Source organism: Myripristis murdjan, chromosome 12, assembly GCF_902150065.1.
Source record: "Myripristis murdjan chromosome 12, fMyrMur1.1, whole genome shotgun sequence".
NCBI lineage: Eukaryota > Metazoa > Chordata > Actinopteri > Holocentriformes > Holocentridae > Myripristis > Myripristis murdjan.
Window position 1 is genome coordinate 10,951,332 of NC_043991.1, and position 244,538 is coordinate 11,195,869.

Here is a 244,538-nt window from a genome sequence, read left to right on the forward strand (position 1 = left end):
AACATTATGACAAAGCAAAGATTAAGTACGCAGAGTAATCTGGCACAGCACTGCTTCTGGAGCACAGCTGGACTTTGTCACATAATGTAGTTCATTGTATGGCCTGTGGCTTATCTCCTGACTGAGCACGGTTGGTGTGATTTTATCCAGATGCTGCCTGCCAACTGGTGTTGTTTCCCTATAAATGAGAAGATCACCAAAACAGTTTCATCTCTACCAAATCAATAGACTGAGTCTGATGGATATGGCATTTCTTAGTTTGGCTTATCCCTGTTACATGTATATCTATATGTGTACATGTATTTTTTCAGTTGCTGATTGTAGTTAATCTGAGAGAGGTTTTCTTACAGGATTTCCTACTGACAAAAGCAGTGTCCTTGTCCCGAGATCTAGATTTTTCAGCAGATTTGACAAGGCCCATTATTCAGCATCACTCCTATGAGCTGACACAGTGGATCTGGCACCCACTCATTATGGACCACAAGCATCCATTAGAACCAAGGCAGGGAGGGCTGAGCACAATGGGTGACAGCTTGAGCTTTTGAATTTAATTAAATGTGTCACAGGTTTCTGCCTATTTATGGCCCTGATGAAGTCATAGGGATGGAATTGTGTGAGTCTTATGAGCACAGCAAGCAATGTACCTAATTTATCTCCCACGGTGAGCACAGAGCTACGTATTAAAAAAAAAAAAAAAAAAAAAAAAAAAAAGTCACAGAGTCACAGAGCACATACCACGTCATACTGAGGCTAAGCCACAGAAGCCTGGGTTCAAATCCTGCCGAGACCCTTTGCTGCATGTCATCCCTTCACTCTGCCCTGTCCTTCCTGTCTCTCTCCTCTGTGACTGTCTAATAAAGCAGAAATGTCCTCCAAAATAATCAGATTGTTAGGAACAGACTGTTAGACAGAAGATAAGGGTAACATAAATACAAGCTTTGCAGGCTACACTCCTGTGAACTCCTGATAAAATATCATCACAATCATAGGCCCACCACAATAATTGTAATCCTGAAAAGAAATAGGACTCAATCCAAGGATTTGTACAAGACATTTCTCTCGGTTAAGACTCTGAAGTCAATATTTGTGGAGACAACCAGCTTCATCGCAAAGCATCCCAAAGTCACAGGCCGAGTCGCAAATCTGTGATTCATCAAATTGCACCATGACGAGCTTCTCCACTGACACTAGGTGTGGAGCAAACTTTGTGGATTTATATTTGGTTTCGGGGGTTTTTACAAACAAAAATTCACTTTAAATGCCTGTCTCAACTGGAAAATGTACAAATCTTAGAAAGGAATACATATTTAGGCATAATGCAAGCTTTTCTCTGTGATTACAAATAGTTCTGTCCTAAAACTTACAGGATCAAAACTGTGTCTGAGGTCATGTTTTCTCTTTGATATTATGCAACACAGTAAGTCTGATACTAAAATATCTTCTGCTTTATCTATTTTTGCCTCTTTCAAATGCAGACAAAAATTGAAATAATATCCTTAGGGCAACAAAGTGCCAAAAGCAATTATACTCCCAAGTAAACAGTTATGAATAATTTAAGAGGCTAAATTTAAGGTGTGGTTACTCTTCAGACCAAAATGGAACAGGACTGGACCTACTTAAGACCACACTCAGATGAAAATAATGTATACACATATATACAATAATGTAACACTATTCCAAGAATAGTTAATATTAATACTTGGCATCAATGTATCAATATAATACTGTGTTGATTTTTTTTTTTTTATCCCCTAACAGTAATCCATATTTGTTTAAATTTTCCTCTTTTCTTCAAGGTTTGACAGATGAACATTGTTGCCTAGGAAATCAATAACTTATCCCTTTCGCTTCCCCTCCCTGTATGAAATCTAGTTTTACCTGGCTTGGCCTGGATTTTTACACATTTGAAGGCTGTAAGCTTTTGAAAAGCTTTCTTTTGTATTTTGAAAATGGATCAGCATTGTGAAAAATCAAAAGCCACTAGATGCATTCATCATCCTGCATTAATCAAAGTCGCAAGTCAGACAGAATGGACCAAAGATGAAAATTAAAGTGATAATGAGACAGTGAGCCGCTTTTTAGATGTTTTGTTTTGTTTGCAATCGAGAAATTTAGAAAGAATATCTAAATATGCATTTAATCAAGCCAGATTTCTGAATTCATTCACTATCAGCAGTCACAATAAGTACATATGCTCTTTTCATGTATTGTAGTCTCACATTGTTCATGTATATATGTAGATATAGATATAGATATAAATATAGATATAGATATAGATATAGATATAGATGTATGATGCATTTAGGACTAGTGACTCTGGAAATCATGCTGACAAAAACATCAGCGATGCCGTGAAGCCAATGCTTAGCTGTTGGCAGAAATACAGAGAAAATCAGTTTTGAAGATCAGTTTGAAATGCTACATGTAAAAGGTGTGAGGACAGTGCATGACGATAGTCTGTGGAGACATTTATCTGCTTGACTTCAACAGCGTCTCCTGTTCACACGAGAAGAAGAAATGTAGTTTGAGTGGTGGCTACCAAGGTAACCTACTTCTGTGGCTAAGGGCTTTTAAAAGATCTGGCAGAGTTAATTAATTAGACATGAAGTGACAGAGTGAAACAGAGGCAACATCTGAGACCACCGGAGACAGTGGCAGGAGTCGGGTTCAGCTCCTAATTTGAACACAGAGAAGCACGGTAGGAGGAGGATTCAGCCGAAAGCTTTGAGTGAGCCTTTTTTCATTTGTTTACTTAGTCAGGACTATTGCATCAGAATCATATGCACATTTCTTCAACACGTCTAAAGCCAGATAATAATGAAAGGAAAAAACATTAGCTGTGCATATGAGAACCACCTCCCCACCCCTTTGTTGCAAGACAGTCACCAAGATATCAGAACTAGATAGTGTTTACAATACGAATGACAGTCCATATTTCCATGGCAGCAGCCCAACAGTGCATTTTAGCACAATTTAATATTTGATAGGACCCCTTCCTGTAATGGAAACCCCGTGTTTCAAAGGATCCTGATGGGGGAACATCACAACAGGCAGGATGCGGTCAGCAGTCTGGATGTTGCAACATCAAAGCACCAAGAAATTCCTCTCGAACAAAAACACGGGAAACAGAGAAACTAACCCCAAGTCCTCTACAAGAGACAACATGTAGATATTTTGACTGTGAGGGTCAAACCTGCCTCTTTGGAAATCCAAAAAATGGATATTTTCTATGTTTTACAGCCCAAAAAAGAATGGTGTAGACAGTCAGCCACTTGAATGAAGTCATCATCTAGGTGTTTGCTTTACAGAGCTTAATTTAAACAATGCTTTATTTACTCAAGTCAAAAGCGCCCCATGGGCAATGTGTGCGCATCTAATGCATATCAAATAGCCATCATTCAGTGTTCAGAGAATTATCATACACAAAACATAATTGGACTTCTTTACAGCCGAAGAAGGGAGGATCCGACAACCCATTTAGAAAAATTGATGGAAAACAGACAGCTCCAGGCAAAACACTGCGTTGCAATGATCTAATTACTTTCTTCCGCACATCCTCCACAATTACAGTACAGCTGCCTCCCCAAATCACTGGGTATGTTAATAAGTAAAATATCTCTTGCTACGACTGAATGACACCGATACAAACAGAGATCGGTTGAGCAGGTTGGCTAGTTAGAGCTCAGGGTGAAGGTGCTCCCTCAGCAATCAGTTTTTGCAACTCGCATTTTTACTTTTAATATATTTATATTTCGTTTTTTGCACTTCTATCTCATTTTTTATTACTCTGTAAGCGTTTGCTTTATATCTAATTATTTAACTTGTTGTTTGTGCCACTATCAGGGTTTCCTCAATAGGTGTAGATGTGCTGAAGTACAGTCATTTTTAAGTATAAGGGCATAAAGTTCTATTATTGTCTTTATTTCTCACTGTTTTTACTGGATCTGTTGATCTGATCTTATGATGATCTTATGTGTAAAGCACATTGTATTATGAATTGTATGTATGAAATGTGCTCCATAAATAGAACTTCCATCTAGAAAATTGTAGCATGAAACCTTTTTTTTTTTTTTTCTTGTTACTTGAAAAGCTAAAATAAATATTTCCAAAATCTACTGTTTGGATATCAGTAATGGTTTATTTACAACGCTTAATGTCTGACCAAATTGTCAGATGACCTTTTAAAGTCCAAAGTTGGGTCACAACTCGTTTTAATGTAATACTTGTTCCAAGAAGTGGGACTCTGACACAAGCATAACCGAAATAATCCATGAGGACAACACCCTGCCATTACACCCAAACAACCGGGCGCCTCACCATTCCAGCTAGGATGCTCTGATGTACTTGAGTAAGAAAGGGGCGCTCAGCTTGCATGCATAATTGATTGAGTCACCGGGTTAGATTAAAGATGGATATGCTGTTGTGCGCAATGAGAGGCGGAAAAAACGTTTCCCTTTGGCCTTGCCCTAATGTGGAAGGAAATGGACTGCCACTTATCGCAGATGCACTGTTATGGATGTCTTGTTTGTTGGTTGAGCCGGTCCTGACTGCAGCCAAAATGGATACACAACGCTCATCACAGAGAAAACGGGAGTGAGACAGCGGGGTCGAAAGGTTAAGAGGGAGTATTTATGGATAAGGCTGTGTGTGCGCAGGTGAACACAGAGGACCGGAGCATAATTGATCAAGAGGATTGCATGAGTGGCTGTACCTGTGCGCTCACTGAATCCAACACTCAAGGGCAGAGCAGCAAAATCTTTGGGGTTATTTTCTCTCATCAAGTAAACATATTTACCTCACAGACCTGTGCCAGGAGTGTCTCTTTTTTTCAGCAAACCATTGTCCACAATATGACTTATTCCCGCCCCCACCCCCCCAATTGCAACTTTTTAGAAAAATCATTGCTGGGAGGTATAAATCTTTAAGCAGTAATCATAATAAAAGATGACAGAAGGAGAGTTCTTGTAGTTTTTTTTCTGCTTTCTGTAGTTGCTGTCACTTTCATTTACAAGAAAAAAAATAGCTGTCACATTACTTACTTTGATGAATACTAGGAATAGCATCAATAATGGTATTTTATGCTCTGTATGGAGCAGTCAGCTTCTATGGCTCACCACTTCAAACTGCCAGCAGAGACAGAGGGTCTGCTTTTTTTCCCCCTCACATATGGTACTGTGTGATACTTTGGATCCATACAAATGAATGACTGTTTGGATTGTATGGTGAGCATCTATACAGCAACACAGAACGGTTCATCTCCCTCTGCTTTGTGTTTTTGGTCCTTACAGTTTGATTCTGAGTTTTAGTGAAGCTGCTTTATTGCTGCACTGCGTAATCTGTCATCTTCTGTGCCCACCACCTCCATACAAGCTGTCTGTATAGCTCTGTATTATGGATGGTGGAGCCAAGTTAGCTAGACAGCTACATTTTTTTTTCCTTTATGTCTTCCATCATTTATTTTTCCCTTTATTTTTCAGCCACGGCCGCTTATGTGTAGTGGGTGGCTACCGAGACAGCAAAGACAAAGGGAACAGATGAAATTGTTATGTTAGGAATCCATTTTGGTATTGCATCGTAGACATTCAGTGTAAATAGTGAAAGTCAAAAAAATGACTGCAACCATCAAAGGGAAGTGGGCTTCTGCTGAAATTAGGAATTATCTTACCTTCCATTCACAAAGTAAATGGAAAAACTGTTTTATTTTGTTTTTTAAAAGAAGAAGTCTTATGAGCTTTGATGAATTTTGGATCACACACTTTTTCAAAATATATACACCATGTCGATGAAACCCTTCCAGTATACCCTGCTAACAAACATGGGCATTGTGCAAGAGTGGTGGTCATACATTAGCACCTGTTGGCTGGAAGAGACGCAAACTGGGAAAAGGACAGGCGGCTCCAGCACGACGCCACACACACCTGAAGTTTTATGAGCTTGTTAGCTGGAGTTCACTAAAGGAAAAGGCCTTTATTACACGGCTGGCTGCAGCAGGCAGGATACCACACGGACAATGATGCATGCTATCTGGTGGAAGCTTTTATCCAAAGCCCCTTCCAGTGAATACAACAGTGCCATTAGCACATACTGGGCTCTCTGGCTTTTAACTGCAAAGGCACTCAAGTGAATACAAGTTGTCAGTGTGTTACTTATTTTCCCCCATGTGAGTGTGCACCAGAGAGGATGCAAACAAATAGACAGATGTGTCACAGGGAGTCAGGCTTTCTTTTTGCCTGTTGTTTTTCACAGTAAAACCCCATGGACATAGTAGAGAATGGCAGAGAATGCATAGCACCTCCTAGTGGTTCATGGAACAATCACAAAATTAATATTGCAGCATGCAGGGCCTTGTGATATACTGGATTTACCATGAATCTTTGTAAAGCAAGAATCAGTGTCTTATATGCGTCTAGCACAAGAGAACCAAAAATACCTTCCTCCATGCAGCACAGCAACGGCTGATGGGAGCAGCCCCTCCCTACATCTCTGAATATTAGATGATTCATCCTCCAGCCTACTGTATAGTTTCATGAAATGTTGTGAAATGAGATGTCTTCAAATGCAAATGACATCCTCCATGCATGAAAAGTGAAAGAAATTTTTAACAGGATTATATAGATGAGATCTGATGAACAGGCAGCACTTTGAAATGGAAAACAAAGATGCTGAGATCACGATGATGAATGCTTGTACCTCCTTCAAGTCTGGTGACTTTGATTCCTGATCTAATGCAAAGAATTTCTTATTTATTTATTTATTTATTTATTTTCTTGAGTTAAAAGGCTTACTTTTTTGGATTCATGTATAAAAAATTAGAGGTATGCACGTATTTATGTGATTGTATGTGCTGTTTTGTTGTAGTTATGCATCGTTGGTTATGTATTGTTATGTTTTGTTCTATGTTGTTGGATATGTGTGGTTTTATTGTAAGTTTATATATTGTCTTTGTTGACATTTTATATTGTTAAATATATGTTGTTTTGTGTTCTATAATAAAAAGTAAAAAAAAAAAAGAATTTTTCAATTGTGAGTGAAGTTATATTTTTTTATCCAAAGCTATTCTTATATTTACCTGTGCCCAAAACAGCAAATAACTTCAGCTATTGTGTATTTGCCACATCTCAAGCATTAGTCTTTCATATGGTGAACCCTTAGACTCTGTCTGTATGTGCTGTATGCAAGTTTTTGAGGCTGTTGTCCAGAAATACTGTATGTAAGTTAAGGTAAGTTAAGTTGTAATTTTAACTCATTTGGTGTGCATGTGAATACGGACCTAGTCAGTTACGGATGACAGAGTTTATAGTCATCACTGTTTTGTTGGTAATGGGCAGCCCAGTCTCACATCAAAACATGTCATAGCTGCGCTGGTCCACCAGAGGAAACCGTCAGTGTTGCATTTTCGCCTAGACATGAAAAGTACATGTTTGTATGAAGATGCAGGGAGTATAGAACGACCAAGTCTACAATAGGCGGTAGATGGCTCAATCAACAAGATTTTCACTCAGGATCACCCAGTTCAGGTCGAAGCCAGACCAGTTTCTTGCTAACATTAATGTTGCAGATATTTGCCTGTTAATGAAAATCAATCATGACCTTTCCCTAACCTTAACCATGTAATTTCGGTGCCTTAGCCTAACCACGACTCCCTTGTTTCCCCATGTAAAACTAAAGTTACTTTGCTAATGTCAACCATGATCTTTCCCTAACCTTAACCAAGTGGTTTTGTTGGCTTAAGATACTGTCACATGATGCAGACCAATAGAAAAGAATCGGGAGAAACATGTAGACGTGTCATAATTTTAGAGGTGTTATTGTGAAACCAAAACATTCTGCACTGTGGACCAACGTAGCTATTACGCTTTTGATTTTGATGTATGAGCTGGTTTTAATAGGCTAGGTAGTTCACCACTCAGGGATGTAGAAGGCTGAGTCAATCCAAAAAACTCTAGTTTAAAACACAATCCGATTTGAAAAGTTCCTATGAAAGTCCAGTGAAGATGACAGGCTGGTGACAGCTCCCAGGAACAGACAGCATGGAATAAGAGCTGATGGACTCTTCTTTCCTGTCGGGAAGTGACCAAACTGAGCTGAGGTGGTGGGGAGATGATTGCAGAAAGGTTGTTCAGTGGCCAAGACGAGCAGACAGATTATTCTTTTTTTCTTTTTAGACATGTTGTAAAATGATCTATCAGTAATAAAACATCAAAACTAAAATTCCTATTTGAGTTTATCTGAAAAATGATAGGAAATTACCATTGGCGTGTTGCACACTTTCATTGTAATGTGCGCTGGCAGTAAAATGATGAAAACCAATAGAAACCTTTCAAACCACTGACAAGAATGTTTCAGTGTTGAAATATTCATGAAGGACAAAGTAACTCCTTTTTATATATCACATCAAGAGTCATATTCTGTGCAATTTCCCATCATCTGAACTATTTCACAGTGAAATAATAAAAAAAAAAGTAACACTCCAATAAATCTTACAAATCAAGACCTTTGTGTCATCCAGCACTAGTCACTGTTCACCAGTTGAAAAAATGCCTTCAATGTAACCAACATGTGTGTTTCAGTATGGCAAACTGTTCCAACATTACTTACATAACACAGCGGACTACTCCCACGATGCATATGAGAAATATTATACAAACTCAGAGCCAATCAAATTCAAACCCTCTGCTCTGTAAGGTCTTGTTATCCCACTTTCTACAACATCCTCATGGCGTGAGCTAGTATTCATGAGGCTAATTCCTTCGTGACATGCCAGAAAATGTTGAGGTCAAGCTGTCTCTTGAAGAGGGGGGTATTCAGAGCCAACCTGAAAAAACAGGGATTCAGACCAGAAAGAGAAAAAGTGTATGATCATAATTTCAAACATCACAGGAGAGGAGGAATGCTTCTGGCCGTCCTGAGACATTAAAGCTAGTTCATCTGGCCAAGGTCTATATATCCACTTTATTTTGTCAAGTTTAGCCCGTCCTAATGACACAATTCCAGTTTCACAGTCTAGCCTTGCTGAAACCCTTATTGAATTTACCATCGCACAGTGTAGTACTTATATTTTTGCCCAAAGCTCATTAGCTCCCTGCCTTTTCCATAATAACTGGAAATCTTCCTCCAGGCTTTCTGTCACATTTGCATCCTCTGACACTCCCTCCACCTCAGATTCTGCTTCTGCCTAACTTGTTGCCCCTCCCCCAGTGACTCGCTCTCTCTCCCTGTGTGTGTGGTGGTTGAGTGGAGACAGGTGTGTCGGAGTCAGAGCAGGACACCACCAGCTGACACCTGTATATATCAAATTCAGCCACAAACACACTGCCAGATCGTAGTTTCACTTAGTTAGCCTATGCCTCCAGCCTGTCTTGCTTTTATTCTGTTCGTTTGCTTCTTGCCTGCAACCCCTACCTGAACCTGTGTTCCCTCTCATTTGCAGTCCTGCCTGCTCCGACCCCTGTCTCCCACTCATCTTGCATCGTTTGCCCCGCTCACCCCTGGACTCTGCTCAGAAAAGCTCCCTGCTGCTTAGATCCTCTGCTCTGCTCTGCACCCAGCGCTCTGGACCTCACCTGGCTCAGCAAAACCATCCCCACTGCCTTCAAATAATTACTTTTGCATCAGTCCTGTGTCCAGTGTATCTGTGCTTGCCCTTGAGCTCACCTGCTCAGCATTGTAACACTTCTGTTTTGTGTGAAGGAGAGAGCCTGGGAACAATGTTAGTAACAAGCAGGTGGTTAATGTTTAAATTCCCCTGGACATTGTGCAAGGCTGAAACCTGATCAAACAGATAAATACTGTGAGCCAGACAATCAGTCATGAAATGATTGAAGGGCAAGAATCAAGTGCACATGCTGTACAGTCCCATATCATCCAGTTAGTTGCTGTACTTGTACTCAGTGGAGACGTTGACCTCACTTAGCTGCAGCTTTCAGCATGGGGGTGTTTTTGTGTTACTTTCAACAACTTGAACTTATTCGTCACTTTCAGTGGAAACTCATTTAACAAATAATTTAAGCATTATCAGGACATCTGTAAGTCAGCGATGCCAACAAAAAGCTCCAATCATTTCTCAGCCTCTTTGTGCATGCTCATTTAGACCTGTGTTTTTTGCATTCTTATGTGTAAAAACTATTTTCCAAAAACACTCTGGTATGTACTGGATTTGTTGCCCCAGACAACAGAAATAAAGCTTAATTTTCATGGACCATAACAGTGTGAACAGGGTCTGTGTTTGATGACTGAGTGATTTGATAGATCTGAATCTGACTCTTGATTAACCCCGATTTTGTAACATTGGAAAGAGATTATGAAACCAAATAAACTTTTCCTGTGTTTTTTTCAAACAGTCTTTTATCATCCAGTCCACATTTTCTTGGCTTGTTTTCATCCAACTGACAAAAATGCAGTATCCAAGACAAATTCAGATGTCTTTTGCTAAAAAAGCTGTCCCTAATTTAGCAGGCTGGTATCAGTGGTGGGATAATCTGAGAAACCCACAAGCCTTGATGATTGGGAAAAACATGAGGGTACAGGAAATGGTGAAAGGTCAAGGGGGGCGAGTAGACACCTCACTTTACCAACAAGAAACCAACCAGAGACAGATGGAACAAAGCTTTGTGTGTGTTATACTGCCATGGCTTGGTGGAGAGGATTTTGAAAAGTTTGTCTCTGCTGTGCAGTGCAAACATGGTGTGGGAATTCTGCAGATATTTGTGTCCAAACAGGATGTTGTGGCTCTTTTGTCCACAGGCTTAGAGAGGTGTCTAATGAGCAACATTGAGGACCTCCTAAGTCAGCAGGAAATAAAGATGAAGGTGACCGTTATTACAGTCAGAGCTTTCTGCTATCTATCACGCAGGAACAAGTTACATTTCTGAATTCAAAAGGAATCTCAGTTGCCTACAGACAGACATCACTTGCACCAGAGGAGATCAGAGAGCTGAGAAACACAAGAATAGGTGTATTAGCCAATCATAATCAAAATAATCTTTTTTTTTTTTTTTTTTTTTTTTTTTTGCCTTGCCACTGCTGTTGCCATCTGCTTGCTCACGGTCGAGATTTTAATCCATGAGCCAAAATCTGTTGCATCTCCATAAAACACCGTGAGATAACTTTTGTTATTATTTGATGCTTGTCATGGCCGGCTCAAGACCACGGTGACACAAGGAGTTAAAGCAAAACAGGATTCAATTCATTGTAAGTTAACGCAAAAAACAAAACTATCCAAAAAGGTTATGAGGTCTGTCAATCAGTAGTGTTAGTGTTTGTGCATGCATGAGAGCATTGTGAGTGGAATGTTGTATGGTGAAAGAGGCAAACTGAAACATTGGAGCATGGAGCAGAGATTTTCTTCACTCTGTCCCACGTGAAGCCACGTGGGACTCACTTTTATACTACTGGGAACGCCGGGCCCAGGGGTTCCCAATTGATCATGACCCGACCACACCTACTGGGCATCTGCAACACAAAACACAGAGACGAAGACAAGCAGCCAGCTCAACAGCCAAAGGAGGTGGGGTCATCACAATGCTATACAAATAAAATTGAATAAAATTGAATCTCAGCCGGTTCATGCTAATTATATTTATTTATTTATTCAGTGAGTTGTGTCTGCAGGTCTTTTGTTTCACTTAACTGAAATCTAAAACTGATTGAAGATCAAGTGAAGTGGCACTGTATCTCTAAAATAGTCACCACATAAACTACTTTGGTTTCAGAGTCAGTTATGTGATATTTGATTAAATAGTGCATAAATATGGAGACCCTAAAGAGGGAGAAAAGTTAAGATAACTCAAGATCTCAGTGTTTAATTTGGATATGCTTGGTATCTTTTCTATTTTCATTTTCACTTTTCTATTAGATGTTTGTTGTGTTTATAATCAGATTTTTTTTTTTTTAAATGTGAAAGTCTTTCAGTTGAGGCACGTCAACATGTGAGCTAGTGAAACCCATCTCTAAGATAGTTTAAAGCTCAACACAAGCTCAGCAGCCTCCTGCTCCGTAAGGCCAAGGCAAATTGTTTACTGCAACACAGTGAAGCACACCACTATAAATGGCTCTCTTAAAAATAGGAAAATGCTCACAATACTATGGAGCTCTAGGGTGGTACCAGCGTGACCCCGAAAACGAGGACAACTCTGCGGGGCAGGCGGAGTGGGTAACCTGCACGGCTCCAGCTGAAACAAGAGTTTGTCTGTATAATCCTCTAAAAATACCCATATGTACCAATCTGGCTGCTGCACATGCATCCACACAAAGGCCAAAACAGATAAAATGCGATGCTGATGGGTGATAAAAGACACTGAAAAGCTAAAAAAAAAAAAATCAAAAAATCAAAAAATCAAAAAATCTGAATCATTATAAAACCATTATTTTTTTTGTCTCAGTGAAATCTGGGGCCCCTTATGAAAAATTCAGGATGGGGAAAATGGGGTATGAACAGACGCTCCTCTCACCTGGCATCCATGGTGGAACTGGGTCCACATGTATAAACAATGCTTACACACAAAAAGAATCTGCCACTCTCCACACAGAGATTGAAAAGAGAGAGCCACAACAATGTGAGGTCATCTACCGCACGCTATTTGTATGCAGACTTTTCAAGCAGCCGAGCTGTGTGTGTGATACTAAAATATATTAATACAAAGTCCATAAATCACAAATAACCACACACAAAAAAGTCTTCAGACAGATGCCCTTGGTCTTTCGTTCTTTTCATTTTCTTTCTTTCTTTTTTTTGGAAGTAAGACATTATGTGCAAACAACATATTTCACATACATCTTTGAATTAACAACTGAGGGCATCTGTCTGAAGATTTTTGTGCATTTGGTAATTTGTCCCTTCAGACTGGCAGTTTCTTAAAAAAAAATATTCTGCAATGAAAGTGAGTGTGTAAGCTTGCAATGATAGCTGAATGTAACAGGCTCTATTTCTTATGGTGCTGAGCATAAGTTAGTCCAGATTTATGTAGTCATTCAATTTAGCCACTATCTGACACCGGGTTAAGCACAGTAACCATGGCTACCGTAAAATTAGTTAGTTACTGTAAGTGTTTGTCCCCCTACTTTCAAATGAGTGAGTGCAATGCCGATATGTTGTTTTGATTGATTTGGCTGCTTGTTGCTCTGCTGTTTTCTGTTTTCCAGAGACTTTCCAAAGATTTTTGGATGGCTGACGGCAAAGATGGTGAAGCCAGTCCTGCAGAGCTGTCTCTGCCATGCTGCACTGCACCCACCACCATCCAAATAGTCTGCAGAGCACGACTTTTCTTCTTTGTTTACCTAATATGTGAAATGGCATTACGTGTTGTGTACTGAGAAAACTTCCTGCAGGTGGTCATGACTGACCACAGGGGCTGGAATGGGAAAAATTATGGAGTTTATGCAGACATAATAAATCCACACATTGCTTAGATGAAAAATTGGTCAATATTTTATCACGAAAAATAAGCATAATCTTACTGTAAGCATAAAATGATATGATAATAATTAATAATAGTAGTAGTAGAAGTAGTAGTAACTTTCTCCACCTTAGAGAATGCATAGAAACAGCTTTTAGAGTCTTTGAGATACTATATACTGATGAAATGAAAAAAAAAAAAAAAAATTCACTCAAAATATTGTCTCCCTCAGTGTAAATCTGTCTTGCTCCTGCTATCATAAATCTCACTAACTGATCCTCTCTGTATTGATCTTCCTCCCATCTGGTAATAAGTGGCTGAGGTGAGGGAGTTTCCTGTGTTGTTTTGCCCTAACGTCGGCCCATGTTGTCTGTCGGCTGCCCAGCGTCGCAGTAATAATATGGATGTGATAGACTGCTACAGGGTCTGTTGGCCCAATTCCCCACTGCATGGAGTTCATTATGATTATAGTCCCCTGGGGGCGTGTGAGTCTAAGATCAGCTCTGCCAATACCTCTGTCACGACTTCTAAAGAGCACTTACAGGGGCTAGCAGGGAATAAGTGACTAAGTATCCACTCTTTTCCTGACCTGGCTTCTTCTTGTAATTTACTCACCAGCAATAAGATGCAGAATTTCTTGCAGTCCACTGCACCTGCAACCTTTGACTCTTAAGCGTGAAGTGCTCATTAAGAGCCAAGCATCAGTCTAAAAGGTCAACAGGTCTGACTCCCACAGCGACTGCATGCCAGCTGGACGAGAAAAGTGGCCTTGGAAAGTTGACAAAAAGAGATGCCAGCCCTTATCCACGTTTGGAAATGAAAGCAGTCTTTTCTGGTGATTTGGTCTCAGTCTGGCTTTGCTTATTATTCACATTAGACCATAGGAAAACTATGTCCTCTACCCATCATCAATAACAATTAACCGGCATTATCACTGATTCAGAATCCTGTTTCACTCTGTCAATGCAGATGTTATCCTTTCCCCATCCACCGCCCAATCGGGTTAACTGCTGGAGATAAAAATAGATGCTACAGGATGGAAGAAGGACCCGCCATCAAATAAGATCAGCAATACAAGTATGACGTCAAAGTCTGTATGCAAATGATACTTGCACCCACAATTCATAAGGAACATAGCTGTAATACAAACTGTCAATCCACCTCGAATCAAGGTGAACCTACTTCAGTCCAGCTGTAATCCTATAAGGAAGCTGCAAAAAACAACCAGATAATCAATAACTCTGCGCAGATCATGGATCCAAATTAGCTTCTACTGCCACACTTCATTTTCTCAAATTACATTGATTTGATTGATTGATTTGATAATGATTTGGAGGCAGGCACATCTGGCTGCAGATGTTGTAACTAATTTATAATGATCTATGATGTCGATTACTGGTGATGATGGCTGATGAATAGTTTTGATATTTCATCATTCTGTAATTTATGTCTTATTTTTTTTGTAACTTATTAAATATTCTTGTATGTCTGCAGCCCTGTTATTTGTGCTGCTGCCTGTCTCGGGCAGGATGCTCCAATAAAAATGAGTTTTAATCTCAATGAGCCTTTCATGGTTAAATAAAGGTTAAATAAAATTACAAAAAAAAAAAAAAAAATGTCCCATGATGCAGTCCATGTCTGTGTCTTTACTGTGGGGAAAGTTTTCTGTCCTCTCCCTCCACATTGAATAAATGTATTAAATAGGCGTTGAATCTCTTTTATGGTATCCACTGGTGCAATATGTTCAGTCAATTCTCAAAAACTAACAGGAATCAGGATCTAATGGTTGACTGAACTACATGATTGAAGAACTCTGATGTCATTCTAAACTACTTTTTGACAAAGGCCTCTTCAGAGTTACGTGACCACAAAGTGACTGGGCCAGGATTTTGAATCTTGAGAATGGGTCTGTCTTTCTTTTTCTTCAATCAGGGTTTCAATCCATGGCCAAGATGAATCCTCCTCAGACCTCAAGCCTCTTCAGAGGAGTATTCTCTTTTGAAAGTGCGCCCATAAAAAAACATCCCATTGAATCTCTTTGGAAGAGCAGCAATTGTCCAGGATGAGCTCAGGATGGATGGTGCATTAGTGCACCGAGGTTGTAGATGGGCTTTGGAGGGTGTGGGGTTTGAAGGACAGCCCACTGGCTTCATCCATTAGCTTAATGTTTTCCTCTACTCCACTCAATAGCCAATCCCCTCAATACCCTTATGATTGCTTTGTCTCGTGCTCACTCTTTCACTCTTCCTGAGATGAAACATGGGAAATATTGCACAATGAGGTCTGTCTCCTCAAATAGCCTATATGGACAAAATTCCCTTACATCCTCTCCAATACCTCAAGTCTTACAGGCATTCAGAAGTGAACGGAGACTGAGGAGCAGACCAAGAAGTTGGAGCTGGCTGTTTGTCTGCATCAACACATAGCACATGACAGCTGCATTTAAATTTAGCACTGGGGGGTCTGTTTAAGCAACCTTGAAAGAAAGATAACAGACAAAACACGTAATTGTAGCAGATGTATTCTGACAGTCAAGAGAAGTCTTTAATTTGGTCCTGAAATCAGTACAATGGACACACCATAAGAATAAGGAACCATTTCAAAGGGAAAAATACATTCTTCCTCTGGTAATGCCTTCTGGAATTGCCACAATTTTACAACTATCAATTTTGTGTGTGTTTATAATTATGTGTTCATTATAAATGTCGGGCTGTGTGACAATAACAGTACAGTATTGTAGTTACTAATCCACATTTTGATTCACGTTTAGTCATCATTTTGAACCATTCAGCCCCTTTGACCACCATAAATTCTGCTCTATTAGACAAGTGGTTGGTGCTGCCCCCAGTGGCCAAAATACTGCACTGAACTCTTTTTTTTTCTGTCTCACAGTAAGTCAGTGGCCTCTTTTTAAATTAGATTTTCTAAGGATAGGCTGGGAGATTTGGGGTGGCAAGGGGTGTTTTTAGGATGGCATCTGCCACCCAACCCATGTCACTCCCTGGATCCACCACTGAAAGAGAGAGAGGGAGGGAGAGAGAGAGAGAGAGAAGGAGAGGCACCGGACAAGAGAAACCAGGCTGTCACTCTGCTTGTGACTGAGCCAGAACTCAGGGTGTTGCTGACGTGAGACATGCAGGAAAATGGACTCAACACCTTCCCATGGAGGCGCCACATCACAAACACTGCCTGTGAAATAGGAGACGCATAGTCTGCAGGAGATGCATCTGCCTGTAAAACCATTTAAAATTAAAAGTTTTATTACGAAGTTCAGGAACAACGACCATGCCTCCAACGCCTCTCATTTCTGCACAACAATATTACCCCCTTAGATTATGCCCTGGTATGAGTCCCATTTTGGCTTCCAGTGTCTTTAAGAAGAGTTTCTAAGGCTCTTTTACTTGTTTATAAAGCTCTTAACCCTATAAAGCCTGAACAATGAAAGAATTGGCAGAAAATTCAAATTTTTTGAAATTGAAGCCTTTATTTAGTCCTATAACAAAATGGTAACAAAACAGTATTTTGGTCAAGTATTGATTAAACTGAAAACGGAATGTGTTATTTGATAACGTGTATCATATATGATACAAATGGTTTTATAGGGTTAATGGACCGGCCTACGTGGCAGACTCTGGCATTTCATAATCCTTCATGAACTCTTTAATCTTCCACTGCTGGGGGTTTTAACATTAGCAATCCCAAAAAATGGAAAAAGGTGCGGCTTTTTTTTTTTTTTTTTAACCCTAACCCTAACCCTTTTTAAACTAAGCTCCAAAATTATGGAATGCCCCACCTAAAACTATAAGCAATACGGACTCAGAAGATTTTTTAGGAAAAAAAAAAAAAAAAAAACAAAACATCTGAAAAACTATTTAATTTACTTAACTGCATTAATGTCATTTTTTATTCTTTTTTTTTTTTATTTTTGTTTTGCATATTTTATTGAACTTATTAGTTTCTGTTTTAGTATGCTGACAGCCCCAGGCTCTCTGACAGGGCTTGTGTGTCTTGTGTTGTGTTGTGTTTCAGTGTTATAGGTTCCTCGTTGGAGTTTTGATTTTCTTTATTGTCAATTTTTGAATTATTTGATATCTTTGAACAAAATCAACCTCTGTCTGTAATCTCTGCCTACTAATTTATTATTTATTTACTTATTTATGCACTTGTTTTAATATCATTCATTTTTAATTTGTCTGGCTTTTCTCTTTTTATTATTGAAAGGGCATTGATGATAACCTTAAGGAGAAACAGATGAAGTCTAAAATCCTAACCAATTTTGAAACCACTTTTTTTCTTAAAAAATGCTCACACACAACCAGAAGGGAAGCGCAGGGTGTCATACATTTAATGGTATAACTGAAAATATCTCAATTCACAAACGGGATTGTGAATTGTTTCTCCATTGCTTGATGTCATGGAGAGCCAGGTAAAATGGCCTTGCCAAACCACAGAGTAGTGTGTGCCTGCTCACGTAAGAACACACACAGACACACACACACACTGTCTCCATCAAGTGACAAATTGTTCAGACTGGTTTGGACATTTCAGTAACACAAGAACTGGCTCGAACATTTCTCACAGTGTGATCACCTGTGAGGCTGAAGAAATACACTTCACTGTACAGGAGGATAAAGGTATAGATTTATTCCATCGACAAAAGACTTTTTATTTTCTTTTTTAACAGCAAGAGACTGCATTGTCAACACAGCTACTTTAGAAAGCCATTAAACATCATACACAAGTAATTCACTAGCCATGGATTGTCTGTTTCACATGCTCGTACTACATAAATGCATGAAAAAAAGATGACGATTAATCAACAATGTAAAATCTTGATTAAATGATCGGTTCTGATTAAGTCTGCCAAGACTGATCTGTTGTCTTTGAGTTCAGAGGAGAAATGAGAGCACTCCCTGCTCTGGGCTGTAGAGGAGACATCTGGAGTGTGTGTATGTGTGTGTGTGTGTGTGTGTGTGTGTGTTTTCATGGAGCACAAGCTATAGAGAGCTTGAGCCTCGGGAGCCTCGGAGAAGGAAAACGCTCCCCCAGAGAAGAAGAAGGAACAGCTGAGACCAATTCATAGGATTACCTGACAGCTGGGGAAAAGCAATACTCCAAATAACCAAAGTGTTTTGCTGTATAATTGCTTTAATTTGCAATTCATACGAGTGCATATTTGTGTGAGTGTGTGTGTGTGTGTGTGTGTGTGTGTGTGTGTGTGAGAGAGAGAGAGAGAGAGAGAGAGAGAGAGAGAGAGAGAGAGAGGGTATTTCACAGGTGTTATTTCTGGTAGCAAAAACAAGCCTGCTTCCCTCTCGGGGTGAGTCTCCTCAATATGTCAAGCACATCAGTTTCCTGCCTGCCAGCGTGATCGACAGACGGTTGAATCAAGCAAATTCAAAAGCACGAACTTGTAGGAGACAAAAGCTTGGGTTTTTGCCAAAGGAGCAATTTTGACCGCCTTTAACTGCATTATAAACACCACAATCTGGCCCGTTTGATCTGTGTTGCTGCATCGATGTCACCGGGGTCGTCCAGGTTAGCAGCGAGTGCAGGTTCCCTTTCAAGTCCTTCCAGGGACTCCCGCTCTCAAACCCACAAGTGCTGCATCCTGCCAGCACGATGCACAGTCATACCACCAACTGAGTGGATTTGAATGTGCTTTCCTCGATTTGGAAAGGCTCAGAATCTCTACAAGAGGAGCAAGAGAAAGCGTGCATATGAGGACATGCACAACTGAGTGCATGTACGTGATTCAGAGACAACACAGCAGATAATAAAGGTCTGGAAAGGAATAAAAGGTTTTGTAATTTATGTAATGGCAACTGTCTGCGGGGATGAATACCATGTTTTGTTTGAATGTAGAAACACAAGCATTGTGGAGATTAGAGAAAGGAGTACCTGCCAAAATACTTTGTAAACCATCTGTCTGTGTTTAAACCCATATCATTATTGCAGACAGATAAACCAGGGATAATATGTAAATGAGCTTTTGAGCACTGATCAATCCTGTTTTGTTTTAAGTTTGTTCTCCATACCATGATGTTTGGGCGTAGAGTAAATAAATCTGACTGAATCTGAATCTCATGTGTATTTGCTTGTGAACCTTCAAATTCCACAAAATAGATGGTGTTGTGTCACATCTAGCATCAACATTGGGTCACAATGTCAGACTGGTTCAACAGGGCACATGGTTTTGAAAGAGTTTCAAAGGCGAAAAGCATCTTGGATCATGTTAATCAGTGTGTTCATATTGCTAAAGTACAGCTTTGGTATTTCTCCATAATGTGCACAACCTACTGCCAAACACCTGTCGAGTAGATTACAATGATCTCCTTTGTGGATTATGTTTGCCAGTTTGTCAGTGCACCAGGTGGGTATTCCACAAAGCAGGATGGGCAAATGATCCAGATGACAGAATATAAATTAGCCAGTGTTACAAAATACCATTTAAAATTTTATTAATAGCAATGATCAACATGGTTCTATTGTGCTGCTGTTCTTCATTTACCTGTTATTATTTAGTTCTGTATTTATTCATAGTTTGCGTTTGCTTTTGTTTGTTTTTGCCATGTTTTGTTGAGCCTGTACAGCACTGAGGTTGAGTCAGCTGAGGTTGTTTTAAATGTGCTCTATAAATAAAGTTGACACTGACATTGACATTGACAAAAACATATCATCTATGACAGCTACAAACAAAACTAACACTGTCTTTAGACTTGTAGGTCTGTCAAGTCTCGCTGCAAGACAAGAGCACTCACATATATATGTATATATATATATATATATATATATATATATATATAGTGCATGTGTGTAACACTCCTATCTAGGGCTGGGTAGTATGGACAAAATCAAATATCACAATATGTTTGACCAAATATCTCAATAACATCATTGTCACAACATTGTAAGGATGACTACTAGTGTTTTCATAAGATATTTAACACAAGAGATTTTTGCTAAACAATCATTAGTAATATGATGGTAATATTTGATGGTCAAACAGGTCAAGGCAAATAACATAACAGCTGCAACAGTGTGATAAGTTCAGAAAATGGCACCTGTTTACTGTGTTTCTGCCTTTAAAACTAGGAAAACACTTATGTCAGATCACGATATTATGATATCCAAAATCCCAGACAATATCTAGTCTCATATCACCAACATTCAACCTCGCCATGACTGCCACAATTAGGTTTATTCCTTAGGAAAAAGTCTTTATTCCTTATTTAATTGGATATATACTGACATATTAAAACATTTCCTATCTCCTTGAAAATATTTCCCCTGTATTAGTGTTGATGTTGCAGTATTGGTGATTTCCAGTACAACTATTTGTCAACTCTTCTGCCGTATCCATGGGTGCAGAATCTGGCAAACATACAGTAGATTGCTGCAATGATATGGCATCTTCCCATAGTACCTCAGACCTGACCTGGATCTCTTCCAGCCACACAAAGGTAGCTCTCCAGCCCTGCTAACAGATTGAAGTTCCCTATTCTTCAGCAGATCAATATGCTATTGGCCAAACATTTGATTACCCACTACAGCTGCAGCCATATTGTATTTCACATTGCAAAGATGCAGACGACAGAAACTATGTTTCATGTAGATATATGCTGTATATTCAGAATAAGCAGCCATATCCATTTAATTTGTTGCACTGTCCTTTTTCGTTGTATGTGAAGTGCTGTTGTCCTTGTGCCTCTCTCCAAGTTGTGCCTGCACCAGTGTCATTGAGACAAACTCCTGTACATTCATTGCATTTGGTGCTTTATCTCACCCTAATTCTGGAGTGTTGGGCTCCAAACATCAGAAATATTATCAGCGAGAGGACATTGTTTTTCAGTCTAAATGGATGTATCTCTTGGCAAATGTTCAGCTATGTGAAATGAAAGTCACACTGATATGAACAGTTTTCTCATAATTTACATGAGCGTAGATAGCTTTTATTTTGCACTGGGAGGATGCTAATTGTCAACAGCTGGGAATTAGTGGAGTAAAGATTTCTGAGTGGATGCGCGACGGGCATGATGATTAACTGGTGCAACGTGAAGGGCAACATGTCGATCTGAAAAGTTTGGTTCTGTAGAGGCTTTTAAAGGGTTCATTAAGTGATATATGGCCTTTATCAAGCTCTTATTGGTAAGCAGTAGGAACTGCGATGACACTGATGCAACATTTCCTCCTATGGAAGCCTCTGGCACAGCACTGCCTGTGACCTCCCTGCCTTACACAGCCTGTAATTGACACAAATTATAATGCCACATTTTCACAGACAGTGGGCTAGCTAAGTAAAGCCGGAGAGCCGACAGAAGCGTCTGCTGAACAGGTAATCCATCACAATCCAGCATACTGCCATAATGAACAGCTTCATCGATGATTTGATAGATTTGTTCGATGGAGGCTTTTTAGCTTTTCCAGGTGAAATGTCTCGCAATGCCAATCATGTGCTCACGCTTGAAAATGAGCAGGAAAGAGGCAATGATTCCTCTTCACAAAAGACATGATAATCAATCGAGCTACCTAAACAGGAAATTTGGATTCGTCCGATACCACAGTGTTGCTCCATTCCTCACTGCTGCACTGGGAAACCCAGCAGAATCCACATCTTCACCAGAACAATACTCCCCACAGACATCTCTCCATATGTAGTTTAAATACACGCGTGTGCATGTATCCAGGTTAAGGAGGGTTAAAATGCAGTTCATGAGTCCATTCCAACAGACAGGATTACAATCAATAGGCCACTGTCAATCCATAAAGCCTCTCAAAGTCTGTAACATAATCTGATCCCTTCCAGGCACTCACAGCTACTATGCACCTATCCTAACAGCATCTAGTGTCATTACAAGACGTGCATCACTGTATCAGTGTCTGCAAACCCACCGTCTGTTTCTGAGTGCTCCAGCAGGAAATTGTTCATTCCATGCCAAGCTGCACTCTGCCCACTCTGTTATTTTATAGCAATGAGTTTGAGATACTTCCTCATGCAGTCAGACGGCTGCAATACATTTGTTGTCACTGAACCTCGTTCCCAAAGCATGGAAGATGTTCTCTCTCCTACAGGGGGAAAGATCAGACCACATGATATTTCTGTCTGTCGCAATGGTCGCCGTGTCAGATCAGGCATTCACACTGGCATAAATGGTTGCTGTGTCTTGGCAGAGAGAGAGGCCGAAGTATACGCTTCACCCTGACCAGTCTACACATGACTTCTTTTGGTAACTAGCACCACATCCAGATGATCAAGGAAGAGGCATAAAGAAGTTAAAGGCAACTGCAAACTTCTTGACATCTTTCATTGTTGCAAAGACCCAAAACACTGTGGTGGTTTGAATTTGATGTACGGTGGCCCTGAGAGCTCGACACACATGGAAATAGAGGGTACACAAGCAAATTAACAAAACATCTTCGTCAATTTGACAACACATGTACAGCATTTAGGATGCCCTGGTAGCTCAGGTAGTAGAGCGCGTACCACATATCAAGGTTGAGTCCTTACCGAAGAAGCCTGGGTTCAGATCGGGTCAAGGCCCTTTGCTGCATGTCATTCCCTCTTTCTCCTGCCTCTGCTGACTCTCTCTACTGTCATTACCAAGTGAAGTAGAAACACCTAAAAGTAAAAAAAAAAAAAAAAAGAAAACATACTACAAATTCAAACACAACACAATCCAGAAATGTGCAGCATTTAGAAAACACACTGCAATTACACCGAATGACAACGGTCGAGTATTTGGAGAGGACAATTAAAGATGATGAACATGTCTGGTTACTGTAAATAGCGACTGTGAGTTGTTTTCTTTAATCTATGTGTTTATTCACTTTTCCTGCTACAGAAAAGGTGAGGGGCTCAGCAAAATTAAGAGAAATCTTCTTTTTGGAAGTGTGATGCACTCAACAAATACAGTGGCAAATTCATTACTGCATCTTGAGATATCTTGTGTGCAAAGCTGACATTTTAGTCTGTGGGTGGCACTAAATGAAAGGTCATGATAGCACCAAAACTGACAGTCCTCATCCTCTGAGGAACACAAATGTGCTCACCAAATTTGATGGCACTCCGACCAAAAGATTTCATAATACTCTGCCTTGGAGTTCAGTGTTGAACAGACAAATCCTTGTTTCCGTGCAGGAATATTCTTGCAGAATATGTGAGAGATTGCAGGCATCACCCTAATTATTCGGTTTATGCTGTCTGCTATTTTAATAAACATTATTTCTTCCAGCAGCAGTACTTATACTGTAACTATAATGAACAAATAAAAAATGTGAGAAGCTGGATTTAAATTCACACTGACTTTAAAAAAGTGTGTGAATGAGGAAGGGACACTAACTGGAAATCCACACAGTTCAACTGCAAATTATTTTTTGTCGGTTTGTTTGTTTGGCAAGGCAAAGTGTTTCATCTGTATTTTTCTGCTGCAACTAAGAACCATTTTTAGAGGACACAGTGTCTGACATTTCTTGGGAAGTTGAAAAAAAGGACCACATCAAACCCTCTCTCCTCTGAATTAAGTCTGATCTGGTCTTTGTTGTCCTTGTTTTTGAAATAAATCCATGCTAGCCTTAACTTTTGGAGTTAAAGAGCTACTTTTTAACTGTTATTTTAAATAACAAAATCATGGAGAGAGAGGAAATCACTTGTGATGCAGAAAGCAAGACAATTTATTCACATTAAAAATCTCGTAAGGAATTTCCGCAAGAAAAATAAAGACGGTGCCAAATTTGCATAAGCCAGTGATTAAGTGTTTCACAGCTTTCTACTGTGATGTTTTTCATGCAGCATTAAATATGAATAAATATTCGCACTTTCTGCATTACAAGTGGTTTCTCACCGCTCATTATTTTGCATAGTATTATGGTGGTCACATTGCGAGCCCTTAATTGTTTTCAACCTGTTCAACTATTTTCCAACCTGTTCTAGGATATTTTTTTACATGTGAACTATTCAGTATGTCCCTAACTACTGGCATTTTTTTTTCTTTTTTTTAGTTTTAAATCATTGCATGAAGTCAACTGGCAGGGGAACAGAAAGGATTGCTTGTTATTTTGTTATTTTGTCATGAACCAGTGTTAATTGTGACAAACATTTGAATTTGGGCATTGGGAATATGTTCTGAAGTTTGCCGGTTTATACCAATGAGACTAGACGAGACAGCATATCGTTTCCATAGTAACGACTCTCTTAACTTTACTTCAGTGTTTCTGTCACTTCTCTGCAGCCGGATAGTGTGTAGCACAGCTCTGTTCTGCCTTCATCTATCATCTATTAAATTTCACCAACATGACATTTTCTGTGTCAGCTCAGGCGAATGGACGCTCTCTTGCTTGGTATTCCTTGTGGAGGAAATTAAGAGTTTCTTCCTCTTGAAAGTGTTAATGCCTCCTGAGGTAACACCATTAACACTGTGTCATCACTGTGGTTAGAAACTGACAAAAGGGATATTACACGGTCAGACTTTCTGTGAAAGCAGCTTGGCTGCCTGGTAGTTTGTCTGTTTGTTGGAGAAAGGAGGGCAAATTTATGTTTATTTGTGCATGTTAGTCTACCTCTGACATTTTCAAGTCGTTATTTTTCATTGGGGGTAGGCTAAATTAAAAAAAAAAAAAAAAAAGGTTTTAGTTTTTGTTTTCACAGAACAACTCATCAATGTCATTATTTCGTCATCGTCATGGAGAAAAGGATCGACAACAACTATTTTTCAACCAAACATTTGTTGACAAGATTAATTGACACTGCTGCAAAAACACTTTGTGAAGAAAGCAGCCGGGAAGAAATGGAGGGGCTCTGATGCTGGGGCTCAGCGTGCTGCTGTCAGCAACATAAACTGCTGGAGCGCTCAGTTTGGTTGGGTTATTCATGCTGGATCCTCACCGTGTCTTTGGCAGCTGGAGAATTCCCCGCATGGAGACGGGCTGAGGAGGCAATCACGCTTCTGTCTTTCAGTCCGCAGGCCCCGCTCCTTTGAATGTTCAGCTTTATAAACAATTAACCTCATGTGAATCATGTTGTTGTTTTTGTTGACGTCACTTTTTCACCATTCTTTTTCATGCACGTGCTTCTTCCTTCATGTGCAGTTTAGCCTGATAGTCATTGCTGATTACATAAAGATCTGCAGCAACAAACTTCCATCTGCTGCAAATCAAAGCTTAAAACTTTACTGTTGCCACTGACTTTCACTAAATTATGCACTGTAACTGTAATACAATATTTTTTTCTTATTTTATCTAATTTATTTCACTTTATTTATTTATTTCATTTTGATAACTGCTTTGATAAAAAGAAAGAAAAGAAAGAAATAATGATTAGATTGATTGAAGAGGAAGTAGTACATTGATTTGGGGGTTCTTTTCGATATAGGTAGAATAGTTTGGAGCCATTAAGTGTGCGACTGGACTCCTGTGCCAAGATCCAGTGAGGATCTGATATGAATAAGTCAAAGTGAGCGGTCCAGTGGTCAGGCTTGCTGACAGCGACACACTGTGCAACAGAATCAGCTTGGGAGTCCAAGCATTTCATTCTCATTGCATTTTCCAGCATATTTGATGTTCCTTTGAATGGAAAATAAAAAAAATAAATAACAAGCAAACCTTTTTATTCTCCTGCCAGTTCAATGTAATTGTATGCAATGCATCATTGAAACCAAGAAATATGTGAGTAGTGAAAATCTGGCTGTGTATTTATCCAAAAATGGATACATTTGCTAATATGTCCAGAGATTCTGTATTTAATAATTATTTAATTCAAGTAAAACGGTGGAAAACATTGAAGGATTCCCAACGTTGCTGTGCAAAATAATGGGCAGAGGGAAATGACTTATAATGCAGAAAGTGAGAATATTTATTCATATTTAACGCTGCATAAAAAATCACGCTAGAAAGCAGTGAAACACTTACTCACCGGCTTATGCACACTTGGCATTAAGTGTCAAGTCAGTATTTTTCCTCAGGAAGTTTTTACCACAATTTTAATATGATGTTAAGTCTGAATACATTTTCTTACTTTCTGAGCTACAAGTGGGTTTTTTTGCCCTCCACATTATTTTTATTTATTAAATTAAACGATTATACTGTAGCTTTAACTCCCCACATTAACCCTGTCATGTATTGATTCCAAATACATGGAAACAAAGGCTAGATTACAGCTAATTCAGATTACGAGGGTTTGATACAGATTAATGTATTATCTCTGCCTGGTTCAGAAATCCTGTTTTGGGGTCAGTCTGGGTTCAAATCCATGTTTTTTTTTCTTTTCTTTTCTTTTTTAAATAACAGACAGCATAAATAGCATAACTATTGTAAGATGGTGTCCAATACTTCCAGTACATAACAACATTTGTGCACAGCTTTAGTCACAACATTGATAAAGTAATAATCTACAATCAGAATGCAACTGCAGCTGGGATAACACAGACACTCTGGCCCTGTCTCAGATAAATTAATCAGCACCAACTGTGATGAGAATTGTTCTATGTTGCACTTTTCTCCACTTCTGTAGAGAAAATGAGGGACCCTCTCTTCAAAATAACACCACATGGGCACAAAACATTACAATTTGAACCATTTTCCTGACCAAAACCCCTGAAAATCCCCTTCATGTGCCAAATGAAACATAGCGAGCTGTGTGATTAAGAGGTCAATGCTACAGATTTCAGCACAAACAAAAATTTCATGAGCGCCATGGGTTCAAAACCAGCTCAATGCACCTGATTTCTCTGTGCTACTGTCTCTGTTTAAAGAAAATTCAGCCTAAAACACAGCAGCGCTGTTTTAAAAAGCAGGGACCGGTGTGTTATATTGCATTTCTGGTGCAATGTTGTCGTATTGGGGTGTAAGTCTGTCTGTCTTTTTTTTTTTTTTTTTTTTTCGCCTATTGGCACACTGGCCAGTAGAGACCAGCTGCAGCTACAATGGAGATTAATGGGAGAGAGCAGCTCTTCCTCTTCTGTGCTGGGTTCTCTCTGCGTGTTTGTTTAACATCGCTGCAAATCATTGATTCTACAAGGACAACCTGCTGATTTATATGTAGGAGATCACTGAAGTGTTTTTCCCCCCCCTAAATGCCAATGAAGAACAAAAATACAACATCAAATAGCACCGGAGATGCACTGGAAATAGCCATATTCAAGGTTTTATAGAAAATCAGCATTAACATGTTGAAGGCTGTTGTATGACTCCACTGGGCACATTGGGGAAAACATGAACTGAACAGCAATGAACTGTGGCTAGGCAACAGTCCATCGCCCCAAGGCATGCTGGGAGGTAACCCCCCGGGAGGTTACAATACATAAAATCCAACGAATGACCAAACTCACCTCTCTACCACAGTTGCAGTACCCCCTCCATCAACAAAGGGTTTTTCAAGTACAAAACAAAAACAAAACACAAACAGAAAAAGCTCTTTGGCACTCTTGAGTTAAAATTACCACTTAGAGATGATGAGATATCTCATCATAATGTTTAGGATAATATAAAAAAGGACTAGCTAGACGATACAGATTATTACATATTAAGGTAGGAAATGACATTGGGTATTGATTTGTTGTGCCACTGTTTATTGCAACAGGGTTATTTCAGATTTATAATAATTATAATAATTTTTATTATGAAACACAATGCAAGTTGAAGCATACACTCAGTGTGGACTTTATCAGGTCCATGTTTACAACTGAAGTTGTAGTTTGCAGTAGAGTTCTCATCGGGCCTGAAAATTAAGACCCGACCCGACTAATTAGCCGAACTTTAGGCCCGACAGCCCGATAAAGCCCAAAAAAAAAAAAAATAATAAATAATAATAAAAATCGCCAAATTCGCCATTATTTAGCAGAGCCGGTCGGCCGCGGCACCGGGGCACCATCAGTCCGTATCAAGCGGGCCGGCCGCGGCACTGGCCAGCATGAGGCAGCTCACCTGTCAGATCCGGCAGACCTGACGGGTGGGCGCGGTATCGGACGGTGCCGCGGCCGGCCCGCCTGATGCCGACTGATGGTGCCGCGGCATGTGCGGGTCAATACGGTAGTCTAGAAAACTGGAGATTTTTTTTTTCCCCCGTGCGCCCCCAGTTGCACTGCCCATAGCAGAAACCGTCCCTGCTGCCGAGTCTGCCAGCACAGCGGGATACTGCTGCAACTCTCTCTCACTTGTTTGCGCTGCGCTCGCACAGCTGGTTGTCTGTCTGTCACTGAAAGTTTAGCCTCCAAATCCAATCCAGTCTCTCACTCTCTCCACCAGTCACATAAAAATGAAACGTCATAATCAATAACACAATACATAATTCTATTTTTTATTTAAAAAAAAAAAAAAAAAAAAAAAAAAAATCCCCCACAGAACCCGAAGCCCGACCCGACCCGCCCAATTCACGTAAATTTTAGGCCCGACCCGACCCGAAAATGTCGGGTCGGGTCGGGTCGGGTCGGGTTCGGGCAGAATATGAGAACTCTAGTTTGCAGAGGTCTTGAGAGGTGTTTCTATTTTTTTGTCCTCTCTATTTATTATACATGAGGGAGGACAGAACAGTGGAAACACCTCTCAGTAAAATGCTGTCCAGTCCAACAGCAGCACTAACTATGAGCGCAATGCCAAACACAGAACTGAATGAACACCTCTATTACTGTGACAAAAAGAAAACCCGAACATTATAGGCATCATAAAAGTAACGTTTATGGCAGAAGAGTTGTATGGGGTCATATTTGATTGAACAGGTGGGTATCATAAAGTAGCTACTGGGTGTGAGGTTCAGCATGCCCACATTTAATCATAGGCATTGAATGAAATGAATAACCACTGTGAGAAGTATATAGATCACTGGATTTCCTCGGCAAACAAAGAAGAGATTTCAGGCACTAAATAAATAATTAAATAAATAAAATATAAATAAATGCAAACCCAGCAGCCTCAGCCCAGCACCGGCACAAAGGCCTTATCTTTAATCAAGTTCTGCAGGAGAAGAATGGCTCAGTAAAAGAAAATATATATAAATATATGCACACATATATCTGTGATTTTCTTTTTTCTTTCTTTTTTTAGCAAATGGGATTTCTTTAAGAGTATACATCCTCAAATAAAGCTCACAAAGACTGAGCAGTGATCAGCACTGATGAGTTCAGTATACAGAAGTAAAGTTATTTATTCCTTTCTAAAGCTGCAGTGAGCAATCTAACTACCTGTGATTTCCAATGTGTTTTAGCACTTTATCATGCTTGAAATGTTTGTATACCCCAAGGAAGCAAACAAGCCCGATAACTCCAGCCAACACATGAGAAGTCAATACTACCCTGAGTGCTGTCTGAATCAATCAATCTGAGATTTAAAGTAGACTGAAAAGGCCTTCATATCGCCCGCCATATGGTGCATCTGTTTGGTAGAAACAGATGCTGTAGCTGGAATGAAGATTATCATGGATATTGAATGTATTTTACCCTTTGGATTCAAAGCCATTTGGGAGGGTGGGTGGGTGTGGGTGTGGGTGGGGTGGGGGGGGGGGGGGGGGACTGTAAAATATACCGGATAGCAATGTAAAAATTGAAATTAACTGTTAATGTGTGAAACATTGTATTGATGGATCACTGAAAAGCTGAGTAAATTGCACAAACTGCACAAACCTAAGGCAACAATTTATGAGAAAAACGTCAGTGAGGTAGAAATGGCAAATTAATAATGTAGATAGATACACAGACCACAGTGAAAAATCAATTCTTATTTTGTGTTGTAAAAACATAAACTTTTATTATATGGAAAGTTCTAACTAATACGAAGCTTATTGTGACTAGCTGCAAAAAATATGTTGGCCATCAAATATTGATTGACGTAAAATATATTCAAGGCATAAAGTTCAGTAAACATTTGTTTTGATTGAAACATGGTCAAGGAGAAGGCCTTTCCCAACTTGGAGATGATTGCTTCCTTAATGAAATGGCTACAAAGAACAATACAAAAACTGCCAGAAGCATTAATTTACAATCACTGGAAAGCCACTTAAGTGCACTTGTCTATGATCAGTAATTTATCTGACACTATTTGCCCTGATGCAGTAATTCACTCTCTGAGCAGCAGCATATCGGGTCAGGAGACTGAGCCAAAACTGAAGGACCCAACTTCATCATATCACACACAAAATGCGACGACACAACAGTCAAATCAGAAGACGGCTCAGGAAGACAGGTGGGATTTGCTTTTGGGAGCCGCAAGGAATTGCCTGGTCATGTTGACTTCAGATGTATCTCAGGCACGTTTCTTTGAGGGTCTGCTTTTTCCTGAAAAGACGGATAAGGCATAAAAACATGTAAGGGATAATCCATGAATAGATGTGTGGTTTTTAGGCAAAGGAGGCAAAGATAATCAACTTCGCCTTGTGAAGCTGATTACCCCACTTATACCTTGATCATTAGCCAACAATTGAACATAAAAGCATTCACAAATTTTTTATTAAATTTGATTCCATTTTACAACTAAACTGGTCAGACACAGTGTAAATTCCAACTGGGTGAAGTGAAAGAAACGTTCAAATCAGCCATTTAGCAAGTCTATAAATCGTCTGTGCTTGCCATAGTTGATAACGAGTAATGGGTAGTAGATGAATTGAGAACGGTGATTAAACTTAAGCTGAACTATGTGTGCGATACACAGTTTTAATGCACACCGGCTGATCAGAAAAGAGTGTTCACCCATTTTTTTTGTGAAACCATATCACAACAACTTCTGTGTAATTAAGCCTTTAATTTATTTGACAGAATGTATCACAGCTGTGGCACACAACTTTACCTTTTCTTGGTCTCCTTCTTGCCACTTTCCTGAGGAGTTTGGCCACCCAGTTGTTTCCAGCGGCAGGTGGAACACACAGTCTGATCCTCCTCCATGTGATCAGCCTATGACAGGACAAATCAAGTCAGATACACTTACAATACAAGGGGGTATTTTCCAGAAAAAAAATAGTATGAATATCTGTATTTCCGGCTCAAAATGTAACATCCCCAAAGTAAATTTTCACAATTCATTAGAGACAATGAGCATTATTTTATTAAAAAAAAACAAAAACAAAAACAAAAAAAAAACAAGCATACAAGAAACATTTGGACCAGAGGTATGGGATCAGTTGGTGGAGTCACTACATTACATTTTTACAGCCAACCCTGTCTCCTAAATATCACGGTCCCACACCCTAACTCTAACCCACATAACTAAACTGCATTCTCAATTAAATTTCCAGAGAAACACAGATTTGTGGTGGATTGCGTTTTTTTTTTTTTTTTTTTTTTTTTTTTTCCTGATATATTTCACCACAAATCAACATCAATTAATCAATTTCAAATGAATATCTTGTACATCCTGTTGGGTGGCATTTTAGCCAGTTTCCTTCACTTTAGCCACCAAAACGACTTGGTTATGGTTAGGAAAGGGTCGTGGTTAAGATTAGGAAAAGGTTATGGTTAAGGTTAAACATGGATCCTAAACTCAGATCTTGTGAATGAAAATAGTGTTGATTGATCCAACTGCCGCTCCCCCTACCCCCTAAAACAGATTTCAAAGTAACTGATTACAAACATTTTAATTTGCAACAAAATATATTTCACTCTAAACATTATTGAATGCAGAATGCAGTTTAGTTGTATGAGAATGTACATTTTACGAGACAGGGTTATTACAGCCTATATGGGATGAATAAGGGCTTCATTATGTTGGAATCAGCTCATGACAGAAGTTAAAAAAACAGTTTAAATAAAGGAACCGTAGCTCCTTTTATATTAGATCAGGTAAAAATATGATGCTGAGTTGACTTACACAGTGGCAGGTATCCTGCAGCCTCCATCTGATGTCTGGATGATGTAGGTTCTCACCACTCTGTGGGGAACCTTCTTCGTGCTCGTTGTCAAGCAACAGTCAGCAGTCTCATGTGTGTTTGCTGTCAAATGGATAAATAAGCATCATGAGGATCATAACCCGCCTTTGAATTCACCATCTGTCACACTGTCTCTCTGAGCATTTCTCCACAAGCCATCACACAACTAACTCATTCTGTGTTAAAAGAATTTCATTCCAAAGTGAGATATATACCACTTCTGAAAAACACATCTGCTCCAGCAAAATTATTATTGGCATTAAAGTTAAACTCCCTGCTGAATAATCTTTGTAAGTTTTAAGCAGTCTGCAAACTTTGACTGGAAAGTTGTTGCTTAAAGCGTACGGTTATCTCTATCTACCAAATGTTGACAGTGAGCATTTGGGTGACAAATCGTGTCTCTAAATGGATATACAGTTGTAGCGTTCCAAAGTGAAATCCTTCATTGCTGCTCTGGTGCAGCTCACTGAAGCGGATCTTACCTGCAGCGAGGTACCATAGGACTGAAGCCAATAGAAGTGCAGTCATCCGCAAAGACATTCTGTCTTAGCTCCACTGTATATGTCTTTCAATCCTTTACGCTTACGACTTCTGGGACCCGACTGACTGGCCGGGTCCCAGCTTGCTGCTATATATTCAGGCAGGCATAAAACTTTCACTTTCACTTTCTGAAGTCAGGTACCAATTTCCCGCAAATCAGGGCTGGAATATAGCCATGGTTTAAAGCTGATAAGATAAGATAGTCATTTTTTTCTCCTTCTGCTGGCGGTGCATGCACCTGTGTGTGCATGTGTTGAGTGTGAGCATGAGGGAAGAAAATGTGTTATGTGTGCGTGTGCGTTTCTATTTCTATATTTACAAAGCGCAAATGTCACCCGAAGGATAGAGAGATTAGGAAAAATCCCTCAGTGGGAGGACTTTTGGTGAGTCTTCACTTCTTTGAGAGACTCGGGTTCAGTCTCGGGTTCAGAGTTAAAATTAAATGTAGTATTAAGTGTAGGCCGGGGTAAGGACAGTGCTTGAGGTTAGCTTAGGGCTCTAACTTGGGTCTGTGCATCAATTTAAGGAAGTTTCACTGAAAAATGATACATTTTGCAAGTTTTTATTCATATGCCCCATTGCCCCACCGAGAATGGCGGTGACATTTGAGGTAACCATTTCCATTATAATGGATTTGATCTGCAAGCAGCAGCAAAACGAATATGAAAACATCTGCTGGGAATTCTCAAACTCTTTGTGCAGAGTAATTCAAGTCTCGACTCTCAAATTCACATTCATTTATAGCCCTCAATCACTCTAAGAGATTTACCGGTCCACATTTTCTGGAGGTCAAAAATGTCACCCCTTGGCCTGAACCCTTACACATAAAAAAAAACCCAGTAGCCAGAAAAGGAAAAACTGAAGAAAATACAAAAAAACAAGCAAATACACAAACAAAAACAACTTAATAAACCATTTCAAGAGAATACCTCCTTCACAAACAATTGTCCATGACTGACCTGCACTGAAGACCTGCGTCCATCAGCTTGTTCATTGGACAGGAGTCCTGCTCACTCATTGGCTGGCTCTACTTCAGACATGAACCATCAGTGTAGCCAGTTAGTGAGACTGTGATCTTTTCATACTCTTTTTGTTGATGGTCAACGTCACTGATCAACCCCATGAGCCATTAAATGGTAGAAAATCTAAAGTGTGCGGGTGCTGTATTTTTTAATTCAGGTTAGGTTAGGTGAAGAGTTAAGGTTTGGCATGTAGTAGAGAGAGTGGAAGTTGGTTAATGTATAATATGAATGTAGTCAATAGATATCCTCACAAGTACTGTAATACAAGTGAGCGTGTGTGTGTGTGTGTGTGTGTGTGTGTGTGTGTAAGAACAGGAGCCTACTCCAGCCTTTCCCTTTGTGCCAGCCGCTCCCACACCTGCTGACCTCATGGTGAATTCCCCCGCTTTATTGTTTAACACACTCAGAGGCAATTGAGCATTTACTTCTCTCGACCTCTTGACAGGTCTACCAGCACTCAGTGAGGCATTAATAATCATAATCACAATTACACTAATTACTTGACTTAAATAGCTTTTCTTTTGAAGTTACAAAGTGCTTTAGAGCAAATAATAATAATAATAATAATAATAATAATAAAAGTCAAGTCACTGAAAGATACAAAAACCATGGACAAGGAACAGTGAAAAAATTAACTGTGGGAATAAGACTATCTATCCAGCTTTAAACAAATCAAAATATGTAAGTTAGAATAAGATACCTCCATATGATCGACTGCTGATCTGATTTGCTCTGATAGTATAAACCGTAGCTATCTGCTAACTCAGGCATGCTAAAACAACAATCCTGTACAGCTAAACTACATTCTCAATTACCGGTATGTTTAGTTGGAAACATATTTTCTCAAGGATTGCATTTGTAGTCCTTTGGCCTGTTTTGTTCCTTTAGCCACCAAAACCACTTGGTTAAGGTTAGGAAACGGTTAGGTTTAGGCATAAAAAACACTCGGCTATGGTACAAAATGCAATGTAGGTCGACATAGCATTTGCAAAAAAAAAAAAAAAAAAAAAAAAAAAAAAATCCACTGCCGCCTCACTCTGGACTCAAACACGCCCAGGTGAAAATCGGTTTCTTGACCCATTTGACACCCTGCTGTCGTCTTAGTGTGCGCCTCAGACTAAGTGATCACATATGTTAATGTGATATGTTACAAACAAAAGTAATCCGATTACAAAATACGTTGCCCTTGAAATGTAATTGAGAATGCAGTTTAGTTGTATGAAAATGACATTTTTAGGAGACAGGGCTCTTAAACCATACTAAAAACTGTAATAACTGTAATATTGCAGCTACAGTTTGCATGCCTGCTATTTGACTGATGACTGACTTGACTGAAATGAGACGTTTAGAGGGTAAACAGATCAGAAATGAACCTCAATCTGCCCCCCTCTCCAACTAATTTTCCTATTATGATGAGCTCCTGTGATGCACAAATACACCACACTCATTTAAAAACAGATACTGCAGAGTGTCTGTTCTAAAAATGCATTATCGAAGCAATGTAAACTGCTTTATTACTTGTGTAGAATACAAAGTGATGTGAAAATTTCCCCTGGGAAGCTTATGAGCTCGACTGCATATTGCATTGATAGAGCTGTTTTCTTTTTTTTCTATCTCTCTCTCTCTCTCTTTCCATTCTGCTTCCGTTGGCAAGATTAAAGCAAACACATAGTTCAGCTGAGCTTGCATGCCTAATCTTGTGCAACTGATAAAAAGCACTCCCCACTAACGCAATGGATTTTCCAAATTACATGTCATTTAACACAATGGTGTATTTTCTCTCACTTCCTCCTGCTCTCATTTTCTGAATTCATATCAAATGCTGCCAGTTTTTTTTTTTTTTTCCCCCCTGCTCTGATCTTTGTTAGGTCTATAAAACACCACTATCTAAAAGCATATGACACTTTCTAAGCAGATATTCAGACTCTGGGAAAACTTTATGATAGATTAATCAGTCAATAATCAATTATTGCCTATAGGGGAAATTTGAGTTTACAATAAACCGCACAATAAAACACATAATAAAAAAAAAAAAAAAAAAAAAAAAAAAAAAAACATCAAACCATAATAATCGGTGATGTAATTTACTGGACTCTTAAACTTGCGCTAAGTGATTTCAGCACCTATTAATGATCCTGAAACTAACTTCCACTTTATAGAGACTTTTGTACGTCTAATTATAGAAACCGACACCAAGTCACCCCGCCGAGTCATTTTGCTGTTTTTCACCTTTTGTCTCTCTTTGTGGTCAAATTTAGTTGCATGAATGGTATTGTCAAAGCGAATCAGCACTGCAGAGACAGAAAAAAAAATCTTTCAAATCGGCTGTTTACCTTGTCACTGAAAGTCAGCAGCTTCACCACGTTTTCAAACTGGAGCTCAGAGGCAAATTAAAACCCAAGTAATACAACAAGAACCCTGTGGGAGTGAAATGTATCCCTCATTTCCATTCAGCAAACAAAATATTTTTTTGCCTTAACTTTACATTTACAGCTGATTTATACCATGAATCAAGGAACTTATAAAGAAGGAAAAGACAACACATGACCCTGGTGCCACTCATATTTCAGTGGATGGGATGGGTATGGAAAATCCAACTATAAACCACCACAGCTCTGCCGTTTGAACTGTGACAGGATAGAGATTCTACTATCTAACAAAACACACTTTGCACAATACAGCCTGCTGGTTTTCGTCCAGTGAGTGCATTAGTTGTACTTGCTGTCGTTAACTAACATTAACGAAACAATGCTGATGCTGGGCTTCGTGAAAGGCCTCATGTAGCGGCTGGACAGACTCCTGATGTTTTGAGAGAGATCACAAGGAAAACTAATGTGCACACCAGACAAAAGCCGGCTGGCTCCATCACTGTGTGTAAAGTGTGTTTTGTTATATAGTAGTATGCAAAACTAACTAGGCTTGCTGCTAGGATCTCAGTAAATAGGATATTACTATTAGCCTGAGTAAAAACAACAACAACAACAAAAAGGCGCAAATGCACTGCTGGAGATAAAAAGCTAATCTATTAAACTATAAACTATCAAATCAATAAAAGCCCTCATTACCAATTTCAACCACATATATCACCAAAATTATTGAAGACGAGGAGCAAAACCATTAATCATATGTCCCATTCAGAATAGCAAGTAGCAGAAGAAACAAATAGCCCATAAATAAATAAATAAATAATTTAAAAAAAATTTATGGGCTGTCCGTGTTCCCACAGATCAATTATGTGATTTGTATGGTAAGCAGCCCCTGCTTGAATAGGCTATGTGTAAGCTTTGTTTAAATGTGGCCGGAGAAATAAATGGCAAGGGAAGGAAAGACAATACTGCAAAGCATCAAAAGCAAGCTAATTTAGTTTTTTTTTTTTTTTTTCTGAAATAGTTTCGAAAAAAAAAAAAAAAAAAAAAAACCCTCTTAGGAGAATGGGTTGGACTTTTTTTCCCCAATGGTCTAATAGACAGAAAATGTAGCTCATGTCCTGTTTGCAGGAATTTAATTCTCACTTTTTACACCTTTTCACTCCATTGCTGTTTGGGAATCTGACAGAAAGACGACTCGAAGGGAACACCTTGGTTAGATCACAGTGCTGTGGATCAATGTCTGTGTGTGTGTGTGTGTGTGTGTGTGTGTGTGTGTGTGTGTGTGTGTGAGAGAGAGAGAGAGAGAAAGAGAGAGACCCTCACAAGCAAACATTTTCATATCAGATGAGGCATTTAATAATGCATCAATAATTTAACACTCAAGGAACCACAACGTCTTCTTTTGCATTTCAAATTTAAGTGCAGTTTACTGATAATACCTCTGTACTTTTATTCAATGCAGAACCTTTACTGAAGTATTTTTCCAATTCCATACTTGTATTTCCTCTTATAAAACTTGTACTTCAGATCTATGCCAGTTCATGTATGTTTGAGCCTCTTATATATCATATATGCGACTTAGTAGAAGAGCAGTGCTAATGGCTGGAAATTAAATGCCCACAAAATCTCTCTCATGTTTCCACAAAATCTGTGTCCTATTCATTCTACTTTCAGCAGCTCCAGAGAGCAATTTTATGTTGGAGTCCCACTGGAGGCCAAGCCTTTTCTCACTGTGCATGAAACACAGCCATAACAGGCCAACCAGATGACTTCCCCTCCTCATAATATAAATTGGCCCTAAATGCAATACTTGAGGCACTCTGAAATGCAGAGATTATTTACCACAGGGCTGTTCATCCGAAAATGATGGACAATTCAAGAGTTGCTGATGCCTCAAACAAGCGCTCGGCAATCTGAGCTAGAAGCCCCCTAGTCGTTGTGTCATTTCACAGAGTAATAAGAGATCTAAATCTTCAAAACTGCATGTGACAGCTCATTTATTTATGGACTGACAGCATTGTGTAGAGCTTTCTTCAGCTGGATTTACTTTCTAGTCGCTTTAAAAAATCAGATTGGACTCCATCCTGGTTTTCGAGCGTGATCTGTGGCCAAAGTTTCATTTTCATCCAGACTTGAAAAGGTTTTCAGTTACTTATCAGACAAAAGTGATGGCAACAGATCAACTGACCATATCCATTTATTGTGCAGCCCCTTTGCTACTTTATTTCACCATAGGGTAGCAGTAACCTACATTCTGCCATGCCACACTGGCTATGAATTAATGCGTTCATTTTTCCATAAATCGTCATAAATCAGTCTGATTTAGCCAAGATTTTACCAATGAACAGCTAAATTTCAAAATGATGTATGCAAAAATAGTAACACCTAGTCTTAAAGATAAAGATTTCTAACATTCATTGTAATGTACAAGTATATCAACATGTAGACAGACAAGGATGCAAATCAGCAAAGACCTGCATGATAAAACCTGGGAGAGAAAACAGAGACAAAAGGGGGGAAGGATGACAGATTTTAAAGGTTCAGTAGGTCTTTACTGTCAGTTTTACCGTCCCATAGCACAAAATGACCATAGGCTATATATCAGTGAAGGGGTTGATCAGTAACAATGATGGAAAAACCCTTGAGCTGTTACACTGTGAGCAAAATCTATTATGGGAACATTAAGTTGTACCCAGTTCATTAGCCTTGGCATGATCAGATATAAGCTGCATTTGAAGTGTAACCACGGCACAAGCCATCTCAATGGGTAAATTAAAATAAATTAATTAATTTACAAAAAAAAAAAAAAAAATACTGTATGTAAACTTTGCTTTTGGTCTCAAAATCAACTCAAGTTTTAAATTTCACCACAACATATTCCAGTGAATGTTGCCAGGTTAGTTAGTTAGTTCACTGGAGGCTTGATTCAAAGGAAACAGATACTTACAGCTCCTTGTTCTGTGATCACAAACTGTTTAGGTTTACTGTAATGAATAGAAAACATGCAAATGAAATGTTGAAATGTGGTTTGATGATTGCTGTTGTATATAGATTGCCTTTTGTCTGACCATAAGAACATCTTTAAGCCTTTTTCCTACAAAGAATGTATTATGACTTTAGCTCGAGTACAAGAATTGCAACACCTTCATGACAAAAAGTTTTACTCTATAAAAACAGACTGACCTTCCTTCAATAATGTTTGACTTTTGAACGTTTGCATAACAGGGAGGTTGATGATTTACAGAATTATGGGAAAAGGGGAAAATGGAAAGCCCCGAGGAGGCATGCATGAAGCATCACGGTGCAAGGCCCACCTTGAATGATAAGAAGTAAAAATTTATCACTCATTGATAGCACTCATCTCTTCCATCAAGCCTCAGGATCAATAATCTCAAACAACAGATGACGTAATTCTTCTTTCATCTCCCCTATAAATACCTTGCACTGGGACAACAAACAAAAACAGCTAGTTGCCACTTAGACAAAGCACTGTGACAACAGCTGGGAATCATTTAGGGAATGACTGGGATATTTCATATCTTTATATCCTAATAAATGACATCAATGATATCATGTACAAAATGCTTTATTACATTTTTTTCACAGTATGTAAAATCAGTTTCATTAATCAGTTATATATTAAACATTTTTTTACAGCAAAAACAAATGTGCCAACAGAATCAATGCACAGTCATCATCCACACAAGCAGGCCACCACCGCCACCACCACCACCACCACCATCATCATCATCATCATCATCATCATTGCTGCCTGAGCCGACATCACTGCAGCACACCCTCTGATCACTCACATACAACAGCCTGAGGAAGGCAGCACTATTGCATTTCGGCTAGTTCAACCTGAGCTCAACATCCCTTCAATATCATGCATTAGCTAATAAGCTTTAGCTGCTGACTAGAACTACAGTACAGTAACACATCTTTCACCAGACACTGACTCAGACGTCCCACAGAAATAAATTAACCGACAGTGTTTCTGGAGGTCCTGGATTTTTACCGACCCTGTCAACATAATGACATCATACAAAAAAAAAAAAAAAGGCATTCATTAAAGCTAGGCACCTGTTCGGCGGAACAGGTGTATGAGGCCAAATTAAGACAAGTCTCCATCTGTAATTAGGGGAAAAAAAATAAACATGTGATTTCAAACAAATCTAAATTATAAAAAATAGGCATTAGAATTATGAATCAGGACCTCAGGAACAAGACGAGGAGAGGTTAAGAACAAGAAACTGGGTAAAAAACTGTACTGTAATACTATAAGTTGGCAGTAACCAGGAGCACTGATTATTTCAACAGCTTGACAATACAAAAACATTTTAGAAAAATGGAAATTTTCCTCCAGCAGACACTTAGATGACAGACATGCAGTAATGCACTTGGATGGATTTAGCCTGGCGGGCTATAGACACGCTTGCGAGTCGATCACAGCACAAGACATGGAGTGGAAGGCCGACCCTAGGGTGATCATCCCGTGCCTGAAAAGTTACAGGTTCGACTCCTGGAGCAGGTACTGTGTCCTTTACCAGCCAATTGTCAGTGTTTACGCTTGGTTTTAACATGTGTTTTGAGTGAACTGAACATAAGTGAACAGCTGACACACGTCACTGTTCATACCTGTCGACATCATGAGTTTGGATTTTGTTACATCACTTTGTTCACTAAGTTCTTGTCAGGCACATTTACTCTAGAAATGACGTGTAGCCAAATACGTCCCAGACCACCTCAGCAAGTGGTTTGGGTCATCGGATCACAATGCATCTTTGTAGTTGTTCAGGCGAGCTCTGATCGCCTGAAACACATGCTAAAACCAAGCGTAAGTGTCTTTTGAATAAGACACTGAACTCCTGCCTGTTCACTCATTGTAAATCCCTCTGGGTGAGAAATGTCAAATTAAACATATCTGCTCTCACTATGCCAGCCACAAATTTCTTCATGGGTTGATGCTGTTCTATTATGTATAAATGTGCACTATGTGATTTTATCCGACCACTAGATGGTATTGAGAGTTGCAGCAAGTATGCATGTATGTATGTAAACTCTTTGCAGCACCACTCCCTCTCTCTTCTCTTCCCCTTCCAAAAGTAAACGTCAAGGCAGTACGGAGGCCAGCCTGGGACAAACTTTGCAAAGTTCTGTGACTGCAGACTAACAGCTAACCAAACCATTTGTGGTATGTTTTGTTATTTCTTACGATATTCTCTTTATCACTGAGAACATGGCCTTTTCGGTTTAGTGACACCACTGGCTTTGGTTGTTGCGCTTACTCGCATCATGGATTCCTCCATCATGAATTTTTCAGGAGCTGGAGGTGGGTAGGGGGTGCATCTTTTAAACAGTAGAGGAAGCAGTAGGAGGAGCTGGAGTCCAGCACAGATTTTGGCAACAATCATTGCGGAGAAGGCGAAAAGGGCTGAAAACAGCAACACAGCTGGTCCATATCAGTTGGAATTGGCTTGTATCATTATATTTCAAAAAGTCTCTATAAAGCACACATTAGTTTCAAGATTATTAATAGGTTTGATATTGTTTAGTGTCTAATAAATAATTATGTCACCTTCAGTTAGGAAAATTACTACATAATGTTTAAAAATAAATAAATAATTTTGTCTACATGCTGAGGCTGTTACCCAGGAGCGACTGGGCTATAGCCAATGTAAACATTTAGCTAACAATCTTACCATCTTCTACAGTAAAAACTGTACAGTCATTTGTTTTTGTTTTGTTCTTTTACCTGCATTTAACATATGTACTTAATGCAGCTTTGACTGTGTTGCTGTGAATAACTCATAAGATTGTCTGGCTCGCCAGGCTCTGATGTTTTCATCCATTGTTTGAAACTGAGCATTAGGAAAACATTCAGCAATTTCCTGTTGGCCCTGTTCTCTCAAAATGACCAGATACCACAACAGGGCCCAGAGGCCATAAACCCTATCTGTTTTGTGAGGAAGTTCACAAGCTTATCACCTAAAACACTGTATAAAAAAAACCATTCAATGCTTTCAATATGTACCGAGTCCAGAGGCTCAGAGTTTGGTCAATTCACAATTTGCTGTGCTGTTGTCCCTCTGGCAGAGAAGGAGGCAGGCCTCAGTGTCAGTAGTGTACAATATAGCCCTCAAGAGAGTTAAGAGGCAACCTCATATGACATGTTTCTGTGGATCCTATGATAGACACTAATGGCAATTTTTTTGTGAAGAGTCTTTATGAAAACATCCCAACGACCACCATGTCCATTTCCCCCATGTGGCACAGTGGGCTCTGATGGGCTTCGGTGGTCAAGCAGCAGCACTGTCGCTACCTCGATTCGTCAGGCAGGAGTCTCTTAAACCAGCGGCCTACAGCCATGTCTACTCTCGACACTAAAGTGACACCAATCAGCAGAAACACACAGCTCACCAGGAACCCTGAGGCCTCGAACATTAACCTGAAGGGAGAAAACAAAGCTCAGTCAGTGTCTGAAACAAACTTAAACCTTTCACAAAGTAAGAGAGCAAACCTGAGTCAACCTGCTCTTACAAGGTTACAAAGTTATTCACCCGAATGCTGGGTTTATCCTGTTTTAACTACTGTAACATGTGTGCCTTAGTGATGTGAGGAAGTAGTTCCGCAATGGGTAAAGAAAGTGTTTGCATTGGAATTTGTCCAAAATGGGCGCCTTTAGACAGAATACATATAAATAGTGTCTTTTTATCAGAAGAATAATATGAGGTGTGATAAATCATTAAAACAGGTAAAATACTAACTGCGTACACCTATGCATGGGAAACACTGTCAGTGATGTAGGACCAAATTACAAATGTTTAATTTTACTTCTCCAAATTTTTCCAAACTGGAATGATTAATTGTCCTTTTTGAATTCTCTTAAATGTGACTAAATGGCAAACACGACTGCATTAGTCAGGTGGTATCACTCTATTGCTCACCAACCACCAATAATTACCACATGCAATACCTGTCCTGTATATCAAGACCAAATATTTTTTCTATACTTCCATATCCTAAACTGAACTTTTCGAGCCCTATAAAATGTCAGGTTTGTTTTTCATACTTTGCAAATTTCCAAAGGAACCAAGAGAAGAATCCATATTATTTCAAGGCGCTGAATAACGTTTTAAGAGCGGACGACGTTTTAACGTCAGCAACTCTCACCCAAAGCAAGAAACCAGAAAAGTGGTGAACCTGTCAAGTCAACTGGGACGGGTGATAAAGATGACTGTCAGACCATCCAAGGGAATGAATGAGAACAACAGTACATTTGGATCCAAAGTGACACTTTTACAGAGAGAAACTTGTTTGACGTAGGCTGCAGATTTTAAATGTTGATGATGTGACATGGGAGAGTCTCTTGACTGTGCTAAAAAACAGCAATAATGGATGAATTCATAAAAACCTGAATGGTATTCCTTCAAGGTAAGGAGATAGCATACATATGTCTTGCAGTGATCTGGTCGTTTAGGGCGTGCATGCATTCACTAATGTGCATTCACTGAGCAGCCAAGGGAGTGAGTGGTTAGCGTTTATACTGCGCTAATATCCATATCCTCAAAAGCCTTTACTGTCAGTGAATTTGTGTGAGCTGGAAAATCCATTCAAGCACTTACTTGGGTGCGAAAACCTTCCACACCATTAGGTGTCTCCTGAGGATAGCAGCTGCACAGACTGATGCAAAGACCTGTGAAGAGAGAAGAGATATGGAGTGAAGTATAGATAAACATGGACAGGCAGGGCTGTAGAGAGGAAAAAAGGCACAATAGAAGGGCACACACTGGTTTTTATATCGGTGACCCAAACAGACATTAAATTGGTTAGATTTATCCATACTGCTGATATCGCTGACAATGATAATACACTTTTTACAGTTGCTCTATCTTATTCTTGCTGTGAAGACTAAGATAAAGCAACTACAATAATAATAAAGCAACTTATTCTTGCTTCTGGCTGTGAGGCTACCTGGATACTCTTTGTGCATCTACGCCAGCTGTGTGAATGCATTTTTGTGTTTACAGATTTACCTGTGCTCCGAGGATAAAGAGGTAGCGTGTTGAGAGCTGGAGGAGAGCTGAGCTAAATTGCTGGGGATTTTCTCTCAGTCTCATCTCCATCACAGCATCCTCTCCATCTTCCCCGACTGCTCTCACTCCCCTGCTCCCACGCACCTCGCACACCAGCGGCCAGAAAAGGAGCAACGGACAGCCCGCTGAGGACAAAGAAAGACATACAGATACTCAAGTCAGCAGGTTAAAAATGTCTATTTACATTTCAGGCGTTACACTGACAGTCTTCTCCAGAGAATGTTAAAATAAGTGAGAATATATGGGTTCAGCTCTCAACAGGACACGTGGCTGTTGATTGACACACAGCCATACTAGGGATCAAACCCAATGATGTTTTATTTACAGGACAGTCTCTGTATATGTGGACCCAGATTAGTAGTGTCTGAATAAACTTCTCTTAGGGGGGCTATAATGCGCAGACCTTCATCTATCTACACTACATCGTTTATTTCATATTTCTAATTTTGTCATCTTCATTTGAGGGAACGACTGTTATTGCTGGGAACATCTGCATGTAATAAATGTGAATGGCCATACTTTGCACTAAAACAGCCTTATCATATGTTTAAACTGTCACCAGCATGTGCTCATATAAATGCCATAAAACATAACGGTTTTTCTTTTCTGTATCATTTTTATTGCTTATTTTCCTGCTTATCTGCATTCTTATATACCCTCCTTGTCTTTTGTCCCTGCTGAATCCAACACCTTTTGCTGTTGCAGCGACCCAATTTCTCCACAGGGATCATTAAAGTTTCATCTTATCTTGTCTTATCCATAACACAGGATTTAGAACTGCCATTGTGTTAGTAAAGGCAACTACCTGCAAACAGGATGTGTGAGGCGAAGGTGTTGAGGGTGACCAGTGAGGCGGGCAGTATGGTGCCTGTGTGTCCGCCAGGGAAGCCCACAAAGGCGGCGTTCCACTGGATGGAGGGGAAGGTGGGCAGGTGACCTGTGGCGTGAAAGAACTGGGTGGCAGCCAGGGACCACAACACCACTGGAGTCCAGGGTACATCAAACCCACCTGGAGGTGAAGAGAGGACCATATAAAATCAAAATGAATATTGTTATTTTCAAGTGAAAAACTAAGGTGAGGACATGGTGATTTTTGGATACTGGGACAGACAATAATACGGTCTAAACTGACGATAACAGGTATATTTTTATGTAAACATTGACAAAATTAGGCATGAAACACTTTAAGAAATATAGTTTGAAAACTTTAAAGTTTAATTTGACCATTTGGTTCAGTGGGGTGAACATTAATCTGATTATTTCACATGTGATTTTGCATATAAGGTACACCGTACTATAGCCTATATTTTTATCAAAATGAAGAAAAAATAGTGATTCTAACCGAGCTCTGAGAGAGGCGGCTGCACAGTGTAGAATAACTTTTGTCATTATTGAAGATGAAAACAAAATAACTCTAAACCATCCTAAAACAAACAGTAAAAGGCCTGGTGACCACTTTTTGTGTGATTATGAGCACATTACCAGAGTGCGCGCCGTGCAGGCTGTTGAGGGCAGTGGAGGAGGCGTGAATGTGCAACAAGGCTCCTGTTTGTAGTAGCAGCAGGAGGAACGACAGCGCCATGCCCTCTGGGTGCAACAGCAGCAGACCTATTCCCAGCAGGCCGCAGAACAGCAGCAGGGGGGCAGAGTAGACAGTTCCCAGTCCGTAGGCCTCCACAGCGGGCCTGCTGTCCAACTCGGCTCCCCCACTCAGCTCGCCATCCTCCAAGGAGCGACGCATTCGCTGGTAGATCTGGGGAATGAGGTGGTGCAGCTCTGCTTGGGGGCTGATGCCAGTGCTTGCTCGGTAGCGGGGCGGAGGTAGAGATGAACCCCTGGCTGGAGCCACAGTCCTGGTCTTCACAAACACAGTGAGGGGGTCTAGCCAGATCAGGAGGAGCCCCAGACCCAGAAGACAGAAGGCAGCCCTGGGGAGGGCCAGCTGAGCCAGGCTGATCAGGTCTGCCAGATTCCTAAAGCTGTCCTCTGGAGTGGCACTAACTGCCCAGTGGAGCCCCAGGCAGACAGACAGCAGTGGTAAAATCACGCGGGCTGTGAACACTGTCCCACCTGAGGAGTTGAGGTTACCATAGTGGCGGAGCCAGCGCCTCAGCAGGTAGGTCCACAGGCCCAGGGAGGCCAGAGAGAGAACATAGTGGAGGTTCTTCAACTTGTTGTCCTGTAACCGGGAGAGGGGTGAGAGGAAGGGGGATGGCTGGCAGGTACCCTGCTCTTCTCGGCAGCCATGGAAGGAGAGAGAGAGGTAGAGGCTGCCCACCAGAAGTCCCAAGCAGGCTACAAGGGTGCTACTTTCCTTCCTCACCGCTGAGGGGGACAGGGCTGGGGAAGGGAGCAGCCCCGCAGGTTTCAGCGGGTCATGGCTAGGTGGCAGTAGCAGGCCGTCCCAGTTGAGATGGATAGGAATATATAAACTCAGAGAGAACACCAGAAAGGTGACTACGCGGCCCTCAGCTATCACATAGCTATCTGAGAGCAGGGAGGCACAGCGGAGGAGTGACACCAAGAGGGGAGGGACAAGGAGATGGCGCAGAGTCAACCAATTCGCCCGCTTTGGAGCTTTAGATCCATTCCCAGCCACGACAGATGTCCTAACTCGATGAGCCCTCCAGAGGAAGAGCAGTTCAGAGCTGAGGGCTGCAGCTGCCAGGCACCATGCTACCTCAATGTAGCCTTGGGTGAAAAGCTGGCCTGCAGCCACACAAACCCCAACAGAGAGTGCTGCCACAACTGGAGCCCTCAGCACGTTCTCCCTGATCAGCACGCACGACAGCTCAGAGAGGATGAAACATAGCAGGCAGGCAAACGCCAAGATGGCTAACCCTGCCGCCATCTTCAGTGGGCTGAAGCGGGCCCATGTAGCTCGGCAGGTGTCTCTGACAGAGGTGAGATAGGCCTGCAGGGAGGCAGCCAACTCTGGAGAGGGTGTTTGACCCTTTCCAACAGTGCTGAGGTAGTCAGAGGAGACACGGGAGAATACATCTTGCAGCTTAGACAGGCTCTCTGCTGGGATGTCTTTGGCCATACCGGAGTAAGTCTTGAGGAAACGATTGACCTTCAAAAACAGAAAACTCCCATCAGTTGGTCAAGTGAACTTAAACTCAGTTCCAGTGTGACTAGAGTTTTGTTTTCCAGTGCTTTTACCACTTTATTTTTGAAGTTATTTTCATCTTTACCTTTGTCTTATTTGTTTTTCAAAAGTAAATATTCTGAAACAGACTGTAGCTGACAGAAGTGTCTTGCATTGGTTGGTATGTTGGCTTGAATAGATCTTGACTGACTGACAGCGATCCTTATCATAACTGCAGAACATGTTAGCTATTGCTTGAGGGTTTTATTTTGAAGGGGAAATAGTGGAAATCAGGCATATAATGAGGTGGAAAGCTGTAGCTTTAACTTGCTTTGATTACAAACATAAAGTTGAAGTAAGACACCCCCTTCTGTCTTGTTGTGGCAATCGCATATTCCCAAATATGCGCATTAGTATGAAATGAACCTTCTTTTAAAAGTAAACCTTAAAAGCTCAACATCAGAATTCAAACCCAGCACTGCAAAATGTGACTGTTGACATCTCATGTAGTGATTGATTGCCTTTATCAACCAAATTAAACAGCTTAGGTATTGTTTTCTGTGCCAATTGAGCCAGAGTGGTGCAGCAAAACTGGTGAAAAAATATCTTTAATCATTGTAAAATAACAATCACTAACCAACTTTGAATAAATAATTGCATTATGGCTCTCAAACTGAATTGAGTTCACTTTGTCCACACTGCAGTTATTATTGATTTGTTTACTGACCACTCAACGATTGACCAGTAGTGGGTTAATATATATTCAGTATGTATTATCTTATTCATGACTATTCAACAGTACAAAACTTTAAGTATTCACCTCAAACTTTGAGTTTCTTGGCTTCAAACTTGCTGATTGAATAATCTGTCAACCAAGCATTGTCTTCTCCTGATGTTTCCACCTTACATTTGCGTATACAGGAAAGTGACCGATAAACATCATTCAATTTGATTTGAAAAATCTCAATCACACCAGAACTGTCATTCAAATGCATAAAAAAATGCCTGCCTGAAGTCATGTATCACATATGGCATGAGATTACCTGTTTGGCATTAATCCACAGCGCCTCCAGCTGGCTGAGTCCTCCAACTGCACCCTCTGTCTGGCCATGAGGAGGGAACAGGGGCAGGAGGACCTGGCCCACACTGCTGTATGGGATGGGAACTCCCAGCAACAGAGCCAGTGTCGGCACCAGGTCTGTCTGCGGGACCACGTCAGGCTCACTCTGCAAACATTACACAGACACAAAGAGGAACACTTTAAATTACTTCTCCCTGTAGGTGTACTCTAAAAGACTTTTGACTTTTGTCTTTTCTCTTTCCAGTGTGGATGGTAATGCAGCAGCGCACAGTGTGCCAAGTAATAGCTGAGGACTATTCTCATCCTGAAAATGAGAAACCTGTAGCAGCTCTCTGGTTGGCTGCTTAATTTTAATGAAACACTTCTGAACCTGTAAGTCTTAGTTAGAAGATCTCTCCTTCCAGACTTTGAGTGTGACTTGTTTTGTTCATAGAGGGAGTGAGCATATTTGGCTTGATGGTTAAAGTTTCTGTTTGTGTTGATTTGTAATGGACTAGGGCTGGCACATTGCAATTTTGTGATTGCAATGTGATTCCTGATTTGAGTGGAATTTTTGCTGAGGGCTGTACCAAACTAACTAACTTTTTTTTCACACACTTTACATTTATCAAAACATTGATCCAGTGATTTGAGTATTGCAACTGGCCATGCTGCAATTTCAACTACTACTTTTTTTTTTTTTTTAAAGACATGATCAACTTTGGATTAGTAGAGAGCATCAACCAAAGTTTGAACATCTACTCATCTAACTGCTTGTGAGTACTTAACCTATTCTACATTACAGCATTAACATACATGATGAACAGAGGTTTCTACCAGAAACTGCCCAAAAGTGTCTTTTAAGTCTAAGTAGGGAAATATAAACAGTATGAAAATATGACTTATTTGATTCAAGCAGTGTGCTACCCTCCTGCTGACACTGATTGAGACTGCTGGATTTGTTCACTCCTTGCGAAAAAGTAATTGGTTGCTGATTAAGAAACAAACAATGTCTAATCTTCCCTTTTCCTGTACTATTGCTAGTCTCTCTATAGCAACTGATTTTCCACAAAGTATTACGGCACATTATAATTACACAGTAATTATGGAAATCAGGTGCTTTCAGTGGAGTTGCTGAGCTTTTTTTTATGCTTTTTTTGGCATGACGTCTACTTTTTCCTTGACAAGCGGAAATCCCCCACCATGATCAATTTAGCAGATTCTGTAGAAATCATAAGTAATCATGAACAGCACCGTGCTTCCATGGAATACAGTTTATATTCATAATGCAGCAAAAACTCTGGTAATTTGAGGACATCAACAAAATTGGCAGATGTGGTTACAGGAACAAACAGATAGCCAAGGGACCTTCAAAAGTCTGATTATATAGTTTTCCTCCAGCTCTGTATCAGCATGCTTGTGGAGAGCAGTAATATATGCAAGACATTTCAAAATGTGGTAGGAATCCAATACTATTATACTTTTAATTTACTTATTTATTTAATGATTTATGCAGAGCAGTTTGTTTAATTTGTTTTAAAACACAGTAAATATTGAACTTTGTCACAAAATACTAAAGGGTAGTGCAAAAAATTGGTTCTGTCAAGGATTCAAAAGTGCTGGTTTTGACTCAGCATCATGTGGAATATCTTGAGTCTCTTGTCTAAAATGTCACCAGTCTAACAGAGTGGTCAATCTTGCTCCCCACTGATTGTCTCTAACATGCCCTGATTGCGCCTAATTAAGTAAATTGTTGAATGATGGATGGTGAAATAGGATTTGCAAACCTGATGTAAAACATGACACTTAAGAAAACTGCTGTATTTAATGTAAGATATTGGACATTAGGCCTGTTCACATTCATATTAAAACTTTACACATTGTAGAAACCATGTACTCCCAACATGTCAACAAATGGTTTCATTCCTAGAGCTGCACTGATCAGTGCAGTGTAAAGAAAATTGGGGGAAGGCAGCTGCTGCACCGACCTGGAATGGGAGCTTGGGAAAGAGCGGGGAGGGGCTGTACAGGAAGATAGCAGCATCCGTCTCCTTCTGACTTTCTCCACCATGATCTCCAGTGTCTGTCATCCCGTGGTCTCCCATCACCACCAAGAGCGTATCGTTCTCCAAACGCTCGATCACAGATCTGGAGGACAAGGTTGAACAAAAACAGAGGAGCCACAGTAACAGTTAAGAGGACTGCTCCTCTTAGCCAAACATGCCTAAAGATGCCCGCCAAGTTTAATATTTTAAGCACCACACCACTCCTTTTTCATGATACTAAAAAATGTTTGAATATTTATGATTTTCCATATACTTCCATATAACTTTTTTGTAAAATGATGAGCTGCTGCATGCTAGTTGAGCTTTTGTGGCTCCCTGTGTTGCAATGACTCCATTCAATATGTAATCTATATGTTGATAACAGAGTCAAAATTGCTTTCTTAGTCTGACAAAGAGCAAAAAAAAAAAAAAAAAACTACTACTACTACAAATAATAAGAATTTTGTGATGATATGAGCAAAGAAAACTAAGCAAATCTTGACATCTTGTGATCTCAGTGAAACTGCCTGTAATCAACAGATATTTGGGATTTTTACTTGACTAAAACACTTGATCAAAATGCTTCAAAATCAAAATGAAAGCCAATTAATATTGTGTCAGTCTACTTATCAGTTAATGGACTAATCATTTCAGCACCGTTTGTAATAGCTTTAATGTTGTCTGACCTGATGACCCCGTCCATCTGGGTGAGCTTGTCGGCCATGGCTGGGTGGTCCGGTCCAAACCTGTGGCCACAGTGATCCACTCCAAGGAAATGAGCCACCAGGACGTCCCAGTCATCACTCACCACTGTGACAGACACAAGAGACAGACACAAGAGACAGAGGGAGACATATGAGGCTTCAAGTCCTACATGAGCATGTTGCAGCTTTCCATATATAAACATATTTGCGGAGCTTGTAGGAAACACAGGCATGCTATTGCAGCTGTGTGAATTGTTGTATGCAGCAGGACAGTTACAGTTTTGCATTAACACCACCAAGTTGAGACACAATAAAGTGGCTGATTTTTTTTTTTTTTCCTCTTGTTCCACTGAGGTTCATAGAACATGCCAAAGATGCCCAAGTCCATCAGTTTTATAAAGGTAGTGTGTGGAAAAAACGCATTAAATTTGCACTATTAAAGTTACATTAGATCTGCTACATCCGCTCTACAGTTTGGGAAAAAAAAAAAAAAAAAAAAAAAAAAAACTTAAAGCACACCTCTGTATGTTTTTTTTTTCTTTTCTTTTTGGTTGTTTTAGTGTATGAATGTGTGAATTACATTTATTATTAGTACTATTTTTATTAGTATTTTTTATTTGTCATAGAAGTAGTAGTAGTAGTAGCAGTAGTACTTGTAGAAGCAACTAAAATATGCAATTATGTCATTCTGTAATTATATGGCATTAATGAGTACAAACCATTGTGTTCAGCACAAGCACAAAGTGAAAAACAGACCAAAAAGATCTTTGACATTTCTCTTTGCTTTTTCTTAAGTTAGTAAGTTCAATAATTGAAATCACAATAAACAAAGACCATTTAGACTCAGCTGACAAATATGTGTAATATGCACCTAACATGTAGACTCAACTAATAAAATGGGTGATTATTCCAGTCACTTGTTGGTTGAGTCTAAACGTTCTCAATTAAATCGTCTCTTGGCAATCCACAGCTAGCAAACCTTGAAAAAATGACTTTTGCACATTCAGGTCCTTTAACCATTGTTGCCAACTTTGTTAAGAAAATATATGCACTTATGGTATCGTGAGGCATTTTGTCTACAATTGCTGTTAAATTGCAGTGACTGTGATACGCACTGGTTGGGTAGAGGTGCTGGAGGATCCCATCATCCACAGTGTGCAGATCTTTGACGTTGAAAGAGGGGAAGGGCAGCGAGCGGTAGAACTTCTTGGGGAAAAGACTTTCCCAAGTATCATCACCCATGAACACCACCCGTTTGCCTACAGAGGAAACATGCAGAGAGCCAGACAGACAACCATTAATGCAACTTTAAAAAAGTGAAACCAGGGTTCCTCGACATTTTCTGTCTTAGATTTCCATAGTTTTTCCAGCCCTGATATGCTTGAGTGGACACCGATTAACTGTCAGTAAGGCTGTGCAACTCTGAATGAATATTATTCTTCACAACACTAAAGTATCACATTATGTTAGACGGCAGTGGGTCAACAACATCACAACTCATTGAGAGAAACAGACTTTTTATCCAACTCCAGAAATTCTCAATTCCTGGAAATTATCAAATTAACTTCCACACTTTTACAGGTTATCTAAACATGCCCTGGAATGCTGTGGATCTCACAAACTACTCACCTATTTGCCCCAGCTGGTGAATGAGGTTGTCCTCCAAGATGGCACTGGAGGCAAAGTTGTTACCAACGTCAATAAAGGTGGGCAGGGAGCCGGTGGTGAAGCCCTTGATCCTCTGCATGGTGGTGGTAGGCGGGTCGGCACGGAAGGGGTACAGGCGGCTGTGCGACGGCCTGGACGAGGCCGTTTCCTCCAGCACGGGCAGCTTGTTCTCATAATGTCGCGGTGTTGCGTTGGTGGGGTCAAAACGGGCAAAGTCAATCTTCAGGGCGTCAATGATGAGAAGGACGGCCCTGCGAAAGCGGGGTTTAACATGGCAGAAGTCGCCCTGCTCCTCTCCGGGGTGCAGCACATCCCCGCAGGTGCTGGTCCTGTTCACCTCCAGCCTCACCAGCAGGAAACCCCCCACAAACAGGTAGATGCCCACATAGAAGACCACACACACCCAGAGGAGCAGGGAGAGGATCAGGAGCCTCTTCATCCTGGGCACAAGTTAAACATATAATTTATCGCTGTTCAGATCAGTCAATCAACAGAACATGAATGCAGTAATTTGTCATGTAAAAATGCCCAACATTTGCTGACACAAGCTTCAATAGGATTACTCAATAAATGGACTCTCTCCTTTCACATCATTACAAAATCAATACTTTTTAACCACCTGCTGGTTAGGGTAAGGAAGCAGCATTTGACATTATTTTTGACACCACACAGACCAAATAATGTAGCTGATCAATCGAAAAAGCGCTCAATAGATGAATCCCCAATTAGAAAAACATGAGTTGCAGCCCCTTAAACAGTGAAACGAGAGGACGTAGCTGGCAGATGCAACATTTAATCATTCATCATGGATTTAACCAGTCAAACACATTTCATGTCAGTGGCTTACACAGGCTGCAGTGAGGAGCCTGGGCAGCAGCTGTCTGAGGGTCGAAAAAAAATCGGCAGTAAACGCTACTGTTAGCCTCTGTTTGGACGAACAAGTTCAAGACAAAGCAGTGAAGTTTTGGCCAGTCTCCAGAATGTGACAGCTTATATTAACTAACGCCATGGGGAGAAGTGTTGGACCGCCTTTTAGCCGCAGCTAGCTCGCTGTTGTTACTGACCTTGTAGCAGTCGGTTTTGTCCTCTCTCGGCCGAGGGCAGGCGTGAATGTGTGTGCTCACAACACCAGGCAGTGAGACAGGTGCCTCAGGTAAACACAAAACGCCACCGCGGCCCCGCTTACCTTCATTGGGACTCCAGCACAATGAGATTAGATGGCTAGAGATAGCTAGGAACTTCAACACGCATGGCACTCAGCGGAAACTCCTAGACGGACGCGTTTAGCTGTAACACCCGTCTCACCGTGAGGGTTGTTTTCACCCTCAGCGCTGTTTCACAGGAAAAGTGCTCATCTTTCACTCAAAAATATTGATAACTGTGCTTTCTTAATGATAAAAAGGACTAATAAAATATAATATATCATGTCAGGATGGCACTACTTTGCAGAAAGTTGACCATATCAAATACCTTGGACTATATCTCGACTCTGAGCTTTCATTCAACTATCATATTAATCATATAGTCCAAAAAATGAACTCTAGTCTTGGTCTCCTTTTTCGTTCTAGAAACTGTTTTTCATATAAGGTCAGAAAAAAGATTGCAACTCAACTTATATTGCCTATAATGGACTATGCTGATTCTGTTTATTGTATTGCCTCCAATACCTCTCTCGCTCCGCTTACCATAGTTTATAACAGATTGTGTAGATTTATTCTTAAATGTTCACCTACAACTCATCATTGCACAATGTATGCACTTCTTGACCTGCCCTCACCTTTGATAAGAAGGCAGATGCACTGGCTGCAATTTATTTTTAAATGTGTTCATTTCAATTATCCTACTTATCTAAAGCAGTTGTTGGTTCCTTTTTCCTCTACTCATCATCTAAGACATACTGTACAGTGTTTCTTTTCTGTACCTAATGTTTCATTGTCTACATCAAAAAAAGCTTTTATGTTCAAAGCACCAGCTGACTGGAATAATCTGCCCGCAAACATCCGCTCTATTTCATCGTTCAGACTGTTTAAACATGCCCTGGCAAGTCATTTACACAGCAATTGTATATGTAGACTTTAACAGTCATCCAATTGTACTTCATATCTCTTCTCTTTCAGTGACATATTACTCCTATATTATTACAATAATGCCGGTTAATCTCTTGAATGACTACTATCCTGTTGTTTAATATGTTGTAATTGTAGGCTCTGATTCCTGTTTGGCCCCCCTTCTTTTGTGTGTGTGTGTGTGTGTGTGTGTGTGTGTGTGTGTGTGTGTGTGTGTGTGTGTGTGTGTTTTGGGTTGTTGTTTGTATTGTGTTAACTGTGATTGGTTCTCTTTACGTTTATGTCATGATGTATGTATGTATGTATTTATGGCTATGTTTGTCAAATCTGTCTGAGTATAATGTCCTTATCTTTGCCCTGTGCTTAGGACCCCCTCGAAAACGAGATGGTTCATCTCAAGGGGCTATCCTAATAAAAGAACTGAATAATAATAAAAAATATCCTAATATCACGGAGTTGTTTTGCATTTATGTTAGCACAAAAAAGAAAGCAGACCACTATAGCTATAAACAAAACATGACGGTTGAACAGCTTTTACTGATGTTCAGAGTATTTTTTTTCTGCAGGAATGTACAACATAGATGATCTGGGGGAGATGAAAATCTTTTACTAAACAGCTGAAAGACAGGCTAATTTAAAGGCAACACCATATTTGTTTCCACGGGTTATCCAGCAGGTGAAAGGTCGTCTGTCAGACATCGCGGAGGGCGTCCTTACCCACGGACACCAGAGACGAGTAAAAAGATTCCTCCCTGTCGTCAAGGAAACACAGATATCAGTGTCATTAATGGAGTCGCTAACGGAAAAGTTGCATGATTGACTAAAACACTATATTATTGTTGCAGGTTGTCCGTGAACGTGTTATTCAGTAACATAAAAAAATAAATAAATAAAATCTCATGGACTAGACCAGAGACAACTCCGGTCTGTCCTGCTCGACCACTGTGTGAGCCGGTTAACGCCCACACGTGCAAACCGAATAATCGGTCGTCTTTTCTTGTCACTAGTGATTCATCTTTGCCCCAGTGATCTTTGGTCCCTGACATGCGCATGACCAGTGTCGACGTAGATCGTTAATTTTACGAAGATCGAAATACGTTTGAGAAAAGGCCTGTACTGTTTTAACCAAAGACGGCTGAAATTTCATTGTGTATGTCCGGGATTACTTTCGAGATGCTTAAATTAGTTATCGTGACTTGATGCTTATAATTAATACATTTGTTGATGCAAAATGACTATAGTTAATAATTATTTGAGAAAAAAAATAGTTTTGTGGGCTATTTGTGAATGGTTGAGAATTTTTCATGTAATAAATGCAGCTTGTAGGAACAATTTTGCCTGCAGGTACACTATATTACCAAAAGTATTCACTCACCTGCCTTTACTCATACTATGAACTGAAGTGCCATCCCATTCCTAACCCATAGAGTTCAATATGATGTCGGTCCACCTTTTGCAGCTATTACAGCTTCAACTCTTCTGGGAAGACTGTCCACAAGGTTGAGGAGAGTGTTTATAGGAATTTTTGACCATTCTTCCAAAAGCGCATTGGTGAGGTCACACACTGATGTTGGTGGAGAAGGCCTGGCTCTCAGTCTCCGCTCTAATTCATCCCAAAGGTGTTCTATCGGGTTCAGGTCAGGACTCTGTGCAGGCCAGTCAAGTTCATCCACACCAGACTCTGTCATCCATGTCTTTATGGACCTTGCTTTGTGCACTGGTGCACAGTCATGTTGGAAGAGGAAGGGGCCCGCTCCAAACTGTTCCCACAAGGTTGGGAGCATGGAATTGTCCAAAATGTTTTGGTATCCTGAAGCATTCAAAGTTCCTTTCACTGGAACTAAGGGGCCAAGCCCAGCTCCTGAAAAACAACCCCACAACATAATTCCTCCTCCACCAAATTTCACAGTCGGCACAATGCAGTCTGAAATGTACCGTTCTCCTGGCAACCTCCAAACCCAGACTCGTCCATCAGATTGCCAGATGGAAAAGCGTGATTCATCACTCCAGAGAACGCGTCTCCACTGCTCTAGAGGCCAGTGGCGGCGTGCTTTACACCATTGCATCCGACGCTTTGCATTGCACTTGGTGATGTATGGCTTGGCTGCAGCTGCTCGGCCATGGAAACCCATTCCATGAAGCTCTCTGCGTACTGTACTTGGGCTAATCTGAAGGTCACATGAAGTTTGTAGCTCTGTAGCAATTGACTGTGCAGAAAGTCGGCGACCTCTTTGCACTATGCGCTTCAGCATCCGCTGACCCCTCTCCGTCACTTTACGTGGCCTACCACTTCGTGGCTGAGTTGCTGTTGTTCCCAAACGCTTCCATTTTGTTATAATAGAGCTGACAGTTGACTGTGGAATATTTAGGAGCGAGGAAATTTCACGACTGGATTTGTTGCACAGGTAGCATCCTATGACAGTTCCACGCTGGAATTCACTGAGCTCCTGAGAGCGGCCCATTCTTTCACAAATGTCTTGTTTCACAGTCTGCATGCCTGAGTGCTTGATTTTATACACCTGTGGCCAGGCCAAGTGATTAGGACACCTGATTCTGATCATTTGAATGGGTGAGCGAATACTTTTGGTAATATAGTGTATATGGCCACATACTATTTATTTATTTATTTATCTATCCATTTATTTATTTATTCCACTCAAATGACCATAATTAACATCAGACAGCACTTACAGGCTGCAGGTCTACTCACCTCATTTCAATTTGATCTGTGTTTGTGACCACCAAGTAGCCTAATGTTGTTTAGTTTGAGTTAATTATGACATTGTATAATTATGTTGCAGGAATAACAGTGTTTGATGGAGTCTAGTTGTGGTTGTCACGGTTTCTACAGTGTGTGAGGCTGCAGATTTACCAAGAGAAAGGTATTCCTGCTGCTCACCTCCTCCCGCTGCTGAAATCAGCAACAACTGAAGCCGACCTATTAGGTGGAGAAAAATGTATTATTCATACTTAATTATGAATAATTTGTCAGGACTTTACTGTAGCATGAGACAAGAAGAGCTCCATCTAAGTTAAGGTAACTTCATCAACTAATGATGGGGGTAATTTAACATAAAATGTCCCTAATTCCCTGATAGTTTGTCAAATCATTGTATATCTTGGCACATAATGTAGAGAGATGAGCAAATGAGTCTGATAAGGAATTTCAAAGTCAACCATCAGGAGGTACTAAAATAGTCCCTAAATATGTGCAATTAAGTTTGGTGCATATTCATATAGCATAATTATGTCATGATTAAGTTTGGTTGTGACAGTTCCTTGTGGGTGTGTTTTTGTTATGACTCTTTTCAGGACTTTCAATATTTCCTTTCAGCTACTAAATTTGGTCAACTCTAGACCTACAGGAGTTTTCATAGCAAAACAAGAGCAAGTCCGTCGAGGTAAAACTGGCACTTTGTTTCCTCATTCCATGTGACACTGCTATATTGTTAAGTGCAACTTTTGAAATCGCAGTGGCAGTAAATTTTTCAGGACATCTACTATAACACAAAAGTTGCACACCCACTTCACAATAGCTCCTTTATAAATAGGGTAAATTGAATAATGCATGGCTAAAAAAAATGATTCAGTACACAGAGGCCACCATTAACATCCAGTTTGCTTTATAAATTAGTGTGGGAATCTTTTTCTTAGTTTCCTTCATACATAAACACTTTAAAATACATCAGTGAAACTGAATTGCCGTCTGTGGCTGGGTTGAAAAAAAAAAAATAAATGAAAGTTTAAACTCTGGATGGTTTTTACATCAAAAAGTGTCTTGCTCCAAAGACTTTAGCTGGCAAAGTTTCACAAATACAAGTTACTTATTCTCTGTATCAAAAAACATTGGATAATATGGGACCAGACCCAATCAGATGGTCAGACACCTCATTGATTGGCTTATGGTTATAAATAAAATGTCTCATTGCCTAGATGCAATAAAAATTTTTAAAGGTATTTATTTATTTATTTATTTATTTTATTGTAGCCATTAAAATAGCCATTAAAAAAAACAAAAACAAAAACAAAAACATAAATTACTGATCAACGGTACTGAAACCTACAAAACCAGAGAACTTGGGCCAGCTCTGGAAAAAATAGGCTGCAATAAGAGAAAACATTCATTGCAGTGGTACATTTCACTTCCAATTTATCCCCTTTCAAGTGCAGAGGCTGTATTCTGAAGCTACAGATCAAGTTTGAACAGGTTTATGCACATCTGGTAACACATACTTATCTAACTATATGTGATGCAACTACGATGCATCAATCAAGTACAAGACATTTGTTTTTGCTGTGCGACTTGGTGTCATTCTCTCCAGTACACAACCTTACCGCACCACGAACAACATTCACCGGCATTTGGACGGCAAATAAATAAAAGCCCCACATCTACCCATCATAAACAGTGACGAGGAAGATGATGAATCCTCCCACACTGATGAGATTCTCCTAGACATCTGAAAGGTCTGCAGTTATTTTCGTCTCCTCTCCTTCTGTCTGTGTAGGCGACGGCATGTGTCCTTTGCATCCAGAGAGCAAAAAGGCTCCCACAGTGAAGCCTTGGAGCCGCGCAGCTGTGAAAACCTGCCTCTTCTGCTTCATTTCCCGCCGTCTGAGTCCTGTTTGAAGTCGTCTGCTACTGAGGCCATGCCGACGGGCTCGCCGGCTCTGCTCTCTTCCTCTCCTCCTCCGCCTCGGATGTACCACTCTCTACCTTGGGGCTCTGCTTGGCCAATGTGCTGTAAATAGTCATGGCCTGAAGACAGAATAACAAGATGAGACCTGTTACCATTAAAAGTGATAGGAAACTAAATCACCGGGTGTAAAAACCATCATGAAACTATAACACTCTTAACTTCTTTGTATAGAGAGAGGCCTATTCATTTCTCCTGAGTCAAACCAGCTGTTTTGCTGAGGATGTAATATTGCTTTCACAAGAGAGAATGGAGCGACACAATCAGAACACCGCCTCAGTTTTTTTTATTCTTCCCACCACCGTCTGACAGCCTCTCAACGACACTTTTTGTTCTCTACCAGGCTTATCAAAACGTAGGATTTTGTGCTGCTCCTGAATATAAATCCACCATTTTACCCTGGATTATTTTACCGATCTAATGTTCTATCAGAGGAGGCGAGGGCGAGCAAAGTGCTTTTATCTTCTGGATGGACCCGTGCCTCTTTACCTAGTGATGATCTTTCTCACATCATCCCAGCTACTACAAGCCTACAAAGTGGAGTGGGCTCTACAGCAGCTATGGGATTAAAACTAGCTATGAAAATATTTTTGATATATTGCCGCAGTTTGCGAGACCTGCGGCTATTTCAGTTTCAACAAATGGAACAGGGTCAAGACGTATCATCACACTGCAAGAGGAACTAAAGTCCACCCAGCCAGTAGAAATCACACATTTTAATCACAGTTTTTGACTTTTAGAACCTCTCAAATCTTTGTGGATGAAGAAGATGGTACTCAAGAATAATACTAAATAAGGAAAATACACGTTTTTAACCAGGTTAGTATCTTTTTAAGACTGAGGATGAAGACTGAAACGACTGGGATATGCAGAAGTCAGAAGTAGCTGACTGGACTCAGAGCATGGCTTTTTTCCAATTCTGAATTTTTTTAAAATAAAACCACTATCCAACACATAATATATTGGGTAATTAAATTTGGATAGGGGGCAAAAAAGAGAGAAAACAGGAACACACACACACACAGACACTCACACACACAGCTCACATGTGTTTAATGTCACGACTGAATAATGTTGCAAGGCCTGATATGGGGCTGTCACAATATCTGATTTTCACCACACGATTATCATAACCAAAATAATTCATAACAATGATTTTAGCATGATGTTTAATGAAAATGTGAAGAAATAACAGTGATAATGATCCTATCAGTCGAATTTTTTTGGGTGCAGGTGGAGACTCTCATCTGTCGTCTCCTCCAACATGAGTTTGCATGACAAAATTCATTTAACAGGTACTGGATTATTTACACAATATCATCATATGTGTTTTATTAACATGCTATCAATATTTAATTTTTTTAAAAAGGTGATAGTGTGTGCATCACATCCTCTGAAAGATCTGCGAAATCTTGCAACAGCCAAGAAATTATAAACTGTGAAACCACACTACTGGATATTAATGCATACACACACACTCTCCAGTACAGTGTGTTTCTGTGCTTGTTGTTAATGTGTAGCTGTTATTCTGTCACTGATTAATCGTTCCGTCTGTTGTGTTGAGCCTCTCCTGGTTGTTACTTGAGTGAGCAGCATTTTGTGCTCTGCTCTGTGGGAGTGAGTGTTTTCCTCCCTCAAACAAGTGATATTTAAGAAGAAGACAAAGCTTGTTTTTTTTTTGTTTTTTTTTGCTATGGTCTGCATTTTACTTTTTCCACTGCCTCAAATTATGTTGACACAAAAGTGAAAATGTCGGATATTACACTGAAACAATTTGCTCCTAGTTTTTCAGTTTATTTAATTTCATTTTAATTTGTTTTCACTGTTTTTACTAATTTTATTTTTGTTGTACTTTAATTCTGATGTTTTTTTGTTTTTTTTTAACAATATGGCAATTGTTTTAATTAATTAGAAAGTGATTTATTTGAAAATTATGTTTTAATTTATATACCTGAAACATTTCTTTTATTGTTGTGGTATCAACCTGCAACTTTAAATATTTGATAGTTTACTTCTTTGACAAACCTGACAGAAAGAGCAACATGAACCGGTTACTGTGCATGTACACACACACACAAACACACACACACACAAGAATATACAAGCACATACACACCTGAGTGACCATTCCACTGATGTCGCCAGCCCTGGACGGCAGAAGGACGGTGTTGGTCTCCTTGGCGAGTTTGGAGAAAGCGGAGACGTACTGTTCAGCCACACTGAGGGAGGCTGCCGCATTCCCGTTCTGTCCGATACACACATAAAAGCAGCAAACTCTCAGCAAAAGGACATTCACAAACTACTATGAAATCGGGATTATCTAAATTGCAAAAACTGCAAAAAATAAAGAGCTGCTACAGTCGCTGTACCTGTTCGGCCAGAGCGTCTGACAGGATAGTGACTGCCTTGGCTTTTGCTTCTGCTTTGGCCAAGATACTTTGGGCTTCACCTTGAGGGAACACGGTGCATCAGAAAACAGTTATAGAGCAAGTATCAAACAGTCAAAATGACCAGTCACACATATCTAGAGCAAACTAATGATGCATACAACTGTACGTTTGCAAGTGAATTCAGAATTGTAGCAAACACTCTTGGCGGTAATTACACTTAACCGAATAATGGAGTAGTGTAACGACTTATTGTTAAAAATGGACTAATATAATCAAATACTAATGTAAGGGACATGCCTTGTTCCTCAGATTCAGCCTAAGTGTTTCAAAAAAGCCTCTGTTAATTAAATACAACTGGCACTGTGAGGATTACAAGACAGCTACAGCATTCTTCTCTGTTAATAATTTCTGAGAGCCACAGGCTGTTTGTTATGTTACTGAGACACTGACTGCAAGATGGTTTCACTTAGGTGATGGTCAGTATTTAAATTTGTTTTAATAAGCAGCTCTCAAAATAATTTAGCCCACAAATCAATGTTTTGTTTTCTATTTCAAGAGAAATTGTATTATTAATACATTTGTTTATTTATTATAAATACTTGCTGATATTTTTACATCATAATATGGATCAATGGCCTTCCACTTGTTGGACTTGTCTTCCACTTGTTGCATAACTTGCCATTAGTCAAAGTAATACAATGAGCTACTATGTGCAGAAGAATGTAGTACTATACAATAATGTCATAATCATTCTACTTTTAATGAGGAGTAATAAGTAATGTATGAGATTTTTAAGTAATTTTGTCAACATTGGCTGAAATGAAAGGAGCACCCACCAGCTGCTCTGTTGATCTGCTCTGCCCTCTCCGCCTCAGAGGCCAGGATCTGCGCTTGCTTACGGCCCTCGGCGACATTAATGGCGGATTCCCTCGTCCCTTCAGACTCCAGCACTGTCGCTCTCTTCTTACGCTCGGCCTCCACCTGCACAAAATAATAAATATCCATGTGACTGGGTATTGTACAGCTAAAACAGAAAGTAGCCCTGATCTGTCCGGAGCTCTTGGAGAAAATACGGCCATCACAGACGTGGCGGGAGGCAAGAAATGAGTGTAAACACGCACAGTGACAAAGTTATTTATGTCCTACCTGCATCTGCATTGATTCTTTGATGCGAGGTGGAATGTGGATATCTTTGATTTCGTAACGGAGGCAACGGATTCCCCACTCGTCTGAAGCTTGGTTGATGGACTGGACTATGTTGAAATTAAGGGACTCCCTTTCCTTAGAAATGAAAAGGCAGAACGGCAAGAGAGAGCATGTTTATGACAAATTATTTAAAAAATACAGCACAATGTGACGCAGATCAGGTGACACAGCAGTTTCCTACCCTAAATACTTTGTCTAGAGTGAGTTTGCCCAGCTCTGAGCGCATGGTGGTCTGTGCTAGCTGTGTGACGGCATATTCCGGCTCCTCTACACCATAACTGGCCTGGAAACAAGCAGAACCAAGCAAGCGCCATGAAAATACAAGTCTATCACAAAAACTGATTAGAGAATAACAACACAGTGAAGTGGACACTTTCTGTGGCTTTTAAAGCACTTACAATTGTTGTGCACATACCTTGAAAGGATCTAAAATCCTCAGATAAAGGACTCCATCAATCTGTAGTGTCACATTATCTGTAAACAGACAGAAATCCCACTTGGCCTGAACACAAATCTTGACATTTAAACATTGCTGGCAGTATTAGGGTGCTAAGAACAAATTAGAACACCTTATTAAGACCATCGGTCACAAAAACAAGACATTTTCCATAGACTTGTGTTCACATTTGTGATTTCCAAGATTGGTAGGTTTGGCATCCACTTTGCTAAATCATTTGATATGAAAAAAAAAAAAAAAAAAAATCTTTGGGACAGATTTTGGAGCTTTTATAACATACATACCCCATGAAAGATGCATTATCTGGAAGGGCCTTAAGGTCATCAAATCACTCTGACATTTAACACCACCCCAAATGAACACACGGGTTGAAAGTCAAAGGCTTCTGAATTAAGATGAGTTACAAAAGCTGAACTACATATTAATTAATATTGTGATACTTAATGAGTTACTCACCTAGAGATACTGCCGACTGCTCTGGGACATCAATAACAATCTCTTTGAGACTTTGCACGTAGCGAATCCGGTCAAGGATGGGGATGAGGAAGTTTAGTCCCTGGAAAAAGTAAAAGGGGAAATATAAAGATTTAAAGAGCCACTCCAATTGATATCTGACATTGCAGGTTTATTTGGTAAGAAGGCGGTGAAGACAAAGAATGATACCGGCTCTAAGATCCGGTGAAAGCGGCCCATCCTCTCCACCACCCAGGCTTCCTGCTGGGGCACAAACAGGACCACAGTGTTCATGGGAAGGCTGGACATCCATCGCTGCTGTGCTGGAGTTGTCCAAAATTTGGGTGTGGTCTTCTGGGCTCGCTACAAGGACACACACACACACACACACACACAGACAAAAAACATTTTGATGAGTATACGGCTTGCATTTAAGTAAACCTCAAATGACTCCATCCCTGCCTTCCTGTGGTTATATGAGTAGTGTGTCTTGTCACGTCAATAAAGATGATTGATCATGAGAAGATTAAAAATGCAAAATCAAAAACCTACAATCTTAAGGGCCCTCAATCCATGCAGAAATGTAATCAATCCACCACTATAAGGTCACAGAAAGAATATTACATGGCTTTTACATATGAATAGACAATTATACAGCTACACTAAAAGCTACATTAAAGCTGGCAGTGTGGATAGAGGAGAGTATCTATGAATTATTTTAACTAACCTGAGCAAAGACAACACAGATTTACATTATGATGTGACTGATGTAGCAAAATCATCAGTTACAAAAAATTTAGCTGATGTTTATCCCATTGAATCAAATGGTAATATTAAGTGAGGTTAGACAAAACTCCAAATCCTTTAAAATAATCTATAAAATGTTTATTTATGTCTGTTTTTTTTTTTTTAAATAACAGATGTCTTGTTATCAACAGTTTAGAGAGCAGAACTGTCAAAATATCACGCCAATACTGTATCATTACTATATGATTATTCTTACATACAATAAATTAGATTAGATAGAAATCAAGAAGAGGAAAACAACTTGATTCCAGTGCAGCGGGATTCCTGATGTTGCATTTGTGATGAAATCAGTTTGATTCAGTTGAAATCCAGAGGAAGACTCCTTCAAACCTCGTTGTTAACATTTCCACAGTTGCTGACAGTTGTAGTAATTTGATTTACTTTACATGAACAAGCCCCTTTTTTCTATGATGCCATGAAATTGAGGAATGCAAGTCATGGCGCTGACCCTTAAAGAGCCTACCATAATTTTAGAGAGTTTGTGGGCACTAATACTGATTGTTGCACCCAGAATTAAGGGTCAGCATGTCCCACCGCAGTAGCCACCTGATGTTCGCTGATAAACACTAATCGGTGTGGACTGAATGATACTTAGACCCATCCAGAGCCAAACATCACTGACAGGGAAATATCGCTCCTGTAGCTCTGGACGAGCCAACAGCCCCGGAGGTGTGTGACGATAAACAGTTTACCTGCAGAAGAGCCCCGCCTGTCCGGCACAATGTCCGCAACATCATTTAAAATGTTTCCGATTGTCTGGAGGCGATTCAGATTTGCAGGCTGGACTTTATCCCAAAACTCATGTGTGACCCTCGCAGATCCACTTACATCACTGGTGCACCGCTTAAAGCAGTCCGGTTTGATAACAGGGGGGAGGAACCACATGCATATAGTTCCTATTCGACTACTACCACTATTTCTACTACTACTACTGCTACTACTACCACTACTACGACTACTGCAACTACTACTACTACTACTACTAGTACTGATAATAATAATAATAATAATAATAATAATAATAATAATAATAACAATAACAATAACAATAACAATAACAATAACAATAATAATAATAAAATAGCTAATATAATCCTTTACTTCATATGGGCCCAGTCATCCCTCTCTCTCTCTCCCCCTCCCTTAATACTTCATGCCTTTCTTTTTTCTTTCTGTTTCTACACTGTTTACATGAGAGACCTCAGATTCAAGAGTTATACCATTTGATGAGTGTGCAAGTACATATTTATTTGTATGGCGACAGGAAGACATTCTAGACATTTAACATCATGAAACACATGTGGACACAGAGCCATATATTTGGTGACATTGTTTGTTTGTTTTTTTTTTTTTTAATTTTATTTATTTATTTATTTTTGGGGCTTCCATCCAAGTCACTGCTCCATGTAACGATTGATTTAATCCATAAGGTGGTGCTGCTGATTTTGCTTTAGCTCAGATTTTACCATAACTTCACTTACTACTGCAGGTCTCAATGGGATTCTCCGGCGGGTCTTTGGTGCGTCTCTCAGCTGTGCATCACCACCTGTTCCGTCAACCTGTCAGGCCGGCACCCTGTCGCTGATTGGCCAGATTTTTTAGCCCGCCCCGCCCCTCCTTGCCGTGCTGCAACCTGATTGGATAGGTCAGGTGGCAGTAACAAGTGGCACTGGCCCCGCCCTCTTCTCTCGCTGCCCTCAGGTTGTCGGTTGGTTTTAAACCCAAGGAGAGTGTTAATCATGGCGTTGCCGTGGCGGGGGGCTGTCGCTCTCTGCCCCATTCCCACCCCGAAAACCCACCTGTAAACACAGCCGAGCCGACGAGAAGCTGTTAAAAAGTAAAAAAAGAAGAAAAAAAGACATTATGATGTTACCGCACAGACAGCATCTACTCTGAGAAACTGTGAAACTACTGGATTTGTCGCCCGGAGCGCTTTTGCCATGTCTTTACTCTGTGTGAGAGGTAAGTTTTTTTGTGTTTTCTCCTGTATTTGGCTCGGAAACCACAGGTGTTTAAACATGAGCGAGGTTAGTTTGACAGTCAGGTGTCTGGATTTGATTGATAACTTCAGTGAAAATCCCACAAAACAGGTTTACATAAGCATGCATCCCTCAGGGAGTAGAAATATTACATTTGTACGCCGTGGTTTCCTCATTGTGAAGCTGCTTTCTGCTGAAATCCAATCATACCTCAGACTGCTGCTGTTTATCTTATTATATTTTGCTTACTTTATTGGAGCCAACAATATCAGCTGTTTCCTGTTGACTTCTGTGTGGACTTGAGATGGACCTACTAGAAAATATAAAGCAAACTGTAATCACAATTTGCTAATTTGAAACTATCAGTTTAGAGTGAGTGTAGAGTTAAATTGCAGACATCGTGATCAGATTTTAATAAATCTCATGGAGATCAGTGACTGCTTTTGTCTTAAATTTGCACGAAAAAATAAACGATTCAAAGATACCAACAACATTAAAGCTTGCTAAAGAAACCTAAGACTATATAGCCTATATACACATCTGATTAATATAGTTTATTGAAGGTTTATGGAGTTTAGAGAAACTGTGGGATCAGAAATCTTCTAAACAGTATTTTGTTTTATTCTCTTCAAAATAAAAGCTCGAACCCTGCCTGAGGTGTGAAATCTAAAAGAAAACTGAGCTGTTGCTGTTTTATGGATAACCTGTAGATCCATAGCCAAACAGATATAGCCTATTTTGAAGCAAAACAACAACATCATATTATCTTCTTGGTTTAAAATACCTCTGTTAGATAAAATTGTGGCCACTGTTATTACAATTACAGAAGCAACACAAGCCCAGTTTGTTTTCTTTTAATTTTTCTTACGTTTTTTGTTTTCTTCTATCTTTTTTTCATTTATCTTTTAAGTTAATCATATTTTCCTGAGATTATACTGTGTGCTTAAGTTTTTGGGGAATATAACTACAATCGTTTGATGTTTGGACCATGTCCTCTTATTGATGACATATTTTCGGTGAAGTCAAAAAGACAGTTGCATTATCAAAACAGGTGAGATGAAAAATGTTGCCCGTTCACATGATAAATATTTGCTCGCATGTGTTCATGTAGTGGTTTATATGTATATTTATTTATTTTCAGAGTGAATTATGTAGATATATGGGGCAAAAATATTCTTTGTTTGTGATAGGCCGCCACACAGAGCCAGTGGTGCGAGCATAGAAATTGAATGAATGGACTGAAATTCAGTTTCTGTGTGTACCGGTGGCCATGCTGTGCATTCAATCTAAAAGAAAAAAAAAAAAAAAACACTGTAGGATCACAGATTGAAAGTAAAGTCTTCTTTCTATAGAGCAGAGCAATGTTTTCTCACTCTGTCATCATTGGTCTGTCTAGGGGTCATGTGTTTCTCTCCCCACAGGAGTGGTAAAGATCCGAAAGGGAATCTGTTATAAATATAGATATTGAACCTTCTGTACACTTAATTAAGAATTTATGTAAGACTGTCACATTCATACCTGACTCATCAATCAATGTTTGGGGCATTTACAGTCTTTCTGATGACCCCCTCACCAGAAAGTCATATTTTTATCCTTGAAGCATTTGATCTACCACCTTGAATACAGATTGACCTCACTTTGGAGGAGATGAATTAGGCCTAGCCTAACTGACAAATTGGAAAACTGGAAACCACACCAGAGATAAAATAGGCACACTTAACAGGGATCAGTCTAATATTTGCTTACTTTGTTATTTCCTTGCATTTCTGATCCATATGGGTCCACACAAAGGGCCTATCGTTCCTCAGGGTACATAGAAATACATAAAAATATGCAGTGGTGCTCCTAAATGTGCATTTATGTACTGAAGATGGGCATAGACAAAGCAAGAGTGCACTTGTTATCAGAGTCCATTGTCTCTCCCTGCAAACTGCTCCGAGCCATTCTGTGCCGCATTCAGCTACAAAAATCTCAATCATCAAAGTGACTTAAATACCAGGTCTGAAATCTACAGGAAAGCCTACGGTGCATTTCACTTGATCACTGACCTGTTGCAGCTTTCAGGATATAACACATACACCCAAACGCATAACCTGTTTAGAAGCAAAAAGAACCACATTTTATCTTCTGTGTTTAAAAAAACCCTGCTAGATTAGCTTGTGACCGCTGTTATTGCAGTGATAGCAGCCACACAAGCCCAGTTTGTTGGCACCTCTAAAGTTAAACATTTTTTGAAAAAATAGAGGTTATAATGTCTGCTTAAGTTTTTTTGGGGGGAAAAACCAACAGTGGGATACAATGACAACATAATAAAATATTCACATTGCAACATGTGCAACGCTGTTACTCAAGTTTACATTGCAGAAGGAATGCACTGATTTTAAACTCAGAGGCCAGAGTATTTGACAACACCTCCACATCGTTGTGCATATCACCTAATTTATTGTTTAACAAATTAACCAGATTAATAATGATTAGGCTACACTACCACAGCTCAACCTTTTTAGGCGTGATGAGTGTCTTTCATCCAATTAGGGTGTGCGGTGGGAGGGGTGCTGGTACAGGACAGTGTGTTTGAAGAGTCTGGGTTAGGGTTTGAGGGGTGCTGACAGCATCATGTTGATTTTGTTGGTGGATCAGAGGAAATCCTTTCAATGGCTGCCGTGCTGTTATATGAAGCCAGAGGAGACGCCCCTTCAATTCTTCGTAGCTTAGCTGGAATCCTTTCCTCTGGATCAACAAAATGAGTCAAATAATCAATGTTTGCAGTCGTCTTGGTAGTTTTTGTAGTGCTTTGGAGTATGGCCTTTTCTGTCTTGCAGCATGTCTCCCTCCATTCCCCCTCTGTTGTTGGTTCCTCATATTTCTAAGAAGAATAATGTCTCGCTCTCTTTGGAATTGCCATCCTGACCCGTCTTCTGTTTCCTTGTCCTTATTTTTTTTGGATGGGATTTCCTGATGTTGGCTTGCACCTCCTGATACACACCATGTTTCTCACAAACTACCTCCTCCCTCACTTATGTCTCCTCAACTTCTCCTCTGTTATTTGCTATTTAGCCTCAGAAGCGCAACAAACTGGGCTTGTGTGGCTGCTATCATTGCAATAACTGTGGCCACAAGTTAATCTAGCAACCCAGAAGATAATAACGCGGTTGTTTTTGCTTTGAAATAGGCTGTGTTGGGGTGTATGTGTTATCCTGAAAACCACAGTGGCTGAGTGGTTTAGCGCACTGCATCATAACTTTTCCTTATGATGCCTTTCCTAGGTTTCACACCTGATATAGAACTGTGGGTGGCAAGTTTTTATTTTGAAGAAAATAAAACAAAGTTTTTCTGATGAGGTAGTTTCACCAAACTCCATAAACAATCAATAAGATAAATTAATCAGATGGATAGCATAGTCAATGAATAAACTGTATGTAGGCCTATATGTGGGCCTAGGCCTATATAAAATGCACACCAGTGTTGTAGTTGAAAGCAGAGGCCAGATGCCTGTTGCTGGCTTTCTTACCTCAAAAAAAAATGCATTTCCTGCAAATTGGTAAACTTTTTTTCTGGAGAACCTGCGCTGTCACAGGCACAGTTGTTATAGTGAATAAATACACATGAGATATGTGTTATGCAGGCCTGTAGCAGCTGTGCATACATGGCACAATAATGCATTATATATTAGCTACACAGTGTGGGCACAAATTATGCTTTGAGAGACCTTGGAAGATACACTGCATTTTGTGTTTTTGGTTGTGTAGAGTAGTACAGTTGCTGATTGTTCACTGAAGAAATAGGCTAGGTGTTCCACCTCAATCTCAGTAATTGTCATACCACTTTTATATTTTATACAGTGCTTATAGCCTATAGGCCTAGTATTCATAAAATGTGACTAGTAGTTGATACCTATAGCTTACGCCTTTGCTTTTTTTTTTTTTTTTTTTTTTTTTTCTCATGAAGACACATTATTTGATTTTCCTACTTTCATAACTTAGTGCTCCTGACACAAGTATATAACATAATTCATGCAACATGAATTAATTCAAAAAGCATCAGTAAAGAATTGAAGGCATGGTTGTATTGATGTGGCTAGATACTGAGCTGCCGTCTGCGGTTATATTTCCTAGGGCATAGGACTTTGGCTAAATGTGTAATGCAGCCGAAAGGTTAGTCAGTAAGATTTAGCACTTACAGACTGTGTAAGTATTGAAAAAACTTATTGTTGTTTTTTCAGCACAATGATAATTGTGTTATTAACATAACTGTGCTTGGTAAAAAATGACACATCCACAACCAAGAGTTTTTTGAAGACTATCGTAAAACTTGTCAAGACTATCTTAAAGTATGGCTGAAACAAATTTATCAAAACTAATACAAACATTGTAGTCAAATGATATTTTGCAAACAAGGTTGCATGGGCATTTTTTTCACTAATGAAAGTTTAAAAATAAGTTCTTGAAAGTTTTATCATTTACTAAAAGTGAAACTTCCTCAATATCTGTTATCCATTGTTTGCCATTGTCACAACATCAATTTTGCAAAATCTGAGAATCCATAGTATCCCAACTCTGTTGTAGAGCATCCAGAAAGAATGTAATGGTCCACAAGTATTTTTCCCTTTTCTCTTCGGCAAGTACCACCAGAGATGTTCAGAGGGATTCAGGTTTTGATGTTTTGACGTCATGTAGGCCTGGCTTAGCTCTGATCCATGTGTAGGGTCACTATCCTCATGGAAAATAAATCTTCCACACAGCTTAGGATGCCATGCCTCTGCATGGGAGTGGTACTTCTCTTTGGTTGGTGTGTAGTTAAGCCTGTGTAAAGCCACCAACTCTAGAACAAGCAAAACATACACCTGAATATTTCCTCTGCCATGTTTGACTGCAGCTGTCTCCTCACAAAAGCTCTCTTATTGCATCTGTAAAGTTCAAACTTTAATTTATCTGTGGTGAAGAGGTTCTTTCTGTCTTGAACAGTGACATTTTGTTATTGTTTGGCCATGCTAAATGCTCCACCTTGTTTGTCATCAGAGAAATGGTTTGGAAACTGCTGCCCCAAAGGCCATGGTTTGATTTTACTAGCAGGGGATTGGTGGTCTTAAGCTTTGTATCTTGGAGGCAGATGTAGTTGTGTCTCATAAAGATGTTAGTTGGATATACTGGTGTTCAGATGGTGTAGTTAGATCAGGTCTGCTTGATCATCCTTTGAATGAAAATGTTTGTGAAAATCTCCCCACATGCATCTAATGCCCATGTTTAGTATAAACTTTAATCTCGAAGCCATGGCTTGAAAATAGTTTTTCAGCAGTCAGACCTCAAAATACTTCACTAAACATTTCTGACATTGTTACAGACAACTTGAAAATAATTTTCAGGTGAAGTCTTTCAAAGTTAAGAGTTAGCTGCAGTGATAGTAATGCACAAAGGACCAACTTGAATCAGTATCTAGCATCAGTTCTTATAGACCAAAATAGGTGACACCATGTATTAGGAGCATATATCAGTTTGTTTGTTGACTAAAATATATGATGTGATAGCAATTTGAGAAAATTTTACCAGTGGGTATACAGAGGTATTCAGATGTTTTAGTTTCAAAGGTGCGATGTGGCTCAGGACATCAAGCGGTTGCTTGCTGTCAGAGTGTCCTTGAGCAAGATACTGAACCCATAACTTTTCCAGATGGGAAGTTTGGCATGTTGCATGTGCGTGATCAGTGCATGAATGCGAATGTGAAGTGGTGAATGTGAGGCAGACATTTTCGAGCTCTTTGAGTGCTCAATAGACTAGAAAAGCACTTTAGTAGTGCAGACTACTTTTTAAGGCAGTTGTTTGCAAACTGCAGGCACTGCAGTGCAATCTCTACGAGACACAGGTTGGCTTGAACTTGCACATGTAATTACGTCATAGCCTAAAGAACAACTGTGTAACCAGGTGTAGGGATCATAGGGGGGTCAGCCAGCCAGCACATTCAAGGCCACTATCAGCATGGTGAGCGACCTTAAAGAGAATCAAGACATTTCTGCAAAATGAAACAGGACAGGGATGTCTGAATGCACTTTCCATGTTTTCCATGGAAAGGGAACTCATCAGGAACATGCCTGATTTCAGTGAGAGGGTTACTGATCACTTTGCTGCTATGAATGACAGACAAGCAAAATTTCAGTATAAATGAGGAATGTAATCTGTCATCTATATGGGTTGAAATCTATGTACTACAGACTTATGTAAAATTCTTTTTAATAGACTAAGTGCCCTCTCCCAGAGGTATGCATCATGGTCAAGCTGTCAAAATGGAAAAAATAAAATCAAGTTCCAAGTATATGGTGACTTTTAAAACATCCTTTTTAATCTTTAGATTACACACACCAGTGTTATTTCTGGGTTACAAAAATAAAGCAGAAGATTAGCAGGGTGTTAAATAGCTGGCTTACTAGGTCATGAAATGAGTCTCATTAAGAAAAGATTGAAAAAGGCTTTCTTTTCTAACTTTTTTTTTCTGCTCGCTTGTGGATAGGTGGAGAAATAGTCAGAAAAAATATTCTAAGCAGAGGAGCCGCCACTGATGTCACATAAAGTATCGTTCAAGCTCAAAATATTATGTAGAAAGCCACTTCAGCAGCCTGTTTTTATATATTTATATATTTATTTATTTTTTGTTAGAAAATTTCTTCACCAAAGATTGAGCATAAAAAAGGGCTATAGGTAATTATTCCAAAAATATCAAGCTCTATTGTTGATATAGTTGAATGCTTTGATGTCAGAATGTGCCAAATGCACATTTATTTTTGAAAGGCCAATAGTATATTGATAATTATGGTGCACTAATATATCTGTCAGTCAGTTTCCACTCCTGATTGAAGTGCCCTTTCTAGTGGTAGCTTGATTACCATATATCTGCTCTGTGACTCTTTTGTTAAACTGATGGCATCACTGAGCATCATTGAGCATTGAAGTCAGAAAAGTGAACAACAGATTTGTCTTAACAGAAGAATCTGATTGAAAGTGCACATTGTTCATTAATTATTTCTATTATTCAGTTATTCAATATTTCTACAACATGCACATTTTTGCTGTTAGACAGAAAGTATATTGTTTATACCTCCCACCCTCTTCTGTTTAGTCATACTCCCACCCCAACACTTGTCACTCATCTAGATGATCTGTCTTTGTTAAATTGGCATGTAGGCTCCGATTACCTGCATCCATAAAGCTCACAGCAGGTGCTGGAGAAGCAGACAACACAAGGAATCATACAGAAAAAAAAAAAAAAAAAAATGATCAGTGTTTTTAAACATGATTTATCAGCCTTTCTGTTCTTCAATTTCTAACTGCTTTCCTGTGACTTGGGCTGTGTGACTGTGCATACCACTGGCTTTAGCCACAACACTTAATGTTAGCCCGAAAATGTCTCTTCATTCAAAATAACATGGATACAGGATGTACATAGGATCACACACAGGCCCAAGTATATCCTCTTTATTTATTGCTATTTTGATAACAGTGTAATAGATCCTCCAAGTTTGACTGGTCAGCTCCTTCCCTGTCACGAATTCTAGTGATGAATGCTTCACTGGAACTGCTCTCCAAAAAGAATGAAGTGTACCTCATCCAGTAGACAGCACAATTTTGAGCAGCGATCCAAAGCTGAAAAAATGTTTTGAAGGATACGCAACAACACACATTTGTCTGAGATTCATTATCAATGCTCTTTTTCAGCCATCTTGTTTGCAAACTGGTGGAACTAGTTTCTCTCCTAGAACTGATACTGTATCACTATGCATGCCATATTCATCCCATATTCATTCACCTACCTGGTATGTTTATGTATGGTGAATGAAATGGAATGTAGTGCAATGTCATTGTGACACAGTGACAGTTTTAGGAAAGAAATTAGTTTTGATAGTTTTGAAGTACACTTAAGGGTTGTCTATTAACTGTAGAGCTGCTTTGTTTCTGGATCTCTACACAACGGCTCCACTTACCTGCTAAGTTACTAGACATGCAGCGTGAAGGGGAGATGTTGCGCAGTGATACCGAAACAAAGTAGTTCCACCACTTAGCAAGCAAGAGGGCTTGAAAATAGCCTTTATGTTGAAACCCCAACAAATGTATTATTGTGCATTCTTCAAGACATTTTTCATCAGTTTTCGGTTACCTCTCAAAATCTTGTCATTTTCTGAGCCATGTACACTTCATTTGTTTTGGAGAACAGCTCCAGTGAAATGTTCTTTCTTGTGACAGGGAATGAGGATCTGATGCACTCTGGCCATAGAAAATATGGCCAAAAACTACTCCACAGTATCGATAAACTGTTAAATGATCAATTTATGAAGTACAGTACAATCCATTAGTTATTTTCACATTAATTTCTTGATCCCGCAGGGGAAATTACAGTATGTTTGTTGCAGCAACAATTACAAATTTAAAACAGTACAGAAATGTAAGACAGCATACCAGTTCCAGCTATATCAGAACAATTGAAATGTATTCTAACAATTATTGGTGAATTGTTGTTGATAACAATTTCCTGTGTTTCCTAGAAGGATGTTCAGTTTGTTCTACAGAATTTGCATGAACCTGTTGTTGTCATGGGGTTTAAAATAGCCTAGGAATGCAAGGATCATTGGCAACAAATATTTTTAATCTGTTATGTCATGCCTTTGTTTCAGTGTTTTTTTTTTTTTTTTTTTTTTTTTTTTTTTTTGCCATTATCATTTGTCATTGCTAGCTGTAAAGTCAACAGAAATGTGTCCCTTGGACATGTGTACATGTGTAAATGTGTAATGCACTCTGACGGTTACAATACCAGCCTTAGCTAGGCATTTCAAAATCTTTGGGCTTGGACATCATATGTCTTTACATTCCCCAGTGCCAGAGAGTGTAGAACGGTTGCTGTTGGTCAGTAACCCAAGCTAGGAAAAACAGTGGATAGGGCAGGAACCAAAAATTGAAGTCAGGAAGCATAGTCCCATTTCTTCTTCAGAACACTCAGCCTAATGGCTCTAGTTATCAAGTGCTGTTGTACTAAATGGCGCCCCTCACCATAGAGCTTTCACAGCATTTATTGATTACTATTATGGCAAATGAAAGCTGGTGGAACTTTGGGAACGTGAAGATGTCAGAGAATCAACTGCTCAGACCATAGCTGATGTTGTGACTCATCTCTTCCCTGGCAGCATGGCCTGACAATGTTGTTTATCTATTGCTAGTAGAGAAGGCTTATCTCCATGGCGATGTCTTTACACAACAGATAAGTGGCTGCCCTTACAAATGGAGGCGTAGGAGGAGAAATAGCCAGACCCCAACGATGGATCAGGGCAGTACTGATTGGACAAATGGCTCACATGAACCCTGTGATGCCTCCCCCAGCTGCAGTTGTACAGGTGCTGTTATCACTAGGGTTGGGTATCGGTTGGGTTTTATCCAGTACCGGTGCCTACTTGGTATTTTTTAAACAGTTCCGGTGCTTAAAAGGTTCTTGAACAACAAACAACAAAAAACAATACCATTTTATTTCCAGGGCCAAATTGAACACAATATTAACTTAAATATTTAAACAATATAAATAGAAGTAACATATGGTAATAATAAACTCGTGCCATTAGTGCGCATCCGCGGGGGAGGGGGTTTACAGTTGGGCTGCACAGCCCGGTCGGGAATGTCTCGTGGCCCAGTAACGGTACGTGGACCGGTGGTTGGGGACCGCTGATGTAGATTATCAAACACGGTGCATTGTTCGGCTTTTAAATAAACTCCATGTGTGCCAAATGTTTCATTAAATTCAGCGTGTTACCTCCCTTGCATGACATTGCTTTAAGGCATCTGTTGCATGACACAGAGTCTTATTTGTCATTATACAACAGGTTGAATAATGAAATTAAAGTGTGGTTCCCTCTTGATTGATTAATTGATTGATTGTGTAGAAAATAGAATTATTAAGCCTGGAGGAGTTCAGATGGTGCATTTAGTAGTCTCACAGCCTGAGGGAAGAAGCTGCTCTGTAGTCTGGTGGTACGGCAGCGAATACTTCTGTATCTTTTGCCTGACGGGAGCAGGGTGAACAGGCTGTGGCTGGGGTGGGTGTTGTCTTAGACGTGAAATGTAGCCAAACCTTGGAGCGTTTTGCCTTCAGCATCTTTATTGATCCTCTCACTATTAGTTCTGATCAACAAGTGTGCTGAGTAGCGGCACTGACGTCACGTTCAACAACCGCAAGTTGACGCCGGAACACCAATGGGGCGGCACCGAAATGAGGCACCGAAATTTTCGTTCTTATTCGGTCTCGTTACTACCGTTTACATCAGAACCGGTGCCCTATTGGTACCGCGTTTTGGTACCCAACCCTAGTTATCACAGTCACCAAATGCAATAAGTGGCGGCGTTCTTGAACACAAATACAAATACTGAAACTGGAATGTGGCAGGGGGTATCAGTAATTGTTGAGAACAATAGTAGGTTATACAGATGGATCTATATGGTGGTTAGATAAAATCTTAAGGTTTTTGTAGCTGGGTCAAGGAAATTACCCTGCATTGCCCCCCACCCTTAGCTGTCACAGTTGTCATGTATGAACTTCATAGTCAGGCACAGAAACAGCATTGTCATACTTTGGCTGTAATTTTGTAGGAGTGCTGGTTGAGAGAACCTTGGGACAGCTCTTGGGACTATGAGTTTGTGGTTATAAGTGGTCTTGGTCTTAATGGACAAGTACACTCTTCCATAGGCTTTTGAAGGATATGGGCACTTGTGTGGTCGGAGTTGCTGGCAATTTTCCTGCCCTTCCCATCACCCTGGTGTCATGCACTTTCTTGATGGATGACAGCTGAGCTGACAGACAGTGATCCGCTCAGCAGTGCTGGAGCTTGTTATTTGAATCAGGAGGCAGAGCAAAGCCAAACTGTGACAGAATGTCAGGATGTTTGCATAAGTCTACAAAACTGAAACAACTAGATTTTCTGTCAAAACAGTGAATGCTACTGTATCTACACGTCCTTAGTGTGAAAATATGGGCTATGTCTGTCAGTTTTGCCCAATGACTACAACCTAATCATGTAAGTCTATTTAAGTCTATTTCAGCAGTAAAACAGGTTATTTTTGCACCACTTGTCTATTACACAAAACAGATTTGGCTGATGGCGGTGAATTGGCACCAAGCTTCCTAGCACCTGGTTCATTTGATTTCATTACTGGCTGATCAAAATCCACACAGGATTTTGAGCTTGTTTCAGGGAGCATCAGGCCTTTTGTATGCTAATTGCGCTGTTGACATGCAGTTAATATTGTTTTACACCTCCACTGAAAACAGTGATGCAGCAATTCTTTGTTTCAGCACACTCCAGAGCAGTGTGCGTCACAAATGTTCAAGCCATGAATTAAGCAAGATGGATGCATGATTAAATTTACCATGTTTGCCTGGAGCCTGCTTGGCTGACATTGGGCTGGTTGCACAGACAGAAAATTGGGGTAAATGAGTAGATGAATTACGGGCTATATAAAGTTGGGGTGAGGAAAAAAGAGGCTCCCCAGTGTTACAAGAGGCAAACCTGAGGCGGTGAAAGACTGGAGGTTGGTTGAGTGTAACTAGAAGCAGAGGAGTGGAATTATGAGAGAAAGAGGGAGAGAGAGCGCTTAGAGATTGTGGGAGTAATCCCCTTGCCATCTGTTACTATCTCTCTCTCCCTCTCTCTCTCCCCCTCTCTCTCCCTCTCTCTCTCTCTCTCTGTCTGTGGCTTGCTTGGCCACAGGCTCCACCTCTTCAGATCCAACAGTCAGCACATAGCTGAAATGTACTACACTCATAGCAGCAAGAGATTCTGATATCACTTCCTGCTCCTGTTTTCTGTCTGAGCCCTGCCTTATTACGAGACATCACCCCACAGGGAAAAAAAAAAAAACCCTCCACATTTTGTCACTTTGCTTAAAGAAGCCCAAGTTAATTGCTTTCACTATGACACTTCAACTATGTATAGGTGAATGTGAGACATTCATTGTAAAGCGCTTCACTTGGATACATAAGTGCCATAGAAATCCACTCAATTTACCGTTTACCATTTAGTGAGATTGCTATTCTTCATGCTGATGGAGAGGTTAAATTAAAATTAGGGTTGATTGCATGAGTCAAAAGAGGAAATATTTCAGCTTTACCATCTTCTAACGCAAATTCAAACTTCAAACTTGCTCATACTCCGGATCCGCACATTGGCTTTCTTTGAGTTCCTGTTTAAAGTGATTTTTCTCTACTGACCCTGATGTCAAAAGATATTTTAGTGTGTGGTAGGTACAAAATTGTTTAGATGTCACATTTGAACATTGATGAGTATTTAGATAAGACATTAAAACATAATGTTAAAATAATCACTCATACATTTTTATTTACTCATCATCATCATTATTATTATTAGTAGTAGTAGTATAATTACTGTTATTATTATTTGTTTGTTTATGTGTATTTAGCTACATTTTCTATTGAAAGTAGCCTATGTGTTTTTGGAATATTCCCACAACAGATAGTAAGATTCTTGAAAGTCAAGCTTATTTTTGAACTTATAAAGTAACAGAAATTACCTTTTTTAATTTTATTTTTTAAGTGAAATGCTGTGAATGCATAAGACCATGATTATATAAAGTTAGAGGCTTTTTTTTTTCTTCTGAAATTCAAAGCGCAGCTGTGAACGTCAACAGTTAACAGAGGGAGCAAAAGAAGAGAGGAACTTTTCACCATTCATTTGCATCTCATTAGCCTTACCTAGCAAACATAACTTGTGAAAGGGGCTACCTTTATTGAAAATACAAATGCACAAGAAGTTTACAGGACAGTCTCCTGGGAGGAACAAAGCATTGACAGTTGCTGTAACCAAATCATTAAATATGACTGATAAGCAGCACCACCTGCACACCCATATGTACTATGATAGCCAAGAATAAGTGCATTAACACTTGCATTTAATTTTGGTTACTCCTCATCCCCAGCTTGCTGATAGTGTTATACTGGGTGTTGAGCTCTCTGTTGGTCATCATCATGAATGGAATGAATGAGTTGTCAGTTTGTGCAAAATGTGACAGCCATGTGATAAGTCATCAAGTGAGTACACAGCAAATGTGATTAAAAAAACAGCAGGTTGATAGGATAACTACACAATGGGTCCTCTCAAATAGTGAGCTAAACAGCCTCTAAAGCCACAGAGGGCCTAATACAGAGGATGATAAGCATCAGTTTCCACCATAATGGCACCATGGTTTATTGCCCTCTGCACTGTTTACCTCAGCTCCAGATAATGTCATGCAAATTGGGACATAAGGCCATCGTGCCAGATCATATGTGCTGGTGACGGTGAGAAGGCCTCAATGGAAACGCGAGAAAACCCACACAGTCACGTTCTCTCTCTCCCTCGCTCTCTCTTCGCGTTTCCACTGCTCCCTTTCCGGTTCACAGTGAGGTATTTATATGGCAGGAAACCCTTTGGAAGAAGTGACAAACGATGTGGGTTTTTCCAAATGATAACTTCCTTATTTTTCCCCACATACTGTCCACTAAAAGGACTGCATTGGGGGGAGAAACCATTGGCTTTTCTGTGTTTTTTTTTTTAGTGTGTGTGGCTTTAGTTTCCATCATCTTGTGCACTGAGCTGCATTTTTATCTATCTATCTATCTATCTATCTATCTATCTATCTATCTATCTATCTATCTATCTGTCTATCTGTCCGTCTGTCTGTCTGTCTGTCTACACTGTATGTGTGTGTGTGTGTGTGTGTGTGTGTGTGTGTGTTCTTCTTAATTATACAAGTTCTACTGCTGATACAGCCGGTTTTTGTTTTAACTTAAGGTTTCTGATGTTTGCTGTAGACTTTCTGTTTTAGCCATAAAATATTTCAAATAAAGAATACAAAACAAACACTACCTCCTTCTGATTCTCATTTAAATAAAAAATGTGTACAGAAAGAAGAGAAGGGATTTAACATGCAAATATGAAAATCATGTCATTTGTGCTGCCATCATCCAATCCTGCCCATCTGCCACCTCAGGCTCCAGAGGTTTAGTATATGCCTTGACACACAGCGCTGCAACAGCAATCACAGTTAATCCCCTGCAAAGCACCTCACAATCCCATAACCATTATTGTATAGATACAGCAAAGGGCTAAAGTTGGACAATCTCAAAATAAACAAAAATGCACCAGCAAACAGTTATTTTATCCCTTGATATAAAATATTTAGAGGTTTAAAAAACTACCATGTCTATTGTAGCTAGCTATTATCATTTTGTTTTGCTATTTTGCCAAACATCTGCCCCAGTTTATTGTTTATGGCTGTTTGTTAACTACCAGCTGTTGTGCTTTGTGATGCAACAACATCTGTATGTTTTTTTTTTTTTTTTTTTTTTTTTTTTTAAATGGTATTAAGCTTGGATTTTATGGATGTGGATTGTTTCTAATAATAGGTATTTTCCAGCTGGGGGTGAATATGAGTTTTAACCTGTGTACCGTCCATAAGATAGGTTTATGCCCTTTAAGGTGTTACCCAGCACAAGGTATAGCTACATACTGTATGTATGTTTATATTCTGATCACACATTTCCATATGCATGCCACTATTATGCCAGATTCTTCCAACTATAGTGTAAAAAAAAAAAAAAAAAAAAGTAAATGGTATAAAGTAGTTTCATGCCTTAATAGCAATATTAATATCTTTATATTTGGTACAGCACCTGTCACACAGCAAACTAAGTGTTCCATAAGAGTAAAATGTAAAATAAAAAGGACCATACCACAGCCATCAGTATGGAGAAAAACAAAACAAAACAAAACAAAAAAACACATAAAAGCAAAGTAATACTCTTATAGTGTCATAAAGTGAGAATATTAGCTTCTCACAGCTATAAAAGGGAATACTTGATCTTCCCACATTATAGAACTGAAACATTATTTAAGAACTGAACTGTACATGTCAATCTAATAAGGTAAAGTCTAATCTAAGATGTTAGCCTATAGCAGAGGTAGTGCCAGAGAGGGTTTCTGGATGCGCTGTTGTATAAGAGATTGGCTAATAAAAATAAGTGCTTTGTTTACAGTTAATATGAAGGAATAATAAAAGAGTAATGGTGATGGCCAGTCAGGTCACAGGTCATACACAGTGTGAAATTCCAGTTTTTAATCATCATTTCAAAGTCACTGCTTGATCAAATGAACATTTGGCTGTTTTTCTTAAATTTTGACCTGTGTTACCTGCTCAAATAATGAATTCATTTGTTTTGATCCAGGCTCAGTAAGTGTTGTTCATGTTCTCATCGATAGCAGCGCCGTGCGGGTGTTGATGTTTGTGTGATTCGGATGTCGTGACTCATCAACACGTGTTGTTTTCATGCATATCAATGAGTTTTTCAGGCCGCACTAACATGAGATCCTGTCCATTTTCCCCATGATTGAGCCTTGCTGCTCATGCCCAGATAATTGTTTTTCTTTCCTGGCTCACCAGTGTACTTCCACCAAATCTGCATTCACATCACGTCTGTTTGCATGCAACTTAAGAATGAAGTACTGTTACCCAAAAATTGCACAATGTCATGTCAGCAGAATCAAAATGAGCCAAAATTCTTAATGTGTGCCCAGCTAATCATTGTTTTTTGTTTTGCTTTGTTTTACAGTGAAAAAAGCCAAGCTCCAAGGACCTCCAGGTGAGTACTGTTGCTTGATAGCATCACAATCATCTTAGCTCCTTGGCTTGCATTCATAAACATCCTACCTTGTATGAATACTTGCTCCGATCAGCACTCTCAAATTTTCCCATTATTTGCATATATCAAACACTTAAATGTACAACTGAAAGTTTCCAGAATACTACTGATCTCCTCTGCCTAGTGCTTTTTGGAATCAGGCCACATGCCCAACTTTCTCTTGTAGGTTAATCAGTCAAATTCTGGCAAGTTACTGAGAGCTAGGTTGATTTTGTGTTATGTAATCCTGTGTCCTTCTGGGCAGGCCCATGTACAGGTGAGCTTAGATCGGTGGCCGCTAAGCCCAAATCCCCATGCCCTCCACCTAAGCAAATCCCTCTAGTGTTTAGCCTTACGCCCATCCTTAAACCCTGTGACGTTTCAGGTCAGAGCAGGCAGCAGCTGTGACAGGAAGTCACAGTGGCTTTGGATCTTAACGGTGGCATTTCACTCTCATTGTCTTTCATTTCCCAGCTGGCCCCTGCATTAATCAAGGAAGGTTTTGTTTGATTTAATTATCTGGCAGGTCTCTACTTTTGTTCTTAGTCCCTCCCCCACCACTCTGGGAAAACAGTGATTTAACAAGGATTCTCCATGTCAGCAGTGGCTCCTCTGGGGTGTCTTCTTACTCTATTCAATGTTACTTGATTGAATTTTGTCAGTCTTTGCCATCTCTCTCTGTCTGCCTGTAACCCCTCCCCTGTTTGCTGCCTTCATACCTGCTCCAGGGCAAACACTCAGGTATAATTTAGTTAAGCCTGTCATCTGCTGTAGGCCAAACATAAACAGCAGCTACTTTTATGTTACAGAGCTAATAAGGACTTGTCAGGGGCAGGGTAAACTCAGGCTTAAATTCTAAGCTGATTCCAAACACTTAATTTTAAACGATACTTTAACATGGTAGTCTTAAGCTAGTCATTGCCTTGCCTATTAAGAGGCAGTGTCATAAAGCAAATTCTCCTCTTCCAGTACTTTGTGCCATAACTCCTTGAGGCCTCTGGGCCTTCTAAGAGTAACTCATCAAGCTTTTTATTTATTTTTTTGTTCAGATTTGAAACATTGAAACACGGTAAATAGAGTTTTGATTTGGCCAATGCCAGAAGAACGTTTCCTGCCTGACTGCATTGTGCCAACTGTAAAGTTTGGTGGAGGAGGGATAATGCTATGGGCTTGTTTTTCTGGGGTTGGCCTCAGCCCCTTAGTTCCAGCGAAGAAAAATCTCAAGGTTTCAGCTTACTAAGATATTTTGGACAATGCTATGCTTCCAACTTTGTGGGAGCAGTTTGGGGAAGGCCCTTTTCTTTTAAAGCATGACTGTGCCCCAGTGCTCAAAGCAAGCTCCATAAAGGCAAGATTAGGTGAGCTTGGTGTGGATGAACTTGACTTGCCTGCACAGAGCGTGTGTGTGTGTGTGTGTGTGTGTGTGTGTGTGTGTGTGTGCAGCATGTAATGCCCAAGCTCCAATTGCCACTGATATCTTTTCATCACTTTACTGCTATGTTCTGGCCATTCTCATTTAGATTTGTGGCTCCAGGAAATTTATATTCTCAGAAGGAGCAGCCTCCGTTAAGAAGTGGTCCTTCCTCTGTTGTACAGGTTCACTGAATTAACCCATAAATATGTCACAGTCATTGACTGCTCCGTCTTCCTTGTGATAACCTTATCTTGCCCTGTATAACGAACTGTATAACTTGCATGTGACTTTGTTGGAAGAGTCCTCAAAGTTTACATAGGGCTGGTCTATGATGTATGTTTGCATTGTGCTTTCACCACGCCTTGAGTCGGATAGTTTTTATGCCTCGGTCTTTAGGCCTTGCATTGTGCTTTTTCTGGTGAAAATGGGCAGAGCTCAAGATGACCTTGTGCATGTCCGTGGCCAGCTGTCTTGTTTTCCCACTGATTGTTACAGGAAACTCAGGCTTGATAAGAGCTGTGTGTTTGCCGGATGTGTGTGTGTGTGTGTGTGTGTGTGTGTGTCCACCTGCCTGCAGATTTTCTGTCAAGGCTTAAGTATTTTTTTTCTCTCTCCATCTTTTTATTTAAGAGCATACACATTTCAGCAGAAGAATGGTTAGGGGTTAATATACCTGACACATACCTTACCCATTGCATTCAATAGGCTGTATCATTAATTTAAAAGGGAACTCACGGTGAGGTGTTTCCAGTGACGATGGAAAAGGCCTCCGGGAGGTGCGTCCTCTGTCGCATGCGACATTGATTGGTAGTCTGAATTTTAAATGTCATCCTTCCAACTGCCTGCGTTTTCCTGACTAATTTATTGAAAAACTCATCATCCATCAATAATGAATGAAGATACTTGACTGAGATATCTGAGGTGAGTGGGAAGTTCATAGGCAATGAACAGTGAGTACTGCCTCAAAAGAAGGGCAGGACAAGTTACATCATCCCACAGTGCACTTCAATAGATCCCAATTTTTGACACCACACTGGCAAGTGCTTTGTGTGTGTGTGTGTGTGTGTGTATTTTCGTGTATCTGAACATGTTTGGACCAATTGTCCATACAAGGAGGAAACTCCTTCAAATGTGCAGTAGGACTTTTGACAGTAATCCCTTTGTTAAGCTGGTATGGGGTATGAAGTGGTTGGTAGGCTGGCTATATGTTAGATTAAGGCGTTTAGGTGCTTTAATCTAATAAGTGTAGTGATGCAAGGGTGTGTGTGCATGCATTCTGTTGTCTGAGACAGTCACTGCTGCTTCCTTCCTAATGGTGTAGATTGTATCAGTCTTGCACTGAATCGGTCAGCACCTCCTGTAGAGGGGACCACAGCCTCTCAGTGGCTCTGATCTGATCCATACACTCTCTTCCCTTATCTCGTCCCTGTTATTCATGGGCTAAAATGTGGCACAAAGCATAGCCTATCTAATTAGGGAAAGGCTTTAGCATCCCCCAGGCTCCTTTTGTAATAATGGCTGTGTTTTGTCCCTACTGTTCTCTTGAGACACTAATTAGGTCTGTGTCTTGTCACTCCTCGGACAGGCAGGTTAGACCGTACCATCAGCTGGTGTTACATCTGGGATACCACAGAAGTGCTTTCAGTAAAGCTTTCTGTAGTTAAAAAAAACAAAACAAACAAAAAAAAAAAAAACTGCGTTTGTCTGCATGTTTTGTTTCACTTGAATCTTATAAGGATTGCACCTGTGTCAACTATTTGCAGTCTCATTGTGCCAAGAGTATGTTTACCTATCCTGCTACACTGTTAAAGCCTATGTGCACAGTAAAGTAAATGTTTCAATTTGTCACCGGGGAAACCAGGAAAAACTTTGTATTGAGAGGTCAGGTGACTAGTCCCTAGAAGAACAGCTGATGCCTGTCTTTTATTTCCCATCAACTAAAAGCTGAATACATATATGTGTGTGTGTGTGTGTGTGTGTGTGTGTGTGTGTGTGTGTGTGTGTGTGTGTGTGTGTGTGCGTGCGTGCGCGCGCATAGGCCTACGTGTGTGTGCACATGTGTTTGTAAATAGTCATTGTCTTCTTTATGGGTAATGCTGAATCATGGCAGTGCCCCATCTGGCCTGGTATGGGACGGTGGGAGATTTACACACCATCACATGGGACTGGGTCTATCTTATTTTAAGCTTTATGCAGTATGGAGTGACTCAATACTGTAATCAGTGAATGTAAAAACTGCAATAAGTTGATCTCCATTGGGAAATTGTTGGTTTATTTTTGTTGGTTTATTGTATTTTTCTCTTAATTCGTTGACTTTCTGGTGATCAGAAGATACACCAGCACATGTTTTAATGTTGATACGCCACGTTGTAATCAAAGCAGTCATAAGCAAATGTCACGTGGATTCAAAAGCTGTAAAATTTTATTAAGACTGCTACATAAAGATTTTAATTACCAATTGCATGGTCCCTTTTTTGTGGCTGCATGATCTGTGGAGCTCATTTTTCAGAGCAATGAAGCTACTGAATGATTGCAGAAATACTACCTTATCAGCTGCAGTGTGTCTGTGTGCTTCTCTTGCTCTGGCCCAGACCACATGTTGCTATTTGTCAGAAAATAGCAAACAAACATACAGCTTGACTTCAGGAATCTCAATTGACTCATGGGGTCTGTCAGTAGCTATGTTTACATGCGCAAAATTTCTCCAATCCGATCTAAACCTTGGTTGATCGGAAATTCCAAATCCACTGTTTACATGTACACTAAATAAAATGATCCGATCATGACGTGCGTATACATGCACCAAGCGTTTGATCAGAATAAATCATTTGGGCATGCGCGGAGTCGTCTAATTTTCTGGAAATAGTAGTAGAAGAAGAAGCTGTACTTCCGCCTGTGTTGTAAACAAACGCCGCGTTGTCTGCACGTCCTCAGCTCGTTCACTCTTTGTGCCTCTCACATTTTATTTTCCTCCCCTCTGGCACAGTGTCTGTTTATGTAGGTTTTTTTTTTTTTAATATGGACCTTTTGGACCGTTTGCTGCTTGTCGAAAAACGACCGGCTGCCGCAAAGGCGGAAACGCATCACGCTGACGTAACACACATGCGCAGTGGAGATAATTTTACCCCAACCGGGAAGACAGGATCCGAATGGATGTGTACATGGACACCGTTCGGAATAATGATCGGCATAAACCACCTCTCTCTTTCGGAATGAAATTTCTTTCCGAATGGGCCGTATCGGATCACAATCTTCCGATTGACGTGTTTACATGAAGCATTTTTAACCTGATTTGGCCTTTATTCCGATTATTTGTGTCCATGTAAACATAGCTATAGATGATCTGACATGTCAACTTTCAGGGGGCAGTCCTAGAAACTATAGGTATATACTCATAGTCACAATAGTCCTGTGCAGCAGTACTGTAGAGACTTTTCAACAGAAAACAGGTGATAATAGAAAACATGAAATTAAATTGGCTGAAAGATATGGGTAAAAAAAAAAAAAAATAATAATAATACAAACATCATAGTGTTCATTTTCAGTTTTTCACCAATATGTTCTCCTATATTTGGAGAATACAATTTGTTCCCCAAAGCATCTCTGCTTTTCTGTCACACATTTTACCTCTATCCAAAAAATTGCAGCTCCTGTGATTTGGATATTGCACTTGGCTATTCGGCGGTTTCAATAATGTTTTGATTAATTGTTCAGGCCTACATTACAGAACCATACTATCAAAACAAGTTGAAGTCCTGCACCAAAACCTCCAGAGTGTTACATTTCTCCCATCCAAGCCCCTCCTCCAGCGGCTGTCCTACCCATGCAGGGGTTTAGGACTTTGATGCTGCAAGGGAGAGAAATGGGGAGGACCCTTGGTGGCATGGGGCAGGCGACTCCCAGAGCAAAACTGAGCACATTAGCAGGCACGTGTTGATGCACCCTGGCTCTAGCGCAGGAAATGAAAAGTGGTGGTTATGTCATGGGCCATTTAATCCCACCCTCCCCACCCCTGGAGGCCAACACCAGTAGTGCTACACTGCTGGCTGCAATATAAGCAGCCGCTGATCGAAATCACTGCGTTGTCTGTAAAGTTGTCTGCACAGACTGCCAAGCCGTGCAGATTGGCACCTCCTTTCCCATCCATATCACAGCAGCTAGATCCATCAGTCACTGACAGAGCACTCAAAAAAGGTGACTTGTCATTTTTAGGCTGCATTAGGCTTTTAAGCTGCACTGCATTGTAGTCAAAGTGTACTCTATAAGAATAGTGTTTGACCATAGTATAGGAGTTTTCTGCAAACACAATCCAAAGACCTTTGATCTAATCTTACATTGGTTTCAGTGCTGATGGTATAAGGATTGGCAGAGACCTTTTCAGCCATAGGAACAGGTTAGGAGCATCCTGTGTCTCTACATCATCATGTGCTCCCTCTGTTTCATAGCTGTGGAGGGCGCGGACAAGGTACTGTATTTAGAGAGACTGCAGCTAGCTAGGAGAAGCAGATCAGGCAGTGGATCCTGTGGCTCTATTTGCTGTGTGGGGCTGGCTCTCATCAGAGATTAACAGGGTCAGTTTGCTGGCCTGGCCTGGCTTGACATGGTTGGGGGGAGGGGAGACTTATCTGCTTTCACTCTCAGTGGAGCTCCTGATGTCATTTTCCCAACACAAAGCCAAAGTAGAACTGACGTAGTTAACATTACTTGTTGTCTCAGTTATAGTTTCTGATATGCTGTGTGTTTTATGAACTGTTTAATCACATAAGAGATCTGAGTTTGTAGCCCAGGTGTACATTTTTGTCATAAAATTGACCCTGCAGTTTGTTGCTTCACTTTACTGTTATCCTCTTCTCTTCTTTTCTCTACATCACTACTTCTATCCACATGTTCTCGCTCTTCTTCTCTTGGCTAAAACGACGTTTCAGTGAACACATATGCAAGTCCAGCTTGCTCCCAAACCACATGCAGGTTGTTTCAGCCGTTGTGAAGGTTATCCTTACTTTTTGCCCACAGTGATTGGTTTCCAAACGCGTGTTTATAAAAGTAAACTCAGAAGTGTGTCAATCATTTCATGCCCTGATATTCGAACTGTAAACAGTCACTGCATACCTTTGCTTCGTTCTTAATCTGTTGAATCCATGTTTTTAAAGCGCTGTCAAATGGCTTTGCCACCTTTTTGCTTTTAGCAGATATTTTCACAATTTATGAGCAGGGGCAGAGGGAACATGTTCTGCCCACTTTTAGAAATGACCATGTTTGAAATTAGCTTTTTTTTATTTTTATTTATTTATTTATTTATTTATTGGGGCAAATTTTCAGTGTTTTATTTCCCACAAATGTTCTGGTAATTTATTTTGTTTTTGCAGGTTTTTTTTGCAGTTTTTTTTTTTTTTTTTTTTCTAACGTTCAAGTTTTGTTTTTTTTTTTTTTTTTTTTTTTTTGCTAATTCACTAATTACCTTTTCCCCTATGCTTTTGAAAAAAGAAAAATCTAGCAAATTTGCTACATTTTTTAGTATTAACATTGGTCCCCATTCCTCCAACTTCTCAGGAAATTACACCCCTTTTAGCCGTTTTTTTTTTTTTTTTCTTCTTCTTTTGGACATTTTGTCCAAAAGACATTCAGTGAGTGTATTGTCACTGTATTGCTAACACCTAACTATGAGAATATGTGATTTGCAGCATGATCTTCCTCCTCTTCTGTTTCAGACAAATTCAACACCTATGTGACACTGAAGGTGCAGAATGTCAAAAGCACAACAATCACTGTGCGGGGGGACCAGCCATGTTGGGAACAGGACTTCATGTTGTAAGTTATAAACAGGGACTAATCAACCTACAACATTTGTTTAACAAATTATAATCACTTTAATCACCAGCTATGTAACCATACAGTTCACAGTACAAACATGCAGCACAGACCTCATGTAGCATTCAAAACCTACAGTGCAAGTCACACTTTGCACTCAGGCTGAACACAGCATGGCCAAGTCTAACGTCTAAATTGCAGGAGCAGACTTTTTTTTTTTTTTTTTTTTTTTTTTGAGACATTTAAAATGTGTGAGAAAACACAGTTGTCAATGAAATACTGTGATAAATGATATAGGCTTTTCTATTAAAATTAAAATTATGAAACAAAAATGATCATTCTACTACAGTCGCAAATTATGACAGCGCAATAGGGTCACTGTAGGGAGAAAAAAATATCCACATGGGGAAGGTTAAAGGTTAAAGATTAAAGTTGTAAATTTAAGAGGAAAAAACCTCTGATTTTCTGTGATATTTAAGTGGTAAAATTAGAAGAAAAAAAAAAACTCAGAAAAAAGATGTTTTTCTTATACTATTGGATTTAGTAACAAGAAAATACTGGGGATTTTAGCCCAGAATCATAAAGTTATCATAACCATCCAGACTTTGAAGAAACATTGCTGTGACATGGGTCAGTTCCCCTGTGTGCATGTTTTTTCCCCTCCCTAGAGTGACACTCATATGCCGTCATAAGAATTATATCACAATATCTTTAGAATTAATCACAATTTGAATTGTTTGCCTTACTATTCAGCCCTATTTGCACAGTTAGACTGTAAATTTTATTTTACAACTGGGAGAAGTCAGTTTCTCTTGGAGGATATCACTTTATGCCTTGTACCCTGCAAGCTTTTAAAAATCTTTCACAGGGAGCATCTTTCAACACCAAGAACACAAAAGAAAGAACTGTCAATATTTAAGCACAACCCTCTGCTACTTGCTTGTTATACTAGCTTGGGAAAAAATTGTCATCTTCCCTGCATGTGGAGTACCTTTCACAGATCCCCACTGCCTGATTATAGCAGGTAGTGCCTGTCATGTGGAACTAAGACACACAGACTCGTGAAACACTACAGGAACTCTGAAAGGACAAAGGACCCCCCCACACCCCCCACCCCACCACCACCACCACCACACACACACACACACACACACACACACACACCCCTATTGCCTAGTGACATTATATCTGCTTTCCTTGTTAAGTACATATTTATTCATTCTAGGAAAGAAACAAGGAAATGTTACACAGCTATCCGGTTCCCTCTTGCAATTCATTAGTTTAATTCACTCATTTTACCCTCTTATTGAAAGGTATCTATGGTGACACAGGAGAGTCAGTATGCTGCATGTGTGCCATTATTTGTCTTTGGTGAACTTCCTCATTGTGACATTGTTTGTTTTTCCAGACCTTCACCCTTCTGTTGTCCATTAATGATGTGGCTGCAACGTGTAATTCAACATTATGCATCATTCAGCAATGTTTTCAGTAAATGTCCAGCACCATCTGTTACAACAAATTATGTTCATCAAATTTATTTCATGAATTAGTAACTGGACCTGTGCTGACATATTCCTATGATGTGATGATGACGGATGTTTTTTTTTTTTTTTTTTCCTTCCAACAATTACGATAATGGTACCTTGGTTTGTTTTTCCCTCACAAAAAACAAATTATTTATTTATTTATTTATAAATAGGATTCCATAATTCTACTCTGATCAGCATCTGTTACCTATATCCAGTATTTTATGTCAGTACTTGTGAACAGGCACTGCTTAATGCTCTCATGTTCCTTGTAATTGACAGCAAGTCTGCCCATCCCCCGCACTATGCATGGGAGGCTTGAGTTAAAGCTTAATGCATTTCTAAATGCTGCTTTTACACAGGAGTGGGCCCGCAGGCTTCTGTTAATTTCCTCAGTTTGCAATGCACAAAGTGGTGTTAAAGTAATGTTGAACTGACCGACAATCAGGGATAGACTCTGACCGCACCTTCTTGGCAGGCAGTGAGTGCTCACTTTGAGGTCAGCTTTTGCAAACTGATTCCAATCAATAAGAAACCCAAGTGGACTTAAACTTGGTGATGAACATAGAAAATGTGTTTTCCTTGTACTTGAATAAAAAATGACAACCAAATCTCCATATGGACTGTTTAGTAAAAATAAGAGAGGAAACATCTATTGGTTTATGCAAAGATAAGTTAACCAGAACTGTAATCTCAGTTTAGTTTAGGGTAATTGTGTGTGTTGGTAAAACATTGAATCAGAACGACAGAAAAAAAAAAAAAAAAGTAAAAACATAGGTGTGCAGATCATACAAACAAATCGAGGGATTTATGAAAACACTTTCTCTCAAAACAAACAAACAAACAAACAAAAATCAATGTGATTGGATGAGATTGTCTAAATGGCAATAGAAACAGCAGAAGTCTCAGCTGAAAGCAGTGACTTTGATTTTAATGCCACACGACATTAACATGCTGTTGTTATTTGTTCCATGCCATTTTGTGTGAATGCCTGGTCTACAAAGCCTTTATCTTTGCACCTGGACTCCCCTGCACTTGTCTGAATTAGCTGTTCTCTTTGATTATCTTTTCTCTCATCTTCCTTTTGTTTGTGCTGTCGATAGTTGTAAACTGCCATAGATGAGATTATGCAAATGCTCTTGTCATGCGGTTCCTTTCAAAATAGATATGCTATTTTACTGCTGTCATCAAGCTGTTTTGAGGTTTTTGAATAGCATATTCGATGACAAAACAAGGGTGGAATTTATTATGACAGCTAATGCACAGAGAAAAGAGGAAGTAGCCTTTGTTAGCAGCCAGTAGTAGGCCAACCACTAATTATGCTGACATTTCTGTATTATTCAGTGTACTTTTTCCTTTACATTCACCCAACAGAATGACACTGTCTTTTTTATTATTTGGAGAGCACAGCCCCAAACTGTCCACTTATTGTTTGCTTGGGTTTTTCCACTGACATTTTTCCACTGTGTTTATTCAGAGAGAATGAATCATCCTTGAAAGCTGACATTGCTTCATGTCTCAGCATTTTTATTTTTTTTGGTCTCTTCTCAGTGAGATCAACCGGCTGGATCTTGGCCTTATTGTAGAAGTGTGGAACAAAGGCCTCATTTGGGACACCATGGTGGGGACGGCCTGGATCCCCCTCAAGAGTATCCGACAGTCAGAGGAGGTTAGAGACACAACCTATACTTAAGTACACATACACATCACGTCACCTGGCTGAAACACTGATATATACACATTTTGGACAAAAATGTCACCTGAAATTCATCGGTCAAACACAGGTGCCTTGATTCTTAAAAATAAAATGTATTTTGGCAGCAAAGGTCTTAAGATGAATAAGAATTTTTGGACCATCTTACCTCACATTGAAACCTTTCATTTGAGCAATATCCTTTCCTGTCATAAGGTCAGAGTGTGGTTTAACTTAGGATGGTAGAAGTAGGGAAGAGAAGTAGGGTTGCATTGTAAGTTGGGAGATTGTCATTCCACCAGAAGATTTGGGCTTAAGCACCAGTCTTGCTGTAGTGTCCTTGAGCCAGACACTGGAACCCTACTGACCTCATAGGTGCTACTCCATAGCTGAACTTGACATCTGACTTCCCTGTGGAGGGAAGCATGAGGAGAATTTCCCTGTAAATCAAACATAATTAAAGCATCAAATTTTTGTTATAGTTATTATTATTATTCTTATTCTTATCAGATACATTTCACTTTGTGTAAAACATTGGGATTTTTTTTACAGTGCTCACCTTCAAGGAAATTCATATGCAGGCAAGCTCCGATATTTGTCATATCGTAGGTGATACATGATGAGCTTTTTCTCCGATTGTGGAATTGTTTAGCACATTAGAAATTCTAGTTGTCATAAGTCTGTGTACTTAATCTCATTTAAATACAACAAAGCATTGCCCGAAGTGTTGCACAACATAAGACAAATAAAAACATTAGAACAAAATAAAACAGTTAAAAAACAAATGAGGACATTCAAATTAAAACAAGCTGCACAGCATTAGATAAAAATGAAAACATTAGAACAAAATGAAATAAATTAAAAACAAACAAAAAAGGCATAAAATCAAATTGATTACGTGAGCAAATTAAGTCTTAATTACTGAACAAAATAATAAAATTGTATCTAAACCAGAAAAGCCAGTGTGTAAAAATAGGTTGTTAATGATTCCAAGTAGGAATCTGTACACGAGATGAGAAAAAAACAAAACAAAAAAAACTCTGGGCCTTCTTTGCTTTTGCTGCATATGAGCCAGAAGAATAATTTGTGACAGTAGTTTTAAGATTAAATTAATAATGATCGTAACTACAGCTTTCAATACTAGAACTGTTCATGTGCCACAATACATATAACTCACTGACACTGACCCTGACCTTGTCTAATTGTAGGAAGGGTTAGGTGAGTGGACCTTTCTGGATGCGGAGGTCCTGATGAAGGCCGATGAGATTTATGGCACCAAGAACCCAACGCCTCACCGGGTCCTGCTGGACACTCGCTTTGAGCTGCCTTTTGGTGAGATATCATTGCTGCCAAGCTGTCTTATGTTTTTGTTGAGAATCTGTTTGATGTATGAACCATTTGGCGATACTTTTATCCAAACCGCCTCACAGAACAATGAGTACATACATTAAAAGTGCTGGATGCCCTCTGGCAAATCAAACCTTTAGCTCTAGTGAGCTAAAGGTTACACCAGCTGAAATGTCAGAGGTTGGTTTCTGAGGAAACATTGGGGGAAAAAATTGCCTGAGGCTGAGTGTAGAAAATCAGTGATTATAGCCTCAGCCAGTGGCCTGTGGTCTGATGCAAGCACACCTTGTATTGATCTGTCATCTTTACCCAGACAGAGCAACATGTGAGCAAATGTACTCTACACCACCACAGGACATGCTATAACATTGGTAAAGTGTGTGTATGGTGGGATGACATCAATTTAAACAGATTGCAGTGCTACCACTTTGATGTTTTGTAGGAGTGGGGACAGTAGCTGATTTTTGATGTTTGCTTCATGTCACAGCCAGCCCTCGATTTGGTGTGTGTGTGTGTGTGTGTGTGTATATGTGTGCATGTAGAGAATATGATATATAGAGTATGAAAATGGCATATGATATATGTGGGTATTTGGGATGATAATTATGTATATATTAATGAGGAAAAATTGTCATATAATATATCCAGCTGTATTGAAATTAACTAGAAGAGATCTTATCTCTATTTTTAGGGAGAATAAAGTACATAGTAGTTAATTTACTGACATATTTCTCCTGCATATGTGGGTGATGTGGCTAATCAGTGTAAGGCAGCACTAAAACCAAATTTGAATGTTATATTAAAATAGAAACTTCACTGCTCACTCTCTGCCTGTGATGAAATTAGTCTTGCAGTAAAAGCCCCACTCAGCATCAGCAGCCTATGAGACAATTCAGTGAATGCAACACTTTTCGGTGCTGGTTGTGAAATGCCCCTCTGCATCTCCTTTGGCTCCTATGCACTTGACCACAGCAGTACCTGTATGCTGCCAAGACGGTGTATTCAGCACAAACCCTCTGATCAAAGGCATCAAAGTTGAAGCAGCGTGTCGTTCCATTGAGTGGGAGAGAACCTTTTTTCTGTGTTTTAAGAGCAGGCCTTTCAAGGTTGCAGGAGGCTACGGTCGTCACGGCTCTCTGAGCCACCAGTCCCATTCACTAAAGCTGTCTATTGGTGTGTCTTTGAAGCTCTGGCCTTTGTGTGTCTGGCCTTTAATGTGCATCCCTGTGCAGAGAAGTGCAGGTCCCTGTGAAAAGTGTAAATGGTGTGGGAAGCGGATCTGAATATGATCTGGGTTAAGTGGGAGAAAAAACAATAACAAAAAAAAAAAAAAAAAAAAAAACACTTGTCAGCAGCTCATAGACTCATTAGCCATGAACCAAAAGTAGATGTAGATTTTGTGTTAGCTGTACCCCACGAGTACTTATCTGTGTACAGTGTTTTTATAAGTAGCCGTATGTTCCACCTGGGATCTTCAATGAAAAGTTTACTTTGCACATCTGTTTCTCAGGACAGGTGCGGAGGGCAGGATATCCAGCGAACATTTCAAAGACAAGCACCTGCACACTTGGCAACGTTTCGGTACTAGACCTTCATCAGGCAAACCTTATGAAGGTCTAGTACCGAAACGTTGCCAATAAATTATCCTTTTCCTTACAAGTTGGACAGTGTGTGGGTGCTTGTCTTTGAAATGTTCCACCTTGGATCTTGAAATGGAATTTTGAAAAGTATTTTCCAGGCAGGTAAAGTCAGGGAAGGTAATACATTTTTGGGACCAGTCATGCCAAAAAAATCTGTAACTAGTTATGTAACAAACATAATATTTATTTTCCATTATGTTCTCATTATGTCCACTTTGACTGCAGAACAAAACAGAATTTAAACTTTAACAAGACCTCTGAATCTGATGTGTGTTTAAATTGTGTTCAAGCTAAATAAATTTATATTAAGATTTTATAGATCATGGAAATCGACATGGAAAGTTTCAACCTCCTTTAAAATATTTATACTGTCTGCAAAATAGCATTGGTTTTTATCTGTTTTTCTGTGAAATGTTTATTTTTGACGTTCAGTGGTTTTGAATCGGCAACTCTGGTTGGTAATACATGTCATCAGTTCTTTTCTTGTGTCACTGTCAAGACTCATGTCAAGAGTCTTTGAGTATTGGGTTTGTGATGCTGTGATGAAAACAGCCACTGAAATGGAGCTCTAACATTTCTGGTTCCAGTCCCTTAACAGTTTGTAGGAACTATTTTTAATATACCCTTCCTAAGAGGCTCATGATAAATTAAACAGGCATAAATGTATTATGATGGCATTATGGTACATGATAAAGCCTGCTGTTTGAGATCAGAGGAAACAGGATGTTACTTACTAAACCTTGGCTGTGTGTGTGTGTGCGTGTGCGTGTGCGTGTGCGTGTGCGTGTGCGTGTGCGTGTGCGTGTGCGTGTGTGTATATGTGGGGTTTATGTATCTTTTGCTACCAGACATCCCAGATGATGAGGCACAGTACTGGACAGGCAAGCTGGAGCGCATCAATACCATGAGGATCCATGATGAGGTAAACCCCTTTCGGATTATGCCTTTAACAATGTTTCATTACATTTGCCTACATAAAGTGAGACATTTTACTTTTTCAAAACATAGGTAAAATAACTGTTTGGTACACTGTAAATGCTAACCACATGTCAGGTTTTTTGTATTTTATTGGTACATCACCAAAGAGCTAAAAAGGAGCAAGTAGTGCAAGTTTTGCTTTTCACTGTAGAGATGTCACGTATTTTGAAAAAAAAAAAAGTGCTTTTTGTGTCTGTTTTAGCAGTATTTTGTATTTTCTCACCAAATATAAGAGATCAATTTTTCAATATCTGTTCTCTTGCTACTTCTTAGATATGTTAAAGATTTTTTCTTCTACTTCTGATTCTTATGTTTCTAATTATAAATGAGTGATCATAAGGATATGAAGAACATACTTGATGCTCCCTGTTGTATTTTTTATGTCTCCTCTTTAGTACCCTGTTCAGGATGACGTTCAGAATCGCCCACTGCCGTTTGCTGCTTCTCAGTGCTGTAAGTGGGTCCTCCATATCTGTATCAGCCTCTAGATGGAGCTATTTCTCTACTCCTCAAGCTCTCAGGCTCTGATAATACTCTCTCTATACATCCTTGGCTCCATTTTACTTTCTAAGCAAGTATTGGTTGAATCTCCTTAATCAGAGTTGACAATGAAGCCTTTACATTTTACATGCAGTCTGTTGCTCACACATATTTTGACAACACTCACAAAGAAGCTTCATGCATGCTAAAATATCAGCCCCGTTGTTGTGATAATATGCCAATTTGTTGTCCACTCTGAAAATTGTTGATGGGGCTCCCTCATCCTCCCACAAATACACTATAGAGACACTCTTTTTTTCATCCGTCCTATCTCCTCCAACTGTACCTCTCACTTCTAACATCTACACTTTCACCAGGCAACTATTTCGGATGGGCTGACTCACTGAGTATGTAGAACACACTTTGATGAAATTGTTTGGTTTCCCAGAGTTTTCCTGTGGCCAATCCTCAATGCCCTGTGCATGTCCTTATGCCCATGTTCCCCAATAACAACATTTAATCAGTGAATACTTCCATTTATTTTATTTTGATATTTTTTGTACTCTCCCATGTGCTTTATTTCACCTCTGCCCTGATCCTCCTTCAGTTCTTCTCTGCCTTGGCCTGCTCTTGCTTCTTCCTAGGTTTTTTTTTTTTTTTTTTTTTTTTTTTTTTTTTGTCTTTGTGCTGATATCACATGATCTTTATAACCCATGCATATTATGTCCACGGAGGTTTTCTACATATCCCCCAGGAAAAATGGAATCTCTAAAAAGGCACTGCTGTTTTTATGTCAATAATAAGAGACTTTTCAGTTCAAACATATTTAAATATAATCGGTAATGTCCTTTAAATGTTCCTGAAAATAATTTCATAGAGTGGGAACCATGATTAAATCTGTTGAGAGTAGGTAAGTGCAATATAAGATAGTGTTTTCAATATGGATGTGGTCACTTCCAAAGGTATTGTCTGGGAATTGCAGCTGCACTGCTAAACTAACAGGGGGCAGTCTTTGCTAAACTACTCAAGGGTCACCTCCATATGTCATTGTCCTCCCATTTTACTCTGAGACATATCAAGAAAATCAGTATGTCCTTCGTCCTCTCACTTTATCGCTTTGAAAAGATAAACCTTGGCTCAGCTGTCCCCTCCAGCTGATACTGCGCTCAGGGTTAGCACTTGACATAAGTTTTCTCAGGGTCACTGGTGTGGTTGGGAAGGTCACTTTCAAAATGTGGCTTATTTTAGGTACTGTTATATTCAACAATATATCGTATTCTAAGTCATTTAATCTCAATGCCTTGATAGTGTTTTTTTTTTTTTTTTTTTTCAACTTTTTCATGTCAACAGTTTAAATTCTGGTCCAATTTCATATGCTGCTCCTTATCTGATTTCTTGAGAAAGTGGATGTTTCTATCAGAGACATCCACTTTCAGATCAGAGTTTTGCCTGTAGAATAACACCTCAAGTCCTCAAGAGCATGCAGTTGCACCTAAGTCCATAAATTCTATATTAATGTGTTCATACGATGCTAGGACATGAGTCATTGCATTATTACACAGAGCAGAAAGAGCAGCTTAGTGTCTCCCTTTTGGTGAGCTTGCATGTATTTGTAAGGGCCAAAGTCATTCAAAAGTGCATGATCGTTGCTCATCTTACCTCATTCTTACCTGGCCACCCCTGACCCCAGTCTGTTTATATCCCCTGCTTTTAATGATGCCTTTAAGTCATGCACAATTACAGGAAACTAGAGTATACTCACATATTAGGTTGGATTTCTGTTTGTGTATGGGCTGTATATACATAGGGAAGATTTTTAAAAATCTTATAGGTAAGATATTCAGCAATTTGTCAGGAAAGTCTTGATGCTCAGCTTATCCCATCGCTTTTTGCAGCACTGGATGACCAGGACAGTGCTGTGGATGACCGGGATAGCGACTACCGCAGTGAGACCAGCAACAGTCTGCCCCCACGTTATCACACCACATCTCAGCCTAACTCCTCCATGCACCAGTACCCCATGGGACCCCGGCTACAACACCACCTAGACTCCTGCACAGACTCTGTCCACAGTTTTGACATGGATTACAGGGATCAGAGAGGGAGCAGGTACATTCACTCACTCACTCACTCTCTCATTCACTCAGTCATTCACTCAATCACACACCCAAAACAATTTGTTACATGGGATACAGTGTGCAACACATAATTCGAGGCATCCACTTTCTCAAAATTTAGTTCCAGTGTTATAACCAAAATAGCCTGTGGAGTGTCATTGTAACTGTCAAGTGTCTCCTTTTTTCTGATAGTCTGCCTCAACTACAATCCGACTTGGATGGAGTTTTATGCTTTTGTTTGAGAGAAGGCTTTCGGTTGTGTTGTAGTCTGGTTCATTCAGCTGCTTCAGAAGGCTACAAGGGATCTGTTCTCCAGTGGCAAAGTGGCAGAAATAGTTTTGTCACACCCTTTATCCTCAACCTAAATACTTGAATGCAGGCAGCCATGAGTTCCCTCTTGCTGTTCTCTTATTAATTAATTTATTTATTTATTTATTGTTTATCTACAGGCTTGGGTATTAGAATGGATATGGTCTATTTCAGTTTGAATTGAGATGGTGTTGCTGTAGTCTTATGGCCAAAAGGGAGAGCCCACTGTGTGTGGTCATCTGCACTAGTTCTAGCATTTACTTTAAAATGCCAAGAATGCCAAATGCTAATAACAGCAATGATAATAAAATAAATAATAATGATAACAATAATAATAATAATGAAGGGGTAGATATTTAAGAGAGAGTAGATTTTGCTTGCAAGACAAATGACTTCAGTGCTTGGAGACTGGCCAAGATGGAATTTACTTTTTGGCACTTGTGGATTGCCATTGTAAACATGTGTCTCAATGAGACTGCTGCAAATCTGTCTGTGTGGACTGATAGGAAGTTGATCCGGATAATTCTATAACATCAGAAAAGAGAAATGGGATTATAGTCAGGGAAAGCTGATAGTTCTTGTTTCTTTTTTGTCTTGAGGACCTATTGTGTTTGTGAAGCTTCCCTGGTAGTTTGAATGACTCTGAACTTGGTTTAGTCCAAATCACTCAGGAAATCCCTTCGCTCCACATGGGTCCCCGTACTCTGAATGAAGGGAATGGGTCAGTGAGAGGCACACACTTTCTCTGGTGATAAATACTGTTAACTGTGTTGGGTCTCGGTTTTATGTTTGTGCTTTACCATGTCCTCCATGTATTCACAAACACTGTTGCCAGCCGAGTGTTGAAAAACTGATAAGCATGCCTATTACTGTAGGGATTTGCAAAGATCTGAAATCGCATACACGCACAGACACACACACACACACACACACACACACACACACACACACACACACACACACACACACACACACACACACCATTATACATGCCTTCAAATTTAGGACATATAGTAATACAGATTTAGTCACATTCAAATTTTGAAAATTTTTATGTGATAATTACATGTGCTGTTACAGTAATTTCTGAGCTGGAGTGCAGTATCAGGCCACGTTTGCACTTTTTTTCTCAGCTGCAATTGTTTATATTTACATGCAGTCTTATGGGAAGTGGTTGGGAAACACTCAAAAAAAAATCAAAAAAGCACACTGCTGCTGTGTATTTTTCTATTGAAACAAGTTCAGCCTTTTCAGAAAAACGGACAGTGATATCATAAACCCATCAGCCTACTAGTCTTGACAAGAAACTTGAATATAGAACTCTGTTATGGTTAGTATGTAAGTATCATCAACAGCCATTCTCTCTCTCTCTCTCTCTCTCTCTCTCTCTCTCTCTCTCTCTCTTTCTCTCTCTTTTTAAAATCTTTTTTCTTTCTTTATCTATCTTTTTTCTTTCTTCTATCTTTTTAATCAAATCAAAAAACATTAATGGCAGCACAAGACAGGATCAGCTGAGAAAAAAGAAAATGTTGTGTTAGAACATGGTCTTTAAGCTTTCACTTTTGCATGAAACTGTCTGCCATATCTTCTGTTTATTCTGCTACTAAACTTGTGCCTTCATTTACATTTTTTTTGCTTCTTATTTGTTTGCTTCTTTCTTCTTTTCTGTTATTTTCTCCTCTCCCATCCTTCCCTATCACCTTGTTAACCTAATGTAGATCCTTAAACCAGAAAGGCAGGGTCAGGATCATCCCTGTAGATTCTGGCATGGGGGTAGATGATTGGGAAAACAAATTCAAAGTTCAGGGCAAGCCTCAGTTGAGTGATTTCTTTGATGATGAGGATGACAAAGTTATCCTTCGAATGGCGAGAGCAGGCACTGAGCCATCATGCAGTGCTGTCAGTCAAAATACTCAACGTAGCGGCATCCCGCCTGCCACCTACCCTGAGGGTTATGACACTATTGATCGGCGGAGAAAGAAAAAGATAAGGGACCCAGGAGGGTTGGTCAGCAAAGAGGCAGAAAAAATCAGAGATGAGCCTTTCCCCCCTGACCTTGCACTCTTACGCCAAAAGAGAGGGGAGCTAGTTATGCGGCAGGTAGCAGAGATTCAGGAAGATGAGGAGAATATGACACCATGCCTAAGGCCATACAAGAATGGGCTTCTCTACAAGACAAGAATGTGGGCTAAAAATGAACTAGAGAACACACTGGAGAATTATGTGGCATACAAGGAAGAGGAAGCCGCCAGGCTGAGGGCAAGGTTTGATTTTGATGAAGAGGGTTCTGAGGAGCTACACTACCCTATAGGAGCAGAGGACAATATTGATGACATTGCCTTTTTAGCAGAGGACTTTCACTCTGAGAATGTAAGAGGTCATGGCAAAGACAGGTATTCTTTGTCTTATGGTTGCCACATAGAGAATCCTCAGGGTTTCCGTGATAAAAAGTCTGGAAAAGGTAAAATTGGAGGATGGGCTCCAGAGGCAATGCTTTCTCCAGTGGAGGAGCCAAGTGATGAATATGTAGACCCTATGGATGAGCTCCAGTGTCTAGTTGAAACAGTTTCTGAATATCTTGCGGAAAAAGAGGAGGAAATAAGCAAGTATGGTTCCCTTCCTAAATCAACCAAATCCAGGCTATCATCTCAGGGCAGCAACAGAACAGATTCCCTCGGCGAGGATCAAAACAGTTCATCAAAGGATATTAGAGGGGAAGCCCAATCACAGATTCCCTCTGATCAGGGTATTTCAGGGGTGAAAAATGCTGTTAGCTCCTTATTTAGTTCCTTCACTGACAAAGTTGGTGCAGGTCCCAAACAGCCTGGTTCCTCAGTGCCATCACCTTCTCCACAACCCTCACAATCTGGAATATCAAAACTATTCTCCTTCATCCCTAAATCAACCAGCTCAGCTCCTGTAGCTGTGGTATCTCCAGTAGAAACTTACCCAGAAAAATCATTCAGTTCTTTGCCTTCTCAGTCTCCACTTGATGCTAAAACACAAGGTCATAATCAAGAAGCAAAAACTCCCTTAAGAACATCTGCTTCAACAAATGCCAGTGAAAAACTGCCAGAGTTTGCAACAAAACCTCCAACTGCTACTGGAAACTCTGTTTTGGGGAAATTAAATCCTTTAAAACTTTTTTCAGGGCAAGATATTGGGAGCTCAGCTGAGTGCAGACAACCCTCTTTAACAACTTTCTCTCAAGATAATGCACATTGTGATGAGAAATATTTACATCAAGGTGAACAAGTGATGGCGGCTAGAGGGGGTAAAAACTCTGAAAAAGCAAGGAGTTCATCACAGTATAATTGTTTAGAACAAAATCAGGAGAAAGATGTGCTTGGGAGACATAATCCTTTGATTTACACGCAAGGAAATGTGCCTGCACCAGGGCCAGGAAGGCCAACTGGCCAAACAGAACCAGAGAACTCAGGCTTCTTTAGCCCTTTTAAGAAGTCATTAAGCTCACTGATCACACCTGTTGCGCCTGTGCTACCTCAGGGACCTCCCCCTGTCGCAGTGTATCCTGTGTTTAGGTCCACAGAGGATGTAAGCCTAGAGAAATCAGTGGAGGAGCCTTCACTGAGTAGTAAACTCAAACTCCCTTTCCTCTCCTCTGAAAATGTCTCTGCTCAACAACCTCCCAAAACAGAAGGAGGAATGCTATCTGGCCTCTTAAAATTTGCATCCAGTGAAGATGTTAATTCTTCCAAAAATACACAGAATCCTGTGCAATCATATAATGCTTCACCTTCAGCAACAGCAATTTCCACCTCCTTGCCACCAAATCACCCTTCAGCTCAGGGAAACACAGAGTCAGGGTGGTTCTCTAGCATATTTAGTCATACTCCATCTGCCTCTGGTTCAAACCAGAATCTTGTCAGCAGTCAACAGCAAACTCAGAGGAGTCAAGGGCCATCTGGCTCACATCCACAAGACACATCAAATCAGCCAACATCAACACATCATGGGATGTCGCATCAAGCCCCCCACCTGCCTGAATCACAAGGTTTTTTAACCGGTCTTTTTAAGGGGAGCTCCACTGAGGATATATCCCGTATGGGCTCTAATCAACCTCAGCAAGGAGGGCTACTGTCTGGGCTTCTCAAATTTGGTTCTGCAGGTGACCTATCTAGCAATTTGCCACAGCAGGCTCCCTCTAGCAATCAACCACCGAGGGCCAATAATGCCCCACAGTTCCCTCGTCATCCTCCCCCACAACAAAATGCCCCAGCTACTCAGACAGGGGGCATTCTCTCAGGGCTGTTTAAGTTTTCATCAACAGAACATATATCACCAAATGTACAGCCTCCCTCAGCACCACTGCAGAAGAACCTCCATAGCAATTACCCAGGTCAGCAACAGATTTCAAATCCATCTCAGCAAACACAACCTCAACAAGGGGGGCTGTTCTCTGGCTTGCTGAAGTTAACATCTTCTGAAAATGTCTCAAACAGCCAAACAATTCAACTCCAACAGGGACAAAGCAGTGTTCAGCATAATGAAGAGAGTTTCAACCAGCAGAATACTCAGTGTCCAAACCGAGGGCCCCATCTCAGGAACAGATCACCTATTCAGCAAGCAGATCAGCAACAGAGCAATAGACCAGGTTTTCTTCGACAACAAACAGTTCCACTCCAGCAACAGCCATCTCAGCAAGGTGGCCTTGTGTCTGGCCTTTTTAAGTTTGCTTCAGCAGATGATGTAAACACCAAGCAGTACCCATCAACTCAGCAACATGGGATTTCCCCAAGTAGATCTAGCCAGGAGCAACCGAGGGCAAAAAATATCCCAACTCCAAGCCAAAATCTATTACAAAATACTTCAACACAAAATCCATCTCCAGCAAGTGGTCTACTTTCGGGACTTTTTAAATCATCCTCAGAAAATATGCCCCAACAGCAGCAGCCAGAAATCACTGAGAGCCAACAACAGATCAAACCGCCAAATAGTCAGACTGCTCAGGCACAGCAGGAGACTGCAAATCAATCTGGAGTATTCTCAGGGTTGTTTAACAAGTTAACAAAATCATCTGAGAATGATGAGACTAGCTCCCAGACATCAACAGGAAAATCGCTGCATCAGAGAGACAATACAAACACAGTAACAAGACAGACGCCACTGCAAACACCATCACATAGCAATGTAGTGCAACAAGAACAGAATGTGGAGATAGAGAAGAAGACTTCTCAGCCTGCCCAGCAAGGGTTTTTATCTGGATTGTTCCCCAGAAGGACAACAACAGAGGAACCCCATAGTCATAAACAAGCAGACACTAGGTCTCAGATTACAGAGCATTGTACACTATCTAATTCCACAAAGTTGCATTCAGGTGTAATAAACTCCAGGCCAAATGCCACTGCAGAAAGTACTACTTCTGATTTCAAAAAGGACAATAACCAAAGACTTGCTCCAGATTATCTTACTCCAGGTCAGAGCAGACATGCTTTCTATAGTGCACCTGTCTCAATTGATACTGAAAGCTTAGACTTGAGAACATCAGCTACTTTCACAAGGTCTCTTCAGAGTCAAGCAGCATCCTCTTCCATTAGCACGGGCAATTTATCTCAGTTATCATACTATCATGGTTCACTTCAGTCAGTTCACCCCATGGCTTATAGTACAGATAATATCCATTCCCTTTTACACAGCCATTCAAATTCTTCAGTTATGCCCATGCAGCCATTTATTGGTGGAAGCAGTCCTTCGATATATCAAGTAACCAGGCCAGATCTTTACCAAGGTCAGTTGGCCTCTTACAGAATAAGTCCTACTTATGATGAAAACCAGTGGATCCAAGAATCTATTCTGTGGCAGCATTTTCAGAATGAGTTGCAGAATTATCAACAGCAGGGAGAGGGTCAAGGGTACAGACAGTATGAAGGTGCAAGATTCTTACAGGACCCTTCTCTTCACTGTAGCACTTCAAATATCAATCAGCAGTATAGCTCTGCAAGACCATGGCAAGGTACTATTTGTCACCAAGACCAAAGTGGATCATATGAATTTGAGGGACATGGAAATTTTAACAGCGACCCATATCCCAAGAAGAAATTATGGAGCAGCTCTGATGACTTGGGAAACTTACAATATTCAAGTAAAGAGGAGGGTGCATTGAACTTAACTACCAAACAAAGTAATGCCAAGTTTGGGAAATGGAATTCATTTAATGATGGTAGCTGTTACAGCTTGAGTGGTGTTTCATATCATGAAGGTTATTATGAGGAGAATGCACCAAGCTTATCTTATTCAGCCAATTGGCAGTATGGAATGAATAATCTTCATACTGATGGCATAAATCATCAAAGCCAGTCCAATTTGAATAAACCAGTAGATCCAAATTACCCTAAAAATGTTAATAGTGAGATAGAAGATTTCATGTATCTTGAAGACACAGAGTGGTACCAACAATGGCTTGCACTATTGGAGCAAGGTATGTGGTGGCCAGCAGAAGATGGTGATTGTGGCTACTTTGTTTACACAGACCATGAATACATTTACGCCTTGCTTACAGATGCAGCAGGTGAATATGTATATGCTTGTGCACCTGAAGGTGAGCGGTGGGAAAATGTCCAGCAGTTAGATAGTTTCCCTAGTGCTTGGCTGCACAATGAGATGGTTACAGTATGTGGTTTTAAAGTCCCACTATACAATGAGGATGAGCTTCTTTGGCTCCCTGGCCAAGATTGTAGTGATTCTCAGCTTCTTAATGCCCCCCTTGACTTATCTGCTGCCTATAGAAAAGGAAACCAAATTATGAATTTGAATCTGGAACGTTTCTTCCAAATGTTTGAAAACTCTTTCCAGTGTCAGGGAGAAGATGCAGCAGATTTTACATCTTACAGATTAAACAAAGTCAGGATGGATCCAAGGCAGCCCAGTTATGTCTATCAAGACCCGTACACAGAGGTTATTGACCTTTCATGCCATAGTAAAGACCACACTGGCCCTTATTGGAACAACCCACAAATTAAGACACTTCTTGCTCAAAAGGTTGCTGTTTCCCTCAACTCTACCCCAACTGCAAATTCCAATCAGCAAATACTTTATAATTGTTACCAGCCTAGGCAAAGGCGACGTTCATCCACTGGAGTTACAGTGAAGCACGTTGATGACATATCAGAGGATGAATGGAGAAAGAGAGTGGCTCCTGGAGAACAGCAGCCTAATCGTCAAGGCAAGATCTCTTCTCTCATATCCTCCTTTGTGGGCAAGACTTCACAATCAGACTCAAACAAAACTGGCAAAACCTCCCAGTATCAACAGAGATCACCTACGACTGAAACTCCTGATCAGCATGCTAAGAATATTCTCGCATCAGGTCTCCAGAGTCTTAAGTCAAAGATCATCAAGGAAGAATCCCCTGCTGTTATAACTCAGCCAGAGAGTGTTGCACAGCAAATGCAAAGACCAAGCAAAACTCAGTCAAGAGTTTTGCCTACACCACCAAGTGCTCAAATGAGTCAGTCCTCAGTACAATCAGATACAACTTCACAGAAACCTAGACTTCCACGTCAGACTACTATGTCACAACAGGCAACCCCACCAACACAGTCCACTGTCACTAAGCCAGTGGGAGCAAAAGAATCTCAAGCTAAATCTGGATCACCTACACAGCCGGCGGTTGATAAGCCAGCCGAAAAACCAGTGGAAAAACCAACTGAACAACCACAGGCAGGCTTCATGAGCTTTCTCAAATCTGCAGTAGGAAAGGAGGAACCCAAGCCAGAGCCCCAGAAGTCTCCTCAGACACCTTTGAATCAGCAGAGTAAAACTGGCAGCACTGCTTCCCTACCTGGCAATACAGCGCCAAACAAAGAGGCTACAGGAGTAGCAAATCTCTTTGGATCTATAGGGAGTCTCTTTAGTGCTGATTCCTCCCCACCACAGCAACAGCAATCAAAGCCGAGTGTTACAGCGAGTTCACAGGCATCAGCACCTAGACCAAAGGGTATACACAGGCAACAAACAATGGACCAAAGTGTTGCTTCTCGGCCTGGTCAAAGTCTTCCCCCCGGGAAAAATATGTCACAAGTAATTCCCCCCAATTCTGCCCCAGGCCCTGCTCTAGACCATTCGCAAACTGTGCCTCCAACAGGACAGTCTAAAGAGGAAGCAGGATCTAAACCGTCTGGTGGACTATTTGGTTTTTCTATTGGAGAAATACTATCAGGATCAACTTCACCTGCCCAGCCTGGGCCCGGACAACAAACACCTGCACCTGCCACAGCCTCACAAGCTGCACAAGAGGAGTCTCTTGGTAAAAGTTTATTATCAATGTTCAGTGGACCAAGTCCTGCACAGGCTGCACCTAAAGGGCCCTCCTCTCAAGCAACTTCAAGTGCAGCTCCACAACCTCCTCAACAGGAATCACTTGGTAAAAGTTTATTGTCAATGTTTGGAAGCCCAAGTCCTCAGCCTTCTCAAACCAAGCCTACCAATCAGGTGCCTCCACAAGGAAGTGATGCCTCAAAAGAGCCCCCAAGTATTGGGTTTCTCTCTATGTTTGGTGCTCCTAGCTCCCAACAATCTCAAACCCAAACAGGATCTATCCTAGGGGGGATTCTGCCTGGGTCATCTAGTTCAACTGAAAGCCCAGCAAAAGGGCTGTTGTCAATGTTTAGTAGTTCACCACAACCACCACAACCACAACCTTCACCACAGTCTCAACCACAGGGTGCAGCTCAATCACAAAGTCAGCCACAAAGGACACCTCAGTTGCAGTCTAAACCACAAGCACAGCCTCAAGCACAAGGGCTGCCAGCCAGCTCTGTTCTTGGGGGGATATTGGGTGGCTTGTCTACCTCTAGTGAAAGTCCAGGAAAAGGTTTGTTATCCATGTTTGGAGGTCCCAGCACTCCACAAACACCAGCAGCAGGTGGTAATGCAAGTATGTCTACTACCACAGGAACTGCAGCACCTAAGGAACCTGCCAAGAGTATATTGTCTATTTTTAGTGGTCCCATGTCACCACCACAACAACAAAGTGCATCTTCTATCTCTGTATCTGGCACTGCTGCTCCTGTCAAAGAGCCACCAACTACAAGTCTTGTTGCTTCTACTTTACAAGACCCCTCCCAAGTGTCATCTGTTTCCAGTAGCTGTGCGAAAGGGTCATCAGCTACTGATGAAATTTCAAGTGAACCGTCAACCTTGAGTAAAGCATGTTCTCAGTCCAGTGAACCACATGCTAGCCCATCTACTCAGACCACTGCGACCACTACATCATCCTCTGAAGATCAAACCACAGTTCAAGCAGTTGATAAGTCAACCACAGAACCAAAATCAGAATGTGCCACTGTACAAAAAGAAGCTGGCTCAGAAGACACACCTCAAGGCCCCACTGCCCCTAAAGAACCACCAGCATCAGGCTTGGTGTCTATGTTCAGTGGACCAGCTTTACAACCTCCATCCTCACAAGCTGGATCTATTTTAGAAGGACCAGGAAAGGGTTTGCTTTCAATGTTTTCTGGACCATCTACTGAGCCTAGTGTTAGTCAGGCAGGGCCTCCACCTGGAGAGTCTGCACCTGGATCATCAGCCAAAGGTTTGCTTTCCATGTTGGGAGGTTCTTCCCCTCAGGCTTCTACTCAGACTGGAGGTTCTATACTAGGAGGTATATTTGGAGGGGCTTCCCCTCAGACAGGAGCTACTCAAACAGCAGGATCAATACTCGGTGGTTTATTTGGGGGGTCTGCACCCCAAGTTTCTCCTCAAGCCACCACCACTGCCACTGGAGGCTCTACTACCCAGACAACAGCACCTCAAACAGGGGGATCATTATTAGGAGGTTTATTTGGTGGGTCTGCTCCCCAGTCTGTTGGTTCTCAGTCTGCAGGATCCATTTTGGGTGGAGTGTTTGGAGGATCTGTGTCATCAACTACAGCATCTAGTGGATCATTGTTAGGTGGAATGTTTGGAGGGGCTGCTTCCCAAACTGCTGCAACCCAACCCGGTGGCTCAATTCTGGGAGGTATTTTTGGAGTGTCTCCCTCTCAGCCAGCTGCCCCACAGACTGGTGCATCTTCATTGGGTGGCGTTTCACCAGGAGCTTCTGCCACTAAGGAGACCCCTAGAAAAGGTTCTATGTCTGGAGGGTCAGCTGCACCTGCAACCCCTATTGCAACAGATTTGCCAAAACTCACTGATGACAGCACAAAAACAGCAACAGTTCTCCCAGTTACTTCTTCTGTTGATACTGCTCCAAAAGACAAAGAGCAGGAAGAAACACCAAAGCAGCCCGATGGTACAGTTCAGCATCTAGAGTCAGGTGCCCCCAAAACTGATGACATGGCAGTCGTAGAAGTACAAAGCCAGCATACAGAAACACCACTCACAATCAGTGACAGTCAGCCCAAAGAAGCTGAAATTCCTACAGCATCTGAGGAACTGGCAAAACCAGATGTACCAGTTAATGATCAGTTTTCTCAAAATAAGATGCCACCCAAGACTGAAGGGTCAACACCAGCTAGTCAGTCAGCAGCTCCCAGTTTACAGGGAGAGCAAAAGCCTCCAGAGCCAGAAAAATCAGTTATAGACTCATCAGCAGATGCAGTCTCTGGGTTTGTGTCCTCACTTTTCAAACCAGCAACTGCTGGAACAACATCCCAAGCTGCTGGCCCACAGACAGGAGGGTCGATTCTAGGGAGTATTTTTGGAGGGTCCAGTACCCAGATGGCAGCTCCTCAAACAGGGGGATCATTACTAGGAGGTTTATTTGGAGGATCTGCTCCCCAGGCTGCTTCTCAAACCACTGCCCCCCCAACTGGAGGGTCAATATTGGGTGGAATGTTTGGAGGTGGGTCCGCTCCCAAGTTTGCAGGTCCCCAGACGGGTGGATCATTACTGGGTGGGATGTTTGGACCATCTGTTGCGTCAAATGCAGCAGCTCAGACTGGTGGCTCTTTATTGGGTGGAATGTTTGGAGGAGCCGCCAACCAGAGTGCAGGACCACAGGCTGGGACATCAGTAATAGGGGGTATAGGTGGATCTTTATTTGGGGGCATGGGACAAGCACCTAAGCCATCTGAATCCAAGCCAGCTGAACCCAAGCCAGCACATGGCACTAAGCCACAACCGCAGCTTAAGAGCATGGATGTGGTACAAAACACAGGTGCTAGTGGTACTGAGAACAGTGAAACTAAAATAGGCTTAGTTGACTCAAGTGTACCTGATAAAGGGCAAGTAACATCTGACAGCCAAACAGAAAGTAGTGTAGTGACAACTAATGGGGGGGAATCTCAACCAGTTTCTACTGTCACAAGTGCTACCATAAGCACTACAAGCGACCTGAGCCATCAAGTAGATAACACTGAAAAACAAAAGGTGGCTCTTGAGGGAGAGGTGATACATGAGAAACCCATAACAATTAAAGGAGAACCTGAAAGCAACAATGCTGATAAATCAATCCCACCAGATACCCAGAAACCAGATGCACAGAAAACTCCCCCAGCTGATCAACCGGAACCACCTCAAGCTAAGTCCTTGTTTGGTTTGATGGCAACACCAAATGATGCAGGGAAATCTCTTGGATCTCTGTTTTCATCCCCATCAACAATTTCCTCTGGTGTTCCTTCAATGCCTCAAACAGAAGGAGCTAGTGCTCTGTTTTCAGGACTCAAAACACTATCTGCAGGCTTGTTTCAAGAAGAAAATTCTGTTGCAGAAAAACAGGAGTCACCTACCCCTTCATTATTTGGGGCAAAATTAGGATTCCCGTGGCAGACACAGCCGCCCAAGCCACAAGCTGCCGAAGCCATAACATGCCAGCCCAAAACCAGCGACAAGCCAACAAGTGATCAAACACAAACTGTAGAAAAGGGTGCAACATCTGATGTCCAAAAAAAGGACTCGGTAGGTTCCATGGATGTAGCAAACCCCCAGATTTGCATCTCCACTCCTGAAATAGATCCTACAGCATCCCTGCCCCAAAAGGAGAAGGAAAGCCTTGTAGAAACATACCCCTCTGCAGGTCCCACTTCTGGAGTGCAGCTGGACAACCAGTCCAAGAAGGATCTGTTGAGTGCGAAAAGGCTAGTAAAAGCATAATAAATGGCAATCCCCAACACCATTTATGATGCATTTAAGATTTTTGACAGGATATGCCCTGTCCAGCTCTGCAATCCATCCCTCTGTTTCATTTAATTGTTTACTTGAGTGTGTGTATAGAATCGTGGTGTTTTGTGTTGAATTTTAAAATTTCAAAACAGAATCCCATAACAGAATTTACGTAAGTGATTTATATAATCTTGGACAGACTCAGTTATAATTGAATTGTTTAATACAATTTCCTACAGTTGGAACAACTTTACTTTGAGTGAGAGACTGATTTGTGGACTCAGAAGTTTTTATATTAAATGCCCTTAATGTCATTGTCATGCTCACAGCTGTGAACTCAAAAATCAAGTAACTGTATGGCAAGTAATGTCATAGTTTGCACAAATTTGACATCCTTATGAACTCAGGGAAAGACATGTTTATGTAAACTGTCCAAGTGTCTATGAATAACATGTAAATTTTGTTTGTGTGGGTTTCTGTTTTATTTGTGTTGTTGATGTCATATTCCAAAATGGCATACTTTATTTTACAATCCATCTCTTAGTAACCATAAACCAGTTTAATGCATTTACAACTCTTATCATTTGAATTAAGTAGAAAAAGAACTTGAATCTTGCAGATTTACTTATCATCCAGTGCTGTACTTTGTGCAAAATATGTAAATAAAATACAACTTAAGTACTTTGGGGGAAAAAAAGTAATTCCCATACACAGTCCTTGTCATATTTTATTTTGATGTTTCAGTCCTCTGACCATTCTCAAGACATTAAACCCAGCTGTTGACACAGTGTATATATACACTTGTTAATGTTTTAATCGCGAATAACTATTTGAAATTTTGGTTATGCAGCTTATGACCTAATAATTATATATGTTGTATGAACCATTGTACATATACACTGTCACCATGTCAGTGTAATGACAAGAGACAGGTCACAGGACCGAAATGTCAGCAACAAAATATGCAGAGTCGTTATGTGTGGGGATGTACTCTTATAATGTGGACCAGCAATTGCAGGGCATTTTATCCCAAATAAGAGATGGATGGAGTTCACTACAATCTAAAACAGTTATGTTGTCAGTCACAGTATCATGTGTAATTTGTAAAACAATATAGCTTTATAAAATTATCAGTGTGTAAAATTGACTTTGAAAAATGTCTATGGGATTTTTCTAAATTTCTTGTCTGTCCTTGGGTTCTGTGTGGTAATCCCCACTCATCTGGCACTGGTTAGTGGGCTAAAACAAACAAAAATATTTGGAAATACTATTTGACAGATGTGTGAGCACTATAATATTCCAAGCTGTCTAACATAAATTATCTCCCTCACTCCTGTCTCACCAATCTAGTCCAGTGGAAAGTAGTCGCTTTGGGTCATCAGGAAACTTGAGCGAGACCAGCTCCCAGCTTAGTGAAACTGGCCAGGAGAGCACTGGGGGATCAGAGCTGGAGGAGTCCTTCCACTCCTACCACAGTACTGGGTTTCACCCTTCCACTAATGGGCAACCACGCACAAATGGACATCATCCCACCAATGGACACTCCATGGTCGCAGGGGAGGAGATCCGTAGGCTGTCAGTTGATCCACAAGGCTTAACTAGCTCCATGAAAGGTGACACACCAGTTGAGAGAAGGTCCACTAAACTCCAAAGGTATATATATATATATATATATATTTATTTATTTATTTATTTTTTTATTTATTTATTTTTTTTTCCATTTGAGAGGTCTGCCAAGTATTGTTTGTGTGTTACAGTGGTAATGTGGGCGGATTGAGTTTTTCTTTGTCTCTTTCTATTCCTCTACTCAAACCCAATTTAACCACAGGTTCCATGATGATGGACCACCATTGCCCTTCACTCCATCCAGAGTTCGCTGGTTGAAGGCCATCAATAAAGTCAGGGTTCAACTCCGGGAGGTAGGTAGAGTTTCTGCTCAGTCTCAACACTAGTAGATTATCCTTTATCACCTCTAAACCTTTTTCTGCTCACACGTATACAAACTATTTTGCCACACTTGCACACACACACAAATACAGACACACCTATGTACCTTCAACTGTTTGGAATTGGTTGAGTTTAACCCCTCTGGTATTTTGAAATGATCTAATGAAATATATGAGTAGGAATTTCTTACTACTAATTAAGCTACATCCAAATGCTGCTTGTAGACCTCTACCAAGTTCATTTTTTTTTCCCTTTAGTGGTTTTATCTGTCCTGTCTGTTTTTATAACTTATCTTATCAACATGTGTATCCTGTGTGCTGACATGTCCTAATGTTACTCTTAAGTGTTGTGGAAGTAATTAAGCAACATCGTTAGCATCACAGCTGCCTTCTCTCTTTGATTTGGTTTTAGGAATAAGAAATAAGTTACACCATTCACTCACTTAGGATGTTGGGTTTTATATCACACACACAATTCATTCAGGAAGGGTCACCAAAACAAATGAGCTCTTGTTCAACAACTTGCACACAAGTACATGCATTCATTCCAGTGAAACATGCAGTACAGCGGCAGTATTTGTTAAGGAGGATTGAGTGTTTTTAATTCTGTTTTACCTGCTGGTGTACAACTTCATGTAATCATTCTAACCATGATTTTTTTTTTTTTTTTTTTAAGTAATATTGTAATTGTAATATTCTAATCCTCCAACCCATACCTTGCCATCTAACTAATATAGAGAATTTATTCCCTGCACTTATTTTCCACCTCCTCTCTCCCGTCAGTCTTCAGTGGTTATCCCTCTGCAGAGCTGAGCATATCTTATAGTGCTTCAGGGACCTATAATTTCCCTCAGCACAACATGAGGCCCTCTCATGTTGTGCTGCAAAGGATATCTTGAGTCTTTAGATTAATTTTCCACCTCTTGTTGTGTTTACTTTTGTTCTGTCCTCCCTTTTTAGAATGGGAGATTAAATGTGTTACAGTTTTGCATTTAGTTAAAACAAATGAATACAGCTCATAGCATGTAATAGGGTACAAGAGAACTGGCTGAATCCTTGATCTTGTTTACATATGATGCCATCTGATTATTGAACTTGATATGATTATGGGAATAATACAATTAAGAAATGCCTGGTTTGATCATATCTTTTATATGGTGGTTATTGACTGAAGTATGTGACTATTGTCACATACTTCTTTCCCTCTCTCCTGTTTTAAAATGCAGTTGTATTATTCCCTCGGTATTTCTGTCACTCAAATTTAGTTTTCTCATAATTGTTAGCAGATGTTATGGCATGGCATGATTGTCATGATTTGAAGTGATATCTAGTCTTGCTCGGAGTAAGGGGTCTGCATGTCTAAACAGCTCTCCTGTATTTCAGCTAATATCACAGTATACTTTGCCCTAATTGCAGTATAATCCTTTGAATATGACTATAATCAGGGTAACATAATTGGATTATGTTATGTAATTATTATTGTTATGCATTTTCTCAGTTCAATTAGGGTAAAAACATTGCTGTGTGTATAAACATTGCTGTGCTAAATAGAAGCTGCTGTAGTTTCTCACTCTGCAGTTAGACTTTGGTAGAACACTAATGCATCCAAAAGATTTAAGGTGAAGTGATATCCAAATTGGAGCATAAGGCACATAGGCCAGTATCATGACTTCTCAGTATAATAGCCTCAACAAAGCCATTCCATCTTGTGAGTTGCACTCACTGTCCAGTATCCATTATCCTCAAATGAAAAGGGTAGAAAGTCATATCACCGTAATTTGATCTCTCACATGTTAGAACTGACTTTCAGTGTCAGAATCATTGATGGCGCTTATCCAAATGTAACTAATGGTGTATTTGTCCGTACTGTATTCTGCACAGATATGATATATAATCTTGTCTTTCCTCAACCTAAACTCCAAGAGGAGATCAGTATAAGGTAGCCATAATAAACTAGTCAGATTCTCTGTGTCCATCCTATTAATTAAGTCTTTTACACCGTAGTGGATCAGTATAAGGTAGCCATAATAAACTAGTCAGATTCTCTGTGTCCATCCTATTAATTAAGTCTTTTACACCGTAGTGGTGGAGGAGAGTCTTGGTTAGTCCTCCGTTGGCTCCATTATGATGATTGGTTTACAAGGACTGGTTGAGATGACCGTGTAAATGCTGGCTGATAGAAGGCAAGAGGAGCAAGGTAAAAGCTGTCTCAAGTGTTATTTATTAGAGGACATAGGGAAGCACTTAGGACACAAGGCTGAATGTTGACAAGACTGTAATGAATTAGAATGGGTAGTTAATCTGTCACAGCAGTGTCAGAGAGACCAGCATAGTAGAAGAGAGCTAAGCCCAACTGCGTAAAACATCCTCACATGCTGGCTTACGTTCAAAAAGGAAAATGAGACTTGGTCTGTGGCATATTTACAGTTTTCTCCACAACTTTTGGCAGAGGTGCAGCAGACGGGTAGACTCAGACCTAGAACTGCAATTGGCTGCCAGATCTATTACCAGCATCATTTTCGCTATCTGTGTTTATTTGTTTTGACTGTACAATGAGACCTAATGAGACATTTTCATTCTCTTCATACCACCAGTGGGGTTAGTATACAGGAAAACCATTGAATGTAGGAAGTGGCAGTGGCATTGATGTGTTTGTCAGGTGAGGATTTACTTCTGAAGTCAAAGAGTTTTACAAATAGAATGAGTGAGCGCAGATGACAGCAGTGGGCAGATGTGGAAACAGAAAAAGAGGAAAATAGAAAGAGTGAGACAGAGTCTTGGCGGTCGTACAGCTTCAGATTAGCTTTGTGCTGGAATATATCGCCAGAGGACAGAGGGAGAGAGAGAGAGAGCAGAGAAAGCATGCAAAAGGGTGGGAGGGAAGAAGGGAGGGGTACTTAACTGAGGCTGAACTGCTGTGTTATCCCGGTATAACACTGTCGCTCCTGCCCTTCCAGTGTTAGAAATGAGAGATTCAGCACTTCTGTGTCTGTGTCAGACAACTAAAGAGGACTTAAATGATAGCCCAGTTGGTTTGATTCAAGCAGAGCAAGAAATCACATGCACCTGGGGATTTATTTGAAAGAAATGCATAAAAGCTACTTCAGGTGGTCTACTGGTCCCTGTTCCATGTGGATTAACAAATCTGTCAAGATGCTACATGCAGGTTGTTCTTAATTGTTTTTTTTTTGTTTGTTTGTTTGTTTTTTTGCTTTTTCTCTCCCCCCCATGAGGTAAGCTTTACTTTTTAACATATATACTACAGTCACATGTAACTTTGTTTGGGATTAAATTTACACTCCTTGGCATATTACTGTATGGTATGAAACTTTTTGAGCATATTTACACTATGTTAGGCTTATAAAGGTATGGAGCAAAGGGCTTGTACTTTATGTAGTTACTATCATTATGCATATCATTATGTTGTGTAGTATTATATCATTTAAGTGATTTAAGATAATTGCTCCTTCAGTCTTCACAGAATTTCCTCTATGTCCAAGTAAATTCAATTACTTAAAAACTAGAAAATTGAGTCGTCTTTTTTTCCAGGCCACAGACCATTTATAAAGGAGAGAAAAGATATTCCCTTGGGCTATTGCTAGGACTGTCAGTGAGGATGGGCCAGATTCCAACCAGCCGTCTTAACCGTTCTTTATTCTGGCCAGTTAACTGATATGTCACTGGAACCTTATAGTCTATACACAGTGGATCATTGGCAGTCTCTGCTAAATGGGCCAGGAGTGTAGCTAACGAGCTGTTCAAAGATATTTCTGTACATACTCGTGTTCACATTTATTTTTAGAAAGTCTAAATGTACTCTGATAACAAATGACAGACTCTTTATACAAGTAATTTTCATTCGAAGGGTTAGAAAGGTAATGCTCCAGGTTATTTTCTGATAGCCTTAATCTATTTGGCTGATATACCCATCAGCTTAATTTCAAATTCCAGGCGGACATAGGTAACATGCTTCTTTGTGGTATTCTTGATTATACCTTACTGCCCACCAGTCCCTTATCATGCTAGTGCACACCTCTACTGCTTCAATGCTATTGGAAACCTTCATTGCTGGGTTGGGTTAATGAAGTCTCTTACCATTCATTTTGTCTGCCAGGATGTATTTAATGGAATAGGGAATTAGCTTTCCTTCAACAAATTAGTTTCCCAAAACTTCGGAAAGTAATATATCTATTTATCTGAGTCAGAGTGTTTGTTATTGAAATCACTAAATAGTGTACAAAGGTGCTTCATTTCCATGCTTTTTTTTCTTTTTTCCTTTTTTTTCTAATAGAATCTGAATTTGCACAATAATCTTGGCCACTCTGTTTCTATGAGTGTTTGAGAAAAATTACCCTGAAATCCAGTCCACATTCTTCTTAGTCATTTAGTAGCATCAGAATTTATCTTTGGGACCACAAAACTATAGTGTACTTCACATTGCTGAGTTATGGAAATATAGAGGGTATTTGTATTTGTCGCAATAATGATGTTCAGTGGAAATAGTATCACTCAGTTGTATCCAGTATAATGGACGAGTAAAAGCAAAGAGCAGATGAGGCATGTATGTTTAGGTACTCAACTCTTGACCATTTTGTTTTGTAATCGAACAATATGTCATTCACACCAAGTAAATGAGATCTAAAACACACAGTTACAAGGTTTGACAGGCATTTTAGATTATTTCTTTACATCACTGACATTCCTTGAGTAAATTGTGTCCTCAAATAGATGTAATGCATTAGCATCCTTGTACTTTATACAATGTGGGTGATAGGTCAGTGCTATCAAGCCATGCAGCTGGTAGGGTGCAGGTGAATGTCATGGCCTTAGAAGTGAGAATTGGCTTGACATCTAATTACCAAGTTTCCTTTCCATTACATCCTAATTACAGAGATCTAGGCAGCTGCATGGTGTCCTGTATGTAGGTTGCCACTCTGTGAGTGAAGAGGTCAGCATAAGCAATACTGTCCATCCTACTGATGTAATGTACTGGTAATAGTTTTAGATTTAGAAGTAAATACAGCTATAGTTTGCAGATTATAGCTGCATAATTACATTGTAATCACAATATTAGGAGGTGGAATTAATCTTTGTTGTTTCTCTGTGTTTTCTGGTCCGTTGGACAGAAAAATTGGAATATTAACCTGTTCAGAAAAGAGTTGAATATTGAAACAAAATGTATTTCTTTGATTCTCTTAGGATTTTTCACTTTCTGTGAGTTTAATTAACATAAACAAGATGTTATGTGCTTTCCAAAAGAAGAGAAATGCAATACCCCTGCTGGAGGTGGTTCATTGTGAAAATTCATATCATAAATTCATGTTAAATGTTAAAGGTCAGCCTTCATTTTCATTACTTTTAATACCTGTCACTTACTTTGGGTCACAAGACAGAGCTGTACTGGAGGCTTTAACCAAAAATGTTATGTGAATTATCATGAGGCAAATTGGTAGTTGTTTTTCTTTTTTCTTTTTTTTTTTCTTTTTTCCCCTCAAATGTGTTAAATGGCAGACCATACATATAACAATCAGTTGGTTGGATTTTGGATGTTTGGATGTATAATGGTTGGAAATCTGTGGTTGTTGTGGAACATAGCCACCTGTAGCCAGAACTAGCAGCCAGATGAGTTAATTTATTTTGCTATCCTAAACTTAGTTTCACTATTCAAAACAACTGCAAAGAAATACCTGACGTTTTCAATGTTCTGACAACAAAATGAGACGTTCCATTTTTTTAATGGTTTTTTATTGGTTTTGACAGGGTAGACTTTTCTAATTAGGCTACTAAATTATGACAAAAGTAACTGTTTATCATAGAACTATATATGTGTCCATTATATATTAGTTACAACGGCATCTTCACTTTTAAGGATTCATGAAGGTCAGTGTGTTTTTGAGCATCGGTTTTCTCTGACAGTGTTGCTAGACTGAAACAGCAGCTACATGAAAGTTGCATAACTACTCGATAGATTCCTCCAAGAAAGTAAAGTATGCAGTTCTATCTCTTTTTTGTCACCAGATAATTACAGCTCAGGAACAAAACAGTGTCCTTTACACATGCCTTTACACAGGGTACATGTATTTGTTATTGAATCAAGTTTTAATATTTCATGGATTATGCTATTCCCAATTTGTCAGTTTTTTTGTTTTTTTTTTCTTGTCAGTCATGTAGCAGACATTCAGAAAACTTGCAGGTTAAGATGTTGCCTATTCTTGGACCGCTCTGAGGCCTGAGATACTGGCCCGTCCATGTGTGGGACCAGCTGACCCAGACTGCCGATTCTCAGGGATGTTTCCCAGAGGCCACCTCAGCGGACAGGATGGATCCTACAATGCAGACCTACTTCCACACGAGTTGCCCAAGGGGAAAGAGCTGGGGACAAAGAAATCCCAGAGCCCCAAAGTGGGGCAAAGCCTGCGGATGAAACTACAGAAGTTCCTGCAAGGGCCAGGGGAGAGTGCCCTCTGTGAACTTTCATCAGTTGAGGTGGAAGAGGACATGTTCATCTGTGGCCTGAAGAGAGACCATTCCAGCAGAGAGATAACAGAAGTCTGCATTCTACCCAATGGCCACAGACATACAAGGGGTTTGAACACACCTGTTTTTGTGGGACTAGAGCCGAGTAAGGCGTGCCACATCAAGGCTCCCTGTACTGTCCATGGCAATCGCACCACAGTTGACCTCTCAGACCTCACTCCATCTGGGGAAAACAGCAGTTCTGATTGCCAGGATGGCATTGGGGTTGTGGATGATACTGTACCCAGGGCCAGTGAAAGAATCAAAAATGCAGAAGAGGATGAAGAGATGGAGGATGAAGAGACAGAGAAAGGCTCTAGCAAGATAGTAGAACATATCCTTAAAGAACTGAAAGGTATCAACAAGATTCAGGAGGAAATCTCAGATCTGAGGCAGTATCTCACTTCTGTGCGAGGATCAGTGGACGAGGTCTCTTGCTGTGTGGATGCTGTGCTCAGTGAAATAGGTGAGCTATACTCTGGTGCCTCAGCTACGCCCAAACCCAAGCCTCTTTCTCAGAGACCCAAAGCCAGGCGAGGGAGCTTGGGCAGACAGAATGCCATTACATCCATCCATGGGAGACCCACCAGTCCACTGCTGGATCAACAGGACTGTGACAAAGATTCAGGACTTATATTATCCCACAGGTCACTTAACCAGTGGAGAGATGATCTAGTTACTCACCAGTCAGAACAGACAGACCAAGAGAATTCAGACCAAAGTTCAGACATGCACTCTACAGTCCCCAGGAGATCCAACCTCTGCTATCTTGAGCAGCAGTGTGGCCCTGACTGCCACAGCACCAGCTCTTTGTCCTCATGTCACAGTTCCATCTGTCCAGATAGAGTTAACAGATTCCTTTCTGGTGATGCAGAGTATGACAGGTGGGCCTCTGCTGACATGCAACACAGTGCAAGTGGAGAGGGAGGTTGGAGTGAGGAGGACATCTGCTCTTGTGTTAACAGTGGAGAAGAAGTGGAGAACTGCCTAGGTATGTGGGACAGGTGCACCACCGAGGAGACACAAAGCAGCACACCTGGCCATTCTTCGCATAATAGCTCTGAGCACCTCTCATTGCTCTTTGGACACCACTACAATTCTCCCTCTAGTTCCTCCAGCATGGTGGACTGGAGGCCTCCCAGGCTGCAGGCTGAAGAGGGAAACTTAGAGTGTGACTGTGCTGCAAATTGCCCTTACTCCCGGAGTTCTGGTTACCACACCATGGATGCCTATGCAGATGAACTAGGCAGTGAGCCTTCTAGGAGCCTGAGTTGTTCCACTGTACTGCTGACAGACTGTGATGATGGGTACCTAGAAGCACATTCACCAGGTGATGGCTGCCCATTGTCTGCCAACACTCCAGATGCAGGGTCTGCTGAGAGTTTAGACAGGGAATGGACAGAGCACAGCCTCTCCATGGATGACACAGGAGAGTGGGTGTCAAGGGACCCTGATGAAATAGATTCTAAGGGCACGGCCAAGGCTTCCACAGCAGGATTTGATGTGAAAACTTTCAGTAAGGCAGTGCTCACTTTTAGGTCAGCCTTGAAAGGGGCTTTGAAAAAGCTAGAAGGCTCCAGCCCTGAATTTTTGAAAGATGACAGTGGTTCAGAGGCAGCCCCCTCTCCTCTCAGACAGTCCAGTCAACCCACAGAGGAGCAGAGCAGTACCCAATATACAGAGGGAGATATTAGTCTGTCAGAGAATCACACTCAGTTTGGCACTCCGAAGGAAGAGGACAGTGAGGTTTCAGTCTATGTGGATTGTGGCCAAGCACATGAGAACCTGTCATGCTCCGTTCCAACATCCTTAAATGAAGTGAGCCATTCTCCCTGCACCCCCACTGAGTATCACTCTATAGAGCTTTCTGACAGCAGAGGAGAATGTCCAACAGATGGAGAGCTGTCCAACACAGACCTGACTCCAGACCATTGTCCAGGAAGGCAAGGCCAGAGCCCAGTGGATCCAGGGCCCGATCTGGATGAGCTGAGATTAACTCCAATAGGGGAGGATGACACCCTTGATGAGTCAGGCCTTGGAAGACCAACAAATGGAGGTCACAGAGAGCGCATAGCTAATTTCCAACGCATTCTGATTGAAAAGAAGCAAAGCCATCATAGACTGTCAAAATCTGCTCAGGGATCCCAGGGGTCCCATGGTTCTCAAGGGTCCCAAGGATCCCAGTCACAAGAAGAGTGTAACCCAGGTATTTCTGTGGATTATGTCTTTAACCTTCGACACTGGCACCTGCAAGCCCAGCAGTTAAAGCAAAAATTAATCTTAACACAGTTAATGAGGAAATTAAATCGATATATTGAAAGTTAGTTTGCTATATTTGGTGATACTTGTTGCCCTCTCTAACACCATGTTATGCATATGTGCTCAGGTTAGTTTGCTCCACTGCATTATTTTTATCCAGTTCTGATTATTCTGTGATTTTTTTTTTCCTTTGCAGAGTTTACCAAAGAAGAAGATCAGGTTACTCATACAATATTAATTCCCTTCATAAGTTAATATCTTGTATTTCTGTTATCTTTGTCACTGTCAGGTAATTGTGCTGTTTTTGTTTGTTTATTTGTTGTAATTTGGTTTAATTTCTGTTGCAGTTCTTGTATTTTAGTTTTGATTCAACAGATTATGGTTATTTTATTTTATTTTATTTTATGTCATTTCATGTCATTTTATTTGTTGTACCACTTCACTGGATTTGTTTAACTGTAATTTGATTTACTGAGTTTGGTGATGCTTGTGTGATGGACTCCTCAGCACACTTCATGTTTTTTTTTTTTTTTTTTTTTTCTTTTCATAGATAAGATCAAGCAAATTAATTGTTCAGACAAAGAGCAGATAAGTGTGTATATAGAAGTGAATTTCATGGAGTAGATGAGTGGTCTTTATCAAAACTCTATGTTCTCACCACAGAAAAGACATATATTGATTTGTCTCCTTCCTACAATTATTTATTTATTTATTTTAATAATCAATAGAGGATTTTGTTCCCGTTGTAGCTTAGAGCACACATTCTCTCCTGTATTTCTAGTGTTAGTGTAAGAGCAGATATGCTATATATTACCCCCAGAAGTTTTTCAAACACTATCACAGCCCCATACTGTGAGAGTGAGCCCCGGAGGGATCCTTAACTCCTAACCTCAGTGGTCTGAAAAAGGGAATGTGCACAGACTGATGAAAAACTTTACCTTGGAGTGAGAACTGAAAGTCCTTGTGTATATGTGTCACTCCTCAGTTGTGTTTTTGGAAAAACTGTTGCAAGGGGTTGTCTGATCTACTTCTCCTTAAGTTATCTGACTTGATGTTTACAACAAGCTGCAGGCAAAAAAGTTATTTTAGCAGGTTTTATCTGTCTTAACCTGTGAAATAGAACTGTCTCAGTGGCTTGGTACCTGCATCATTTTAGTCCTTCGTTGCATTTCACATGAGACAATTTTAGCAACATTTGTTTGAGCAAGCGGTTTAAGTAAAAGTGTAGATCATACTTTGTTTTCATTCAGGTTTGCATGCTTTACAACATCCGAGGGGTGAAACTCAACCAATTTTAACTTTCCATTACTTCCCTGTTCTCATTATACAGTGTTATATCTAGTGTACTGTACTGTAAGGGGTGAAGTCTCATATTTAAAATTTTGCAGGTACGAGATGAAGAACCTAATTCCAGACAGGCCTGGGTCGAACCAGGGTAAGTAAGAAAGTATCATGTTTGTACATTTTAAATGATAATAATAACTTAACGAAGCACCAAAGTTGCACTTAAGCTGCAACTATGTTTATTTATTTATTTTTTTAATTATTAATTTTTAAATTTTTATATTTACACTTCCTTTTGGTTTTGTAGTGGTGGATCTGGTCTGTATGGAATTGACAGCATGCCAGACCTGCGTAAAAAGAAGCCTATCCCCTTGGTCAGCGATGTGGTCAGTACTGTCCTCTCAGTCCTTTGCTCTTCTAGTAATCCTGTTTGTTTTGTTCTTTCTTTGTGAGTGCATGTCTGTCTATTTGTGATACCAGCACAAAAGTCACAGTTACAGTATGCTTTTACATTTGAGGTGAATTTGGGATGAGATTGTTATCAACAAATGGAGACAAATATGAAATCAGACTGCTAATTTCTCTCTCCCTCCTCTCTTAAACCTGAAACTATTCCCCACAACTCTCTTGAATGCATTCACTCTCCTTGGTCAGGCTATGGTAAGTTAATAGAACCCAACTGCCACTCCCTCTTCTACTAAAGAGAAAATATCAAGTAGGACAAATTAAACAGTAGATGCATCAAACATGTATGTGTATAGCATGTTGCTCTCTTTATGTAGTGGATAATGAATCATAGATCTCTGAGTTTATACAAATTAACAAGTTTGCATGCATCCTCTTTGTCCTGGGTAGCTTTCCTTCCTACTTGATATTATCATTAAAAATATAATCAAGAAATCAACTATATTTTCCCCCTCAGTTTTTATTTCCATCTTTACCTACAGAACCTCATTGAGACACTTATAACAATGGCAATGGTATACTCACCTCAGTAACATACTAACACTCAAACCAAAATTCATGGGTTCTGTTGCTATTTATTGTTGCTACTAATATTAACTTTGTCCTGCCAGTAATACCTTTCTCACTAGTTGCTTAAAATTGTGTTGCTTCCCTATAGTACTCACATGGGTTTTCTGATCATGTGTTAACAATCCACTAAAAAAAAATGTATCAGCTCACTGACCACCCCTTGCAACCCTTCCAGCCACCTTTTTAACCTCACTGACCTTCATTCTTGTGGATTGAGCTGTAAATAGGTTTCTGTGTTAGCTAAACTATTTGTCTGTGACATGTTGTTCAGTCACTGGTCCAAGCCAGGAAGGCAGGGATCGCTTCTGCAATGGCTGCACGCTCCTCAATCAAAGACGAGGAGTTGGTGAGTAACTTTTACAGTTACGTAATCAAGTTTCTGTGTTATTTTGATCATACCGATGATCTTCTCCACAAAAAGAAGGTTATAGTTTCAAAACTCAATGGTCTAATGGTATGCTGGTGTCTCATTGGGACACCAGCGCACATGTATAGCATGATTTTGTTATTGTGAGCTACAGTGTAGGTCATAACTGTTGTTATCCAACATGGCCTTTTTCTCTTTCCTGTGTTTTCCCTGCATTGTGTCTAACATAGCAGAAAGTCCATTAAACACAATTGTAATATCTCCCTCCTATAGAAAAACCATGTGTACAAGAAGACCTTACAGGCTCTCATCTACCCCATATCTTGCACCACACCACATAACTTTGAGGTGTGGACGGCCACTACACCCACCTACTGCTATGAGTGTGAGGGGCTGCTGTGGGGGATCGCCCGCCAAGGAATGCGTTGCTCAGAGTGCGGGGTGAAATGCCATGAGAAGTGTCAAGAGCTGCTGAATGCAGACTGTCTGCAGCGTGAGTACCGCCTCAAGAGACTGAGATGAAAGAAACTGGTCATGAGTGAAGTGAAAGGGAGATTGTCTCGGATGGCATTTTTGTTGGGCTGGCACAGATATTCTTGAATACAGAAAACATAGCCGTGCCACAGTTGACTAAGCAATTTAAACATCAAGGCACATGTTGTCCCAGCAGACTGTTGTGGTGTAGACTGGTGTGAATTATCACAATTGGTAGTGTGTGTATACAACATAATCCTTTTGCCACACGGGTCCTCGGATTGATGACATTCAGGGTTGCCTAACTGATTGGTGGCTGTAAGTGATTAAGAATTACGGTCAGAGAGGTTTCCTGTACCAGATATTCATCATTCTGATGTTTCACATTTTTGAAATCACTAGCTTGGCTCAAAGAGATTATATGTATGAAAAATCCTACTTTGTTCAGGCTATCCAAAAAATCTGCTTCTGTTCAGCTATATGAATGATTTTGCTGATTCTTTAGGTGCTGCGGAGAAGAGCTCCAAGCATGGAGCTGAAGACCGGACCCAAAATATCATCATGGCCATGAAAGACAGGATGAAGATCAGGGAGAGGAACAAACCAGAGATCTTTGATGTCATCAGGGATGTGTTTGTGATTAGCAAAGCCATCCATGCTCAGCAGATGAAGACCATTAAACAGAGTGTACTGGATGGTACCTCCAAGTGGTCCGCCAAGATCACAATCACAGGTACCCTCTAGTGAAGTAAAAATCATGAATGAAGGAGTGGACATATTAGTGTTCAGCATCAATATGGTAATATTCCTCATGATAATAATCCTCATTGATCAGACAGTTTTATTTTTTGTTTAGAGCTTTGTCTGTGGAGGGAGAATACAACATACAGTGCATTCAAACACATTCAACAACACTACATTGCATAAGATGTACAGTAAAAAAGAATTGTTGAAAAAAGTGTTATCTGAACATTCCTAGGCCCATATTCAAGTCAGGCTGTTGTTTTACAGTCTGTTGGGGATGGATGTGAAGTGGTGTTAATGGCTAGTTTGTACCTGTCGCCGGAGGGGAGGAGGCTGTTTGTTGTGATTGTTTGTTCATTATTTCATGGGCTCTCTGTGTCTGCGTAGTCTTTTGTGCCCAAGGTCTTCAGGCGAAAGACAAGACTGGGTCCAGCGATCCCTATGTCACCGTCCAGGTGGGAAAGACCAAGAAAAGAACCAAGACCATTTATGGGAACCTCAATCCTGTCTGGGAGGAAAAGTTTCACTTGTGAGTCACCAAAATATTTTGGTTGTAAAATGTAGCCCAATAACTCTGGTGACTTCGGCAGCATTTCTTAACTGGGATAAAACTGTCTGGGAAACACTTACTGTTTTCTTGCAAAGTTTTTTATTTCTTAAATTATAGTGACTTTTGTAAGACAGTAAGTCAGTAAACAACAGCCAATACTTCAATTATGGATTGCAACATAAAAACCAACTGTATATCAATAATTTCAAAATGTACTTGATCTCTACAGCCTTGGGAGATTGACAGAGATTTTCTAAAAAGAGACCTGCAGTTCTTTCTTTAACATGAAATCCAGTGGTATCATATAGCAAAGGCACAGCACATTGCTGCGTAGTCTATACCAGGCCCTAAATTAGTGATTTACTGAATGGAGAAATGTATAGTTTTCTAATATCAGTGCAAATAATATGTACAGTAATATGTACAGTAATTGCCCTCAGTGTACTACTGAGAGTGACCTGTAAAGCTTACTACCATCGTTTCTTAATTCTACTTTAGTGTTATTTTAATTGTGTTCTCTCTGTGCCCCCTTCCCTTTTTGTGTTTTTATTCAATATTTTCTTGTTGCTCAGTGTTCACCTATTATCTGGCGTGTGGGTTTGTATTCTTTCTTATATTTGTCAAATAAAATTACTGAAAGAAAGAACACCAACCTCACGTCATTTGGGATTCATGATACAAAGTCTACATTTTTAACCTGTTTTTGAAATAGTTTACACATAACTGAGTAAACATTTGTTCTTAAGTGATAGTTCACCAGTCATGTTATTTTTCTAAAAAAAAAATAATAATAATAATAATCATTATTGCATAATGCATTTTGTTCACACCATTTTATGTATTTGTTTTTTGTCAGCGAGTGCCACAACTCCTCAGACCGAATCAAAGTACGTGTGTGGGATGAGGATGATGACATCAAGTCTAGGGTGAAGCAGCGTCTCAAGAGGGAGTCTGATGATTTCCTGGGTCAGAGTATTATCGAAGTTCGAACACTGAGTGGAGAGATGGATGTCTGGTACAACCTGGGTCAGTATTCTGTCCTTTTCCTGTATTACTCAGATAAAATATGCTGTAGATGAGGAGAGTGGTAAAACAGCTCTGGGTATATTTTTAAAATAATGTTCTAGGTTAGTGTTGCTTTAGGGCACAGTCCTAAAGCAATACTATGAATAGTCATTTGCAAAGAAACATTTTCACAACCACTTTCTTGCTTTGAAGTAAGCTTCTAAAATTTTGCCTAACATTATACTTGTACTACGTCCCACTGTCTTTGTTCCACTGTTTTTGCCACACTGCATGCTTGCACTTGTGTAGTAAAGGAACAGTTTGACTAGTCATACTACTTAATACTTATATTACCTGGCACAGTCACAGTCACAGTGATTATATTTACCTCCTTGATAGTGTGTTTTTTCACAGACCTCCAACCAGTTGTCACTTGCCTCATTGCCCCCAAGACTACGATTTATGTTGAGCACTTTTTCACAGTATGGCTGTTGGAGTGCTATGTAATCAACATTGAAAGGTCCAAGTACCTCTCGGTGCCTGACTGTTGAGAAAATACAACACCTAAGATAATTAAGACAGCATTTCAGTGTACATATTTTATGTCCTTTAGCGTACAGATCATGATATACGTTCAGTTTCATTCCCTGCTGTTCATCTTGTCTGCTCTACCTAGTAAAGCTGTCTGCCTAGCCTGCAGGAAAATCACAGTAACCTGTATTTCATTAGCTGGTGCACAGTACTTTGTCTTAATGAATGATATATCTACCTCTTGGTCAGTTTGCAGTGTTTGCCACATCTGTATGCTGGCAACGGTTTGGCTTCTAAATAATCCTCCTTTGTGGTGCTTGTAGTGATTTGTATGGACCTCATTACCCACATCTCCCTCACCAGTAGTGACATTTTTACTGGCCAATTACCCAGACAAGGAGCCCCAAGGCCCACATTGTCCTGACTGGCTACATTGGCTTTACCAGCAAACTTATTCTAAGAAATTTTAAATGAATCCCATTGCACTTGCAGACTCATTTCAAGAAAATTCACTTGTTTCATAGAAACATCTTAACTCATTTACTTGAAATAAGTAAAATGATAGTGTTTTGTCAGTCATGTTTCCTTTTGAATTGTTGATAATGTTTTAAAATGAGGTCTGAAACCCAGTCATTAAAAATTCACAGGGACTGATGGGTTGATCCCTTGTTCTACCAAGTGCAAGCACTGACTGGACAGTTTGTAGAAAGCTATCTTGGAAGTTATGAAAGGTTGTGGATGAGCAGATATGTCATCGGTGTTATGGAGCAGATACGGTCATCTCACGATAAAGCCTCTTCCTGATCTTGTCACTTTTATTGCACAGACACACTGCCTTGTCTGTGGGGTTTTATTCTTTCTCTCTGTGTCTTCCTTCAAACTCTGTCTGCTTTGTTGTTGGGTGTTAACAAACAGCTTTTATCCAGACGTGACGTGAGCATACTGTTTGAGCTATAAACATTTCCCAGGAGTTAATTGATAGATTGAGCCGCAGGCATCATCTGTCTTTACTCAGATCTTTTTGATGGATAACCCCCTCAAGACATTTTACTGTCTGGGATGAACTACTCTCTCCTACATGCACTTTATCAATTTGAATTTGTGTTTATGTGATTAAGTTTACAATCTCGAGGCACCAGGCATATCTTTTGCCTACTTGATTACAGTGCTGAAATTGACTCCACCATGACAACAACAAATCTGCCACTGGAACAACACGGTATTGAATATGAATGTGCTTATGAATCTGCTTTTTCTTCTTTTCAAGTGAGAAAAATGAAGTACTCTGTTTAGCATCTCTCTGATAATAATCATGTGAACCAGAGATGAATGCTGTCAGGAGTTGTGAAGGGGAGCACCAGTGAATTTTAGAGAAATCAAGGATTTCTTAAGTCACATATTACAGCTCCACCATCTCAGCATCTCTTACTCTCCCACCACTTTCTCTCTTTCTACTCCAGCACTCCACTCCCATGTCCTCTTCATTCTCTCCCTTTTGCCTCACAGTGAGAGGCGATCTGTGATTATCAAGTAGCAGCACTTCAGTCGGAAATCGACCGCTCCCCCAAATTACACCTAATGATGCGCCTGTCATGGCAAATAGCAGGGGTGAGCCACCAAGAACTCCACCTCCAGAAGAGCGCCAACCAAAGTGTCCTCGGTTATCAGGCGCTGATCCATGCAGCCCTCTGCCACTGTGCTCTTCACTATCAGCTGGAGGATTTCTATTAGTGTTACAGGCTCTGCACTGTCATCAAACTGGAGAAACAGTTCCCCTACAATAGAACTGCCATGTTAATAGTCTGTAATTAGTCTTGTGTTAGCAGACCAGATTTCATTTGCCTCAGTGTGACAGATCTGGATTGGAGTTATGAATTAAGATCCTCTTTTCTCCCTGTGGCTGCATAACTATTATTACATACTGTACCTTACAGAGAAGAGAACTGACAAGTCAGCTGTGTCAGGTGCCATTCGCCTCCAAATCAGCGTGGAGATCAAAGGAGAGGAGAAAGTGGCCCCCTACCATGTCCAGTACACTTGTTTGCATGAGGTATTATGCACTTTACTTTATGTGGCCATTTTAGATCTATAGAGGCCACAGTTGTATTTACAAAGGCAACTAAAAACACAGAACGTTCTTCTACCATCTAATATCAAAACCACCTCAGACTCACATTTTTTTCAGTGATGCTGAAAAGATTAGGATTCTAAAAGTAAATTGAACATTATGTGTAACCACCTCATGAACCCTCCCCCTGTGCTTCACCTGCACAGGGAGAGTAAGATGAAAATGATCTCTGTATGATGCAGAGATATCTGTACATCTGTTATCTCTGTACAATTACCTGTAGTATTTTTTTAATTGCACTTGATAGATGCTTAATCAATAAATATATAAATGAATAATAAAATAACAATGTCTCTATTGATGAATTAAACACATCCGATTTTATAGAGGTTTAGCAGTCTTAGGGAAATACCCAATTATTTTATGAACTAGTGTTTAGAGAGGCAACTTCATAATAAAAATATTGAAGTTAAATATTGTAGTTAAATATCACTATAGGTGATTTGACCATTAACAGTCATGTACTGTCAAAGTAGTGAGCAAGACACCAACAGTTCAGATTTATTAAAACCTCTGTTAACACACTGTGCCTTGCCTCTCCATATTTCCTGTTCCTTACTAATATTTAGTAATCATAATTAGGGATTTTCGTTCTTGCTCAAGGTCACTTTAACAGTGGTGATGCTGTAGCTCTGCTGATTGACTGTCTCTCTGTTAAAAACCTCATCCTTATATTCCAATATTCATACTATTTAATGAAGTGAAAGTACCACAAATAGATTTTTAACACTTTAAAACAATGGTTCTTTCCATCCCAGAACCTATTCCACCATTCAACTGATGTCCTGGGCCAGGGTGTGGTGAAAATCCCTGAGGCTCGCGGCGACGATGCATGGAAAGTCTACTTCGACGATGTGGCACAGGAAATAGTGGACGAGTTTGCCATGCGCTACGGGATTGAGTCCATCTACCAGGCTATGACGTGAGTCTGCGATATCTCCTTGGACTAATGGCATGTCTCCCTAGCTCTCTCTACCTGTCTGTGTGTCCGTCACCTTCCCTCCCTCTTCATCCCCCCTCTTCCTCGCCCTCGCTTCCTCCTCTTGCTCTCTTATGAAAGTGCCATTTGATGCTGTTGTCATTCCCTGTTGGCCTCCAAATGAAGGAATGTCAATTATAAATGGGCAGAGGATGGATCTGTCTCCATGAAATGTCATCCTCCATACTGATGCCTGTTAGCTGGGCCCATCATTCACACAAAGCACACTCCAGTGGGCCATCCCTCAGCCTAAACGTGCCAAGTAGCCGATGGGAGAGATGAAATGGTCATTCCTAATAGGGATCGTTAGGTGACAAGACTCCTGAGAGGGCAGTAGCTGGGCAAATAGAGGCACAGGCAGTCACGGTGTAGTCTCATGTTATGACACCAAAATCCTGCCACCATGATAGTAAAACATCTGTGTAGTTGTGAGTTGGTTGAAATTGCAGGGAGAGGAGTGCAGCTTACCAGGTCCTCACAATGTTTACCCTCTGCTTGTCTTTGTAGGCACTTTGCCTGTCTGTCTTCTAAGTACATGTGTCCCGGGGTTCCTGCGGTGATGAGCACCCTGCTGGCCAATATCAATGCCTTCTACGCCCACACAACCGCCTCCACCAATGTGTCCGCCTCCGACCGCTTTGCTGCCTCCAACTTTGGGGTTTGTATTAGTACATACACACGCGCACACACACTCGATGTCTCTGGCCTCTATATGTTCTCTCTTCTTAACTTTATACACATGCATGCACTTTCTCTCTTTAGGTCTTTCCACACTCTTGTACATACATAACCTGGCAACATGATTTGTCTCTCTCCACAGCTGTCTGTTCTAATTCCCTGCCCTCTAATCTATCATCATTTCCTCATTTTTCAGTCTCTCTGTTTTGTCTTCTTTCCCATATAGAAAGAGCGCTTTGTCAAGCTCTTGGACCAGCTACACAATTCCTTGCGCATTGACCTTTCTACTTATAGGGTAAGATTTTGATTGGATGTATACAAGTGCTATATATTTTATATATAACACTGATATTTAGTATAAAGCAATGCTTGATGTTCCTCAAATTATTTTTTTTTTCCTTTTGAACATATAACACAACACGTTTGGTGCACACATTAGGCCACTGTGAAAAAATACAACTGCCTGAAATGAAAGTCAACAAATATTTTGTGAATTTGGCTATTTGGACGAGTAAGATTTTTTATTAAAAAAAAAAAAAAAAAAAAAAAAAACAGAAACGATAAAACTAGTTTACGTATTCCTTACTCTTTATCCTAGTCTATGTATACTTTGAGAAATCAAACCCAAACAATTTGTGTGAATATTACACATTATCAATGAATTAAAACTTAGTGTCTACTATGTATAAATTTGAAATCCGCTCCAGTTTACAGTGTTTGATTGGATTGTAATGCATCATGCAGTTGTTAAAGTCCCTATGCTATCCAAATTGACATGCATATTTGTCACTGGTGTCTATTTATTTTATGGTGAAATATGTCTTCAGTGTATTTTGTCGCATATTGCCCAAAAAAATCTATCCATCTTTTTTTTCTCCTCTTTATTCATATACCGGAACTAAAATCAAATACGCTTCTTTTGCTCTTACAGAACCACTTCCCTGCCAGCAGTAAGGACCGCCTTCAGGACTTGAAATCCACTGTGGACCTTCTAACCAGCATCACCTTCTTCAGGATGAAGGTAGGCTAATATCTCCATGCAAAGCAGCTGGATTCGCAAGATCACGATCGTGTGAGAATCCGTTTTGCCAGGCTTCAAGTGACTGGCTTTTGGTCGAACCACAGTGGTTTGGACCAGTCGGCGTCCAACTGGAAGCAGTGGGCATGGTTTATGTGTGACAACGGCAAAAAGCAGCAACAATGGTGGCTCCTAAAGAGGTTAACGTAGGTGCTGGTATAGCATCAGTTATATCTGAACTGGAGAGTATTTCTTCATTGAATATTCATTATATTTATTGGTAGATACACCAACTTGCCTGCTAGGTGTCAAAGTTTCTTAGATTCTAGCTTGTTGTTGTTTCCTCTCCGTTGCTCTCCTACTACGTCATATTCGTTGGTCTGATTGGTTGAAGTTAGCCCATGATAGACAGATGGCTCATCCAATCACCTGGCAAGAATTTTTTTGAAAGTACCTGCCCTTTTCCAAACAGTTTCCAGTGATGACTTCTCAGATGTTCCTGTGTAACAAACTATCTGGTGTGCCAGGTTAAGGCTAATACTATTTCATACAGCCATTTGTTTCCTCTAGTTTTTCTTCATAGGATCTCAACAGGTGCTTTTTAAATGAGATCAACATTTTTACACACTTGGCCATGAAGTGTCACCTGAAACATTTGTGCAATATTCTCTGTTGTGACTACCTTGTTGTAATAATGTCTGGTGACCTATATTTGTGTTCCAATCTGCCAGGTGAGAATTCTTAATCTCGGCTGCACAAGTATAAATCACATCAAAATGTCAATCTCTGCATTTACATGCACTTAAGTAATCAGGTTATTAGTCGGGTTATTTATTTTTCAAATGCCATGTAAATGAAGAAGCCAATTTCCATAATCAAGGTAAGGGATTAAGCCCTAGTTAACAGGTTGATTTCTGCTGGGAAAAAAATCTCAGATTTTGGAATGGTTTTTTACATGTGAGTATCTGCAGGAAAAGAGAGCGGATAAAGAAACTGACTCGATAAACACACCCAAAATGCTTCAGATAGTGTAAACTATTCTGTTCTATTAAGCAATGAATAATGCTTAATAAAGTTATGGTTACTGCGTTACTGCAGGTGTAAATATAAGGAAGCTAGAAAAGAACCCTCGGGAACAGAGGCACAAAGTTTGAGGAAATCATACAAGCTTATTTATGTAACAGCCTTTTTAGGTAATCACAGTAAGGTAACACATGTAAATACATTATCCTATTTCCTGTCCGCTCACTCACAATAATCTGATTTCATGTGTGCACGTAAACATAGTAAATGAATGTCATCAGCCATTTACCACCAATGACTCAATATCCATCTGGTGTTCAGGTGCAGGAGTTACAGTCTCCACCCAGAGCTAGCCAGGTGGTGAGGGACTGTGTCAAGGCCTGCCTCAACTCTACCTACGATTACATCTTCAATAACTGCCATGAGCTGTACAGCAGACAGTACCAACCTGTGGACACGGTGAGTCACGTGGTGATTAGCCAAGGGAGTCAGGAGCATCAGCACATTTACAGGAGTCAAGTACAATGCCTGATTCAAGATGTCAGAGAAGAAGCTTTGGCTTTGGCTTATCTGAAAAAAAGGACAATTTCCCAGACATTTCTGGGATGAGAGATGGGACAGTCCTGATATTTGTTTGTAGGATATTTTGATCTCTCTGCGAGGCAGGGGGAAAATCCAACTGATTTGTCTTATGGGCTTTGTAGAGGAATCTTTTTAGCGTATACTGTCTAGAAGAAATAAATGCACATCATTTACTGAAATCCATGTTATTAATGAAATGAAGAACACCAAAATGGTGAATCACTGTGTGTGTGTGTTAGTGACTGATTGTGTTCTGTTTTAATCCAGAACAAGGAGGAGCTCTCGCTGGAGGAACAGGGTCCAAGCATCAAGAACCTGGACTTCTGGCCCAAACTCATCACGCTCATTGTCTCCATCATTGAAGAGGACAGGAACTCCTACACGCCTGTTCTGAACCAGTTAGTAAATCAGAATACACTCTTATGCCCAGAACTTTACTCTTTGAAAATAGTAAGACACACTTGAGCAAATCACAACAGTTTTCCCGCTTGGCAGCAATTGGAAATAAGGAGGATTTTTTTTTTCCCAATGTTTTATTCCAAACATATTTTCTGACCAGTGAACCAAAACTAGTCACAATTCCAAAACAGCTGCTGGATTCTGACATAATGCTATACAGACACAGTTTGTCTGTCTTGGGGATTTGGAAAAAATGAAACAAGTTGTTTAAGGTATTTGATAATCAGGAGTTTTTGGTTTGACAAAATCATAAGTTAAATGTTAACAAAATCCCAAACCCAAATCTCTGTGAAGCCTGACATCTATTGGTAAAAAGTAGGTTGCCTGCTTCTTGGTGGCAGATGATGTCGCCACACATAGCATAAAAGTGGTGGTGATATCCCCTGCCACCACGGACCAGGCACACTAGAGGTCAGGCCTCACGGAGATCTTGGTTTGATTACTCTTTACTAAAACTGAACAGTGTTATGTCTTGCACTAAATCATGCCAAATTTACACAGTTGATTTTATCAAACAAGACCTTGACAGTCATTGAAAAGTTTTTGAATTTGATGCCCACATGAATGTGGGAACCCATGGGTTTAATATCATGTTTTTAATAGCCTGATCAGCTAGGCAGTAGGGAGAGCTTGCCAGTGGTTGGACTACCACTGATTAATGAATGCAAGCTTAATGAAGCAACTCTTGTATAGCTGTCTCTGAACTAATGTGTACCTGTATCTTACACTGGTACGTGACAGCTTTGGCTTTCATTTCTCTCCAGGTTTCCTCAAGAGCTGAACGTAGGGAAGGTGTCCGCAGAGGTTATGTGGACGTTGTTTGCACAAGACATGAAGTACGGTATGGAAGGTGAGTCTCAGTTGGTTTCTGATGTCCAGTCTATCTGTCCACTTCTCTTAATTTGCTGTGTCAAATTAAATATACAGCATACTGTCCTTTCCCTTGTCACCTTTCTTTTGCACTGATATTTCATTTTACGTTCAACAGAGTAACTCAAACATGATTTTTTTTTTTATCCCTCTCCTGTTTCAGTGTATGTGCATATGATAGTGTGCGGACATGAATGTGTGTCAAACAGTGAGGGAGCCAGGCTCTCAGCCCCACAGTGACTGTCAATAATCTGTATGTCTGCAGGTGGTGATTAGTGTGCGTCTGTGCAAAGCCTGGTCATTAAGCACTGTGTCAGCTTCTGTTTTTCCATCTTCATTCCTGTCTTTTTTATTTATCCTCTTCTGTTTTTCAGTCATGGATAATGTTGATGACAACGAGATGGAGCAGGGTGAGACGTTCTGTAGTGAAGTGGTGGTGTAGATCTATAGTACCCTACCACTCGTGTTTGGACTTGTCAGTTTTGACTGAAGACCCGACTTGGGACTTGCCTCTCTTGACTTGGAACTTGACAACACAAACCACGCTCTTTGTCTTGGTACTGATGAGAACACTCTATGGTGGCTCTGGAGGTAGCTCCACCTTTGGGCTTGGGAAGGAAAGAACGATTGGCCCTCTCAAGTTCCAGGGGCTTGTCAAACAGTTCTGGGCACATGGCTTCTGTCAGCATCATTGAAACAAATTGAACAGGGTCTTGTCTGGTCTCACTACACCGTCTCTGGCTCGGCAGTGTTGTTTGCAGCCACCATTGTGGCTAGCTTGCTACTGATGGAGCTAGCTCTTGTGGAGGGTGGTGGTTGTACAGTCGTTTGTTTTTATTTAAGAAACTCAGTTTACTGTAACTAAAGAGGTTTAATGGCATGAAAGAGTAGATATCAAGGTGAAAACCGGAGACACATCTACTATTTGTCTCTCTCGACATCCACATTTCACACAGTGTGTGCCTTAACCTCCCCTGTCCCTGAAAATACAAGACAGATCACAGTCCTGTTGTACTTAAATATGTCTCTTAGGCTCCCACTGACTATGTAATACAATATCAAATTGTTAGACACTATAGTGTAGTCTGTTGCCCTTCTCTGTTCTCTTCATGGCATGGATGTTGTATTGTGGAGTCACATGTACAGTAAGTCAGGGGTAAAGCTGACGAAGTGGAGGGTAAGAAAATGAGTGATGAACAAAGCTCCAGTGAAGCTGGTAATGGTAAGAGAGATGAGGACAGAACGGAGAAATTCTGGGCAGAAAAGATACTATGCTGTGCAGAAAGCAAAAGAGCGAAATAATAACTGTGCAGGGTGTGAAAGCTGCTTATGTCTCCCAGGAGTCTCTCTGTTCTTTGCAGTTCTGTGCTGTGCTGTATAGCACCACCTGTCCCCAGAGGCAGTGAGCTTTTATCCTACCCCCTGTCCTCAAGATCAATCCCACTATGCAGACTATCACTATCATAACGAATAAAATACAGGAGTGATGACCCCTTCATTTTCAGATGGCATTAATTGAAAAAATTATGGAAAATGGTTCAGAATTGGGGGCACTCTGAGATGGAAGGATTTTGCTCAGAAAGAACTGATACTGGAGTGAAGAGGAGAGTACTTGTGTGAAAAAAAATACTTAAGTAGAAGAGTAGCTTGCTAAAATGATCCTCAAATACTTGGTGATTTCTGAGCAAAATCATTAAGGTGTTGTGCATAGTGATGTGGGTCTTGCATACCATTTGATGGGAGTGCACTGTCTAATACGACTCAATGCTTTTTTTGACATAAAGCCCGAATCTGCAATTCGTGTGACACCCCAGTGGGCACAAAATGGTTGGGTGGATACTGTCTGCATTCTGGATAGACTCAGTTTAGTTGAATCTGCACTACAATGAAAATTTTAAAGCCCCAAGTTTGCACACACTGCAGATAGGGCTTTGAAATTAAAACTTTAAAGTAGGAGTTAAAGCTCACAAAATAATTGAAGTACTGACTTTTAGAATTACTCCCAAAGATAGTGTCTCTACCTAAATCAGAAAAAAAAAAAGAAAACCATCTCTAGATCACTTTCATGTCTGGATATTGTGCGTATTAGGTATACTTTGTGTGTGGGTGTGTGTGCATGTATGTTGTCTTTCTGTTTTAATTTTAGGCTTTTGTAATGATGCATTTTTTTTTCTGTCATATTAGCCAGTTCTCACCTGTCCTTGGAGTAATTTTAGATTAGAACTTGGATTTAGAATGAACATCGTTAATCAGTGGTCTTCATAAATGTGTGTGATTATGAATTGTTGCTGCCACACGTCCACATTGATGAACCAGTTTGTCATCCACTTCAAACTGTGACAGACTGATCCCTTATGAGTCTGGAAAAAAACCATTCAGTGGGTTTAGGTTGCCCTTCCCACTCCAGCCCTGTCTCGCTCATTTAAACATCCCAGGACTTCAAAACTCCCCTCTCAGGCTGTTTTTGTTTTTTGTATCATCCACAGAGCATGAGAAGCACAGGCTGTGTAAGAGCGCTGATTACATGAACCTGCACTTCAAGGTCAAGTGGCTCTACAATGAATATGTCAAGGAGCTGCCGAGCTTTAAGGGTGTTGTCCCCGACTACCCGTCGTAAGTGTCCAAGACTTGAACAAACATAAGAAGAAAATGTGAACTTGGAACTGATTAATATTATAAGGCATTTGCTGCATGCATAGACTGCCTTCTGGTACAATGAATGCATATATTATTGTATTATAACTGTAGTTCCTTGTCTTGTTAGAGACCTTAAATGATCGATGAACCTCCAAGAAATTATTATTATTAATAATTAACTCTTTACATCTTTTTCTTCCCTCGCAGATGGTTCTTACAGTTTGTGCTACAGTGGCTGGATGAAAATGAAGATGTGTCCATGGAGTTTATGCATGGAGCCCTAGAGAGAGACAAAAAAGATGGAGTAAGAAGCTTTTGTACAATGTGTAGCCAATCAGTTCTGTTAGAATATTGCATCATAAATTTCCTTTTCATCAGTTCCTTCAAAACAGTGAGCTCGCACGTGCCGTTAAATCACATTAATAGATGAATTCTGAAAATGTTTTACTGGCAATTTTTTTTTCTGCAAATTGGGTTACTATACATGCCATTATTGAGATTTGATTGAGCTGGCAGTGGAAAAATTGTAGCACTAAAATATGTGACCAACAATGTATGGTTGTAATAATGTAATGATGGGCAACATTAGCCAATGAAATAAACCCATGTGACTACCCACCACACAGCCATTTGGGCTTCAGTTTGGTTCAAGGTGTTATGTTAAAGTTAAAATTGCCATGTAGCATGTGCAGGTTTCTCACGTACTGTCTCCCGTGAAGGTACAGTGTGTATGGATAATACCTAAAAGTGTTTGTGTGCTGTTTGTGTTTTTCCTCCGCCACCACAGTTCCAGCAGACGTCGGAGCATGCCTTGTTCTCCTGCTCCGTGGTGGACATCTTCACCCAGCTCAACCAGAGCTTTGAAATCATCAAGAAACTGGAGTGCCCTGACCCGAACGTCATGGCTCAGTACAGCCGCCGATTCTCCAAGGTAACCCACTCCACTGGCCAACGATGAAATGGGAAACACTGCTCTCACAAACCTGTCTGCTAGTTTTGTGTAATAATAATAATAAGAAGAACAATCATTATTTATTCAGCACTTTCCAGGACCAACCTAGAAAGTGTCTCACAAACAAGAGAAATAAAAGACAAAAAGACACAAAAATATATAAATGAATATTAGTGTGCCACTAGAACAAATAACAGACAATGTAACAAGAAATCAATAGGGCTATCCGTTACTCGGGATTTCTTTGTTCAACCAAATTTCCTATCTCCATAATTGATTAATTAATAGTCATCATCCAGGCCCAAACTCCACAGGATCAGAAGAATAGAGCTCTTACACTTTTTTAAATTTGTTTCATTTGCAGTTATCAGAGCTATGTGAGACCTGTTTTGGGTTTGGCCCTGAAATTTTCCATATTTATTAAAGATATCATATGAGGACTGTCCGGACCTGTTCTCTGCCAAAACAGCTTTGACTCTGTTGTTCTAACTATGCCTTGTTATTCAAGTTTCCTAGTAATAACCTCACATTAGACCAGGAAAATTGCTCCAGCAAAATGCCCACAGTATTGTCTGGAGGGACATTCACATTTGTCTAAAAGGAATTTGATATCTCCTCATTAAATAGAAATGTTGAATTGGATATAATCCTTTCCTCCCAGGGGCAGCTCTGGCACAGTTTGAGGATTGGTTTTCTGCATGCCAGAGAATACATGAAGGGGCATCTGAGACTCTAATAGTATTATTACTAATAGTTTTAGGGGAACGTTCCCTTTGAAATACTGAATAACAGCCCAACATGTTTCCCACTTTCAACATTATAAGCAATATGATTATAACTAAGAAATTGGACTTTAAAATGTTTGAACTGAAATTAACAGTTTTTTTTTTCTCTCTCTCCACCGTCACAGACCATTGCCAAAGTTCTTCTGCAGTACAGTGCCATTTTGACCAAGAGCTTTCCTACCTACATTGACAAAGAGAAGATTGTAAGTCGTCACTATCACAATGTATTACCTTTTTTTAATCCACATTTTGTATATCATTCAGCAAAATCCACCCCAAAATTGTCTGATTGTCTGATATGTCTTATTTATTTATTTATTTATTTTTTAATAGGCCCTTTTTAAAATGACTTCCCAAAGTTTCAGAGAGATATTTTGCTTAGCCTTTATTTATTTATTTATTTTGTTTTGTTTTGTTTTCTGTCATAGACCATAACAAATATCAAATCACACCGAATTTTACAGATCATTTAAATTTAACATTGAGGAAAATGAAAATTTATTCCACGGTGGCAATCCTTTCGCTCATTTGCAATCATTTTCTCATCAGGAAGTTAGGTTGCTTTTCTATTACACAGAAGACCCTACATGAATTAATAATACATAAGATATAGATATATACTATGAAAGGCTTGCAGATACAATGTAAGGCAATAGCACAATTCAGTTAAGAGTATATATAAATTGACAGAAACAAGGTATTTTGAATGTGGTGTTTGTGGAGTCCCTGCTGCAAGTGCATCTCTGTATTCAGACTGTATTCTTGGCCTGTCTTTCCCTCGGCCCTCTCGTAGCCCTGCGTCCTGATGAACAATGTGCAGCAGCTAAGAATCCAGCTGGAGAAGATGTTTGAGTCCATGGGTGCCAAACAGGTAGGTAGAAACACAAAGCTGTGGAAAGGACGATACCTGAGTTCAAATGTTTTCTTTGAAAGATGGGTAGGAGTCAGTGTGGACTCTTTGAAACCCCAGTAAAAGTTGTGAAAGGGAACTTTTTCATATGGAACTTGTGATTTCTACTAATGTCTGATGTTTATATATCAAACCGTTCCCTATATAAAGTGATGGAGTGCCAGAAAAACAAGGAAAAATGAAATTGAATAAGAAATGTAATGGCAAAAGTGTTCATTTTGACATGGTAATGAGTTGCTGATGTATGGAAGAAGTATGTCAATGAGGTGCTGACTGAGATGTGACTCTAAAGTGGCTGTCGAGAGCACTGCGCCAAAGTGCTGTTCAAGAGCTTGACTATTACTGCTTTTCAGCCAAGTGGGAGGAACCTGCTCAGCTGAAGTTCACTAAGTGTCTCATCATCTCTGTACTAAAAAAGCTGTTTGTGTTTCTGTGTGTCAGGTTGCTATACAGGAAGCAATGGTATGTACAGTGGTGGTAGTTCTGTCTGTTAAGAGTAAATGTCCATTAGTGCTGCATTAGGACATAGTCTGGGCCATAGTGGCCTCTGTAGAGCAGGGATACTAAAGCAGTTTAGGCCAGGGGCCAGTTCACTAGACAGTTGTCTGAAAAGAAGCAAACAATTTTGGGAAAAAAGAAAAGAAAATGACCAGAAAATTAGCACAAAAAGAAAAAAAATACTGTATATTACCATAAATTTGTTTAAAAAAAAAAAAAAAAGAAAGAAAAGAAAAAGAAAAATAATAAAAAGGAAAATAATTTCCCCAAAAAATGAAAAATAAAAAGGACTGAAGTGAATTTTGCTCAGATGGTGAAATAAAACCTTCCAGAGCAAAAGCTTTACTATCCGCGGGCTCCTTGGATTCAAAGGGTAAAAGGGAAACCCTGAGATCGCAGCAACCATCAGTGCCCGGGGCCGGACTCTGAGTATCTCTGCTGTGCACTGTAGACTGCAGTGAATATGTTACGGTTGGTTTGTATAGCAAAGTAAACCCTCCATGCTGGTGTTTTATGTGACAGTGTCAATGAAAGTAGAGCCTTATTGTAGATCAATACTGTCACAGGTTTGACCCTGTGCTGGTTAATAAACTAGAGTGTTGCATCAGCATTTAATTAAATAAAGTTCTCCACATCCGTGTCCTCAGTGTAGCTACCATAAGGACAATCAATAGATTCCCTGTTAGCTTTGACCTCCCTCTGCTTAGAGTCCCAGCCACATAACTACTGCTATTGCATATAGTGTTTTATTTTATTGTTGCAGCTATAGAGTTAGCATTTTACAGAACAGGCTGGTTAGTTGTAGGGCAGTAGCATACAAAAGTGAAGCTAAAGTTTAAACCAATGTGTTCACTTCACCATTAAAGCAAGATGAACTGGTGGAGGAGGAGGAGGAGGAAGGAGAGGAGGTAGGTTTGCATCTTGATCTGAGCAGAGCTGTTTGCCCAAATAAATTCATGTCTTTCAATGCTTTAATCATATTGATTGTGTGAAGTATATTAGTAATATATTACCTCTGGTTTGGACAGCAGGCCAAAACTGCGGATGAGGAGGCAAAGACTCTGGTGGGTGCAGTAAATTGGTAGCAATTTAGTTTAAAGCTTTGCCCTAAATTGTATTGTAGTTACAGTAGTCCTTACATTTTGACGCAGCCAATCTGTTGCTATCAGTTGGCTATAATTAGCTCCATGTAGTATTCATGGGACTGTAAGGTTTGGTTGCTCATTGAGAATAAAACAGTGCCCACCCTTTCTGTCTTTTTCACCCTATTAGTTGGGTATGTATTAGAACTCATTATTCACTGTATCATTTTGTGTCACTCACTAATTACATGGTAATTAGCAACAGTTATGTTAACACGGTCATTTATCTGACGCTCTTAACTAGAGTGAGCAAAAATGAATGAGCTGCTGTGGGCTCGGTGTCCTGCTTTAACACAACTCAACAGGACACAAGCTGTTTGAGTTGTGTATAGTTTTTGTATATTGTGTATAGTTTCTCTAGTGTATAGATTAGCCCTACTAGAGCCCTCCAAAATCCTGAAACACCATGTGTTAAAGGAAAAATCCACCCTAAAATGCTGGAACACTGTTAAAATACCTGTTAATTAAAAAAAAAAAACAAAAAAAAAAAACTTGCACCTCAGGGTTAGGTTTAATTTGTGATATTTTTATTACTCATGATTAACTAAAGAGATTCTCATTTAAAGAGAAATGATGTTAAGGTGCATTAATATTTTTCCTGCAGTTTAACAGCAGAAACATTAAATTAAATGGCAGGTTTTCGTGTTAAGTCATGAAAATCAAAGCAAAGGCTTCTATCTTCAAAAAAAATCTTTCTTGAGCCACCATGTTGCCCCAGCCTCAATGCATGCATATACATGTCATATAGATAAATGTAACATGTTGGAAGAGGCTGAAAAGAAGTTGGACAACATAGGTAATCACTAACTGAAGAAAATATAGACAGTGTTTGCAGAGAGTGGGTACACCATAAAATAATAACCATGTTAATAACGACATTTCATCACAAAATAACAGTTTGAGTGCACTTTGCACATCAGAGAGTGATGATATATAACAGTGAAACAGCATCTGAAGATGGATTTTTCCTTTAATCACCTTTGATGTACATGTTGAGTTCCTTTATTTTGTACTGAGTGGAGTGGAGGATCTCTTTTATTGTCTTTTGCATTAAAGTCTTTGTTGAGCTCCATGACTGGATGGAGTTAGATGGTGGTTACATTTAGGTTCCTATTTTGTGCAGGCTGGAAAGATTGAAGTGTTGTGTGGAAGTAAGATGTTAAACTACAGGGAGGAGAGGAAGTGATCAAATTCATGCTTGTACGCTCTGGCATTTCTTCTGATAAGTTGCTGCTACAAATCCAATCTTTCCCTGGACATGAAACAGCAAATTTTTTTTTTTTCCCTCGTTGGAGTTTATTCAGTGTCGTAAAGGTTGTAATGCTGTGTTTTACATATGAAACAAAAGCTTTTGTTGCTTACTTTCACGTTCAGACCATCAAAATATATGTATTTACAGCACGTTGTTGTAAAATCGCCATCATGTCATGTCTGTTTTTGTTTTGTTTTCTTGTATGTTTTTCTCTTTCTCCAGCCTGACAATAGAAAGCTAGCATGGCAGGTGGGTGAGGGCAGATTCACTGTTGGGCACTTGACTGCATATAGCATATATTCATTCACTACTCATTATTAGTGTTTGTGATAAGTAAAATAAGTATTTTGAGATGGCTTTCCAAAGTTCACTGTGACTTTGTGTTGCTTTTCCGCTCACATCACTAGTTTGAGGAGAGTGTGGAGGAAGAAGAGGAAGTAGGAGAGGAAGGAGAAAAAATTGAGGTTGAGGTTTGTCGCGCTTCAACGTTTCGTCAGTGATATTAACCCCAAACATCGTGCACGTTGTCCTGTTCAGTCATGGTCGTACATAGCTGCCCCTGTTTTTGCTCAAAGCAAAAATCACAGTCATACTCTTGTGTCCTTGCTGCGTTGCCCCTCTGGTGGAACAAGACCTCCCTGTGATTTCCATGATGGCTTTTACCATGTCCAGTATTTTATGGTCATCTGTGGTGAATTTCTGTGTTCAGTCTTTGCCTCCCTTCAGTGGACTTTGTGGCATTTTCCCCCACCCGTCCTTAAAATGTGTCCCGTATTTCCATTTTCTGTTGATCCTTTTTTAAATTTCTGTTTTCTTTTCATTTCTGTTTTATTTACAATAGACTGACACAGAGAAGGTGGGTAGCCTGCACCAGTGATGCAAATATAGCACATTCTCCACTATGCAAAATATCCAGTACAGTACTCTGTTGTTATCTAGGCAGATCTGAGGTTCTGCAGTAGTTCTGTAGACTTGAATCTTGCTTAGACTTTTGATCTCCAAGTTGACTTCAGTGTATTTTACAACAAAAAAGGATGTTTTGACATTTCTTGTTTGATTTTTCTCTTGCTCAAAAAAACAAAAAAGATGGATACACCAGTAGATCAGGTAGGTTACATACATACTGGAATTTACAGTATTGGGAATGATAGTAATGCTGTCATTTCTCTTTAAACAATTATTATTTCCTAGTTTCCTACACAATAATGATGAAAATTAGATCCCAAATGGCAAATGACAATTAACTGGGCTCCTGTTTCACCCCCACCCCCTCCCATCCCCATGCTTTCTTAGTCTAAAAATGCAAATGGAGAGAAAAAGGTGAGTGTAGGTATACTTGTGTGTATATAAATACACACAAACACATTGCCTCTCAGGCAAAAACAAAAAGCATACATTGTATACCAAACACAATGCAATCCATTTCAAGTTGCCCTTCCTGCCCTGAAGCCTTCCTTGTGTGTGATGTAGCAGAAACTTCTGAGTTGCTCCTCACTAATAGCAGCAGGAAACCCTGTTGGATCATAGACTTAATGAGCCACACCATGTCTTCCTCCGTGCCGCTGAGGGCTGCCTCAAGGCAGTGCTTATTTTGATAATGTCTTCCTGGGTTTAGACATATTGAGGAAAATTCATAGATTTCCCACTTTCCTAGATCTACCCTGTGTCCCTGTGCCTCTAAGATCTCTTGTAAGACATACCTCCCATACCATGTTAAACTTTTTGTTTTAATCTGCTCCCTTTGAAAAGGAGGAACTGACTGTTAAAAAGGTGGGTTAGTCTGACTGAATGTGTTCATTTTTAACTAACCAGTGAAAAAGATGCTATAGTAGACTTGACCTGTCTTAGCCTAAAATCACAAAGTGGGGCTGCAAAAGAGAATAGTATCCCATCTCCGTAACTGAGACACTGCAGATTTCACCTTATTTGATGAAATTCTGGTGTTATCTCTCGAGACTTAAGAGCAATATGTTTCAGTATGTTTCCTAAAGTGAGGCAAATGAACGCTTTGTTCAGAGATATCTGGACTCCCCAAAATTTGGCTCTCATCCCTTTAATTTCCTTTTGTGCATCACCAAGTGGGCCAACATGAGGTCACACTGAATGATTGCCTCTTGCTACTAAGTTGAAGTCATTAACTTGCAAAGATGCCCAGTGCAGCTTTAAGAAACCACATAAGAATAACTGAATGAAAAAAGGTCAGTTGGAATGGGAAAAAAAATAGCCCATTGTGAAATACTATTAGTTAAATAGTTGTGCGTGCTCTTTGTTGATAGGAACACAAATATGATTTTGTTTTTGATAGAATGTATTTTCTTTTTTTGTTGTTTTCCTTTTATAGTAATCGGTTTATGGAAGTCTTGCTTTTCCATATATCAGAGCACCTATCAACTGGAATATCTTTGTATTAGTTTTGGTTTCTAGACTGATCTGGATGTATTATCAAGGCATTATTATTTGTCAGCTGGCAGACATTTTAACTTGTTATTCCTCTGAGTTATAGCATATGCCTTCACATTTCTTATTCAAACCAGTTACACATTTCTTTTCTGTGCTTGTGTTTACTTGTCTTTCTGTAGATGGACACAGAGGCCAGTGACTTACTCAGTGATCTGCAAGTCAAGCTGAACAATGTGCTGGATGAACTGAGCAGTACATTTGGGAACAGGTAATCCTGACACACACACACACACACACACACACACACATGGATGCACACAGACCTTTCCAACAGATGCAGTCATTTACACATTTGTTTCTGTTGTGTTTTCCTCGTTTCTCCCCAGTTTCCAGAACCGTATCAATGACTGTATGAGACAGATGGCCTCTCTGCTGTACCAGATCAAAGGACAAATCAACGCCAGCAACAAAAACCAGGTGGAGGCCGACTCTGACAACATGCTGCGGCCTCTCATGGATTTCCTGGATGGAAAGTGAGTGGATTTAATAGGCAGGCTTTTCAAGGTTATAAGTATATTTTAAGTGTTTGGATGACACTTTAATCTCGTGGCAAATAGTATTGTCACAATATCACATGAACAAGGAAAAACATCTCACAGTTTATTGGCACATTTGCTGCAAATTCTGCAGAGGAGTGTTGATGTTGATTGGGTGTCTCAGTCTGTTCTGTAACTAAAATAGATCAATAAGTAAATATGTAGCTAGATGAATAAATAAAATTGCTTCTTGCAACAAATTTGTCAGACACTTGAACTGGGATTCAGTTCATCTGTTTGATGTCTGTATTGTCAGCTGTTTGAATCTGACTGTAGTCCACTGTCCACTCTGCTTCTTCATCTTGTTCTTCTACTTCTTGTTCTTCTTCTCCATCTTACTCTTCTTCACTTCTCCCCTCTTCCTCCATCTATTCTCCTTCTTTTCCACTTCCATTTCTTCTTCCTCTTCATCCAGTCATCATATTTACTCTCTCTGGAGGTATCACTGAAATGATATTTTAGCTTGCAGAACACGTGTTGAAAGTACATTTTATGGTCCAGTGTTTGTTACTTCCAGCTACATTGAACCTGAGAATAACATGTATGTAAATGCGTGTTTTTTCCAGGCTGACGCTGTTTGCCACCGTCTGTGAGAAGACAGTTTTGAAGCGCGTCCTAAAGGAGCTGTGGAGGATTGTAATGAGCAGCTTGGAGAAGACCATTGTCCTGCCGCAGGGCAACGACACCTTTGTAAGCTCAGCAACTTCAAGTTTTCTGTTTTAAATTCAGCTTTTGCAGACCTTATGAATACGCAGATTTGAATTTGAAGTGTGCAGAAATGAAACCGAGATTTAGAGATTAATAATGCAGGAGTGAATTAATTATTGCACCTTCAGATTCGCACAGGTGATCTCAGTACCTGCAGGATACAGCTAACTCAACAGTGATGCTACTAGCCTGTCTTCATGCCTTTTTGCCATGACAAAGTACTGTTGTGTATGATCTGTTGACAGTAGAGACAGTCCAATATGTAAAATTAAAAATAAATAAATAAGATCCAGGCTAGTAAAAACACAGAATAGATGGAAATGAGATTAGATGGGTGAGTTGAGAGTGCGTATCTCTCTAATCTATTTATGCTATGTAGGCACTTTTAGTGTTTCGATCTATAAGAGTAATCCTTAAAGGGATGGTTGACCCCTTTTGAAAAATGTGATATTAGCCCCTAGCTGCTATGTAGCACAGTAGTGGTGCTATTTTCTCTCATCGTTACTGAGTGCTGGATACTGGCCTGAGGATAGAAGACAGCACCACTACTGTCCTACATAGCAGCAGGGAGAGGTGAGATAACATCACATTTTCCAAAATGGGTGAACTATCCCTTTAATGTACTTAGACTTTGCTGCGGCAAAATGTGTTAGAGTGGGGTCACCATGGTTCATTGTTTAATAATTTAATTTTATGTGCACAAAAACAAGTCAGTTCAAATTGTTTCAGACAATAATGTCACTATGTGTCTAAAACAAAATTAGAAGGAGCAGTTTAAATATTGCTGCCATCTTGGGAGTGGAGCAAGGAAAACAAGAATAGAGATGCTTTCTCAGTAAATATCTAATCATTCATTCATATTTTAAATAACCAGCAGCAATCTGAGTTTACTTCTTCCTTCTGTTCAGGGAGCACAAATCCTCTCAGCAGCCAAAGAACTGGGTCAGCTTTCCAAACTCAAGGTACTGTAATATGTTCAACCTACCATCATAATGCCTTAAAGTACTTTACACTTTTTTTAAAATGCCCAGCTCTTGTTTATTAGAAACAGATAAGAACTAACTGCAACAATAGCCATTCAAAAAAAAAAAAAAAAAAAGTAATACTATGTAATTAACTCTGCTGTTTTTTTGCTCATATCCTTTGGTTGTGTAGGATCATATGGCAGGGGAGGCCAAGAGCCTGTCCCCCAGACAGTGTGCTGTCATGGATGTGGCACTGGACACTATCAAGGTCAGTTTATACTGTGGTTTTGGTTTCATGAAGATGTACGGTGGACGGGTCGAATTTGCTTCATCCACTATTTATCCTGTATCCAAAGGTTACAGAGCCAGTCTTGTGAACCTAGGTTTGTTAGTTTAAAACTAAGGCTAGGTTAGGAAAATGTGTGCAGTTGAAATGGATAACAGCAATTCAAAAGTGACAGATGTTGGGCAGGTATTGCCTCTCTAACATCAGCTACTGCAGCTACACACTGGACAGCTGCTGAACACCACACCCGTATACCCACAGAAAACGGATGGTTTGTGCTGGGTCCCTTTATTGCAGTTAAGGGAAATCTTAATCGTATGGTATAACTCCAGTGATATTCCAGAGAACTGTGTACCTTCAACATCATGATAACAGTGTGGAGAGGGGCTTTCTCTGTTCACACAGCAGTAAAGAAATGGTTTACTGAGTGGCCTGCACAGAGCCCAGACCTGAACCCCACTCAGCACCACTGGGAAAAATCTGAAATATGACTGCAAACCAGGCACCCAACATCAGTGCCCGACCTCAGTGATGCTCTTGTGTCTGAATGGGAGCAGCCCTCGCAGCCACATTCAAAATCTAATGAGAAGCCTGCTCAGAACAGTGGAGGAACAACTCCATCTTAATGCCTAAGATTTTGAAATTACATGTTGAACAGGTACATATAATATGAGTGCGGTGTTCTGGTATCCATGCACTTTTGGCCTTGTAGTACATATATATATAAGATAAGATAAGGTAAGAAAAGATAAGCTTAATGGGGGAAATTTACATGTTACAGCAGCTCACAAGAAACAGACAAGAACTGAGGAAAGATAGCTGATAAATGATAAAAGATAAAATAAAAAACTATGTGCTCCACACATTATATGCACTATATGTGTATGCTATATGTATTATCATATGTAATGTAATGCCTATATATTATTGCTATACTGTATTCTGCAATCTGTTCATACTCAGCAGTGACCTACCATGTCTACAAGATTTTGCCTTGCTAAACTGTCTACATGCATGTCATATAGGCCCAGTCTCTGCTCATATTGCACCGTCTCATTATCTGTCCTCTTTCCAGCAATACTTCCATGCAGGAGGCAACGGGCTGAAGAAGGCTTTCCTGGAGAAGAGTCCTGAGCTGTCCTCTCTTCGCCACGCTCTGTCGCTCTACACTCAGAGCACAGACACACTCATCAAAACCTTTGTAACCAGTCAGCATTCACAAGGTAGTTCACACTACAAACTCATGTTTTGCCCTTTTTTTCCTCATATCTGTGGACAGTTTAGAAAAGATTTGTCTTTTCCCACAGTTGACCAGTAGAGTTCACTAGAGAAGCAGTTTGTGTTTGATAGAGTTTGTGTGTTTACAGTGTTCATAATGCCGGAATTTGTTGACGTGTTGTCGCTGTCTTCTCTTTATCTCCTGTGCTGCCTCTATACCAGTGCACAATGGAAAGGGTATTAGGTTTACACCCAATGAAAAAATACTGCCCAGCAGGGGTAGGTTTCCATTGAAATCATCTGCCAGCAACCTCCTCTGTCCCAACCTGCCCTCCCTTTTTACATATTGGTTTCGTTGGTGGATAGGTGTACTTTCGCCCAACCCCTCCACCCCTTCCTACTTTGATACCAAACCTCTGTCCTCTTCTCATTTTGATTATGCATTATTAATATTTTCATCTTTAATGGACCCAAGTGAAAGCTCATTGATGCATCTGGCTGTGTTGTATACCAGGCTCTGCGGTGGACAAGCCAATAGGTGAGGTATCCATCCAGATTGACCTTCACACCCATCCTGGGAATGGAGAGCGCAAAGTTACTGTCAAAGGTGAGTTCTGAGTGTTCATCACGTGATGCTAAGACATTTTGGATCTTAAATGCCTTGTCCTTCATCATTTTAAAATCTTTTTCTGTTACATTTCTGTGTGCGTTTCAATAGTTGTGGGAGCCAATGATTTAAAATGGCAGACATCTGGTATGTTTCGGCCTTTTGTGGAGATCACCATGATCGGTCCTCACCTCAGTGACAAGAAACGCAAATTCCAGACCAAGTCCAAGAACAACAGCTGGGCACCCAAGTTTGGCGAGACTTTCCATTTGTAAGTGCAGATACAGCTAAGCTCCTTTTTACTCCAAGCTTATGAATTAAGAAAGGCAGACAAATGAAAAGCTATTTAAAACGTTTTTTTTTCTTTAACCTCTCTCTCTACTGCCCTCTCTATTTGTTAAAATTATTAGTACTACTATAACAATAACTAATATTTGCCCACACGGCACCAGTTGAACTGAAAAAAAACAAAAAACTTGAACTCACTCCCAGTAAGCATTATTAGCAATTTATTATCTTAGGCCTACATGAATGTTAGGCTGACACTTTTAAAACTTAACTATGCAGCTTGGCACACTGGCAGCATCACACGCCTGCAGCATCTCAATTTGGGGTGGGACACTCACTTGTAAGGCAACCCCACTATTTTGACATGACAACATGGCGAGTATAGACTGGATGCACAAATCTCCTCTTTCTCCTTCTTCAGTGTCCTGGGCAAACAGGATGGATTCGACTGCTACGAGCTCCAGGTGTCTGTGAAAGACTACTGTTTTGGCCGTGCCGATCGAGTGGTGGGCTTGACCGTGATCCAGTTAAGAGACATCATGGATAAGAGCAGCTGCGCCTGCTGGTGCCCGCTGGGTCAGCGCATCTACATGGACGACACTGGCCTCACCGCCATGCGAATCCTCTCCCAGCGCTCCAACGATGACGTGGCCAAGGAGTTTGTGAGGCTGAAATCAGAGACACGCTCAGCTGAGGAGGGCAGATGAGGACGAAGCGAGGGAAAGGAAGGATGGAGGGTCTCGACTGAAATACGAAGAAAGGCATTTTATTTGTCAGAGGCAGGGAATTGTTTGCCGTAGATGGCCATCTGAACGTTTTCTTAGACTTTTCGACGTGTCTTAGCTGCTGCTGTTGACTGTTTTGGTGGCGCCTTGCCAAGCTCACCGACACACTGTCACGCTGTCACTCCGGGTATTTTCACACACTCACTCTCTTGTGTTCCTCAGACGCTCTCACAATATTTAACTAGGTATTGTACAGCACGCAAACACATAGATGTTAACTCACTCACCCATCCGCTTACCAACTTATCAACTTTTCACCCCTTGGACCCCCTGGTCAGTTGCAGTGATGCAGTGGAAATGCCATAGCCTCAAGGGAACGGAAGATGCAAACATGTTCCCACACCTCCCAAGTGTTTTTGTGCAATACCCCTGTCAACCCGAACCCCTCTACCGTGGCCATGTGTTTGATGCCTTACACTCTGCAAACTGTGAATGTGTGAAGTTGAACGTTTTTTTTCAATGCTCTTTGCTTTGTGCTGTTAGCTAGTTTCCCCATTTTCAACAGTCAATGTGAATAATGTTGTTATTCTTCTCACACAGGGGTGCAATATTTTTGGGAATGAAAAGATGGATAATGAGCAGGTAGTCCAGGTAATGCTAAGGTCTTAAGCTCTGCAGCCTGTCAGTTTTGCTGAATGCCGTGAGAGTGACTGATGCGTCCCACTGGTTTCACTGAAACAATTCATCTTGTTTGTTGAGGCAAGGCCGAAATAACCGTTTATTTAAACGATGAATCAGTTAGATGTGTGTGCCTTGCTACTGTATTTACGGTTTCTGTTCATAACTACAAGAACAGTCATTCCCATTTCCCTTTTTCCCAAGGCCTTCCCGGAAACTGCTGGCCAGGAAAGACAATAATGAGACAATCAGAATGAAGTCCATGAAGAGTTTGCATGTAAACTATCCGTAGACCAAAATCACATAAACAAAAGTAAAAGTGGCTGTTACTTACATAGGGAGAATCCTGTCTTGGCCATTCTTATTTGATCATCGTTTGGCCAATGTGGCCTAACCATGATGTAGCTATTTTATTTAGGTTTTGTTTTTTTGTTGTTTTTTTTTTATAAATATTTATTTTGTCTGTTGCTCACTGTTGGAATCAGACATGTCTGCCAGAACAGTGTATTTGAGTATTTGCACAGCAGCTGCTTTGAATGAGAAAACTGCAGTTCAGTTCAAGAGTTTCGCTCCAAGATGAGACATTATCCACCCTTTGAAAAACGAAAAAATGAACCTTACTTATACAAATGAATAGCACAGTTGGTAACTTACACCCATGACTTACAAAGTGACAGACTTGCCTGTCTATACTTTAGAGATACTAAATGCTGAAGTTCAAGTAATGAGTTTATTTTTTTAATTTTTATTTTTTTCCCCCAAATTTTGACTTTTGGAGACAAGCTCTTAAGTTGCTGAGTCAGTGATGAGTGTAGAAATTTATACTTGTGGTTTATATATATTTTCCTGATCTGTTTTCTTCTACTGTGTTCCTCTGAGTGGCCTTACTTTGGTGAAAAAAAGCAAAGTCTATATATGTAATCTGAATATTTTTAATCTTTTTCTGTGTGTGTGTATGTACATGCGTGTGTGTGTGTGTGTGTGTGTGTGTGTGTGTGTGTGTGTGTGTGTGTGTGTGTGTGTGTGTGTATCCCTTTTGTCTCTCCGCAATGAGGACTGGTCACTTTGCCCGCAAATGATGTCAAATAAGTTTTTCTTAGTGATGTTCCTTATTATTATTTTGTACTTTTATCTTAAATGACACTCAAAACTTTGTAACAAAGTGTAGGCTGGGTTTTCTTTGTAATCCATTGTGTTTGTGTTATGTTTTATCTGATATTCTGTAAAACAAATGTCACCTCTTCCTCTTCCGTAGTTTGAGATGGTGTCAGTCGCTGTATTGTGAGATCCGTTTTCAGTTTTGTGGACAAGAGTGATCTGCAGTGCTGTGTGCCAGTGAACTCCTTCGTAAATGATGGGGAAATGTCTACATGTCACTTCTAAGGACGACATTGATATTGCTATGGGAAAAAAAAAAAAATCTGCACATTTTTAAACTCTTCTAAAGTCATTCTTGTTACAGTACATCAACCTTTGTGAATAATTTGTATCTTAGCGGTTCCTGAGGGCAAATGTTCATAGCCATTCTGTAATATACATGTTCCTTGTGCCAAGTTGCAGGTGTTCACTTTTGATCTTTTTTGTTTTGTTTTGTTTTGGTTTTTTTTATTGCATCTTTTTCTAATCTTGTGAACCCTTGCACTATCTCTAACTCACCACAATATTTAGCACGTATGGTATATCAGTCAAAGTAACTGCATTTCTGTGGTGTTTTCTTTGTATTATCACTATTCAGAAATGGTATTGAGCATTAAAATGTCAACATTACGATTCATGAATTTTGTATAAAGTATTTGAAAAGTAGCTATCCATGTGTGTGTCTTCTTTTTATTTTTACCCCAAAAGGTTAAGATCTTTAGGGGGGATGATCACAAATGTCTTGAAGTGTGCAAGCATGGGATTAGCCATTTGTTTTCCATAGATTAAATTATTTTCTGTTGTAACTAACCCGCAGCACACTGTCTTGTCTATCCGTCTGTATTAATCTTATTTATTTTCAACATCAATCTTCACTCTGCTCTGTCTTAATTGAACTGCTAAATGTGAGACTACTGTGAAAAAGTCTAGCATTTTTGATTTTATTACTTTAAATATTCATCATAGACTGCCAGCTGAGTAATTACACTCGATAATAGTAAGAGTTATTATCTCACTTTATTCCCAAATGTGATAGAAGTGTTAATCTAAGTGAATAAAACTCACACATATGTTATCCACCTCAGGCATTCAGCCAAACTTTAATCAGTCTTATTGAATCTGTTCATCTAGTTTAAACTGCGTGTGCCTCAACATATAAAGGAACGCACGTATGACTGACTAGTTTTCAAGTCTTATTCATATTGCACATTATACTGAACTTATCCTACTAAAGATATCTGTCTGACCACACAATGCATTTTTATTTCACCCTGCAAATACCAACACGAGATCATTTGTCGAACTGTGTGTCCAACATTGTGACATCTTTTCCTTTGATTTCCTGTTGATGGAGTTTGACTTTCTGTAGGTGGCTCTCTTCTTCGTTCAGCTGCATACTAGCATAACTACCCAGTTCTTCTACTTATTGCAAACAAACAGGAAACGTATAATGCATCACTTCCACTGTGCCAGAGGTTTTTTACCAGAACATAAAAATATCTACTAGGGTCCCTACAACACCTGTTAAGACTTTCTTTACTTGTTTCAGACACAAGGGGCAGAGAAAATAAAAATGGCCTGAACTTCTCTTTAAAACGCCATAGCATCTCTTTTGAGATTGTCATATTTTTCAATCCAATAATGATAATGATAAGAATAATGATAAGAATCTCCATCTCCTGTCGTGGAGCTGAAAGCCAGGCTGGGGACTTGTGAAGAGGTTTCAAAGTGCAAAAATGCTGCCTTAGAGCTCAAATGACCACCACATATTTGCAAGGGTTTACAGATTGTTGATCAATACCGGTGATTCAGCAGGTACCTAAGCAGGTGCTGAGATGTCTGGCATTCAAAGCTTGCTTTCCTGGCTGCACACACACTCAAACACAAACACTCAAAGACAGCAGAACAGTGTTGCAGAGAAGCAGTCAGCATTGCAAGATATTTCCTCATCGAGGTAAAATGCAATAATAACAAAGCAATACAAAGCAATACCATTTTGAGATTTATTGCATCTTTACCTGTTTTTTGTGGAATCCTTGCTCAGATTATGACAACACTTTTAAAGTGTATATCACTTACAAGCCTCCATACACTCTGCCAGACTGGTGTTGATGGTTACAGTTCCTTTGTTGCCAGTAGAGTTTTGTTTGTTTGTTTGTTTGTTTGTTTGTTTGTTTGTTTGTTTGTTTGTTTCAAAAATGAGTACCTAAAGCCTCAGAGTATGTCTCCTGACCAGGTTGCTTCTGTTAGTTTTTGTAATTAATTAATAAATAGTGAGTCAATTCAATATAAGTCAAACGCAAACACTTCATTTTTGTATATACTTTATTCAGTGGAATTGTTTTACTGTATTAAAATGGTATCATATAATAATATCATTACTATTATACTTCCCCACTATAAAAGCAGGACACTAGGACCCGGATAGAAACAGGTCAGTCAAGGTGAGAGCACCAAGTCCATAAAGAGGTTCACTCAGCACAGGTATGCCAGCTGCATTCCTGCCTCAGTATCACTAACTCATGCCCTCTGCTCATGGCCTCTTACCAAGCTGAACAAGACTTTGGTTGTGTATCTTTGATGGTTGGGGTAATGTCAGGATGCAATTGCGGTATTGTATCTTGACTCTGAAATGGTTTTATGAGCAAAAAGGAGACCTCTGTCCAAGTCACAGACAGAAGTTATGGCCATTTTTTATGTCAATCCATATTCCTTTTAGTCAATGTTGTTGTCACAGGACACGCCCCCTTCTGGCCAGTCAGCGTGGAAAGTTGGCTATTGCAGATACACATACAGATGCCACACATGCATGTATAAAATTTGCGTTGGATGGCTTATTTGGCCTGAATCCTGCGAAAATTTTTGAATCACAATTTGAAAACTGAATTTGAGAAATTATGCTCTCTGTCATCAGTATCTCCTATTTCATAATTGGAGGAATTTCATATGACAGCTATGCAGCTATGAAATACCGGATGCTATTCTAAAAGTCTTAGGAATGCTCCTGAGGATCGCTTTCCATTAAATTGTCAGGAAATCGCTCCAAATAACTTGCCTTATATTTTTTTCTTATACACCAGATGCCACAGAATATCAGCACTACATTTTTCAAAGGAGAAGTGCAGACCTCTTTGACCTCTTTGTCCTTGAAGACATCATTACTGTGTGTATAACACACACACACACACACACACACACACACACACACACACAATAACTAATTTAGCCAGTGGTTCATGCTGGACTACACTGCACTCCTCTGTGCTCTGCTGTAGGTATTCAATTCCATTTCTGAAAGCACTGTGCTTTGCATTTCAGTCCTGAAGGCACAGTATTTAAAGCTGCCATGACAACTTTTAGTAAATCACTGATAAATTAATTGAATTATTTTTGTTGTTGTTGTTGTTAAACTGATACGCAATAACAAATAAGATGGTGCAAACAATATGAGACAAACCATGACACAATCCATCAAACAAAATATGGTGAGAAAAGAAAGTAAGAAGAGAAGAAAAACACAAAAATTAGTAAGGCAAAAAGGTATTTCCCTTTTTTGGGTTTTTGATTTCAAATGAAAAAAAATATGTTTGAGCCAAGGATACACGGACTGATATTCATCTTGCCTGTTGGTATTTGACCAATTAGTGATGGGGTAGGGTTGTTTTATTCCATCTTTGCACATTGTTTATTAATTCCTCTAACAGGGAGAGTTGACTTTAAACAGTTCATGCAGATCTGGTGAGATAAGGATTCCAAGGTACGTTATAGATTTAGCTGTTTGCTGAAAGCAGGATTCCTCAGCCTCGACACACCTTCTAAATTCTGTTACCAGCACAATCTCGGATTTAGTCCATAGTCAGATTATGGACTGGTACAAGGGCGGATGAGGGGTTTGTAATGTATAATAAGATGTCATCAGCATATAAACTAATTTTGTGATGACAATAACGGAGATAATGGACATCCTTGTCAAGTACTTCTTTGTAGTTGAACTGGGTTTGATCCATTGGTTATAACAGCTGCAGTGGGACAGTTGTGTTGTGTTTCTAACCAGGTGGTGACCGAAAGGCAAAGTTTTTTAGAGAGGTGAAGAGAAAGGACTGATCTACCTTGTCAAAAGCTTTTGCTGTAATGAATGTTGCATTTTTAAGGGTGGTGCTATTTTTGTGGAAGTTGACGAGATGAAATAGTCTTTGTGTGTTTTCTGAGGACTGTCTCTCCTTAATGGAACCAGTCTCATCCATGCACTAATGAAGATGTTAAAGATTCTATTCGACAATGATAAGGGAGGGTAATAATAACATATTCTTCTGTTTGTTGATTTGGCTGATTTGCTAAGACTTTACCAGTTCTTTTTCCAAATTCAAAATGTTGCTGTCTGAATCTGAGTAATGTGTATTCAGTTTTTATATTCTTTATAGTGTGTAGTTCAGGCTTGTTTTTTTTTAGGAAATCCTTTACAACTGAGTCATTTTGCAGGTGTTGTCCTCTTACTCTTTCTTCTTTCTTTTTGTATGTACAATATTTTTCCTCTCTTGGTCTTAGCTGTTTCCAATAGTATACATGGCTGATATTCTTCTTGATGTTATTTGTATTAACAAAGGATGCCCATTCATTTGGGAAACAGGTAGTAAATTCTTTGTCCTTGAGGAGTGAACTGTTGAAGCACATTCAAGGGTAGAATAAGGATAATCAGTTTAATTATTTATAAATGCAGCACAAGTTTGGTTTCCCTTGCGCCAGTGAAAGCAAAATGCAAAATGAAGATATGTTCAGTGGACCTGATACTGAGAAGGAGAGAAAGACCGTTTTCTCCCCAGCCTTCTTGTATTGTGAGCATGCGCACCTATTACAGGGTGTGTGACATACCTGAAATGCTCTGGCCTGCAGTATTATGGCCCTATTGTTCGCCCTGATTGGCTGGAATCGTTGCCCTGTACCGTTGTTTTACTGCCCCTCCACGCCTGCCCTGTCTCACCACCCAGGTCCAAAGATCGCTGCTGTGTTTGCTCAAGCCCTGGGCTGTTAGACAAAGGGGGATCCCGGCTGTTCCTGTACGAACCTGAAACCTCCGCTGTGTAGGTGCCTCTCACTACTACACCACCTCACCTGTCTTCCATCCTGTGTGTCTTTCATCCAGCTGGGGGCCCCCTGTTGAACCCCTTCTCTGTCTGGGACTGGCTCTGCGCCTGCCGGGCCGTCGCTACAGACCGCAGATCTGCTCAGGAGCCAGGATTTACTTTATCTTAGAAGAAGGGAGGGTGCGGATAGAAAGTGAGAGCAAGGTGCTCTAAGAGTTCCCTTTTTCTTTCTTTCTTTTTCTTCATCTGTGTCTGTGTGAGTGCCAGTGTGTGTGTGTGTGTGTGTGTGTGTGCATCTGTGTGCAGAACCCAAAGGACTCAGGAAATCTCATATTTGTTTGAGGTACGTAACCGGTTCCATGTGCTTTTATCTCCTTAGACACTGGCAAAATATTAGCAATCCGGTACTTTTGCACACTGAGATCATGCAAAACAGTTCATACTTTAAGCTTTTTGAAATGTAATATAAACCTGACCAATCAAAGTTAAGGCCTCATGGATCAATCACATGATTCACATTAACCTTTATTTTTATAGTGGTTGGTGTTGACATTGCTGGTGAAAGGATGATAGATTGAGTGATTTTCAGTTCTCAGCTGGTTTGCATTTGACAGAGTCATGTTGTTGTGAAAAAGTCTTTGACACTAGAGACAGGTGTGCTTCATTTATACTCCTGTGACTCCTTAAGACTGGTGTCAGCAGTAAGTATTCTACATTAATACATGGACATGGGCAGTACTCATGGTGGTGCAGAATCTCCCCTACACTTTGCAAGAAATAGGCAAAAATTTTGATTTTTATTAGTTTATTTTTATTATCATCAGTTTATTTTGTATTGGGTTGATTTGTACTGCTCTCATTGGAGAGTTCCCACACTCTTCATCTTCTCAGTGCTGTTCTAGAGGTTTCTCCACCAGGATGAGGTATAGAAAAAACATAAACATGGCAGAAACTGTGGTTGAAATTATTCCATGGTTTTGGATACATTACTGAGTTGAAGGCTGGTGACTTCCTGACTGAACCTTCCTGTTATCTTTGGGGTCACTTTGACCCCATCCAGTGTTTAACATCTCTAAATACATGACTAACATTGTTTTGTTTTGTTTTGTTTTGTTTCTTTCTTTTTTTATATTCTAAGTCATTTCATGTCTTTCCTTAATTTAAAGTGGACAAGTGGGTAAACAAAATGAATATGATGATATGTTTTCAATGTCCTGTGCACATTTTGTACCCACTGGGGTTTTTTAGCTTTATGAAACATATTAGAAATATCAACATTTTACACATATTTTGGATGACACTGAGGAACTATAACATTCTATTCATAATCCTCAAAAAACTTTCCTCTATTTTCCCACTATTTTAAACAATTTCCCCTTGGGGATCAATGAAGTATTTCTGATTCTGAATCTTATTCTGATATTTTGCTGTTCAACAATAAACACAATGTACCTGACATCTAATATAATCATTTTCTGCAGTTTTAAATTGCTTTTGTTAATTGACGCCTATTTATTAAAAAATAAATATATAAATAAATATGTTAGTATATTTGAAAGTAATAGGAAGGTTAGATTTTGAGAATCAGATAAGAAGAGATAAGATAAATGCAAGTGCAGGTTGGTGACTTCGCGAAGCCAAAATAAGAAAACACCAAGTCTAACGTTCAGGGTCACTGCTATCTTACTCATAGTCATTATGGATTTTCTGCTGCGCGTTTTGCTCTGGTGCAAAAGGTTGAGGAGGGAGTGGCTTAACAGCTCCACATTGCCAGATCAGATACACTTTCAAGAATATTGTCACAGCATTTCCGCATTCAGTTCGAGTATACTCTTTTGGATTTGATGCATGTCTGATATGTAGGTAAAAGCAAATTTTATATTCATGTAAAAGTCATAAGAAATGCACCGAGACATTGCTTGACTTCCGTTTCCTTTGGTTATGAGAGGACAGCCAGTTTCATAATTCAGGTTAATATCAGATAGAACAGGGGTGTCCAATCATGTGGCACGGAGGGCAGAGAGGCTGCAGGTTTTCATTCCAATCAAATCCTCCACCAGGTGACTTCACTGATCACCTCACCTTGTATCAGAAAGGAGGAACTAATCGGTGAAATCACCTGGTGGAGGTTTTGGTTGGAAGCCTCTTGGCCCTCCATGGCACGTGATTGGACACCCCTGAGATAGGGCATTATATGTGGACGTGGACCTTATATGTGTATATTTTTTTGTTTTTCTCTACACTTGACCCAGAAAATGAGAAGTAGTTGGCAAATGATCCAGAAACTGAAAAATCAAATAGTCACAAGTATTATTCCTAATTACAGTCAATGATCACATTACAATGCATGAGCATGAGTAAAAGGAGAATTTGAACATAGGGTGCTGTGTCTCGTCCACTGGCTCTCCCCTTTGCTGGACATTGAGTGTACCAAATATCAGAGCCACATATCTATTTTTCCTCTCTCCTTTCACTCATCTACATCTTCCCTTCATGACAGGAGTGGATTACCTGGTGAAATCGACAAGGGAATAGAGCTTTCCCCTGCATTCATGAGGTCAGTCTGTTTCAGTAGGTGGTCCTGATAATATTTACAATGTGCATATGGGATACCACTTCTCTTTTCATTAGATATTAAGTTGGTTATTGTTTTTACTCAACATGATGCATTTATAAAGTAATAATTACTAACATCCTCTGCAAATGTGTATTGTAGGTAGCTACACAGATTCTTTCATTGAAGAAGCACACCTGTATTTGTGGTTCCAAAGATAAACTGGTTCCTCTCACTTTGCCACAACTTCCCTTTTCACTATAGTCTGTCAAACATGTATTGCCTCTCTACATTATGTTGTAATTTCTGGTAACGTTTTCTCTCTAGGTGTAAAATGTGGAACAGCTGAGCTAAAGATGGGATCACTTTTGTCATACTTTGACCGCCTGTGCGGGAGACAAAGAGGCAAAGGTGAGACCGCAGACATGCAGACTTTAAATTGAAAGCTGAGCATATAAATGCATCAAGTATGTCTTTGAATGTGTTGCACACTGTCTCACCACATGCACAAGGCTCTTTTGTCTTTCATTACATCTGTGGATTTGTTTCATGTAGTGAGTCAAAATGTCACTTCGGCAATATTATACATTATTTTTGTCATTTTTTTGTGCGTGATGACTGAAGTGACACTGATTCTGACAGATTTATTCGAATGTTATAATATCTCCTTTTGCCTCGTCTGAGCCTTATTTTTTTCTCTGTCTTGTCACCCACAGAGGAGGAGCGACACCTGCGAGCTAATGACAGACCTTTCAACCTGTCTTATCAGTATGCTGTAAGTACAATGGGATACACACAAAGAGGGCTTTCTGTGTGTCTGTAATGGATAACAGAAGCAGGAGGAACATTTTTCTCATGAACATCAATCCTTTGTGAACGGTGAAAACTGAAGTCCTATGACAGTGACGTTTTTTTGACGTTCTTGGAAACTGAATTTCCCTCAAAATAAAACTTGGTGTTGCATCATATTGGAGAAATGAACTGTGTGTACAGGCACTTTCTGTCACACTGATCTGTCACCCCTTTGTGTTTCAGGACAATGCGATCAAGACCTCCAAATACAACATCTTCACCTTCCTCCCACTCAACCTCTTTGAGCAGTTCCAGAGGCTGGCCAATGCCTACTTCCTCTTCCTCTTCTGCCTTCAGGTAGATGTTTTTGAGCTCACTCACCTTCACTAACACCACCAAGCTCGTCCACATGTCACCAGCCTTCATGTACTTACGGTGTCGAGTTAATCATTTAAAGAGATATTTCTCGTGATGAACCAGTCTGACGATGTGTCATGATGGCGGTTAGATAAGGTTGTGTGTTGTCATTGATGCTATTGGGGTTGCAGTAGAAGGGTGGATGCATACCCATGGTCTTGAGTTTTGTACAAGTCATCATACAGCACTTTTCATTACTTCAATTCAGCTCAGTTCAGTTCAATTCAATTCAGTTCAGCTCAGTTCAGTTCAACTCAGTTCAGTTCAATTCAATTCAATTCAGTTCAGTTCAGCTCAGTTCAGTTCAACTCAGTTCAGTTCAGTTCCATACAACATCCCACATGAGACAATTAACTAAAAGGCAACATCATTAAATTCAATACATACTGCAGCATTACATAGCAAAAAGGGAAATCTGTCCGACTGAACTGCAGGCTTGAGACAGAAATGAGCTGAAATTATGGTATTTCATAATTATACAGGTTAGAAAACTCACAATCCCCACTTAACATTGATATGGCTTCTGGTACACATAGATTTTCCTTTTATTTTCATTATTAGGTTCAACTCATCATTGCATATATGTGACTTGTCATATCATATTGCCTGCGTCTTTTGCAGGATGAAGTGAGAGTAAACATGTTATTTCTTTGATGTTATTCACTAATTTTAGAGTGTGTGTTCACAATGCCAGAGAGCCTGTTACTGTACTTCTGGCTAGTAATTGCAAACCATATAACAGAAGAAAACAAAATACACTCCACTGAATTTACACGTAACCTCATACCTTAATAGGATTTTTTGATGGTCTCTGTGCGTGTAAGTGTTGTATATCGAGGGATCAGTGAGAATGATTTAGGTAATTCAATCCACAAAAAGTAAAATACAGATTATGAAGGTGTGAAACAAACAGGCCCTGTGCTGCTGCTGCTCTAAGTTGAAGTCTCAGCTCCTGTGTGTATTAATGAGTAACGCTGTTGTCATTGTCTCCTCACCAGCCAATCAATAGTCAACACCCACACCTTCTATCAACCTCTTCCTCTGTGAATGATAGTATGACATGACTGTACTGTTTATTTTGTTGCTACCGCTATCAGAAACCCTTCTCAAAAACCAGACCTTTCTGCAAAAAATGTGAGCTCGTTCACGAAACGGTCCTTGAGGTCATATTAGAGATGTTCCTGCGGGTTGTATGTGCTATTAATTTTAAACGACCTATATGGCTGTGCGAACCGGGGGACTTTTGGACTAATTTCAAGTGCAAATTTAACGCAATCTAATTGATTCATGCAATACGACATTTCAAGTGTGTATGTGCTCTGTTGACAGTTAATCCCACAAATCTCGTCTCTCTCCTGGTTCACCACGGCTGTCCCTCTGATCCTGGTGCTCTCCATAAGTGCAGTCAAGGACGCCAGTGATGACATAGTAAGTTAACATGACAGACACGCTTTGGGATTAAATGGATAAGTTGCAATTTGTAAAGTAAATACAGTTAGAGGGCATTCCACTTTTCATACTCACAAAAACTATTTACTATTTTTGTCTGGACTGTGCAGAACAGACACAAATGTGACAAGCAGGTGAATAACCGGAAGGTCGATGTCCTCATCGATGGAGAGTGAGTATTTTTTTTTTCTTGGAGATGTGCTATAGTCTATGTCTGTCCCTTGTATCTATAAATCCAACATTATGTAGCTGAAAGTTATGCATTAAGTAATGAAAATAAATTTGTTTCATGTTGTGTTTTATGTGTCTGTTGTATCACCAGACTGAAGAGTGAAAAATGGATGAACGTTCAAGTCGGAGACATCATCAAACTGGAGAATAATCAGTTTGTCACAGTAAGTATGGAGATGTGAAAGGACCATACTACAGTACAGGCCTGCATAGAAACAGTGTATTAGTGTGTATCATGGTATCTTATCTTATATGTACATAGCTGTGCTGCATATTGACCCTAATCCTTTATAACCCTCTGAAACCTGAGCAAATTCACTTGATTTCTTTCAAAAACACCACCATAGTTAAACTTCAGTTACAAGAAAATTACTGTAAATCACACCAAAATATGAAAAAAATATACAAAATAAACAATACACCAACTGAAAATTAGTGTAAACTTAGCAAAAGTTACAAGAACATGACCAGAAAATGACCAGAAAATTATAAAAAAAAAAAGGTAGAAAATTTCCACAGTAGTTAAAAATGAGAAGATAATTAGCAAATGTGTAATAATAGTAATTATTATTATAATATGTGTGCATTTTAAATACAAGGAAATTACTGTTAGGTTACCACAAAATGACCACAAAAATGAAAAAAATAAAAACAAACAAACAAACACCCCCCCTCCTAAAAAAAATTATAAATTATAAAAAAGAAAGAAAATGTATTTTATTCAAAGGCTCAAATTAAATCTGTGAAAATATAAAAATAGAAGTGTGCCCACAGGCTCAAATGGTAATAGCAGCAACCCCGAGTTAAACCGAGCTCGAGCTGCTCCAGGAGACAGTAAAGTTTATCTTATCTGATCAGTGTGCTCTCTCTCTCTCTCTCTCTCTCTCTCTCTCCAGCACCAGCTCATTGCTATCGCCCACAGGGTCACATACGTTATATTCTTTACATGTCTATCTCCCATTTATTTAGGCTGACCTCCTGTTGCTGTCCAGCAGTGAGCCTCTCAACCTGGTCTACATAGAAACAGCTGAATTAGATGGGTATGTATATCTAGTCTATGTAATTAGACAAATAGGCTCAATAAGCTTATATCTGCTGTACATCAGTAGTTAGGTGTGTTTGAGACGCCAGCTGAATTTGGCAGGTAATATACAACATACTGTATGTCAGGTCAAGTTGAATGTGTGTGTATGTGTTTTCCTACATCCAAGCACATTCCTTTGTGTGCATATGTGTGTGTGTGTGTGTGTGTGTGTGTGCCTGCATGCCTGACGGGTGATGTCTCACGCTGTCTTGTATTCCTCCTCAGTCACATCCCTCTCATGTCCTCTTGCTCTCCCCCAGTGAAACCAATCTGAAGGTGAAACAGGCCCTGACTATCACAGGAGAGATGGGTGACAGCATCGAGGGGCTGGCTCGCTTCAACGGTGAGAGAGAGAGAGCACACACACAAGTGATATACACACTACATATTTGAGATATGTAAAATTCCAGGAATGTGTGCTTACATCTCTCCTTGCACTCCAAGCAGAGGCATCTTTACATAACTGCGCCTATAAGAAAATCATTTTTTTTAACATACACCTTAGTTGCTGAAATGTTTCTCGACGCACTGTTTGACTGACAGCTGAGCTCTCTGCTCTCTCAGGTGAGGTGCGATGTGAGCCGCCCAACAACCGCCTGGACAAATTCAAGGGCACCCTGAGTCTGAATGGACAAACGTACTCGCTGGACAACGAGAAGGTGCTGCTGAGAGGCTGCACCCTGAGGAACACCGAGTGGTGCTTCGGTCTCGTGATCTTTGGAGGTAAAGTCTGACGTCTGCACTGTGCACGTGAACGCTCAGGGTTTGTAATCAACACTGGCAACTAACTGGTAAATTAAGTTTTTTTTTATGATCGTCTTAGTCCTTTTGGCACATTACCAGCCTACGTTCAATTAGTCATTTATGTGCTGACTTTGGACTTTTGGCTGATAAGAAATTATTGTTGAATGAGATTTTGACCAGCATGCGTATCTCTGAAATACTTTAATGCTGTTTAAATAAATAAATAAATAAAATTGCAGGGCCTATTTTTCTGTATTCTTCTTATTCCCATGGATAATTTGTAAATCCCAGTGCAAATACCATGGGATTTGATAGGAGACATATTTTCATCTGTGTAAAATTTCAACAGTAAACATCTATGAAGTGTTTTTTTTTTCTTTATTATGCAAGCAAACAGAGAAGGTTTGCACTCAAAAATAGATTTGAGAGCAAAACTATCGACACTGCAATCAAGAAAGGTTTTATTGCAAGCCAAATAAATCGGATTAAAATGTGAGTCAAAAGCTTCTGTTTGCAAATCCAAATGTTGTGTTTCACAACTTTTCCAGGTCCTGACACCAAGCTGATGCAGAACTGCGGCAAGACAACGTTCAAGCGGACCAGCATCGATCACCTCATGAATGTGCTCGTGTTGTGTGTGAGTCTCCTGTGTACATTCATGCCCCCCCACACACACACATACACACACGGACATACTTCAGCAGGATACTTAAAGGAAACTTTAACTTTTTCTGAGTCACCGAACTCATTCTGCACAATCCAAAGCGTGCATTCAAGTTGTGCATGTAAAGGCAGTCTCAAATTTTCACAATATTCCAGAAATGCCATGAACTTTGGGTGCCCTGGTTTATTTTTATGACCTAATGGATTTGAAATGTTCATCTAGAATGACTCTGGTGACACAGTCAAAGTAAAGTTTCGGTTTTCAATAAATTTTGAGGTAAATGTTGATGTACTTTGAGGGTCATTTCAAAGAAATTTTAAATATGCTACTCACTAATTATGACCTACTTACCATGAAATGTGCGATGTCTTACACGTGTTACACCTCTTTGTTGTATCTGTTTCCTCTATTGGTCTCAGCTGTACTTTGCTAGCTCTGGTATAAAAATGTGACTTTACTCCTTTAGTTAATCACAAGCCACTGTCATTGTCAATAGAGACCGACAGAAGCCATAGATCACTTAACACCCCTTTAAAAGACCATCCAAAGCCTATTTTGACCTCCTATCAATAGTTGTGCTTGTATTTGTCGGTCACACAAGCAGTCGTTTTGTAAAAGCAGACATTTTTTACCATCCTTAGCCCTTTTTCAATCTTTTTCCTCCCTAGATCTTCGGTTTCCTGGCTTGTATGTGCGCCATCTTGGCTGTTGGTAACGCTATTTGGGAGGCGAAGGAGGGATCGGTGTTCACAGCCTTCCTCCCTCGCCCTCCCGGGGTTAACACTCCCTTGTCTGCCTTCCTCGCCTTCTGGTCCTACGTCATCATCCTCAACACTGTGGTGCCCATATCGCTCTACGTCAGGTGAGCACATAATGCTGCCTGTACCAAAGTATTTGATTTGTATATTTGGTTATTCACCTGGAACCCTTAAAAACACATTAAGTGCAAGAAAGTGAAAGATACCAAAGAAAGCTAATGTAGCCCTGGTGATATAAGGTAGAAAAGTGCAACAGTGCAACAAGGTGGCAGATGTTATTATTGATTATTTAATGTGTCTGCTAACTTGTATTCTATGTTTTTGTTAAGAAACTGGACAAAATAGGTATGAAATATCAGTTAGAAGCAAGAGATACTCAGATCATAACTCAAGAAAAACAAAAGAGTTAATGTTAACCTGCTGGTCAGGTCTTGAATGAATATTTAATGGTGCCACTGTTAAATTTAGTTACAGAGGGGAAAAAAAGCACACACACAAACACACACACACAGAAAAGAAAACTGAGAGGAAAGGAGTGTCAAGTGCACTTTTTTCTCATAATAAAACTCCAAATATTAAGTGCAAAGCAATAACGGAAGTGAGGGAGGGATTATTGCAGTCTGTCTGTGGTGCACGTGAATTAACCCTAATTTACACACACACACACACACACTCACACACACACACACACACACACAGACTGCTTATTTGAAGTTATATATCTTTGCATGCCGCTCCCACATTTCTCACACGTGCACATCTTGCCTCCAGCGTGGAAATCATCCGTCTGGGCAACAGCTTCTACATCGACTGGGACAGGAAGATGTATTACCCCAAAAATGACACGCCTGCCCAGGCGAGGACCACCACCCTCAACGAGGAGCTGGGCCAGATCAAATACATCTTCACTGACAAAACGGGCACCTTGACACAGAACATCATGAGTTTCAACAAGTGCTCCATCAATGGGAAATCGTACGGTGAGAAGAAACTCTGCCTATGTGTGTAAGCATTGGAGCAGCGGCAGTGACTGTGTTTTCAGCTGTACTTCTCTTCCTCTTTGTGAATACTGGACATTGTGTGTGTGTGTGTGTGTGTGTGTGATCAAATCATTGATGTTGTTTTGTTGATGTAATGTTTTTTGATGTAATGAGACCATAGGCAATTTTACTGCCTTACATCCATTCTATTCTATTCTCTCTTTTAGGAGAGTTGCTTGATTTTAATGGACACAGGATGGAAATAACAGAGGTGAGACAAGAACACAGTGACATGTGATTGTACATTTTTGTAAATTTGACCCAAGTGTGTGTCGATTGAACTTCTTTCCTCCTTTTGTTCCCCTGATTCCCCCTCTGCAGAAGACAAAGAAAGTCGACTTCAGCTGGAACACACTGGCTGACCAGAAGTTCGTGTTTCATGACAACAGTCTGGTGGAGACGGTGAGGGAAGGAAACCCAGAGGCACACGCCTTCTTTCGCTTACTGGCTCTGTGCCACACTGTCATGCCTGAGGAGAAGAAAGATGGTGAGCGTCATCTAATGGACAATTTTATTACTGCATGTCAGGTGGCTGCAAAAAGAAAATTACAACCCAGTGTGGCCCTGACACTCTGTGTCTGAGTGCTGATTCTGCAATGGTGTGAATTCTTAAAAGAGCTGAGCTTAGGATGACATCTTTACTTTATCTTTGCATTTTAGACATTTATGTAGTTGCCATGAGTGGAAATGCCGAGGAAGACAACAAGAGAACAACATATAGTAGTACAATATACTACAACTATACTGCACTATACTGTTTCATCCTGTCCCCTCTTCTCCTGGCAGGAGAGCTTTACTATCAGGCGCAGTCACCTGACGAGGGCGCTCTGGTGACGGCAGCAAGAAACTTTGGGTTTGTTTTCCGCGCTCGGACACCAGAGACCATCACAACGGTGGAGATGGACACAAAAATTACCTACGACCTCCTGGCTGTTCTGGACTTCAACAATGTCCGCAAGAGAATGTCTGTCATAGGTGAGAGAAAACAGTGCCAAGAACCATTTGAAAATGGATTAAAGGCTCCGTGGCTCAACCTGGTGTATACCTTTTATTTAATCAAAATCAGAACGGAATCAGTCATATGGAGATCAACATCCCATTTGCAAGTGAGACCTGAGCACAGAGTAAACAAATAAGATAGAAAGATAATACCATAATAGAATAATAATAAAATAACAAATATTTAAATATACATTCATATAAACAACAGCATAAAAAATAAATCAGCTTTCACAGTAATCACAGATTTCTGAAAAATCACACCCTCCAATCATTTTAAACTGTCTTTCTTAAACTGCCTTTCTGTAACTGATATCCCATTGGTTTACTCAGTCAGCCATGTTTTAATGAGCCCTCACCATTTTATGTGCTGTGCCAAAATCCTGTTTGAGTCTAAAATGTGTCAAATTACAGATTCAAGGTGCTCTCACTTCAAGATTCACCACTTAATTTATTGGAAGAAAAGTCCGGTGCTGACACCAGAATGTCACTTCAAATCTGAGGGGTCTCAAATCAGAGAAAAGTCGGCTTCTCTCTGTTGTAGCCGCACTTTTCTTTTGGATGATGATATCAGGTGTAATTTTACAGCTAGATCTTCCCCAGCACAGCTTTAAGGAAGCTGTTTTTAATCATATACTTGTAATATGATGTAATAGGGGTGGATATAAGATACTGCATGTTATATAATAAGCTTTGGCAGCCCAGCTGTTGTGGGCCTACTGTGCCGTCCAGCCTCCTGAATCTATCACCACCTTCCCTCTCAAGCAAATTAAATGCATAGAGATAGAAGAAGTATTATATCAAAAAAAGATCTTCTTTTTTTTTTTTTTGGACTATATAGACATTTTAATTCAGGATGCGTAAAGGACAACATGTGCACAACTTTCTGCTTCTCCTCTGTGGCAGGGAATCAATTCCTTTGAAGTTTTGGTCAAAAATACATAAGATTCCTCCCCACACAATATTACAAACACACTTTTGGCATTTCCATCAATAAATGACCTTTTCAAAACATGTCTGGAGAAACAAGATGTGTCTTGTGAAATGCCAAGGACATGACATGACTTTAGTATTTCCTTGTTAATTTCTTGAACCTAACACAGTCATAGTTCAGTATATCAGTACAGTTAGACTTGTCATACTGCATTATACAACGGTTAGATCTGTCCTGGTGGTTTGATTGGACACGAGGCCCACCATAAGAGCTGATATTCAGTACAACAGCATTCTGATGTTTTTCTGTTCTGTATCACTCTTTTTTACAAGTGTTTTGTAATAACTGTGACCTATATTATGACACATTTTGGGTCACGACGGCACAAAGAGCGACATGTTTTGAAAAACAACATTGGAGGCAAATTATGAATGTTCATCAGAAGAAGACAGGGGGAGGAAAGAAGCCTGGATACAGAACTATTTGTGTTGATGTTGATTAAATAAATATGTCATAATCTGTTGTCACCTATTACCATTAACTGATAAATGGTGGTGTTTGTAAAACTGTCGAATAAAAGTAATATCACACACAACAGTGCTGATATTTAGTATAACAGCACTCCTTTTTATGTGATGTTACATCTGTATACTCTATGCCATTTTACAGGGGCATACCTCACAGTGGTTTTCAAAGTGGGGTCCGGAGACCCTCAGAGGCCCTTACGTGGCTTCCATGGGTCTTCAACAACATGAGGAATGGTTTAATTTCACAATAATTTAATGCACTACAAACTGTTACAATAACAAAATATGTGAATATTTTAACATAATTTTCAAATTTGACACCGAGGCCTAAACATTTTAACACTCAACACAAACCAAAATATTGTTTTGTACCAGGGTCCTTTCACTTCAAATCACTTCAAATGTGGGTCCACAGTGCAGTTGAAGTCAACTTGGGGGTCCATAACATGAATAAATTTGAAACCACCTGCCTTACTATATTATGATATACCTTCCTAGACTATGAAATATCATGACTCCAAAATGGAAAGTTTCTTAATATTTTTGCATGTAATCTCCAGTGCGCAACCCTGAAGGCAAGATGACTCTGTACTGCAAAGGAGCAGACACCATCATCTACGAGAGGCTGCACCCTTCCTGCAATAAACTGATGAAAGTCACCAGCAGGCACCTCAGCGTGAGTGACGACATGTGAACATCAGTGCAGAGCAAACACTGTGAACAAAGTCTGTGTGCGTGTGTGTGTGTATGAGGTTAACCTCTCACTACCAAAACAGGAGTATGCAGGTGATGGACTACGTACGCTGGCTCTGGCCTACAAGGACCTGGATGAGAGCTACATGGATGACTGGATGAAACGACACCATGAAGCCAGCGTTGCCATGGACGATCGAGAGGAGAGACTCGATCAACTCTACGAGGAGATAGAAAAAGACCTGCTGGTTGGTTCTTCTTTTAAATAGAACTGATGCAACTGATTGATTGCACTGATCAACATATTGATTGATGGTTTGAATGATGAACTGGTTGGTTAGTTGCCTGCTTGGAAAACAAAGTAATCAGCCCAACAGAATGAGCTAATGGGCAGACAGCAGTAACATGGGTAACATAACTTTTTAAAATAAGGTTCCTGAACAAAGCGTAGGTGGGTAGGATCTCAAGAAGCAGGCTAATTGATGATAACCAAATACATCGATTACTCCATGACTAACTAATCATTAAATCAATGTCATCCATGTGGAATAAGTAGATCCCTGATCTAGGAGGTAATCGGGAATGCTGTCAGAATGGATATCTCTGACAGATTGGTGATCTCAATCTTAGTCATCACTCCATGATCATCTAATCATTATTTAAGAGTAGTCCATTCTGAACCTTCATAGCTACTAATGAAGAAACGAGGAGTACAGCAAACCTAAAGGGTGTCAGCAGCGTCATTACATGGAAATTCAACAAGTGCCTCCCACCTGACCCCCTCAGAAACAGCTGATTTTTTTTCCTACAATATATTTTGCATATTCACTGAAGCCATGAAAAATCTTACATTCATACTACAAATATGCTCTGAGTTCCAGGTCCTTGTTACACATTATTGTACAAATCATTGCTTGAAAACATTGAAAGAAAATTTTGCTGCTGCCACGGCTGACTTTGTTCCTTTTTTGCTGGTAATATGTTGCTCATTTATCATATGTCGCTCAGATGAACTCCTTTTCACATTACAGCCGCGTGTTCTGTGTTTTTAGCTGCTGGGAGCGACGGCCGTGGAGGACAAGCTCCAGGACGGTGTGCCGCAGACCATAGAGCAGCTGGCGAAAGCTGACATCAAAATCTGGGTGCTGACAGGAGATAAACAGGGTTGGTGTCACTTACAGGCACACACACAAGGCACACAATGAATCGCTCTCATGCACTCATTTGTTTTGTAAATGTCTGGTTTCATAACATAGATCAAATCATAAAACATGCTCTTAGGATACTCTGTCCATCCTGTTGTAGATTATCATACAGCCACATATTTTCAGATGGATGAGAAATGAAAAAGTAATGATGAGGGTGAAAGTAATGTTAACAGGCACAGGACGTGGTAGTGATACAGTTAGTTACCTCCCTTACTGAAAGAAAATATATTTACCAATATATTACATGAAATATATTACAATATATTACAATATATTACATTTAATATATGTAATTACAATAAATGTATATGTTATGTATTTGAAAATGTCTTAGCAATACATGGAATAATATATTGGTGAAACATATATAATGCAATGTATTTATATATATTGCATCAATATATTTTAATATATGGAATAATACATAAGTAATTGCGCATTTCAGATATTGCAATATATTGGAAAATATAAAGACTAGTTCCCATATATGGAAATATATTATCTAATATATCACATGATATTTTCCAATATACTGCAATATATTTTTGTTTCGTAAGGGCTGCTCCTGCTCTATTGTTTCACCCCTTTTGACACTATGTAGTAAAATACTTTGATATCTCATTATTCATTCACACTCTACAAGCTCACAACACACTTTTCTTACATTATTTTACATCTGAAACTATGAACATAAAGCAAAGTGTCAGTGCTTTATAGATGAATTGTGCCACATGAACAGTATTTTTTTTTTTCTCCTTTTTTTTGGAGACAGAGACAGCAGAGAATATCGGCTATTCATGCAACATGCTCAGGGAGGAGATGAAGGATGTTTTCATTGTGGCGGCCGACACAGCCGAGGGAGTGAGAGAGGAGCTACAGTGAGTCCATCAAACACAAGTGCACTGCAACACGTAGTACCTGCTGATCACGTTTCAAGTTTATAGCACTTTAACAACAAAAACAAGTTTTGCACCAAAAGGCTTCACAAACACAATAAAATACACAGACATAATAAATGATGTTGATAAGGAGCCAATGGTACCTGTTGTCATGGCACCATCATAGTATCATAGTATCATGATCGGTCTCATTCAGTCATTTCTGTTCTACAAAATGCTTGATAAGATTATAAATTCAGTTTGGCTGATCAGTTTTGAGTGAACTGGTGCTTGTGGCCAGCTGATGAAAAAGACAGTTTCGTGCCGTATTAACAAGCCACCCAACCACCCCCCTCTCCTCCTGTGTGCAGGAAAGCAAGAAGGACAATGTGTCCAGGCGCACCAGAGAAGGCATCTGTGATCGAGGCTCGCGCCGGCCTGTTCTGGCGTCTGAAGACACAGACTGTGGAGGATGAGAAGGTGGATGGGGAATATGGCCTCGTTATAAATGGCCACAGCCTGGTAGGAAGGCCTTTTAATCATCTGCAGCAACTGCTCATTCAGCTCAGTTATACACCCTTCTACTCTCCATCCTGCTACTTTTTGCTGTCACCTTCTTTCTCTTTCTTCACTTTCTCAGTTCAGCCTCAAAGAGATTGTTCATGCTATGGCACATGTTTGTGGAGAAAACAATACCTCAACCACATACCTCATACAACACACTCTTTGTATATCATGACTAGCAGCAGTAGCTGCGATTAGCAACAAAAAGTATTTCCCATTTGTCAAAAACAGCAGGTTGACAACACAACATAATGATCGTTTACAATCAGAGTAACAATTTTTCATTGCTAATTCCCTCATTTCCTTTTTTGCTTGGCATTGACTGTCACCCTCTGTGGCCAGCTTTCCTTGAAGGAAAGTAACTATTGGTTGCTCAAAATGTTAATAGAATTAACCACAAGATATGACATTCATATTTGCATATGGATGAATCTGTTACACTGCCCCTCTTCTCCCAGCTCTTAGTGAATCAATTAGAGCAAGTAGTATTTGCAGCAAAAGACCAATTATCTTGTCACCAAATGCTTTGGGAGCAAATAAGTCAACCATTAACCACCCCCAGTGATCTGAAAAGACAGCTTGATTTGTTGCAAATGACCTTTGAGAAATAAAACTCATCTGCGTGGATCTGAATAGTTTCTAAATCTAGCAACAGAGTTGTCATAGTGGGAAAAGTGCTGTCACTGACCTACTGTAAAACCCCACCTCATCTGAGCTGCTCTCAACTTTAGGAAGTCGTCTGCCTACAACAAGACATTTCCAAAGCAGCTGCTCCCTGGTAACTAGTAATAATTCATGTGAAGGGAGCTAGCAGTATGAAAAAGGCAAAATAACAAGTATTTTCTTGTCAGTTCACCATCCTCCCATCTTGATGCTCCATCTTGATAATACTTTTGCTTCTTTTTTGCTCATCAGGCCTTTGCCCTGGAGAAGGACATGCAGCTGGAGCTGCTGAGGACAGCATGCATGTGTCAGACAGTGATTTGTTGCAGGGTCACCCCTCTGCAGAAAGCCCAGGTGGTGGAGCTGGTCAAGAAGTACAAGCAGGCTGTCACGCTGGCCATTGGGGATGGAGCCAACGACGTAAGCATGATCAAAGGTAAGCTCATTCAAACCTAAAACTGTTGTACACCTCTGTGTACAACAGTGGAAGTATTGAGACCAGCTGTGGCGTTTCATCATTCAGACTTCATTGTCATCAGTGCCATCATCGTCATAAATTTTTGCAAGGCACACACAATAATGAATTATTTTTGAAATGATAAATGAATGAATCACAATGGTAAAAACACCATCAAAACAATTATGGGTTTGGAAAACATTGCCAACACACAGCATATTCTGCACCTGTCTGAGAGGAAGTAACTCTCCACCAAAAGGTGGCAGTAGTCTTTCGTCTCAATTAAAAAAATACATACATATTGTGATAAAGAAACAAACTAGTGTTAGCCCATCATTTTCATATCACTTTTTGATACTTTTTTCAACAGATTTAACTTTTTGGTAACACAAATCGAGAATATATCTAATGAGCTGAAGAAGAAAGCTGCCCTGGCACTCAGCTGCCCAAACATAGACCTGCAAAATGTTGAACAAATTCTGTGACAAAAACATTTTCTTTATAATTTCTTCTTTTCCTGTGCTCCAAATCTCTCCTGCCGTCCCTCAGCTGCCCACATCGGTGTCGGTATCAGCGGCCAGGAGGGCATGCAGGCTGTGCTCTCCAGTGATTTCTCCTTCGCCCAGTTCCGCTACCTGCAGCGCCTCCTGCTGGTCCACGGCCGCTGGTCCTACCTGCGCATGTGCAAGTTCCTGCGCTACTTTTTCTACAAGAACTTCACCTTCACCTTCGTCCATTTCTGGTACGCCTTCTTCTGCGGCTTCTCTGCACAGGTGAGGAGCAGCCAGGAGGAGAAATGTTGCTGTGGAAGTATGGCAGCATTATGTACAACAAGCATAATTTAATTATTACAATTGTTAATTATTGTAATTGTTGAAGAATGTTGTTTTTGTTCTTTTTGCACACAGACTGTATATGACGAGTGGTTCATCACTTTGTACAACCTGGTGTACACGGCTCTTCCTGTTCTTGGCATGAGTCTCTTTGACCAGGTAAAGTTATAGGACACTGAGGTCTAAAACTCATATTTCCAGGTTTTGTTCTGAGGCTGGAGGCTCCGGGCAGGCGAGGCTAGGACAGGTGTAAGACAGATGGGCCTGTTTTCTCCTGTCTCTGTTTCCTCTGACTCTTTGCTTCCAAGTTCATTTTACTTGGAGCATTTTTTCATAAAGTCCTTTGAGACAAGCTTGTGATGAATGCTGTGAAAATAAATGAATTTGAACTTGAACATTAGTCTGATATCAGTTTATCCCAATACCAAGGGTATATTGTGTATACATGCTGTTGACATCCTGGTATCTCCCTCCTCCCAGCTTATTCTGTTTCTTTTTTCCCCCCATCACTTTCACTCTGACTGCTTTCTTTCTTTGTTTCTCTCTTGCTTTGTTTTTTCTATAGGATGTTAATGACCGTTGGAGTTTCCAGTATCCTCAGCTCTACTCTCCTGGCCAGTTAAACCAGTACTTCAGTAAGAAGGCCTTTGTACGCTGCATGTTGCACAGCTGCTACAGCTCCCTCATCCTCTTCTTCATCCCCTGGGCCGCCATGTACGACACCGTCCGAGATGACGGCAAAGATATCGCGGACTACCAGTCCTTTGCTCTGCTGGCACAGACCTGTTTGCTCATGGCAGTTAATGTACAGGTGAGGAACATGGCTCATAAGCACATATTGGACACAAACATGAACACCAGGGTGAGATTTTTTTTTTTTTTTTTTTTTTTTTTTTTTTTTGTGTAGATTTTCAGGGGCATTTTAGCAAATAAATACAATACACCAGGGGCAAATAAACATTAAATTTGCCACTACGAGTTGTTTCTGAGCTTCTTTGCTACTGTTGGAAACTGGCTGCAAGCCTTAATACAGAGAGGGATTGTGCACTATTCTTCTCTTTGTGCCTTTAAAGTCTTCCAACCCTTTTTTATCTTTTTGGTTTTTGCGTTTTGTTGTTGACGTAGTAGTTTAGTTGGTGTGGAAGAAACCGATGTACCCTTTTTTAAACAAAGGAACGTTTCTCTTGACATTAAACAAAGATTAGACAAAGACAGACACAAGAGAGTGTCCCATTCCTCTGTAACATTATCTGAATTTACCTTCCGTGTCTTATTCCTTCTACAAAAACCTCTAAATGCATAGAAAATTTCATTTTCCACATTGTAATGCTCTTTGCTCTGTGCACATATTAAACCTCTGTAACAGTTTTCAGTTTTCTCTCCCCCTGCTGGCCACATAGTGCCAGAATCTTCTACCATTTCTGTAGTTGGCTGATCAAAAACTGCTCAGTTTTCTTTCCTAGAATGCAGTGCCCCTCATTTACCCCATCATTATGCAATCCTTGTGAAATTAATGAAAACAAGGTGTAATGCAGTAAATGGATATTTCTGGGCCTGCTCAGTTTTACATTTGCAGGAATTTTATGAACTTTCAAGGACTTTTTCACCCTGGTGTGCACACATACATACCTGAACGCTGACATGCCCAGTGTGAAATGTGAGTCTGAGGTGGCTGTGTGTTTCTTGAAGCTGTGTCTGGACACCCATTACTGGACAGCTGTAAACCAGTTCTTTGTATGGGGCAGCCTGTCTGCCTACTTCGCCATCACATTCACCATGTACAGCAACGGCATGTTCCTCATCTTCACCTCCGTATTCCCTTTCATTGGTGAGTAAAAGCAGCTTGTATACAGAGGCACAGTGTCAGCTACTGCCCCTGCATGTTCTGCACATTTTCCTCTTTTTTTTCCCCACTGATCAATGCAAAATAATTTGATTGAAACAATTATTTCTTTGGACTTAAGAAATATTACCATGATCAAATTAGTTTCAGTAAAATACTGTGACAACCCAATTTAGACTTTATCATTCCATTAAGAGTTACTGAATGAGGACTGTGTTTACACAGAAGTTGAATGCCCCTCTCAAGTGATTTAAAGTAATATGTAATAAGGTTGATGTATAACATGGAAATGCTACCAGTCTGTCTTTAAGCCTTTCAGCATAAAGTTACCACTTTTTTCATTCTTCATAATCTGCTAACCATGAAATATGATTATCTAAAACTCTAAATCTATCTAAAAATTTGAGGGAATTTTACAGATATGAATGCTTGAGGTTTGTGTCCTGCTGGCATGTTTGTCCTGACCCCTTATATTTTATTTGTAATTCTGACGTCTAATCTGATGTTTTTTTTTTTTTTTTTTGTTTGTTTTTTTTCAGGCACTGCACGAAACTCTCTGAACCAGCCTAACGTGTGGCTGACCATCCTGCTCACCTCCATCCTCTGTGTACTTCCTGTGGTGGCTTTCCGCTTCGTTCTCATGCAGCTGCGGCCCACCATCAACGACAAGGTGACATGACACAACAAACTACATAACATGCCAGCTGGTGCCCTATAGCCTTAAGTGCCTTTACCTCATTTCTCCTCAAGGATCAATAAAGTTAATCTTATCTTCCAGTTCTTGTGATATTCTGAGTAAGTGCTGTTAGGTGCAAAACCAAACAGCTGGTCAGGTCTGCAGTGCACTCTCTCCCCAGTGGGAGTCAAAGGGAGTGGAATGGCCAGCTGGTATCATTCACATCCTCCTCCAGGACTTTACACCTGGCCTTTAATGGCTAAGCCGTCACAGATTTGGACACCGAGTCACTGCAAGGATGCGAAGGAGGAGGAGTGGGACATGGAAAATCAGGAGCAAAGCATGAACACAGATACAAAAACAATTGGCATTACTTATGGCCGTACCATCAGGCATTAACACATGCACCATATTTACATCACAAAACAACAGATGGGCGTATATCTGCTGAGAAAATGTAGACATGTGCTGTGAACAATAACTGACACTTGTCCCTGCCCTCCCTGCTTCTAGGTGAGGTATAAGATGCGAAAGGAGGCGGTGCCAGCTCCCACACCCCGCCGCCACCCCAGGAAGGTCAGCACCCGGCGGTCAGGCTACGCCTTCTCCCACGCCCAGGGCTACGGCGAGCTGGTGACATCTGGACGGTTCTTGCTGAAGCGACCCACAAAGAGCCGGTCGACCCTTTTCTCTCAGGTTGACTCCCCTCTGGCCCAGAACCAACCCCAGCAGTACCGCACCATCACTGAGGTCCCGGAGGAGCCACAGAGCACGTAGAGAGGAGGCGGACATGTCATGTTTAAGTCGTCGCTGAGGAAAATTCAAACAACCCTAAAAGTGTGGGACCAGCGACAAAATTTTAATTTGAAACATCTGAACTGATGGGAGGATGTACAGCTTAATGCTTACTGCCTGGAGGGCGTCCAAGAACTTAAAACTGAGTCTAGTCTCCATGATTTTTGTGATGGATGAATGTCGACGTTAGTGACTGAACGTTGCCACACAGACGGCCTTGAAGAAAAGTGTCTCACAACTGTGGAATTAATTTTACAGTTAATTTTAATACATTTTAATTTTAAGATTATTTTTATGTCATGCGCGCCTGACTTTTCATACTACCTGTTTAGCTTTGTAAATTTTCTAGATTTTTTAAAAAATATATAATAAAAAGAGCACTTACTTGCTGCTAGATCACCATTCTGCCTTTTGTATCTTTTTTTTTTTTTTTTTTTAATTCCTTATCATGGCCACGTGAAATGTCAATACTCAGGGTGTCATATTGAGGCAATACATAAGTGAGTGATTTTTGTGTTATCTGAGGTTATGATGATCTTAGTCTAACTCGATGTGTTGTGGTTTTGGTTTGCATAATTGTTTACATGATTGAATTATAAACATTATTTTATTATATATTATTATTTTATTGTTCTGGATAAAGCAAAGCTAAGCAGCACTCAGTATTCAGACATTTACGATGTTTCATTGTTTTTCTGACTATTTCATTTGTTCTAAATGTTTTCCTTTTTGGTTGTTGTTTGCTTGAATGTGTTTTCCTTTGCTATTTGTTGTACCTGGTGGGAGTCACTGTACAGCACTTGAGGCTAAATAGGGAGGCAGGTGGATGTTCCCAGCCTGCACCTATTGGGGTCTATCTATTTTTATCAGAGCAGGAGAGGCAGCAGCACCCCACCTGTTTGTTTTGTTCTGCTTGTTCTTGTAAATTAAACTTTGTGAAACCCGGAAGATTGCAGGAACAACGGATTTCTTTTGCCCGGGTGCATTACATCTCCATGGTGCATCTCTGGATTATTTGGATCAACAACTAGCCACTGCAGTTTATGAATGCAGATGTCGTGCTCACTGAGTCGGTGTTTTCAGTCAGAGGGAAAAGTGCAGCCAGGGGTCAGTGTAGTCTGTGTAACTTGCTTTTGAGGCGATTGCAGGGAAATGAAGGTGCTGGAAAATATAACACACAAATGGTAAAGGGACACAAGGACTTTACAGTATGAAGAAAAAGTGGACAAAGCAAGGAACACTAGACTGTACATTCCCTTTCATCCTTATACATTCTATATTATTTAATCTTAATCACCACAAACCGACCCCTAAATTGTTCTACAAACCAAAGGCAGCTGCCAGCCATTTAGTCAGGTGGGGAAATAGCTACAGTAACACTGGATAATTAATAACTTGTTCAAGATAAAAATACAATAAAAAATTATATATATATATAATTACATAAATGTGTTTATGTTGGAATGCCTTAACAAGCACATTATTTTGAGTGCAGATGCCCTGCTGGTTCTGCTGGTGGTGCTAGAGGGAAAGTCATGTGGTCACTAAAATTGCCAGGGTTCAGTATAGCCAACACGAACGACCAAATTTCATGGTGACACCAAATAGAGTTTGAGATAAGCCGCTTTGCACCTAACCGCTGACAGAGCGACTGACCGACACGGTGGCATAAAAATGTGCCTCCCAGCCAGGCAACAAAAAAATTAAACTTCTGCTTCAGTGACTGAATGCACAAAAACATCCAACAGCATCCTTAACGTCAACCAGCATGCATAACAAAGCAATAATTCTGTTATAATTCTTCTATAATTCAGTCTATAATTTGGAACAATGATTATCACTATGAAAAGCATGCATGCACCTTAATTTATGCAGCTATTCAGAGTCAGACAGATGCAGACAAACTGCCAAACAACTATATTTGTTTGTGATGTTACCTTTGTTATTTTTTACTGTCCAAATGTGGACTTTGATTTCACTGTTGATCTCATAATAATACATGAAAAACTTGGAGGAACTTGTAGGGCCTAATCTGTATTTCTGCTGCAGCTAGCAAATAGATAGATAGATAGATAGATAGATAGATAGATAGATAGATAGATAGATAGATAGATAGATGATTGGTGTACAAAGATGATTTTCAACTCTTAAGACTCTCAACGTGGTTCCCTTGCAGCATGGAGGACAAAAATGTCTGTAATTACTATAAAGATTTTATAACCTGACCTCGTATGCGGAAGGCCAAATCCAGAAAGCGCCCACATCTGTATGCATTATGTATGCACGTGTGCTCTTACACACTCACCCACTCTCGCTCTATTTCTCTCTCTGGCTCTCTTCATCTGTCTCTCACTCACTCGCTCTCTCTCTTTTTCTGCTGTATACACACACACACACACACACACACACACACATTGCATTCAGCCCACAGCTGCAGTGTCCTCTGGGATGGCGATGATGTCATCGATAAGGGGCTGTCCCGGCCTGGCGTGGAGCCAGATCGGCAATAAATTTGCTCTCACCTCCAAACATATCCAGGCATACAGCTAATGGCTTTGTGCAGGATGATTAGCAGTAATAATAGTAAGTTTTATTAGTGTGGCACTTCAAAACAGAGCTACTAAATGCTTCACAGGAAAAATAGATCCAATAGCAAACAACATTAATAATATAATCAATTAAAAAAAAAAGCCGGTTACAGGTTTCAATAAAAGTCACAAACTAAATAAATGAGAAAGGACAGAAGGATAAAGTGCCAGCTACACTACAGAGAAATCATATGAAAAGCCTGTTGGCAATGATTTAGAAATGACACAGATTTTACCAGACTAAGCCCCTCACTTATCCCCATGCAGGTTAGAGAGGCTGCAGAGGTATTTTTGTGAAGCATGATGCAGCAGGATGCAACACATAGGCTACTGAGTGATTTACAGCAAATGGCTGCATATGTAAGGGTTAAAAAAAAAAAAAAAAAAAAAAAAAAAAAGAACTCATCTCATATGACTTCCTCGTCGAGTTTAACCCTTGCTCACTGACCGCAGTGAAGGTCACTGCTGCAGCCACACTGATCCCACAGCATGAGGAATGAGGCTTGGCATGCTTTATAAATAGCCCGGCAGTTTGGCAGGCCGGCTGCACCATGACACAGTACTAAGCAGTTTTACACTTTTTCATTATGGAGGAACCTTTTAAGATTTTTTTTTCTCACACTCTCCAAAATTGCAGGCTATGCAGGTGGGCATTTAACTTGAAATCAAATTTCAGGATTTTTGCAACTTTCCTTTTGGTTTTGGTCGTGGATTCAAAAAACAAAGCTGCAGTACATCCAGTTATGATAGGGGAGTGACATTGATAGTCTCCTGTTCACTTATGACGCAGAACCTTGTGGATCAGGACAATAAATTTAAAGACAACTTGATAAATATGAGTAAATCTAAGTCAGATTAGCCATACACAGTAAAATCGAAATTTGACACAACAGTACACAGGCATTTCTCTCCTGGGTTCATTTATTTTATCTGCACTGATCTAAAAATGAGAGTTGTGTCCGAGATTTCTTATGCCATAAAAAAAAAAAAAAAAAATTCTAACACCTGCTCACACACTCGTATATACCTACGTACACACATACATTTATACACTCACTGATATTGTGATACAAACTCTCGAGGTCAGAGGTCATACGGAACGCAGTGTGGTGCAATCTGATTGGCTGGCTTTTGAAAGAGGAGACGGTCGACTCAACCACAAGAGAAAGGGAATTTCACACCTGGTGGTCCAAGTTTTGAATGAGGATCAGTACGTGTGTCTGCTTCCAGTCTCGCACACAGGCAGGGGTCTGATTTTCCATGGAGACACAGCCCACACCCGACACACCCACCAAACAGAAGCAAGCGTGCGTCAAAGCATGTTGCAGGAGACACATTGTTCAACGAGGAAATCAACGAGGAATCATTCAGCAAAAATTTAGTACAACATGTTCAGATTGAGCGTGTCCCTGGGATTACAGATTACCAAAACGCCAGTCCTGTCCACTAAAAGAGCCACTAGTGAATCCATGTGACTTGGGTTGACTTGTAGGACAATGTACATCTATATCAACCAAATGCAAAAATGTAATAAACTCAACATTTTCACTCTGGCACAGACCAGAGAAAAAAACTTTATATCTTTAGTCAGTGAACAGCTGCTGTAGGGATTGCAGGGTATCAGCCTAAAATCCCTATCAGTCGGTGTTTTCCATCATGACGTTATTTTTAATACTTCTCTGTAAATCAGCAAGATCAAACGACCATGTCAGAGTGTTGTATTGCCAGGGTTTGGATGTCACAATTCTCTATGTGGAAGACATTCAGACACAGGAGCACTTCTGTTTACGGCGAGTGACTCTGTGTAAAGACGTTTGCCTTAGCGGAGGTCTAACACTGGCCCCGGTGTGGATTAACTGTTTAGATGTTGACAAATCATGTGTATGTGTCTGAGAGAGAGAGAGAGACAGAGAGAGACAAAGAGACACAGAGTAACATGAGAGAGAGAGAGAGCATGAGTGGTGTCAGTTTTAAGCCTGGTGTCTAAATAAAGGATTACCTTCAACCTTAGAGAGCGTACACACTCCCCTCTACCACATTAGCACTAGAGCTTGCAGTGCATGTACACACCCCAAATTGACCAGATGTTTCTCAGTAGTAGGAGTTACAGAACCTTCTTTTTTGTCTCAATAAAAAAAGCATATACTCACAGTGAAAGAAATGAAAAGCCACAAAAGGACACATTTTAATTGAATCACCTCCAATTTCTGTAGAATATAACCTCTTCAAGGCAGTAAATGAATCCTCTGCACTTATGCACTTCAAAAACAGCACACTTGAGGTTCACAACATCAGTAAAAGCTCGGTTTATAAATGAAATTATCACAACGAAGACAAGCCTTGTTTTGTAAGTAGAGTTATATTTGGCTTTCTAAACCGGGCAAATAGGCAGAAGTTCGCTGAACTCATGTTTTGAAACAGAAAAGCGACCGGCTGGGCAGAGTCATGATGACCTTGTTTAAATTAGGTCAAATCAGTCCCTGAAGCCAAGTTTGGCTTAAGTGGAGCATGGTGTTAACCCTGCAAAGGCTTAGGGGTTCGATTCCCACGGGGACACTCCCATCAACATAAGTCACTTTTGATGAGGGGGTCTTCCAAATGTGGAGCGACAGGCAGGATTAAATTTCACAGACCCGCTGAAAGGGCACATGTACATGTAAAGGGTATAGAGTGGCAGGCCAACATGGGGAACTCTTTCAAGAAAAAAAAAAAAAAAAAAACTTGTACCATGGGCCTAGCAAAATAAATTAATTTGTTTTTCATCTGTTAGATCATTTGTGCCTGTTTGACTCTGTTTTAATCCTGTTTATGAGGCCTCGGGCATTCATTTATCACCATTAAAGGTCTGGAAATCTCATTTGTAAGCAATTATGCTGGACATGATTTGCTGTACATTTTTCTATGGCTCACAAAAAAACCCTCTCTTTTAAGATGAAAAATATATCAAGGCTCAATATAGTCAAAGTGTAGTGCAGGTTTCCCCCCCTCCTTTAGAACTTATGGATGATTTTAGTCTCTCAAATGACCCAACAAAATCTTACCACTCTCTGCAGTGGAGATCAATCATTTACTGGACTGGCTGCACCCAGAGTTGTGTGTGTGTGTGCCTGTGTGTGTGTATGTGTGTGCATAGTTCACAGTATCCCCGGACTGCAAGATGAAGAGTTGTTTTGAGATACACGGGAGTCACCTTCAGCATGGAGCTGAGTGGAGATGACAAACTGGCGTGAAAATACGCCTGATGATGACTCTTCCGCTGCGTGAGCCAAGTCAGAGCCAGCTGGAGCTGAATGAAGGTCATGGTCTCGGCTTTTGGCTCGACTTGCATAAAACTCAAATAAACTTGGTTTAGCCCTCAGTTCGGTAGATTTGTCAATATTTCCCTTGATGCTAGACTAGGAATGAGCCTGTTTGTGTTGTTAGGCTGTTAATGTGTTGCAACAACGGTAAATGATTAATTTAAATTTAGCTAACATTACATTATGCTTAAATTCTAGTCAAGATAGACAGATTTAAAATGAGGCAAAATTATTTTTCCATTGCTATGACAGATTGGATCTGAGATACTGAATTATAAACACAAAGTTAAGATTTTTATCAATAATGGTTTGGGAATAGAAATCTGCAGTTAATTCCCACTCACAACTGGATTGCCTTTCTTTGTCAGTCAGATACTTTGATTAGAAGTTTCTTTTTTGGGTTGAATGGAGGACAGCTTAAAAAACATGAGACATATTTGCTTGTGGTAAATCCTTTGAGTGTCTCAGAGTTCATCTCAAGCAATCTGGACAATCAGAAGACTGAACAGAAAATGTGGCAACCACTGGCCAGTACCTAGTAGTACTGAAGTAGTATGTGCTGGGAAATTAAAAATGAAACACTGGTTAAATGGATTTAACTGCTATAATGCAGCAGCACTGATCTATACATTGGAAATGCAGCTCTTGCAGTGATTCTTTGTTTAAAAGAACAGAGCAGGTGAGGAATAATAATTATGTAATATGCTGAGAATAGATGATTAAACTTGAACATTTTATCATTTGTAAATTTTAAAGGATGGTCTGTAACTCCCATCCTTTAATAATTTAACGATATCCTTTGATAAATAAAGGATATGAGTTACCTACCACACTTGAAAGCGTACACATCAGTGTGATTTTATCAACTATTTGTTACAAAACACATCAACTATATCCAAACATCTGATTTTGTGATTAATTATAGAGTGCAAGAAACATATATACTCCACTTCGGCAGCCTTGTAAAATTAATTTATTTGGTAAACAACTCCGCCACCCCAACTTAATGACATTCAAGAGTAGGATTATTATTACAATATTGCATATGATAGTCTGATATATCTGAGATACAGTGTGTATAATCTACATTGAGAACTACAACTTGACAAAGAAATCAGGGAAAAGTAAAAGCATTAAAAAAAAAAAAAAATGTGTGTGTAATGTAACTGTTAACAGATTTATGCGGTTATGAGGTCAAACAAACAAAATTACATCCAGCAAAGCCATTTCATACAGAAAATCCACAAAGTGGTGATGCATGATAATACAGAAAAAGAAAAAAAGAAAAAAAAAACAGGTTTTAAAAAGGCACTATCATATAACAATGGGTCATTCTTGCATGCACAGAATCCCATGGGGGAAAAAGCAGCATAAAATGTACAATTATATCACAGTATAGTAAACAATTTAGAATACCTGATTTACACCAATCATACAATGTACTGAATAATTATTGCTTTGATTATTGCTGTAGTAAAAGTGAACTATGTGCATTTCATCTCACACATTGTTTGGGAGTATTCAAGCAGCATAAGGACATAAAGTACAGGAGAATAACAAATTCTCCGTATTCATCAAAATGACTTGCATTTAATCACTCATTTCTAAAGAGGTGCAAATTGCATAATCATAGACATTGCCACAGCAACATAAAAAAGGATATTTTATGTGGTGCTTGCTTACAGTCTAACTATGAGTGCTCACTAACTCAGTCTATCCTGGCCTTGTGAAGGGCACTCATCTAAGAAAAGTCTTATTAGGTTACTGTACTCTGAAGGTATTGACAAAATGTGATTGATGGTGTTTTCATGGAAGTTATCCTTGTTATGAAGCCCTTTGAGACTGCAACTGTGGTCACGTGATATCTGATCCAGTACCTAAAGCTTATTCAGCACTGTTTTATTTATTTATTTATTTATTTTTTTTATTTCAGTCCACAACAGTGAGTGAAGAATTTAACATTTAAAAGAAAAGGAGGGAAAATGGAATTGCAATTCACTCCAAACATACCACACACCACAACTTCTCTCACCTCTGCAGCTCTTTTTTTCCCTCCCACTTACAGGAATCCCCACCATTTATGCACGTGCAGGTCATCGCCGTAGCCTGTATCGAGCAAACGGTTGTCACACTCCTCCCAGCGACACACCTCACCCTCGTCCAGCAGCACAAACTTCCACTCCACATGGCTCTCGGCAGGGAGGCTGATCACGCTGGCCCAGTACCCATCTTTAGCCCTCTCCAGTGGGATAAACTCCTTCCAGCTCCCCAGCTCCTGCTGGTTCCCAGTGACAGCCACCTTCTGGCTTGGGGAGTGCGTGAGGTAGTGGACGCAGAAAGTCACATTGACATTCTGTGGCATGGGCTGGACTGCCACAACCTTTTTGTTATTTTCTATGTTTTCATCTATGAGTGAAAGAGCGCTGGATTCTTTAGCATCAGTGGAAGGTGTAATATCTGTGGTTGTTGTTTCCACAGAAGCAGCAGCTGTTTCTGTGACAGGGACAGTTGAGTCATCATGCTGGTGTTCCTCTGTGGGGAGTTGGTCGGTTTTTGTTTGGTTTTGGGGAAATGATGGCAGGGAAAAACTCATCCATGGAAGGACTTGGTAGTTGCCATCTGTGATCCATTCATTGTTGTCCATGGTTGCCTCCATGATACTGATCTCCGTCTTCTCAAAATCCTCTTCTTTCTCATCCTCTGCATGCATTCCCTCTTTTTTATCACCTCCTCTTTCCTTCTTCTCTTTCATCTCAACTAAATCCTTCACCTCAGTCTGCTTTTTCAGGTCATCGCAGAAATTTGTGATAGTAATTGCAATCTTCTCGCTAAAGTTATCAATCTCTTTGTTGTAGTTGTCCTCAATCACCTGGCCCAACATATCATCGTTGCCTGCAAATGACTTGCAAATGGCCTGGTCTGTGCGCTCACTGTGGCGCTGCTGGTACACAGGTGTTGGGAAAGGGCCAAACACCATACCTGTGATGCTGTGAGACTTAGACATGTCATCATGAATGTATTGGCTATAATGTGTCTCCACTGGTTGGTGGCAAGATGTCAGACAGGGGTCAAAACCGAGAACAGGAAGTCCAGGATCTTCAACAGTGCTGGGAGCTGACAGGGTAGTATAATCATCGTCAACCTCTTTGAAGAATGGAGGAGAATGCAAATCGGGGCTGAACGTCATGCTTGAAATACCGCTCTCATCATCAACACTAGGAGACAAAACGCTGCCATCGTCATTTACCTTCTGCTCACTTTGCTTTAAAGAAGGCAGGTCGAGATGATACAGTGGAGGGTCGCTATCTTCAGCCATGACAGGAGCAGCAATGCTATTGACATCGGGACCAGCAGCAACACCAGCCTCTTTCAAAGTTTCATTATTTACCATGTGGTCACTGTGTTGGTCTTGGTAGAACAATGACAGGGGAGGACCAGACATTTCTTCAGTCATAACAGGAGCACCGATGCTCTCAACGTCACAAGCAGCCACAACGGGACAAGAAGCAACACCACCCTCATCCAAAGTTTCATTGTTTCCAATGTGGTCATTTTGTTGGCCCTGGTAACAAGTGAGATGGGGACTAGGAATTTCTTCAGCCATTACAGGAACAGATATATTCTCAGCATCACAAGCAACTGCATCAGTACCAGCAGAAATACTAGCCCTCTCAAATGCCTCATGATTTACCACATGATCATTTTCTTGGTCTTGGCAGCAAGACAGCAGGGGAGGATCAGGCATTTCTTCAGTCAAAACAGGAGCAGTGCTGTTCTCAACATTACAAGCAGCCACAATGGGGCCACCAGCAACTTTAGCCTCTTCCAAAGTTTCATTGTTTCCAATGTGGTCATTTTGTTGGCCTTGGTAGAAAGATGGCATAGGAGGAGCAGGCATTTCTTCAGCCATTACATGAGCTGTAATGTTCTCAACATCACAAGCAGCTGCATCAGTACCAGCAGGAATACTAGCCTTCTCATCAGCCTCATTATTTACCACATGGTCATTTTCTTGGTCTTGGTAGACGGATGATAGGGGAGGACCAGACATTTCTTCAGCCACTACAGGAGCTATAATGTTCTCACCATCACAAGCAACCATATCGGGATTAGCAGAAATATCTGCCTTGTCAAAAGCTTTCTTATTTACGACATGGTCATTTTCTTGGTCTTGGTGTAAAGACTGCAGGCAAGGGTCACACACCGGAGCATTTCCATCTTCAGCCAACGCACGTAGCGTCCCACTGTTGCTCTTTTCCCACTGAATTTCACTGTCACAAGATGGCAAGACAGGGTCATGTATATTCATGTGAGCATCTTCATCCACAGATGGTGCCGTTTCATCTTCAGTCTCTTTCTGTTCACTTTGCGGTTGTTCACAGGAGGATGACACATGAGGGTAATATGCAACACTTGCCATGTGTCCCTCTGCATCAGTAATGACACCTGCTGGACCATCATCACCTTTTTCATCCTTGTCTTGTTCACCCGGGAGGTGTGAAGTGGGCAGGAGTGGGCTGAGCACCATACTTGAATTGTCACGATGATCACTGACATCAGCATTTGCCACAGTTTCCTCTTTCAGTTGATCAGCCACAGTGGGAAGAACACACTCTTCTGGATCACATGTTGGATGATGGTTTTCATCTTTCTGTTCAATCTGGGGTTGTTGCTCATTGAGGCACGGCAAATTGGGGTCATATGCAACAGCAGGACATTCGTTCAAGTGATCAATGTCTTCACTGATATCTTCCTCAATTACTTGACCAGCTAGACCACCACCAACATCCTCAACGCTATCCCAACTGATCAGGGTCACTTTGTCTGTGACATGCTCACACTGGTCACGTTGCTCGTTCAGTTGTTGCTGGTGGATTGATGGCAGCTCTGACACTGGCAGATTCATTTCCTGTTCAGCTACTGTGTCCCAAGCCTCAGCTTGCTGACCCATTAGCTGATAGTCTACACACTCTGCACACTCCTCCTCATCTTTGATCTCACCTTTATTTTCCTCCTTCACAGGGAGGTTTGCATCGCTGCAATAATTGGAATCAATACTATCTGCACAGTAATTCTCTTCTTTACACTCCTCATCTTTGACCTCAGGGATGCAAGCTACAAGCTCTTTTAAGTCAGACTGCAAATCCCCTCCTCCCTGTCTCATTTCGTTTTCTGGCAGCTTGTCATCATCACCATCTTCACTGATGCATGGTGTTTGGCTAAGCAACTCTTTCACAGCACACTGGAAGTCTTCATCATCTTGTCCACTTTTCATGTCTGTGGTCATGTCCTCACCTGGACAAGCAGATTCAGCCACCTCCTCATATTCTGCTTCATACACCTACGTAGATGAGACAAAAGTTAAAAACCTCAGGGTTGTTTTTTGTCTCTCAGAGAGTCAGTAATAATACATACACAAAGTATACGACACACAATTACACAGATCAATTTTACTACACTAGTGGCCTCTGGCAAATCTCTCAGCCTCCGCTTGTCTGACCTGCATAGTTCAGAGACTATCCTTAATGAGGTCTAATGAAAAAACTATGGAGGTGAGACAACAGTATTCCCACTAGTTTAAAGCTTGAAATCCCTAGGTTTTGTGCCCAATCACGCTTGAGTAATCAGCCAATCAATAAGCGCAAGGGCAAGGTTGCTGAATTCAGTCGAGTCAGGACACAGGCAATCACATTAACAGGCATCTTCACAGCTATAATCGCTTCAGCGCCTCACAGTATTTGAAACTTATTAAAGAGTAGTGACACGTGTTTATTTTTGCCAACCTTTCTAAAATGACCTGCTGCAAAAAATCTGTCAATTAACTGACTGGCAGAAAATTAACCAATTATCATTTCAATAGTCAAGTAATTACTCACTCATCCCGTAAAGATAGTATTTTCATTTAAAGTATTTTCTGATTATAGCTTTACACATTCAAGGATTTTATGGTTTTTCTCTGTTTCATACACGACTGGGGTTTGTTTTGCTGCTATGAGATGTTTTGAGGCCTCATTTCTTTTAAACTGTCTGTCTAACTGTGATTGGTGATTGTACATTGTGTACTAAAACTCAACAAACACATGTAAGTTTAAATTTAAGGTCAAGTTCAACTTAATTTAAAGCTCAATACTACTGTGTTCAGTCTGAAAGGGCTTTACTTGCTCGAAAGTTTATAAAAACAGTACGAGACCCTGACTTAATCCTCATAGCAGGGAAGAACAAAAAAAAAACATTTGTCATGTATATTATCCTTGAAAATAAATATGTAGATATAAGTCATTTTAATTCCTTTATAGCCCACATCCTCACCTTCTCAGTCTCTTCCTCTTGGCAGCTCTCATAATCGATGGACTCAGGCTCTTTCAAGCAGCTTTCGTTATCATGGCTCTTTTCTACATTGTTAACAGACTCATCTTCGGTGTTGTCCATGGGATCGAGGTGGCACTCAACAACATCCTCGACCTCCTCTATCTGAAGCTCATTATCAGCATCACACTGGGAGGTTTGATTCACCTCCTCAGAGTACATCTCAGGTGCACTGAAAGTGTTAATGTCACACTCAGGGCTCTGAATGGTAGCTTCTGTTTCCACCAGATCATCTTTTTTGATATTCTCGTAGGTTGGGGTTTCGTTTTCAGTCTTAGGAGGGGAACAAAGCGGAGGTTTCTTCTCAACAGCCTCCAAGACGGTGTAGGAGTCTTCAACGTCAACATCAGCAGCAGCAGCAGCAGCACAGCTCTCCTCAGTGCCGAGATGATCCTGAATCAGATCAGCATCCTCCTCCAGCAGGTCTGGTGACGGCCCATCCCCCTCTTCTGTGACAGGATTAAACAGAAAGTTGTTGTGTGTGTGCTAACTCTTTTGACAAGTGCTACGCTGTAGAAACGAAGCACATATCATATGAATGGTTTGCATATGCACTGGCTCTACATGAGTATGAAAAACATATCATACATATTTTTTTTTGCATATTTGCACAATGACTGGTATCATGTTAACACACCAGGTCATTTCATCAGAGAGCTGTCAGTACAATGTGCAGGTCCAGCCTAGTGTTTGGCAGGAATGAAAACCTCCACACTCTTACACCTAATCTGAAGTGTCACTTGTGACCCTGATTTTCAACAGCTGGCTCCAGATAATACAAAACTTGTGACATTCAAACTTATTTTTAAGCAAATCCCAAGGCATGAGAACAGTTGTGTTGACACACTTAAAATAACCTGACAGAAAGTCTGCAGTACTACATTTTCCCAACAGAGCTGACGGTCAGTTTATTATACTACATAGTGATTTATTTTCTATAGTCTCACTATAGCATTTCTGTGGTATTCCTATAGGACTAACACTGTTCCCGCTGTATGCAGTTTTACCAGTAGCGTTTATGATGATTTTATTATGGCAGTTTTACCTATAATTTCTCCATAATAACTGTATGCCATTCCCAGGAGTACATTCATTTTATCATGAAAGTGTCCTTTATCATACTTTACGGTATTTTATCTGCTATGGTACCACTATAATGTTTTAGGCTGCTGGTATAAGGAATATAATACAACATATAGGTTAAATGTCATGTTTTATAATGACATAGTACTTTATGGTAAACCTATTTTTATCTCCTATGATATCACTATATGATATTCCTATTGGGACTGCTGGTGTCTACTCATTTTTACAACCAGACCTTCCCCAGCCTACAACCTAAAGTATTTTCTACATCACCGTATTCCCATGACATTCCCATAGTGATTTGTAACAACTGCGACATCTGTAGGCATGTAACCACCTTTCTAAAATCCCTAGTTATTTTATTTGTGCATCTTACCTGTTGACTCCACGGAGCCGTGCGTATCCCCCCGACTTGGCTCCGGTCCAGACTGGATCCCCGCTGCGTCTTTCTCCGCTCCCGCCGTCTTGCTGTCACTTTCAGCGGCTGTGGGCTTCCTCCTTTTCCTCCGCACGGTCCGGTAAATGATGAAAGCCGCCAGCACGGATACCATCGCCAGTATGGCCATAGCCACGGCGGGACCGTGTCTCCCGATCATGCAGAACAGCGAGGCCAAATCGTAGCGCCTGTCAAGCGCGACGGGTTTGCTGTTTTTTACTGTCATTGTGATTTGAAGCTGTTGCGCGCTTTTCCAAAAACAGTAAAACAAACAAAAACACAAACTCAAGGAGAGTCAATGTGAATGCCTGCTGTTATGTGTCTGTGTGTGTGAGGAGAGGACTGAGTGGAGCTGCAGGCTGCTGCTGTGTGTGGCGCTTCTCCTCCACGTTTGAAGTGACCTCTCGCTGCTGCAGAGAGCTGCAAGCCGCTGCAGGTGCTGCCTGCTCATTGGCTGGCTACATCACGGGGACCCGTTTTCATTCACAAAAAAAGAGAGAAAAAAGACAGAATAATAATAATAATGATAAATACAAAAATAAAGGCAACAACAATAAGGCACAGGCACCAATCTGTTATGCAGTGTTGTTTTGATAAATGTATTTCCAAAGTTGTTTTTTTTTTTTTATGTTCAAGAGTAAAACTGGGACGCTGGATTTGTCCCCAGGGAGACCCATCTGAGATTTTTACCTGTTTTTCACCCACAGCCGCATGGTTTATCTGTCTATCAGAGTATCTTTAAGCCCACTCCTCTATTTGTTCCATAACAGATATGTTACAAATAGAGATAGACATTTGATAGGTATAGCTGTGTATTCTTGTGTTCATCACATAGTGACATACATTCCTAACAGATGGTTAGATTTCCACCAAATTTGGTGGGAAGGTTGGTCATGGGCCAAGGGAGAAGTGGCTAACTTTTTGCCCCCCACTGGCCCAAAGTGGGCGTGGCAGTGGGCGTGGCATATGGCAAAGAGGCTCATAACTTTTGAACAGACTGTACATCACAAAACTTTGAGCAGGTTTGGCAGGGGCCACAGAAAACCTGATGAACTGTTCAGGATGTTCACTCAAAAGGGTGCACGGCATACCACAAAAAGATACATTACTTGCCAGTGCATTAAGGTAAAATTTGGACACAAGGTTTGTCCTGGGGTAAAGCACAACATATTAAATTATCCCACTGATTTGGTCATGCCCAGTTCCCCCCAGGCCACGCCCTCTTCTTTCTTTTTTTTTTTTCAGTTTCTCCACAGGGGGCCTTGTGGGGTGTCCTCTGTCGATACATAGCTACACCCACGTCTGGTTGTCCTCTTTATTACAGATTCTGAGTTAGGGTTAGGGTTAGGGTCAAAACCCTTGCTTTTATCATCAGTGAATAAGGTCAACTGTGCCATGGGACCCCAGTCCCCCAGTCTTGGGTTGTGTAACGTCCTGCACCAGAACAATGCATAAAATGGCCAAGAACATGTATATGTGGAAATTTACTGTACCTCCACAAACCCAAGGTTGAATACCAATGTGACATATTTTTACAGGCCCATAATCCTTGAGATGGTGGTATGCCTATAAACCTTAAGAAATTACAAATTGCATAAAGAGCCTGATATAATGAATACTACAGTTCCACTTGCTTGAATGATTCCGCACCTTTCGATCAATATATTCCAGTAAACAGGGTGAATGAGGCCTATAGCCTATTGATCTGACCGTGTAAGATAATCGTATCACCAGTCACTGACTAAAATGAAATCCACTATCCACAGCTGAGAGTCACTTATCATCTTGACAAGCTTATCACAAACCCAACCCAAGCTCAGCGACAAATTGATTAAGGAGAAGAAGTCACTGAGAACAGGAAAACATTTAGGCTTTCAGGAAAGCAATGATTTGAGAGAGAGAGAGAGAGAGAGAGAGAGAGAGAGAGAGAGAGAGAGAGAGAAATGTAGGTCTAGTGATAATGAAATACACCAAAACAACATGGAAAAAGAAAACCCAGAATGAGTTCTTATTGAAATGTCTCCCCCAGGTGGTCCTGTGACGTAATTTCCTGAGCACAACTTAAAATAGACTTTAAAAGATACATTTTTTATTTCCTGCCATCTGAATTGGAGTTATTTAAAATAATAATAATAATAATAATAATAATAATACAGCAAAGAATGGTTTCTATTACTGATGGAAACAAATTAAGTTAGCACAGTGCAACAAATATTCAAATAACAAACTTGCAATCAAACAGTGATTAGAGAGCGTTAACATCTGTTTGGGAGAGTTTCCGTGTGAAAGTATCATCCCTCAGTGAAAATCCTTGTGTTGGTGAAGTTGCTTTGTGCTTGGTTTTACATAAGAGGTCACCCCTTGCTTGATGAGCATTCATCCCAGAAGACACTTTTCTAATCATAATTACTGTTTTACTTTGTACTTTTTAAATGACTTTAAGAATAGAGACATTAAAAGAAAAGTGTTACTATGTCTGTCCTTGAAATGTCTCATCACCATTTAAAGTGGCTGAGAATGATGGATTGAACTCTATGATGATGTTGTACAGGCTTTTATGATACGATACAAGAAATACAACAACTAATATAAGATTTTTAACACTATATAACCCAGACTGGATTTTTTATTGTTGGTATTGTGGATAATCTGCCATACCTCAGTGAAACAGTCTTGAAAAGCACAATCTGTTTGGCTCTTTCATGAAATCCAACCTGGATACCTGCTTACCTTCTTGAATTTTCATTTTGGGAATTAATGCCAGATAAAATTTGACCTAAACCTCATGACAAATTCTAACTGCATCCTGACAGTTTGTTATTATCTTGTATATACATCATTTATCTATTTAACAAACTGCACAGCTGTGGTTTTGGTAGGTTCGTCCTACATTTAACGGCTGCATATGAGCATATCCCAGAACATTCTTACCACTGAGTGGATTAGTTGGGTCACCCTGCCGCCTTAAATAGCTGCTGTCCCGAAAATAATTTCATAAATCTGGGTTTCACTCGAAAGTTTTAACGTCCCCTGGTCTGAATGGTGTGTCAGAGGCTTTTCCACCCTGACAATAGGCCTGGGTGATAAATATCAATGTTATATTGACATTGTGATATGAGACTAGCTATCATCTGGGATATTGGATATTGCAAGAGTGTAATATGGCATTAGTAGTGTTGTGTTTTCCTGGTTTTAAAGGCTGCATTGCCGTAAAGGAATGCAATTTCCTGACCCTATTAGACTGCTGTAGCTGTTCTATTATTTGCTTTTACCAAATGATTATTATATCCGTTACTAATGATTGATTACTAAGTTAAATGATGTTGTGAAGTACAGTTTGTAATATTTGTAGCCTTGTAATCAGAACAATATCCTAGCCATACTATTACACTCAGCATCACTCCTAAGCAACATAGTGAAGTCTGAGCAGAACTCACCTGAAAGATGGTTTCCTCTTTCCAGGTCTCCAGGTTTCCAGGACAGAGACTTTGCATCCTTGGAGGCTCTCTTTGCACCTAGGAAATTAAATGTGAGACTTCAAAAAAATCCCCAAACTCAAATTGAGCTCTGCGCTTTTTTCTTTCACCTAGTTTGTGCTGACAATAACCTGTCATCTGCCATGACAACATCAGATATGTGATATTTGTGTTTATGAATTTATGACAAGGATTTGGTGCTGTTGTGGATCTTTGAGGTCTTTCCTTTAATTTCACACTGTTTCCATCACTCTTATCTGATTGTCTTTGTAGTTTGGCTGCAGGTCAACTAAACCCTGGCTGGTAAACCAAGCCTCATACAAACATATATTTTCAAGAGATGAAGATGAAGATCATTTTCATCTTTCAAAAATATGATGGGACTTTATTGATCCCCCAGTGTGATTTCCAGTCAACCATCACTGGTGATAAACATAAGGGGCAGCTTCACCTTTAATGTCTAACAATCATTCAACATTAACAGGATTCAGCATTGTTGGGAGTCTGATACATGTTTTGTAAATCTTATATCAGATCAGTTATATGTTTCTCTGTGATATGCTGCTTTTATTATCCTAGTATCAAGAGCAAGAAGCCACTAAATGGCAATGTCACAGTCAGACAAAGGCTGTCTGATCTGTGTGGGGAAAAAAAATAAAAGTCTGACAGAAAGTTCAGGATATCCTGACAGACTGCAGTCATCAACTCTGTACACAGAGTTTTTAGGTCTTCCTTCTGGCTTATGTTATAAGATATCATTTATAATTATCTACATAAACAAACAAACCGATAAACAAACAAACAAATTAAAAATTATGCCCTGATATTTAAAGCTTTTTAATATACAGGGAAGGTACTTATGGGAATCAGCGATGTTGTAATGGTGCCACCTACTGGGCAATATGTCTCCCAACATGTAGATTGGAAAAACAATGATCAGCCTTTTGTGCAGAACTTTGCAGAAAGGTGGAAAAATGAGCATCAAAGCCTGAAATTAGTCAGAAAGAATATTTATAGTTGCATGCTCAGTCAATTTAGATCATTTTGCACATTGATACAGACTGAGTGACAAATGCTCATGATTCTGTCAGTGAAAAAACGTTTGTATGCTCCCAAATTTCAGAAATCTCTCCGGTTGGCCTGTCAGGAGATCCAGTTGCCAGCAGCAGTTAGCATTGCACAGTGCTCATCTTCCTGGAGTTTTCATCCCCTAACCAACATGAATCACAATTTTGACCCACCAGTGATGCTAGAGGGAAGGTTATGAATTCTAATAACATAATCTGATGGAGGTGAGTGCCAAGTTTGATGTGGCCCTTTTTGCCCTGCTGGAAGGCAGAGGCCTGTGTCACCGTGTCTCAGTATCAGTATCAGTCAGCAGTTAGGTTCAAAGCAGCATATCTCTAAATCTATTAGGGAGAACACCATGAAATTTGGTGACAACATGCACGAGATCTGTCCATTTTTGTGACACCATGACCTTCCCTGTTGCACCACCAGCTGATCAATACAGAGATTTTTTTTAATAAGATATAAAGTGAAACACATTGAGGTTTCAGGGGGTTAACTGTTTGTGCGTGTGTGTGTGTGTGTCTTCATCCTTTAAAGGACATCTATTTGCACAAGCCCAGCATGCAACGGGAGGAATTCATCGGCCTCGAGGACACCGAGCGATTAGTCAAAGAGGCCGTCGTCTGTCCCATTAAGGCGAGTCCGCTGCCGAGCGTGCTGGTATTTCAGCGGCGGTCGCCCATCTTCGATTCTGAATACATCTCCTTTAAAGGGCTTAAAGGGACGGAGGGCCGCGGGGTCAGGCCAGTCTGTTAGCCTGACATTAAATCCATATCTTGGATAGCAGCAGTCAGAATATGGTAACACACATATACAGATGGATAGGCAGGCAGGCACACGGAGACACACATGTGCAACTACTCAAACACACACATACAAATATACCATACAATATGCACACACATGCAGAGTGCACACATATACACACACATACACACACATTCTGGCACACCAACACATGTTTGTGATATATAAACACATGAATGGAGGCATACACAAGCGCATCCATACATACTCACACACACACACACACACACACACACACACATGCGCACACACACTTCTGTCATCATCATGCCGACCTCTCTCTCATTGATATGATGGCAACAAATCAGGTTGTCTGCATCCTCATGACATTTACAGGCGGAGATGAGGACTGATGTGTCTATCTGCTATTCCGCGCTGCTCTGTTTTATTGAATAACGGCGCCTGTTCACGCAGCGTGTCGTCAGCATGCACCCGACACAATCCCCACCCTGCATCTCCCTTGTGGGAAATGTTTCATGCGTGTTGCAGCCGACCCAGAACTTTGTATCATGTGTGCAGAAATGTCAAAAACGTGATAATCAGCCTGGTTTGATGATTTGTATGATTTTTTTTTTTACTCTGGTTGCTACATGTTTGTGGCTGTAACTTCAAATAGGCCTACTTAACAAAAAGGTCTTTGCTGTTGTAATTTACATATTTTATCCAGGAGGGAAGTCCTGTGACCCTTCCTTCCCTCACTAATATTCTTCATCCTTCCTACTTCAGTGTTTCCCCTGTCATTTTCTTGGCTGGGTGGCCAAACTCACATCCCGCCCAGAGTGGTCACATTAACACATGACTATTTGTTAACCAGCAAAAGGCGAGCATGATGAAAAGGAAAATAACAAATTTTCAAGAGGCCGGCTGATTTCTTACCCTGATGTACACACACACACACACACACACACACACACTGCTCCTACCAAGGCCAGGAGCAGACTGCCTGGTCCGGTGAGGATGCCTGGCCTGCAGAAGGCTGACACTGCAGCAGGTCAGCAGCAGACCCACTTTAAACCTGAGAGACACGTGCTGTCTTCCATACCAACTCCTCCTGCTGCTGTCTACTGAGCAGACACTGCAGAAAAATCAAGGCCTTTTCAAAACGTCACTGCTTGTCTTTTTAATTTGCATTTTACTGTTTAAGCAAATCTCTGCTGTTTAATGAAAATCCGCTTTCTCACACTTGGTATTTTTTCAGATGACACAGCCTCATTTTCAGATTGACACCTATGCAGTTTTCAGTTAGATCATAGTTTTCTTAAAGCTACATCATCAAGAAACGGCGTTAGGCAGCTGGATGTGGGCACCACCTAAGCCTCTGTGGACGTTTGGACCAGAAGGGCACCTCCGTCTCATCATGTTTCCCTCAGCCTCACCTGTCTGTGATGTCTCTGTCATGTTACTGTCCTTTCCACTGTCTGTCCCAGCACTCATTGCACACTCAGCCGTCCTGGTGGGGGATCCCTCTTTGACTTGGCTCACCCAAAGGTTTCTTCCAATTTTTCACAGGAAAAAACCTGCACATCCAGTGTTAACCACAGGTGCATGTGCACAGGTTTCAGTTTTTATTGAAAAATGTTTCATGGGAGTTTTTCCTTGAATGCACTGAGGGTTGAAGGCTGGGGGTGCTGGTCAGGTAGTCTGTTGGTGTTTGTATTTCTTCACTCGGTTCTATGTGTATGTTTTTTGAGTCCACATGGTGGTGATGTGAAAGACAGGATTCACATAGTCAAATATAAACTTCTTCCAAACACAAGTGAAACAATTTTTCACAGAGGAAGTTTTTGGTACCACTTCACAACAAGACTTGCTTTCAAAGGATTTATGAATTGGGTTCTAAACAGTTTACAAATCATTAATGCATTAATACATTAATACGGGCAGGCTCACTGTTTGGCTGACAAAGTTCCAGTTAGGCTACACTGCATCAATTCTGACTTCTGAAGCCTTCCTTGCTATCTCCACCGATGCATGAAAACTGGGTTATCACTTGTTTATAACTGTTTATTAATCATTTCTAAAAAAAAAAAAAAAAAAAAAAAAGTTTACAATCTAATTAATAACCTAATCATTGACCACTGATAAAAACTCTATAAGCAAATGGTACCAGTTTCTGTTCTTTAGACCCTCTCACTTAATGTTCATCCCAAAACAATTACAATGAAATAATTAACAGAAAGCAGACCAACTACTTTCTTTTTTTATTCAAGCACAATTCCAGACAACACATTTCTTATAGTGGCAATGGATTGTTAATGCAGTTTATAATTTTCACAGTCTATACATCTATAAGTCACAAACTTATAGGTGGAAACATGTCGGAGCATTGTAGGCTCAGCCAAATGGACTTTTTGTTTTTATCTCATTTTTTTCACTCATTTTTCTCAGTTCAATATGGGATGGCAAATTGTACTGGGATTATTTTCCTCATCATATTTTGATTCAAATCTATAGTCAACATGTTAAAGAGTTAGAGGAAACCATAAATAAACTGTGGCAATTTCTCTGTTGCAACCCTCCGCTGTTTAACACTGACAGTGTATCACAGCCACAGTGGGCTCAGCAGTGTTGTGTGTGAGTGAAAGTCTCTGTAAATGTTGGAAACTGCAGAGGTCAGAGGTCAGTTTGGAGTGTGTGGTTATAGCAGGTTCGTCAGGATGTGTTCAACAGCGTCGGGGAAACTGTCGCATGTCAGGTATGGAGGCGGGTTGATTTTACTCTCATCCCCTGCTCTGTATTTACCTAAGACAGGAGGAGATTAAAAATCAATAAGCACAACAACACAAACAACGTTTATTTGTGGGCTACACTGTTGAGGTATCAATTATCCAACATACCACTTTTTTTCAAAAAGTACACATCAGTTTCAGATGCTTGAAATTATTTCTGTTGAGGAAATGACTTTGGGCATGTAATCAGACATACAAACCAAGGGAATGTATGAGACCTGCACCTAATTATTTTCATTTCCTATTGATCTATTAATTATTTCTTAGATTAAACAATTACTTAGTGTAGGAAGTCTCAAACATGATGACAAAAGAAAAGTGAAGTAAGAAAAGCAAATCTTATCATGTTAGTAAAACTGCAATCATAAAATCATGGCGGTGGTGGCACGGCTAAGAGGCTGGGGAAAGCTGTAGCTTCTCCCAAATTTTGATTAAAAAAATGGACCTTCTCCAAATTGTCTTGATTTTTAACAGTAATTTTTTGCAAACATTGAAAGTCAACAACACTTTAGGTGACGCTTTTTCATTAGTCTTTGAACGGTTCTGTAGTAATGTATGATTTATGTGAGAGTAACAACACAACAATGACAAAAATGATTTTCCATTAAGATGGCCTTCCAGACTTCCTAAGATCAATCTGGATACAGTCTGGATATGACAAAAAAAAAAAAAAAAAAAAAAAAAAAAACGGATTTGGGCTGGCTGTCTGGACAAGGCCTCGATGTGACAAACTGATGTTTGCGTTGATGTGTTGCTGTTATTCAACTCACCGGTTCTGACCAGAATACCCAGCATTCCTGCATTCTGAGCCCCGCCCACATCGTCTCTGGCATCCTGCAGGAAAACAGCATCAGAGCGTAAAGCCCACATGAACTGTAAGCACGTCTTTGAATCCGCGGCACTGAGCGAGATCAGCGTGACATTTACAAAGCAAAACTAGAAAACTAGTCTTCTTCTCCAATGAACCCAAGATTCTTTAGATTCAAATTAGTATCATCGGTATGGAGCAGTATAATCTTCATCACGGTTATCTGGATAACCTCACAGGAACGATCACACAGGAACTCTAAACTCCAGGCTGCTGGGAAAATGATTTTTGAGTTTTATTGTCTCTACCAATATTTATGAGAGTGTTAGTTTCTTTTGGTGGAAGTCATTACCAGGGCGTTAACTGGGACGGTTTCAATGAGCTGATGAGTATTTCTCTGGTTGAAGTTAGTTGGTGTGGTCTGACACATTTTATAAAAAACGAAGGACGTGCAGGAAGCATTTATGTTTTAAATTTTAATATGACTGAATTAACAACTTCCCATTAAAAACACTGACTTTAAGCATTACTATGTTTTTTCACTCTAACGATTACAATATTTAAACTCTGTCCGAAAGCTTTTTTGTGACGTATCACACAACTGAAGAATAAAGTCATCATTAATTGCTATTATTCATGAATACAATTTCCCAAACTTTTCATTTTTTTCCAGACTTTAACTTCATGGGTGTGGAAAATCCAATTTTAAAATTGCATGATTTTCCAGAGGAGTGTAGGAACAGGACAGCCAAGTGATGTGTGAGAATGGTTGCTGGTTCGATTCCCACAACGTCTGACATGCCCTATCCTTCAGTGTGAAACTGAGGTTCACTATAAAACACTATAAGCCTCTCGCAGTTAAACGCAGACAATTAACCTTAATTAACTTGATATTAATTAAGCATAATTATCATTATGTAAGTATAATAACATTAAGTATGACGTATAATTAACATTATACTTACATCTCCTATCATGACAGCTTCATCGGGGCTGCAGCCTAGTTCAGACAGCGCCTGTGTGAGGAGACAAACAATAAGGTGAGAACTGAGGCTCCGTCTGGACGCTGGACTCCAGGAAACCGATTGAAATCATTAAAGTCGACACTTTAGAGGCATTTTTATATCTGTGAGCAAACGACAACAATATTAACCAGCAGGAATGAGCAAAAAGGTTAGAAAATGCAATTTCTTTTTTGTTTTGTTTTGTTTGACAATTTTTACATCACCATGCTGACCCTGAATCAATTTGTTTGTCCTTATTTTAGACATATTTTTACATTATTCAAGATAAAAAAAAAAAAATGTTGCCACTTAGAATGCAACAGCTTTAAACAGACATTTGCATCTGGGTCTCTGCTGTAAGATTTATCCATTTTCCATAGATCAGTGTTTAAATAAATAATTAAAAAAAAAAAAAAAAAAAAAAAAAACTAAAATCACATAATATTGCAAAACTACTTACAAACACCCAATAATTTTAGAATTAGGATACATATGGAATCTGCACCAAAGTATTATGCATCATATGTTGTATCGGGGGTCCAAGCTGATTCCTATCCCTGTTAACTGGCAGATATACAAACCTGACTGTGTTGAAAAAGGCCCTATTGGTCTTCTGTGAAATGATCTGAAGGCTTAAAAATACGTATTTGTGGTAAGTATTTTCTTGTGAAATGATGACTTTAGATTTTATTCTCTCTTCTTATGGTGTAAAGTAATTTGAAAAGGGGAAAAAACACATCATAACTTTCTAACCTGTGTGAAAAATGTCTCCTCAGGCTTGCCCACGACGGTGGCTTTACAGTCGGCGGCGTACTCCAGCCCCGTCACAAACGGTCCCGGGCCAAGAGCCAAACCATCTTTGCGTTTGTAGTAGCGAGCTTTATGTATGGCAATAAGAGGAGCGCCGTCCAGAATGAGCCTGCAGGGACAAACACGGGATCAGCGCGCTGTAGGAAATAACCACTAATGCTGCTACTGATAATAATGATCAGGGGGAAAGAGGGACCAAAAGGACAAAACAAAACAAAACAAAACAAACAAACAAACAAACAAAAAAAAAAAAACAGCTACAGTTACAATGCTGTTTAAGCAATTCTTTAATCTCTAATTCGTCACATTTCAGAAGAGGAGGACAGTCTAACATTATTATAGGTTTTTAATGTTATAGCGGATGTACAATTTAGGCCAAAAGTACTGAATGAAATTGCTGACTTGAGTTGTGATGTTCAAACTCAACACAAACTGAACTGTTCAAAAAAAGAAGAAAAAAAAATTGTCCACTAGTGGTCAGTGACTTGAAATGAATCTTGTTGTTATTCAAATTGTCATTCCTGTGCAATTAAATGAAACATGCCATGCGACACTGAATTAAACAGCACAACAGAGGAGCGAGTTCACGACCTGAAAGCCGCGTTGAGCGTCTGGTAGTCGAAGCGATCGGGAGCGAGTCCAACGACGACAGCGTTGGGATCTGATGTGTCCATACCTGCGGACAGACGGAGCCACGGTGAGGCAACTCACACAGACACGGTGATGATGATGATAACGAGATTCCTGTTGGTAAAAGTCTCTTCTCTACTAACGGCCTCCACAGGAATCAGCTAAATCACCGATAAAACAAGCCTTTAAAACAAAGTGATGCCTCACAGGCTGCATATGGAGAGACTCAAGATTATCCAGTATTTTACAAAACAAAAGCAAAAAAAATCAGCCAATCAGTCTGTCCTGCTTTTAAACCAACATCGATGATTCAGAGGAGAGGTTTGGTGTTTTGCTCATTCTGCTCCAGTGTCCTGTCCTGTCCATCGTTCTGTCTTGTAATGTACTGCAATGTTTTGTCCAAAACCAGTTTTGTCCTGTTTGTATTGTATTGTGAACGTTGATGCCATGGAGATAAAACAAATTTCAGTGTAAGCTGACAATAAAGTTGTATCGTATCGTATCGTATCGCACACACACACCCACACACACACACACACACACACACACACCACTGTGTACCAGTGAAGTCCTCCAGTGCCCGGTCGTCCACCAGCAGCAGCGGTCTGTGTTGTTTCTGCTCCAGCAGACGCCTCGCTGCACTCAGGGAAGTGAAGATCTCCCTTTCCTGCAGGGTGAAGGCCATTTTGAAATGTTTTTTTGTTTTTACCTTTAAAGGATAATTCCAGTTATTGTCAACATGGGTCTGTTTTCCTCCTTTTTTGCCATCATGACAACAAACTCGCCACCGTTTTCTTCAGTTGTTTGAAAATTGACCTGGTGTAGTGCTAACAAACTCTGAAAACTAGCCCTTTAAGTGTGGACACACACACACACACACACACTTGGAGTGCATTTTACCTGGAGGTCAAAGTTGAGGCCCTGCAGTCGTTCCAGTAAGTTCCTCTTACACTCTTTTGTTGTGTTTGTCACAAACTTCACCGCCACAGATGCCTGACGTAACCTGGCAGCACAAAACACAAAGACAAACCAAAACCCATGCAGTTAATGGATAATTAAACACTGATACAAAAAAAAATGGATAAAAAAAAAAGTTTTGGCCGAGCAAGAGGCCACACTAAACATTTGACTCTGTCCAATCAGCACACACTCCTTCATTCACGATCTAGTGCGACGACCACAGATGACAGCCAAGAGTGTGTCAAGAGGCCTGTTTTGGTGCAAGTTTTCAGACTAATCAACAGAATCGGCTAAATTCTGACACTCTTGACTTTATGTCAGGATGTCGTGCCAGTCTCAGTTTGGGGCGAGGTGCTGGAAATTTTTCTGCATCTGGATTCTTGTAGAGATGCATACTGGCATTGGTATGAGCGACTCTGGGTGAGAAGAAACGTCAGATGGAGCTGACGTGCTCTGATCCTGTTGCTGAAATGAGACACAACTGTCTTATACTCAGATTTGATCTCTTGATCTGTTGATTAGTTATATCAAGGTATGCTCCTTTTCTCTGAAGTCCATTCAGACCATCTTCTTGTGAACAGGGGCTACATAAATACTTGTGACTTAAGATTAGAGCATCTGACTGTATATCGTGAAGGGCTGAGAGTCAGCTGATTTTCCTAACAGAGAGCATAACAGTTGATTTCACTGATAAAATTAAAAATCAATAGTTACGCACAGTAATATTGGCATGTCATTGGTATTGGCTAATACTATATGGCCCAGAATGAAAATCTGTTGCCAATATGTGAAACAGGTCAAGTTTGCCTTGTCAGGATTGTTTCAGGGAGAGCATCATGCAAGCGTGTTTAAGTATGATGAATCTTACAGTTTTGTTTGAAAGAAAATCTTATATAAAAACAAATATAGCATATTTTACATAGCCTATGTTGAATTAGTTTTCTTATTTTGCCCAGTGAGTGTACACATTTTGAAAACTGTCTTATGTCTGTATCTGCCAGAGGGCTTTCACAATAGTAGCCATAATAATAAAATGTTAATTCCACTACAGAATATGTGCATACATCAGTATCGGCATTAGCAATCAGCTAAAAGAGCTGGAAGATATCGGCATATTGGATATCGGAAAAAATATCCAATATTGTGCATGCCGTGTGAAATCACCTGGTGTAGAGTCTGGTTTTAGTAACAATCGGGTTTAGTTTACCTGCTGAGAGCCTCCTGCGCCCCGGGCACGGCTGTATCCTCGATGTGCAGCGTGCCACTCAGGTCGATGAGCACCGCCTTCAGAGCTCGTCTGGCGGCCATGTCGGAGGAGACGGAGGCGGAGACACTGACTGACAGCCTGAAACACACATCAAGTGCTCTGAGTTTCTCTTACACCACACTTGGGCTGAACAATATGGCACAGTGCCATTATTTTTTGGAGATATTGCAATTGTGATAATATTGTGGGATAATTTTTGCATCATAATTTTAATTACAACTGGGAATAAACAAGTAAAATGAGGATGATGTGCTTTCTGGTGGGGTCCACACCAAGATAGAGGCGTTGATTTTGTACATCTGGAGAATATGATTTGTAGACCAATACATCTCTGTCACTACACAATACTCCATTTATAATGCTACTCTGTCATATTTAACCTTTCTCAAAAAACACTTCAGCTGCTGCGATTTAGATATTGCACTTCTCTATATTGCAGTTTCACTACGATTCTGATTAACTGTGCAACCCTACACACCACAAACTCAAAGCCTTTGTACCAGCAATGAGTATTTTAAAATTTGCATGGGTGTGGATAATGTGTCAGAAAGTAGCCAGAAATCAGACAACGTAAGCACTGAGTCATCTGCATAGAGGGTTAGTGTTAATATATAATTTTGTTACCAATGCTGTTATTTTCTTATGATTTTATTCTTATTTCTAACTTTACTGTGTCAGATGTCCTACTTCCAGTTGAGTGAGTATGCTGTGGGTTTTAAAGTGTTTTGCTTAAGGAAACTTCATAAGGACACGTGGCTCTTGATGGCCAGGTTCGCGGCAATGGGAGTCACACCTGTGACCCCCTGTGGTTACAGGACGGTTTCTCTAAACACTCACAATCTCATGCCGGTAATATTTCACAACTCAAGTCCAGACAATCCTCAGTCCGAAGTGTTTGTTGTGTCTGCATAACTTTACCACTTCACATAGTTTCAAGGGAAATCTGATAGATCAGATAAATACTACTACTACCAACTACAGTTATACATTATAATAATAGTAAAGTGGATATACTCAGTGGCCACTTTATTAGGTCCACCTGCACAACTGTTAAGCCCTAAAGTTCACTTTTCTGATGCCTGTAATGCTCAGGTTTTCTTTTTGTCACAGTAATGGAGGTGTTCATTCAATTCGATGTTTGGCATTGAGCTCAAAGTTCGTGCTGCTGTTGTACTGGACTGCATTTTATTGTGAGGTGTTTCCAATATTCTGTCCCCCCTCATACAAAGTAAAATTAGAAACACCTCTCAAGATAATGTAGTCCAGTACAAGATCTCTGCAAACTACAAATTAATAAACACAGAATTAAATTGACACATTTTCCACAATGTGAACACAAACTGAGCATGATAAACTTTCTTAAAAGGTAGAATTTATGGCAGAGCTGTTGCATTGAAGTGCATTAGACTGTAAAGATAGGCTAGACCTGATAAAGTGGACACTGAGTGAATATCACTTAGAGGAAAGTGGACAAAGCATAAAAACACAAAACAAGAAAAAATATTTAAAAATTTAAGCAAAATGTTAAAGAGGTGTCAAGCTCTGGCTCCTAATAGCAGCTCCTGTGGGATTACAGTCTCTGTTGATGGTCCTGGCCTGTCTGTTTTTCCACATCACTAAATGTGACCGATGTCCACTGTAAATGGAGCTTTGCTTGGTTTAAAAAAAGCTTATTCTTTTATAATAATTTATTATTTTGGAGATTACACTTTGATAATCATAATTCACATCAGTAGGGGGCAGAATTTGGAAGATTACCGTGTTTTTTCAAACCTAAATTCAGCAGCGGAGCAGGGACAAAGTGAGAGGATTATTAACTGGTTTGTCCCGAGTGTTTACGCTTTCCTGCCCACAACAGAGATTTGGGGATTCTGGCATTTTTGTTTCAGATCCTCCTTTATTTAGACCTGCTTGGATTTCTGTCATGTAGTTATCAATCAGAGGCTGCAATTAATGCTCTTAATATTCACCCAAAATAGCTTAAACACACACACACACACACACACACACACACACACTGCAGGTCATGTCTCTATTATTTGTATTTAGCCTGGCGATGGCAACACAAACCGGGCTTACACTGAGTACGCTTATCCAACACAAATACTGTGGTGTGTGTGTGTGTGTGTAGGTGAGGTATTTCTATAATTTTTCAATGTCTATGGTATTCAAATGTGGGCTGATGGTGACTTTAAAGAACTCTATGGTATTTTTTAATGCCCTGTGGAATCATAGTAGTCCTATAATATAATATGGGTCATAATATGGCAACATGGTAATATGACGTACAATCACATTATACACTGAGACAAAATTCATTACAGTGTGCCATGTTTGTGCAGTTTAGTTTACATCACACTGACTTCCCAGCCATATGACACTCGTATTTGTACATTATGTTGTTCATATAAAACCCAGCATTACATTGTCTGCTGATATGATTCAGTGAAATAAAGGCAAAACAGCACATTCATTCATTTCAATCCACAATTTAACATGTGGTGAAATATGGATGTGTGTCAACACTCACTCATTTTTCTGGCATTTTAATGACATTCAATTTCCAAATGTCACTGAGTTAGTGCAGCCCACTGGATGCATAACAGTTCACCTTATCCTTTGCTGATTTTATAGTTGGCTATAATAAAAATATCACGATAATATTCCTACAGGGGCTTATTTTATCTTTTAATTTATTATCACTCTAACCTATTTTATTTGTTTGACTTCATTCAAAACGTTGTGTTATGACATCTGTATTAACTTTCTGTCTCATCATCATCATCATCACCACTGGCTGCCACAGGAGCTGCAGGCTTGAATGGAAAAAGTGTCGTTTCCGCGTGCTGCAGCTTTATTTACTGCATGCTGACTTTCACGACTGATTTAATAATAAAATGCTTAAACGATAAATGCTGATGTTTAGTTTGCACACACTGATGAAGAGCAGAAAACTAACCTTCACACAGCAGCATTCACCTCTGCTTCCTGCATGGGGCTGACGTTTTCTTCTTCGTTGGTGTGCCGGCTCTGCTGCGTGTGACGTCAGTGCTGCCCTCTATGGATCAGACACTGTAACTGCTTCTTTTTTTCTCATTCTGGGATTTTTTTTTTTTTTTTTTTTTTAACCATTAGCCTGAAAAAATGAACAATATTTTAGAATCACTCTGTTTTTTTTTCGCTTTCTGCCTCTCTCTGAATTATTTTCCAGGGGCCGTAATCATTTAAGAGGGTTATCCTTAACCACTTAATCACTCATTAAAAAAAAAAAAAAACATGTGTCGCGTCTCACTAACAACTAACAGATGTATCGCATTAGTGAGTCTTTTAGGGCACCCAGATAGATTTAATATGACTGTAGGTATTATCAAAATGATTAGAAAAAAAAACCTCACTGCACAGTGTCAGTTCACATGCACACTGATGAAATCCTCTTTTCATTTGTCTGCAACATTTTTTGACATAAATATTGTGGAACTGTTCAGTGTTTTGAGTTTGACCTCTCACTCTCACTCGACAAAAGAAAACAGTTGAAAAAGAAAAAAAACTGAAAAAAGTGTGTTGCAATGCGCTTCAAGTCAACATGTTGATCTGAAAAATCAAATAAATAAAACAAAAATATGGGAATTATCACATGTAACCCAAAATAGCCTATATCCACCACCACAAAAAAATGTGCCAAACAAAATGAATGATAGTGTGAAATTAATTTGTCAAAAAAAGAAAAGAAAAGAAAAGAAAAGAAAAATACTTCTGGCTGTCTAAAATCTTCAGTGGATGAAATCCAGATCCACCCTGCAGTTGTGTAAAGTAAAATATCAAAAATACAATCACTGACGACAAGATTTTCATATTACTAATGAATGCAGAACTGACACTGGAGAGATGCACATAAACTTTGTTGAAAATATGTCTGATGAAAAATGAAAATACAAACTGGCTGATTCAGAGTTGTAATGAAGATATGTTGGTTTAGCTGGTGCAGTTTCTGTTCTGTATTTGTTTGGCTTCTTGGTTTTGTTTTGTCTTTTTTCTTTTTTTAAAATTAGGAACTCACTGTAGACTTGTATTAATATGGGAGGGTTGTTTAATACATCTGGCTTTGATACATAAAAAAAAAAAAAAATCACTTTTGTCACGTTTGTTTGAAATGATGATAAGCCCAAATGGACCATATGGCTTTTGAAACTGTTTGAAGAGCTCAAGAGGAATTATGTTTAGCAAGACATGCTCAGAAACATTTCAAAATCTGGGAAAACACCAGGAAAAAAAAAAAAAAAAAAAAAAAAAAGATTTGCATCTTACACAACCGTGAGAGTACCAGACACATTGACTGTTGACTGAGACTGGGACTGAATGTGTGAACTTTTTATTTGTAATTTTAATGTTTTAACAGATGAAAAAAGATGCTGCGCAGAAAATCTCACAATTGTTTGATCGACTGAAAATCTTTCTATCTGCCCTTTGACAGAGTCTAAAAATGTACTGTGGGTAATCTGAAAACGAAAAGCCTCAGTTCCTGAAATGCTGATAAGAAGAAGAAGAAGAAGAAGAAGAAGAAGAAGAAGAAGAAGAAGAAGAAGAAACCCATACAGAGTTTGTAGGCTACATGTTTTTTTTCCCCATTCTGATAACTTTTATTCTGAAGTGCTGCTTCCTGGTTTTAATGGATAATTACATCAATTATTGATTCAGACACAGAAAGTCCAGTCTGTAAACAGTCCAGTCTTATTTTATTAAACTTCAGAGGTGCTGATTTCCAAACGGTGCATCAGTCCATGAGCCAGAGCTGAAAGTTCACTTGTTGGTTTGACAGAAGTCACTTATCATTTTTGAAAAGATGCTCATCTGTTGATGATGTTGTGCGTTTAACATCCTGAGTGGCAGCTCTGTCTCAGACAATCAATCTCAGTATTAAATAAATCTACATACATACAACAGAAAAGCAGCAACAGTGTAAATATTAAGTGAGAATGAAGGGGAATGAAAATATTGCACAAAACAAAACAAAACATAACAAAACAACTCTTTATTTGAGTTCCTCAGTGTTAATATTGAACTTTTCATCAACCTTGTATCAGATGAGTCTGACTCGTTGTATCATCCTGCAGTTGCGGTATAAAAACTCAACTTTGTGTTTGAAATGTTTCAGAATCTGAATCAGAAAAGCCTCCCACCCAAAACACCCCAGTGCCCCCAGACTCCTGTAGAAACACCTGGTCCAGAGTGTCACATTTGACGTTCTGCATGCAGAAAAATGCTCTGTAAAGTAACTCGTCTCTGCAGCCTCAGCTCTGAAGGGCAGCAAAAACACAAGATTTCCCTCTGAAATGTAGTGCAGAAAATACCACAGGGCAACAAAAAAATACTACAAAGTACTCACTATTGAGTACCACAGACCTTGCGATATTATAGATACCCCACCCTACACACACACACACACACACTGTCCCTGAACCCCCAGCTAAATTCTGCCTAATCACAGATCAAACTGGCTTTACTGAGCAAATCTCCTTGATAAACATATGTTTCTAATTCCAGCAGATCTGCTTTGCCCTCTCTCTGCCCACTGTGGCATCAAAACGAGTGTTAATAAAAATGTTTGTGGAGAAATTGGTGATAATTCACACCATATGGAGATTATTGGTGAAGTGCAGCAGACGTGGTGGTGGTGGTGGGGGGGGGTTCTGAACGTGAAGTGAGGGAAGTGTGTCAGTGAGTCGACAGACACAACAAAAACCACAAGGAGGCGCTGGGTTACAATGAATAGAGGAATACATATAAATATAAATATTCTCAACTTTCATCTGTCTGGTTAATTTGTCTGCTCCAGGTGACCAGACACCTGCAGGACGTCTGATTTTATCCTCAAAGTGCATTTGACTTGTACGATTATGAATTTCAGCGTGCACCAGCTATTGTGGCTAGTGGATGAAAAAAAAAAAATCATAGCTTCCTTTCAGTTTTTGTGTCAAATATTAGTGAAATTATACTTTTTCTGACTCAAAATGTCATTTTTTTCTGTATTTTAAGAAGATTTGTCATTCATTTGGTCAGGCTGGTGAAGAGGAACATCAATTTGTGAAAACAGATGTCAGATTGTGCGTCTTCCCCAAGGAAAATAAATAAATAAATCGACAAATAAAACTAATCTCTCACATTTTGCTCAATCTAATATGAATCTGAATACAAACTACATGGCCTTTGTGGAAATTACATTCATGCTTCCAGTCTTATGCTGCTAATAATGACATATTATTGATCGCTGGAGGTGGTTCAGTGTTTGGCTCAAGGGCACTTCAGCACAGAACATTGCTTTATGTTTAATATGTTTTTCTGATTAGTTATTTTTGGGAGATGCTTTACTGTAAATGCAAAACACTTTATATTATCTGGTGGGCTCTAATTTCCCCCCCCCTTTTTTGCAGTGTGTGCCTTTTGTTTTTCCTCTTCTGCCATGCAAGAGAATAAAGAAAATGACCATTAACAGCATTTCATCAATGGAATTTTATTTCATGGTAAAATCACCAGCATCACTGCTGCATGGTGTGGGAGTTTCCTAACATATGAACAAGACAAAGTTACATAGTTTTTGAGTTGCATATGACAATATTGTTTAAAATTCACAGAAAAGGCCACACCCAAACCTCAAAGTTTCTTTTTTACAAAAGAAATAACCACAAAAAAAATTACACTCGATGTAGTGATTACTAGGAAAGACACTTCTACTGTCTTCACTGTTAAGTTTATCTTCAAACTTTCTATGAAGAGACGAGACAGACAACAGAGCGAGCCAAGAAAATAAAGTCATACAGGTGCATCATACAAAGACACACCTGTGTATTAACACTATTAACACTTCTGTGCTAATGGAGTGTTTTTTTAGGAGGTGCATGAGTAAGAGGGTTTATAAAAAAATCTGATATGACACACATCATAAGAAAACACATTCCCTTCCGTGTGTCTGCAGCAAAACGTCGGGGAAGCTAAGACAAACACAATCTGTGCAGCACAAAACAACTTCTGGAGAAACTCCTGGTGCAAAGTCAGGAATAAAAACATGATTTTGTCCTTTTGCTGTGACTCAGGTGGGAAATCAGCACCGGCCGGGTTTTTAAATGTGGTTGGTGAAATGTTTTGTTCATAAGCCACGTCTGCATGTGAGAGTTCACTGTTCAGAAGCTGATTTTTTTTTTTTTCCATGTTGAGGTCAGTGGATGAAAAGTTTCCATCTTCCATCGGCTGGGAGGAATAAAAGTCCAACGGGCTAACAGACAGATGGATCAGTCCCTGTTGTGTGTATTTTCTGTGTATATGACTTATGTGTGTGTGTGTGTGTGTGTGTGTGTGTGTGTGTGTGTGTGTGTGTGTGTGTGTGTGGTTGTTCCATGGCACGTGTCCCTGTTGGTGCACAGTGAGATCGGGACTCGGTGTCAACCAAACAGCAGCAGCAGGACGATGCACGCTGAATTCACGATTATTAAAGGCACTGGAGAGACAGAGAAGAAGAGAAAAAAAAAAAGAAAATTAAAGTCTTCAGTAGCTGCAAATCGCCCCCAGATATTATTCACATGATCACACATGATCCTGGGAGGCTAAAGGAATATTTTTGGAATATCTTTTCCAAAGTCAGACCCAGAAACTGAAGCAGATCCATCCATTTATCTATCTATCCATCCATCCATCCTGCATCACTCACCTCTCATGACGGTCCGAACAGAGCGGATTAAATTGAGAATCTGGGCTTTAATTCCTGGATCGTCACCAAAACCTCCAATTCCCTGATCCACACCCCAGCCGACTACAGAGAGAGAAAGAGAGAGAGAGAGAGAGAGCGAGAGAGAGAGAGAGGAAGGGGAGAGGTGACAGAAAGTGAGGAGGAAATGAGAAAAGGGAGGAAAAATGGAGAAATGAGGCAGCAGAAATAAGAATAAGAAATGGAGAGGGGTGAGGAGAAACAACAGGATGAGACAGAGGAGGAAAATGAATGAGTGAGATAAAGAAGACATTAACAATAAGCGCACCAATGAGTGATGAAATCATGAAAATAATGAAAATACACATTACTATTTCACATTCCACTTTCATGCCAAAAAAAAAAAAAAAAAAAAAAAAAAAAAAAAAAAAAAAATCAACATTTTCTGGGTTCACTTCAATATGACAGCCCATTCACTGTGGCCGAAATACACAGATGAGCTGGCAGCCTGCTGAACCTACACCGTTATTTTGATTATTATTATTTTAATGCACGACGTTACATTCATGAATACAACAGGAGACACTTACTCTTGCTGAGAAACCTCTCCTCATGCAAGACGGCGACTGCATTTGTGCATAAAATAGCTGTCTGGATGAGGGAGTACAGGGTAAACGCCATGCTGGCAACTTCTTCTTCTTCTCCTTCTTCCACCACTCCCACCCTCTGATGCAGGATGCCGTAAACCGGCAGCGGATGTCGTGCACCCGGCACCACAGAGAAAAGAAGGGAAATGTTCACTCGCGGGCTACTTCCGCCATCATCCCTGGACACAAATGAGCACGCTTCCGCCGCGAAACTTAACTGTTTTAAACGTGTTTTTTCTTCTACCAATACAGCTACATTACGATTTTTTGTGTGAGGAAGATATTTAAAATGTATAAGATGTTAGAAACATTTCGGCGTGTAATAGTGAGGCTGTCACTTCGTATATCTTTTTTAAAAAACGATTTTTAACGTCCTCGTAGTGGGGTTTGGCGACGGAGGCCTGTGGTTGTCAGTAAACGGGTCAGTAAACTAACCTATGTCTTATATGGAAATGATGGATTTTGTTGTCATAATAACGCACCGTTTGTATCTAACATTTCGGCTTGGTAAAAAAAGTTATAGTTGTAGTTTTTTTTTTTTTCCCATTTTTCTTCTTCTTCTTCTTCTTATTATTTTTTTTGTTTTCAATTCAGTTTAGTTTCAGTGAGCAATAGTTACCAGAATGGCTTTGATAATTGCAGTTTAATTTTTATTGATAAAAAAAAATCTTTTTAAAAAAGATTGTATTATCTTTTTAAAAAAGATTGTGTAAGAGCTTGGTATACAGTGATGCTGTTATCCTGTTAGTTTAGAGTTGTAGTAAAAATCTGAGGCACTGAAGAGGGAAATGAATTTAAAAAAAAAAAAAAAAAAAAGCTTTTATGAAATATTAAAAGCTTTTTAAATTCATTTCCCCCTTGAGTACCTCAGATGGATTTCCTCTGCATTTCTAAAGTTTTAAAGTGTTTAAATAGTTTTTAAAGAGTTTAAATAGAGCCTGCACTCTGGCTGATTCAGCAGCTAAGTTTTGAGTTTAATCACCACAGGGAAGGCTGAAAACCATATTCAAGAGAAACACAGGTTTTCTATAACAATATAAAGCGCCATACATATGTGACTGAAATCACTACTAGAGTATTTAGAGTGACAGTGAATGAACACAGAAATTAAACCCTTATTTTATTAATTAGTAATGAAAGTTTGAGCCAAGCCGTTTTCTTAATCATGCAAACGCTTTATGGTTATTGTATAGACTTTTTTATTTATCCACATAAATAGTAGAGAAACTTCAAGAACATATTTAAATACATTTGCATTAACAGTTTATAATGATAACATTATTCTTTTTTTCAGTAAATGACAAATTTATCCATTCATTTCATTCTATGAACAAAGGGGAGGATGAGTTCTCATTTTTTATCTCTCTGACATAAACTTGACTGTAGCGTCACCATCATTATGATCATCATGTCTCTTTTTTTTAAACGTTTACATGATAATAAATCATATTTCCACAATCAAGGTCTTTACCCTGATACTCAAATAAATAGACAAACAAACACATTTTATACAGTGAGGTATAATAATGTACAAGTAGATATACAACACTGAAAAAAACAGTCTTTCGTTCCTCGTGGCCCAGACAGTCTTCTGGATGAAAAAAATAAGTGGAACTGCCCCTTTAAGTGTCAATTTACCTACTGCCAAAAGCCCAAACACATTTTAAAGGCAGATTTAGCGATCAGTAACAGAAACAAACTTTCACATTGTAGCCTAAATGCTCTTTATTTGAATCTGATTCCCAGAATCAGGGAAAATCTGGGAATAAAATGCATCCAGCTCCTGTCAAAGTGCTCTCGAGCAAAGGATTTGACCTCCAGTAACCTCGGAATCGGCTGGTCAGTGGGCGACAGCAGACTCCAGTATGGATATGAGGCGGGGCATGTCTATTAAAGACCACACCAGCTCAGGTCCTCCTCTGTAAATGAAGGTTAAAAAACTCACTTTGCTACCAGGTGCAGCACTCATGAGGATGATACACAACATCTGTGTTTTATCTCTTACAGTAAATGTGTGTGCATCATGTGGTTTGTGTGGATTATGTAGTTTGTATAAAGAGTGAACCTTCTATTTTGCAACACCACCCTGTATCAGTGCTGTTTGTATTGCACCTTGTACGTTTACAACCCAAGCCATAAGATGCTCTGTGCTACTTCATCAGACAAAGAAAGGACTTTGTTCCGCCGTTTTTTGTTCTTCATCTGGCATATTCAAGTCAGTCATCCATATTAGCAAGTTTGAAACTATCAAAAAATCACCAATTTTGGCATTGACAATGTTGACAATGTTTTGTGTGTATCTGGAAGTTTGTTTTGATCAGTAAACACAGCTGGGCATGATGAGGACGATCAAAAACAATGACGATGTGTATTTGTTGGTCGGGATTTCTCGTCTGGTGCTGCCACAGGAACGATCTTGTCCAGAGTCTTGTGTATGTACAGTTGGGTGAACAGCAGTGATACTGTGATCCAGACCCATGTGGATCACACACACAGTCTGATAATTATGTCTCTGTTCTTGTGCTCTTTCTGGAGCTTGGGAAGGTTTTAGTTTACTGAAGCAGATCTACGACTGTGTTCTCGTTCTCCTTCAATAGCTCTTGAAGATTAAAGTTTGCAGGGGGCAAGAAAAGCCGTGGATACTTTGGTCCTGTGTGGGTAAAGCTTTGAGTCTGGCTGCAGAGGGCAGCAGTAAGAACAGAGCCGGGATCCTGAAGTTTCACTTGAAGTCACAGCTCCCTCCTGCTCCCATTTTCTGTCCCTTTCTGTAACCGTCCAGTTAACTTGGATGGGAATATACTGCACCCGGTGAAGGGAAACCTTTGGAATAAGTCTTTATAGAAATAAAACTTTGACCAGACTGCTACTCTGTGGCAAACATTTTTCAGTCTGAGCTGGGCCAAATGTGTCCTAACTAGACAGAGTTAGAGCATAACGCTATAAACTGAGATCAGTATGGAAGTAGCAGCCAAAAAAAATCACAGTTCCCAGAAAGCTTAAATTTGCTCCATGGTTTGTTAATTTAGGAATTTATATATTTACAGTTCATATTCCTTTGTCTGTGTGTATATCTCTCCTTTTCTGTCAGTTTTCATGTGGTTTTCTTTCCTGGGATATTCTTGCTCCTGGTTTCTGAACCTGTGAATACAAGACAAAGTACCCAATATTAATGTCCACCTCTAGAACAGAGTTTTACAAAGCTGGGCCAAATAAGTGGAGTCAGATGACGATTGAAATGAGAGATTTTGTTATTAAGGGTGTGTCATGTTCACTTGGTATATTATGCTATTGAAGCCTCCACCAAGCCTTGTGACGTGCTTGTGTTCATCAAATTGTTGCTGATATACTTCAAGTTTTTGCTTGAGCTTGCGTGAATTATGAGATTCTATCGTCCAAACTAAGCACCTACATAAAGCAAATAGTATTTGCACACATTATTGGACACTGGTCAGTCTACAAATTATTTCCCTAAAGGCAGGCTCAATTGGCCTACACTACAGCTACAGCTTGCAAAAGTATTGTGAGTAATGACATTTTTTTGATAGCTGAAAGTGCAAAATGTAATAAGCTGTTATGAATATTTTGAGCTCTGAAGAAGCTTACATTTTTGAAAATTACACCACATTAAGAGTGTCACTGCACGGGTTTGCATGACCATGTATGTTAGGAGGCTGTATTTTTTGAATTAACAGAAAACCATTTACCTTTTACTTGTTGAGATGGGAGCCAATCTTCTCTTTTCTAATAATGTTTGCGTAGGGAATCTGAAAGAAAAAAACACACATCAGAGACATAAGCTGCATTCTTCTTTGACAGATATGTTCTGTAACATTTTATACTGTCTTCATATGGGGCTTCCTGTAACTCCCGGAAACTTTTGACATGTCAACTCGACTGTGTCTAGATTCTTCATCAGAGGAGGAGCACCAATGATCCGGTGGTTTCAAAGACCTAGATAACGTCCCCACACAGGTTAAAAAGCTGGAGCTCCTCACCAGTCTGTCAGAACTGAAGAAGCTTCTTGGATGAGAGGGGGAATTTCAAGAATCTAAACACAGTCTGGTTGACTTCGACTCGACTCTACATGGCTAACCGTGACCTGCAGGACTGAGAACCTACACAGACATTTTGCCATGTAAACTGTGATGAAGGTCCTACAAGCTGAATTCAAATCAGAATCAGAAATACTTTATTGATCACCGAGGGGGAAACTGTTTAAATGTTACATTTAATGCCACTCAGAATGATTGTAAAATATGTTTTAGGATAACAAAAAGAATAGGGAGATGACTTTCAGCTCAACAAGCCAGCGTTTTACAAGCTGCTTTCACTCTTCCACCAGTTTTTAAAGTATACCAGCTTTTAAAGGAGAGGAGGTACTTTCACCTGCGAAAAGTGTTTGACTGGTTGGAGGAGCTTAAAATTCTGACCTTGATATCATTTGTGCAAGATACCAGTATGGGCCATCCTCATAAATACAAAGCACATTGATGAGTTCAATGTAGATAAACACATAACAAAATATGGAAAAACAGGCACTCAGTGGGAGATTTTTTTTTTTTTTTAATACATAATTGATCTTTGAATTTGGAGCTCTCACACAATAGGTTTTGCTAAATGATTCTGTCCTGTTTGTTACTGAATCAAAAACACATTTTGCTGTAAAATTGTTGTCCTCCAAACATAAAAAAAACGCTGTGATTCATCCACATTTTGCCACAGGCAGAAAAGATGGGAAAAAAAGTAAGTTCACTGTTTGTTTGGATTTAATCACAGCCCGTGTTAAAAAGAGGACATGATACAGTGAAAAGACTCTGCTGAAGGGTGAGATGCTTGAGCTGTGATATTTAATCAAATAAAAAACGACTATAAAGCAAGATACAGCATTGTTAAAGGACACATTTTTTTTATTCATCTGAATGTCATTGCTCTTTGTTGTATCAGAGACGGATCCATCTGCTTGTTGTAGTCACATCCGTCAATTCTGAAACTTATTCGATTTGTCTGTGTGTGTTTGTGTGTGTGTTCATGTGTACATTTGTTGTGCCTTGGAAATGTGTTCAAATGCCTGTGTGGTCACATGAATTCACCGTGCACTGGTGTGTGTGTGTGTGTGTGTGTGTGTGTGTGTGTGTGCGTGTGCAGTGTTGTGAGTGTCAGAAAGCGAAGACAAACACCGTCTGTCAGCCTGTCTGGCGGCTGCTGCGATGATTGATGTGGACCGAACTATTCAGATGGCTGCAGAGAAACTTCTCACCCATGAAAGACAAACTAGATGATTGGTTCTTTGCCACCAGTTGTGTAAGTGTCCGGTCTAGTCCTTTGTCAGAAAATTTAATTTAAAATCCAATGAATAGCTGTGCTGTGAATGTGTCTTTTTATATATCTGTTATAAAATTACATACAGTGAATCTACTTTAGTTAATGTGCTATTTGTTATTTTGTCATGTATTTTTGTAAGCATCAACTTGAATTGCTTCTTGGCTATGTACCTATTTTGCTGAAATCAAAGCCAAAGTGTTTATTGTCATATGCACTGTTAAAACAAGTTTTTCTGTACAATGAATTTGCACAGAAATTGCTTAATAAGTAGTTATATCCTCACTCTTATTGGATTTCAAGCTTTTTGAAATGAGGTATCCATAAAAGCGTGTCTCTTTTTGTCATTTAAAAGCACAGAAATTATATTTATTTGTCATTAGTATTGAACACTGAGTGCCTCACCATCTGTAACTGCTGGACCATCTCTTCTCTGTAGGCGAGCTCTCTTTTCATCTGGTCTTGGAAATTGTCTGAAATTCATGCAAAAGAAAGAATTAGTGGTGATCAGAGATAATAGTTTTTGAGTCATTTAAATATTTTTTTGCTATGGAGAGGTGATGGATGAACTAGAAATGTTTAAATCTCTGAGTAAACAAGGAATGAAAGAAGGAGAATGAAACAGGAAAACAATCGGGCAGAGACAGAAAAAAACATCAAGAGAGAAATGAGAGAGTGATAAAGGCACAGAGAGAGAGAGAGAGAGAGAGAGAGAGAGGAGAGAGAGACTGAGTAGTGAGCCGGGCAGGCAGACAGGTACAAGATATGTAAAGAAGTCAGGGTATCTGCACGTTTCCCAAAGCTGAAGTTAAAACATTTTACAACCCTCCGTGGGATTCAAGACCAATTTAAAAACCCTAATTAAAGAAACAAAAATAGCAAAATGAGTCTAACTTTGATTGAACAGAGCTGGAACTTCTGAAGCTGTAAATGATCAGTGCCAGAAAAAGAAAGGGAAAATCAAGAGGCTGAAGAAGTTAAGTAAGACCTCAAGCCTTGCCATGAAAAATAAAAATTACATTTTGCATATTGCACGCTGCACACTATTCTATATTACTGAGAGCTGACATGCAAAAAATTGCATTATTAAAAACTAGCCAATTATAACTGTAATAAACCAATTTAACGCGTTTAGATTATACTTAGCTGTAGACAATTTGATTTGAAGACTTTTGCAGACTTTTCACAAACCCTGATAACTGATGTGATACAGAGAAGAAGAAGAAGAAGAAGCTGCAGGGCTGAGAAAGACAAAGAAGGAGAGCGAGGAAGAGGAAGACAGTGAGGAGGTGAGGTGACAGAAAAGTGACTTACGGAAGACGGGAAAGGGGGATGTTCCCTTCAGAGCATGAAACTCCTGCTCCAGTCTCCTCCTGAAGTCTATCTGCTCCAGGAGAACCTTCTGGAGCTCCTCTGGAGGAGCAGGAGAAAAAGAAAAATGCATTAAAATACATCTTCCGAAAGGTGGGGATGTGTGTAAGCTGTGACTTAAAAAAAAAAAAAAAACATCTCAAAGGTTGTAGGCATCTTGGCTAAGGAGGGGTTTAAAGGTTAATAACACATATGTAAGTCTATTGTCTTGTCTTCTACATATGGACTTCTCTTGTGTGCATTTTTATATTTACATCTGTTTCTAGCCACACTGCTTAAATATATAATAATGTCTTTAATGCTTGATCTGAGGTATAGAGTCTGAGCTACATGAAAGCTGCAGCACACGTGCAATATTCAAATGAAATCTTGTGGTCAGTGGGCAATCGAAACACTTCAATTTTTTTTTTTTTTTGTCATCAACAATAGTTAATGTTCTTCTTTAGATAACGTACAAGTAAAATCAGTGAAAACAACGAGTTGCTTTCGTCTCTTCATTCTGCATTTTATCAAGGTGATTTGTCACCGCATTTTAACACTTCACATATATGGTTTAACACTGGGCAACTAAACTGAACAAAACTAAATTAAACTGAACCAAAGCAAACCAAAAGGAAACCAACAGTCTGTGTCTTTACCTTTCTCCATGTTCTCAACATCCTTCTTCAGTGGGACAGGAGAGGAGGCGCCTTGGCTTTGATCACCTGAAAAGGGCAGAGACATGCTCTAATTTCTGATCGTCTTTCCAGACATAAAATACTTAATGTCAGATACATACAGCAAAGAATTGCTCCGGTGCATTTTAGTGGATTAAGTAGCAGTAACATGTTTTGAACAAAAGCATAGCCTCCACTAAGTTGCATTTTCTTCATGATACATTCTGTATTTCAGTTTAATCATCAAACATTCATGGAGTACAGCTCTTCGACAGCACAATTTGTTAATAAATCTTGGCACACAAGCCCCGATTAGCAGTATTTTCTCAGTTGCTCAGTTTAGTCCTGCAGTTTTATTAACTGAATGATCGATGAGGAGAGTGATCTGATCAGTGATGAGAAGTGAAGAGTGGCTACAATGATCAGTTCTTCAGGTAAGCCAAAATGTACTTTTGAGCCCAAGGGTGTGTCATGGCTTTGATTTAACAAAGTGTTAATGGGATCCAAAATAGGTTGCTTTGTATGCAGTCACTTTAAATAGCGTAAGGGACACACATTTTATATTTGTTTGCTGGTAACTTATTTTTTTGTTTTATGTTGAAATGAAATCCATTACTCATCCCCTCTCGACTACCTTCTGTTTTTTATCAGCTGTGTAAAGCCACTCACTGCAGTTCACTTCTTGGCCTCTAGGTGTCAGCAAAATTATATGGTAACAAGTTACTGATCCATGTTCACTCTGCTCTTGCTGTCACATCATATCGCTTTCCATTAAGGATGGAAAAAAAAAAAAAAAAAAAAAAAACAATTTTCCTCGAGCAATTGGTGGGGATACATTTGTAGGTCCTAAATTTGAAAGGAATGTGGTGTACTGCAAAATGTAAAAACAAAAATGATATTTCTATTGATTGAGCTTCAAGTGATGCATCTGCAGGGTGTTCCCTAAATCTGTTGAGCAAAAAATTGATCATTTGAGGTTGATGTTTTTTGGACCAAAAGTAGATCTATATAAACTGTACCATCTGTTGAACCACAGATTTTATATAACATTACAGCGTAAAACAGTGTTATGCTGTGCTTCATGTAATGCATATTTTGTTGGTATAAAGTACTGTTACTGCTGGAGGCTATAAACTTGTTGCTTTATGCGTTCTCACCGCCTTCGGTCTTCCTGCACACAAATATCTCCATCACCCGCTGTTTTTAAATTCACCACTTTGAAAATGTCTATATTTCTCTCTCTCTCTCTCTCTCTCTCTGTGTGTGTGTGTGTGTGTGTGTGTGTGTGTGTGTGTGTGTGTGTGAGTGTGTGTGTGTGTGTTTGTTTATGTTGAGTCTGATTTGTGACAATGAGGCATTGAATGCCTTAAATGAAGCGATCCAGCACACTCGATACGTATAATCTCCCCTCTTGACTCTCTCTCCACCAGTCATTTCATGTCTTGGCTCCTCAAGCCTCTCTATGCCTTCTCTCACTTAGGGGAGAGAGAGAGAGAGAGAGAGAGAGAGAGAGAGAGAGAGAGAGAGAGAGAGAGAGAGAGAGAGAGCTCTCCTCTCCTTCTCTGCTCTCCTTCCTTTTCTTCTCTCCTCTCTCCTCCTCGCCTCTCTCCTCCCTTCTCCTCTCCTCTCTCTGTCTCATTTGACAAGCAAATTTGCAGACAGTGCCCGAGGATAACAACCTCGTTTGACAGTCAATTAACCGTGAATAGTCAAAGCCAAGGCGGTTTGCATTACATAAATGGAAAATTAGATTATTTTTTCTCCCTAGAAACAGAGGGAGAGTTTAAAGACAGTGGCGGGGGGGAGACTCGGAGGAATCAGGCCTTCTAATCACGTAGAGCTTCCCACCGCCCAGGGAGACGTTTGGCAATCAGGGGAAAGGTGGTCTCATTTAATTTGTTTCGTGTAATTTTTCGAAATACATTATACATTATGCGCAGGGATCATTACGGTGTGTGTATGTGTGTGTGTGAGGGCGGGGGAGTTAGGGGGGAGTAGATATAAATGTCGGCACAGATGTCATAAAGCACTTTTAATGTCTTCCTGACAGATGTAAAAAGGCAATAAGCTGTGATCTTTTTCAAACGGAAAGGGGTTTTTGCGCTGAGGAGGAAAAAAAGGCAATTATTTCGGCGGTGATATGGGTCTAGGATGGAGATTGCTAGCGCGGCTGCTTATCTTTGAGCTGATGTTTTCTTGTTGAACTATAACGGCCCCCCTAAGAGTAACAGCCCTGGCGACAACGACGCTAAAGAGAGGCGCCATGTCAAAGCGGCGGCAGAAGCAGCTTTCTGATGCTTTTTCATCTCTGTGTATTTATATTAATCCCTCAACTTATCGCCTGCAATGAGGAGGAGAGTGAGGTGTATGACAGAGAAGAGTGAAGATTGTTTGTCGCTGATCTGAGCATCCCGATTCTCTGCTGTGTTGTGTTAAAAGAGCAAAGCACATTTTGACTTTTGCATCTGTATTTTTTAAATAACTAAATTTAACGAGAATAACTTAATCAGTGTTGTGTTATTAGTTTCATTTAAGGAAATTTTTAGATGGTCAACATTTTTGCTTTGCCAACTTTCTAATCTAGGTGTTTGCCTGGGTTTAATTATAAAAGTGAAGAACAGTAGCTTTTTAATGACATTTTGTGATGTAAATATATAGGATTTTTTCTTACATTCTGTCTCTGAGTCACTGACTCACTGAATGCAATTAAAAAGTATTCCCTCTCTGTACAAAATAGGAGTATTTAGACATTTTTGTTCTAATTTAGTAGCATATAAACACAGTGAAAAACAAGATTTGTCAAGTGGCACATATTGAGACACTGAGCTTAACTCACATTCATCCTTAAATTTGAGATTTATATTACACCCAAAATACATCAAAAACAAATTTAGTCTGCCATGCAAGTAATTCACCCTTGAATATAAATCGTCATCATTTAACATTTTGGTTGTGTTTTATTTGTTGACATTTTATTGTTTTTTGTTGTTCAGCTCTTCTACAATAAATCGAAACAAGGGAAAAAATGTTACGTTTTTGTACCTGAACTCTCCCTCCAGTAGTCGGGTGCTGAGGACTCATTTTCTGACACAAAGAAACTATTCTGCTCTTTGTTTTCATCTGAAAAAGAGAGACAGAAAGAGAGAGAAAGAGGGAAAGAGAGAGAGAGAGAGAGAGATTCAGTAAGGCCCATTGGTTGAGCTGGTTATCCGGACACATGGAGATAACTAAGTGTGTGGTTGGTGTGTGCTTCCTGCGTGCATGCATGCATGTGTGTGTGTGTGTGTGTGTGTGTGTGTGTGTTTGTGAGCACACATACAGAAGACATTTTCTCTAGTGAGAGGGTCAGAGTGTGAGATGAGAGGAGCAAATGAAACGTCACAGGGATATTAGCCTCACAGGGACACAGAGACTCTATAAAACCACTCACTCAGACACTAAATGAAACAAAGATAGTGTAATACAACCGATTCAGACATTCGATGAAACGGATAGTGTGTAACAGTTTGGTGAAATAGATTGTGCAGGGCAATTTGACGTAACAGTGTAAAACAGCCTGTTCAAACATTTAATGAAACAACCATATTGTAAAATAAACTGTTATAGGGTGAGAGAGATAGTGTCAGACAACTCATACAAAAGTTACTGTACAGCAATAACTTTCAAATGAAATAGGGTTTTCGAATGTTTTTTTTTTTTTTTTGTAAATGGAACAAGGATGGAAGAGTAGCGTATGAAGCATTTTTGGGCAGCAATGTGAAGAAATTTATCTTGAAGTTATGATATGAGTAATTTTTTTCATTACATTTGGACTAGAACAAAAGTAAAATTAATAATAATGTTGTACAGAAATGCTGGAAAACTGCCCAGCTAAAAAAAATTATGTTTAGTGAGGTATAATACAAGTTCTTTTTCATGTGCGTTAAAAATGGAAACAGCTGTTTAAAAAAAAAAAAAAAAAAAACAAAGTAAAATCTCTGAGCTCACCAGAAATACTGGAGTTTTCTTTGGTTGCGTAGGCAGGTAGTCCTTCATTCCTGCTTTTATGGACCTGGAAGCACACAGAGAAGAAAACAAAACAAAACTGTGATATTGTCCAATTCAGCTTAATATTTAGTGTGTGTGTGATTTTTCACATCACTTGAAAAGTACAATATTCCGTGTCAATGCTTTTCTTTTTCTCTCTTATTCAGAGACACAGATGTTAACATTGATTTGTATTGATCTAATTTGGAGTGTCCGGTTAAACTCTCTTTCATTCCTCATATCAGTGATGTGTTCTTGCAGAATGTTAGTCCACTGGCAATTTAACTAGATCGAGTTTAAAATGCTCACTATATCTACCTCAGCCTGTCTTTCTCTCTCTCTCTCTGTCTCTCTCTCTCTCTCTCTCTCGGAGGCCTAGTTAATGTGGGAGTCGACAGGTTAAAGATTAGAGCTGCCCTAACAGGCTACGCTGACAGAGGGAGAACAAACACATTGTGGCCATTAAACAATCCATGCCTGGGCCTATTAGCCAGGATCAGAGCGGGGTGACTGTTTCAATTTCTACAGGGAGAAACCAACCTATCAATCTGCTTATGCAGATCACATCACCGCCTGACTACAGCGCCATTTAAATAATAATTAGCTAAAGTGGCCTGAGGGGATATTTACGTTTTTGTAAGCTGGGTCCTCTCGGTGAGGCGGGGTGGAGCTGGAGAGAGGCAGGCTGGCAGGAGGGGAAGCAGGCAGGCTGGGGGACTCCTGCTGGACGGGGTCTGAGGAGGAGGGAGGGGAGGTGCTGGGATACACGCTGCCACTCCCCCTCTCCTTCCCCCTCTCCTCTCCAGCGCTGTCACTGAGCGCGGGGAGGTACAGGTTGGTTTGAGTCTGTGGTGGCCTGCTCGCAAAGCTTCCCCCCTCCTCTTCCTCCTCCTGCCTCGACGACTCCACATCTACCTCCCCCTCCTCCTCGCTTTCCCCTCCCTCTGCTTCTCCCTCTCCCTCTCCTCCACTCTCGCTCCCATAACTACAGCTGCTGCTGGGCGATAGCCGCTGGTGCCGTTCTGACCCAGCGACTACAACCCCAAACTCCTCTTCTGCTGCCCCGCCGACTCCTCCCCCGTTGCTGTGGAGCTTGGCAATGCTCTCAGCGTCCTTGATGACGGGGCGGAAGGCGGAGCCGTAGCTGGGCTTCCGGGCTTGTAGGGTTGGGGTGTCCAGTAGCTTCAGCCAGCCTTCTGATGTCACAGGGCGGAGGTCAGGGGTGACTGTCGGACACTCTGGGTCAAACAGCCCAGATCTGGTGGTGGTCGTCCCGCTGCTGCCCCCCATGGTTGCACTGATGCCATTTCCAGTGGTGGCTACAGTGCCAGGCTCAGTCGGGTCTGAGAGATCCAGGAAGGCCTGCCTCAGAGAGGGGTTGTCTGCCAGGGAGGAGAGTGCGCTGGGTTGGGGCTGGAGGTAGGTGGGTACAGGGATCCCTCCTGCTGCTCTGGGGGGCCAAAACATGCAGAAAGGAGGGTAGAAAGTGTCTTTGCGGCCTGGCCAAAGAAGACCCGACAGCCCTGCCCCTTTCTGCCCAGGTGAAATATCACTGTCCTCTTTTTTCTGCTGGCAGAGCCCAAATGCTGGGAAGGAGTAGGGAGATGGGAAAAGAGAGGTTGGAGGAAACTTTTGCAGCATGCCGAAGCCTTTACTTGGGACGGGGATGACGGGGTAGCTTCGTGGCGTCTTGCGGGGAGAGAGACTGCCCCCGTCCAGTTCCTCATCATCGTCAAAGCGGGCTCTTTTCTGTGCACCCAGATCAGATCCCATCATGTGAGACATAACGGAACCTGGAAGAGTCTTCACCGGGCCCATGGAGGGGCACTGAGGCGCAGAGGGCAGCCCCCTCTTCCGGCTGCCTCCATTGAACATTGCTTTGACGTCTTCCCACGCAAAAACTAAATCATCAGGAGGTATTTTTTCAGACAGCTTCAGGTGTCGTCGCCAGGAGTTGAAGTTGGCTGCATCGGGCTGGGTGTACTTGGCATCTGGGGTGCGGTGGGAGTGGAAAATGAATTTGTTTGGAGAGAAGTACATGTTGCAGTAGGAGCACTTGATGCACTTGGCCCTGGAGCTGTTGTAGCGCGCCGGGATGAAGTTACCACGGCAACCCCAAGCACACTCGTGTGACACATCGAAAGCAAAGTTATCAGGTAGTTTGGGTGGTGAATTCTCTCCAAGGAAGGACTTACAGAGGCGCTCGGCTTCACGCTTGGTGATCATGCCGCAGCGACGGGATGAGATGGGCATGGCGCCGGCCCGACGGAGGATCTCGAGCTGAACGGGAGTGCACTGGACGCAGGTGATGCCCAACGCCACACGACGGTTGTGAATCTCATTGTAACTGTAGTTCTTCAGTAGTGTGTTGGAGATCTGCGCCAGGCAAAGTCTCTCAGTGTTATCGATGACCAGAGACACAATGGGAACACCGTACAGGACAACCTGGCCGACCTGGTTGGGCTTGAGGGGTGAGGAGGTAGAGGAGGAAGAGGAGGACAACGAAGAGGAGGAGGAGTGATGGTGGGTGGGTCTGGGTGGAGTCAGGGGCTCCTGCTGGTAGGGACCCGTGGGAGTTGACATGACGATGTCAGTGGGGCCCGGAAGAAGAGCTTTTTCCATGTTGGGACGAAAATGATCTGCTTACAAGAGAGAAGACAAGAGAAAGAAAGAAAGAAAGAAAGAAAGAAAGAAAGAAAGAAAACAGGAAAGAGGAAAGAGCAGAAAAGAAAAAAGAAATAGAAAAAAAATGTGTCAGTAAATCCACATACTGTGTTGACACGCTGTTGATATTGAAGTCTCCTAACACACGCCCACACACACTTTCTCTTCTCTGCCTCTTACTCTTGTTACACATAATATGAATTATATTATATATTACCATAAAAAATAATGCTACCACCCACACACACTCACAGTCACATTCACACACACACACACACACACACACACACACGGATAATTTACAGAATTCGATAGTTTGTAGTGTCATGAATTATTCCATGATGTAGGCCTACATGTGCAATATATTTCAGTGGGTTTGGAATTTGGTTTAAACGGACTTCTGAATACACAGAAATATGATTTTTAACGCACTTGAAATCAAACTGTTTTATGTGCTGGCTAAATGTAATCACATTTGTTTAAAATTTACCTTTCAAGAGTTTTGCTCCAAAATTAGATCAGCAATTACTGAATATTACAAAATGTGTGACAGCATAAATTAAAACAAAATAATATTGGAGATGATGAACATCAGGAGATAATATTATTTACCAAAGTGGATATAGGCATATAGTTTTTTTTTTTTTTTTTTTTTTTTTTTTTTTAAATAGTATTACTCTCCATTCATATATCAAACAAATAAGCTGTGAAATAATATGATAACATGTTATATGGTAAATCACAAAGACATTGCTAAAATAATTACAGTAACAACGCAGTATTTCCCAGATTTCCTTACAAATAGACAGTCATGATAATTTACTATTTTTTTTAATTAAAAAAAAAAAGGACTTAATGTTATTGATCCCTAACTACCACTGACAGGGAAAAGGACCAGGGAAATACAGAAAGCATTTAGAGGTAAGAGGCAATTGAGCATTTCTGTCCTGCAAATCTGTCATTATAGTTATTTTCATTGTAGACCTCAGTGTGATACAGACAATATTTTCCATAAAATTTTGCCAGTGCAGTGTCATTTTTAAGTTAAATGTTCTTACCAAAGCTGACATATTTGGACTTACGGGGTTTGTAAGCAAGGCTCTGCATTGCTGTAGTCACATACAGAGTATACTGTATTATTACACTGCCAGGTTTGACCACTCATATAGTGTTATTTATCAAGTGAGCTACTCTAACTTTATGACACAAAATAAATCGTGAATTAAAAATAATGAATGTGCTGATTTACCTTTACTGTATCATATCAACAGACTATATTACAACATACTGTACGCTTTGTTTAGTATTTGCAAAAAAGTGTCTGTTCTCTTGATCCTGGACTGGTCATATGGCTTGGAAGTAATTGTGATATAGACAACATGACACATATGTAATACGTGCTGAATTGTATCTCTCTGTATGCTGTGATTATAATAAAAATGGGGGGAAAATCACATCTGACCCATATGGAATTCACTGTTTATCATATTTATCAGAAATTAATAACTGAAAATAACTCATCTGTAACAAAAAAAAAAAAAAAAAAAAAAGAGAGCGAGAGCGAGAGACAGAGAGAGAGAAATTGCTTCAAGGTGTGTCTTATTATTCGACTTATTCCAGGTCATTCTGCAAAATTAAATACGCTATTAATAAATTGATGAACATCATTTGGCCTAGAGACCTGATTTACAACAAGAAATAGGTTACTCCGATATTGTTGCTGACAATGAAAAACCCGACACGTGGAAAAATAAATCCTGCCCCATCCTCCAAAAGAAAATAGCGGAAATGTCATGGGCGAAATAAAGCGCAACATAACAACACGGTCATATTGCAGCGTTCAAAATATAAAACGTAAACCTTAAAAGGCTTCAGTTTGATTCAACAAGGACGCCGAAAGGCCCGTAATAACTTACAGTGCAAAACCACTGTCATAATTATATGGGCCTTGAAACAAACTACTGAGCTGAAGAGGCGCATCAATTAAACAATTAACCCCGTTTGACAGCCCAGGTTTCGCCACAAATTACAAGATAAAATACAGGAGGATATGTTTATTTATTTTTATTCTTATTTTATAATTATTATCGGCCTTTTCACCATGAGTGAAATACCATTAGACTACGTATTAAAACAAGTGAAACGGTTATTATGGAATACATAATATCATGCAGAAGTTAAACATACATTAAACTTCAGTTTCACCATAAATTAAACCATTCCCCTACACTTTCAGTTCAAGTCCTCAAGTGTTACGGTAACATCCATGGAATATTAAACTTAGATTAAATGCGGGGCTTTCAACATGGTTATGTTTTGCAATCAAGCAAAATTAACACTGACACAGCAGGCTGCATGCAATTTCAGGCAAATCTCAAATGTGTAGTTTCAGGGGGTTTGAATGAATCAAACCAAGCCTCAACAACGGCAGTTAAAGCACTCGCCTCCTACTGATAATTTCTGGCGGTGTTAACAACAACAACAACAACAACAACAATAATGACAACAACGATTAAAACAAGATAGTTAGTAGCCTAGCTGTTAGCTAAATGTTACAGCCCGTGTCTAAATTGATAAGAAATGCAACGGAATTCGCCCTGTTAATAAAGTCAACACATACACAACACTGTCACAAAGTTTGTCCTCTGTAAAAATGTTTTAGGATGCTGTTTTCTGTTACAACCTTCATAAAGCCTAATAAGCATATATTAGTTAAACTGACTATGTTTTTTCAACATTTTAACCAACTTTGACCGGTAAAGGCCAAGCAGTCTTCTTACCTGTGAAGCCGGAGGATCATTCAAACCGTCACGGCGTTAAAACCATTCCCGGTAAGGAAGAAATCCGACGGAAAACTCATTTTTGGTCGAAGAATGTCTCAAGGAAACTAGTAAATTTCTCTTGATTGTGTCCGGAAAACAGAGGAGTCTCCTCCACCGTCACCTCCAACTGTCCACTCAGCCTGCTCGTGAGATGTGAGTAAACTGCGACGCTCGCGCCGGCTTTATTCGCTTTTCAGAGATACCACGAGCCGTTGTAATCCCCCCACCACACCAACACACACACGCGCGCGCGCGCGCGCACGCACGCATGCACGCACACCACTCTCTCTCTCTCTCTCTCTCTCTCTCTTAAGCGCGCGCCTGGTTTGATTGGCGTGTAGCACATGCTCAACCCCCCCACCCATCTCCTCCTCTTCTTCCTCATCCTCCTCCTCCTCCTCCTCTCCTTCACGCGCTGTGCCCCGTTCAACCAACCAATGACGTCTCGCTAACTGCCACTCAAACACTCCAAGAGACAAACTAACGGCAACGACGGAACGAGCGAGCGCTCGAGCTTCGCCTCTCGTGCCCCCGGGGCTCAACACACACGGGCACTAGAAGCGCCCAGAAGTCTTATGAGAGCAAATTGAATGGTGACACACTGGCAGCATGGGTTAGAACTGAAAAAAGCAAATCGGTTAAATAGTTTAAAAAAAAAAAAAAAAAAAAAAAAAAAAAAAAAAAGAGCAACATAGGTTAAAACAGTCGTACTTTCAACCAAAGAGCCCCAAAGACTCAGTTTAATTTTACTCTTAATTTAGTCCATACTCAGTTGACGTTAGCACAGTTAAATAATATATAATGATAGGCTATCGTTTTATTTAGGCCTGAGCTGTTTATTGCTCCACCTGTACAGTGTGCACACTTCAATAGCTATACTGGAACTTTTCTATCCAAACATATCAGATGTGTCTCTGTTGTCTATCTACTTTTAAAGTTTGGGGATGCTTGGGTGAAACACCCTGGGACCTTAGGTTTCAAATTAGATTATAGCAATTCAAACTAATAAACTGATGTTTAAAAAGCATAGGTTAAATGACACAGACATAAAAGGCCATAGGCTTGCCACTGCAAATAAGAAATTTAAACACAGATGCAGCTTGTAATAAAATGTCTACAAAGGTGTAGCTTATAATAGAAGCCTGTTTTAAGGATAGAATAAAGGCAGAGACAGCAAACTGGCCACCACTGGAGTAATGTCTGCAGATGCATCTGAAACACATTTTCACAGCTATAAAGGCTTCCGAAATCTGACTCTAGGTGCAGGTTGCTCCCAGGAGATGAAAACGTAGTAGCAGGCCCACTGTATCATCTGTTGTAGTCAAGGGTCACAGGAGCTCTCATCTCTTCAGCTGAGCATATTAGAGGTGGATACGTATCTTCCCTCTGCAAACTAAATACAGTTGAAACACACAGGATGGCAGGATCCCAATGTAGCCGTCTCAGTATCAGCAATTATCCACCTCCTACTGCTCCAGCTCAATTACTTTTCATGGCCACTAAAAATATACAGGCAAAGATATGAAGATACAAGCCTAAATAGAAGTCTGTAACCCAGATGCAAGATGTTTACTATGTTGTGCTGAGAAGTAACACAAACTAAACTTGTGCAAAATGCATCGCAAATGACAAATCCTTCTTGGGGTAAAATGGGAAACTTTATGCACAGCTGCCTGCAGTGGCAATGCTGATAAAATTGGCTTTAATGCAGAATTCTCACAATCACTGTGTCCCAAACAATATAAAGTCCAAGTCAAACTAGAGGTGTGTTAGAAGGGGGTGATGTTCTCCCAGAAAGAGAGGACTATCCAGCCTATTCCCTGCAGGTATCATTTACATCATTGTTTTTAGTCCCAGAGGAGGGTCTGGGGATGATATAGAAATGCGTCTCTGAATGTTCAGGAGAAACATAGCTTACTAGCCAGTGGGTTGGGTCAAGAGAAAATACTTATTGAATTGTGGTCTGCAGGAAACAAGGTTTTGTATAGATTTTGTGTCACTGATGGACGAAAGGCATTAGCATTGTCTCCAATAGAAAGCACAAAAGTTAACCTAATCTATCTGGAAAAGGCCTGTGCAGACTGCTTGACAGCTTGACATACAATAGCCAACCACTATCTGCAGCCATGATCCATCATGTAGGCCTAAATGCACGCATTTTATACATTAAACACATGATTGCCATGGGGCAAAACTGAGTTGCATGGGGCAGCTCGGGCTACAGTGCAGCAGTTTGTAAGTGAACTTTATTTCAGCAGCATCTGAGTTATCTTGAAAATAATGTATACCCCCTCCCCCCAACCAACACACACACACACACACACACAACACACACACCAAACACACACAAGCATTGAATTCTCTCTTTAAAATGGTATGTGTTTGTAATATGTTTTAATTTTTGTTAGTTAAAGACTCATATCAGTTACAACAATAATATTCTGCATTCATTTTTTTTTTTTTTTTTACATTTACACCAGCCATAAATGGTGTTATTAATTTATTTTTCAAAAGTTCTGCATCTCATGTTGAAGCTCATCTCATACACTATCCAACAGGAAAATTATATTTGATTAATAGGGACTATGGTAGACCTATAGTATATTGAGGCTCTTTTTTTTAAGTAAATAAGCACCTGATTCTAAATTACATTGTTATATTTCTAAGCAATTCTCAATTTGGTTAAAGTCTATTGGATATTGAGATTGGCTGCATATATTCTCTCCCAATCTTTTCTCAATAGCCGGCTTGATAAACATGACAGGATCACTTTGAGCCTCAATCTCATAGTATGTGTGTGTGGTGCTGTGTGTGTGTGTGTGTGTGTGTTGTGTGTGTGTGTGCGTGCGCGCGTCACACGCGGACAGCGTGAGCCCCATCTGCCTTCTCTTCAACCAATTTAGATTGTCACCGCGCGCGCTTTGTCTCGCGTATGCCGCGGAACACTCGCAGGGATGCGGGGGGCCACAGGCGCGAGCCACCACGCAGGCAGCAGCTATTGAAAATGTGACGTCACAATAGCGAGATGAAAGGAAATAATAATAAATACAAAGGCAGGTAGCAATATTAAAGACTTAAATTTATTATTATTATTATTTATAACCAATCTGCACTGACACTCCAAAGCGGAAAATGACTAGTATGTCTATGACGAGTATACACCTGTATGTGAAAATACACTGACTTTTTAAATGCAGTCTGCAGTGACGAAATAGCAGAAAATGAAACTTTATTAATCCCCGTGGTGAAAGTGGGTACATGTATGTCATATGATATCCTACTGAACACTGCTCTTTTTTTGTCAAGGGTCGATATCCTAAGACCAAACTGTATTTGTGATTAAGTATTTAAGTATCACAGAATTTATGCATTACATTTTAGTCTATATTTCTCTTCTCTGCTATAAAAGCATTAATAGCGAAAATATTTGTTTTTTGATTAAAAAATTAAATTAATAAAACGATTTTTGAGATTGAAGGTGACCTATAATTCAATTAATCCTCAGCTTGTTTTTTTTTTTTACCTCCTCCCTAAAAATGTTTTGACATGTTTTCAAAACCAAAGCAATATCTAAACCATGAAGCAGGGACAGGCTTATTGAAATACAATAGTGCTATTAGCCCCTTTGGAATACATTTAACTTTTTTCATAATGCATTAGTCGGTGGCCCTACTGAGAAATTAATCATGCGTTTAAAAAAGAATTGCTTGTGTTGACCTCCGAAGGGTCAAACGAAAGAAAAAAAGAGAGCGAAACAGCTCAAAACATAATAAATTAAGAGCTACAAGCATAGTGAGCTTGAGACATTAACATCAAATCTGTCAATAAATGAAACATGCCCCGGGTGAGTGATTACCATATTGAAATGCATCACCTCCTTTTCTCAAAGTATGTAAGATCAAGCCTCTGCTTGGGAAAGCCTGAAGAGCCTAACATGAATTTTATCATCATTATTATTTTTATATAATTCAAATTGGCTGGTTTATTCCATCAAATTGGCAATTAAATAATGTTATTGTTAATGTCATAATGTTATTGAGTCACATTTAAGGATTCAAAAGACATGTAGCCTACTTTTTTATTATTATTATTATTTATTTATTTCACTACCCAGTCTCTCTTATACAGAAAGTTATACAGCACAAACGCCACACTCCAAATTCTTGATGGTGAAAATGATGGTAAAAAAAGAAACATAATATGAAATAAGCTACATGACATCACATGAAAAGTAGGCTGACTGCATGTAATGTATCTCTATTACGCATATAACCTTTCTCTATTAATGTATAGGCTACATCTGTCTTGATCGCATATCCTGTAAAAGCATCGGCGCTCATAACAATTTACTGTGGATTTAAAAACAGATGTAGGCTACAATATGGTGTGTGGCCGCTCGGTCATGCCCTAGTTTTAATCCTTACTTAATGCTGCACGTCTTTCACTGAATGGGCTCCTTCACTTCATCCCAGCAAAGATTTGCTGTGCATTACAATTAACAACATCTTTATAATTGGAGAAAATAATAAATGATGATTATAAAATGGTGATTCAGTGGTTTAATTCTCCCAATTCCTCTCAGTTAGGAAGTGGAGAAGAAAAGGGGGGAATGATTTGTGTGTGTGTTAGTGTGTGTGTGTGTGTCTGCGTGTGTGTGTGTCTGTGTGTGCGCGCGCGCGCACAGACACACACACGTTCCACCGTGCTCCCTTGCAGTCGAGTCACTGGACTCCTGCTGTATCAATGTAATACGGCAGAATAATCGATAGACTACAGTATGTTAATGATAACGATACTGATTAGTAGACGTAAAGCAGACGTAAAGCTAACCGTAGGCCGAAATGGGAGACATAAAGTTTTATCTGTACAAAACCTTATATGTCCACAGCCCCTCATTCATATTAGCATTTTACACACAGTTCGATTTAATTAAAGCATATGCACTGCATATTACATTAACACAGCGACGAATAGTAAAAGCTGAACAGTTCTTTCCTAATAATCAGAGGTGATTTTTTTTTTCTCTATCAGATTTTTTTTAAGGGGGGGGACGTTAGCATTTGCACACACACCATGGTAAGTCATTACAAAATACATAATGCTAATATGCACAGCGCAATCTGTTTTAGTGTTTCCTTTATTTTTACAGTGTTCCCACGCGCAGATAGACATAGCCCTGTGGATGAGATTGTCTTCAGCATGTTTGATGTGGGCTCGCCTGGGGCGATTGTGCCAATTAAGAGAACAGGCCAGCACTAAAGGTCTCCATAATTCACGGAAGATCTGGAAACGTTAGCAATAGTGACTTCAAAATGATTTTTTTTTTTTTTTTTTTTTTAAAAATGCGAAATGCAAAAAAAGGAAAAAAAAATTGAAAACTGCATGTGATGCAATGTTTAGAGACCTTGGGGGGATTTTTTTTTTTTTTTCAAACAGAGCTGCAATTTGCTATTCCACTTAAAGAAACCATTAACCATATGTTGACTGTATATTAGCTTTATCTAATATAATGATGGAAAACAAGTGTCCCTTTGAAAACATAAGAGCTGCAGCCATGCTTCTCCGTAATAGTGCAGAATAATCAATGAAGGTCATGACTATGATCTGCAAGCCATATATCTAGACTGCTAGACTGGATAAAAAGGCAGACAGGCTGTATAAAAGTAGCGTTTTTTTCTACTTCCCTCCTCTGTTACTTTAAATCTCCTTTAAATGCAATGTAATGAAGCTATGAAGGAAAGGGGGGGCACCGTGGCCTGACAGAAGGATTTCACACACACAGAGGACAATTTGTGGGATGATTGGTGTGTGTGTGTATGTGTGTGTGTATGTGTGTGTGTGTGTGTGTGTGTGGTGTGGAGCTGGGAGGGAAAGGGTTGGAATTCTCAAATTCTCTCCCAATCCTGTACTCATTACACACAACACAATTGTATATTCTATCTATCTATCTATCTATCGATCTGTGTGTATACCTTTTTTTTTTTTACCTTTTGTGCCACATATCATAATCCACCAATAACTTTTAAAAGGATACCAAACATCACAAAAACCAGAAATATTTCTGTGATACCAAGACAGTATAACAAGTACTCAGGTAATTATATGTTCACTACTGAGTAGCCTATTACAGACGCTATGACTCCCTATAGGAGCATTATAGCAATATTACAGTAATAAGAGTTTTTTTTTTTTTTTTCCTTTATGCTATTAGGGTCAATGTAAACTCTCTATGGAGCACCACAGACACACTATACATTCCAGCAGGAATATTATAGGAATCTTATAGTTATTTTACAGCAAGAAGGTAGACAGACAGACAGACAGACAGACAGACAGACAGACAGATAGATAGATAGATAGATAGATACTATATTATTGTTTCCCTGAAGCATTTATAAATACAAATAGGTAACAGATGCTTTCTGCTACACTTTAATACAGCATCTGTAAACTGTTTATAAATGCTCAGTGGGGATGAGGATTCAAATAAAGTGTAACCAGTAATATTATATTATTATATTATTACAACTAGTAATATTATGGGGAAATTACGGTGATTTTATGTTTGTCAGTTACCGTGGTCAGAGTGAACTGTAGGTTAATGTGCAGGTTTCAGTTCACTCAGACCAAAAGGTTAAATTAGGCATAAATCTGCAATTCCAGTGATGACAAAGCCGTCATTCTCATTCATAGATTGGTACGAGAAGCTCTCTGTGCCAAAAGAGATTTCCAGTTTTGGAATTTTGAAGAAAATCCACTTCATGAATTGATTAAATTGAAAGGGTATTGACCCCGATCCTGGTTCATATAAACCTTCTTTTAATGGGGATCTCTGGCACAGAGAAGATAGCAGCTGGTGAGCCCCCCTTCCTCCCCCTTCTCTCTCTCTCTCTCTCTCTCTCTCTCTCTCTCTCTCTCTCTATCTATCTCTCTCTCTCTCTCACACACACACACACACATACACACACAAACACATTCAGTTCAGTTCAATCTGACTTTCTTTCTGTCAAGTTCAAATCTGCATTATTGGCTCAACATGACAGAAGCCTGTGAACCAAAATCTGCTTCTCTCTCTCTCTCTCTCTCTCTCTCTCTCTCTCTCTCCCTGCACCCTCACTCTTTCAGTTTTTATGTTCCATTTTTTTATGAGCTTCTATGTCTGTTCAATTTCAGTGTACATTATGGCATGAAAGTTCAACAAACATTGCTACCGAAGCATCAAGATGAATATCATCCTTAGATTATATTCCCTGAGTAAGGCTGTATATATAGATATATATGTACATGTATATAACCATACAGTATTAAGCACATATTGAACATATAATAAAATAAATAAGATGAAACTTTGACGTTTTTTTGAGCCACGAACCTCTCATATTCTGATGCTCTGCTCTCTGCTAACAGAAGCGCATTTATCACATGAATTCAGATGGAGATTACACACAGCAAAACTTGGACCAGGTTTAGCTAATAGCCTGTTTCCATCTGTGGTGTCTGCATAAGCAGACAGACGTAAAAGACAACACGAGAGAAACAATAAACACACAATTAAAAACATATAATTACAACACAACCAGTACCACCCACCCACCCATACACATTCACTTACACACACACTTTTTTTTTTCTTTAAGGTTGTCCGTCGTGTCCGATGATGACAATCCATCCGCTGCTCTTTGTGAGTTTTCATGTGACTGTAAAGTCCAATCCGTGAACCACACGTCTGCTACAGACAGACAGGTGAAGACACTGACTGGGGGTGAGGGGCTAATACTGGCTTCATGTCTCTTCAAGCGTCTCCTGGTACGTTGATCACCTCGGTCCTCCTCGAGCTTCTGCACCCCTTGTTGACAGAGCTGTCGCCAGTGGGAGCGTTGGGTGGCATCATCCTCCAGTTGGCTTGGGTTTAGACACACACACACACACACACACACACACTCACACTCACACACACACACACACACACACACACACACACACACACACACACACTCAATCACTCCCCTCTCCTCTCTCACTCAAAACCACACACACACACACACCTTACACATGAAATTTATGGTGGCTATATTATAGAAGCTTCAAATTTATTGTTTTTTAAAACATATGCAACTTTGTTCTTACTCAACTTCAGTCAGGATCACACTCACCCCAGTTGTCTCTAATGCACCATTATTTTCCTGTATGTCTTCTCAATTTCTTTTCATTCCCTCAAGCTCCCGTTGAATCTTACCCTCCGACCAAGTGACAACAGCTAACAACTAACAACAAAATGTATCTACTTCAGCATAAATTTCAACAGTGGCTCTCACCTTGGGTTACTTCAGAGATGCAGTAGTCCTACCTTCAGGGTCCTGTTGGTTCCTGCGAGTCCCACATGTGGAGCAGGAACCAAGAAGTCAACTAGAACTGGAACTAGACCCTTGGTGAATGGTAATTCAAAATACCCATTTTTTTTTTCAGTGCCAAAGAAGTGCCAGTGGTACCGTTGCGGAGGAAGAGGGTCCTCAGAGGAGGGACCTCTTGGGAACATGGGATTGTCATACCAATAATATCAGATAATAACAAGCAGACATGTTGCCAAAGAGAGCACAATGGGACATCGCTGAAAGACATATGAAAGAAAGAACCTTTATTCAGGCTGGTTAGATAATCCACCATTTACGGCATGGTTTAGTTCTGAGTCAGATCACACTGATGTCTGTTTTGAGATTTTGTGGTTTCTTTCCAATGAATCCAATAATCTCCGTCTCTCTCTCTCTGCTCATAATAACATCTGATTGACACTACTATTGTCCGTTAAGGCATTTTAGACCACCTTAACACTAATTAAATTCATTTTAATCATGTTTCTCATTTACTGGCATATCCCCTGGGACACAGGACACATATATGTACATTTCACTGCAGGGGTCAGAAGTCAGGAGCAACCAGCTCTATAATATCCTACGGAAATCCCTACAATGTTCCTATAATATTACTATAGGGACTAATAGTGATTCTATGAATCATGGTGAGTTATAGTGATCTTATTAAACTTTATAGTGTTTCACTGATGTCCTATGGTGTCACTTAAGCATGCCTGTAATCTTCTTGTAATATTCCTAAGGGCTTCTTGTGATTCTGTCGCAGACACTAGTGAGTTTAAAGTGACATTTTTGCACTTTATGATATTTCTTTAATGTCCTAGTATTACTGTAAATTTCATATACGCTTTGGTTTTGCTGTGAGGTTACAGCATTATTGCATTACTACAGAATTTGCTGTAATTGTCTTTTTTTTTTTTTTTTTTTTTTTTTAAAGGCACAAATTGATATTCAGAGCTACTGGGAGATGCAGCTTTACTTACTGAATGATCCAGTTTCATAATTAAGGCATCCTTGACTTTCAATGACCCCTGAACGCAAGCAAACTTGTGGAAGTTATTCTAAGTGGAATGGCTAATGAGGCGCTAGTACTGAACACTGAGTTGAAACCAATTAGCCACAGCAGAGACAGACAGCTGGGCGCTACTGTGTGTTTTAAAGTCAAGCGTATAGCCAACAAGGTCAGGGGGGAGGGTGTGGGGTTAAGAGGGAGACTTACTGATGATCATTTCTCTGTGGTTTCAATAAATACACTGTTGGCTTTTGAAAAGTAACGGTTTGTATAGGAACTAAATCAAATAGATAGATAGATAGATAGATAGATATGTGAAAGGAAAATGTTTGGAATTTATTGCATTAAACATATTTCCTCAACCAAGAGGCAAAGTAAAATACCTGGCTACCTGCATTTGTAGTGTGCAATAACAACTCAATCCAAATTTTATTGTGCTTTTCTTAAGTGTCCTACCAGAATATAATTACTTTTAGTAAAACTTCAGTAAAACAGCTTTAGTAAAACATGTCACTAGTAGTAACATGGATTTCCTCACTCGGACTTGAGTTATGGAGGCTGTGCCAGCTGACCGAGTCTAGCAGACTTTCATTGTGGTTGGTCTCTCCTGTGTTTATTGGAAGGGCTGATTATCAGAGACCAACTTTTCAAGGCAGTACAGAAAATACAAACAAACAATGCATTCAGTAAATCCATACTGAAATTATTTCCCCTCTCTGTCTCTCTTGCTCTCTTTCTCATGGGTTTGTGTACAAGTGTCAGCCTTTCTAACCAACTAGACCAACCAGCTGCTGTTTTTTCTGTGTGCATGTGTTTGTGTTTGTGAGTGTCTTTTGGTCCTTTGATGCAAACTTGGTTGGAGTTACTTCTCACATTTGCGAGATTGCTGTTCTCATGTTGACCCTTGTAGGCCTAATCTTCCTTTACAATATTGTACAATACTTCACATACGACAAGACAACAGCCAGAGAGACAGAGAGAGAGAGAGGGAGAGGGAGAGAGAGACATTTGGGGAGAGTGACACTGTAGAAGACTATTATCTTTTGGCCAAGAGAATCATTCAGTTCTCCGCGGGGTGTCAAAGCGACACATCTCGGCAGGGAGAAGATAACTAACCGAGATGATCTCTCACTATCACGGCTTAATTTCTTTACTGGGGATATCGGCGGTAATGTAACTTAAATAGGCCATTGTGGAGCAAACTGCATCGTTTTATATAGGACATAAAATCATGGAAACTCACCAGAAAGGAAGATTGGCACTTAGGCCTGCAGAATGCGCTAAAATGGATTCTGAATGAATTACCACAGATATCGTCCCATAAGGCCTGCACTTCAGACATTTGCTTGTTGTGTGTGTGTGTGTGTGTGTGTGTGTGTGTGTGTGTGTGTGTGTGTGTGTGGACAAAAAACTTAGTTCGAGCTGTTATTAATCCGGGTCCCATAGATGAAAAGCTTAACTCCTAAATGAGATATCCACTGTTTGAAAAATACGGACTGCTCTTATGAAAAGATTAATACCAAGGAAGTAATTCACTTGTGTATGTATGTATGTGTGTGTGTGTGTGTGTGTGTGTGTGTGTGTGTTTCTCTGCGCATGTTGGTATGTTTACATTTCACTGACATGTAGTTGCACCTCTTATTCTGACTTACAGTGAGATGAGGGTTCAATGCCTTGCTCAGTGACACTTCTGCAGTGCAGATATCAGCTTTTTCCATTATAATATGAAAATGAACTTTGAGACTTCAAACTTTCTTCACACCAGTATTCCATTACCGTAATAAAGACACCTACATTAGTTTTCCTGAAAGCATCAGCACTGTTGTGTTTTGATGACTTGCAATTGAGTCATCTCTCTCTGCAGTAAAATTGCCCCCGGAGAAATGTTAACACAACAAAGTTATCAATTGCATGTTTATGAAATGAAATGACTTTGTTAGTCACAGAAGTAGAATTATAAAGGTGACTGTTTCAATCAAAAATGAGAATTTGAAAACGGAGATTTTGACTAGATGTTGTGAAATCTTTAGTACCACTGATTGCAAATGGTTGCATGATTGCAGTAATTTTATGATTGCAACATGGTTTGTTGTGATGTAAAATGTGGATAAATTGTAGTAAATGGGCCAAACATTCAGATCACTGTTATGGCCCTTTAACTTGGGCCCAAATATTCAAGCCAAACCTGACGTTTTCCCATTTTTGCCCCAAACCAAACCTGAACCTGAAAGATAATGGGCCCTATCTTGTGCCACCCGCTATCCGCTGCCACTACCCGCTACCCGCAAATTGCGGATTTAGGAACTTCCGCTATCCCTAAACGGTATCTTGCGCCACCCGCTATCCGTTATGCCGACTCCGTCATTTGCGCCTGGAGGTGTGTCCGTGGGCGTGTTCCATGCGCTATCCCTAAAGTTGCTATCTTGCGCACACACTTTAGGGAAAGCGGGTGGTCCTGACCACCCGCTATCCGCTATCCCTAAAGTTTGGGCTGTTACGAGAGCGCGCCCAGGCGGCTTCAATGCACGCCCCGACGGAGCCTCGCCACGC

At 40.0% G+C, this 244,538-nt stretch overlaps 9 protein-coding genes and 1 long non-coding RNA gene across 20 annotated transcripts; 3 read left to right on the forward strand and 7 right to left on the reverse strand.

Annotated features, from left to right (window-relative positions):
* Positions 1–30,520: 30,520 nt before the first annotated feature.
* ccl19b (chemokine (C-C motif) ligand 19b) lies at positions 30,521–32,829 on the reverse strand. The gene is made up of 4 exons (XM_030065704.1): positions 32,718–32,829; positions 32,178–32,298; positions 31,161–31,264; positions 30,521–30,652 (listed from the first exon to the last, which is right to left on the reverse strand). Exons 1-4 carry the CDS (start codon positions 32,773–32,775, stop codon positions 30,621–30,623), a joined length of 315 nt encoding a protein of 104 aa, XP_029921564.1. The 5' UTR covers positions 32,776–32,829; the 3' UTR covers positions 30,521–30,620.
* A 9,103-nt stretch (positions 32,830–41,932) lies between these two features.
* Positions 41,933–54,124, reverse strand: pigo (phosphatidylinositol glycan anchor biosynthesis, class O). 3 transcript variants are annotated; one of them, XM_030065588.1, is made up of 11 exons: positions 54,014–54,124; positions 52,789–53,267; positions 52,275–52,418; positions 51,142–51,265; positions 50,399–50,558; positions 48,394–48,576; positions 45,745–47,335; positions 45,068–45,271; positions 44,203–44,387; positions 43,792–43,862; positions 41,933–42,614 (listed from the first exon to the last, which is right to left on the reverse strand). In XM_030065588.1, the coding sequence occupies exons 2-11, from the start codon at positions 53,264–53,266 to the stop codon at positions 42,485–42,487; spliced, it is 3,270 nt and encodes a 1,089-aa protein (XP_029921448.1). In that variant the 5' UTR covers position 53,267; positions 54,014–54,124; the 3' UTR covers positions 41,933–42,484. The 3 variants fall into 3 exon arrangements, with proteins under 3 accessions (XP_029921448.1, XP_029921447.1, XP_029921449.1); XM_030065587.1 differs by having other exon boundaries at positions 53,892–54,070; XM_030065589.1 differs by lacking the exon at positions 54,014–54,124 and adding an exon at positions 53,675–53,742.
* A 4,375-nt stretch (positions 54,125–58,499) lies between these two features.
* Positions 58,500–65,748, reverse strand: LOC115369561 (stomatin-like protein 2, mitochondrial). The gene is made up of 10 exons (XM_030066194.1): positions 65,596–65,748; positions 64,307–64,459; positions 64,100–64,199; positions 63,602–63,660; positions 63,368–63,469; positions 63,127–63,261; positions 62,817–62,961; positions 61,960–62,039; positions 61,707–61,835; positions 58,500–59,652 (listed from the first exon to the last, which is right to left on the reverse strand). Exons 1-10 carry the CDS (start codon positions 65,638–65,640, stop codon positions 59,533–59,535), a joined length of 1,068 nt encoding a protein of 355 aa, XP_029922054.1. The 5' UTR covers positions 65,641–65,748; the 3' UTR covers positions 58,500–59,532.
* Positions 65,749–66,632: 884 nt separating this feature from the next.
* Positions 66,633–157,496, forward strand: unc13bb (unc-13 homolog Bb (C. elegans)). Of its 8 annotated transcripts, XR_003929092.1 has the most exons (51): positions 66,633–66,865; positions 82,510–82,539; positions 89,701–89,800; positions 92,878–92,995; positions 94,228–94,351; positions 96,855–96,928; positions 97,380–97,437; positions 99,360–99,573; positions 101,609–111,928; positions 113,304–113,606; positions 113,782–113,872; positions 124,063–124,109; positions 124,266–124,344; positions 124,613–124,618; positions 125,265–125,339; positions 125,634–125,853; positions 126,340–126,567; positions 126,966–127,107; positions 127,985–128,154; positions 130,599–130,714; positions 131,551–131,714; positions 132,279–132,429; positions 132,676–132,744; positions 133,381–133,470; positions 134,812–134,949; positions 135,340–135,470; positions 136,296–136,381; positions 138,888–139,014; positions 139,246–139,342; positions 139,826–139,969; positions 140,901–140,978; positions 141,569–141,646; positions 142,127–142,147; positions 143,050–143,091; positions 143,212–143,247; positions 144,800–144,826; positions 145,419–145,433; positions 145,664–145,684; positions 145,871–145,897; positions 146,327–146,347; positions 147,157–147,245; positions 147,364–147,510; positions 148,140–148,263; positions 149,190–149,243; positions 149,437–149,514; positions 150,608–150,755; positions 150,973–151,029; positions 151,265–151,357; positions 151,469–151,628; positions 152,067–152,916; positions 157,484–157,496. XR_003929092.1 is itself a non-coding variant. In XM_030065391.1 (50 exons), exons 1-50 carry the CDS (start codon positions 66,844–66,846, stop codon positions 152,350–152,352), a joined length of 15,336 nt encoding a protein of 5,111 aa, XP_029921251.1. In that variant the 5' UTR covers positions 66,633–66,843; the 3' UTR covers positions 152,353–154,851. The 8 variants fall into 8 exon arrangements, 7 of the variants coding, with proteins under 7 accessions (XP_029921251.1, XP_029921254.1, XP_029921253.1 ...); XM_030065391.1 differs by lacking the exon at positions 157,484–157,496 and having other exon boundaries at positions 152,067–154,851; XM_030065394.1 differs by lacking the exons at positions 145,871–145,897; positions 157,484–157,496 and having other exon boundaries at positions 152,067–154,851.
* A 967-nt stretch (positions 157,497–158,463) lies between these two features.
* On the forward strand, positions 158,464–180,051 carry LOC115369254 (phospholipid-transporting ATPase ID-like). The gene is made up of 29 exons (XM_030065829.1): positions 158,464–158,476; positions 159,268–159,459; positions 162,148–162,231; positions 162,537–162,595; positions 162,856–162,969; positions 164,359–164,457; positions 164,589–164,650; positions 164,801–164,873; positions 165,679–165,749; positions 166,054–166,136; positions 166,358–166,516; positions 167,086–167,174; positions 167,870–168,063; positions 168,731–168,939; positions 169,167–169,210; positions 169,321–169,486; positions 169,786–169,974; positions 172,020–172,135; positions 172,236–172,400; positions 173,205–173,316; positions 174,133–174,238; positions 174,610–174,760; positions 175,718–175,901; positions 176,472–176,695; positions 176,831–176,914; positions 177,321–177,566; positions 178,445–178,583; positions 179,138–179,268; positions 179,788–180,051. The coding sequence occupies exons 1-29, from the start codon at positions 158,464–158,466 to the stop codon at positions 180,049–180,051; spliced, it is 3,822 nt and encodes a 1,273-aa protein (XP_029921689.1).
* A 6,861-nt stretch (positions 180,052–186,912) lies between these two features.
* stbd1 (starch binding domain 1) lies at positions 186,913–194,133 on the reverse strand. Its single transcript, XM_030066130.1, has 3 exons — positions 193,785–194,133; positions 192,266–192,771; positions 186,913–191,297 (listed from the first exon to the last, which is right to left on the reverse strand). Exons 1-3 carry the CDS (start codon positions 194,068–194,070, stop codon positions 188,016–188,018), a joined length of 4,074 nt encoding a protein of 1,357 aa, XP_029921990.1. The 5' UTR covers positions 194,071–194,133; the 3' UTR covers positions 186,913–188,015.
* Positions 194,134–201,382: 7,249 nt separating this feature from the next.
* hdhd2 (haloacid dehalogenase-like hydrolase domain containing 2) lies at positions 201,383–210,454 on the reverse strand. The gene is made up of 9 exons (XM_030065406.1): positions 210,366–210,454; positions 207,347–207,484; positions 206,080–206,182; positions 205,741–205,846; positions 205,141–205,225; positions 204,493–204,658; positions 203,701–203,751; positions 202,698–202,761; positions 201,383–201,940 (listed from the first exon to the last, which is right to left on the reverse strand). Exons 2-9 carry the CDS (start codon positions 207,445–207,447, stop codon positions 201,837–201,839), a joined length of 780 nt encoding a protein of 259 aa, XP_029921266.1. The 5' UTR covers positions 207,448–207,484; positions 210,366–210,454; the 3' UTR covers positions 201,383–201,836.
* A 3,693-nt stretch (positions 210,455–214,147) lies between these two features.
* ier3ip1 (immediate early response 3 interacting protein 1) lies at positions 214,148–215,886 on the reverse strand. The gene is made up of 3 exons (XM_030066043.1): positions 215,693–215,886; positions 215,106–215,207; positions 214,148–214,895 (listed from the first exon to the last, which is right to left on the reverse strand). The coding sequence occupies exons 1-3, from the start codon at positions 215,781–215,783 to the stop codon at positions 214,840–214,842; spliced, it is 249 nt and encodes an 82-aa protein (XP_029921903.1). The 5' UTR covers positions 215,784–215,886; the 3' UTR covers positions 214,148–214,839.
* Positions 215,887–215,928: 42 nt separating this feature from the next.
* On the forward strand, positions 215,929–222,907 carry LOC115369431 (uncharacterized). Its single transcript, XR_003929163.1, has 3 exons — positions 215,929–216,170; positions 220,895–221,050; positions 222,282–222,907. It is a non-coding gene; the product is annotated as an uncharacterized LOC115369431 (long non-coding RNA).
* Positions 216,932–232,739, reverse strand: skor2 (SKI family transcriptional corepressor 2). 2 transcript variants are annotated; one of them, XM_030066042.1, is made up of 9 exons: positions 232,566–232,739; positions 227,752–229,760; positions 227,083–227,146; positions 226,138–226,215; positions 223,078–223,143; positions 222,383–222,481; positions 221,474–221,541; positions 219,454–219,513; positions 216,932–218,887 (listed from the first exon to the last, which is right to left on the reverse strand). In XM_030066042.1, exons 2-8 carry the CDS (start codon positions 229,741–229,743, stop codon positions 219,457–219,459), a joined length of 2,424 nt encoding a protein of 807 aa, XP_029921902.1. In that variant the 5' UTR covers positions 229,744–229,760; positions 232,566–232,739; the 3' UTR covers positions 216,932–218,887; positions 219,454–219,456. The 2 variants fall into 2 exon arrangements, with proteins under 2 accessions (XP_029921902.1, XP_029921901.1); XM_030066041.1 differs by having other exon boundaries at positions 227,752–229,763.
* Between the last annotated feature and the right edge of the window lie 11,799 nt (positions 232,740–244,538).

What these genes read in the sequence shown, in the direction of transcription:
- hdhd2 (XM_030065406.1), bottom strand. Translation starts at nt 207,447, where the DNA reads ATGGCCGCCAGACGAGCTCTGAAGGCGGTGCTCATCGACCTGAGTGGC. An exon ending in GGCACTGGAGGACTTCACTG is followed by an intron (nt 205,226 to 205,740) that starts GTACACAGTGGT and finishes GTCTGTCCGCAG; the next exon opens with GTATGGACACATCAGATCCC. An exon ending in AGGAGACATTTTTCACACAG is followed by an intron (nt 203,752 to 204,492) that starts GTTAGAAAGTTA and finishes CTCCTCACACAG; the next exon opens with GCGCTGTCTGAACTAGGCTG.
- ier3ip1 (XM_030066043.1), bottom strand. Translation starts at nt 215,783, where the DNA reads ATGGCGTTTACCCTGTACTCCCTCATCCAGACAGCTATTTTATGCACA. An exon ending in GGAGAGGTTTCTCAGCAAGA is followed by an intron (nt 215,208 to 215,692) that starts GTAAGTGTCTCC and finishes CTCTCTCTGTAG; the next exon opens with TCGGCTGGGGTGTGGATCAG. An exon ending in TGTTCGGACCGTCATGAGAG is followed by an intron (nt 214,896 to 215,105) that starts GTGAGTGATGCA and finishes CTGTCTCTCCAG; the next exon opens with TGCCTTTAATAATCGTGAAT.
- LOC115369254 (XM_030065829.1), top strand. An exon ending in AGGGAGGGTGCGGATAGAAA is followed by an intron (nt 159,460 to 162,147) that starts GTGAGAGCAAGG and finishes TTTTCTCTCTAG; the next exon opens with GTGTAAAATGTGGAACAGCT. An exon ending in GGGGCTGGCTCGCTTCAACG is followed by an intron (nt 166,137 to 166,357) that starts GTGAGAGAGAGA and finishes CTGCTCTCTCAG; the next exon opens with GTGAGGTGCGATGTGAGCCG.
- ccl19b (XM_030065704.1), bottom strand. Translation starts at nt 32,775, where the DNA reads ATGTCTTTGCGGATGACTGCACTTCTATTGGCTTCAGTCCTATGGTAC. An exon ending in CCTATGGTACCTCGCTGCAG is followed by an intron (nt 32,299 to 32,717) that starts GTAAGATCCGCT and finishes TCCATTTGACAG; the next exon opens with CAAACACACATGAGACTGCT. An exon ending in TGCAGGATACCTGCCACTGT is followed by an intron (nt 31,265 to 32,177) that starts GTAAGTCAACTC and finishes GTCCTGTCATAG; the next exon opens with GCTGATCACATGGAGGAGGA.
- skor2 (XM_030066042.1), bottom strand. Translation starts at nt 229,743, where the DNA reads ATGGAAAAAGCTCTTCTTCCGGGCCCCACTGACATCGTCATGTCAACT. An exon ending in AGGACCCAGCTTACAAAAAC is followed by an intron (nt 227,147 to 227,751) that starts GTAAATATCCCC and finishes GTGTGCTTCCAG; the next exon opens with GTCCATAAAAGCAGGAATGA. An exon ending in CTACTGGAGGGAGAGTTCAG is followed by an intron (nt 223,144 to 226,137) that starts GTACAAAAACGT and finishes TGCCCTTTTCAG; the next exon opens with GTGATCAAAGCCAAGGCGCC.
- pigo (XM_030065588.1), bottom strand. Translation starts at nt 53,266, where the DNA reads ATGAAGAGGCTCCTGATCCTCTCCCTGCTCCTCTGGGTGTGTGTGGTC. An exon ending in CAGATGGACGGGGTCATCAG is followed by an intron (nt 50,559 to 51,141) that starts GTCAGACAACAT and finishes CTTGTCCTCCAG; the next exon opens with ATCTGTGATCGAGCGTTTGG. An exon ending in TCTTTATCCTCGGAGCACAG is followed by an intron (nt 43,863 to 44,202) that starts GTAAATCTGTAA and finishes CTCTCTTCACAG; the next exon opens with GTCTTTGCATCAGTCTGTGC.
- stbd1 (XM_030066130.1), bottom strand. Translation starts at nt 194,070, where the DNA reads ATGACAGTAAAAAACAGCAAACCCGTCGCGCTTGACAGGCGCTACGAT. An exon ending in CGGCTCCGTGGAGTCAACAG is followed by an intron (nt 192,772 to 193,784) that starts GTAAGATGCACA and finishes ATCCTGTCACAG; the next exon opens with AAGAGGGGGATGGGCCGTCA. An exon ending in AAGAGGAAGAGACTGAGAAG is followed by an intron (nt 191,298 to 192,265) that starts GTGAGGATGTGG and finishes TCATCTACGTAG; the next exon opens with GTGTATGAAGCAGAATATGA.
- unc13bb (XM_030065391.1), top strand. Translation starts at nt 66,844, where the DNA reads ATGTCTTTACTCTGTGTGAGAG. An exon ending in TCCATCTACCAGGCTATGAC is followed by an intron (nt 131,715 to 132,278) that starts GTGAGTCTGCGA and finishes TTGTCTTTGTAG; the next exon opens with GCACTTTGCCTGTCTGTCTT. An exon ending in GTCAGCTTTCCAAACTCAAG is followed by an intron (nt 149,244 to 149,436) that starts GTACTGTAATAT and finishes TTGGTTGTGTAG; the next exon opens with GATCATATGGCAGGGGAGGC.
- LOC115369561 (XM_030066194.1), bottom strand. Translation starts at nt 65,640, where the DNA reads ATGATGTTGCGGACATTGTGCCGGACAGGCGGGGCTCTTCTGCAG. An exon ending in CAGGCGGGGCTCTTCTGCAG is followed by an intron (nt 64,460 to 65,595) that starts GTAAACTGTTTA and finishes GTGTCCTTGTAG; the next exon opens with CGAGCCCAGAAGACCACACC. An exon ending in CTCTAGACAAAGTATTTAGG is followed by an intron (nt 63,262 to 63,367) that starts GTAGGAAACTGC and finishes TTCATTTCTAAG; the next exon opens with GAAAGGGAGTCCCTTAATTT.